Source organism: Misgurnus anguillicaudatus, unplaced genomic scaffold (assembly GCF_027580225.2).
Source record: "Misgurnus anguillicaudatus unplaced genomic scaffold, ASM2758022v2 HiC_scaffold_31, whole genome shotgun sequence".
NCBI classification, from domain to species: Eukaryota; Metazoa; Chordata; class Actinopteri; order Cypriniformes; family Cobitidae; genus Misgurnus; species Misgurnus anguillicaudatus.
This window is the reverse complement of record NW_027395281.1, coordinates 1,018-289,375: the sequence shown is the minus strand read 5'-3', so window position 1 is coordinate 289,375 and position 288,358 is coordinate 1,018. Positions and strand designations below refer to the sequence as shown.

At 37.7% G+C, this 288,358-nt stretch overlaps 6 protein-coding genes and 6 long non-coding RNA genes across 20 annotated transcripts in view; 6 read left to right on the top strand and 6 right to left on the bottom strand.

Moving 5' to 3' along the window:
• Nucleotides 1–36,955, top strand: part of LOC141363029 (uncharacterized) — a 76,546-nt gene extending 39,591 nt beyond the window's left edge. For 2 of the 4 annotated variants that reach the window (XM_073865474.1, XM_073865475.1), the window contains 4 exons: nucleotides 30,463–30,576; nucleotides 31,373–31,723; nucleotides 35,918–36,232; nucleotides 36,627–36,955. In XM_073865474.1, coding sequence (XP_073721575.1) covers nucleotides 30,463–30,576; nucleotides 31,373–31,723; nucleotides 35,918–36,232; nucleotides 36,627–36,940 — 1,094 coding nt within the window. In that variant the 3' untranslated portion in view covers nucleotides 36,941–36,955. Of the gene's footprint in view, nucleotides 1–15,710; nucleotides 15,936–19,666; nucleotides 19,873–20,210; nucleotides 20,523–21,571; nucleotides 21,896–30,462; nucleotides 30,577–31,372; nucleotides 31,724–35,917; nucleotides 36,233–36,626 lie in introns of those variants that run through there. The other 2 variants (XM_073865472.1, XM_073865473.1) reach the window with 2 other exon arrangements.
• Nucleotides 16,971–18,420, bottom strand: LOC141363033 (uncharacterized). The gene is made up of 2 exons (XR_012368540.1): nucleotides 18,156–18,420; nucleotides 16,971–17,693 (listed from the first exon to the last, which is right to left on the bottom strand). It is a non-coding gene; the product is annotated as an uncharacterized lncRNA (long non-coding RNA).
• A 3,872-nt stretch (nucleotides 36,956–40,827) lies between the features above and the next one.
• On the top strand, nucleotides 40,828–42,530 carry LOC141363022 (uncharacterized). The gene is made up of 2 exons (XR_012368538.1): nucleotides 40,828–41,142; nucleotides 41,578–42,530. It is a non-coding gene; the product is annotated as an uncharacterized lncRNA (long non-coding RNA).
• Nucleotides 42,531–46,243: 3,713 nt separating this feature from the next.
• LOC129452791 (uncharacterized) lies at nucleotides 46,244–76,394 on the top strand. The gene is made up of 10 exons (XM_055216816.2): nucleotides 46,244–46,616; nucleotides 48,528–48,845; nucleotides 53,509–53,829; nucleotides 60,820–60,966; nucleotides 61,448–61,756; nucleotides 63,889–64,206; nucleotides 68,115–68,414; nucleotides 71,310–71,594; nucleotides 71,967–72,281; nucleotides 75,245–76,394. The coding sequence occupies exons 1-10, from the start codon at nucleotides 46,571–46,573 to the stop codon at nucleotides 75,283–75,285; spliced, it is 2,400 nt and encodes a 799-aa protein (XP_055072791.2). The 5' UTR covers nucleotides 46,244–46,570; the 3' UTR covers nucleotides 75,286–76,394.
• A 19,984-nt stretch (nucleotides 76,395–96,378) lies between these two features.
• On the bottom strand, nucleotides 96,379–96,989 carry LOC129452975 (uncharacterized). The gene is made up of 3 exons (XR_012368541.1): nucleotides 96,843–96,989; nucleotides 96,647–96,754; nucleotides 96,379–96,550 (listed from the first exon to the last, which is right to left on the bottom strand). It is a non-coding gene; the product is annotated as an uncharacterized lncRNA (long non-coding RNA).
• A 24,081-nt stretch (nucleotides 96,990–121,070) lies between these two features.
• Nucleotides 121,071–128,930, top strand: LOC141363032 (uncharacterized). 4 transcript variants are annotated; one of them, XM_073865484.1, is made up of 7 exons: nucleotides 121,071–121,324; nucleotides 123,952–124,263; nucleotides 124,756–124,806; nucleotides 125,042–125,162; nucleotides 125,576–125,610; nucleotides 126,395–126,482; nucleotides 127,990–128,930. In XM_073865484.1, the coding sequence occupies exons 1-6, from the start codon at nucleotides 121,282–121,284 to the stop codon at nucleotides 126,457–126,459; spliced, it is 627 nt and encodes a 208-aa protein (XP_073721585.1). In that variant the 5' UTR covers nucleotides 121,071–121,281; the 3' UTR covers nucleotides 126,460–126,482; nucleotides 127,990–128,930. The 4 variants fall into 4 exon arrangements, with proteins under 4 accessions (XP_073721585.1, XP_073721584.1, XP_073721587.1 ...); XM_073865483.1 differs by lacking the exon at nucleotides 127,990–128,930 and having other exon boundaries at nucleotides 126,395–126,610; XM_073865486.1 differs by lacking the exon at nucleotides 125,576–125,610 and having other exon boundaries at nucleotides 121,072–121,324; nucleotides 127,990–128,928.
• A 7,764-nt stretch (nucleotides 128,931–136,694) lies between these two features.
• On the bottom strand, nucleotides 136,695–156,746 carry LOC129453501 (uncharacterized). Its single transcript, XM_073865274.1, has 8 exons — nucleotides 156,595–156,746; nucleotides 155,986–156,321; nucleotides 152,656–152,985; nucleotides 151,132–151,434; nucleotides 149,925–150,029; nucleotides 146,546–148,540; nucleotides 139,391–139,708; nucleotides 136,695–136,786 (listed from the first exon to the last, which is right to left on the bottom strand). The coding sequence occupies exons 1-8, from the start codon at nucleotides 156,638–156,640 to the stop codon at nucleotides 136,695–136,697; spliced, it is 3,525 nt and encodes a 1,174-aa protein (XP_073721375.1). The 5' UTR covers nucleotides 156,641–156,746.
• A 4,719-nt stretch (nucleotides 156,747–161,465) lies between these two features.
• Nucleotides 161,466–162,389, bottom strand: LOC141363034 (uncharacterized). Its single transcript, XR_012368542.1, has 2 exons — nucleotides 162,070–162,389; nucleotides 161,466–161,565 (listed from the first exon to the last, which is right to left on the bottom strand). It is a non-coding gene; the product is annotated as an uncharacterized lncRNA (long non-coding RNA).
• Nucleotides 162,390–165,248: 2,859 nt separating this feature from the next.
• Nucleotides 165,249–250,132, top strand: LOC129453502 (uncharacterized). The gene is made up of 6 exons (XM_073865273.1): nucleotides 165,249–165,339; nucleotides 166,060–166,383; nucleotides 166,523–166,819; nucleotides 167,114–167,221; nucleotides 245,249–245,316; nucleotides 250,023–250,132. Exons 1-6 carry the CDS (start codon nucleotides 165,249–165,251, stop codon nucleotides 250,062–250,064), a joined length of 930 nt encoding a protein of 309 aa, XP_073721374.1. The 3' UTR covers nucleotides 250,065–250,132.
• Nucleotides 179,236–184,970, bottom strand: LOC141362995 (uncharacterized). 3 transcript variants are annotated; one of them, XR_012368523.1, is made up of 11 exons: nucleotides 184,254–184,970; nucleotides 183,756–183,852; nucleotides 183,612–183,666; nucleotides 183,440–183,511; nucleotides 183,228–183,313; nucleotides 181,420–181,460; nucleotides 181,169–181,269; nucleotides 180,705–180,857; nucleotides 180,552–180,615; nucleotides 180,055–180,155; nucleotides 179,236–179,732 (listed from the first exon to the last, which is right to left on the bottom strand). It is a non-coding gene; the product is annotated as an uncharacterized lncRNA (long non-coding RNA). The 3 variants fall into 3 exon arrangements; XR_012368521.1 differs by having other exon boundaries at nucleotides 180,552–180,857; XR_012368522.1 differs by lacking the exon at nucleotides 183,756–183,852 and having other exon boundaries at nucleotides 180,552–180,857.
• On the bottom strand, nucleotides 192,398–205,784 carry LOC141363051 (uncharacterized). The gene is made up of 5 exons (XM_073865520.1): nucleotides 205,736–205,784; nucleotides 203,550–203,861; nucleotides 202,405–202,731; nucleotides 200,220–200,531; nucleotides 192,398–193,019 (listed from the first exon to the last, which is right to left on the bottom strand). The coding sequence occupies exons 1-5, from the start codon at nucleotides 205,782–205,784 to the stop codon at nucleotides 192,694–192,696; spliced, it is 1,326 nt and encodes a 441-aa protein (XP_073721621.1). The 3' UTR covers nucleotides 192,398–192,693.
• LOC129447436 (uncharacterized) lies at nucleotides 224,555–227,267 on the top strand. The gene is made up of 3 exons (XR_012368559.1): nucleotides 224,555–224,816; nucleotides 225,793–225,857; nucleotides 226,230–227,267. It is a non-coding gene; the product is annotated as an uncharacterized lncRNA (long non-coding RNA).
• Nucleotides 250,133–288,358: the final 38,226 nt, after the last annotated feature.

The window sequence follows — 288,358 nt, the reverse complement described above, 5'->3', positions numbered from 1 at the left end:
CTGTCTATCAATATACCAAAAATCAGAATAATTTACCACAGCATTTTAAAGTTATGGTCCCATAAACTTTGGCATTTTTGACAATACAGTTACAGACATTGCATTTTAACCATATTTGTGGTGCTATATCTCAGTTGTCCTCTGGGGTGCGTTTAATATTTCAATGCAGAGTCAAAGTCAGTGCTCCTGTCTATCACCACCCCAAAAATCAGACCTATTTACTGCAGCATTTTAAAGTTATGGTCCCATAAACTTGGCATTTTTGACAATACAGTTAATAGACATTGCATTTTAACCATATTTGAGGTGCTATATCTCAGTTGCCCTCTGGGGTGCGTTTTATATTTCAATGCAGCGTCACACTCAGTGCTCCTGTCTATCACCACGCCAAAAGTCAGACCTATTTACTGCAGCATTTTAAAGTTATGGTCACATAAACTTGCCATTTTTTGACAATACAGTTACAGGCATTGCATTTTAACCATATTTGAGGTGCTATATCTCAGTTGTCCTCTGGGGTGCGTTTGATATTTCAATGCAGGGTCACAGTCAGTGCTCCTGTCTATCAACATACCAAAAATCACACTTATTTACAGCAGCATTTTAAAGTTATGGTCCCATAAACTTGGCATTTTTGACAATACAGTTAATAGACATTGCACATTTACCATTTTTAAGCTGCTATATCTCAGTTGCCCTCTGGGGTGCGTTTAATATTTCAATGCAGTCTCACACTTAGTCCCCCCATCTATCACCACCCTATTTACTGCAGCATTTTAAAGTTATGGTCACATAAACTTGCCATTTTTTGACAATACAGTTACAGCATTTTAACCATATTTGTGGTGCTATATCTCAGTTGTCCTCTGGGGTGCGTTTATAAAAATCACACTTATTTCAATATACCAAAAATCAGAATAATTTACAACAGCATTTGAAAGTTATGGTCCCATAAACTTGCATTGAAATATTAAACGCACCCCAGAGGACAACTGAGATATAGCACCTCAAATTTGGTTAAAATGCAATGCCTGTAAATGTATTGTCAAAAAATGCCAAGTTTATGTGACCATAACTTTAAAATGCTGCTGTAAATAAGTCTGATGTTTGGCATGGTGATAGACAGGAGCACTGAGTGTGACGCTGCATTGAGATATTAAACGCACCCCAGAGGCCAACTGAGATATTGCACCTCAAATATGGTTAAAATGCAGTGTCTGTAACTGTATTGTCAAAAATGCCAAGTTTATGGGACCATAACTTTAAAATGCTGCTGTAAATAAGTCTGATTTTTGCTATGGTGATAGGCAGGAGCACTGAGTGTGACCCTGCTTTGAGACATTAAACGCACCCCAGAGGCCAACTGAGATATTGCACCTCAAATATGGTTAAAATGCAGTGTCTGTAACTGTATTGTCAAAAATGCCAAGTTTATGGGACCATAACTTTAAAATGCTGCTGTAAATTATTCTGATTTTTGGTATGCTGATAGGCAGAAGTACTGAGTGTGACCCTGCATTGAAATATTAAACGCACCCCAGAGGGAAACTGAGATATTGCACCTCAAATTTGGTTAAAGTGTAATTACTTTAACTGTCTAGTCAAAAATGACAAGTTTATGGGACCATAACTTTAAAATGCTGCTGTAAATAAGTCTGATTTTTGGTATGGTGATAGACAAGAGCACTGAGTGTGACTCTGCATTGAAATATTAAACGCACCCCAGAGGCCAACTGAGATATTGCACCTCAAATTTAGTTAAAATGCAGTGTCTGTAACTGTATTGTAAAAAAATGCCAAGTTTATGGCACCATAACTTTAAAATGCTGCTGTAAATTATTCTGATTTTTGCTATGGTGATAGGCAGGAGCACTGAGTGTGACGCTGCATTGAGATATTAAACGCACCCCAGAGGCCAACTGAGATATTGCACCTCAAATTTGGTTAAAATGCAGTGTCTGTAACTGTATTGTCAAAAATGCCAAGTTTATGGGACCATAACTTTAAAATGCTGCTGTAAATAAGTCTGATTTTTGCTATGGTGATAGGCAGGAGCACTGAGTGTGACCCTGCTTTGAGACATTAAACGCACCCCAGAGGCCAACTGAGATATTGCACCTCAAATATGGTTAAAATGCAGTGTCTGTAACTGTATTGTCAAAAATGCCAAGTTTATGGGACCATAACTTTAAAATGCTGCTGTAAATTATTCTGATTTTTCCTATGGTGATAGACAGGAGCACTGAGTGTGACTCTGCATTGAATTATTAAACGCACCCCAGAGGCCAACTGAGATATTGCACCTCAAATTTGGTTAAAATGCAGTGTCTGTAACTGTATTGTCAAAAATGGCAAGTTTATGGGACCATAACTTTAAAATGCTGCTGTAAATAAGTCAGATTATTGCTATGGTGATAGGCAGGAGCACTAAGTGTGACCCTGCATTGAGATATTAAACGCACCCCAGAGGCCAACTGAGATATTGCACCTCAAATTTGGTTAAAATGCAGTGTCTGTAACTGTATTGTCAAAAATGCCAAGTTTATGGGACCATAACTTTAAAATGCTGCTGTAAATAAGTCTGATTTTTGGTATGGTGATATGCAGGAGCACTGAGTGTGACACTGCATTGAGATATTAAACGCACCCCAGAGGGCAACTGAGATATAGCACCTCAAATTTGGTTAAAATGCAGTGTCTGTAACTTTGTCAAAAATGCCAAGATTATGGGACCATAACTTTAAAATGCTGCTGTAAATTATTCTGATTTTTGGTATGCTGATAGGCAGAAGTACTGAGTTTGACCCTGCATTGAAATTTTAAACGCACCCCAGAGGGAAACTGAGATATTGCACCTCAAATTTGGTTAAAGTGTAATTACTTTAACTGTCTAGTCAAAAATGACAAGTTTATGGGACCATAACTTTAAAATGCTGCTGTAAATAAGTCTGATTCTTGGTATGGTGATAGACAGGAGCACTGAGTGTGACTCTGCATTGAAATATTAAACGCACCCCAGAGGCCAACTGAGATATTGCACCTCAAATTTAGTTAAAATGCAGTGTCTGTAACTGTATTGTAAAAAAATGCCAAGTTTATGGCACCATAACTTTAAAATGCTGCTGTAAATTATTCTGATTTTTGCTATGGTGATAGGCAGGAGCACTGAGTGTGACCCTGCATTGAGATATTAAACGCACCCCAGAGGCCAACTGAGATATTGCACCTCAAATTTGGTTAAAATGCAGTGTCTGTAACCTTATTGTCAAAAATGCCAAGTTTATGGGACCATAACTTTAAAATGCTGTGGTAAATTATTCTGAGTTTTCCTATGGTGATATACAGGAGCACTGAGTGTGACTCTGCATTGAATTATTAAACGCACCCCAGAGGCCAACTGAGATATTGCACCTCTAATTTGGTTAAAATGCAGTGTCTGTAACTGTCTTGTCAAAAATGGCAAGTTTATGGGACCATAACTTTAAAATGCTGGTGATAGACAGGAGCACTGAGTGTGACTCTGCATTGAATTATTAAACGCACCCCAGAGGCCAACTGAGATATTGCACCTCTAATTTGGTTAAAATGCAGTGTCTGTAACTGTCTTGTCAAAAATGGCAAGTTTATGGGACCATAACTTTAAAATGCTGCTGTAAATAAGTCGGATTTTTGCTATGGTGATAGGCAGGAGCACTGAGTGTGACCCTGCATTGAGATATTAAACGCACCCCAGAGGGCAACTGAGATATTGCACCTCAAATTTGGTTAAAGTGTAATTACTTTAACTGTCTAGTCAAAAATGGCAAGTTTATGGGACCATAACTTTAAAATGCTGCTGTAAATGATTCTACATTTTTGTATGGTGATAGGCAGGAGCACTGAGTGTGATGGTGCATTGAAATATTAAACGCACCCCAGAGGCCAACTGAGATATTGCACCTCAAATATGGTTAAAATGCAGTGTCTGTAACTGTATTCTCAAAAATGCCAAGTTTATGGGACCATAACTTTAAAATGCTGCTGTAAATAAGTCTGATTTTTGCTATGGTGATAGGCAGGAGCACTGAGTGTGACCCTGCTTTGAGACATTAAACGCACCCCAGAGGCCAACTGAGATATTGCACCTCAAATATGGTTAAAATGCAGTGTCTGTAACTGTATTGTCAAAAATGCCAAGTTTATGGGACCATAACTTTAAAATGCTGCTGTAAATTATTCTGATTTTTCCTATGGTGATAGACAGGAGCACTGAGTGTGACTCTGCATTGAATTATTAAACGCACCCCAGAGGCCAACTGAGATATTGCACCTCAAATTTGGTTAAAATGCAGTGTCTGTAACTGTCTTGTCAAAAATGGCAAGTTTATGGGACCATAACTTTAAAATGCTGCTGTAAATAAGTCAGATTTTTGCTATGGTGATAGGCAGGAGCACTGAGTGTGACCCTGCATTGAGATATTAAACGCACCCCAGAGGCCAACTGAGATATTGCACCTTAAATATGGTTAAAATGCAGTGTCTGTAACTGTATTGTCAAAAATGCCAAGTTTATGAGACCATAACTTTAAAATGCTGCTGTAAATTATTCTGATTTTTGCTATGGTGATAGGCATGAGCACTGAGTGTGACCCTGCATTGAGATTTTAAACGCACCCCAGAGACCAACTGAGATATTGCACCTCAAATATGGTTAAAATGCAGTGTCTGTAACTGTATTGTAAAAAATGCCAAGTTTATGGGCCCATAACTTTAAAATGCTGCGGTAAATAAGTCTGATTTTTCCTATGGTGATAGGCAGGAGCACTGAGTGTGACCCTGCATTGAGATATTAAACGCACCCCAGAGGCCAACTGAGATATTGCACCTCTAATTTGGTTAAAATGCAGTGTCTGTAACTGTCTTGTCAAAAATGGCAAGTTTATGGGACCATAACTTTAAAATGCTGCTGTAAATAAGTCGGATTTTTGCTATGGTGATAGGCAGGAGCACTGAGTGTGACCCTGCATTGAGATATTAAACGCACCCCAGAGGGCAACTGAGATATTGCACCTCAAATTTGGTTAAAGTGTAATTACTTTAACTGTCTTGTCAAAAATGCCCAAGTTTATGGGACCATAACTTTAAAATGCTGCTGTAAATAAGTCTGATTTTTGGTATGGTGATAGGCAGGCTGAGTGTGACCCTGCATTGAAATATTAAACGCACCCCAGAGGGCAACTGAGATATAGCACCATAAATTTGGTTAAAATGCAATGTCTGTTACTGTATTGCGAAAAATGCCAAGATTATGGGACCATATCTTTAAAATGCTGCTGTAAATAAGTCTGATGTTTGGCATGGTGATAGAAAGGGGCACTGAGTGTGACCCTGCATTGAGATATTAAACGCACCCCAGAGGACAACTGAGATATTGCACCTCTAATTTGGTTAAAATGCAGTGTCTGTAAATGTCTTGTCAAAAATGGCAAGTTTATTGGACCATAACTTTAAAATGCTGCTGTAAATTATTCTGATTTTTGGTATGGTGATAGGCAAGAGCACTGAGTGTGACTGTGCATTGAAATATTAAATGCAGCCCAGAGGGCAACTGAGATATAGTACCTCAAATTTGATTAAAGTGCAATTAATTTAACTGTCTTGTCAAAAATGCCCAAGTTTATGGGACCATAACTTTAAAATGCTGCTGTAAATAAGTCTGATTTTTGGTATGGTGATAGGCAGGCTGAGTGTGACCCTGCATTGAAATATTAAACGCACCCCAGAGGGCAACTGAGATATAGCACCATAAATTTGGTTAAAATGCAATGTCTGTTACTGTATTGCGAAAAATGCCAAGATTATGGGACCATATCTTTAAAATGCTGATGTAAATAAGTCTGATGTTTGGCATGGTGATAGAAACGGGCACTGAGTGTGACCCTGCATTGAAATATTAAACGCACCCCAGAGGGCAACTGGGATATAGCACCTCAAATATGGTTTAAAATGCAATGTCTATTAACTGTATTGTCAAAATTACCAAGTTTATGTGACCATAACTTTAAAAAGCTGCTGTAAATAAGTCTGATTTTTGGCATGGTGATAGACGTTTGGACTCAGTGTGACTCTGCATTGAAATATTAAACACACCCCAGAGGGCAACTGAGATATTGCACCTCAAATATGGTTAAAATGCAGTGTCTGTAACTGTATTGTCAAAATGCCAAGTTTATGGGACCATAACTTTAAAATGCTGCTGTAAATTATTCTGATTTTTCCTATGGTGATAGACAGGAGCACTGAGTGTGACTCTGCATTGAATTATTAAACGCACCCCAGAGGCCAACTGAGATATTGCACCTCAAATTTGGTTAAAATGCAGTGTCTGTAACTGTCTTGTCAAAAATGGCAAGTTTATGGGACCATTACTTTAAAATGCTGCTGTAAATAAGTCAGATTTTTGCTATGGTGATAGGCAGGAGCACTGAGTGTGACTCTGCATTGAAATATTAAACGCACCCCAGAGGCCAACTGAGATATTGCACCTCAAATTTAGTTAAAATGCAGTGTCTGTAACTGTATTGTAAAAAAATGCCAAGTTTATGGCACCATAACTTTAAAATGCTGCTGTAAATTATTCTGATTTTTGCTATGGTGATAGGCAGGAGCACTGAGTGTGACCCTGCATTGAGATATTAAACGCACCCCAGAGGCCAACTGAGATATTGCACCTCAAATTTGGTTAAAATGCAGTGTCTGTAACCTTATTGTCAAAAATGCCAAGTTTATGGGACCATAACTTTAAAATGCTGTGGTAAATTATTCTGAGTTTTCCTATGGTGATATACAGGAGCACTGAGTGTGACTCTGCATTGAATTATTAAACGCACCCCAGAGGCCAACTGAGATATTGCACCTCTAATTTGGTTAAAATGCAGTGTCTGTAACTGTCTTGTCAAAAATGGCAAGTTTATGGGACCATAACTTTAAAATGCTGGTGATAGACAGGAGCACTGAGTGTGACTCTGCATTGAATTATTAAACGCACCCCAGAGGCCAACTGAGATATTGCACCTCTAATTTGGTTAAAATGCAGTGTCTGTAACTGTCTTGTCAAAAATGGCAAGTTTATGGGACCATAACTTTAAAATGCTGCTGTAAATAAGTCGGATTTTTGCTATGGTGATAGGCAGGAGCACTGAGTGTGACCCTGCATTGAGATATTAAACGCACCCCAGAGGGCAACTGAGATATTGCACCTCAAATTTGGTTAAAGTGTAATTACTTTAACTGTCTAGTCAAAAATGGCAAGTTTATGGGACCATAACTTTAAAATGCTGCTGTAAATGATTCTACATTTTTGTATGGTGATAGGCAGGAGCACTGAGTGTGATGGTGCATTGAAATATTAAACGCACCCCAGAGGCCAACTGAGATATTGCACCTCAAATATGGTTAAAATGCAGTGTCTGTAACTGTATTCTCAAAAATGCCAAGTTTATGGGACCATAACTTTAAAATGCTGCTGTAAATAAGTCTGATTTTTGCTATGGTGATAGGCAGGAGCACTGAGTGTGACCCTGCTTTGAGACATTAAACGCACCCCAGAGGCCAACTGAGATATTGCACCTCAAATATGGTTAAAATGCAGTGTCTGTAACTGTATTGTCAAAAATGCCAAGTTTATGGGACCATAACTTTAAAATGCTGCTGTAAATTATTCTGATTTTTCCTATGGTGATAGACAGGAGCACTGAGTGTGACTCTGCATTGAATTATTAAACGCACCCCAGAGGCCAACTGAGATATTGCACCTCAAATTTGGTTAAAATGCAGTGTCTGTAACTGTCTTGTCAAAAATGGCAAGTTTATGGGACCATAACTTTAAAATGCTGCTGTAAATTATTCTGATTTTTGCTATGGTGATAGGCATGAGCACTGAGTGTGACCCTGCATTGAGATTTTAAACGCACCCCAGAGACCAACTGAGATATTGCACCTCAAATATGGTTAAAATGCAGTGTCTGTAACTGTATTGTAAAAAATGCCAAGTTTATGGGCCCATAACTTTAAAATGCTGCGGTAAATAAGTCTGATTTTTCCTATGGTGATAGGCAGGAGCACTGAGTGTGACCCTGCATTGAGATATTAAACGCACCCCAGAGGCCAACTGAGATATTGCACCTCTAATTTGGTTAAAATGCAGTGTCTGTAACTGTCTTGTCAAAAATGGCAAGTTTATGGGACCATAACTTTAAAATGCTGCTGTAAATAAGTCGGATTTTTGCTATGGTGATAGGCAGGAGCACTGAGTGTGACCCTGCATTGAGATATTAAACGCACCCCAGAGGGCAACTGAGATATTGCACCTCAAATTTGGTTAAAGTGTAATTACTTTAACTGTCTTGTCAAAAATGCCCAAGTTTATGGGACCATAACTTTAAAATGCTGCTGTAAATAAGTCTGATTTTTGGTATGGTGATAGGCAGGCTGAGTGTGACCCTGCATTGAAATATTAAACGCACCCCAGAGGGCAACTGAGATATAGCACCATAAATTTGGTTAAAATGCAATGTCTGTTACTGTATTGCGAAAAATGCCAAGATTATGGGACCATATCTTTAAAATGCTGCTGTAAATAAGTCTGATGTTTGGCATGGTGATAGAAAGGGGCACTGAGTGTGACCCTGCATTGAGATATTAAACGCACCCCAGAGGACAACTGAGATATTGCACCTCTAATTTGGTTAAAATGCAGTGTCTGTAAATGTCTTGTCAAAAATGGCAAGTTTATTGGACCATAACTTTAAAATGCTGCTGTAAATTATTCTGATTTTTGGTATGGTGATAGGCAAGAGCACTGAGTGTGACTGTGCATTGAAATATTAAATGCAGCCCAGAGGGCAACTGAGATATAGTACCTCAAATTTGATTAAAGTGCAATTAATTTAACTGTCTTGTCAAAAATGCCCAAGTTTATGGGACCATAACTTTAAAATGCTGCTGTAAATAAGTCTGATTTTTGGTATGGTGATAGGCAGGCTGAGTGTGACCCTGCATTGAAATATTAAACGCACCCCAGAGGGCAACTGAGATATAGCACCATAAATTTGGTTAAAATGCAATGTCTGTTACTGTATTGCGAAAAATGCCAAGATTATGGGACCATATCTTTAAAATGCTGATGTAAATAAGTCTGATGTTTGGCATGGTGATAGAAACGGGCACTGAGTGTGACCCTGCATTGAAATATTAAACGCACCCCAGAGGGCAACTGGGATATAGCACCTCAAATATGGTTTAAAATGCAATGTCTATTAACTGTATTGTCAAAATTACCAAGTTTATGTGACCATAACTTTAAAAAGCTGCTGTAAATAAGTCTGATTTTTGGCATGGTGATAGACGTTTGGACTCAGTGTGACTCTGCATTGAAATATTAAACACACCCCAGAGGGCAACTGAGATATTGCACCTCAAATATGGTTAAAATGCAGTGTCTGTAACTGTATTGTCAAAATGCCAAGTTTATGGGACCATAACTTTAAAATGCTGCTGTAAATTATTCTGATTTTTCCTATGGTGATAGACAGGAGCACTGAGTGTGACTCTGCATTGAATTATTAAACGCACCCCAGAGGCCAACTGAGATATTGCACCTCAAATTTGGTTAAAATGCAGTGTCTGTAACTGTCTTGTCAAAAATGGCAAGTTTATGGGACCATAACTTTAAAATGCTGCTGTAAATAAGTCAGATTTTTGCTATGGTGATAGGCAGGAGCACTGAGTGTGACCCTGCATTGAGATATTAAACGCACCCCAGAGGCCAACTGAGATATTGCACCTCAAATATGGTTAAAATGCAGTGTCTGGAACTGTATTGTCAAAAATGCCAAGTTTATGAGACCATAACTTTAAAATGCTGCTGTAAATTATTCTGATTTTTGCTATGGTGATAGGCATGAGCACTGAGTGTGACCCTGCATTGAGATTTTAAACGCATCCCAGAGACCAACTGAGATATTGCACCTCAAATATGGTTAAAATGCAGTGTCTGTAACTGTATTGTAAAAAATGCCAAGTTTATGGGCCCATAACTTTAAAATGCTGCGGTAAATAAGTCTGATTTTTCCTATGGTGATAGGCAGGAGCACTGAGTGTGACCCTGCATTGAGATATTAAACGCACCCCAGAGGCCAACTGAGATATTGCACCTCTAATTTGGTTAAAATGCAGTGTCTGTAACTGTCTTGTCAAAAATGGCAAGTTTATGGGACCATAACTTTAAAATGCTGCTGTAAATAAGTCGGATTTTTGCTATGGTGATAGGCAGGAGCACTGAGTGTGACCCTGCATTGAGATATTAAACGCACCCCAGAGGGCAACTGAGATATTGCACCTCAAATTTGGTTAAAGTGTAATTACTTTAACTGTCTTGTCAAAAATGCCCAAGTTTATGGGACCATAACTTTAAAATGCTGCTGTAAATAAGTCTGATTTTTGGTATGGTGATAGGCAGGCTGAGTGTGACCCTGCATTGAAATATTAAACGCACCCCAGAGGGCAACTGAGATATAGCACCATAAATTTGGTTAAAATGCAATGTCTGTTACTGTATTGCGAAAAATGCCAAGATTATGGGACCATATCTTTAAAATGCTGCTGTAAATAAGTCTGATGTTTGGCATGGTGATAGAAAGGGGCACTGAGTGTGACCCTGCATTGAGATATTAAACGCACCCCAGAGGACAACTGAGATATTGCACCTCTAATTTGGTTAAAATGCAGTGTCTGTAAATGTCTTGTCAAAAATGGCAAGTTTATTGGACCATAACTTTAAAATGCTGCTGTAAATTATTCTGATTTTTGGTATGGTGATAGGCAAGAGCACTGAGTGTGACTGTGCATTGAAATATTAAATGCAGCCCAGAGGGCAACTGAGATATAGTACCTCAAATTTGATTAAAGTGCAATTAATTTAACTGTCTTGTCAAAAATGCCCAAGTTTATGGGACCATAACTTTAAAATGCTGCTGTAAATAAGTCTGATTTTTGGTATGGTGATAGGCAGGCTGAGTGTGACCCTGCATTGAAATATTAAACGCACCCCAGAGGGCAACTGAGATATAGCACCATAAATTTGGTTAAAATGCAATGTCTGTTACTGTATTGCGAAAAATGCCAAGATTATGGGACCATATCTTTAAAATGCTGATGTAAATAAGTCTGATGTTTGGCATGGTAATAGAAACGGGCACTGAGTGTGACCCTGCATTGAAATATTAAACGCACCCCAGAGGGCAACTGGGATATAGCACCTCAAATATGGTTTAAAATGCAATGTCTATTAACTGTATTGTCAAAATTACCAAGTTTATGTGACCATAACTTTAAAAAGCTGCTGTAAATAAGTCTGATTTTTGGCATGGTGATAGACGTTTGGACTCAGTGTGACTCTGCATTGAAATATTAAACACACCCCAGAGGGCAACTGAGATATTGCACCTCAAATATGGTTAAAATGCAGTGTCTGTAACTGTATTGTCAAAATGCCAAGTTTATGGGACCATAACTTTAAAATGCTGCTGTAAATTATTCTGATTTTTCCTATGGTGATAGACAGGAGCACTGAGTGTGACTCTGCATTGAATTATTAAACGCACCCCAGAGGCCAACTGAGATATTGCACCTCAAATTTGGTTAAAATGCAGTGTCTGTAACTGTCTTGTCAAAAATGGCAAGTTTATGGGACCATAACTTTAAAATGCTGCTGTAAATAAGTCAGATTTTTGCTATGGTGATAGGCAGGAGCACTGAGTGTGACCCTGCATTGAGATATTAAACGCACCCCAGAGGCCAACTGAGATATTGCACCTCAAATATGGTTAAAATGCAGTGTCTGTAACTGTATTGTCAAAAATGCCAAGTTTATGAGACCATAACTTTAAAATGCTGCTGTAAATTATTCTGATTTTTGCTATGGTGATAGGCATGAGCACTGAGTGTGACCCTGCATTGAGATTTTAAACGCATCCCAGAGACCAACTGAGATATTGCACCTCAAATATGGTTAAAATGCAGTGTCTGTAACTGTATTGTAAAAAATGCCAAGTTTATGGGCCCATAACTTTAAAATGCTGCGGTAAATAAGTCTGATTTTTCCTATGGTGATAGGCAGGAGCACTGAGTGTGACCCTGCATTGAGATATTAAACGCACCCCAGAGGACAACTGAGATATTGCACCTCTAATTTGGTTAAAATGCAGTGTCTGTAAATGTCTTGTCAAAAATGGCAAGTTTATTGGACCATAACTTTAAAATGCTGCTGTAAATTATTCGGATTTTTGGTATGGTGATAGGCAAGAGCACTGAGTGTGACTGTGCAATGAAATATTAAACGCAGCCCAGAGGGCAACTGAGATATAGTACCTCAAATTTGATTAAAGTGCAATTAATTTAACTGTCTTGTCAAAAATGCCCAAGTTTATGGGACCATAACTTTAAAATGCTGCTGTAAATAAGTCTGATTTTTGGTATGGTGATAGGCAGGCTGAGTGTGACCCTGCATTGAAATATTAAACGCACCCCAGAGGGCAACTGAGATATAGCACCATAAATTTGGTTAAAATGCAATGTCTGTTACTGTATTGCGAAAAATGCCAAGATTATGGGACCATATCTTTAAAATGCTGCTGTAAATAAGTCTGATGTTTGGCATGGTGATAGAAAGGGGCACTGAGTGTGACCCTGCATTGAGATATTAAACGCACCCCAGAGGACAACTGAGATATTGCACCTCTAATTTGGTTAAAATGCAGTGTCTGTAAATGTCTTGTCAAAAATGGCAAGTTTATTGGACCATAACTTTAAAATGCTGCTGTAAATTATTCTGATTTTTGGTATGGTGATAGGCAAGAGCACTGAGTGTGACTGTGCATTGAAATATTAAATGCAGCCCAGAGGGCAACTGAGATATAGTACCTCAAATTTGATTAAAGTGCAATTAATTTAACTGTCTTGTCAAAAATGCCCAAGTTTATGGGACCATAACTTTAAAATGCTGCTGTAAATAAGTCTGATTTTTGGTATGGTGATAGGCAGGCTGAGTGTGACCCTGCATTGAAATATTAAACGCACCCCAGAGGGCAACTGAGATATAGCACCATAAATTTGGTTAAAATGCAATGTCTGTTACTGTATTGCGAAAAATGCCAAGATTATGGGACCATATCTTTAAAATGCTGATGTAAATAAGTCTGATGTTTGGCATGGTGATAGAAACGGGCACTGAGTGTGACCCTGCATTGAAATATTAAACGCACCCCAGAGGGCAACTGGGATATAGCACCTCAAATATGGTTTAAAATGCAATGTTTATTAACTGTATTGTCAAAATTACCAAGTTTATGTGACCATAACTTTAAAAAGCTGCTGTAAATAAGTCTGATTTTTGGCATGGTGATAGACGTTTGGACTCAGTGTGACTCTGCATTGAAATATTAAACACACCCCAGAGGGCAACTGAGATATTGCACCTCAAATATGGTTAAAATGCAGTGTCTGTAACTGTATTGTCAAAAATGCCAAGTTTATGGGACCATAACTTTAAAATGTTCCTGTAAATAAATCAGATTTTTTCACGAGGATAGACAGCAGCACTGGGTGTGACCCTGCAGTGAAAGTTTAAACGCACCCCAGAAAGCAGCTCAGATATAGTGCCAACAACTGAGCTGACAATGCAATTCGTCTTTAAAGTAATTTGAGAGTGCTATGTAATAAGAAATAATTTGTTTAATAAATGCACATTGAGTTTGATGTTGTGTCATTACGTCTTGTAAAGTATAAACAGCTACAATAAGTATCAGAGAACCAGAATCAAAATAAGCTTTATTTGCCAATTATGCACACTTGCACAAGAAATGTATTTTAGTTTGGTACTTACAGACAAACAGTATATAGATAAACAGCAAATAGCAACATTTAATGTAAAATTAGAAATTAAAACAAATAATATAGATAAGAAGCAAGTGAGAGAGTTATTTACAAATATCTATAAGGACTGTATATAAAACTGTATATAATGTATATTGTACTGTGTATTTACACAGTTAACCCTATTAAACCCTAGTGTGGGATATTGCACTATACAATACTGCATTTTAAAACAGCAAGGTCGGAGCAAATGTGCTACTGTAACTGCTTAAGGTGAAGATGTCTTGTGGAAAAAAAATTCTGGCACAGTAAATTTGAAAATGTTGAGAGGGAGTGATAGGGGCTTTTCAGGAAATCTACTCTCATCTCCACAGTTTGAAGCAACAGGCTCTCTAAGCTTCTGTATGTATAGATTCATCAATTCTAGAGTCAAACTTCAAACAAACACGCATTAGCAAGCACGCACCCGCGCACACACACTGGCACACGCGTGCCGCACACACACACACACACACACACACACACACACACACACACACACACACGCCCGCGCGGCCCCACACACATACACACCCTCGCGCACTCTCTCTCTCTTTCTCACACACACACACACACACCCGCGTGCTCACACACACACAAATGCACGCACCCGCGAGCACACGCATACTCGCAAGCACGCCCGCGCGGCGCGCGCGCACACACACACACACACACAGACGCACATCCACACACACGCATATCCACACACACACACACACACACGCAAGCACCCACACAAACATCACAAAGACATATATATTAAGATGATCCATTAATGCAATCCAAAGACGACAATGTAAATTTACAACATATTAGTGTATCTTTACATTCTGACTATCCGTGTTCTTTCATAACTCTGTTATTCTGTTTATTTTCAAATGTATATTACTCTCACAGTAACAAAAGAAACATGATCACTCAAAACAGCACGAATAAGAGATATTGCGCTACGGTCCCTAAGCTGTGCGTGAAAAAGAAACTGCAAACGCGGAAGGGTCGCGTCTTTTAAGGTGGAACGAAAAGCGTCAATAAGAAGCTGCGAATAAGAAGCTAGATTCAGCCTCGTTAAACAGTTGTTGTTTTAAACATTGTGTGACTGTGAACATTAAAACATGACATTGTCATAACGTTTAAAAATGGTAAAATGTAACATTCCTCTAACGTTGAGACAACACAAAAACGTTCTTAGAACGTCAAGAAAACTGGACACTTTTAACGTTGGCAGAACGTTTTTGGGAACGTAAAGAACTTTCGGGGAACGTTCTTAGAACTTTTTTCTGTTAGCTGGGTTTCCTCCTCGAATTTGCACCATGGAAGAGAAGAAACCCGAAGGAGGACGCAAAAAATAGTTTTTAAGTCGCTGAGAAGAGGAGAAAATTGTCAGAATAATGTGAACAAACCAGCGTCGTTATTGGAGAAACATTTCAACGCTGGAGAGCAATGAAGGAACAGAGAGGTGTCAAGACAGACGCGCAGGTCGCAAAAATTCTCTTCGACAGGTAACAGTGATGATTCTTTCTTTGTGGAGTAATTGTTGTACTGTTATTCAGGTATATCGACGTTGTTCTTGTACTGTATTTGTAAGTGACCAGTCTGCTACATGCTAGTTGAAATGGGAGTAGGGAGCGTCGACTGATCTAACTTTACGTCTTATGTGTTTATTATCATATCTTTTCACATAATGAATCCACTGACGCGACACTGCATATGTCAGTGGTAAACAAACACTCGTGTTCAAATACTCGTGCACGAGTTATGGAAGGCGTTCCCTTGAAATGAGCTGTGAAGGAGGGAGGCTGTTCTTACGCATGCGCTTATTTAAAAAAACTCAGTAACGGTCTTTGGATTCTCAGTCGGCGGAAACATCCTCTTTTGCTCCTTTAAACCTAGTAGTTACAAATGAGCATGAAAAATATCGCCCATTACTAGCGTCAACATGAAGAAGAGCTCTTTACTTTTCATCATCCTTTATTTGTGCATCAACAGTAAGTTAATTTAGTAACGTTTCTGCAAGACTTTCTCTTCTCTACAAACCGAAAGTACACACGATGTTTACAGGACGCAATAATACTTTATTTAAAATTGGTAAACACCCAACTGGGAAATGTAATGATTGTAGTTGTGGAAATTAATTTTGTTCCATTTTATATTTCTTTAATTAATCATTTTATTCTATAAACATTGTGTGTGTTACACATATGCACTGAGCTATTATATTCACCTTATTCCGCCACGCCCCTTTTTAATTCTTCGCTCTTCCGCATTTTGTCAACCGACTTCCGCTGCTAATATGGCACAGTGCATTCGGTGGTTAGTTTGGGGGTTAGAAGATTGTTTGTAGTTCACTATAACTTTAGCCAAATGACAAATATCGCTACTGCTGTTAATGTTTTAAATTAGGAGCACGGAGAAAACTTCATAAGACGCTCGGATAGTCTTATATCGTCCCATCAATCGTCTCGTGGTTAGACGATATGAAGCGGCCGCGGCAAGTAACCTATGGGACATATTACCTCGTCCTGTCAGGAGTTGATGGATCAGCATTGGAAATTATTAAAGTACTTATGCCTACCAATATTTACACAGTGATTTCATCTTTTTTAAAGCAAATGTGCACCTTAGCCAGTCCAATAACTATTTCGTTTTTATGTGGTACCATGATAGAATTCATTTGCAAACTTGCCAACACTTATTCCTTCAAATCAGGAGACTAAATCCTTTTAAGTGGAATCTACAAAGCTCACATATGGTTTAAGAAATTCCTTACAGATAATATCTGATCACACTGTAAAGGTTTATATAACTGCATGGCAGGTTACATCTGATAACGTAGTAAATGTTTAATATAACTGCACAACATCTGATCATATTGTAAAGGTTTAATATAATTGCACAACATCTGATCACATTGTAAAGGTTTAATATAAATGCACAACATCTGATCACACTGTGAATGTTTAATATAACTGCACAACATCTGATCACATTGTAAAGGTTTAATATAAATACACAACATCTGATCACACTGTAAATGTTTAATATAAATGCACAACATCTGATCACACTGTAAATGTTTAATATCACTGCATGACATCTGATCACATATGAAGGTTTAATGTAACTTTACAACAGGTAAAGCAAGACCACCCTGCAATAAATTAAGACACAGCTTTATCGGAGTCATCAGGAGCTGATCCCAAGTGTTTATCTGGAAGGTGTATGTACTAGTAAAGTGCTTGGCGACTGTGTAATGGATGCAATATCAACCCTCTGTAAAGCTGACACAAAGATGGTTGTTTCTCAGCAGAGATATGTACATTTGTGCAAGCTCAACACATTGAAGCAGTTTCTCGGACAGGGTTAACAGGACTAGGATTTAATTATATTAGGACATTTTAGTTTTTACAAACAAACCCTACAAAAAAACAAGACTGGTGCGCATCTTGTGACAAAACAATGGCACTCTTATATGTTGATGTATGTCAGTAAAAGGTGTTTTTAAATTATTGTAGCTCAAATATGCATTTTAGCCTGGGACCAGCATAAGCCCTGTCAGGGAAACTGCACCATTGTTTTCCCATATCAGATGTAGGTTGCTTCAGGTTGAGTTATGATTTTAAAGTGTAGTTGTGGTCAGAGACGGATGGATCCTCCCATTGTGTTTCTGCATCACAGTTTAGGAACATGTTGATTGTATCATCCATCCTCACAGTTGTCCACTGCATCACTACACATCAATGCATCTGTGAAAACAATATAACCATAAACATTTTTATGTTAGTATTTAAAATAAACTTGCATCATGAGAATTAATATATAAATGGCGCCCATACTTAAACAGAACAGTGTGTAAGAGAGAGAGATGCATTAAATAGAGACAGTAACATACACACAACCTTTAACTTCAGTGTTAAATAATACGTTGTTTAATAGGTCATTATCAATATCTGAATGAGAAATGAACTGACATTCTAGCATCTGAAATCTCAGTAACTTGTAGGAATCACGTGGGCTACTGTAAGAATGCAATGTACTATTATATCTCGTTGTACTATCGTAAATATAAAAATATAGGTGGACAATTAAAACCATTCAAATAGTTGCATTTTATAAACTAACGTTACTGATCTTAAGTGTATTTGTAGAACGGACTTCACAAATCTAACTTTAGGCGAACGAGCACAAAGTTAGCTAAGATAGCTTACATGAAACTGGCCACCTTTTCAACACCCGGCGTGGTTTAAAGTTTCCGGAACATCGTGGTCGAACCATTACTTGGGATAAGGGTGTTCCTCAGTTTGCTTAAAATTGGTAAGAAAGAAACATAAAGGCGCTCGAGTGAGCTTTTTAAGCTTAACGCGTCGCCTTCAGTCACTGCATCAGCTGCTCATCGTCTATGCGGCCGGAAGAACGTTGACAAAATGAGCGAAATGGCGCCGCCCTTGTTGTCGTGAAAAATAAGGTGAATAGAAATGAGGTGTTTGTGTTTGAGAGTGGGGGGTTGCTGAGAGAAAGCAGTTTGTGTGTGTGTGTGTGTGTGTGTGTGTGTGTGTGTGTGTGTGTGTGTAGAGGCTGCAAGGGGGGATTAGCTAGGAATCTGCATCTGATAATCATTCAAGATAAAAGGGGCCTAAGGGAAAACATACTGAACAGATGTTTTTTAATGATGATAAAAGTGTTTGCTTAGAAGTAGTATTGCAGTAAAAGATTTAATATGTGTTTATCTATCTAAAGAAGTTAATGTGTGCCTTATTCATATAACCAATTTTACGAATAATGAAATTATGTCATGATATTGAAATGTGTTCTACATAATAATCACTTTTATCTTACAGTTTGTTTTTTATGAAAAATGAATGTTTTATTAATGATTTGTTTTTAAGAAAGCATTATAAAATGCTATGTGAAGTCAATCATATGTAAAGTGGAAAAGTACTGGGGGGAGAAGAGACAAACTGCAGGACTCTCAAAGTTGGGGGAGAGCAGTTGTTTTTTCCTTTGTCTGTGTGTTTATCTTTGCCTATAGGCTTAAATTGGGTGTGGTGAGGGAGTCAGATTCACGAGGAAAAGCAGCCTTTGTGGGTGGAGATTCTAAGAAGAAGATCGACGTCACATACTCTATAAATAATTGTTTTCCCAAATGCTGGGGGTTAGTTGCTTGCCGTTTGTGGCCTTGAAACAACCCGGCGCGCTGTAAACTTTTTCATATCTGATCAATAAATATTCAATTTAGATATTTGTGTCTTTCCTCCAATTATGAACATGCAGATGGTCGCCTTAAAGTCCAACATAGTCAACAAGAAACTGTTCAACATGTTCTGCTTCACTGTAGAAAATACAATAAAGAAAGATGTCAGTTTATTCAGTCATTAAAGAATGTTGATCACAAAGACTTTTCTATAGCAGGTACTCTAGGGCAGTGTTTCCCAACCCTGGTCCTCGGGCACCCCCTCCCAGAAAGTTTTAGATGTCTCCTTATTTAAAACACCTGATTCGACTCATCAGCCTCTATCTTAAATAGTAAACATGTCTCCCTAACAAGCTGATGATTTAAATCAGGTGTGTTAAATAAGGAGACATCTAAAACTTTCTGGGAGGGGGTGCCCGAGGACCAGGGTTGGGAAACACTGCTCTAGGGGAAAAGAAAATGTGTGACTACATCATTACATTTATAAGAGAAACAATACATTTTTTCTTTATCTTTTTATTATCTCAGGTATCTCATACACATGTATCTGGTACACACTTCAGTCCAGTTAGTGGTAATGCACCTACTAGTTGGTTTGCCAACCGCCAATAAACACCAAAGAAGAAGAAGAAGCTCAAAGAAGAAGAAGCAGCAGCGTGCTTCGAAATCGCCCATTACTAGCGTCAACATGAAGAAGAGCTGTTTCCTTTTCATCATCTCTTTTTGCATCATCGGTAAGATAATTTATTAACATTTCTGCAAGACTTTCTCTTCACTACAAACCGAAAGTGCGCACAATGCTTATATTAACTTGTTAAACTTATATTAATGGGTTTGGATTCGTGAACATACTTTAGGGTACAGATTAAGATATTTCTTAAAATACTTTCCCCGTTGTTTTCTTCTGTTTATGTCATCATCTCTTGGCAGATTGACTTTAATACACAGATAACCTGACTTCATATTTAGTGTAGGCTACAACAAAATATATTAATGATCTTAATTTAATCTTTATACTGCCAGTGTTATAGATGTGAGTTTAATCTCTGACTCTTTCTCTTTGTATTTGCAGGTGTTGTTACAGATGAGTCTGTGTCAGTGTATGAGGGAGATTCTGTTACTTTACACGTTAATACTATAATACAGAGAAATGATACGATCGAGTGGAGGTTTGGAGATGAACAGGACCTCATAGCTAGAATCTACAGGAAGACCAATTCACTCAGACTATATGATGATGTTCTTGATGGGAGATTCAGAGACAGACTGAAGCTGAATAATCAGACTGGAGATCTCACCATCACAAACATCACAACTCAACACACTGGACTTTATCGACTGGACATAATCAATGAGAAGATCACAAACAAGACATTCATCATTAGTGAGTATCTCAAGCTTTACTTTAATAATTATCTACATCATTATTCAGCAGCATAAATAAAATATACATTATGCAGTAATAGATGGACTTTAAACTGTCTACAATCTTTAAATTTTTCTGTTCTGTTTTATAAGTATTTTACATTGTGTCCTTTCACTCGTGTAACTGTGAAAAGTGCTATACAAATAAACCTGAATTAAATTACATGTATATTTGTAAATGTGATATTAATGTTTTTTGTGATGTTAAAGCATTCAGTGTTAAAATGATCACATCAGTAAAGTTAATGTAAGATAAATAAAAACTGTCCTATAACTCACATCTTCTTTATGACAAACTAACAATAACCAGCTGATATTATTTTAGCTTTCATTATTGTGTTTATCATTCTTCAAATAAATTTTACAAAAACCTTACATTTCTCCAGTATTCTTTACATGTTAAACAATACTTCATTAATCTCTTCTCATATCAGATTGATTAATGTGGGTCATTAAGGCATACGTCCCAATTCACTTAATATAATATGGGGAAGTATAGACATGTAAGTGCATCTGTGCATTGAAAGATTTGGGACATACTAAATCTAAATCTGAATATTATACAGTAATATAACAGGTAAACTTAGGAAGTGTGAATGTGTCTATTTTTATTGGCTTAATTTACAAGATTAACAATGAATATAAAAAACAATATTAACAGGGAGGGAGGACAGAAATTATATTATATAAACATATCAAGTATAAGCTACAAAACATTCACAGCTGTATACTTATGCGTATAACAGCACAGTTAAAAACATCTTCAGGGGATCTGATCACAGGTGAGACAGATTATTGTTTTTAACATGTAGTAATTTATTTAAAATGTATAATATACATAATATATAACTAGATGTATTACTGCAGAATCAGATTAACACAACAACAATAATGAAATAAACAAAAACAAAATTTGTGTTTACACCTGCGTTCAGTGCTGTCTGTTTAATTTTATATTGAATGTGACGTCTCTGTTCATGAGTTTGTCTCTTTCTGTTTGTTTTTCAGATGTGTCTGTTGATACAGATAAAGTGAAGACAGTGATGATGGGAGATTCTGTCATTATAGTCAATAATGTTATCAAGAAACCGGGAGATGAGATGATGTTGAGGAGTCAACACAACAACTCTCTTGTAGCTGAAATAAATGATACTGTCTTAACTTATAATGTTAATAATGTGAGATTCAGAGACAGACTTCAGGTGGATTATCAGACTGGAGATCTCATCATCACAAACATCAGACCTGAGGACTCTGGATCTTATGAAGTAGATATAACTGTCGGCAACAATTCGTATACTATACACAGATCATTCAATGTTAATGTCAAAGGTGAGTAGATCACTTCAGTATAATAAAGATTATTTTACCAAAGTTTTATCTTAGTTTAGATAAAATGTTACACTAAAACAAGTTTTAAGTGTAAGAAACAATGTGTCAAGTAAATCTCACAGTAAAAGTGCAGTCAGTCAGTATTTGTTTATATTTTACCGTCTCATCTTCATGTCAGTGCTGTTAGACACAAATATATCAACTTTCTTTATTCTTACACTAGAGTTTTTTTTAAAGCTGCTCTATGCGTTTACGGCGTTTTTGTCAAACAGCGACCCCTAGAGTCGCTGGAGAATACTTGCAACTGTCGTAATTTCCCACTCTAGTACTCCAAAGATAATGACCAGGTAATGTTTCACAATTTCATACAAATATTAGGCTACTGCATATTCTACTAAACTACATATGATGGTAATAGGATAATAAGAAGTTTATTCCATGTGTAGAGTGCATATAATAATAAAGTACCGCGTTTCCTCGCTTATAACGTTTTTACATGATTGCAGCTAAATCACAAGTAAACATTACAAAATGCCATGACAAAGTTAATTGTGTACGTTGCATTATTTCATAACATTGTTCGTTATAATGTCACTATACATGATTATTGCTATTTATCATAATAGTTTGCAAATTGTGCATGTTTACACTATTTACAACCTCTAGACTTATTTATGTCCTGATAATTATGTGAGATATTGAAAACTGTTCGCATGACATACTACAAGCAAGCGCAACAACATACAACATAGACCGCAAACAAGTTTACAAATAAGAGATTTACTTACTAGTCCATCAACAAGATCGCCAGATCAGCATCCCTCCAGTGCTGTCTTTTAGCTCACGCCAACGAGTAAAAACCTGACCGAGTGGGACTCTTGTCCGGTTCCTAACGCGGTCAGATTCTCTTTTCCTTTTCCTACTCACTTCCAAACGTGCTTTCTTAACTTTTAAATCGTTTAGCATCACGTCTCAAATTGGCGCGTGCAGTTGTTGTTATAGGCTTGATCGACTTCATGCAGCGCTGCAAGATCATTCTCACGGTACTTTGACATCATCCGGCGGTCGGTTCTTGCAGCGCCACACAAAGTCGAACAAGCCTAAAGTGTGTGACGTCGTTCCCGTAAAGCAAGTCGTGATTCTCACGAGATTTGTCAGGGGCGGTTCTCTCAAGCTTGCATTGGTGGTTTTGGTAGCGGCGTCCTCCCCGAGCTTCAACAGGAGGATGATTCGCCTTACTATGACTTTGTTTACCACCGAAATAACTTTGAAGCTGTTATATTAAGGTAAAATAACTGCATAGTGTGTCTTTAAAGTGCTTACAGACATGAACACATATGTTGAACATCACAATCATTCATTCATTACAGCTGATGTTAGAGGTTTATCATCATTGACTTTAAATTAGATATGTTGCTAACTCCGCTGTCGCGGCTGACTTTTTGGTTCCGCTCAACGAAACTCAAGATTTTCTCAGGCGGCGCGCAGTGATGTGGAAAATAAAGGTTCCCTTTCAGTCGGTCACTACGACGTCACGTTGTGACCGACGAATTGGGAGCTCGCTTAGAGAGACCAATCTGCTTCGAATACTACTAAAACGCCAATGAACTTGGCATTGAGATATTTGCATAATGCTGGCGCCGCCCCGCCAGGTGCGTATATAAGGCGCACGTGCAAATAGGGAAATCAGCTTTTTATCGCTTCGAAAGCCGGCAGTATCTGCTACTGAGAAGCTACTTCACTCTGTTGGGATCGATTGCGGAAGTTGGTTGGACTGGCAGTACCACAGCGGACGCTTCGCAGTATTCCACAGGCTCTGCATCTTTTTTGTTTGTTTGAGTTTAGTGTGTGCGTTGCCTTCCCTGTGCGCATCATCAACTGAGCATCTGAGTGAATTTCCCTAAAAGAGTGATACGAGAGAGCTTTGTGCCTTGTTAAAGGCAGCCACTCTCTCGTATATCCGGACATTAGCGTCCTTTTCAGGATGGCTTTTCGTCCGTGCGATCTTGGATGCGGGAAGTATATGGGTCCGAAGGACGGTCACGAGCGTTGTCTTTCGTGCTTGGGCATCGAGCACGCTGAGGCAGCGTTCGCTGAGGGTAAGTGTTCTCACTGCGAGGACATGTCCCTTGTGGATTTGCGGAGACGGTTGTCTTTCCTCCGGGAAAAACGCAACCCACGTCCGACGAGCTCTGATCGCCGCCACGGTGCGGCTGTGAAGCTCTCGAAGGATGATCTCCGCATCACTGTGCTGAACCGGGCAGGGGATTCGTCCTCTGCCTCTCAGCCTCCTCATCCACAGCCGGTTGATGCGCCGATGGAAACTTCAGAGTCGTGTTCTACGATGTCTGTTGGATCTGTCGTGCCTCCCTCCGGGTCCACGGAGACCGCAGCATCCGAGGGTGGGCCCTCTACCTCTGAGGATCTGGATGTCCTCCCCCCTTCCGGACGGGTCGTGACGCCGGATTTCGATCCAGAGATGGTGGCCGTGCTCTCTCGAGCGGCGGAGACCGTCGGGTTGGAGTGGGTTCACCCCCCACAGCCCGAACCGTCCCGCCTGGATGATTGGTTCTTTGGAGCTGCCCGGGTTTCACAACCCTCTCCGCCGGTACCTTTCTTCCCCGAGGTGCACGAGGAGCTGACCAGGACCTGGAGGTCGCCGTATTCTACCCGTTTACGGCCGTTTCAGCCCTCCCCCCTCACCTCCCTCACCGATGGAGCCGCTAAGGGCTATACGGGAATCCCCCCCGTGGAGCGTGCGGTTGTGATGCAATTGTGTCCGGCCACCGCCTCCACCTGGAAGGATCGCCCAGCCCTCCCCTCCCGGGCTTGCAGACAGTCTTCCGGTTTAACGGGGGCTGCCTATCATGCATGTGGAGAGGCGGCTTCAGCCCTGCACGCTATGGCGTTGCTACAGGTCCACCAGGGCCAAGGCCTTGAGAGATCTGCACGAGGGAGTACACGACTCGCCTGTGCTTTCGGAGCTCCGGGCCGCTACGGATCTGGCCCTCCGTGCTACGAAGGTCACGGCACAGGCGATCGGTCGTGCGATGTCCACGATGGTGGTCCAGGAACGCCATCTGTGGCTCTGTCTGGCCGACATGACGGATGCAGAAAAGAACAAGTTCTTGGATGCGCCCGTATCCCAGGCAGGCCTGTTCGGCGAGTCGGTGGAGTCGTTTGCCCAGCAGTTCTCCGCCGCCCAGAAGCAGACGGAAGCGATCGCTCAGATCATGCCCCGGCGCAAGCGACCTGCATCTCGCCCCCCAGCGCCGGCGGCCCCGTCTGCTCCTCGCCGAGGGCGCCCTCCGGCGGCTGCCTCCGCCCCCCCCGCTAGAACGTCTTCTAGACCACGGAGAGGGAACAGCCGTCGGCAGCCCGCCCCGCCCGCACCACCCGCTTCCCGTGGCAAACGGAAATCGAAGGGGCCCTGAGACGGGCGACCTGGAGTTGGATGGGATCACTCTACGGGAGACGGTGACGGCACCGCTCCTTCCACCGGTAGAGGGCCGGGTGGAAAATCTTTTGTTTCGTTTTGTTTCTGTTCCGCCGGCTTCTCAGCCGGCACCCACAAAACCACAAAAAGAGTGCATTCCTATTCCTTCTCCAGGTCTCCAGAGGATCGAGAGAGATGTGAGCGGGCAGTCAGATGCTCTTCCTCCCTCTCCTCTGTCGCCAGTGGGTGTTCTGAGGAGTTCGAGCTCTCCCCTTCGGAGACCGGACCACCAGCAACCCCTTCGGAGTCTGCGTCCTCAGCTGAGGAGACCGGACGACCGTTTACTTCAGCGGGCTCAGGTCAGTGTCACACACACACATACTGTAGATGCTTATGCTGTCACGGCAGACGCACCGGCAGTCCCGCCTGTCCCGCCTCGCTGCCCCGCCGCGGGTACACCGGTAGTGCCGTTAATTCCTCTCGTACGGTCCCTGGGGGCTTGGCTTCAGCTTCCCAGTCCGTCTCGTTGGGTTTTACGCACGATCCGCCTCGGTTACGAAATTCAATTCAATCGGCACACTCCCAAATTTGCGGGCATACGTTTCACCACGGTGAAAGCGTCCGTTGCACATGTACTGCGTGCAGAGGTCGAAGTCCTGCTGGCGAAGGACGCGATCGAGCCGATCCCTCTTACCGAGATGAGATCGGGTTTCTACAGCCCGTATTTCATAGTACCCAAGAAAGGCGGCGGGTTACGACCGATTTTGGATTTGCGTGTCCTGAACAAATCTCTTCAGAAGAGGTCTTTCAGGATGATTACACCGAAACAAATTTTCAGTGCAATACGCCCCCAAGATTGGTTTGCAGCGATAGACCTGAAAGACGCATACTTTCATGTGTCCATTCTCCCTCGTCACCGACCGTTTCTCCGGTTTGCGTTCGAGGGGCGGGCATATCAATACAAAGTACTACCGTTCGGGCTGTCTCTCTCTCCCCGTGTGTTCACGAAAGTAGTAGAGGCGGCGTTAAAGCCCCTCAGAGAGAGCGGTGTTCGCATTCTGGCTTACCTCGACGATTGGCTTATAATAGCGCATTCTCGGCGGACGCTGTGCGAACACAGAGATCTAACACTTCAACATCTCGCCCGTTTGGGTCTTCGGGTCAACTGGGAAAAGAGCAAACTCTGCCCCACGCAGAGGATCTCTTTTCTCGGTATGGAACTGGACTCGATCGATTTATCGGCGCGTTTAACAGAAGAGCGCGTCCAATCAATTCTGACTTGCCTCGGTTCATTCCGAGGGAAGAATGCGGTCCCTCTGAAACAATTTCAGAGACTCCTGGGGCGTATGGCAGCAGCAGCGGCCGTGACACCGCTCGGGCTGCTCCATATGAGACCGCTTCAGCGTTGGCTTCACGATCGAGTCCCGAGGAGAGCGTGGCGCGCTGGCATCCATCGTGTAACCATTACACCTGCGTGTCGCCTAACATTCCCCCCGTGGTCAGACCCCGCGTTTCTCAGGGCCGGCGTGTCCATGAGACAGGTCTCCCGGCATGCTGTTGTGCACACAGATGCCTCCGACACGGGCTGGGGAGCCACGTACGACGAGCTCACGGCTTCGGGGGTGTGGACAGCACCCCAGTTGCATTGGCATATCAATTGCCGCGAGTTATGGGCAGTATATCTGGGACTCGTACGCTTCGCTCAGGAGCTGCGAGGGAAGGATGTACTAGTACGCTCAGACAACACTGCGACCGTAGCGTATATCAACCGTCAAGGCGGTTTGCGCTCTCGTCACCTGTCGCATCTCGCTCGTCATCTCCTCCTTTGGAGTCAGAAGCATCTGAGGTCCCTTCGTGCCATTTACATACCGGGCTCGCTCAATACAGCGGCAGACGCGCTTTCCCGAGCAGCGCGCCCCGGCGAATGGCGACTCCACCCCCAGACGGTCCAGCTGATTTGGAGGAAATTCGGTCGAGCGCAGATAGACCTATTTGCGTCACCGAACAATACCCATTGTCGCCTGTTTTATTCACTAACCGAGGGCAGCCTCGGCGTGGATGCGTTGGCACACAGCTGGCCGCGGGGCCTGCGCAAATATGCGTTCCCCCCAGTGAGTTTAATAGCACAGATTCTGTGCAAAGTCAGGCAGGACGAGGAGAGCCTTTTAATGATCGCCCCATATTGGACGACCAGGAATTGGTTTCCGGAACTAATGCTCCTCGCGACAGCCCCTCCCTGGCGGATTCCCCTGAGGAAGGACCTTCTTTCTCAGGGAGGGGGCACATTATGGCACCCGCGCCCCGACCTGTGGAATCTCCACGTTTGGTCGTTGAGCGCGCGCAAGGTTTAAGTGATTTACCCCAAGCGGTATCTAACACTATTGACGCGGCACGAGCTCCGTCTACGAGACGGGCTTACGCGTTAAAATGGAACCTTTTCGTCACCTGGTGCTCTTCGCAACGCGAGGACCCCAGAGAATGCCCTATTAACATTGTGCTTTTATATCTTCAACATAGGTTAGATGGTAGGCTGTCACCGTCCACTATTAAAGTTGATATCGCCGCTATATCTGCGCATCACTCACTTATTAACGGCAGATCAGTGGGCCAGCATGATTTGGTTGTTAGATTCCTGAGAGGCGCTCGCAGGCTAAACCCCTCGCGCCCTCCTTCTATTCCTCCCTGGGACCTGTCCATGGTGCTGAAAGCGCTACAGAGTCCTCCATTCGAGCCTTTGCAGTCTGCGAGTCTGAAGCTTCTATCCATGAAGGCTCTGACCCTACTAGCATTGGCCTCGGTGAAGAGAATAGGGGATTTACATGCATTCTCTGTTGACGATTCGTGCCTTCAGTTTGGTCCTTCTGTCTCGAGCGTGACCTTGAGACCCAGACCAGGCTACGTGCCCAAAGTTCCCACTACTCCTTTCAGAGATCAAGTGGTGAGCTTGCAAGCGTTGCCTTTGGAGCAGGCAAACCCAACCGAGGCTTTGTTGTGCCCCGTACGCGCACTGCGATTCTACGTGGACCGCACGCAAAGCTTCAGGACCTCAGACCAGCTCTTTGTTTGTTATGGTGGCCAGCAGAAAGGGAAAGCTGTCACTAAGCAGAGGATGTCTCATTGGATAGTTGATACTATCGCCCTGGCTTACAATTTGCAGGGCATTCCTTGCCCCTTTAATTTGAGAGCGCACTCCACTCGGAGTGTTGCCTCATCTTGGGCATTAGCTCGTGGTTCCTCGCTAACAGACATTTGTAGAGCTGCTGGTTGGGCGACACCTAATACGTTCATTAGATTCTACAATGTTCGTATCGAGCCTGTATCCTCTCGTGTTCTGTCCTCACCAGGGAGGACACGGAGAGCAGACTCGCAAGTCGGCTTGCAGCCTCCGACTGAGGCTCCAAATTGAGTTTCAGTATGGAAGGCTAACAGAGCAAAAATGCGTAATGGTTTGATTTGCTCTCTCCACTGCCTTGACAGCCTTTGTTGCGGAGCATTGGCTGTCAGCCTTTCACTAGCTGTATTCTTACGAACCTACGTGTTTGGCCAGGGCCCCACATTGTGTCCCAACGGGTTCCTTTGTGAGTATTATTCCGTGGGGTTAATCCTACCAGCCCACGTTTCCCTTAGCAGAGCACTGCTTTGCTTACACAGCCACGGCTGTCATTTATACCTCAACTACGGTTGACTTTCGTCCACCATTAGCCCTTAACGGGGCGGTGGCTTCCGCAGCGTCCCTATACCGCTCAGTTAGGGCGCTTCCCAGTCGCTGGCACTACTGTGGGGTTAAAGGAACATCTAGTGCCCGGCCTTCTGCCTTGAAACCTAATTCTCCTATCCTTAAGTGGAACCGGAGGGCTTTAAGCAGACACTGGAAGAGGTCAGCCCCTAGTGGCGTTTTAGTAGGGTTTCCCAATTCGTCGGTCACGACGTGACGTCGTAGTGACCGACTGAAAGGGAACGTCTCGGTTACGGATGTAACCCTCGTTCCCTGAAGGAGGGAACGGAGACGTCACGTCCCGTCGCCACAGGTGCTGCCACCTGCTGTTTAGGCCGGTCACCTTCCGGCTTTCTCAGCGAACAGAAGCTGATTTCCCTATTTGCACGTGCGCCTTATATACGCACCTGGCGGGGCGGCGCCAGCATTATGCAAATATCTCAATGCCAAGTTCATTGGCGTTTTAGTAGTATTCGAAGCAGATTGGTCTCTCTAAGCGAGCTCCCAATTCGTCGGTCACGACGTGACGTCTCCGTTCCCTCCTTCAGGGAACGAGGGTTACATCCGTAACCGAGACGTTTTGTTGGTTTGTTGATGGCGAAATTTCTGAGTTTTTATTGTTAACATCACCTGAAGAAGCATAGGTACCTTTTCGTTTTCAGTCACCACCTTTCATGTTTAACTACTGGCCGTGCGAGCTCGCCAAAGTCTGTTGTTTGTAAAATCATCGCTGTTTTTGCTGAAGTTGAGTAAAGACATTCTTGAAATTGTAAAGCCATTTAATTTAATTGCTAAACTACAAGTGAACGAAATTTTAATACATTTGAACGACTACCACAGGTGGTTTTACCTCTACCAAAATCTGCTTGAATGGACAAAGAATGTGAAGCAGCCATATAGCCATGTAGTAAATGTCTGTATAGACTGAATAAAGAGTGTTATTTGGTGTAATTAGTGGTTAGTTTTATTATATATCTGACTTTTTACAAGTAGAATATGTAGAGGATATATCAAACAGCTTATCCTGAAAGATTCAGGTCAATATCTTAAAAATTTTAAAAGTAATAGCAAAAAACTTCATATTTTTATGATTAGGTCACACATTTTCTTGAATTTTAATGGAAAACATGGGACAAAATAAAGTGATGATTTTCGAGTTTCAAATGCCAGTATTTTGTTATTCTTGAACCCATAAACATGATCTTGGTCTCATTTAAAAGATTTTTTCAAGCTCTTTCTATCTGAACAACTAGTTTTAGCATTTAACCATTTTGAAAATTTGAGCAACATACCTTTTTAAATATAATGAGATTCATATTTATTTATTCTGTTTAAATCAGATCTACTGTTGGTTTCTGATGTTTGTTTATGATCAGATGAACAGATACAGTAATGATTGTGTTTTTATCATTACAGAGCAGCGAGGTCTGTCTCCAGGTGCTGTAGCAGGAATATGTGTTTTTATCATCCTGCTTGCTGCTGCTGTTGTGTTTTACTGTTACCTTAAGATCAGTCAAACAAAACTATTGGGTAAGAATCATCTACAGTTGATAAAACAGAAGAAATATCACTTATTTTTATATTTATTCTGCTATAATAGAGATTGAATATAAAGGTGTTAAAATGTTTCTAAATGTTTCAAATGCAGTTTGTGTTTGTGATGATTTTGTTGGGTTTTATTCAGATATCAAACAGCATTATTATACACACACTTCAATAAAACATAGCTTATGTCATTTTAGACTGAAGAAGGGGATGATGAAAAAATAAATGTAACTAAACCTATTTATTATTTGTATGTTATGTAAGGTATAATGTAAAGACTGCTGGTTGTTATCGCAGAAATAAGCGTTATTAAAATCATAATCATGATTAATCATAATATTGTAACATGCGGGTCATCTGGTGTCAAAAAAGTTTTGTGTGTTAAGAAGAGATTGATTTAATGATCAACACTTTAAAACTGATCAGATTATGATCTTTGTTCATGACTTTAGTTCAGTGTTATATAAGATTATACTGATGTAATAACACATTAAATATATTCTGTAATGAGGTTCTGTGGTGATTAAATCTATTTTTGTAATAATAATTATATGTGCTGGATGTATAGTAGTGTTATTATTATGAATTTACTTTTCCATGATATCTTGTGAAACTTGAATAACACCATAAATATTTGAACAAATTTTAATATTGCTGAAACAGTTTGTTTTACAGCAGGTGTGTGATGTGGAGTAAATATTAATCAAATTAATCATCTTCATTTATAATCTGTGTTTTATGAGTGAGTTGATATTTTTTTCTTTCTGTGTCACATTGACAGATGAAAAGATTACTGTGGTGGCAGGACATCGTGCTGTTATACAGGCTGGTCTGAAAGAACTAAAGGAAGGTGATGAGATTGAATGGAGATTTGGACAAGGTCCAGAGATGAAATATCCTGTGATAATGTGGCCATGTAGATCTCCAGGTACTCTTATAGCTAAACGTGATAAAGAAGGCTTCAACACTTATAATGGTCCTGATGAGAGATTCAAGTACAAACTGAGTCTGGATCCTGAGACTGGAGATCTCATCATCAATGATGTCAGTAATAAACAATCTGGAGTTTATCAACTAAAACTCACCAGTGGTGGAAAAACCTCATACAAGAGATTAAAAGTCTTTGTCACAGGTGAGTAACTCAATCTTTTCAGTCTAATAATAATCTTTCATCTGCACTGAACTGTTTAATATATAATTTGTATAACCTGCGGTTAACAATTTCCAGTGTGAAAAGCCCTAGGTGTTTCCCATTGTCCACCCCTGCCCCCCCCCCCCCCCAAAAAAAAATACAATAATTGAAGTAGATGCAATTTTTATATTATGTTCCCATTTAATTAAAACCGTTTCTTTATTGAATTAAATCGTAGCGCTCTGAATTCTGTAAAATCCCACTCCCACATCCTTTGACATAGCAGCATATACGCACAACCGGCGCAACGTCATAGAATGTCTCTGAACAGGTTCACGCCCACTTTTGGGGGAAATCGCACTAGACGTTCCATTGACTTCCATTTAAAATAGCGGAACAAAGCAACCTTCGTACACAGCCGGCAGGCGTAAATAACTTATGAAATCACTCAGATTAAACATGTTGAGTAATTATCTGTTCACCCTGCCGGCCATAGAGCGCGAAAGATACATTAACACATTTAATTTGGTCAATATAAAAACATGTCTCTTTCATTCTCCCAGCATCAAATTTGTGTAACAACGCTCCCTATTGGCCAGAGGTGTCTTACCCGGACATTAAACACGTACCTCATCAAGTCAACAGGGAAGCAAGTGAATGATTTTACTTCGTATTTGAAAGTTACTTCGTATTTATTTATTATGTCTTTATATTTAGAGTAATAAGTGCACTTTTCCGTCCAGCCATACAACTAACTGGCTTAGCGATATTTCCAGCAATCACTGGATGGCGTTGTTACACAAATTTGACGCTGTGAGAATGAAAGGGACATGTTTTTATATTGACCAAATTAAATGTGTTAATGTATCTTTCGCGCTCTATGGCAGGCAGGATGGACAGATAAATACTCGACATGTTTAATCTGAGTGATTTCATAAGTTATTTACGCCTGCCGGCTGTGTTAAACCGTTGCTTTGTTCCGCTATTTTGAATGGAAGCCAATGGAAGCGCTGCTTTTTTAACCCCCGAAAAGGGGCGGTGACGAAATTTACAGTCAAGTTCCCGGATGTGCCGGTAGTCCGTATACACACTTTACTCATAACTGATCACCTGTACAGATACATCTGAGGAGCTTTTCGCTTCTGAAATCCTTGTCAGACAGTCAAGGTTTTTCGAGATGCTAAGATGGTTGTCAATGGGATATTATTTTGTTAAGAAGATGGTGGTTAAAAAGTTTGGTGAATGTCAGGCACAAAACACAGAGGATCCCAATGCAGTTAACAGAAGGTTTTATTTAAACAATAATGACAGCAAACAGACAATGGCACGTCTGGGCATAAAGCCACACCAGGGCAGACGGCTGAGACGGGGAACACACACAGGCACCAGAACGATGAACCACACACGTTCGGGCTCCGGCCAGACAACGAACGGTGGGAGGAAGTATGGAGACCCCGATACGGGGTAGGGTGCGTAGACCGCTCCCGTGAGCGCCGCGTCACGGAAGCCACTGGGACAGGGGTAAATCCTGCGGCGGGCAGAGGGAGAGAGAGAGAGCGTTAGAGACACTGATGAGAGAAGCTGGACAGCTCCAGTCATGAAGGACCTCTCCAGTGGACAGCGACAATGCCGCGATGAGTCTCCGCCGTAAAGTGATAGACCAGTCTATAAATCCAACAGAGGTTGAAGACAGTCCGTAACAGGCAGCAGAGAAACAGTCCAGAGAGCCGTCGAGTAATCAGAGTCCACAGGAAAACTCTCGGGTAGCAGTGAGCTCAGACTGGGGTAGGGAAAATAAATCCACAAACAAGAATCAGACACAAAACACGACTAGAAACTAGCGTAGCTAGAAATGGCGAGAACATACGCCGTGACAGACGAGTATATAGACACACTTTGACAAACTTTGACAATCTTAGACAATCTTGACAAACGAACTTGCAAAGACACACTAAACACACAGGGATTAAATACACAGACAAGATGACAGGATAACAAGCAACAGGTGAGGAAGACGAGAGAAGGTAATCACACTGAACAGGAACACCTGTGAGGGAAGCACACGTGAACCTGAAAAACACATACAAAAGACAACCACAATACAAACAAGACAAAACCATAAATATATTTATATATATATATAAATATATATAAATATATATACATGAAAACAGAACACATATACATGAAAACAGAACACTAGACTAAACAAGACATAAAAACAAAGACTGGAAAATGCAAGGGAGCGGGGATAAAGTCACAATGACAAGAGAATACAAGGGAGCGGGGAAAAGTCACAAGACACGAGAAAAGCGTGGTCTGATATGACAATACCAAAACCACGTTCTCCCACACAAAACATTTACTGTTAGGACCCTGCCATACAAAACTAGATATAATTACCAAACAAGATTATGGCAGAGTCCTCACAGTGAAAAGGTGATTTCGTTTCGCATTTTCTTCATTCATTTTTTTCAAATACTTTGAGTGACAGGTGTCATATTTCATTTATTTTTCTATGGGACATTTTTTCTACTCTGCTGAAAGTACAATGTTTAAAGAGCACCAATTATCTAATTCATGATTGTACATTTCCTTTAGTAAGTGTTTATTACATGTTAACAATATGCAAAAGGTTTAAACCCCAAAGTAAATGATGATTAGGGATACACCGAATTTTCGGCAACCGAAATTATTCGGCTGAAAATATCAAATTGTCAGATGACCTCAGAGGTATTTACGCCAATCACAATGTACAGATTAGTTGGTCAATCAGAGGACACAGAGCTTTTCATATCAATTAGTTTGTACAAAATCAGAATGGAAAATTTCACAAAGGTGCCAGAACTGTTATTACAATGAAATTACATTTAGGGCAAAATGTATCTATCAATTTTAGAAATCTTATTAAAGCTACTAACACTGTTTATGTACTGGTATGTACCCCTCCCTGTGTTACCTGGTTTTGCTGGTACCTTTCAGTAAATTAATTTGCTCCGAATAATGATATACAAAACTTAAAGTGAGAGATATTCACCAGATATGGCACAAAAAACACAACTAACTCAAAGCCTCAAGTTTAACCTTGTTTTATGTCATTGTTAGTAAGACGGCGTACATCAGGAGTGACATAATGTCACCCCAACAAAACAGCAATGTATAAGACTGAGAGCATAAAATGACACGTGAAAGATGTGCTTAAAAATCAGGCTTATGCCATCAAATATTCACTTTCAAAACATTAGCAGTGTGTTGTTAAAAAAAGAACTAGAACTTGTTTTATTTTTTTTACAGTAAGCTTATTCAAAATCTGAATCTTTTTTGTATTTTGAATTTTATTTTTCCCATTTAAATTTTTAGCAAATAAATGCAAATAAAACATTTTGTATGGAATTTGGCAGAAAAGTTTTTTGGTAGTTGATAGAATGAAACAAAATATTATAATTTTTACTTAAACACATACCTATAAATAGTACATTAAGATAATCTGAAAAGAGTCTTAATTTTTTCTACGGCTGTATATTTTACCTTTAAAGATGTAACTTCAGAAAGGGTACCACCCTTGAGTACTAATAAATGCTAGAAGCCTAAAATACTTACAATAGTCCACATGTTTTTTTTTACTTGCAATAGTTAGAGAACCCCTGATCTAATTTATCTGAAGGATTTTGTGAGATTCTGGCCAGCTTGTAGAACCCTTTAACTGTATTATCAACACAAGAAAGACACAGTGGTAATAAAATAAAATTTAATAACAAAGATAAAATAATCAAGAATAACTAAAACAGTACTAAATGATACTCAAATACTAAAGTATAGAAAATAGAAGTGAATTTATAGCAGAATGTTATATAAAAGAAAAAAATAATTAAAATAACACAGATGTTTGTCTTTGCTGTTGAGTCATATTTCAAATACACAAACAGGGAGCTTTACACAACAGATACACAACAGAAACTCAGATCCTTTAGTAGCAGCATTCTATTCTAATTCTCACTGTTAGGAGATTCATAAACTTCATCATCTAGATGTTATAGTTGTGTTTATATTTATATACTGATAGAGGATCTGAAAGATTGAGTTAATAAACAGAAATTCATTTATGAGAATATGAGCTGATGTTTATAATTACTAAATAAGACACTTAATAGATGAAAATAATTTCGTTTCTGTTTCTGTCTGCTGCTGTTACAGGTACAACAAAACTGACGGTGTATGAGGGAGAATCTGTCCGTCTGGAGACTAAATTTACAGACATACAGAGAGTTAATCTGATAGAGTGGACATGTCGATCTGAAGACTGTGTCATAGCTGAAATCAATCCTGCCAACAATATCTTCAGTACATATGATGGTGATGATGGTGAATTCAGAGACAGACTACACCTGGATCAACAAACTGGAGATCTCATCATCGATGACATCACATGGGGACACCGTGGATATTATACACTGAAGATCATCACAGATAGAGAAACTTACTACAGAGGACTCCTTTTGGCTGTCAAATGTGAGTAATTTAAAGGGATATTTCACCTAAAAATGAAAATTCTGTCATCATTTTCTCATCCTCATGTTGTTGTAAACCTGTATTAGTTTCTGTTTTCTGATGAACACAAAAGAAGATATTTTGAGAAATGATGGTAGCACACAGTTGACGGTATCCATTGAATCCCAATGCAATGTTTTGGTAAAAAAAATCTTGTTATGTAATGTTTTATAGGGGCTAAATGCTGCCCTATTGTAAATACTGATAGAGAATCTGAAAGATTGAGTTAATAAACAAAACTTAATTTATGAGAATATGAGTTGATGTTTATAATCAGTAAATAAAACACTTAATAGATGAAAATCACCTGAATTGATTTCATTTCTGTCTTTGTTTCTTTCTGCTGCTGTTACAGGGAATACAGTGTGTGTGGATGAGGGATATTCTGTTGATCTGAAGACTGATCTTAATGACATACAGAAAAATGATCTGATAATGTGGACATTTGGAGAAACTCTCATAGCTGAAATCAATCCTGCAAACAATATCTTTAGTACATATGATGGTGATGATGATCTATTCAGAGATAAACTGAAGCTGAATCATCAGACTGGAGATCTCAACATCAAAGACATCAGACAGAAACATGAAGGAGATTATAAACTGAAGATCATCAGAGATGGAGAAACATCATACAAGAGATTCACTGTTAGTCTTGGATGTGAGTAACTCAAATGTTTCAGTGTAATAATGATTTTATGATCATCTGTACTCTGTTGACAGTATATTGTAGATGTAAGAGGGATTTATGACTATTAACTTACAGTGAAGATTTTCACACTGTGTTTAACTCTGACTTATCTTCTGTTTAAACCTGATTTAACTGCAGCTAAACCAACTTTTTACACTTATGATATTGAAAGGTTTAACTGAGACCACACGTGTCAACTCTCTCTGTACACTGTAAAAACGTTTACCATGATGTACAAATTTTTTTGGTGAAACATTTTGAAAGAGTAAATTTGAAAGCTGTAAAATCTAGTAGATTTCAATAATCACATTTAATTTCCTTTCACAAATTAAATTGAGTAGATATTTATGCAAAGCAATAGAAATCCTAAGTGAGGTCTACTAAAAAATATTGAGTAAACATAATTAAAAATGTTACTTGATGTAGCTGAAAGTTTGTGAATATTGCTAAACTAAAATTAATTGGTTGTATTCTATTTATTTTATACTAAACCATCAATTATTAAAAAAAAATTGTGTACACATTATTTTATTGAAAATGACAAACAGTGTACATGTTAGAGAAATAATCAGCTGAATAAACTTTAAGAGATCTCTTAAATTCACAGCATGCAGAATCACCTCTTAAACTCAGACAGGTGGATCAGCAGCAGCTTGTACCTGCAACAATAAAGATAATGTCATTTAAACGGCTGTCCGCTGTGACTGGACGCTGCTCAAATCCCTGTCGTGCCACTAACATAGTTTAATATTAAATAACATATTCGTTCCAAATTGTTAATGATTAAGATAATCTAACGCATATTTTGCATCTGGAAGTAGACTCTGTCTGTTTAAGCTCGTGCTATTTAATGCGAATGTCTGGTGTGGTGTGAGACACCTGCAAGTGGTAGGCTACTACACGAGACAGCGCTTCTCGCCCGGTGTACAACCACCTTAACACAAAAAATGAAGTATGGCATCATTAATATAAATGTATATAAGCCATACCTGTCAAGTTTTGGATTTGAAAATAAGGGAAATTTTCCGGCACCCACCGCGAACAGTCCCACCACCAACCCAAACAAGCTCCAGTATTCCTTACATTTTAAGACTGATGAGGGCCGGATAATATTTTTTAAACCTAAGTGCTGATAATTGTGTTAAAATTAACTAAACAAACTAATTCATTAGCAAGAAAACTAGTGAAACACATAGCTATGTAAAAACTACATTTCATAAGTCACACTCACACTGTGTACATACTATACACACAAATTTGCATCTGTACAAAACCCAATGGCCTTAGGCTGAAAAGCCTTATTTTAACTTCTTTTGCATTATACCTTAATGCCAACATTATTTATAAACCATTCACTTTTCTTTGTAATGAGAACAGTCATTTAGAAAATGAAAATGCTAGATGGGGCAGTGGCCCAAACCAAAAAGGGCACTTAGACAAGTGGTTACAAGTGATTATAATGGGAAAATATTATAACAAGAATTAAAGTGTACAGTAGATATTCAATATGATTTATCTGCTGGCTTGATGGAGCTTTGAATCAATGTTTGCAATGTTGAACTGCCTTTACCAGCCTCCCTTTCCATTCTCTGTCTTTATTTTGTGAAGGCATTGGTGTTTTTTGTATTTTTTGTCTACAAAGTGTGCCAACAACAGCAAATTTAGTGTTTATGTTAGCTTAGATCTGACCGGGAACATTTAATTCATTAGACAAGCATTGAAACGATAATAATGTGGATATTTTGTTGCTGTTTGCTTGCTAACTTGTTAGCACTTTTAGAACACCGACAGTAAATCATTTACCGACGAAATACGTAAACAAACTTCCAAATTAGTAATTCTGCGGTTTAACAACTGATATAATGTAATAAATCTACCTGTTAATGCAAACTTCAGACAGAAACTGTCGTCTTCGTTCTCCAGGCAGGGAGTGCACACAGAGATGCTGCGGAGCGGGTGGGAAAACACGAAGTGGATTAGCGGGATCAGTGGATCTTTAGCGATCTGGGATTGGGAGTTTTTTTATGGGCATTATTATTTTTGTAATAACGCAGGTTAAAATACGGGAGATTTACGGGAAAATACTAATACGGGAGGACGGCGGGAAAGAAGGGTAAAATACGGGACTTTCCCGGCCAAAACGGGATACTTGACAGGTATGATATAAGCGTGTGAGTGTCATGATATCCACTGTAATAACTGCGAGGAGTCAAGGGTACAAATAACATTTAAGTTTACTGGTAATCATCCTGAATTGATTTCATTTCTCTTTTACAGTTTCAATGCTGGAAGTGGATGTGGGGAAATCTGTCAATCTGAAAACTAAAGTTACTGACATAAAGAGAGATGATGTGATAGAGTGGAGATTCAAAGGAACTCTGATAGCTGAAATCAATCCTGCCAACAATATCTTCAGTACATATGATGGTGATGGTGATCTATTTAAAGATAAACTGAAGATGAATCATCAGACTGGAGATCTCAACATCAATGACTTCAGGGAGAAACATGAAGGATTTTATACACTGAAGATCATCAGAGGAGGAAAAACCTTAGAAAGGATTTTAATGGTGTCTATTAGATGTGAGTTACTGAAATGTTTCAGTGTAATACGGACTACCGGCACATCCGGGAACTTGACTGTAAATTTCGTCACCGCCCCTTTTCGGGGGTTAAAAAAGCAGCGCTTCCATTGACTTCCATTCAAAATAGCGGAACAAAGCAACGATTTTACACAGCCGGCAGGCGTAAATAACTTATGAAATCACTCAGATTAAACATGTCGAGTATTTATCTGTCCATCCTGCCCGCCATAGAGCGCGAAAGATACATTAACACATTTAATTTGGTCAATATAAAAACATGTCCCTTTCATTCTCACAGCGTCAAATTTGTGTAACAACGCCATCCAGTGATTGCTGGAAATATCGCTAAGCCAGTAGTTGTATGGCTGGACGGAAAAGTGCACTCATTACTCTAAATATAAAGACATAATAAATAAATACGAAGTAACTTTCAAATACGAAGTAAAATCATTCACTTGCTTCCCTGTTGACTTGATGAGGTACGTGTTTAATGTCCGGGTAAGACACCTCTGGCCAATAGGGAGCGTTGTTACACAAATTTGATGCTGGGAGAATGAAAGAGACATGTTTTTATATTGACCAAATTAAATGTGTTAATGTATCTTTCGCGCTCTATGGCCGGCAGGGTGGACAGATAATTACTCAACGTGTTTAATCTGAGTGATTTCATAAGTTATTTACGCCTGCCGGCTGTGTACGAAGGTTGCTTTGTTCCGCTATTTTGAATGGAAGCCAATGGAACGTCTAGTGCGATTTCCCCCAAAAGTGGGCGTGAACCTGTTCAGAGACATTCTATGACGTTGCGCCGGTTGTGCGTATAATGATTTTATTATCATCTGTACTCTGTTGACAGTATATTGTAGATGTAAGAGGGATTTATGACTATTAACTTACAGTGAAGATTTTCACACTGTGTTTAACTCTGAATTATCTTCTGTTTAAACCTGATTTGAACAGATAAACCAACTTTTTACACACAACACATCTGTACATCATTTCAGATATTTGATTAGTTGTTACTGAATATTATAGTGAGTTTGTACCATCATTATTGAAAAACTGATATTTTATTAAAGTAATTTACCCATTAGATGAATTCTCACTGTTAGGAGATTCATAAAATTCATCATCTAGATGTTATAGTTGTGTTTATATTTATATACTGATAGAGAATCTGAAAGATTGAGTTAATAAAATAATTAAATAAGACACTTAATAGATGAAAATCACCTGAATTGATTTAATTTCTGTCTTTGTGTTTCTGTCTGCTGATGTTACAGGTGAAATAGCAGGAAAACTGTACACGACAGAGGGAGCATCTGTTGATCTGGACACTTTACTTAATGACATAAAGAGAGTTGAGAAGATCGAGTGGAGATTTGAAGAAACTCTCATAGCTGAAATCAATCCTCCCAACAATATCTTCAGTACATATGATGATGATGATGATCTATTCAGAGATAAACTGAAGCTGAATAAGCGCACTGGAGATCTCATCATCAATGACATCAGAGAGAAACATGAAGGAGTTTATGAAGTGAAGATCATCAGAGACGGAGAAACCTCATACAGAAGAACAGTTGTGTCTCTCTCTGGTGAGAGTAAAAATGATTTTATTTACTCTGTTAATGTGTAGGTATTAATCCGTTCTTGCTTTGAACATAATCATAGGTGCTTGAATAGCATTAAGAAAAAAATAACCATTAACATCTGTAATCTTGTTGACAGTATAGATATTTAATTGAATACACACACTTTATGCCTGTCCCAATGTTAACTTTCGGTCTGTATTTATTTATTTATCAGTCTGTCTAGTGGCTTAACTGATCTCTAAAATAAATATCTTTATTCTTTTTTATAAATGTTTGAATTTTCTTTAAAGTTGCACATTAAGTAATGTCTAAAATTAGCATTAGGTACAAAAATCGAATCAAATGAATTGTGAATCATCCTTCATTTAAAGATGTTTATCACTGTTACTTCCTCTCTGAATAACTTTTGATTTGATCTCTCATCTTTGTTTCTTACAGATTTTAAGGCAGAAGATTCAGTGAGGAAGAGAGGAGGACATTCAGTGGAGATAGAGATGTAGTCGTTGTTGTTACACAGTCAGCAATTGGTGGTGTAAGTGTAACACAACATTACAAACACATCAGCATCACATCTCTTATAAAATCACCCTCGTGTCAATAAGTTTAAACAATCCACCTGTGTGTGCTGATGAACCATTTCTGAATATAGAAACTGTTTCAATAAATATTCATAAAAATATTAATAAAACAAGGAAAGTTGGAAAACATCTGTTCAGATTGATCTACAGATAAACTCTCATCTTTATTTTAAACATTAATATCAGATTTTATATCCATTTCTAGATGCAGACATTGTGTACTGAATGTAATATTTGTTGTTTTATACAGCTAGTACAGTGTTATAAAAATAAATATCTCATGTATATCTAACATATGTACCACAGCAGTATTTCACTGAGTGATGTTTGTCTTTTTGTTGATATTATTTGACATCAAAACTCTCTGTCGCTGTATCCAAGTATTCATACTTTCACTAATGCACAGTGTGCAAAACAATCAGTGTTTAAATGTGAATCTGTAGATGAAACTGTGTGTTATTGTTACACTGATGATCTGCTGATCTTCACTTCTAGTTCATGTCTAACCAGTGATCAGTTTTCTATCCCATAATGCCACAGATGTCGAGGAGTAATCAGATTCATTAAGTTAAACAAACATAAATACATATAGACGGTTTCAGCAGTAACAACATAAACAAGCGTCTTTCGTGGTCAACGCGTAACTTCCGGTAAACTCCGCTAAGAATAACTAACAACAAAGTACTTTAAACATAGTTTATTTATATAACAAGCAAAATAAACAACACATAGATTACTCAGGAAACCAAAACATTTGTTATTTTCGACAAGGTATTTGTTCAAGAGTTTAGTTTAGCTACTAGTCAGACCATTTAACAAACTGAAACCGGAAGTAAAGTTCGGACCAGACGCGTATCGCCTCACCGCACGTGCGTCTGATGAAAAAGTCTATAGACTGTTAAGTAATGTAGTTTTGTTGTGTTCCTGTAGTTTAATTGATAATGTGTGACGCTAGCAGCAGCTTTAGGTTTAATTTCTCTCTTATACGTTTATCAATATTAGCAGATATACCAAATAATAAATGCAATACAGTTAACAAAAACATTCATGTGGTTAGATTGCTCAGATTAACATATTGTTCACATATTTCCAGGAATATATTTATACTAAACACTTGTGTACATGAAGCATGATCTTTATTGAGAAGTAAATAGCGTTCATAGTACACAGATTCAACTCATGTAGCTCTAAAAAGAGAAAGTGTTTGTGTTGAAGAAACTAGAAATCAGACTTAGATTTAGTTTTACATTGACTGATAGATTCTGTGTGAGAGTTGATTTTTGTATTTAGTTTTTCATCAAGTTAATATTATTATAGCCTTTTTAAAGCTTTGTCAAATGTTTACATTTTATACTCTGTGCCTTGAACTGATAATAATGAACTACTAAGATACATTTTGTTATTTCATACCACGGGTCTGTTGAATGCTGCATTCTGATTGGCTGAGAAATGTTCTATGGGTGTTGATTATTTTTCTGTAAACCGCACACCTAACTTTTCAAATGTCTTAAAAATAGGCACCAGAGCAATGTTTGAGGTAACCGTGGTATAAGCGGAATAATTGACTACGCTTCGCGTTGTGCCGCATTATCACCTTGGTGTGCATTATTTTCTTATAATTCAATGGCCCGTCGTCAATTATTCCTATTAATATTGTTTGTGTCATAGAGAGACTTGTACAGTACAGTACATTATACAATATGTTGTGTTTTTTCTGTTTATTAGTGTGAGACTGAATTATGCATCGATTTATAGCACTTAATTTAAAGCTCCTAATGCACTTAACCAAATCCCTGCTGAAAAAAACAATAAAACCATTTTATTGGGAATTTTATTGGTTCTAATGGAATATGGCCCAAAACACACTACAGTGTAGTGATTTTAATAGTAAAAGCTAATGGTTTCTATTGGTATTTTAATGGAAACCATTAGAATTTTCTGTAATGGTTTTATTGTTTTTTTCAGGAGGGATGTCTCTCACTTTAATCTTTTTATTTTGTCTTTCTATGAACATTATTTGTATTGTTACAGCTTTAATATGACAAATCACTTCTGTTATAATCCTCATTTGCACTTTATTAAATAAAATCATTTGATAAAACCCACAGTGCTTTTCTATTTATGTGAGACATTTTATACTCGGTAATATTACACATATGCTAATATGATTTGTCTGTGTGATTATGTAATTATGTAGTTTTGCCATCTTATTGTACATACAATTAATTTGTTAGTTATATTTAGAGTTATATGATCTTCAGTGTAGTTTTATTTTATTTATAAATTTAAACGTCTTATTTATTTTAGTTATATTTAGAGTTATATGATCTTCAGTGTAGTTTTATTTTATTTATAAATTTAAACGTCTTATTTATTTATTTGATAATAGCTTCTTATTGGCTTGTCAATAATTAACTAAATAATTTGTTTTGGATGCTAGATGGTGCAAAAGTCAAAATGAATTGTGTTGCGTTTTATATTGACGTCAATTCAAAATATATTTTTTACAGCAGGTTCATTTGACGAGTCAACGAGGCGCTATAAACATTGAAGTAGACGAATGCAAAAATTGTATCATAAATGGCAAATGAAACGAGCCTCAAGACCTTATTTTTGGACATGCACACACACATGGAGAGAGCAAGCAACTGATAAAACGGAAATAAAAGACAACTGACCTTTTCCACTGTGCCTTATTTTGAATTGTTCTGTCAAATTTCTGTGGTATTTTGTAAGAACAGGCATTTTAAAATGCATCAAAAACTACAAAAAAACTACTATTTGAAATCATATTTATTTTTATGTCCTTTCTAATGTTTATATATATGGGCCTATGCTGGTCGAAATGATTTATTTCCTAATCTGTAATTCTTTAATGTTTTATTTCAAACCAGCAGATGGCCAAATTCAACAGATAACAAATAGATCGATATCTAGAAAGAATTTAGTAAAAATTTATGTGCATTTTTCATAAAAGTTAAACAGGTACAAAAGTACTTCATATCTCCCAAAACAGCATTAATGGATAGATGTAAAGTAAGCAAAAAATAATATATTATTTGTATCAATAAAAAAATTCTGGACCCTTAGTGTAAAGGGGTTAATAAGGGTTAATAACACTTATGATATTGCACATATTGATATTACAGTTTGCAAAACAACTTGTGATATTTCTGCTCTACTACCATGTAAGCAAACTCAACAGAAGAAAATGTGTTTGTTTGCTTTCATTTTTTAAATTTATTTTATTTATGGGCTATGGTTAGACGTCTATTAAAATTTTTACTGAGAGTCCGGTTTACCCGCTGTGTAAATGCAACAAGAACAGCATATACATTAAGTGATATGTTAACAATTGCAAAAGTTTTTATTAAAAGAAATATACAGTATTAGTTAAAGTCGGGGTGCACAATCTCTAAAAGCCAATGTTGACATTTGAAATCACCTAAACAAACTATATTTTTGATGATCCAAAATATATTTAAAACCACAAATGTTTATGAAACTATTTCTACATTTACAAATGCAGAAAATAAAATGTGTCTAATCTGACGAAAAAGGCCAAAGAAAAAAAACATAAAGGGAACATTTTAAGAAGCTCTATGTTTTATTATATTAAAAAGGCATATTATTCATTTCTTCATCAACATCTACGTACAGGACATTCAAATCCAAATCATACATTATACATTAATATAGGGAAACACAATACAGGCCAAAAACAGAAGAAACTGTAGAACATGTTTTGAAGATATGTGTGGCATATGAAAGAGAAAGAAGGATTTTAAAGGACGAATTGTAAGCAATAGGATGCAAGGACCTTACTATAGCCAACTTATTAAATCATGATCCAAAATCAGGAAGTTTTTCTCTTTTTTTAAATTTGCAAACATGTCTGTTTTTTCTGTGAAGAATGGGTGAAAAGTGTACATTAATGAGAGATATGATTTGATTTTAGCAAATGGCTTCAATGAAACAAACAGTGATTTAAAAATGTAAAGGGGTCTGATTCTTTCTCCATCAAAGCAGGTGCCGGTAGACACCTTTAAAGTTGGTCTGCAACCCACCATAGTGATGGGAGAAACTAAGCTTTTCGAAGCTTCGAATCAATTGAACCAATTGCTTCGCAAATTGATTCATTTTACGCTGGCGACACCTGCTGGTCAAAATAGTGTAAACGCAGCAAGATATGTCCTTTTACACTTTTTTACAAAATAATAGCAAGATTTTTCTAAAAATATGTTTTTAAGGGAAACAAGTAATTTAAGACACATTTAAAAGTGTATTATGTGTTTTAGCTTTATTTATGGCAAACAAATCATTAAAACGAACTCCCTTTTTAATTAACTTTATGAACTTTTATTATTAAACTGACTTTAGTACACCTACACTGGTCATTTGTAATCAACTCCCCCTAGTGGTGAATCGTTGGATTTTCGAAACGTTTCAAAACAGTTATGACGTAATGAAGCTTCGTTTGCCAAAATCACGTGATTTTGACCAGTTTGAAACAAGCTCCGAACCAATGATTCGAAACAAAAGATTCGTAAATGTGAAGCCTCATATACGTGCTTCGAAATCTCCTATCACTAACCCACCAATAAACCAAAAGAAGAAGAAAAATAACAGTACTAGGTGGGAACATAACTTTCAGAACGTTTTATCGCGAGGGGTTAAGTATATGTTTTATTTGCATAACATCGGCATTTCGCAATAGGTTTTAATCGACATTTTGAACAATATCGCATTTTGCCCAAATGTGTGACTGGAATGGAAACCATCATCACACGCAGAAGTTAAGACTCTTAATTGTTTTAAAAACTTTCTTGTTTTGAACAAACACATAGAGAAACATGAAGACGATCACTTTACTCTTCCTCATCTCTTTATTCATCAACGGTGAGTTAATTTATCAACATTTCTACGACAATTTCACTTTTCTAAAAAACAAAAGTGCGTACGGTGTTTATAACTTGTTGGGTTTGGATTCGTAAACTTCGAAAGAGGATGGGCCAAGCTAAAATAAAAAAATAAAACCAAGTCGAGATTAACGTCATTAAAATGCGAGAATAAAGTCATTATTTAACGAGAAAAGGTCAGAATAAATATAATTTCGAGAATAAAGTCGTTATTATTTAACGAAACTTCAAGAATAAAGTCAGTTATGGGGGTTCAGTTTAGACTTATTCTTTACGTTGTTTACTGCATTAAGATAGTTATATAAATAAATTCAATTCATTACACACTATAATATATTATTAATAAGCATAAAAGGTCAAGCAGAAAAGCCCAGAATCTGCTCGTTTTCGTTGAAGGAAACCTGAAGGAAACGAACGTGCCCTTTAGCGGTTTGTGTTCTTATTCTGGGATCTTCTGCTTGCTTGTACACAGAATGTTTTTATTAATAAAATGTTTGCTGAATTTGGTGTTTTAATATTACTGTGTAATACATTAAGCCACATTCAATGTTGTCTTTTAGGATTTATGGGTCTGCACTTTTATATTGTTGCTTTCATGAGAACACGCCTAAAGTGAAACTACTCGTTGTATATCTCAATGGTTAGTTCACAAAGCCACAAAGTCTTTCCATTCCTCCATTGGCCATACAATTAATATCCACTAATACCCATCACCTGTGCACTTTCTTTTAGGTGCTCCATGTGCATATACTTTACCCTACCCAATTAATAAAACCCTCCACGATATTCTGTTCATTGCATGCCTGTTTTAATAAGGTGTGTACTGAAAGTTGTTCGTTCACATTATCTCCCCCATATTGCTTTTTATATGAGGGAGATTCCTTAAAATTGCCTTTCTGAAAACAATAAAACCATTACAGAAAATTCTAATGGTTTCCATTAAAATACCAATAGGAACCGTTAGCTTTTACCATTAAAATCACTACACTGTAGTGTGTTTTGGGCCATATTCCATTAGAACCAATACATAGAACCAATACATATCATTAGAGACCAACAAAAAACAATACAATGTAGTGTGTTTTTGGCCATATTCCATTAGAACCAATAGATAATTTCAAAAGATGTAAACAACACTGGTCCAGAAGCACTTCCTGTTTCCGTTTTTTAACACTAGATAAACGTTGGGATAAAATAAACCAACAAAATATATAAACCTGAATTAACTGAAGTTAAACAAACATCTTAAAGATAATAATATATGTGAAATAAAAAAATAACTGTCACAAACTTAACAGAAAGTGTTTCTGGACCAGTGTTGTTTACATCATTTGAACTGGTCTATACATAGAACCAATACATACCATTAGAGACCAACAAAAAACAATACACTGTAGTGTGTTTTGGGCCATATTCCATTAGAACCAATAAAATTCCCAATAAAACCAATAAACCATTAGAATTTTCTGTTCACATCACTCCAAACACGTAAAAATGTGACATTATTATAAAAATATTACAACTTTATTCTCGAAATACAACGACTTTATTCTCGTAAATACTGACTTCATCCTCAAAGTTATATTTATTCTGACTTTTTAATAACTTTATTCTCGCATTTTAATGACTTTAATCTTTAGATGGTTTTATTTTTTATTTTTGCTTAGCCCTAATCCTCCTTCAGACTTCATGATACAGATTCAGATATTTCTTAAAATACTATCACTTTGATTTTCTGTAATCTCATGGCAGATTGACTTTAATACACAGATAACCTGATTTCATATTTAGTGTAGACTACAGCAAAATATATCTTAATTTCATCTTTATATTGACAGAGTTACTGTATGAAAGTGAGTTTAATCTCTGACTCTTTCTGTTTGTCATACAGGTGTTGTGACAGATGAGTCAGTGTCAGTGTATGAGGGAGATTCTGTTACTCTATACACTGATATTACTGAAATACAGAGAGATGATCTGATAGACTGGAGGTTTGGTGATCAACAGGATCTTATAGCTAAAATCAACAGAGCAGACAATAATTTACTCAGAATGTATGATAATGTTCTTGATGGGATATTCAGAGACAAACTGCAGGTGAATAATCAGACTGGAGATCTCACCATCACAAACATCACAACTCAACACACTGGACTTTATCAACTTGACATCAGCAGTGAGATGATCACAAAAAAGAAATTCAACATTAGTGAGTATCTCAAGCTTTACTTTATTAATTTATCATATCTGTATCATTATTCAGAACTATAAATTAAATATACAGTATGTAGTAATAGATGAAATATAAACTATCTATAATCTTTTTAATGTTTGGGATATTTATTATGTATTTTACATTGTGTCATTTCACTAGTGTAACACTGAAAGTGCTATACAAATAAACCTGAATTAAATTAAATTTAAATAGATATTTGTTAATGTGATATTAATATATTGTGTGATGTTAAAACATTCAGTGTTAAAATTAGTAAATTTTCTCAAAAATATCCAGATAATTTATTGACCAACATGTCATACAAATGTTGATGTTTTTCTTTGTTCAGTCGAGCAGAAATTATGTTTTTTGAGGAAAATATTCCAGGATTTTTCTCCTTTTTATGAACTTTAATGGACCCCAACACTTAACAGTTTAATGCAGTTTAAAATTGCAGTTTCAAAGGAATCTAAACGATCCCAAAATGAGGCATAAGGGTCTTATCTAGCGAAACGATTCTCATTTTTGGCAAAATAAAAATATGCACTTTTAAAGGCAGGGTAGGCAGGAATTATCTAAAAAACTTTTTTACAAATTTGTTTAAACTGTCTTTATGTACAAATACATAATTAAAATGTAAGTACTCTGAAAAAGAGAGTATAAAACTCGAGTGTCTGTAGACCTCTCACCACTGTTTTATACACAGCTAATTATTTCCATTTGGGACGAAACAAATGATTAGCTTGCGCGAATATCACTCTCTCTCGCGACCATGGCACCACCCGTTGCTATGGGATCTGCCCAGACATGCGCACACCCGATTGATTTGAACGTGCACGAGGCACTCTGGAAAGAGCACAAGCATGGCAGAGAAAGCGCATTTAGAACTCTCAGAAAGTGAATTCAGAAGTCACAGTACCTGCATATCCAGTCAGCGAAGGCAAACAAGGCAAAAAGGGAATAAACAAAGCAATCAAACGAGAGTAAATATCACGTGGCTTTTCCTCAAGTCGATGATGCGACGTAGCAGTACTGTCTGCGGAGTGTAGTCCTCATCAGAGTCACAAATGCTTTCATCACGGGAACTCTTCCATGCAAAACACCGGCTTAGTGAGTACTAGAAGGCATCCTATCTGTTTATATTCCTAGTGATAAAGTTAGGTGTATTATTACATGTGATTGTGACATGATGTTACTACATGCACCGCGCTCCTTCCTCTCCGCTTGTCTGAGGTAAATCCTTCTCCCAGCAAAGCTGTCGGTGTCGCGCGTTCATGTGTTTTGGGGGCGTGGCTTTAATAGAAACCCAGAAGGGAGGGGGTGGAGTGAACGGAAAAATGAGCTGTGTTTAAAACAGTGGTGAGAGGTCTACAGACACTCGATTTTTATACTCTCTTTTTCAGAGTACTTACATTTTACTTATGTATTGATATATAAAGACAGTTTAAACAAATTTGTAAAAAAGTTTTTTTTAGATAATTCCTGCCTATCCTGCCTTTAAACCACAACTTCTCGTCTTCCTCCGGCTGTGTGATGAGCCAGTGCGACCTCACGTAATTGCGCAATGCCGTGGAAAGGTCACGTGTGAAACGCACATTTGCGGACCATTTTAAGCAGTAAACTGACACAAAGACATTAATTATTATCATTCCACATACAACAACGTCAGAACGGTCCTCTTGCTCCACACTTTGTAAACACTGGGCCGTAGTTTTGGATACTTCATCCGTGACCTCTTGACTTCATGACGTATTATGTGAGGTCACGCTGGCTCATCACACAGGATTGGAGAAAGACGAGAAGTTTTTTTTATTTTCTTACTAAAAATGACAATCGTTTCCCTAGATAAGACCTTTATGCCTTGTTTGAGATGGTTTAGAGTCCTTTAAAACTGCAATTTTAAACTGCATTAAAACTGTTAAATGTTGGGGTCCATTAAAGTCCATTAAAATGAGAAAAATCCTGGAATGTTTTCCTCAAAAAACATAATTTCTTCTCGACTGAAAAAAAAAGACATCAACATTTTAGATGACATGGAGTAAATTATCTGGATTTTTTTTAAGAAAATGGAATATTCCTTTAAGCTTTCATTACTGAGTGTTTATCTTTCTTTAGAAAAGACATTTTACAAAACCAATAATATGAAAAGCTCAAAAACCTCACATTTCTCCAGTATCCATATTTATTTTTAAATAAAACTTTATTAATCTCTCATATCAGATGGGTCATGTGGGTTACTAGGCCTGTATCTCATGAATTCATATACTTATACCACCCCTAACAGTTTGAAATGTTTTTGTTATTAGACATGTGTGCATCTGTGCACTGAAAGCTTTCAGGGCATACTAAATTATTATATAGTAGTACTGGTGCTAAACTAATATTATTAAATATACACTAGATATACACTAGTCATCATTTGAAGTGGATCAAAACATTTCATAAAAGTTGGTCCTAAAACCAATACCCAATACCCGTTCTTGTCTCAGGACAACTGGGATAAACTTTTTTGATCCACTTCAAATGTTCAAATGTTGACTAGTTTATAATTTAACAATTTATGTTTTCGTAAGGAAGTGTAAATGGTTCTATTTTTTATTGGTTTAATTTACAAGATTAATGACAAAGAATATAAAAACAATATTAACAGGGAGGGAGGACAGAAATTATATTACATATACATATCAAGTATAAGATACAAAACATACACAGCTGTATACTTATGCGTATAACAGCACAGTTAAAAACATCTTCAGGTGATCTGATCACATATAAACAGTTTTTCTTTTACATTCAGAAAGTTGTTTACTTGTAGAGCCGCACATAACAGAAAAGATTAAAACTTTTAGTTTTATCACAGAAGATGACTGACAGATGAATAGGCGGTCATTCACTGTTGATATATTAGTGTTAAGACTGCAATTGTTATGTATTTTGAGTATTTTTGTATCTGGATTGAGTGTCTACACTTGCTTCAGTGCTGTCTGCCCAGCTAACAGAAAAAAGTTCTAAGAACGTTCCCTGAAAGTTCTTTATGTTCCCAAAAACGTTCTGCCAACGTTAAAAGTGTCCAGTTTTCTTGACGTTCTAAGAACGTTTTTGTGTTGTCTCAACGTTAGAGTAATGTTACATTTTACCATTTTTAAACGTTATGACAATGTCATGTTTTAATGTTCACACAATGTTTAAAACAACAACTGTTTATTATATTGACTTCTTTGATCGTTATGTAAATGATAGAGAAACATTGCATTTTATTATATTTATTTTGTATATTTATATTATTTTATTATATTTATTATAAATTTATTATATTTTATATATCTATTATATATAAGTTTAGATGTTGATGTTTTGTTTCATTTTAAGTCACCACTATTGTGATTAGTGTTCGTTTTAGTTGGGCTCTTGAGCCTTGTCTTTTGCTTGCTAGTTTTTTCCCTGGTTGTGTTAACTTTTTGTTAATACACCACATTTGTTATGAACATGTTAAGTTAGTAGTGTATTTCTGTGGTGTGGTGGTTGGTACATAATGGTAAAAAAATCATTCCTAATTAATTTACTAATCAAAAGTTTATTTTCTGTCAATAATGTAAATGAGATCCAGCACTTTCAGAGCAGTTTGTCATTAAGGAGTTTAAGAAACTTTGGACAAAAAATATCTGCTGTATAATTGGGACGCACAAACATCAAGAATGAGACTATGAATCTCAAGCATGGTGACAAAGAAAATTGGAAAAAAAATCATTATTTATCCATGCTGCAGTGCATGATGGGAGTCCTGAATGAGATTTGTAATTTGTTAATACCCAGCATGCATTGCAGCATGAAGTTTTTCATTTAATTGTCACCATGGTTGAGATTCGTAGTCTGATTCTTGATGTTTGTGCATCCCAATTTAAGTGCAGATATTTTTTGTCCAAAGTTTCTAAAACTCTTTAATGACAAACTGCTGTGAAAGTGCTGGATCTCATTTACATTATTGACAGAAAATAAACTTTTGATTAGTAAATTAATTAGGAATGATTTTTTACCATTATGTACCAACCACCACACCACAGAATTACACTTTTAACTTAACATGTTCATAACAAATGTGGTGTATTAACAAAAAGTTAACACAACCAGGGAAAAAACTAGCAAGCAAAAGACAAGGCTCAAGAGCCCAACTAAAACGAACACTAATCACAATAATGGTGACTTAAAATGAAACAAAACATCAACATCTAAACTTATATATAATAGATATATAATATATAATAAATATATAATATTTAATAAATATAATAAAATAATATAAATATAAAAAATAAATATAATAAAATGCAATGTTTCTCTATCATTTACATAACAATTAAACAAGTCAATATAATAAACAGTTGTCGTTTTAAACATTGTGTGAACATTAAAACATGACATTGTCATAACGTTTAAAAATGGTAAAATGTAACATTACTCTAACGTTGAGACAACACAAAAACGTTCTTAGAACGTCAAGAAAACTGGACACTTTTAACGTTGGCAGAACGTTTTTGGGAATGTAAAGAACTTTCAGGGAACGTTCTTGGAACTTTTTTCTGTTAGCTGGGTGTTTAACTTAATATTAAATGTGACATATCTGTTCATCTGTTCTGATTTTGACTCTTTCTGTTTTCAGGTGTGTTTGCTGATAAAGTGAAGGCTGTAGCAGTGGGAGATTCTGTCATTCTGGTCAATAATGTTATCAAGAAACCAGGAGATGAGAAGATGGTGTTGAGGATTCGACACAACAACTCTCCTGTTGCTAAAATGACTGGAACGGTCTTAACTTATAATGTTAATGGTGAGAGATTCAGAGACAGACTTCAGGTGGATGATCAGACTGGAGATCTCACCATCAGAGACATCAGATCTGAAGACTCTGGATCTTATGAAGTAGATATCACTGTCGGCAGTCACACATATACTATACACAGATCATTTAGTGTCCCTGTCAAAGGTGAGTAGATCGCTTTAATAAAAGATAAAGATAATTTTAATAATCCTTCATCTCAGTTTAGATGAGATATTACACTAAACGAGAGTTACGTATGTAACTGTTCTATGAATCCCAGATGACCGCCAGAGGCGGTGCTTAAGCACTGAATGATCCATCTTGCGCATGCGCAGGTCGAGTGTTTATACCAAAAACATACATAATTCTTGTTCTTTTTCATCCCTACTGACCACCAGAGGCGGTGCTTAAGCACTGGATGACACATACCAAAAAAGTCACGAGGAATTTAGCACGTACCTTATTGAGAGGAGAGCGCAGAGTCAGGCAACAGGACCACCTCCAGTGGATGGGGGGTGGCGACATTCACCCAGTCCTGGAGAAGGTACTTGGTGATGCCCATGATGCCGCCTTACAGATGCGCACCAGGGGGCGTATTACAGAAAAGTCCTAACTTTAAAATCTTATCTTAACTGTTTGGTAACCATGGTAATTTCAGTTAGGACCTCATTTAAGACAAAAGCTATTACAGAATGATGTTCCTAAATGCATTATCTTATCTTAACTGCAGATAGGAAAGTGGTATTACAGAAGCATCCTAACTTGACAAAACATCCTAAAAACGGTCTTACCGTATTTTCCGCACTATAAGGCGCACCGGATTATAAGGCGCACCTTCAATTAATGGCCTATTTTAGATTTTTTTTAATATATAGGGCGCACCGGGTTATAAGGCGCATAGAATGAAAGATACTGCAGTCAAACGTTTGACTGGGTTTGCGTTATGCATCCACTAGATGGAGCTGTGCTAATGGGAATGTCAGATAAAGTCAAACTTTATTAAGCCTTCTGAAAACTCAGTTCACCATGTTGACGTTGTTCAAACGTTGATGTGCATATTAACAATATCTCCCAGCCTTGCTCACTCTTCTCCCAAACGTGGAAGGGAATATTTCAGTAAACACGTTGTAAATGAAACAGTCTGATACCCGCGGAAGCGCGCGAGCCGGCCGCCGAGAAGCGTCCTCGCGCGAGCCGGCCGCCGAGAAGCGTCCTCGCGCGAGCCGGCCGCCGAGAAGCGTCCTCGCGCGAGCCGGCCGCCGAGAAGCGTCCTCGCGCGAGCCGGCCGCCGAGAAGCGTCCTCGCGCGAGCCGGCCGCCGAGAAGCGTCCTCGCGCGAGCCGGCCGCCGAGAAGCGTCCTCGCGCGAGCCGGCCGCCGAGAAGCGTCCTCGCGCGAGCCGGCCCAGAACATTTTGACATTGACCCGGAGTTTTGATCCATATATAAGGCGCTCTGGATTATAAGGCGCACTGTCATTTTTTGAGAAAATTAAAGGCTTTTAAGTGCGCCTTATAGTGCGGAAAATACGGTAACTTTAGGGTAACCTCACAGGTGTCCTAACTTAGAACTTTAATGAGAGCCAGCTGAAACAATCACATTATGATAGAGCTGCGGGAGAATGAGATTGAATTTTTAACAAAGTGGGGGATGAAAAACAGCAATGTTTGTATTTGGATTACTCTTTGAATGTTTTTTACCTTCATACATTCACATAATCACAATGTTTCTCACTAGTGGAGCGATCTTTCAATTACTGTCATCCCTCATTATTAAAAAACAGTTAAGTTATCTTATCCGTGAACAGAGCCGGATTAACCCAAAGGCAAACTAGGCACGTGCCTAGGGCCCGATTGACGGGATGGGGCCCAGACAGAGGGGGAATTTTTTTTTTTTTTTACAAATGTCCCATCTCCAATTTCGCCGCTGTCGGGCGGGATCCCCATATCTCCAAAACCATTATTTTTCAGGAAATTAAAAAACGCCGTATTTTTTAAGTTATTAAACATTATTTCATTAAAGACGAGCTTTATGACTCGGAAGCAGAGAGATACGAGCTTATGCTCTCATTGATAAAATGGTACGGACACAGACGTCGCCGCTGCCAGCAGTGTTCAACAAATACTGCGGTCACATTGAGCCTTAAAGACGATGCTTCAATAATTAACCAAAGCTGACTGTAGTATACATCTTACTAAACTCGATTTTAAAGGTTTACGATCTTTAAGTGATGCAATACAAAACACGATGAGCGGACTGCTGTCTAATAAGTGGAAATGAATCTGCTCGTAAACTTACCTTCGTGGCTCACGGGCTTCCTTCTGCACAGAAGCATTACAGCTATCGACTTTTAATAAATGTACTTAAACCTAACTATTTTCACTTGTTAGTGCCTAACAAACAGAAGTATTATATTAATTAAACAGCCATTTTATCTCCAATAAATAAAACATTTACTTGTGTTTAACATTCACAAAATAATTTAATGGTGGTATGCAAAACATTCAATTTAATTCAAAATTGAATTCAATAAAAACATTGCTGCTTGTGTTTTACATGCACAAAATAATTTAATGGTGGTATCCAAAACATTCAATTTAATTACAGTATTATATTAGATACATTTTAAAACTTCAATGCATGTATGATAAGCCTAGTAATACGTAAATATTTAAAATACATCAATAACTGATATCATAGGTTAACACAGATAAAATCATAGTTAAGTCTTTCTTTATTAAGCGCATTACTGAGTGTATTTGTGTTTGTGAGTTTATGACTGTTGTTGTCTGAGGTGGTGACTCGGATGGGGACGCCAGTCATCAGAATGGTTGATTTTCAAGTTCATAGTTCTAATCTGTACCTGACAGAGTTCCTTTAAGGACACAGACATGGTTGCTGCAAAAAATAAATAAATAAAGGACAAACGATCATTTCCCTACGTTATATAAGGCATGTTTGCGTATAATAACGAGGCAAAAAAAAAAACAGTTCCTTGCATAATAATTCATGACTTTTTTCTTTAAGCCCCACAAAAATCACGTTAGATACCAAACATGATAACAAAACCAATGGATAGTGGCTAACTAAGTCAAATACAAGCAATATGTGCTTTAAATTCACTTCACAAACGTGAATAGCGTAAAGAAAAATCGGTAACACTTTATTATAATGTTCATGATTTAACATTAGTTAATGTATTAACTAACATGAACAAACCATGAGCAATACATTTGTTACAGTATTTATTCATCTTTGTTAATGTTAGTTAATAGAAATAAAGCTGTTCATTGTTTGTTCATGTTAGTTCACGGTGCATTAAATAACGTTAACCAAATTTTAATAAAGTATTAGTAATTGTTGAAATTAACATTAATAAAGATTAATAAATGCTGCACAAGTGCAGTTCATCATTAGTTCATGTTAACTAATGTAGTTAACTAATGTTAATTAATGAACATTATAATAAAGTGTTACCGAAAAATCTAGCAGCCTCAGAAACGATACATTAGAGTTTAGCACTACCATTACTTCGAGATAAAACTGTTATACATAATATAAAAACTGTTATTATATAATTTATATAACTGAAACATAAATAACCAGTGTTTTGAGGACATTTACCTCAGTGGACGTGTTGCTCGACGAGGATTTCGTTGCGATTCTCAATCTTGAAGAGAATTATGCAGCGAAGCTCTCCGGCGGATTACTGACACCTATTGGTTATTTACTGGTACTACTGCCTTAACAATGACACTCCCAATGGATAAAGTGAGGATAATTTAATAGCATTTAATAGAGCCGTGTAATGACGTATAAATAATACATTTAGCAAAAAATTGTCTGATAGACTGGTTAATATACAACACATGACTTAATTTGGTATACAAACAACCAATTTGTAAGCAAAGACTAGGCTATGTAAAATGTGAATTCACTTTTATTAGTAACTTTGGTAAGTTTCAGATTTCAATTCATAAATAACCTCGATGGGGGGGCCCAAAAAATGCAGCCTGCCTAGTGTAGTCCATTTATTTAATCCGGCTCTGTCCGTGAACACTTGATGGGATTATAGTGAATACAGTACACACTTGACTCAGCATCTATTTCTTGTCATCTCTATCAAATGTTGAAATGTACAATAGTATCCTAGCACTAAGGAAGAATTATTTTTTTTAATTTTTGTAAGTCACATTTGCTAAATGTTTAAATTGAATGGTAACTGATAGATGATGTGCTAAAACACTAATACAAAAAACACAGACTATGATTACTATGAATTTAATAAAATGTATTTTTCTGGCCCATTGAAATTAAAAGGACAATTCTTTTGTTTACTGTAGCAGCAGCTCACGCATTGCTGGTTGCTTGGTAACAGACATGACAGTTGATAGCCGAACATGATCAAGCGATTTGGGATTTCCTAACTAGAGATGAGATAAGATTTGGTGAGATAAGATGAGAATCCTAAATCAACTTAAGATTTGCTTCTGTAATATGAATTTGTGAAAAATCTTAACTTAACACATCATATCTTAAGTTAAGACCTAAGATAGAAAGTTTCTGTAATACGCCCCCAGGGGCACGCCGCGCAGGGCCGCCCATTTAGTTGAGACCACCCTGATAGAGTGGCACCTTACCCCAGATTGCAGGGGGTGATCACCTCGTTTATATGCCTGGGTGATTACATCTACCACCCAATGAGACAACCGCTGTTTGGAGAGAGCACAGCCCCTCCTAGGACCACCATAGCAGAGGAAGAGCTGGTCTGACCCTTCAGAAAAAGGGACACCAATCTGTGACACCCCACTGTGTCATTATCCACCCGAGCATGTCGAGAGGAAATGGCTGCCACATATACCCTTAAGGTAGCCGGGGACCGGCCGCAATCCAGGAGTGACTGGAGGAACTCTAAAATCTTTGGAACTGAACAGTGCACAGGGTCCACATTCCTGTCTGAACACCATGTTGTAAACAGCTGCCACCTCTTCTCATACTGCACCCAGGTAGAAGGTGCCCTTGCATTCAATATGGTATTGCGGAAACCATCTGAACACTCAGTCAGCAGCGGGTTGGGCCCTGCAGTGACCAGACCCACAGCTGCAGGCGGTGAGGGTCGGGATGCCAGATTCGGCCCCGTAACTGAGACAGGAGATCCCTCCTGTCTGGGAGGCGCCACAGTGAACCGTTGCAGAGACTGTACAACAGTGGAAAACATGTTCTTCCCAGCCAGAAGGGGGCTACCAACATTAGCCTGTGACCCTGCTGGAGGACTCTCTGTAGTGTTGGAAGAATCAGAGGGATTGGTGGAAATGCATAGAGGAGAACCTCTGGCTAATCGTTTGCGAGAGCATCCTGGCCCAGAGGGCTGCTCTTCTCCGTCCAGGAAAACCAGAGGGGCAATGGGTCGATTCCTCTGAGGCAAAGAGATCCACCCCTGCCCTGCTGAAGATGTCCCAGATGCTGAGGACCACATCCGGATGAAGCCGCCACTCCCCCGGCGGAGGGTTGCAATGGGAGAATAAGTCTGCCGCCTGATTCTGCTCCCCAGGCAAATACATTGCCCTCAGGCTGGCCAGGTGTGGCCCTGCCCGCAGCAGGAGGTCCTGGGATGCCTGCAGCAACGGTGCAGACCGTGTGCCTCCTTGGTGGTTTATGTGAGACACAGTCGAGACATTGTCTGATCGCACAAGCACAAGCCTCCCAGGAACGGAAGGAAAACCTGCAATGCCCTGTGTACAGCCCGCAGTTCCAGAACGTTAATGTGCTGTAAGCGCTTCCGCACAGACCACAGCCCCTGACCCAAGGGCATGCCCTGCAGGAGAAATGACCTAACTCTCCATGGGGCCAGAGCAAGAAGGCAATGACGTGACACCTTGAGTTTCCTGTGCCGTGCCACTTGACATCCAGATGAAAGCCGTGCAACCACCTCTGGAGGGGATGCAGCGACAGCAGTCCTAGAGGAATCACTGTAGCGGCAGCCGTCAGTTTCCCTAGGAGGCACAAAAACTCCACATAGCATAACTGCCTGCGAAAACACACAATACTTCCCTCAAACGCGTCTTCGCCCAAGTTGAAAATATTCAACTCAAGCGAAAAATTTGTATGACAAAGTTAAATCCCGTGAGTAATCTAGAGCGAGTTACGTGATAAGTGTCTGGTCTAAACTTTACTTCCGGTTTCTGTTTGTTTAATGGTCTGACTAGTTGCTGAAACTGAACTCTTAAACAAATACCTCATCAAAAATAACAAATGTTTTGGGTTCCTCTGTAATCTACGTGTTGTTTATTTTGCTTCCTATAGAAATAAGCTACTTTAAAGCAACACTGTGTAGTTCCATGTAAAAAGGACTTACAGCTCCCCCATGTGGTTGAAAAGCGCAACAGTGCCTGGTATCAGACACTCTTCTGCAGGCAGGGGGAGGGGTGGGGCTGTGTGCTCTACCCTCCACCGCCACTTTCAGAGTGTGCTTGTAGCAGCTAGGAGGCTGCTCAGGTTGCAGCAACAGTACAATTTGTCCAGTTAAAAGTTGTTCTATCACTGATATAATTTAAGAGACATTATTTAAAGGTAAAAACTACATTGTGTTGCTTTAAAAGGACTTTGTTGATATTTATTCTTCGCAGAGTTTACCGGAAGTTACGTGAGGAACACGAAAGCCGCTTGTTTATGTTGTTACTGCTGAAACCTTCTATATATTATACTGATGCAATAACACATTAAATATATTCTGTAATGAGGCTCTGTGGTAATTAAATATATTTCTGTAATAATTATATGTGCTGGATGTACAGTAGTTTTATTATTATTATGGTTTTACATTTCCATGACATCTTCTGAAACTTGAAAAACAGCAGAAATATTTTACTGATCTTAAAGGTGTTGCGAAGGATTTTCTTAAATTTTTGAAAAGAACCGCCTTCTCCACTTTTTTAAAAAATGCAATTGCGCAACACTCCTGATTGACAACTAGGAGGACCAATAGTCTTGATGATCCACCCGGAAAAAGAAAATCCTTCGCAAAACCTTTATTATTGATGAAACAGCTTTACAGCAGGTGTCTGATGTGGAGTAAATAATAATAAAATTAATCATCATCATTTATAATCTGTGTTTCATGAGTGAGTTGATTTTTTTCTTTCTGTGTCGCTTTGACAGATGCAGAGATTACAGTGGAGATGGGACACCATGCTTTTATACAGGCTGATCTAAAAGAACTAAAGGAAGGTGAAAAGATTGAATGGAGATTTGGGCAAAATACAGAGATGAAAGTTCCTGTGATACAGTGGCCATGGAGATCTCCAGGTACCCTCATAGCTAAACGTGACACATTGCATGTCAGAGCAAATGAGAATCATGATGAGGTTGAAGGAACTGCCTAAGGAGCTTAGAGACAGAACTGTGTTTTGTGGCAAACTTTCATTTGTCTTGCATCAGCTATATCAGTAAACGTTTTGATGCCCTGAAGCTTTTTGCACAAAAAAGCCTTGGTTAGAAACATGGCTTGTGACTGCGTCCAAACTATTTTTGCATAAACTCACTTCTGATGTTTTTTTTTTCAAATGTTATTTTTCTTGCTGCAACTTTGAGTATAAATCTTGTTTCACAGCAGTTTTACAATTAATTTCTGCCTTATAAACCCCAACAAGTGAGATTGTAATAAGATTTTTCTTTGGCTTTTTTCTCTGAAATCTTCTGGGAACTCCTAGAACCTCCTGAAGGGCCCCTGAAAACCCCTGGTCTAAAGCAAATGATTGATCTCATTTGTTTTTTATATGTGCTGCAGTTTTAGAGAGGATTGAAGTGAATGAGGAAGAATCTGCTGATCTGAAGACTTATCTTACTGACATACAGAAAGTTGATCTGATAGAGTGGAGATTTAAAGAAAATCTTATAGCTAAAATCAATCCTGCCAACAATATCTTCAGTACATATGATGGTAATAATAATAAATTCAGAGATAAACTGAAGCTGAATCCTCAGACTGGAGATCTCACCATCAATGACATCAGCTTGCTACTAACTGGAGACTATAAACTGAAAATCATCAGAGGAGGAGAAACCTCACACAAGAGATTCATTGTTGTTGTCAAATGTAAGTCAATCATTTCAGTCTACATAAATCTATTGTGTATTTTCATTATCTTTTATTATATTCTCATTTTGTCAGGTATTGAAGATATAATGTCATGGATTCTTTATTAAAATGTTAAAAATAGATTAAGCTCCCCGTTTTGCAGATTCATAGATTTGACAAGTTAATTAATGCTATTAAAGAAGTTTTGGGTATGTTGAAAGTTTATTTAAGCAGATTTCCATCACCCAAATTCCACTTTTTCTGTAGAATGACCCTTATCATCGATGTAACATGTTATATCATTCGATAGCGATAATTATTGTGTATCTTATTAAGCTTTTTAAAAAATGACAAGTAGAAAAAAGTTTTAATTTAACCACTGTATGTTTTATTTACATACTTTATTAGGTCAACCAATACATACTTTTTCTTTCTTCTTTCTTCTAGATATGAATTATAATTTTTATTTGATGAAACAAAAGCCGTACACCAGAAACCTCAGAAGAGTACTATATTTTTATTTATTCTAAATTCTCATTTACCTTCTTTCAATATATAAAAAAATGACTGAAGGAATGACACACTAAAATATCACTAGACACTAGGGCTACACAAAAATCAAATAAGTAGTAAATTGCCATGCTCTTCAAAGCGTCATTTACTACACAAAGCAGTAGTTCATTTGCAAGTATTGCAAGCGATATGTCCGCCATAATGAAGTAAAAATTGCCCCGATTGTCAGTGAACTCTGGCTTTGTGTAGTAAATGCAGCTCCGCCTTAAATCAGGTGATGGCGATTTACTAGACACAAAGTTCCGTGGTATAGTCACGGAATATTTTGCTCATTTATCGGTTTCATTGTCACAGTTCTCCACATTTTTCCGTGTCGATACCACTGACTTTCTTTCATGTTTTTCCTATTTTTAAACCATTTCCGCGTGGGTTTTAGCTTAGATTTGGGGTTTGTGTTAGGATGTCACTTTAACTATTGGTTTATACTATTTTTTTTAAACAATTGTCGCTTGACATTAGGGTTAGAGTTGGGTTTGGATTTCACTTTATGTTACAGAAAGTCGTTCTAACCTCAAACCCACGCGAAAATGGTAAGAAAATAGGAAAAACAATTGAGTAACCCATACATGAAACTGAAAAAGAAAGTCCTTGGTATGGACACAGAAAAACTGTGGAGATCCGTGACAATGACACGGATAAATGAGCAAAATATTCTGTGACCATAACACGGTAACTCGTGAGATCAGGTTGGTCAGCTACCTGTAGCATACAGGTATATGTTATTAGGTTAAAGAAATGATTAAATATGACATCAGAATTGTACATCAAAATAATTAAATTCAGTTTTATTTATGTAAGGGCTGTATTTAAGTGTCATTGTGGTATTGTGGTTTAATACCGCTCAGTTCCTCTGTAACTATTGCAGCATAAGTATATTACCCAGACGAATTATGTGAATGCTTTGTTCTGGAAAAGCTAACTATTGCGGGATAATTATATTTCGTAGACAAATTATGTGAATGCTTTGTTAAAGAGAAATGTCTTAAATTTAGACTTAAATTGATTGACTGTGTCTGATTCTCAAACGTTTTTTGGTAAATCATTCCAGAGCTGAGAGGCTGTGAGATTCTGGCCAGCTTGTAGAACCCTTTAATTGTATTGTCAACAGGTATTGTCAGGTAATAAAATAGAATTGATTAACAAAAAAATAAACAAGAATAACTTAAAACACTACTAAAAGATGCTAAAATGCAAAGGAAAGAAAATAGAAGTGAATTTATGGCAGAATGTTATATAAAAGTAGTAAAGAAAAGTAATATCTTTACACAATAGATACACAACAGAGACTAAGATCCTTCAGTAGCAGCAATATTGACCAGCTCCTATTTTACTGAAATCACTTAACCCATTAGATGAATTCTCACTTTTAGGACATTCATAAAATTCATCATCTAGATGTTATAGTTGTGTTTATATTTATAGACTGGAAGAGAATCTATAAGATTTTGTTAAAAAACTGAGCTTCATTTATGAGAATATGAGCTGATGTTTATAATAAGTATAAGACACTTAATAGATGAAAATCACCTGAATTGATTTCATTTGTGTGTTTCTGTTTTTGTCTGCTGCCGTTACAGGTGAAACAGAAGAAGTGACGGTGTATGAGGGAGAATCTGTCCATCTGAAGACTAAAGTTACTGACATACAGAGAGATGATCTGATAGAGTGGGCATTACGATCTGAAGACTGTGTCATAGCTAAAATCAATCCTGCCAACAATATCTTCAGTACATATGATTGTTATAATAGTGAATTAAGAGACAGACTACACCTGGATCCACAAACTGGAGATCTCATCATCGATGACATCACATGGGGAGACCGTGGATATTATATACTGAAGATCATCACAGATGGAGAAACTTACTACAGAAAATTCCTTTTGGCTGTCAAATGTGAGTCATTTAAAGGGATAGTTTACCCAAAAATGAAAATTCTGTCATCATTTTCTCATCCTCATGTTGTTGTAAACCTGTATGAATTTTTTTCTTATAAACACAAAAGAAGATATTTTGGTAAATGATGGTAGCACGCAGTTGACGGTATCCATTGAATTCCATCGTATTTGTTTTTTCCAAATTTCTCACTCTGAAATACGGGACAAAAGATGGCCTGCCGCAGAAGTGCGGATATGGGTTTGTGTATAAAGTGTATTCATTTTTCAAAATGAAAGCTAATCTCCCGACTAAATATTAATTTTTAACTCTTACGCTTTGGCAACATACGGTAGGTTTATTAATAGTTTACATCTTTACTTTTATCACAGTGATTCAAACTATTGTCTTTACTATCTATCAAAACTAAACACTTGTGACACCTGCAACAAGGGTAATTTTCATGGATAGAAGACAAGGAGGCTGATGTAAAACAGAAATAACAGTTTATTGAGAATTATGGTAAATATTAGATGATGGAAAGAGGCATTCCAGATATCCAAAGGCACATGAACACACTCCAAGGCCAGCCAATGCAGAGCAGAAAAAAAGAGTAAATCAATACACAGATGATGATAAATACTAAATCCTCTGAGGGGGAAAAAGAGAGTCAGGTTAGTCCAAACAGCATATCCGTAGCATGTATAGCGGACAGTGTTTATATGCCTGTGAGAGTCTTTTATAGTCAGGGTAATGCTTGGCTACTTCAGGTGCAGGTGATTAGAATGCATCCCCCCGGAGGAACCAAAGAACGTTCTTCGGGACCGAATCCTTCCCAGTCCACAAGGTACTCCAGCCGCCCAGCCCAACGCTTGGAGTCCAGGAGATACCGGAAGGTGAAGATGGAGGCTTTTTTGTCGAGGGGGCTTCTTTGCCAGGTCCTGTGGGAGTAACAGAAGGGACTGGTGAATGATATGGTTTGAGTTGGGAGAATGGATGGATCCAATAGTGAATGGGGTGACGGAGCTTGAAGCCTACCGGATCAACCTCCTTATTGATGATGAAGGGTCCGATGTACTGGGGACGTAGCTTTTTGCAGGGCAGGCAGAGATGGATGTTCTGTGCGAAATGCCAGACTTGATCCTCGCATTTGATGGTGGGCGTCGGGGCACGACGAATGTCCGTCAGCTACTGCTGGCATCTGACAGCTGCCTGCAGGTGATGGTGAGCTGAGTCCCAGACCCTCTCGCTCTCCTGAAACCAGTGCTGATGAGAGGGTACCTTAAATGTGAACTCACCCCACGGGAGAACCTGGCTCCAGGAGTGTTGGTTATGGCAGAAGGTTCGGAGGTTCCATTCAGTCTGGCTGTTGGTCTGAGGGTGATATACAGAAGATAGGCTGATGATTACATCCAGGACCTTAAAGAACCCTTTCCACACTCTTGAAATGAATTGGGGACCTCTATCGGATACTATATCTTCAGGGATACTGAAATAGCTGAAAACTAGAAGATTAACTGAGCGCTTTCCATGGTTGTGGGCAGACCCTTAAGAGGTATCAATCAGAGTATTTTTTAAAACTATCCACCACCATGAATATGGAGGTGTTACCATGAGATACCAGGAGGTCTGTTGCAAAGTCAACTCCTAGTTGTGACCAGGGTGACGAGGAATCAGGAGGGGACAAAGTTTACCACTGGGCAAGTGTTGAGGTGTTTTAGCCATGGCGCATTCCTAACACCCCCTCACAAACCTTCTGATGTCCTCTGCCATATTGAGCCACCAGAAGCGATGTTTCAGCAGCGAGAGGGTTTGTTGGATGCTGGGGTGACCAGTACCTGGAGAAAAATGAGCTTTCATAATAAACAATGTTCTGTGTTGCAAGGGTACATACTTGTGTCCATCAAGACAATCTGGCAGAACATTTTGACTTTCAGAAGTGGTATCCTCCTCACTCCATTCAATCGGGCAGATGAGGACCATCTGGAGAAATCATTCTGGACAGTTGATCAGCTTTACAATTTTTACTGCCCTGCACAATTTTTACTTATGGTAGGAAATGGTGAAATCAAACCATGGTACAAAAAACAGAGCCCACCTGGTCTGCCGGGTGTTTAGTTATTTCTCCTCTCACAGGTACTGCAGTTTTTTATGGTCTGTCAGACCTGTAAAGGGGTGACGGCACCTTCAAGGCAATGTTTTATTCGTCCAACGCCAACTTAGTCGCAAGGAGTTCAAGGTTGTCAATATCGTAATTCTTTTTCACCGGGTTGAACTTATAGGAGAAATATGCACATGGTTGAAGACCGGTAGGGGTCACAAAAGCTGTTTTTTTCACAGATCCTGATAAGATTGTATGCGATGCGTAAATCATGCTTTTTAGCACCACAGAGCTGTTCAAGCACCGCTGGGACGAGGGGAAGAGGATAGCAAAACTTTTTAGTTATGAGATTCAAGCCTCTGTAGTCGATGCAGGATCGTAAACCTCCATCTTTCTTTGACACGAAGAAGAATGGTGAATCAGCAGGGGAAGTAGATGGTCGTATGTACCCTTTTCCAGTGCTTCTTGAATGTACTTCTCCAAAGCATCTTGTTCCAGGATGATGAGCGAGTAAATCTTCCCTTTAGGTACTAGTTCACCCGGAAGGGGGTCAATTGCAGTCCCATGGCCAATGAGGTGGAAGTTTCGAAGCTTTCTTGGGACAGAAGACAGCGAAGTCTGACTTTGAAGTCAGCGTATTCTGGGGCGTATTCAGAACTTTGAAGTCAGCGTATTCAGCGTATTCTGGGACTTTCTATAGATGTACTGCATACCTTTATAGACTTAGGACAATGATGGGGTTTTGGCATTTTAGGAAAGCATTGTGGGATCGGATCTCCCTAGGATCACATCTGCAGTGAAATTCTCCAGGAACAGAAATGTAATCCTCTCCTGATGTAATATTCCTACTGTCAGAGTTATCTCACTGGTTCAGTGTTGCACTGTAAAACGATTAAAGGTGCTCTAAGCGAATTCACGCGTTTTAGACCATAAAACATTTTTTGTTACATACAGCAAACATCTCCTCAATATCTGCTTGCTGCCTGTCCGCTGATCAAACTGTAAAAAATGCGATCTCTGTAGTCGCCCAGGCTCCACAAACTTCATTATAAACACGGTGGCCAAACCTACAAACAGAAACCATAACAAAGTGTTCCAGGTGATAAACGACAAGAAGGATTTGAGGGTGGGGGTTGGGCGCGTTCATGAAAGCACCGGAGGGAGGGGGAGGAGTTAGCTACGCTCCATTTGTTTGAAAACAGTTCAAATATCAACAAAAACTGACGTCTCGCAGATTCGCTTAGAGCGCCTTTAATGGCTTTCCTAGTTACTGATTTAACATTTAGTCTCTGGTTAATGCGCTCTTTCTGGATGTTAAGCTGCTGGCAAAGCTGGGCAGAGATAAAATTCCCGGCTGACCCAGAGTCGAGTAGGTTAAACACTGTAACAGAGAATTTGGTGGAGGAAAATTTGACTTTTGTGGTGAGAGGAGAATAAATCTGTTTGTCGGGTTAAACCATACTCAGCAAAGCTCTCGGAGGTCAAAAAGGGGCAATCTCCAATGATATGCCCATTGCTGGCTTAGTACAGACAGAGACCCTGGGTGAGCCGGGTCACCCAATGTTGGTAGACACCTCCTACCTGTCCATCAATTACCCACTGTATGTATATTAGGCAACATCCCAGAGTCAACAACCACCAATCACTACCATTTGCTCTGTATTATTGACACTTCTGTTACTATAAAGTATTATCAAATATCCTTTGTTTCCTTCATTGGGCAAAACAGATGAATAAATATATTATTTTTCCGTTACATAAGACACTTAATAGATGAAAATCAACTGAATTGATTTAATTCCTTTGTTTCTGTCTGCTGCTGTTACAGGGAATACAGTGTTTGTGGATGAGGGATACTCTGTTGATCTGAAGACTGATCTTACTGACATAAAGAGAGATTATGTGATCGAGTGGAGATTTGGAGAAACTCTCATAGCTAAAATCAATCCTGTCAACAATATCTCCAGTACATATAATGACAATCTATTCAGAGATAAACTGAAGCTGAATCCTCAGACTGGAGATCTCAACATCAAAGACTTCAGAGAGGAACATAAAGGAGGTTATAAACTAAAGATTATCAGAGGTGGAAAAACATCATACAAGAGATTCACAGTGTCTTTCGGAGGTAAGTAATTCAAATGTTTCAGTGCAGGGGCGGCGTTTGCATATGGCAGGCTATGGTAGTTGCCATACCCTTCAGACAAAACATCAGAAATCGATTGGCTTCAGGGGGTTTTCACACCTGCTTTGTTTAGTTCGATTGAATCGTACCAGAGTTCGATTGCTTAGTTGGTGCAGTTCGTTTGGGCAGGTGAGAATGCAGCAATCGAACTCTGGTGCGCACCAAAAGCGCACCAAACAAGCGGACCGAGACCAGCTTGCAGAGGTGGTCTCGGTACACTTTCAAACGAACTCTAGAGCGGTTCGTTTGTGGTGAGAACACGATCCGAGATCAAAGCGACCTAACTGCAAAAGTACTGCGCATTTTGGACTAAACCAGCTGCCGTAGTCAGCTCAGCAGTGCATTATCGGATGAGGAAGTGTTTGTTGACTGTTTCTAATAGCAATATTAACAATGACAAATCGCGGACATACCTGGAGTTGCGAGGAGGTGCGGGCGGGGCCTCGGAAATTTGCTAAAAAAGTTACAATGTAGCATTTTTTGCTTTTGGTCCGGACCAAATGAACCGAATTACAGATGTGAAAACGCCCTTAATGATGCTCATTAAAGATAATTAAAAAAAAAATTTAGTAGAACATATCTGCACATTGGTACATCACTAATAGGTGTAATTTACACATGTGTTCGACTTATGTGCTCTATCACAGGGGTTTTCAAACCTGTCCTGGAGGACCACCAGTACTGCACATTTTGCATGTTTCCCTTTTGTGACACACCTCATTCAGTTACCTTACACACCCAGTTTAGGTCTTGCAGTTTCTACTAATGAGGTGAAGATTTAAATCAGGTGTGTCTAATGAGGGAGACATGCAAAATGTGCAGTACTAGTGGTCCTCTAGGACAGGTTTGAAAACCCCTGCTCTATCACATCTTAACTCTTTCACCGCCAGCGTTTTTTAAAAAAGTTGCCAGCCAGCGCCAGCATTTTTCATGATTTTCACCAAAGTTTAATGCCTTCCAGAAAATGTCCTTCTTTGAATATATAAACATACAATATACCAAATGAAAGAACAGACCCTCTGCTTTCAAACAACAAAAAAAAAACTGTTTCTTCCTACCTTCAGTGGTTCTTTTGTAATCAGCTTTTGAATATGGGTAGGTTTCTGCAAAAACACCACATTTTGAGCAAAAAGCAGAGATAATTCCATTTTTGTGACAGACTTTTCATAGAGATCCCATTCAGAGCGATCTTTAAAACAGACACGGACATGCAGCCGCTTGCCATAGGGCAATACTTCCGGGTTTAAAAAGTTGCGGAAGTGCGCCACCTGGTGGATAATAGCGGTATTGCGGAAAGACGGAAAATCTCGTCATTGGCGGGGAAGCGTTTTCCCTTAATTGACGAGATATCTCGTCAATGGCGGGGAAAAAGTTAAAAAGTTTGTGTGTTTATTAAAGTCGCTATGAAATTTAAATGAAAAACTAATTTGTTTTGAAATATTGTGGTATTTTTGACATATGACTTATCATGTGCCCTCATAATTTGCAATCAAAAACTCAAATCTCCTCCCGTCCTCAAAATTATATCTCTTTACTTGCGGTCATATGGTATGACAGGTGACAAAATCAAATCCAGCCAGTTTCATTCAGATATACGTCAACACTGGGTAAATAAGGCCTTACTACTTCTGTTTCATTGCGACTTTAAGTGTTTATTGGTGGTTTTCATGACAAGATTTGTGAAGGGATGTCACAGTATGTTTTGTTTTGATATATATTGTCTTAGTTTATCTGTTGCTGGAGTTGCACTTAGTTAAGAATTACAGCCTTTGAAAAGCACAACAACAACCATAATTTTCAGTTTTTATTTTTGTTTTCATTTGTATTGCTTCTGTATTGTTGTCTGTAAATGTACGTCTGTGCAATTTAGTAGGATTTTGTACAGGTTGGTGGAGTATGTACACACAAACACACGCACACGCACGTACACACAAACACACACACTTACATTCAGTCAAATTTTTGTGCCATTTTTATAAAAACAGACATTTCAAAATGCATAAAAACTACAAACATTCTACTTTTTGAAATAATATTTATTTTTAATGTCCTTTCTAATGTTGATATAAACATAAATTCACACAATGTATCACTAAAGTAGTGATGTGAGCAGTTGGTCACATCCAGTGAAATTAATGGGTCTCTATGGGCATCTGCTGGTTAAAATTGTTTATTTCCTAAACTGTAATTATTTTATCTTTTTTTTTAAACACCAGATGGCCGAATTCAATGCATAACATCTAGATCAATATCTAAAAACAATTTAAATCAAATTTAGATCATAATTTATGTAAAGTATTCATAAAATGTTTATAAAATGTTTATATTTTACAGGCAAGCTAATGGTGTAATTGAGGAATTTAGTGGTAAACAAGTAAAAATATTTCATATCTCCCAAAACACAACATTAATTTAAAGATGGGAAACAAACAAAAAAGAACTCTAATGTATACAGGAAAATAGGGGCTTATGAGGGATAAACCTGATTTTAACTGCAGCGAAAGCAACTTTTTACACTTGTTAATTTGAAAGGGTAAACTGAGACAACACATCTGTACATCATTTCGGATATTTAGTCGTTTTTTTAATAATATTGATTTAATCACACATGACAACTACATAACGTGACATTTTTAAACAATTAAACACACTGACTGAATATTTAGTGAATTATTACCATCAATATTACACATTACCATCATTTACCCAATAGAATGATGAATTCTCAATGTAAGGAGATTTCATAAAACTCATCAATTCATTTATTTAAAGACACTTAATAGATGAAAATCACTTGAATTGATGTCATTTCTGTCTTTCTGTTCGCTGCTGTTACAGTGACAATGCTGGAAGTGGATGAGGGGAAATCTATTAATCTGAAGACTAATACTGACATACAGAGAGATGATGTGATAGAGTGGAGATTTAGAGAAACTCTCATAGCTCAAATCAATCCTGCAAACAATATCTCCAGTACATCTAATGATGATAAACTGAAGCTTAATCCTCAGACTGGAGATCTCACCATCAATGACTTCAGAGAGAATCATGATGGATTTTATACACTGAAGATCATCAGAGATGGAAAAACCCTAGAAAGGATTTTAATTGTGTCTATCAGACGTGAGTAACTGAAATGTTTCAGTATAATAATGATTTTATGATCATCTGTACTCTGTTGACAGTATACTGTAGATGTAAGAGTGATTTATGACTATTAACTTACAGTGAAGATTTTCAGTGTTTAACTCTTTCCTGCCAGCGTTTTTAAAAAAAAGTTGCCAGCCAGCGCCAGCATTTTTCATGATTTTCACAAAAGTTTAATCATTCTCTCATATTTATATACTGATAGAGAATCTGAAAGATTGAGTTAATAAACAGAAATTCATTTATGAGAATATGAGCTGATGTTTATAATCAGTAAATAAGACACTTAACAGATGAAAATCACCTGAATTGATTTCATTTCTGTCTTTTTGTCTGCTGCTGTTACAGGTGAAGTAGAAAACAAACTGTATACGAAAGAGGGAGTATCTGTCGATCTGAACACTTTTCTTAATGACATAAAGAGAGATGATGTGATCGAGTGGAGATTTGGAGAAACTCTCATAGCTAAAATCAATCCTGCCAACAATATCTTCAGTACATATGATGGTGATGATGATCTATTCAGAAGTAAACTGAAGCTGAATCTTCGGACTGGAGATCTTAAGATCAAAGACATCAGACAGAAACATGAAGGAGTTTACAAATGGAAGATCACCAGAGATGGAGAAACCTCATCCAGGAGATACATTGTGTCTATTTCAGGTGGGTAACTCACATCTTTCAGTGTAATAATCAAATCAAATCAATGTTTATTTAGATAACACTTTAAAAAAAAACGTATAAAATATAATGTGAAATGAACAATTAAAATAAAAATAATAATAATTTTTAATTTTGATAACAAAATTTTGACTGAATGTAAGTGTGTGTGTGTGTGTGTGTGTGTGTGTGTACATGCGTTTGTTTGTATGTGTTTGTTTGTGTGTACATACTCCACCAACCTGTACAAAATCATACTAAGATTGCACAGACGTATATTTAAAGACAACAAGCAATACAAACGAAAACAAAAATAGAAACTGAAAATCATGCTTGTTTAAAATGCTTTTCAAAAGCTGAAATTCTTAACTAAGTGCAACTCCAGCAACAGATAAACTAAAACAATATATATAAAAACAAAACATACCGTGACATTCCTTAACAAATCTTGTCATGAAAACCACCAATAAATACTTAAAGTCGCCATGAAACAGAAGTAGTAAAGCCCGATTTATAGTCGTGCGTACGTTTTTCATGTGCGTAGCTCTGCTTAGCCTGAAGTGCACCTCACAAAATTTTTAACAGCGCGTCAGTTCTACGCGGACCGCAAGCGCTGTGATTGGTCCACCAGAACCCCTCCCGTCATGTAAAAAAACTGCGCCATAGGTATTTCCGTTTACGACGGTGAAAACAAAGAAAGTTGGTCAAGTTGAGGAGTGATTTAACTCAAACTGCAACTAAAGTCACTGTTTATTTACTTACATCATTGCTGGTCTTCTCAAATTATATACAACAAGTTGCTGTTTCTTCTTCGTTTGTGGGTTAACTTGCCAAGCTTCTTCTTCTTTGATGGTCACGTTGCTACTGTGGTTACACGCGTGGATACTGCATAGCAGCAGTCTGCGCGTGTGTTTGCACGTTGACACGGACAACCACGCAAAAGTATAAATGAAAACAATGTGGAACCTACACGGTAGGACCTACACACAACTATAACGAGCCCTTTAGGGCCTAATTTACCCAGTGTTGACGTTATCTAAATGAAACTGGCTGGATTTGATTTTGTCGCCTGCCATATCATATGACCGCAAGTAAAGAGATATCATTTTAAGGAGGGGAGGAGATTTGAGTTTTTGATTTTATTAAAAATTGTGAGGGCACATGAATTTTTTTTTAAATAATGAAGCTCACAGATGTCAAAAATACAGCAATATTCCAAAACATTTTTCATTTTAATTTAATTGCGACTTTAATAAACACACAATAAAGACTTTTTAATGATGTGATAGAGCACATAAGTTAACCAACTAAGTAAACACTAAATTAAAACTCTTAATGCATAAACTTGTCTTACCTTTTGTCGTCATGCAGTTTTTATTGCATTTTTGAAGTGGCCATGTTTAAAAATGTGCACAAATAATTAATACAATTTGCTATGACTGCGCTACAACTTCCCAGTGGAACAGAAGGCCATACAATTTAAAGGCGGAGTCCACGATGTTTGAAAAACGCTTTGGAAAAGGAGACGGGCCGACTACCAAAACACACTTATAGCCAATGAAATCAAATCAAATGCCGGGTTGCGTATGTGTGGGGCGGGTCTATCAACAGAAGGTCCAGATTCTATTGGGGTAGGGGCGTGTTTGTTTAGGTGATTTCAAATATCAACATTGGCTTTCAAACATTGTGGACTCCACCTTTAACTGAGTTGGCTTTGGAATAGGATGGACCTGAAGGCCTACGTGCAAATTAAAATTACTTAAAGGGACACTCTACTTTAAAAAAAAATGCTGATTTTCCAGCTCCCCTAGAGTTTTTTTTAACTTTTACCGTTTTGGAATCCATTCAGCTGATCTCTGGGTCTGGAGGTACAACTTTTATCATAGCGTGGCATAATCTATTAAATCTGATTAGAACATTTGCATCACGCCAAAACTAACCAAAGACTTTGGATATTTTTACTCATTTAAAACTTGACTCTTTTGTAGCTACATCGTGTACTAAGATGGACAGAAAATTAAAAGTTGTGATTTTCTAGGCAGATATGGCTACTCTCATTCTGGCGTTATCAAGGACTTTGCTGTCGTAACATGGCTTCTTGCTCTATGATATTACGCAGCAGCCAAAATAGTACCCTTATTAACGGTCAATAGCAGATAACTTTTTATAGCACATGCATATATGTTGCACTGTACAGCGTTGGATATATGAATGAAGGCTATTTGTCATTTATTTAACTTGTTCTCAGAAAGAAAATACTGTAAATCCATTACAGCAGGGGTTTTCACACTGAGTTTACTTGTTTTTTATTGCATTTTGAACACTACTCAAGAGTATTGAGTATTATGACCATGAATCCAGTGGTGGGTTTTGGTTATTAACTCATTGATATCTGGGGCCCGTTTCAGTAAGGAGGTTCAACCAACTATGAACTAAAACTTTAATTCTGAGTTGACTTACTCTGTGATGGGGAAACTCTGAGTTTTCAGGTACAGAACGGCTGAAATTAGTTAATTCAACCAACTCCAGGTAGGTTAACTCCAAGTTAAGTGCGTACACAACTACTATGAAAAGCCATCGTTAATTGAGCTCTGATATTACGATTCACCATGGCAACAGTACGAGGTCTAAATCCTTTTTACTACTAAACTGAAAGTGTTACTGCAAGTGTACAGCAACTACGAGCATATATTTTTAAGGAAAAAGTTGTTGAGAATTGCTACTCTAGTAAAAAGTGGATGAGTCTGTGAGTTTACACAATTAAACCTGCCACTGACCAGGTTAGGTTCACAGAGTAAGTTAACCCGGAAACCAGTGTTGGGGTAAGTTACTTTTAAAAGTAATGCATTACAATATTAAGTTACTCCCAAAAAAAGTAACTAATTGCGTTACTTAGTTACTTTTCATGGAAAGTAATGCTTGCGCTACTTTTTAGTTACTTTTACTCTCATCTCTGTTTCTTACAGGTTCCACAGAGATTCAGTGGAGACAGAGATGCTGCTGTTGAGTAAACGCAAATAGTAGCAATGATTTTCCTCCAGTATAACATCATCAACATTACAAACTATTAGTTGTGTTGTGTTCGTGTAGTTTAAGTGAAAATACTCTGTAAAGTTCACAGATTCAGCTCATGTAGCTCATGTGTCTCAGTCTAAAGAGAGAAAGTGTTTGTGTTGAAGAATCTTGAAATCAGACTTTGAAGATTCAGTTTTACATCGACTGATAAACTGTGTGTTAGACTGATTTGATTTTTATATGACAGTCAGCCAGTTTATATTATTTTAGCCTTTTTTTAAGCTTTGCCAAACGTTTATATTCTAAACTATGTGCCTTTTTATTATAGCCACAATTGTTAATAAGTAATTACTAATATACATTTTGTTATTATATATCAGTATTATGTGTGTCATAGAAAGTCTCTGACAGTGTTAATCTAACATCTTTAATTTGATTTGAATGCAGATTGGGTTTGTTTTCATGTTGACTCAGTTCACATGATCATCTGTATGGACATACATATCTGTTGTGTTTTTGCTCTGTTTATTAGCGTGAGACTGTATAATGCATTGATTTATAGCACTTAAAGGTGCAGTGTGAAAATTTCAGCGGCATCTAGTGGTGAGGTTGCAAATTGCAACCAACGGCTTAGTCCACTGCTCACCCCTCGCTTTTGAAACACATAGAACATCTACGGTGGCTGCCACCGGAAAAACATGTCATCATCGGAGACATCTTGGTAAAAAAATTTGTCCGTTAAGGGCTTCTGCAGAAAAATGGCGGCACAAAATGGCGACTTCCATGTAAGGGGACCCTCGGTGTATGTAGATAAAAAGGTATTTTTCTAAGGTAATAAACACAACAAAACGGTTCATTATGAAAGGTCTTTATACTTCCCTGATAATATAGTTTTGTAGATTATTTTGCATTTTTGTTAAGAGATCCTTCTAAAAATTACACACTACACCTTTAATTCAAAGATTGCACTTAACAAAAAAATGTCTTGTCTTTCAATTTAATTTAGTTCTTTGAACATATGTGTATTGTTACAGATTTGATATAAATCACTTATGTTATAATCCTCATTTTGCACACAAATTATTAAATAAAAGCATTTGAATAAAGTCACATTGCTTTTTTATTTATGTGAGACATTTTATACTTTGTCTTAGTGATAGTACACTACACTAATATGATGTTTGTGTGTGATTATGTAATTATTTAGTTTGCATCTGAATGTACATAAAATTAATTTGTGTAGCGGAAGTGTGAATACAATTAATGCAGATCTAAACCTTTACCACAATAAAACCATGGTTAATTTTCGTAAGGGTTAGAGTCATTTGGATGAAACAGCGGTTCTGGCTAGATATGATACAGTTTCGACCTAAACCCAATGAAAAGTTTGGTTTATGGATAGGTTTGAAAGCAGGATTATAATGAAAACAGCGCTTATAGGGCAAGACTTCACGAGATTTTGGCCGCAGCCGTTTCCCTTCTAGCCACAACCGTGAATCGGCGTCATTTCATCATCGGGACAAGACACGCCCCCTCAGTCAGCAGCAGCACTTATCCTGCAGGTCGACTCGAGGAAACTGAGGTAAAACTAACGATTATTTGCTGAAATTAAAAGTCAACTGGAGTCAAAAGTGATCAGACTGATTGAGAGAGAAACACAAAGTAAGAACTTTTTTTTATAAAAGGTTTTATATCTTCATCAGTTTGTCTATAACGTTAGTCACCGTCAAATATATCTTATAAAGGTGAGATTTTACTTTATAAAATTAAACTTTAGGCTTCACCTTTGACCTTTCCTCGAGTATCATCAGTCCAACTCTATAACAAACACAACAGTTACAGGCTGATCTTACGATACACACAAAAAAGATTCTTTTAATTTACATACAGTGGTTGCAATCAATTTGTTTAAGCTACATATAAACAAAAGTGGGGTTTCATATTTAATATTTTATTTTAATATTTTTTTCAGTGTAGAAATCCATAAACATTAAAATATTTTTTTTCAGAAGTAAATCTATGAGAGGTAAACACTGTATATATGTTCACACAAGTTAAGTGTAGTAAAATTGCTTATTTATCTATATAAAGTTATATCAATAAAACAAAATTGTGTACATCTTGTAAACTTTATATTACATGTTAACTTACATGTTGTGTTTATAAATACAAACATTTGTAACGTTTTTGTTTACTTTATATTGTGTCCCATTGCAATCATATGGATCACAGTCAGATCTGAATATAAAGAGGTGAATTCCTGTAGTGTACACTAGATGACTCTCTACTCAACACAACAGTATAGATTGAATACTAAGAGATCTTAAAGTCTCCCTGTAGTCAAAAATTGTATCAACTTAAACTCATCTTTGAACATCATAATAGCATATATAAAAGTTTTACCTGTCACTGTAATTTTTCATGTTTAAAACACTAACTTTACACCCTTGCCTCATTTAGTATACAGAGATCTATGAATATGCAAATTGGTCCCCGCCTCTACTCAACCTCACAGCTGAGACCATAGATATGAATATGCAAATTAGTCTCCGCCTCAGACCATACATACAGCACCCTCCACAATTATTGGCACCCCTTAAGATGTACATTTTTTTTGTGAAAAAAAAATTCCACCTTCAGAAATATTTGTTTTAATGGCAAGATAAACTTTTTTTTTAACTTTTTAATTATTCCTCTGACTGTAGATATGGGCAAGTGAGTGGCTATTTTCATGTAGCCATTGCCTGATTTGTGAAAGTCGACATGCATTAATTGCGTGATTCTTGTCTTTCCCATGTTAAGAGAAAAGAGGAATGATAAGAGAAATATGCATCTGTCACGTCATATTTATACCCCAATGAAACATGAAGGAAGTCTTGAATTACTAATTAAAAGTTTCTAAATACTCTGATCAACTTTAAAAATTACAGTAAAATGCTTCAATAACATTTATTTTATTTGAGTTTGATAGAGGTGCCAATTATTGTGAAACAGTTGATTTAATAAAAAAACTATGATTTTTTTAGTTATGGATTTTTTTATTCTTTTAAAACTCACTTGAGTTAAAATTTAGATTAGTGAAAAAACATTTGTGTGACTTATGATTCTGCAATAAAATGTATTTTACAGCTTTTAGCACATTTAACCAGGTGTTTCAGTAATTGTGAACGGTGATGTTTATAGGTGCTACATATGGCAGTTTCATAAACATAACTGCTAAATTTGGTTTCACACGATGCATACGTGATGCAATGCAAATGTTTTAGCACTGATGTTAAAAGGTTACAGCTCACAGCCTGCATGTGTGAGCTTTACAAAAGCAAAGCTAAATCACATTTTAACCCTCACGTTTATAAATCTAGTGTTTTTATTCAGGAAGATCAACATATTTGCTGTTAGTGGACTCACTAATATGGGATTAGGATTAAGTGTGGGCTTTACACATAGGGATCAATCAGGTAGCAGTCACCTAGTGTATGAACCAACGGGAAGTAAAATTTCAGTACAACACTGCAAGTAAAACAAAGTATCTGGCTTAATAAAGATATTTCTGATCAATGCTGATGACAGATCTATGTGATAATATCAGAGTATTCTTTTAGTACATCATATGCATTTGCTTCTCAAAAGTATTCATTTGTATTTGTCCCTGACAAAACAGGACGTGGTCTTTAAAAAAAGGGTGAAGGATGGCGCATGTGGCAAAGATGTGAGACGGCAAGGTGTGAGGCCATGAAATAGAGAAGTCTCTTGCTAAGTCTGTAAAAAACTTGACTAAAGTTAGTATTGTTTGCATGAGAAATACATTTATATTCATGCATTTAGCAAGTGACTTTTAAGACGTGCATTGTATCAGTATGTACAGTATGTTTTATGGGAAGCATGAACTTTTGGTTACTATTGTTAATGCAACACTTTACCAACTGAGCTACAGGAACAGCATGATATAAATAATAATAATGTTAGCAACCAATATAGCATTTCATGAGTCATAAATCTCATCATTTTACTTTCACAGACTAAGAGCTCACAGTAATAACACTGTTGGATTAAAAACATCTTTTATTTGTTTAGCATTGATGAATTCAATAATAAGTTTTATGTAGCGTGAAAGACAGCAAAAGAAAGACAACATTCACACAAACATGCACATGCTGTTAACACCTCTTACATACACAAACACATCCAGACGTTAAACACAAACACATATCTCATTTGCAACAACAGAACATAACCACATTTCTTTTCACACCATGTTTAACATCAACCCAGAAATGAAGCATTCAGGAACAAACATAAAACATTTAACATACTTTGGGCCTCATTTATGAAATAAGCGTATGACAGAAAACTGTGCGTATGGTCGTTTCTTGGCTCGTTTAGACTTGTCATTTATCAGTATGGATGTGAGCGGTGGCTACGATCAAATCTCATGTCGGGTTTCATCTCATTTATGCAAGTTTTGAGTTAGCATGAAGATGTATGTTTAGCTGTTTGCTGTCTGAAAAGGAATAATGAGAAAAACCTAAAATATGTTAGTGTTTTCGTTTACTAAATGGAAAATGTGATTTCTCAGTTTTTATATATATACTGTATGTTAGCTTGATAAATGAGGCCCATTGTGTTTTAAAATGATATTTTACAGTTCAGATGAGTTTTTCAGCAGTTTAATCTGATGTTTAAACTGACTTTAACGTGACTCCTGCGTACACCACATCATCCTTTTCTTGAGCTCTCTGTACACAACAGACAAACACAAACATTTAATAAGAATAACAAATATTAAGTTATCAAATCATTATTAAATCTATATTCAAGAATCTTATGCATACATTGAAACGTTAAAGACAGTGATGTAAATAATCTGACATCACTATATGTTATTAATATTATTATGACTTTAGAGGTTAAATATAACGTGACTGCTGGTTGTTAGCATATCTTACTCATGTTTGGTCAACCTCATCTGTGCAATGATCATGGTTGGTGTGTCACGAAACAAGTGTTTATGATCATATGAGTTTTAAGTGTCATGCTAGTTGAGACTTTCTCTTGATACAAAGCACATAAGCTCACGTCTGTCTTTGTTTTTAGTTGTTTGATGTGTTATGAAGCAGTTTCAACTGAAATATTATGCAAAAAAAAAACTCTGGCAAAGAGTGATCGATTTTTTGTTTAATTTAGTTTGATGGGTCAGTCCTCTTATGTCTAAGCTTAAAGGCGGAGTCCACGATGTTTGAAAAACGCGTTGGAAAAGGAGACGGGCCGACTACCAAAACACACTTATAGCCAATCAAATCAAATCAAATGCGTATGTGTGGGGCGGGTCTATCAACAGAAGGTCCAGATTCTATTGGGGTAGGGGCGTGTTTGTTTAGGTGATTTCAAATATCAACATTGGCTTTCAAACATCATGGACTCAGCCTTTAAAGTCATATAAAATGAAATAATAATGATAGTGACAAACTAGGGTCGGGATGATAAATTTAAAACAGAAGAAGAAGTAACGTTACATATGCAGCTCCAGGAAATGCCTATAAGCATATTTATATCACTGTTATTAAACCTTTTCAGGTATTTTCATGATAATAAAGAATATTAATAATGATTATGTTTGACGAGTGTTGCTTTTCAAATGCATGTTAGAAACGAATCAAACTCAGTGATTTTAAATTAATAAGGACTTCCTACTCTGATCAAAGAGCTGTAGTACATGAAAGATCTGTGTATAATATTGCAATTCAGAATCAATATCAGACAATATCAGACAGGTATTTTATTGCGATGTATTGCCCCAGCCCCATGACAAACACTAAGATACTGATGGTGTCATTATAGACGATGTTGTCTGATGCACTTTCTTTGTCCTAAAACATTTCAAGGTCAGCTATTAAATTAATGAAGTGATTAAATCGTCCATTCCCAAACTGTGGTCTGCGGACCACTAGTGGTCCATGAGGGTACTGCAGGTGGTCCGTGTAAAGGCAAAATAAAATATAAAATAATATATTTTTTTAAGAAAAATATATTTTTTAAGAATATGTTTTAAGAACCTGTTGTACTGATGTGATGACCAGTTATAGTTAATAGTGCTAGTAAGCCTATTTAGAGGTGCAGATAAATTCAGGACTTTGTGTAGACATATTTTATGACTATTATGAGGTGGTCCGCGAAAATTCTTGATTACAAATAGTGGTCCACACACACAAAAAGTTTGAAAACCCCTGGATTAAATGTTACTTTTATAACAAAACTGCATTAAATTCACAAAGGTTTCTATCAGATACCACAGGTATAGATCATGACATGATACACTTACAATTACTGAAAGTAACACAATATTTTGTCTTTCTAAAAAGTGCTGTCAAATAAATCTCTCTTGCTTTAATATTTATTTAAATATCTAATGCAACAGAAAAGACACTGAAATTGATTTCAAAATATGATGGAATTTGAATGACTCAAATGGTTGGATTTTTTAACTTTGTTGAAGACTATCTAAACTAAATTTCCTGAGGTGCTTTACTCAAATTTAGTGTATTTGTAATGCACTGTTAAGTGTTTTTGTAATGTTGTTTTTTTGCAGTTTAAAGGTGCAGTGACTGTGGCGTTCTTATGGTTTTATACTGTCGTCTGAGGTCTACCTATGATGTTCATGCGGTTTTTACATTCAAAAACATCAAAAGCAATAAGTTATAGCGAAACACACACGTTTTCTAAGCTAACAGACTGCCTTAGCGATGTTAGTGACTGGATGGCACATAACTTTCTTAAGCTGAACTCCAATAAGACAGAGATACTTATTATTGAACCGAATCGCTACAAACATAATATGTCAGATTACACGTTGCACATAGATGGCTGCACTGTGGTGCCATCTTCCACGGTAAGGAACTTAGGTGTGATGTTCGACAGCAACTTATCCTTCGATAGTCATATCGCCAACGTCTGCCGCACAGCATTCTTCCATCTTAGAAATATCTCGAAAATACGCCATATACTGTCTACATCTGACGCAGAGAAGCTTATCCATGCTTTTATGACCTCTAGAATAGACTATTGTAACTCGCTACTCGGGGGATGCCATGCAAATCAAGTAAACAAGCTTCAGCTAGTTCAAAACGCTTCCGCAAGGGTACTTACTCGATCTAAAAAGTACGACCACATAAGCCCAATTCTGGCATCTTTACACTGGCTACCAGTTAAATATCGCATACAATTTAAAATATCACTACTCACCTACAAAGCTTTAAATGGCCTAGCACCCTCATACCTTAGAGAATTACTATCAGAATACAATCCATCACGCACACTACGGTCACAAAATTCTGGTCTCTTGATTATCCCTAGACTATCAAAAGTGTCTAAAAGTGGAAGGTCATTTTCCTACTTAGCCCCTAAGCTCTGGAATGATTTACCAACCGATGTCCGAGAATCAGACACAGTCGATAATTTTAAATCTAGACTTAAAACTTTTCTCTTCAACAAAGCATTCGCATAATTTGTCTAGTAAAAGTACTTAACTCGAAATAGTTATTTGTACCGAACAAAGCACTCGCGGTCATAAAACAGACCAACCAAATAAATAAATAAAAACCTTATCTTAACCTATAGTCGGATTGCGATTTTGGAACTTTCGTGTTCTTGTGAATAGTATGCCATACAAACCCGTTTGCCACTGATCGTGCATTAACGGCGTCAGTGGGGCATCCAGCCTTAGTCAAACGGGTTGGCACGTATGGTTGGGTTGGGCTTTTGGCGCTTTCTTTATATTGCGAATACTATGCCATACAGACCCGTTTGCCACTGAACCTGCATTAACGACGACAGTGGGGCTTCCAGCCTTAGTCAAACGGGTTGGCACGTATGGTCGGGTTGCGATTTTGGCGCTTTTTTGTGTCTTGTGAATAGTATGCCATACAGACCCGTTTGCCACTGAACCTGCATTAACGACGACAGTGGGGCCTCCAGCCTTAGTCAAACGGGTTGGCACGTATGGTCAGGTTGCGATGTTGGCGTTTTCTCATGATCTTGTAAATAGCATGCAATATAGACCCGTTTGCCACTGAACCTGCATTAACGACGACAGTGGGGTTACAGGCCTTAGTCAAACGGGTCGAAAGGTTTCATTTTCTCTTTCTCTTAAAAATCAGAAGGTGACCCTTAGTTACCATATATACCGTCGCAGTGGGCCCCCAATTTGCAAAATCCTCAACTGTGGATAATATAATTATGCCGCAATAGTTAGTCTGTCTGAAACTAAGCTGATTAAACCAAATCACTGTGTGACACTTGCATTACATGTGAACGGCCCCTACGCTAATATGATTTTGTTTTTCTCTCCCTGTCCTGTCCTCGACCCTGAGGACAATGGGACAAACAGACCCAGTTCCGGTAGATGTGAAAGTCGACTCACCTCTGATCTACTGGTCGTCCATCACTGTGATGCCCAGCTGATGCCTGACCAACGACCACCGGCAGAACCCGCTTAAACCCCGCTTAATCCCCGCTTAATCTCCTTATCCGTTTATATGTGTTTATATACATATATATCTCCCAAGGGTTTTTCCCTCCTAGGACTTTTTATTATTTTTTTTTCCTCGGCTCAACAACCCGGGGTTTTTGTTTTTTTTCTCCTAGGGGGTTTTTTACCCCGGGGAGGTAGCCTGCTTGGGCTTAATTTAGCATCTTCTCCTAGACGTTACATTAGTAATACGCTCGTTCATAATGTCGAGTCATAGCCTCAGCAAATTTGACAGCTTATGCTATTGTGTATTATGTTGTGCTATCTGTCATTTTTCTGTGCTTTTACTGCTTCTATTAATGTAAAGCTGCTTTGAAACAATTGAGTATTGTGAAAAGCGCTATATAAATAAAATTGAATTGAATTGAATTGAATTTTGTACCCTGGTTTTGAGGCTGGATCGAGAATCGCTGTGTTTTGATGCTATGATTTTGAAACTTCCGATGTGGAAAAATCGCAGCCGGAGGGATTAACCCATATATGTACGAGTTGTAAGATGTACTATTCACAAGACATGATACACATAATTGACAATGCGTATTGGTAAAGTAGCAAACAACAAATCTTCAAATGCGGCGGGCCAAGAAATTACTGTAAACAACACGGTAAGCGCACCAGAATCTAAATCGCAGCTGGCTTGACCACATAAACAGTAATGCTCCATCGTGGTAAGTCCTTATCACTAACTCTCTTGTCAGACATGGATTTTAGGCAATGATATAAACAATAAAGATTGATCTTACTGGTTTATGTGTTTGTCTTTTATGGAAAGTTGTTTCTGCGTAAGTGATTTCCTCTTCACCGGTCTGAACTGTTTCAACAACACAAACACAATACAAACACAAACTCTCATCTTGATCTGTTAACAACAAATATTGTTTAGTATTGTTAGATTATTGATATTTACCCTGTTGATGTGTGTTTGTGTGTTTCCTATAGATCCAGAAGATCAGAACTGAAACTACAATCATCAGACATCCAACAGCAACACAACAGATGAGAATGAAGGTTAGATCTGTAATGAATAATTACAAACATTACTGTAAATCTGATCTTATATCAGTGAATATCTTTAATGTATCTGAATCTGTTGGACTAATCTTAGATCAGCTCAGTAAATAAACACTATTAATTACACCTGTTGTATCTGAACACGGCTGACAGAGTTGAGTGATGTTGAGATGTTGAGTTTGGTTTGTGATGGTATTGTTGAGTACACATCTGTATGTGTTTGTATCCTGATATTCAACCTCCAGAGATAGAGAGAGTCTGATGTTGAGATCAGACACACTGATGCTGGACAATAAACTGTTTCCTTTATACCAGGACAGACTCACATCTCTCACATTCAACACTGAACACAATAATGAACAATTTGATGATGATGATGATGATGATGATGAAGAGTTTTGTATGGTGATGACAGGGACGGGCAGATGAGCTGAATAACATGCAAAAATAAACAGAAATAAAAATCAAAGCATATATTATCAATATTAATCAAGAGGTCTGATCTATTGACAATGTTTAATGTCTTCAGTTATATGAATTCATAAATAAAATGGAATTAAACTTTAAGGATTTTTTTAAAGTTCAGAAAGAAATTTAAAAAACAGTCTAAAAGAAATTAGGTGCATAAAAGTATTTATATTCAATCCCAATCATAAAATGAGTTTACACTGCTAAGATAAATATTTTGGTTCATATGTCACAAAAAATACTTTACTTACCATAGACAGTAACATTAAATCTGTATGAGATCTCTTTAGCACTATCGATGGTTATATTATAAAGTCCAGTGTGTTGAGTTGTGATGTTTGTGATGGTGAGATCTCCAGTCTGATTATTCACCTGCAGTCTGTCTATGAATCTCCCATCAAGAACATCATCATATATTGTTGTGGAGTTGGCCTCTATATTGATTCTAGCTATACGAGTTTCATTAAACCACCACTCTATCAGATCATCTCTCTTTATTTTAATAATATCAGTGTTAAAAGTAACAGACTCTCCCTCCATCACTGACTTCACTTCATCACCAAACACACCTGCACACACAAACACATTCACACAGATTAAATATCTCTAGTCAATTTACCTTTAATATTTATTTATTTATTTATCTATTTCATGGCTAAAGGGCAGTTTGAGATGTCCAGTTCACTTGATGGCTTTGGACTGTTGAAGGAAACTGGAGTAAATCCACACTGACACAGAATGAACATACAAACTCCACACAGAAAGGTCACTCGACCCAGCTAGGATTTGAACTGGAGACCTTCTTGCTGTAAGGTAACAGTGCCACCAAAGTTGGTCTTTTAAAGCTTTGAAACTTAGCAGTAGTTTTAAACAATTACCAATGAGATTTGCATTTTTAATTTAGCAAATTATATTTTACAAATTTACAGCTTAATTTTTTTTTTAGATTAATGCATTCATTTGATTAACTTACACACAATACTTAACATTAGAAAAGGTGAATGTCATTATTTAGCTAAATTTATACCACGGTCCTGTTGAATTATTTATTTTAATTGGTTGAGAAATGTTTCACAGGTGTTAATTATTTTTCTGTAAAATGCACACCTAAACTTTCAAAGGTCTGTGCCTCGCATCGTGCCGCATTACCATTATTCTAAATAATTCAACGGTTGGATACCTGTGGTAATTTCATGTTATAGACCTCAGCAATGAGTTCGTCCACTGTGTTATCTGTCATTTCAAATGCGCGTGAACTTGAAGTGAAAATATATTTGATGGTCTGTCAGTGGTTTATCGTTCATCAGCTGAGGAGAAAAAATGATTGTTCTTTGTATCTTTATCATTATAGTTGTGGTGTGAACTCTGCTATTCTCTTTAATATAAAACGATTTTTAAAACTATATTTTTATATAGTTATAATGTGAACGGCCCTTCACAGATCATTATTATTCTGGATTAACTGCTATTAAATGATATAAACTATGTTTATAACTCACCAGTTAGACAGCAGAAGCACAAAGAGAGATAAACAAACATGAGAAACATTTTCTTCATCAGTTGTTGTGTTGTTGTCTGCAGTGAATGAGATGAAGACGTCTCTGTGAGCTCTCTCTTACTCGTCTTGTGCTTCATACTTTCAGTTTCACACATATGTGTATTTTTCTCTCTATGATGTTTTCATTGAACTTGTGTGACATCATCACATGTTGTGTCAAACCTAACAGACTGTTGTATGGACTTTATTATACATGTGTGTGTTTGATGAGCACACAATTACATTACACAACTAGATGAGGTTAAAGTTTGTGAACAAACTTTATGTTGGCTTGAGAAAGCCTAGTCTGAGAGTAATAGATGGAGCTGCAGTTGGGGCAGTTAAGTTAGTTGGGGCAGATGGGTTAGTTGGGGCAGAATTGGGCAGTTGGGGCAGAATTGGGCAGATGGGGCATTTAGGGTATTTGGGGCATTTGGGGCAGAATTGGATAATTGTGCCAGACGGGGCACTTGGGGCAGATGGGGCATTTAGGGCAGATGGGGCATTTAGGGCAGATGGGGCATTTAGGGCAGTTGGGGCATTTAGAGCAGTTGGGGCATTTAGGGCAGAATGGGGCAGATGAGGCAGTTAGGGCATTTGAGGCATTTAGGGCAGTTGGGGCATTTAGGGCAGTTGGGGCATTTAGAGCAGTTGGGGCATTTAGGGCAGTTGGGGCAGAATGGGGCAGATGAGGCAGTTGGGGCATTTGAGGCATTTAGGGCAGTTGGGGCATTTAGGGCAGTTGGGGCATTTAGGGCAGTTTGGGCAGAATGGGGCAGATGAGGCATTTAGGGCAGATAGGGCATTTAGGGCAGATGGGGCATTTAGGGCAGATGGGGCATTTAGGGCAGTTGGGGCATTTAGGGCAGTTGGGGCAGAATGGGGCAGTTGGGGCAGAATGGGGAATTTGGGGCAGAATTGGGTAGTTGGGGCAGACGGGGCATTTGGGGCAGATGGGGCATTTAGGGCAGTTGGGGCAGAATTGGGTGTTTGGGGCAGACGGGGCAGATGGGGCATTTAGGGTAGTTGGGGCATTTGGGGCAGAATTGGGTAGTTGGGGCATTTAGGGCAGTTGGGGAATTTAGGGCAGAATGTAATATTGTGTTTGTGTGTGTATATTTGTGTGTGTGTGTGTGTGTGTGTGTGTGTGTGTGTGTGTGTGTGTGTGTAGTTGTGTGTAGTTGTGTGCAGTTGTGTGCGGTTGTGTGTGTGTGTGTGTGTGCATGTCTGTGTTTTTGTGACAGTATGTTATATATAAGTTTGTGTTTGTAATTGTGTGTCTGTGTGTAGTTGTGTGTCTATGTGTATTTGTGTGTGGTTGTGTGTCTGTGTGTGGTTGTGTGTGTGTGCGCATGTCTATGTTTTTGTGACAGTATGTTATATATAATTTTGTGTTTGTGTGTGTAATTGTGTGTCTGTGTGTAGTTGTGTGTCTGTGTGTAGTTGTGTGTGGTTGTGTGTCTGTGTGGTTGTGTGTCTGTGTGTGTGTATGTGTGTAGTTGTGTTTGTCTGTGCTATTGAGTGAGTTTTGTGAGACAGAGATAGACTGAGAGAGGTTGAGAGATGATGTAATGTATTTGTATGAATGTGAGTTGACAGTTAGAATTTGAAAATAAACACTCAGCCTAAACATTCTATGAATGTAAGTCTATGGGACTTTTTTGGGATGTTTGATCGGACGGTTTAGGAGAACCGTAAGTCCGATCCCTTAGAAAAGATATAGCAACTCAAGTCAGATCAGACTGAAGGTCTGTGCAAAGTTTGGTGGCTGTAGCTTGAAAGCTCTAGGAGGAGTTAGAGTTAGAAATTTTAGTCTCAGAAGAAAAAGAATAATAATAAAAAAAAAAAGTTTAAGTGCAACAACAGTATGTTGGCTTTCTCAAGCCAACATAATGAAGAGTCATTTTTATCTTTTGAAACACAACTTGCATTCATAAATATCATTTCAATGCAAACATTACACACCATCAGTGAAATGTTTTTGTCTTTAGGCTTCAGTAAGTGAGAGTAAAGTAACATACCATATGTTTTGTATTTATTTAATCAACTTTTACAAGAAATGTTTCAAATGAAATCTTACTCTTGTGTACATACATGTTATTAAAACTTGAACATTATAGTGAAGGGTAGCCTAATGAAAACAGGTCTCTTCTGTCTCACTGTCAGACCAACATTATATTTAAAAATTTGATCATTAATAAAATAATATTGGTTATCATTATGTAACCCCTGTCTGAAGGCTTATCTAAATCTAAATGTCTGTTTCTATGTGAAACGTATGAGAGTTATCACACATAGGTGGCGGTATTTGGTCCGCATGTCATTAAAAATACAGCATCAGGTTTTCTGCTTAGCCCTTTCACAAAGAGAATAAAGAATAATACAGAAAACATGATGTAAATGAGGTTAAATTGAGTATTACATGTTTTTATTAAGTAGGCTAATGAAAATATTTAATGTTTATATCAATGAATTTTAGAAGTTGAAGACAAATATAAAATATTAAAGCATACAAGTCTTTGTCAGGGTACCTTAAAGACTGAAAATACATGCATGTTTTGGGACATATGGCCAGATTTTGGCAAACAAGGATTTCATTTCTTCATTACTGTTTTGAAGTTTCAAAATTCCATTAGGGGGACTTGATCACAAATTAACCGAAAAGGGTATAAACGGAGGTCTTCCAGAGGATTCACCACCGTCCCATTTGAATCGTTCTGAAATCCCTCCTACTTGCGGCATAAGCTCCTCCCACTTGCGGCATAAGGTCCTCCCACCTACAGTCTCCGGGCTGCAGCGATATATACCTGGAAACGTCCCATTTGAAGCGTAAACTCCTCCTACTTGCACATTTCTGAAATCTCTCCTACTTGCGGCATAAGCTCCTCCCATTTGCGGCATGAGGTCCTCCCACCTGCAGTCTCCGGGCTGCAGCGATATATACTTGAATTAACCCATTAACCAGTGTCTAATGTGGTAAGATGAACTTGAGTTAGATTTTTTATTTTTATTATTAGATAATAGAACATTAATCCTTCAGACTGATAATGCTAACATTGTGCCTACTTTTAGTTTATAGACTTTAATGACAAACGTGCATAAATTTTAGGGCCATTAAAGTGTTAATGATCTGTTTGCCCTAAATAAAACTAAAAATGTATTTTTCCTAAAAACATATTTTTAGAAAGATCTTGTAATTATTGTGTAAATTGCTTGGACTGAGATCTTGCTGCTTTTACAATGTTTTCACCAGCAGGTGGGGCCATTTATGTGTTTTGAGTGCTTGGTTCAATTGATTTGAAGCTTTGAAAAGCTTTGTTTCTCTCATCACTACTATTGGACATTACAAATACATATGAATGCAATAGGAAGGTCACTGCTTCCGCTCTACATGTGATAGTTGATGGAATTGCTCATTAAGAGCTCATACAGAAACCAGTGTTCATTATTGACTGTTGGAAGGAGGTCACAGAGTGCCAGATCTCTTAAAGTCAAGAAAATATTGAAAACTATACAAAGATTTGAAGTCTACGCCGAAAAAGATGACTGGGCTTTAGAAGTTCCCTCCAGGAATGTCAGAAAATCCGGCAGAAGTTGTCAATCACCTGAAAAGGTATATCAGGGAAATGGATGAAGACCAGCTCAGAAGATTTTGTACAGGTTTAGATTTGATGGTGGCAGATGCCATTCAGGTGGAGTTCACTGGACATTTTAATTTGTTGTTTTCATTTGTATTTGTATCTGTTTATTAGCTTTTTTACTCAGAAGAGTTTTTAAGTGTTTTTGATGGTCGTTTAACTGTAAGAGAGGCTTTGATAGACAGTTCCTTCTTTTCTTTCTAACAGACATCCTGTTTTTGCAGAACAGTGAGTGCATACCTAGGTCAAGAGAAGTGCAAGAGATTCAGTCAACGGTTATCTTAAGTGCGTGGGTTTACAAAAGAGGACGTCTTAAATGTTCTGCATAGAGAAGTGAGCTTTACCCATTAATATTGAGACATCCTAGGAGAGCTTTGAGACAGAAAGTCACTGTTTATTGCTACCAAGTTCTTATTACATACTTAACCTTCATTATCTTGACTCTTTTACACTTTAAAAAATATAAAAAAGACAAGTTTGTTGTCACTCAGATTTTTTTTTACAACAATTTGGTGTCAGAAGTGGGATCCCTTGACCAGACTTCTCGAAGGGAGGATGATTTCGCATTTTGGATTAGGGTTCCAACCCTACCTCGCCAGTATTAGGAGATGATGTGTCGTCCTCTTGGAGATCCTGGGGAAACGGATGAAGGGTCAAGGTCAGTTAATTTATAGGACCTTTCCAAAATAAGGCTAACCAAAGTGCTTAAAATTACGGAGAAAATAAAATACAATGTACAGAAAACTAATTATAATAAAATGTATAGAATGCATTCAATAAAAGAAAGATGAAATACAACATACAGTGAAGTAAAAAACAGAGAAAAAAATTTAAAAGCTAAGGGAAAAAACAGTACAGGGACAGTACAGAAGGGGGGAAAAGAATCCTGTGGAAAGCTGATTTTGAGAAATTAAGGTAAATATCAATTCAAATTCGTGAGAGTCATTTATGTTACAAGGGACCATAAACTGACAATGTTTAAGGACAAGTTCAGTATTTTACACTTAAAGCCCTGTTTTCAGATAGTTTATGATGAAATAAAACGGTTTTGACTGAAATTTGGACATATGATGCTGGCCCGAGAATTTTCGGGTGTTTGTTGTTTCACCTCACACCTCTACAATGGCTGTATAGGTGCACAGTAACAATCATTCCTAAAATGCATTAAACTTTCGTTTACAAAGATGTGAAACTCACCGAGTGGTCGGGTGTTCACTGATATGCTCACACAAAAATCGCTGCAAAAGATGCTTTCCAACAGCTGTTTTAGCATTCGTTGTAAACTTGTGGACCTATTTTTCCAAACGACTGACACCCATATATTCTTCCGCCGAGAGCTTGAATAATAGACACTCCAGCCCAGTTGGTGGCAATAATCCACCTTTGCCAATTGCAAGAATACAAACAAGGTTCCCGGCGCGGATTTTTTTCGCGGGTTTGGCAAAAACTACGATAAAACCTGTTGGAAAGCATCTTTTGCAGCGATTTTTGTGTGAGCATATCAGTGAACACCCCTGACCACTCAGTGAGTTTCATGTCTTTAAAATTAAATTTTACCATTTAATTGCATGACACATCAATCTTTTTATGTCACCAAGTCAATTTTCCTACTGTGAACCGCAAGAAGGCGTGGGGTCATTAGAGAAATGAGAGATGGAAAGAGCAGGAGAACTTCTAGTCTATATTAACACAAAAGCATAGCTGAGATTGAGAATAAAGGTCTTAAACATCAGGGCCCGTATTCATAAAGAATCTTAATGCAGAAAGTAGCTCCTAATGACGCAATTCTATGAAATTGTATGTATACATACATACATACATACATACATACATATATATATAATATGTATATTAATTATGTATTTTCCTAATAATTGTTTTATTTATTTATAATAGAAATCACAATATATGTTTTTTGGTAACACTTTGTTATAATGTTCATTAGTTAACATTAGTTAATGTATTAACTAACATGAACAAACCATGAGCAATACATTTGTTACAGTATTTATTAAAGGAACAGTATGTAAGAAATTTATATAAATGAATCATAAAATGGCCCTGATATGTCAGTAGACATTAAGAAATCATGTTCATTTCAAATACTTATATCACTGACAACAGTGGTCTGGCCAGGATATTGTCGTTTAAAAAGTGGAGTTGCAGCCCTTAACTGATGTTTATGTTGTCATTTTGTGTATTGGCCACCAGTTGTGTGATTGCAGTACCAGTTTTAGCCACAAGTTTTGTGATTGCAATAACAGTTTTGGCCACAATCCTACATACTGTTCCTTTAATCTTTGTTAATGTTAGTTAATAGAAATAAAGCTGTTCATTGTTTGTTCATGTTAGTTCACGGTGCATTAACTAACGTTAACCAAATTTTAATAAAGTATTAGTAATTGTTGAAATTAACATTAATAAAGATTAATAAATGCTGTATAATTGCAGTTCATCATTAGTTCATGTTAACTAATGTAGTTAACTTATGTTAACTAATGAACATTATTTTAAAGTGTTACCGTTTTTTTAACCATTTATTTGTATAATACAGCTGCAAATAAGTATTTAAAGCTAGAATTCTGACCCTCAAAGACCTGTTAGTCTGCCTTTAAAATGTCCTCCTCCACTACATTTATTATCCTAAATTAGATGCACCTGTTAGCTGCATAAAGACACCTGTCCGCCCCATACAATCAGTAAGAATCCAACTACTAACATGGCCAAGACCAAAGAGCTGTCCAAAGACACTAGAGTCAAAATTGTACACCTCCACAAGACTGGAAAGGGCTACGGGGAAATTGCCAAGCAGCTTGGTGAAAAAAGGTCCACTGTTGGAGCAATCATTAGAAAATGTGAGAAGTTAAACATAACTGTTAATCTCCGTCGGACTGGGGCTCCATGCAAGATCTCACCTCGTGGGGTCTCAATGATCCTAAGAAAGGTGAGAAATCAGCCCAGAACTACACGGGAAGAGCTGGTCAATGACCTGAAAAGAGCTGGGACCACCGTTTCCAAGGTTACTGTTGGTAATACACTAAGACGTCATGGTTTATAATCATGCATGGCACGGAGGGTTCCCCTGCTTAAACCAGCACATGTCCAGGCCCGTCTTAAGTTTGCCAATGACCATTTGGATGATCCAGAGGAGTCATGGGAGAAAGTCATGTGGTCAGATGAGACCAAAATAGAACTTTTTGGTCATAATTCCACTAAACGTGTTTGGAGGAAGAAGAATGATGAGTACCATCCCAAGAACACCATCTCTACTGTGAAGCATGGGGGTGGTAGCGTCATGCTTTGGGGGTGTTTTTCTGCACATGGGACAGGGCGACTGCACTGTATTAAGGAGAGGATGACCAGGGCCATGTATTACGAGATTTTGGGGAACAACCTCGTTCCCTCAGTTAGAGCATTGAAGATGGGTCGAGGTTGGGTCTTCCAACATGACAATGACCCGCAGAACACAGCCAGGATAACAAAGGAGTGGCTCTGTAAGAAGCATATCAAGGTTCTGGGGTGGCCTAGCCAGTCTCCAGACCTAAACCCAATAGAGAATCTTTGGAGGGAGCTCAAACTCCATGTTTCTCAGCGACAGGCCAGAAACCTGACTGATAAGATCTGTGTGGAGGAGTGGGCCAAAATCCCTCCTGCAGTGTGTGCAAACCTGATGAAAACTACAGGAAACGTTTGACCTCTGTAATAGCAAACAAAGGCTACTGTACCAAATATTAACATTGATTTTCTCAGGTGTTCAAATACTTATTTGCAGCTGTATCGTACAAATAAATAGTTAAAATATCATACATTTTGATTTCTGGATTTTTTTTTTAATTATGTCTCTCACAGTGGACATGCACCTACGATATCAGACCCCTCCATGATTTCTGAGGGGAGAACTTGCAAAATAGCAGGGTGTTCAAATACTTATTTTCCTCACTGTATGTATGTAGGTGCTAGATCAGACGTCAAACCTTTAAATTCAGTTTCACACAATGCAAACGTGATGCAATGCAAATGTTTAAACCCTGATGTTAACAGGTTACAGCTCACACCCTGGATGTATAAGCATTACAAAGCAGAGCTAAAGCACAATTGAACCCTCACGTTCATAAGTCTTTATTCAGGAAGATCAACATATCTGCTGTTGGTGGACTCACTTATATGGTATTAGGATTAAGTGTGGGCCATACAGATACCGATCAATCAGGTAGCAGCCACCCGGTGTATGAACCAATCAGGGAGTCAAAGTTTGACGGGCATTAAAATTTCAGTAAAATTTCAGTACAACACTGCATGTAAAATATAGGATCTGGTTTAATAAAGATAGTTCTGATCAGTTTAAAAACACCTTGTTCAATGCTGATGACAGATCTTTGTGTGATAATCCCAGAGTATCCCTATTAACAACCATGATGCCAGAAATATTGCAGCTTTGCTTTTAGTACAACATATCTTCAAAAGTATTCATTCGTATTTGTCCCTGACATTGACAAAAACAGGATGTGATCTTTTAAAAAAGGGTGAAGGATGGCGCATGTGACTAAGATGTGAGACGACGAGGTGTGAGGCCATGAAATAAAGAAGTCTCTTGCTAAGTCTGTAAAAACTCCACTAAAGTTAGTATTGTTTGCATGAGAAATACATTTATATTCATTAAAAGATGTGCATTGTATCACTATGTACAATGTTTTCTGGGAAGCATGAACTTTTGGTTACTATTGTTAATGCAACGCTTTACCAACTGAGCTACAGGAACAGCATGATATAAATAATAATAATGATAGCAACCAATATAGCATTTCATGAGTCAAAAATCTCATAATTTTACTTTTACAGACTATAGAGCTCGCAGTAATAACACTGTTTGATTATAAACATATTTTATTTGCCAACCGTTACATTGATGAATTCAATAATTAATTGTAAAGCTGTTTTGTGTAGCGTGAAAGACAGCAAAAGAAAGACACAATATTCACACAAACATGCACATGCTTATAACACCTCTTACATATACACTCAGCTCCCCGTTTACACACCACAAACTGCCAATAGTCAAACACATATCTCATTTCCAACAACAGAACAAAACCACATTTCTTTTCACACCATGTTTCACCATGCTCAGTTAAGTTTTTCAGCAGTTTAAACTGTATGTTTGATGTTTAAACTGAGTTTAACATGACTTCTAAATAGACAACTTCAACGTCTTCTGGAGTTCTCTGTACACAACAGACAAACACAAACATTTAATAACAATAACAAATGTTAAGTTATCAGATCATTATGAGTCTATATTTAAAGTAATAATCTTATGCATGCATTGAAATGTAAAGACAGTGTTGTAAATAATCTGACATCACTAATATGTTATTAATATTATTATGACTTCAGAGGTTAAATATAACGTGACTGCTGGTTGTTAGCATATCTCACTCTTGTGTGGTCAACCTCATCTGTGCAATGATCATGGTTGGTGTGTCACGAAACAAGTGTTTATGATCATACAAGTTTTAAGTGTCATGCATGTTAGTAGAGACGTTTTCTTGAGACAAAGCACATGCGCTTACATTTGTTTTTTGTTTTTTAGTTGTTTGATGTGTTTTAAAGCAGTTTGAACTGAAACAAATAAATAAACATTTTAAATATGCAAAAAAGTTATCTTTAGACACGCACTGATATATTTTAAGGTATGACAAAGCAAGTTGTTTTCAGTCAAGAACACCACCCCTTAATGTAGTAAATAAAACTGTGGCAAATAGTGATCAATTTCATATGTTGCTATTTTTGTTTCATTTAGTTTGATGGGTTAGTCCTCAATGTCTATGGGTGAAGTATCAAATAACAAATCTTCAAACGCTAAGCAGCTAGAAATGATCGTAAACAACAAAGTAAGCTCACCAGAATTTAAATTGCAGCTGACTTGACCACATAAACAGTAATGCTCCAGCGTGTGACAGTGTAGTAAGTCCTCATCACTAACTTTCTGGTACAATAAAGATTGATCTTACTGGTTTATGTGTTTGTCTTTGATGGAAAGTTGTTTCTGCGTAAGTGATTTCCTCTTCACCGGTCAGAACTGTTTTAACAACACAGACACATTACAAACCAAAACTCTCATCTTGATCTGTTAACAAGAAGTATTGTTTAGTATTTTTAGATTATTAACATTTACTCTGTTTCTGTGTGTTTCTGTGTTTTCTGTAGATCCAGAAGATCAGAACTGAAGCGACAATCATCAGACATCCAACAACAACACAACAGATCAGAATGAAGGTGAGAGCTGTAATGAATAATAACAAACTTTACTGTAAATTAATCTGGTGGAGTGATCTGATATCAGCTCAATGAACAAGCACTAATAATCACACCTGTTATACATGAACACGTCTGACAGAGATGAGTGATGTTGAGATGTTGGGTTTGGTTTGTGATGATGTAATCTCCAGTCTGTCTCTGAATCTCCCATCAAGAATATAATCATAAATTGAGATCTTAGCCGCTGTATTGATTTGAGCTGTAAGAATCTTGTGAGGACCAAACCTCCAGTGTATCAGATCATCTGTCTGTATTTCAGTAATATCAGTGTGTAGAGTAAGAGAATCTCCCTCCATCACTGACACTGACTTCACTTCATCTCCATTAACACCAAACAAACCTGAAACACACAAACAATTTGTCACAGATGAAAGATCTTAAACAATTGGAAACTTAGGAAATTAAAATGAATACTGCTTTTAAAATTGAAATACTTTAAATAATAAAACATGTTTATAACTTACCAGTCAGACCACAAAAGCACAAACAGAGATAAACACACATGAGAAACATTTTCTTCAACAATTCAGGGGTCTGATGGAGTCACTCGAGTGATGCTATCACCAAATACATGCTCATATTTTATGAGTTAAGAGTCTGGCAGGACCATGCACATACAGCTGGATATTGAACTTAAACGTATTTATTTATTTGCATTTTTATGTGTGAATTATAAAATTGATTTCTCATTTTATTTTAAAGCGGCTTTATTAAACACATGTTTATTTTAAATGCATTTTCTGTTATAACACAATACTAACACATCAAATCAGCAATTTTAAAATTATAGTAATATTCAAAGATTTATTGACAGAGGAAAAACAATTAAAGATGCAGAAAAGAGTGCTTATATAATTATGTATGATATATGTTTCATTACTAATAAAACAACACCAAATGTAGTCTGATGATCTTTTCTTCTGTTCAACTCGATCTGACATCATAAACCAAAATGGCAACCGCAGCCACGCCCACCAGAGCAGAGAAAACCCATCGGATCACAACTTCAGAATCATGACAACAGCAAACACAGTCTAAGGAAAACAACACCAAACATAAGAGTATATTTCAACAAGACGTCTTTAACCATACACATTATTAAAGATAAACTCAAGTAATTTCTAAGCAGAACTGCAGTCGTATCTGAACACGTCTGACAGAGTTGAGTGATGTTGAGATGTTGAGTTTGGTTTGTGATGGTATTGTTGAGTACACATCTGTATGTGTTTGTATCCTGATATTCAACCTCCAGAGGTAGAGAGAGTCTGATGTTGAGATCAGACACACTGATGATGGACAATAAACTGTTTCCTTTATACCAGGACAGACTCGCATCTCTCACATTCAACACTGAACACAATAATGAACAGTTTGAGATTGATGATGATGAAGAACATTGAGATAAGTTACCGGTGATGACAGGAATGGGCAGATGAGCTGAATAACATGCAAAAATAAACAGAAATAAGAATCAAAGCAAATATTATCAATATTAGTTAAGAGGTCTGATCTATTGACAATGTTTAATGTCTTCAGTTATATGAATTCATAAATAAAATGGAATTAAACTTTAAGGATTGTTTTAAGGTTGAGAAAGATATTTAAAAAACAGTCTAAAAGAAATGAGGTGCATAAAAGTATTTATATTCAATCCCAATCATAAAATTAGTTTTCACTGCTAAGATATTTTGGTTCATATGTCACAAAAAATACTTTACTTACCATAGACAGTAACATTAAATCTGTATGAGATCTCTTTAGCACTATCGATGGTTATATTATAAAGTCCAGTGTGTTGAGTTGTGATGTTTGTGATGGTGAGATCTCCAGTCTGATTATTCACCTGCAGTCTGTCTATGAATCTCCCATCAAGAACATCATCATATATTGTTGTGGAGTTGGCCTCTATATTGATTCTAGCTATACGAGTTTCATTAAACCACCACTCTATCAGATCATCTCTCTTTATTTTAATAATATCAGTGTTAAAAGTAACAGACTCTCCCTCCATCACTGACTTCACTTCATCACCAAACACACCTACAGACACAAACAAATTCACACAGATTAAATATCTCCAGTCAATTTAAATTTAATATTTATTTATTTATTTATCTATTTCATGGTTAAAGGGCAGTTTGAAAAGGGCAATCTGTATTTCATTATACAAATATGTATTTCATTACATATTTAGAATCAGTCACAATAACTATTTACATTTTAATTATATTTTTACTTTTGCATTACATATTCAGTATCAGTATCAGTCACAGTAACTATTTACATTTTAATTATATTTATTCGCTATATTCCCACTCTATATTCCTTCTTTTCTTGAAGTCTTCAACTATAATAGCCGCGCTAAAAACTTCCACCAACTTCTGAGTAGTTTTCTGTTCCGCATTCCCACTGTCTAATAACGGATGTAACAACGATCAAATTTTTTTTTTAAATAATTTCACACCCCACATTTAGGGGGGCCACAAGGTGCTAGCTGTTTTTCACAGGGGCACTGGCCCCCACTAGCCCCTCCCTAGAACCGTCACTGGTTACCAATGAGATTTGCATTTCTACCTATGCAAATTATAATTTACAAATTTTGTAATGTTTAATTTACAGATTAAAAAACAATTTCTTAGATTAATGCATTCATTTAATTTACTTACAAACAATATTTTTCATTAGAAAAGCTGAAGAGCAGTCAAACACTGTTTTAGCTTAAGTTTTTTTTATGTTTCAGTTATTATTTAGCTAAATTTATACCACGGGTCTGTTGAATGATATTTATTCTGATTGGTTAAGAAATGTTTCACGTTGGTTTATTATTTATCTGTAAAACGCACACCTGACCTGTTAAATGTTACCCTTCGCATAGTGCCGGATTTCCATTATTCTAAATAATTCAACGGCCTGTCATAATTTATTTGTTACATAACTTTTGATGAGAAATGTATTAAATAAATTCTATAAAAAACAGATAACGTCCATACCACTGGACGATAGGCCTAAAGATAACTTTATTCACTTGCGAGGTGCAGTACTTGCAAATCATTTACCTGCAATGGCATTAACTACATATTTCTTTTAATAAAACATTTGTAATTGTTCACATGTCATTAAATGTGTACATATTCTGTGTACATATGTTTTTCTTGTTGCATTTACATAGCGGGTAAATCCAACAGATGTCCTCAACACACTGCTTTTCCGTAACTCTAAACAGCTAATCTAGCAGTTTGTGTAATCTAATATCTTAACTTTTGGCATAGTCAATGTAGTAAAATAAAAAAACATTAAATAGTAGTACATTTCTCAGCAACTTCATCAGCGCTGGATACCTGTGGTAATTTTATGTTATAGACCTCAGCAATGAGTTCGTCCACTGTGTTATCTGTCATTTCAAATCCGCGTGAACTTGAAGTGAAAATAGATTTGATTGTCTGTCACTGGTTTATCATTAATCAGCTGGGGAGAAAAATCGCTTGTTCTTTAAATCTTTATCATTATAGTTGTGGTGTGAACTCTGCTATTCTCTTTTATGTAAAACGATTTTTAAAACTATATTTTTATATAGTTATAGTTACAATGTGAACGGCCCTTCACAGATCATTATTATTTTGGATTAACTGCTATTAAATATGATATAAACTATGTTTATAACTCACCAGTTAGACAGCAGAAGCACAAAGAGAGATAAACAAACATGAGAAACATTTTCTTCATCAGTTGTTGTGTTGTTGTCTGCAGTGAATGAGATGAAGACGTCTCTGTGAGCTCTCTCTTACTCGTCTTGTGCTTCATACTTTCAGTTTCACACATATGTGTATTTTTCTCTCTGATGTTTCCACTGAACTTGTGTGACATCATCACATTGTGTTTGAAACAAACCTCACAGACTGTTGTTTGGACTTTATTATACATGTGTGTGTTTGATGAGCACACAATTACATTACACAATGTAGAGTCATTTTTATCTTTTGAAAAACAACTTGTATTCATAAATATCATTTCAAAGCAAACCTAACACGTTATCAGTGAAATGTTTTTGTCTTTAGGCTTCAGTAAGTGAGAGTAAAGTAACATATCATATGTTTTGTATTTATTTAATCAACTTTTACAATAAATGTTTCAAACGAAATCTAACTGTACAGTTTACTCTTGTGTGCCTACATGTTATTAAAACTTGAACATTAAGGGTAGCAAACGGTCAGACTGTCAGACCAACATTATATTTAAAAATTTGCCTGGGCTGGGTTTCCCGATAAGGATTGAACTTAGCACTTAAGAGCACTTTCTACGATCTACTTAACGAACATTCATTGTTCATTTACGTGCGTTTCCGAAAGATGCACGTAAAACGATCGCTCGCAGCTGGGTTTTAAGTGTTACTTGCGAGTCGCTATCCGTTTGTCAAGTGCTGAAATGTCACCAATAGAATGACTTTGTTGAATTTGTAGCAGAAGCTTGTTTAAATGATCTTTAGCCGATGTGCACTAATATTTTTAATATTATTATTCATAATTGTTCAATTACTTTTTAAATGTTTTAATAATTTGTGCATAACGAAATATTATTTTCTGTATTTAGTAAGGACTCGTCCCACTGTGCAATACTTTCTGCATTTTATATTATAGTTTAGATTATTATTATTATTCGCTTTTTATTATCTATGTTTATTATGGATTATTGCATTATACCGTAAATATTCATTTGGTTTCTTTAATTAGATGCCATTTCCCTTCAATTTATTTAGATGAATTATAGCAGCAATCAGGAACCATTTACTTTTACCAGAACACAAATAAACTTTTACAAACTTGTACCAAATACGTTTTCCTTCTTTATTAATTTATGTTTAGTTATTTAAATTTGATTTCTCATTTGAATTTTAAATATATTATATTATATATTTAATATAAAATAAACAAAGAAGAACCCAATAAATAAATATTACATTTAAAACATTACATTATCGTCATTGCAGGAGTGCAATTTGCTGGTTGACCTGCAGGTGACCTTGTAACTATGTTGTCTTACCATGCACTTATGAATTAACGATTACTCCAGAGCACGCGTAGATCTACAATGATTTTCAAGTGCAACTTAAGTTAGAAGCTTTTGGGAATTGGCCCGTAATTCTAAGATGATTCGTACGATCGTTTTTACGATCTACTTAGCCTTACGATGCTTTTGGGAAACCCGGCCCTGATCATTAATATGATCGGTGCATGATATACGTCACGACCAAACGTTAGCGATTGGTTATGGCAGATTCAGAGTGACTCTGGGCAGATCCAATAGTTTTAAACGTCAACAGAGGACCCTCCCTAACGGAAGTAACGCTTTGCAATGGAGCGTGGCCAGACTCTCTGTACAAATGAAATGAATGTACCAGAGTCTGGTGGGACCAGGCTACACAAAGAACACTTTATTAAACAAAAAACAGAAAGAAAAAACCCACGAGGGGGTTAACAGCATAAAACAAGATATAACTAAGACTAAACACTAAACTTAACTAGAGTGAGAACAGAGTGAACTTGACAAAAACAAACAATAAACTTTACCAATAACAAACAACTGACTATAGCACTCGTTAGGATACTCACAAGCAAGATACAAAACAAACATGTACTAAACAGCAAACACAAGGACTTTAAATAGGGACAAAATAATGGGGACAACAGGTGAACACAATTACAAGGAAGGGAGAGGGTAAAAAGTGACGAGACACAGGAAATACATGGTCTAGTATACACAATACAGACCACGCATTCCCCACACAAAACATTGTACTGTCAGAACCCTGCCATACTGGACTAAATATTAAAACAAGACAAGGTTCCGGCAGGATCCTGACAGCACCCCCCTTCAAGGAACACCACCTGGCGGCCCTCAAAAAGAGACACAAGACAAGACAGACTGCATACTGGACAAAAACCAAGAAAACATTATAAAGATTAACAGAGGCAAACAGGCAATAACAATAAATGGATTGGGGTGGGATAATAAAAATAACAAACAAGGGGGGGATAACAAAGTTCATAGAGGGGGGTCCAGGATGGGTGGGAAATGAGTCTTGGGTCCACATGGTGTGGCTGACGGTACATTCACATGGAGAGAAATCGTTAACGCTTGATGGAAGGCTTGTCTAAAGCGTGGCCAACAGCCAATCACCTTGGCCGCAACACATGCTCCGGTCTTCCATAAACATAATTGGGTGTCTCTGTGCAGGTTATGAGCATAAGGCGATCCGATTGGCTGACGCACACGTTGCGGCTTGAAAAGTTAAGAAATGTTCAACTTCTGCCACGAGCGACTGCAGTGACGCAGTGCTGACGGATCCACAATTCAGTTCGGCAACGCTTGACGTCACCCATCAAAAGTGAATGGGAAGCATTAACGCTTATGCCCCGTGTGAATGTACCATGAGGGCTTGGTCCGTGTAGGCCGGGGAAGCTTGATGGGGTTCTTGGGGGGAGCAACATAGGGTGGTAAGACAGAAGGGAACAGGGCAGGGTTTGAGAGTTGAAGGGAATCAGAAAATGGGAAAGGTGAGGGTGAGCCGGAAACACAGGGTGGTCCGGAGCACTTTGAGACAGGAGATGAGCAGCTGGATGGCAGTGAGATTGTGGCTGAGGACCAGGGGGAAGGGCAGGGTGATGAGGGTGTGATTGACAGCGAAGACGAGAAAGGGACCTTGACAGAAGGCGCTGTGGTGGGCAGCAGAGGCTGCAGCTGGCTGGAGAGCCGAGGCAGGGGAGGTCGCAGCTGGCTGGAGAGCCGAGACGGGGGAGGCTGCAGCTGGCTGGAGAGCCGAGACAGGGGGTTATGTAACTGGCAGTGACACAGACGCTCCCTTTTTCCACTTCTTCTTGCAGAAGAGACAATGCAGAGAGAGAGGCAGTAGAGATGGGCACTGTGGAGGAAGCGACAGGCTCCGTGGAGGATCCTTCGAAAGTCGACTCCCATCGCGTTTGAACAGAGTCATCAGGGGCTGAGACGGAGAGCGCCGATTCCTCCTGCATAAACACTTCGACGACAAGTCCCTCTGGAATGGAAGGCAGTGGGCTGACCTTGGCCTGGGGGGATGCCCTCTTATCCAGGGACTGTTGCAGTTGAGCGAGGCATTCCACCATCTCCCAATAGGGCAGGGAAACCAGGCACTCTCGTTCCGGAACCGGCGGAGGATTGTTGATGCCGGCCACCAGGTTTTCACTGGCCAGAAAGTCGGGATAGCTCCCCTTACTCTTCTGAACGGCCAAGGCGTAATCATTGAGGGAGAGTTGCCCCTGGGATGGAAATGGGCTGTTGCCCGCAAGGGTCTGGAAGGTGATAGACCTCCACCATTCGGGATCCTGCTCACGCCGCATGATGGGACAGTCAGCTGGGCTCAGGTATGACACATTCGTTCTGTGAGGAATTTGGCAGATGAACCTGTTGATGGCTCACAGAGAATACTTTATTAAACAAAAAAACAGAAAAAGAAAAAACCCACGAGGGGGTAAACAGCATAAAACAAGATATAACTAAGACTGAACACTAAACTTGACTAGACTGAGGACAGAGCGACTATTGCATGCTAAATGTGATGACATCACTGCCTGCGACCTGATAATTCTCCAAGTCTTATGTAAACAAAGTTGTCTGCATAGCCTGTTTATTAATTTGCATGTAAATGCTTGAAAACAGTTTTCTACAATAAGCAGATTTTTTATTTTTGAGTTTTCCGCATATTCTGTGCATGTAAACGCACCCATTGTGAATTGTAGGTTATTCTGGTGATGAAGAAAAGAGAGATTAATAAGTTAAATATGGCTAAATAAAAATAATGAGAAATGAATAAAATAAATCCAGCCACAATCTTATATGTCTAACATATCAAGATTTTTAAAATAAGATACTCACAAGGGAGATATTTTTTGCAAGTACATACAAATGAGGAAAAAATAATTTTCTTTCTTTCCAATAATTTATAGAAGGGGTGGGAAATTCTGGTCCAGGAGGGCCACTGTCCTGCAGAGTTTAGTTCCAATCCTAATTAAACACACCTGAAAAATTAAATCAGAGTCTTCAGGGTTACTTGAAATAAAATGCAGATGTGTTTTATTAGGGTTGAAACTAAACTCTGCAGGACAGTGGCCCTCCAGGACCAGGATTCCCCACCCCTACCAAATTTCTGACTATAATCTATACATACACTTAAGACATAAACAAATGTTTTTATTATAAAAAGAATACTGTGGAGATTTTGTTTATATGTGCCCAGTCAATAACAGAAAGATTTTATGTTCGCTTGTTTTTTTGAAAAGCGTCACTCTCGTATGTGCACTATTGAGGGCACTTAAACGCCCGCCACCATAGATGGTAAAAAAAATATGGACGTAGTGTCCGTGACGTCACCCATTGGTTTGTGTAGATCATTTTCAAAGCTTAAAGTAGGCTTTGCCTGCCGTCGCCAACTTGGCCATGCGTCACCGCGAATCACTCGCGGAAAACCAAAAATGGGGAAAGAGGCGGGACATGGGTAAAGCTGAGGTGGCTGGTTGCTGAAACCATGCCCGCCTAGGTCAATTCTAGTGACAGCAGTGGCCGTTCATCCCTCACTCAAGTGGCCACGCCCTTAATTATGCAGAAGTTTAAGGCTTAATATAATTTAAACGGATGAGTTACAAAAAATTCACCCCCTCACAGATGTCATGAAGGGCAAAATTAGCTATACAGACCAAAAACACTTTTTGTACCAGGCTGTAAACATATTATTTTCTACTGTAAAGTTGGGCATTTTTAACATCTAAACCAGGGCTCGAAATTGCGACCATTTTGGTCGCATATGCGACCGAAATTTAATCTGTGCGACCTTAAAATATATTTGGGAGCATTTGTGCGATTGCCCATTTTGTTGTGACGCGAGTTGATTGTGATCCTGCGTGCTGGCGCTGTCCCAGGTTCAGTGTTCTCTCCAACGATACATAACCAATCAAATTTCACCATTAAGTTCTTGCGTTTAATGAAGACCGCAGATTGGCTAATATGAGCGTCAGTCATTCCTTGTTTCAGTGAAGCGCGGAAATGTGAAAAGACGAACGCGTCGCGAGCATGACGAGAGCGAGACGATTACAGCCAAGGTTATTACTGTTTCTTTGACGACGATCGGGATTCAAATGTAACTCCACCACCGGAAAATACGAGTTGACGTTAAACCTTTCAGAGAGAGTGGCTTAAAGATTTCGAGTGTCTATGAAAATGTAACTGTTTACTGTAAATCCTGTAAAACGGTGTTAATGGCGGAATCAAAACATTTTAAGCGCCAGACGTACCTTGCTTAAACATGGCGAAAGTGCCAAAAACACAAGACGTGTCATGACAAATGTGTTTATTATTGATGGAGACACCGACCTGTCTGTCAAAGTGTGTTTGATGGTGTATGTGCGCATGCGCTGGTGAATGGACATTCGACAAACATCCTTGTGGTCCATGTTGCTGTGGAATACGACAATGCTGATGGTATGTTTTTTTGTATTTTTTAAAACATTGCCTATTTAGTAGTAAAAGCATCCTGGTAATGCAGTTATCAATACCAATATATATTAGCCTTCTATATTAGGGTCACTTTTGTAATGTCACAATTAATCAGTGTTTTACGTGTTTGCTAGATTTTCTATGTAATCTTAATCATGTTACCTGTAATTGTTAAATTATTATTGCTGCTATACTATTTCAACAGCATTTGGGTATTAATTTAGGAATTTATGCAGCAAAAAATAAAATAAAATAAAATAGAAGACCAACTTTTAAATGCTGGCCATAGGACGTGTAAAGCCCGGTGGTGGTGTTTTATTTTTAATAAAATAAATCTATTAACATTTACATTGTAGTTGTGGTACTTTTTAATTTTTGGATGGATGCGCCTAAATTTTTGCTGGTGCTCCTAACTCTTTAAAGTTGGGAGCACCAGTGCTACCAAATAAAAAAGTTAATTTTGAGCCCTGATCTAAACAAAACAGGAAATGCCACCAGGTAAATACCCATGATAGTCATGTGACCAAACCACCTGGAAACATCCGTGCAAAATACAAAATAAAAGACCCAGGTTTTCTGCACCTACATTCCAGCCCCTGATTATTACACTATAAACCTGTAATAATCACAGACACGAGAATAAGAACAACAATATTAACATACATTACATAATTAATTGTTGTACATGATTTTCCTTTTCTTTTTTTTACAAAATGCTTAAGGAAATGTGAAAAACGTATGTGTGTGAAAATGTCCAGATCATTTCAAATGTTCATTTAGTTTATCCTTGTAGCCGAGTAAAGTTAATGTAAAGGTCCAGTCTAAGTAAGTAAAGTCAGTAATTCAATCAAGTCAAAGTCAAAAAGTCAAAAAAGTCAAAAGGTCAAAAGGTCAAGTAAAAGGGATCAGTTGAGAGCTCTCAAAAGTCAGTAACAGTCAATCTTTAAATCCCTCGGCTTCAAGAAGAAGACAAATCTTTGTGATTGGCCTAGTCAAGCAGGTACTCTTAGTCTTGAACTTGCCGTGTGAATCCTTTCTTGTCATTTATCGTATGAACAATTTTGCCCATGATCCAGGAACTTCTAGGAGCGTTTTCATCCACTATCAGTACAACATCTCCCAGCTGATAGTTCCGTGTCTTGGCCATCCACTTTTGGCGTTCTTGTAGTAGAGGTAGATATTCACCAATCCATCTTTTCCAAAATTGGTCGGCCAAATACTGAATTTGACGCCATCTTCGACGGGCATATAAATCTTCCTTTTCAAACAATCCAGGTGGTAGTGTAAACTTTGGTTTTAGAAGCAGGAGATGATTAGGTGTTAAAGCTTCCAAGTCGTTAGGATCCAAAGATGATCTGGTTATGGGCCGGTTGTTAAGTATGGACTCCACTTCGCAAAGGAAAGTATGAAGACCTTCTTCATTCAAACTTTGACCTCGAAGGATGGAGTTCAGTATTTTCTTTACTGATCTGATGAGCCTTTCCCAGATCCCTCCGTGGTGTGAGCCGGCAGGAGGATTGAAAGTCCATTTAATCTTCTTCTGTAGAAGAACATTAGTCCCTTTCACACATACAGTCTTTACTGGTAATTTACTGGTAAATTTCCGTTAACATGTCATGTGTGAACAGAACCTTTCCGGTAAATCAGTGCTCCCAATTTACCAGTAAGACAGGTTGTAAGATTATCAGTAATTTACCGGTAAGCGCTTTGTGTGAACGAAAATTATAGGATTAACGGCATTTAGAACGGACGACGTCAGACCGTGCTGACAGCTTCAGGCCAATCATAGCGTTTTAATACAGATGACGCGTTTACCCCCGCAGTGTTTACTGACGTTTCCACACACACATGCTGCTTGAAAGTTGAGCACACCTGAAGTTTACGTCCACATTTCTTCACCAAAGTTGTTTAAAACAGCTTACCGCCGAATTGCCGACGTCCTTAGCACGCCCTCTGTGAAGCCTAAAGTGCAAACAGTACTGTTGTTAAAAACGCATTTTTGGTTTGACGTCGTCTCATTCAATGTTGTTTGGTCATGAGCAACTTCGCGACTGTTTACCACAGACATGAAAACAACAAAATACGGACCGTGGTTATGAACGACGTGGATTGTTTACAAATACAACACTGAGCTCGCCGCGTGCTACAGGTACTTCCGCTTTCTCAACGAATTTACCGGTATTTTGATACTGATGTGTGAATGATGTCTTACTGGTAAAATAACGGAACGCCACTGCACTCTAAAAAAAATCCGTAAAAAAACGGACAAAGTACTGTGTAAATATGAAGGAATTTTCCGTATTTATGTTTTACAGGCATTTATCTGTTTTTTTTTAATAACATGTTGCATTAGGGGTGCAGCAACAACTGCTGCAATCTTTCACTTTTGCTTCTCTATCCCCATCTCTGTTTGAAACCTAAAATTACAACTTGCTTGCAGAGTTATTTTCTAACATGGATGATGTTTAACTTCTAAACAAATGCTGTCAGAACAAGATACAAGTGTTAAACTATTCCAGCATTGACACAAGTGATTTAGTAGACAAATCTTCTTTCTGATGTGACGTGTAAGTCAAATGGATATTTACCACAACATTTATCACATTAAATCTCCAGTTTGTGTTTCTTTTAGATTCATTTGAAGTCACCACTATGGTGATTAGTGTTCCCTTTAGTTAGGCTTTTGTCCCTTTACCTTCACATAATTGACTCTGCTCTTAGAGCATTGCAACAGTGTTTTTTGCTTGTAGCAATTACAACTTGTTTGTTGCTTGAGGAAGGAGAATTGTCTATGTTGTCATCTAAGTTTGCTTTTTTATGTTATGCTGCCTAACATTTAAATATGAAATGATAAAATAAGAATAATGAACTAAAATGTATAAGAGTGACACACTATGCTGATCTGAAAATGCACTGTATTGAATAAGATTGCTGCAAAAGTGTCAGCTGTGGTTTTTGCTTCAGAGATATCAACACTTTGGATACAAATCTCAACAATGGTGAGAGTAAATGTTAAGAAAGAGTTTTCTACAATCCTGGTACCCAGCATGCATTGCGGCATGAAGCTTTGTTGTTGTTTGTCACCATTGTTGCGTTTCATAGGCAGATTGAAGTGTCCTAAAGGTTACGGAAAATGTTCTGTAAATCTACGGACAGTGTTCTATAAATCTACAGAATGTTCCGTTTTTGAATAAACGGAAATGTCTGTAACATAACGGAAAAGGTACCGGTAATTTTCTGCCAGGACATTATCCGTTTTTTTATGGATTATTTTTTTTAGAGTGTATTTATGTATTTATTGGTAAATTCATTCTGGTAAATTCATGGTAATTTACCAGAATTACTGTGTGAAAGAGGCTATTGTTTATCTGTTTGTGGTTCCAACTTTGTATTGCCTCTTTTAATTCACGATCAGCCCCGACAAAGTTCGTTCCATTATCCGAACGAATTTCAGCAACTTGTCCTCTTCGAGCTATAAAACGTCTGAGTGCGTGAATGAATGAGTCGGTGTCCAGTGATGCTACCATTTCAATGTGAACTGCTCTGATGGTCAAGCAAGTGAAGATGACTCCGTAGCGCTTTAGAGTGGTTCTTCCTCGCTTTATTTCAAAAGGACCAAAACAATCCAATCCAACATAGGTAAAGGGTGGTTTGTCTGGTGAGACTCGATCAGGAGGCAAATCAGCCATCTGTTGATGACCTGCAATTGCGTTGAACCTTTTACACACTACACATTTGGACAGAAGCGTTCTTATGGCTACGCTAGCTCCAAGGATCCAATATCGCTGTCGAAGAGTCGCCAACATGAAGTTCCGTCCACCATGTCCTACTTCTTCATGAATTTTTCGCAGGATTAGGTTAGAAATGTGTAAGTCTTTTGCCAGTATAATTGGGTGTTTAGAGTGTTCAGGAATCAATGCATTATCAAGGCGTCCACCAACCTTGATGATATCAGACTGAAGTATTGGATTAAGACTGTAGAGGGGACTATTTTGCTTGACTACTCCACACGTACGTAGACTCTTTAGTTCCTCTGGAAACCTCTTTCTCTGAGAAAGTCGGATGATTTCCATTTCGGCCATTTCCAATTCTTCCAACGAAAGTAAGTCCTTACGAACTGCGGGTTCAAACTTCTGCATTTCCTGATTAACAATCATCTCTTGTTCATGTAGGTCTTTATCAGAGCAGATAAGCTCAGCCTGCAGTTGTTCCCTTTTCTTGCTTCGTTACAACAAGATGTGCTTTAAACGAAGGATCCAAGCTACGGCTTTCTTTAGTCGAATCCAAGAGGAGAAGTAAACAAAGAGACGTGATACGGAGTCAGAATTTTCGTTGACTTCAGTTACGTTTACCAAAACACTCCTTTTAATCTCAGGATCGTGAGACAATATTCCGTCCTTATGGATGGGGTCCACTGGCCACTCCTCTTGTGGCTGAACGAGAAATTTAGGACCAGAAATCCACATCTCATTCTTCAAAAATGAATCGACCTTCGCTCCTCTAGATGCCAAATCTGCTGGGTTGTTTGATGAATTCACATACCTCCATTGTGTTACATCAGAGACCTTCAGGATTTCGGACACTCTATTAGCCACAAAGCACTTAAATCTTGAGGTCCTATTTCGAAGATATTTAAGTACTGAAGTGCTGTCAGTCCAAAAAATAGAGTTCTGAAAGGGCATCTTGAGCTCTTTTGTCCAGATCTTGTCGATACGGCTTGCAAGAGTGGCAGCTGTAAGTTCCAGGCGAGGGATTGTGATGGATCTTAATGGTGTAATTCTTGCCTTACTTACCAGCAGCGTAGAATATGCCAGTTGTTGGTCATTATAGAGCAGCAGATAGGATACCACACCATATCCTTGCTCGCTTGCATCTGAAAAATGATGCATTTGAGCAGAAATAACTTCTCCAAACCCATCAGGCTTCAGACATCTTCTGACCTTAAAACTCTCCAAGTGATGCAGATCATCCAGCCAGTTCATCCAACGCTGAACATACACTGAATGAATATCATTGTCCCATCCAATTCCTTCTCTACATAAATCTTGCAGTATCCTTTTGGCAGACAGGATCACAGGTGACAAGAACCCCAGAGGATCGTAGATCGAACTAACCACTGAGAGAATCCCTCTCCTGGTAAGAGGCCTATCATTCACTACCACTTTAAATTGAAAGGCATCCGATTGAGCACACCATTGCACTCCCAAAGCTCTTTCCAGTGGCAAAGTGTAACGATCCAGATCCAAATCTTTTACCTTTTTCTCTCTGTCTCCCTCAGGCACAGCACCCAATACAGCACGGCTGTTGCTCGTCCATTTTGTCAAACGAAACCCACCTTTAGCACACATACTAGTAAGATCCTTGTACAGCTGCACAGCATCTGATTCAGAAGGTACAGAAACAAGGCAGTCATCCACATAGAAATTGTTGAAAACAACATCCGTTGTCTTGGGGTCAAATAGATCCTTTTGATCCATTGCGCATTTCCTCAATGCAAAACTCGAGCAACTTGGTGACGAGGTAGCCCCAAATAAATGAACCACCATTCTGTACTCCTCTAGACTGCTGTTTACATTACCTTCTGGCCACCACAGGAATCTCAAGAGATCACAGTCGTCTGGGTGAACTCTGACTTGGTGGAACATAGCTTTGATGTCGGCCATCAGGGCAACAGATTCCAGTCTAAACCGTGCAAGTACACTCACCAAAGAACTGGTCAAGTCTGGACCTTGTAGAAGCTTGCTATTCAGTGATGTACCCTGATAAGAAGCTGCACAATCGAACACAACCCGGATCTTATGTTTTTTGAGATTGTATACACCATGATGGGGTAAATGCCACAGACGTCCATCACGTCTCTCCAGTTCGGCCGCAGGTACCTTTTCTGCATAACCCTTATGTATCACATCCTCCATAAAGGTGTTGTAATCTGCATGAAAGGAAGGGTTCACTTTAAACTTCTTTTGAAGAGTTAAAGCACGTTGTTCAGCGATTTTCCTATTCATAGGCATAACTACATTGGCATCTCTGAATGGTAGACCGATGTAATAATGACCATTCTTCAGTCTTGCTGAATTGGACACAAAATCCAAAAACTGCTGATCTTCTTTAGATGCTCCTGCCATTTCTTCATGAGCAGTCTCTGGAAAATCGGCCTTAAATTGCTGCTTCCACAATTCTTTCAACTTCATTACTGCAATCCTATTCACAGTCACAGGAAGATGGTTGACAGCATCATCTCCATTCATGCCTGCTCCTTTAAGCAGTCCGTTGACAGTCCATCCAAACAGGGTCCTTACAGCATATGGGCCATTGTTTTGACTGCGTATGATCTCCCAGGGCTCCAATGCTTCTGGAACATTAGCTCCCATCAAAAGCTCCATCCCAGCATTAATCAAAGGTAAGCAGATATGACTCAGATAAGGCCAACATTTAAGATCATTCTGTGAGGCAATGTTTGCTTCAGGCAATGTACAGTAGTATTCTTGAGTTAACCCTGAAACCTCCAGGTCCTTTAGAACGTAGCTTCCAACCGATTTATCTTGACTCATAGTTCTGAGAAGAATGTTAACTTTCTTTCCAGGGAGGTTGAGCTTGTTCATCAAACTTTCTGTACAGAAAGAAGCAGAACTTTCTGGATCAAGAAAAGCATATGTTATCACCACACCGTTTCCCTTTTTAGATTTAACACACACTGGAACGATAGATAACGCACAGTTTTCAGTACCAGCCCCAGTAAGACCACTAGTTTGGAGGGAAACCATACGCACAACCGGCGCAACGTCATAGAATGTCTCTGAACAGGTTCACGCCCACTTTTGGGGGAAATCGCACTAGACGTTCCATTGGTTCCAATCTCAATCATGGTGACAATTAAATGATAAACTTCATGCTGCAATGCATGCTGGGTATTAACAAATTACAAACCTCATTCAGGACTCCCAGCATGCACTGCAGCATGGATAATTAAGGATTTTTTTAACAATTTTAATTGTCACATGGTTGAGATTCATAGTCTAATTCTTGATGTTTGGGCATCCCAACTATACAGCGAATATTTTCGGTCCAAAGTTTCTAAAACTCCTTAATGACAAACTGCTGTGAAAGTGTTGGATCTAATATACATTATTGGCAGAAAATAAACTTTTGATTAGTAAATGAATTAGGTGATGATCTTTACCATTATGTACCAACAACCACAAAAATACACTAATAACTTTTCATAACAAATGTGGTGCATTACCACAAAGTTAACACAACCAGGAAAAAAATAGTAGGCAAAGAGTCAAGTGTCAAGAGACCAACTAAAACAAACACGAATCACAATAAGGGTGACTTAAAATGAAACAAAACATCAACATCTAAACCTAGGAAGTGAATTGAGTTTTCTACAGCAATATATTTACTGAACATTCAGAAATAATGTTTTCTAAAATAATAAAATGCAATGTTTCTATATCATTTACATAACAATCAAACAAGTCAATATAATAAACAGTTGTTGTTTTAAACATTGTGTGAACATTAAAACATGACATTGTCATAACGTTTAAAAATGGTAAAATGTAACATTACTCTAACGTTCAGACAACAGAAACGTTCCTAGAACTTAAAAAAAACTGGCCGCTTTTAACGTTGGCAGAATGTTTTTGGGAACATTGGGAACTTTCAGGGAACGTTCTTAGAACGTTTTATTTCTAGCTGGGTTATCCACATATGATGTATGCGGTACAGAAATAGACTCAGATGCCGCTGGCCCACTGGCAGAAGGAACAAATGATTCTGCACCAGGATGAAGAGGTTTAGGCACAGCTCTATGAGCAGATGAAGGAGATTCAGAATGCACATCTTGGTACACCTTTACTCATGCCATTGACTCTGCTAATTTAGTTTCCAACTCTAGTTTTTCCTTCCTTCTCCTCAACAATTCTTCTTGCTCCTCTAAATCATGTCTCCTTTGGAGCATTTGTTGAGAAGCCAATAAAGCAGCCAGGTCAGCTTTAGCTTTCAGACGAGTGGAGGAGATTGAAGATCGACTCAATCGAGATCCATGAGATGTCGTTCCAGATCTCTTACTGCTTTGAAACACTGTCCATAGGTTGAATTTCATTTTCAAAGTTTCCAAAATCCATTTCAGTTTGTTGATGAGCATTAGAGAGCTGGTCATTGTGTGTTGTGGACACAACTTCAACAGAGGGTGAAATACCAGATGCACAAACCCCTTGAGATGTCACATCTACTTCCTCAACCCTAAGCTCGTGGGTATCAGGAAGAGCAGTGCGTGGAGAAGATTTCCCAGTTTCATTCATCCATTGTTGTACATCATCCACAAAACCATTATGATATTTCAAGATTGAGTCAAATCATTCATTTTGTCTATTTTGTTCCTCAGGAGGTAGTAAAGGCAATACATTTTTATGTAACACAGATGCATCATCCATGAGCAATTGTATCGTTTTCAGCATTGAACACACTTGAGATGCATTGTCATCACGTTTCATCAGCCCTTTCATTGACCCAATCGTACTCTTCACTTTAATCTTGCGGTCCCTTTGCAAGACTTCAATTTAAGCCAACAGCGCCTTTTCCGTGGGCTTATGCTCTCGTTTGCTACTATCAGCAGCGTGCTCCATATCCTCCGAGTTCATTCTCCAAAACAAATGACAACGTCAGCTGCGTTTCAAACAGCGCGCTCACAGAACCAAACAATGAATGAACATAACGAGGCCGCACGCGAGAGCCCATAAATATGCAGGTGAAACACAAAGCACTTGCAATCCAACACCAATCCAACGTAACGACTACGACAGCATCTTCCACAACAGCGACAGCCACAATCTATTCAAACCGCTGACATACCTCGTTTGCCGTTTGTATGCGCGTCGTGTCCGTCGATCCAATTCACGGTGTGTGTCCGTCGATCCACTTCACGTGCGTGTCCGCCGCAATGCTTACCCTCAATTTCCACCGACTGCGGAAAGGCTGCGGATCCGCTCCGGAACGGCGGCGGAGTCAATCGGTTTCCATTCAAGTCAATGTGTGTATTTCCACTGACTGCGTTCCGAATCCGTCACAGCTCCGGCCATCCGCAGCCCTCCGGCACAAATACGCAGAGCTTCTATTTTTGACGGATGCCGGACAGCTCCGCAGGGCGGAGCCATGACTTTATCGCGTGATCATACCTGAATTCGCGAGATCTCGTGTTGTGATCTGGGCTGGTTTGTAATAACGTCATAATTCAACGTCATAATGGGCGGAGACAGAACTAGATATCGCGCGATCTTCATGTGAATTTGCGAGAACTCACGGGTCCTCGTCACTTCAGCACGCAGCCGGTCTGCAACAAATATGGATCCGGTGGGTATTGGCAGACGGCGAAGTGCGGAGCCGTAACGCAGCGGAGCCGATCTGCAGCCGCTCCGCAGTCGGTGGAAATCCGGGGTTATGCTGTATGCAGAAACAGCCTTTTCCAAATTGCGTCCGTGACCCAAAAGTTGTGAAGTTTTCTGTTGACTAACGCCTGTTTCACACATACTCCGTATGCAGTGCGTTTGCGGTGCGTGTTGCAGTACGTATGCGGTGCGGTCCGTCAAGCATCCGTTGTGCTTTCACACATACTCCGTATGCAGTGCGTTTGCGGTGCGTGTTGCAGTACGTATGCGGTGCGGTCCGTCAAGCATCCGTTGTGCTTTCACACATACTCCGTATGCAGTGCGTTTGCGGTGCGTGTTGCAGTACGTATGCGGTGCGGTCCGTCAAGCATCCGTTGTGCTTTCACACATACTCCGTATGCAGTGCGTTTGCGGTGCGTGTTGCAGTACGTATGCGGTGCGGTCCGTCAAGCATCCGTTGTGCTTTCACACATACTCCGTTTGCAGTGCGTTGCTAACTGGTGCTTCTGCGTATCAAATAATCATGTGATTGACACTTTCTGTTGAAAAGCGCCTCATCAATAAACTATATAATAGCCTGCTGTGTTTTTTTTCTTCACAAAACAATATACTTTAGATATTATTTGATAGACTATGATATTTAAAAATCTGTAGTGTAATGGTCAGAACACATGAAAGGATCAAAGGTCTATTTATCTCCACATATATCTTAAATATAAATTAGCATTATAACTTTTGAAGAGAAAATATAGGTGACAGGCATGGTTACATTATAGGCTACATTTCCTATACTATTTATATATTTGCATAGACGAGAGTATTTATATAACGGCAATGAAGCTCATATGACAAGAAATATTCTCAAATAATTAAAATAACAGCATAATGACATGAATAAACAGACAAGGAAGCAAGATTGACATGCAAATTGTATTATTATTACCGGAAAAACAGCAATATTACTGAAACAAACTCTGAGGTAAAACACGCTGTTATAACTGCAACACGTCTAAATAAGCTCAATAACAATTGAAAAAAATAATTATTATCTTCCAAAACGTTGTATGACAAACATTATATTTAAAGCAAATGTATTCTTACAATCATTCAAGATCAACACATTATTCCATATTACTGAGCACGTTCGTCTCTCGCCTCGCTCTGTTATAATAGCGCTGATTGACAGGTGCGCTTCCCCGTCTATCAAACAGATCATTTTGTATAGTTCTCCTTAGAAAAATTAACCATAATTTTAACGGTTGACAAAACGGTTTTTGTCAGATTGATTATGATTTGTATTACCTTAGTTTAACTAAAAATTCCATGGTTATGGATATTGTTATAAGACAATATAAATTTGGTTACTGTTGTTTTACAAATAAAAACTAAAAGACCATGTTAGTATAATTAAACAATGGTAAAATTAATAGCATACTTTATGTATATGCAATGTATATAAACACGGTAGAATATTTAACAAGATGTTATACATATCATTTTTTAACTCGTGGTAAGTTACTTACTTAATTGCTTACTGGGATTAAACAAATAGGATTACAGAAAAAAACTTTATTTACATCCATTTAGAGTGAAATTACTGCATTTTTGTGTAAATCCGTCTTCATTCTGACCACAAAACATGCGCTATCACTTTAAATCAGCGCGTGCAGCTTGCGTGCCATACAGCAAAAATAGACTCGCTGCCGAAACAATCGCAGCACTGCTGCACCGCACCGCACCGCATCTGCAACGGACAGGACGGACCGCATACGTATGCTGTGTGAAAGCTCTAACCTGTTAACATGGCTACGTAGAAAATTACGCACCGCAAACGCACTGCATACGGAGTATGTGTGAAACAGGCGTAAACTTAAACGAAAACGGTCAACAGAAAGTGAACACTCCTGGCTACTCACCCCCTCTCTACACACACACCTAAACACTTGCTAAACAAAACAGGAAATGCCACCAGGTAAATATGATAGTCATGTGACCAAACCACCTGGAAGCATCCGTGCAAAATACAAAATAAAAGACCCAGGTTTTCTGCACCTACAACGTTGTTTTTCATTGCTTTATTCGCCAAATGTATGTTAATGGACTACAGTTTGAAACACATTAGCGTGACTCTCTCTAAAGTTTACACATCAAGAGTTCTGATCTTTGAAGGGCATACTGTGATGATCACGTCTGGACCGGACACATTCAACCGCATGTGCCTCTGTGCGTACAGAAAGCTGCTCACTTTAGCGTTTTTTGCGGTTAATATGTCCACACCAAAGACATGTTGCTTCAGACAAGCACATGCAGGTTGCGGTTTCTGTTTGCGTCATCACAACATCTCGGCCGTATTGTTTCGGTGATAAAAGTCTTTCAGCTGAAAATTTCCGGTGGCCGAATATTCAGTGCATCCCTACCCACTCCTTTTCGAGAATCATTAGGTGTGTTCGACTTTATGCCGGTAAGTAATTTTGTCCGACTTGAGCTGGCGCTGAAGGCACCTGTCTGTGAAGGTTGGATTAAACTTGAAACGCACGTGATCGTTGTCATCAGCGAGGCGACCAATAACGAAGATCTGTGTCGTCATCACAACTCCATGCACCGCTCTGAAGAGGCTTCCCTGCAAGTAAGCCTACAATGGCCCTTTATGGGCCCACTTAGGGCTAGTCTAAGGGCCCCGCGCAGGTTTGCTCATTGGCAAAACGTTGGCCCTTTAGCGCTGGCCCTGCGCAGGCAGCCCTCACTTAGCCCCCAGGAAGCCCTCATACAGAAAAATCCCCAGAGTTAAATAAACACTGCTGGATGTATATACTGTCCCATCTTACAGAGTGTTAAAAAGTAACAATGAAGCAGAATTAAAAGCTTTGTTATCCTCTTTCTCAACATCTCTGTCTGAAATATAAAATTGCATTTTACATCTTACTTGTAGAGTCATTTTCTTAACTTATGTTAAGATGTTGGCTGTTTCATTTAAAGTCACCATAATTGTGATCAGTGGTTGTTTTAGTTGGACTTTGACTCTTGACCGTTGGCTTGTTAGTGTTTTCTAACTGCTATATCTAAGTGTGTTTAAAACACATGTTATAGCAAAGAAAAGGCAATTGTAGTTGAATATTGATGGTTGATACATAAACATTGTCAAACATAATCATTTAATGAACAGATTTATTAATATAGTTTTCCCCCCTCATCAGAAGCATCCTTTTCTGTTAATAATGAAATACTCAGTGTAAGGTCCAGAACTCTCATAGCAGTTTATCATTTTGAAGGATTTTGATAGTTTGCACATAAACATTAACCACTGCACAACGTAGATGCACAGACATCAAGAATCAGAGTATGAATCTCAACAATGGTGACAAAGAAAATGGTAAAAAAAGGTCATTATTTATTCATGCCGCAGTGCATTCTGGGAGTTCTGGATGAGATTTGTAATTTGTTGATACCCAGCATGCATTGCAGCATGAAGCTTTTCGTTTTATTGTCACCATCATTGTGATTCATACTCTGATTCTTGATATTTGTGTGTCTACATTGTGGAGCAGTTAATTTTAAGTGTCAGTGTTTCAAAATTCTTCAGAAAGACAAACTGCTAAGAGAGAGCTCAATCTCATACTATAGTATCACATTGTCAGAGAAAGATCCTTCTGTTAAGCGTGCAAACAATAAATTAATACATAAGTTTTTATATGATGATGTTCAGACTTTATTTACTGAATTGACCACCACCAAAGGATCGCATGCTGCTATAACAAACATGTTTTAAACACACAAAGTTATAGCAATCAAAAGACTGAACAATGCAAGAGTCAAGTTTAACTAAATCAAACACTGATCACAATAAGGGTGACTTTAAATGAAACAAAATCTAAACCTAAAGTAAGAAAATGACTCTACAAATAAGATGTAAAATGCAATTTTAGATTTCAGACAGAGATGTTGAGAAAGGGGATAACACCGGTTTTAATTCTGCTTCATTGTTACTTTTTAACACTCTGTAAGATGGGACAATATATACATCCAGCAGTGTTCATTTAACTCTGGGGATTTCTCTATGTGAGGGCTTCCTGGGGGCTAAGTGAGGGCTGCCCATGCAGGGCCAGCGCTAAGGGGCCAACGTTTCGCCATTGAGCAAACCTGTGCGGGGCCCTTAGGCTATGCCCATACAGGCCCATCGTAAGCTTACTTGCAGGGTTAAAGCATCTGTTTTTACAAGAATAAAGTTCAACATTAGCATCATTTAAACACCAATGAAGTGGGGTCTACATTTTTTATCCATTTTATATTGATTATCATGACACAATATAACATCGCGACTACATGAAAAGAGCTTTAACTGTTATAAAAATACAGATTTGTGGGCATTTGTGGAACTGAGGGCGTGAAAATAAACATGAAACACACGTGATTGTTGTCATGCGGTGAATCCGACCAATCGTGAAACAGCTGTGTCGTCATTACAGCCCGTGCAGAATCGCTCTCGCGGTACAATAAAGCCATAACATTATAAATTCATGTTTTTATAACAGGAAAAAACATGTTAATATGCATGCATATGTTATATTGTGTCGTGTAATCAAATATAAATGAAAATACCAAACTCTATTGGTATTTTAATATAGGCTTGTTTCCCGTTATTTTTGGGCATACAGTATAAGCAGCATTTAAAATATTCGATATAAAATGTTTCTGGTTGCAACTTTTTATTAAAAGGTTTGTTTTTACCAAATTCACCATCTAATTCACTTCATTTGCGGTTAAAAAAAACAGGAATCAGGGCACACATGTCACTACGGCAAGCAGCATGTGTCCGGCTGACGGCTCCCCATCAGCTCCTCCCTCGACTGCAAGCGGCAAACCTCGCCTACCGGTCTGCGCAGCGCCGGATGATCTCGAACACACCTATTTGCTCTGTGCAAAAATCTGTGAGGTATTTTTGTTCTCGGCCATGTCAATCAAACGCAGATTCGGGTGGTACGCCTCCTTTCGAAACAGCTATGAAATTCACCGAAGCTTCTGGCTTGTTCGACTTCATGTGGTGCCGCAAGATGTCAGAGTTCCGCGAGAGCGATTTAAAAGCAAACTCCTCCGTATGATTTCGCAAATCGCTCTCGCGGGACTTTGCCGTCATCCGGCTATCGAACAAGCCTGTTCATTTAAGGCTTGTTCGACTTCATGCGGCGCCGTAAGAACCTTCAGCCGGATGACGTCAAAGTACCGCGAGAGCGATTTGCGAACTCATACGGAGGAATCTCCTTTAAATCGCTCTCGCGGTACTTTGACGTCATCCGGCTGAAGGTTCTTACGGCGCCGCATGAAGTCGAACAAGCCTATAGCCATAGTCACGTGACATGGGTGTTTCGTTTCGAATCATACGTCGTCACGTGACATGTGTGTTTCGAATCACACTTCTTTATACAATCTATGGTCCTGAAACATCTACGTCTCGAGGCCGAAACGTTAATTAGTTTCGCGTCAGCCATCCCTACAAATAACGGAAATCATCGTGACAATGAATTCTTGAATAACTGTTAACTTACGGATCATCGTTTTATAACCCAACACCTAACGTTACTGAAACATGAAGACGATCACTTTACTCGTCGTCGCTTTATGTATCAACGGTAAGTTTATTTATTCTGGCTCTAGGCACGATGAAAGACCGTGTGAAAGTGAAAGACGTTAATATTTTATTTTATCCTCAAGTTTTCTACGCCCCACAAGGCCTTGCGCCAGAAGGGGAGCGTCTTCCGGTTCAATGTAGTTGACAGTCGCTCAAGACTGACTTGCGATCCAAACTTGCAGGCGATGTGATAGATTCAGCCTGTGATGGTAAGACGATAAACGGGACGATGGAAAGCTCAGAGTATCTATAAAGTTGATCGGGCGATGTATTATGTCGGAAACGACCATGTGTATCTATAAAAGTGGACATTGAGCCGAGCCAAAGTCTAACGTTAAACGTGAAGTGTTTACTATTTGTCAATCATATTATTCTGTGTTGGCTTCTTGTCAACGAACTGAAACGAGCACACAAACAGATGTATAGAGGGTGTTTTTTTGGGAGGCTATGCAAACAGGGACACTCGATTAGGTTTAAAACATTCGCGTTAAAGCCACACTGAATTTGTTTAAATGAGCACATCAGGTTTTCCCTGAGCGCCATAACGTCTTTTCCCATAAAGGTTTGCAATAAGTGATCCCCAAAACACTTGGCCTCTTCAGTAATAGCCCACAAAATACCATTTTAATGCTACTTCCGCCGCCTCATTGGAAGTACCCACGTTCTTTATTACAGTGGCGCCCACTGAAAAATTGTGGATAATATAGGCGGTCTATGTTGTAAGCAGGACTTTGAACCAGATTTTTTCCCCAATTTGTTCATTCCGAACAGAAACAGTATTTTAACATTTTCAGTTCAACCTTAAAATTGACGTTCCTGAAACGTTTAGAACAAAAATAAAGTTCCCGAACCGGTTAATAAAGTTCCATGTCAGCTGTGGGACATACAAATAAGTAGGCTGATCATTAGGACATTAAACTTAAATTATTAGTCTACATAATTTTCCTTCTCAAGTCTCTATCTTGTCATCAAACATTAAAAAAGGCTAAATTTTTGTAAGCGTCATAACTGTAAATCTGACATGCCTACATTTGTTGAGTGCACTTAAACACGTGCACACACACACACACAGACGGAGGTCAAATTCCAAATGACGCTTCAGGTTCTTGCACATAAAGTGAAAATTTTCAGTGCTTTATTCGCCAAATGTATTTTAATGTACTACAGTGTGAGAGACAGTCGAGCAACTCTCTCTCAGTTTATACATCAAGAGTTCTGATCTTTTAAGGGATAATCTCGTTTGATTGGAGTTGGACCGGACACATTCAACCTCATATACGTCTGTGCGTTAAGAAAATTTCTCAATTTAGTGCCTTTTTGTGGTTAAATTGTTTAAAATCACTTAAGTGTGCAGGAGAGCGTAGTATAAAGCACAGGAGATGCACTGGATTTTGTCGAAATAATGCTGAACGTCTGCATACACGTTTGACTGTGTGCATATACTTGTGTGCCACTCCTTGGCACACAACACTAAACAAATGCATTGAGTTTGTTTGTGCGCGCGCATGTGTTTGCGGGTGCATGTTTTTACAGCCAAGTTATCATGTTAATAATCGGAATTATGATTTTTACTAGAATCCCGCAGCCCTATTACATACCTTCTACGTAAAAAAAATTGTGGGCAGTTGTGGCCTAGTGGTTAGAGCGTTGGCTCGAGTGTTGCGGTTCGAGTCTCATGTCCGGCAGGTTGCAACTGTGGTCTCCAGGGGCGCTGGAATAGCTAACCACTGCTCTGTGTGTGTGGTCATGACTTGCAGTGCGTGTTCACTACTCTGTTAAATGCAGAGATCACATTTCGAGTATGCGTTGCATGCTTGTCACTTTCACTTCTTCATTACTCTCATAGCAAGCAACTGAAGGTAAAATGCCTCTGTTGTGTGCAGTTTGGGGGTGTACAAAAGAATTGTCATGATGTTGTCCCTTTAACTGGCGCAGCCCTTTTTGAGTGGGGGGGTTGGTGAAAGGTGATATACACCTTTAAATTAATATAACTCTGGCATTTATTTATTTTTAATTTTTGGTCGAGAAGCCTAATTTTGGTTTTAATTTTGGTAATTTTTGGTTTTAAAGAAGACACTTCAACGTTTTTTAGGGAAGTGTCTGGAGGTGAAAACATTATTTTTTTTAAAGCAGTTTACATTTATTTGTAATAAATAAAAATGCAATATAGTATAATTTTTAATACATAAAATTGTCAAAGAACTGAGGTTTGTGCTGGTTTGCTTTGAGGTTTGCTGCATACTTGTGTCACAAATGAATAAATTACAGTTACTGCATTATTATTACTGCTAAAAGGTTTTGAAATATGAAAACTACATTCTTAGACCTTTCCAACAATATATAGTTTGTCGTGATAGATTAACATTTACATATATTAAAATAAACGTAGGTGTCCCGCTCACGGGACAGGTAGGGGCTACAATGCTCCTAGTAAAAAAGTTAGTTTGGAGCCAAGCTTAAATACAGGAAATATAATGATTTCATATTTAATGTAGACCACAGCAAAAAAACGAAACAAAAAAAAACATGAGATTTACTAGTTAACATCTCAATGATCTTACTTCTATAACACTGTCAGTATAAATATACATTTTAGTTTAATCTCTCCATCTTTCTGTTTGTATACAGGTGTGGTGACAGATGAGTCAGTGGCAGTGATTGAGGGAGATAATGTTACTCTACACACTAATACTGAAATACAGAGAGATTATGTGATTATCTGGAGGTTTGGCGATCAACAGGATCTTATAGCCAAACTTAACAGGGAGGCCAATTCACTCAGAATAAATGATGATGTTCTTGACGGGAGATTCAAAGGCAGACTGAAGATGAACAGTGAGACTGGAGATCTCATCATCACAGACATCACAACTCAACACACTGGAGATTATAAACTGAGTATCAATGGAGAGAAGATTACAACAAAGACATCTATCTTTAGTGAGTATCTCAAGATTTACTTAGTTATCTAGTTTTTTGATAGTTATCTTATGTACGTCATTATTAGGCACTTTTAATAAAATGTACAGTATGAAGTAACACATATTTGTAAATGTGTATTAATGTTTTCTGTGATGTTAATTTAAAACATTTAGTGGTAAAAAGATCCCATCAGTAAGTTAAAGTGGAAATTAAGCAGCCAGACGAGTTAAAACTTTTTAGTAAATGGACCTCTACACTATAAAAAATACTACAAATGTAAGGATGTAAGCCATTCGAAAGCATAACAAGCAGTCTGATTTCACGATAATTTCATTTGTCTGTCGGTATGTGAAGTGCCGCATGCAGTTGACACCCCTTAGTTAGTGACGTATGAAGAACGGCCCCTGTATTCAGTGGTGTCATCATTTAATATTAAATGTGATGTTTATGTTCATCTTTATATTATTAATTTACTTCTGTACAATTTTACTCTTTCTGTTTATCTTTTAGGTGTGTCTGTAGAAAAAATGATGGAACATGGTAACAATGTGAACATCAATGGTCAGTAGATCGCTTTAACATAGTAAAGATTATTATCAAAGTAGCATTGTAATTTACATGAAACATTGTACTAAAACAAGTTTGTGTATAATGCAGCATATTTCTATAATGCCGTTTATGTCGAGTAAATCTGTCACAGTAACAAGAAAAGTGCAGCCACATTTAACAATCTAACATAGAAACAACAACAATGATGTTTGATTTATTAAACTTTATTCATCTCTCTTTCTCTCAGATGAAGAGTCTTCTGGTTTGTCTTCAGGTGTTGTAGCAGGACTCTGTGTTTTTCTTTTGGTTCTTGTTTTTGCTCTTGCTGTCGCTGTTTTTCTTTACAGACGTCTCTCTAGGTCTACTGGGTAAGAAATATCTTCAGCTGATACAATATTTATATAATGATAACCTTTATTGTGCTAAAGTACAGAATGAATTTAAAGATGTAAAAGGTTTGTTCATATTCATCATTATACTGATTTACACTGAAAAACAGTGCTTTTAATACATTTATATTAGAGCTGTCGTTTGAAATGACTTCAGATGTTTTGTAATTCATAGTTTGTATTAAAGTAATAGTTTACATGCAGCAAATATCACCCTTTTCACTTATACAAAACTTGTACAAAAAATATAAACTACAGCAAAACACTGGAAATACAAATACAGGAATCCAAATCTAATAGCACTCATGATAAAACTTTTTTCATAATTATACATATGCACAAATCTAATTTTGTCAAGACATTTTACACCTGCTTCAATATTTATATTTTAGAAATAACCGGGCAGACATTAACGAGGAAGAGACAGGTAATGGTGATGTTTATTGTACACACACATCATGTGTTTCAGATTCAGTCAGATAACACAAAACACACAGCATTGTAAACACACATCTTATATTCCGTTTTACCTTCAGAATAGAAATAAAGTTGATTCCCTGGGATTCAAACTCATGACCTTTGAACTGCTAACATAAAGTATAACCTGCTGAGTTAGGGCTCAGTCACACCAAAAGCGTTTATGGCAGTTGCAGGCGCCTTTTTTGAATGATATTCTATGGGCAGGGCGCGTTTGCGCGCTGTTTATGCGCGCCGAGCGCCTTGCGGTTTTCTGCCGCCTGCCGCGCACGCGTTTTTGAAGGAGCGCTGAGAGCGGAGGAGCGCCTGACGTCATTCGCGTCTTCCATTGTCCAATCGAATGAGGGGAGAGGCGGGCCTTACGTTGTGGCGAGGGAAGTTTACAGTTGCTTTGAAGAACCGGACTCCACTCGCTCACTCTCTCCTGCGTGTTTGTGCTCCTCTTATCCTCAAACAAGGTCAGAGCAAGCGCCCTCTTTTTAAAGTTTCTGCTAATATGACAGTTAACAGCAAAAGAGCGCTCACGCTTCAATATTTGATTGACAAGACAGCTGACTCGGTGGTTGCTTAGCAATATGAAAAGCCGCGCTGCACTGCTCTTTTTTAAAAAAGGCAGTGCGTCGCGCCTTGCGTTTGCAAGCGTTTAAAGCGCTTTTGGTGTGACTGAGCCCTTACAGGATTGCATTTGTAGATGTTTATCTTCTGATTTTATCTCTCATCTGTGTCCATCACAGGCAAAGAGTCAACAGAGATGAAGAAACCTTTGAGGACTGAAAACAACAGCAGTGATGTTCCTTAAGTGTAATATGATCATTGTCTGAGGTTTGTTTCATTTTGTTTCATTTACACTACCAACACTACCACTACGTTTACATGCACCCTAATAATGCGATTATAATGGGATTTTGGCAATACTGTGATTATACTTTACCTCATGTAAACGCAATGCTTCGATAAAAATAATGCGATTAAGCTCATAATCGCAGTAAGTATCACATTAAAAGAGGTGGCGTACGCCGTTTATAATCGCAGTATGCGTCCATGTAAACGCTTTAATCGCATTTATACCGCACTACCTGAAGTGCGCGTGTGTTTTAGTCACGCACCTTTAACACAAATTAGTTTTAAACTTGACATTAGGAAGTTTTACGTGAACTCTGCCAACACGACTCGCTGTCAGCAGTCTGTCTTCATTCAGAAATAGCTCAAATTACACAACAGCAGTGTATAAAACTTTTAAGGGACATTATAACGGTAATTATAACGATAAATATATTAGTGACCGCATCATAATGATAACTTCATGCTAATTCGCTCAACCTAATGTTGGAAATTTACTTTTTGGCAATTGTTTACATGTCACTGAATATGTAAATATGCTTTTTTTTGCATTTACACAAAAATGAATGTAGTAGTTTGTGTAATAATATCTTACCTTTTGGCGTAGTCAGTGTGGTAGAAAAAGCATTAAGTATTGAATTTCACAGCAACTGCATCAGCACTGGATACCTGAGGTAATTTTGTGTTATAGACCTCAGCAATGAATGAGCTTTCTACTGCATTTAAGTGCGCATGCACTTCAAGTTCAAATAGATTTTATTGGCTGTCAATAGTTTATCGTTCATCATGTGCCAAAATCGCTATCGTTATAGTTGTTGTGTGAACTCTGCTATTATCTTTAATATAAAAAGATTTTTAAAACTATATTTTTATAGTTATCGTTTTAATGTAAACGCCCTTTACAGGCACTGTAATAATTTCTGTCTTCATCACGGCACCGGATAATGAAATACATCCATAACAACGTGTTTGTCATTTAATGTAAGTAAATTAAAACAGTGGAGCATATATGTGAGTTCATCATTTGTGCTCTGCATTGGGCTATGTGTGAATAATCCGAAAATAAAAACTGCATGTAAACCGGAGTGAAGAGGTTAGATCCAGTCATGTAAACATCTTACTGCGATTAAGTCCTTACTCGCATTATTGGTGTACATGTAAACAAGCTCATTGATTTTCTAGAAATATGCACATGCAGATTAATTTTATTGGATTTTTTAATGACGTGTTCGAGCAATGTTGCTAGGTTCCTTCTATGGGAGCGATCCCATAATCAGCATGTTTATGTCCACATAAAAGGCACATCTTAATTTTATAGTTTTCTGGGATTAATGTGATTTAACCAAACCAAAGTTTAATTTTATGCTAATCATAAACATAGCAGAGTATTTCACATCATCAAAAGAAATAAAGAAAAACTATAGCACTATTTACCTGCGCATGTTTTAATATAAAGTCCTATAAATGTTTTTATATTAATTTTTTTCAGGATTTACGTATAACTTGATGTAGTTTTATATTAACATGGAATAATGCAAAAACAAAACTGAACAAGCCGGCATCAGTGTGTATTTCCTGTATTCATTTTCTTCTCTTTTGAATTACTTTATTTTCAATTTCTTTCTTTCACTACCACAAATACATTCATACTTCATAGCATTTTTATGAACACTATCTTATCAATAACTTAACACTGTGTCTCAACTGTGAATGAATAACAATAATAAAAACTCTATTTTTTTGCTTAAAATATCTTGATCAGCATGAGTGTATCTATAATATTTGCTTTTTTATCTTCATGTCTGCACACCTAATGAATGTTATATTGTTTAGTAGTAAATATAATACATCGTCTGAATAAACAGTTAAATATAACTTAAGAGAGAATTTGTGTGTTAAATGCCTTGTTTAAAAAATAAGCTTTGATAATCAGGAATTACACTACATATTTTACACTAAAACAGCATTGATTTATATAAAGATTTTTATTCTTTAAATCCTCTGTCATTTGTCTTTGTTCATGTTGTAAATTCTGCATCTTATTTTTATTATTTTCGCTCTCAGGAAAACTTTCTGTGAAATTGAACAGAAAATCTTTTCTGTCTTTTTATTTACTTCTAAAAATAACTTTTTGACCCATGTTGGGTAAATATTAGACAGACACGGCTGGGTTGTTTTAACCCAATTACTGAGTTATTATAACCATGGTTGCATAATAGCAACCCAACATTGGGTAATTTTTATCCCAGCCATTTTTGTGTGTTTTTGTGCACGATATACTGTATATCCCCTGAGAGCACTTAACGCTGTTAGCTCACTTTAATTGCTGTTATGGTCTCGGTGTGTGATTCTCTTAGCAGTGTTATTGCATAAAATTGTTGTGCTCTTATGTTATATTTGGTGTTAAATAAAAGCCTCTGCTAAAAGTCACGGTTTGGTTTATTTCCATTAGCCATTTTATATAAACATTCTGCTGACACTAGATAGCGCAAGTGAATTTACTGCTCACACTACGACGTCATGATTGTGATCTATATTAAGTCTACATTAATAAGTTTCAAATATAAAATAGGGTTCTTACTTATTCAGTAGATACCACCATAAGTTTCCAAAGGTATTGGTTCTTAATGGTATCCAATAGACAATACATGCCAACAATAGAAGAAAGCAAACCAATAGAGACCAACAGTGACCATTACAGTGTCTATTAAACAGAATTACCATTAAAACCATTACAAATTCTGTAATGGTTTCTATTGTTTTTTAAGCAGGTTTGTGATTGGTCAAGTGCTGCTGACATATTTTATACATCTGAGATCATTAATTTTGGAGTAAAATCTACAGACAATGAGCTTTCCCTCTCTCATCATTATCATGATTTTTAAAAAGTAATTTTGTGTAGACATTTGTTAGCTGCTGGTTTCTACCATAGACTGTAAAAAAGGTTTCTACTCTGACAACATTTATGGGATCTCTTTCGAAAATTAACCATCATTGCTGTTCTTGTAGTGGTGAATATCTGCTATGGCCACAAGATGGCGCTCTATTACGGTTATATGTGTAAGTAAACTTTACACAGTCTTTAAACTCTGTTTTAATTTACTGTCAATACGCGCTAATGTGTTAATATGTTTTAAATGTAGTTGAATTTAACTTAATATCAATGTCAAATTTATTTGTTGAACAAGCAGACGCGTCTCCCCGAATGAGGGTAGCTAGATGGGATACAGCTACAGACACATCTTCCAACGTTAGGGTTATGATTGGTTTGGGATTGGGATAGGATTAATTTGGATGAAACAGCGGTTCTGGCTAGATGTGAGTTACGACCTATGAAAGGTTTGGTTTTTGGTTAGGTTTGGTAGTAGGATTTGAATGAAAACGGCACTCATCTGGCGAGATTTCGCGAGATTATGCCCGCAGCAGTTTCCCTTCTAGCCACAACCGCGAATTCGGCGTCATTTCATCATCGGGATAAGACACGCCCTCTCAGTCAGCACAACGTCGAGGAAACTGAGGTAAAAACTGAGGGAAACAAACGATTATTTGCTGAAATTAAAGTCAACTTGAGTCGACAGTGGATCTGACTAAAAAGTAAGAACTATAAAATAAAAGTCTCATTGCTTCAGGAAAATGTATTTGTTCATCAGTAGTTGATGTTATATTGATCAGTTTCATCTTCCTCAGGTGATGGTTTCAGAGGTCAGATATTTTCATCAGTCTTCATCAGTTTGTGTCTCTAGTCAGGATCCAAGATATTTTATAAAGGTCAGAGATTTACTTTATACTTTTAGTCACTTCAGGCTTCACCTTTGACTTTTCCTCGAGTATAATCAGTTTAACTCTTTAAAAACATAACGGCTGCAACAGTGTTTACAACAAGTCCATAAACTTAATACAGGGTTCCCGCGGGGTCTTAAAAAGTCTTAAAAAGTCTGAAATTTAGAAAGTTAAATTTAAGGCCATAAAAAGTCTTAAAAATTGCCAGATTTTCACCCTAGGTCTTAAATTTAATTAACCCAAGTCTTACATTTCTTACCTCCATTTATTCCCGAAAAGGTTGTCCGAAAAAAATTAAATGTTAAATTAAAATGCTGTAGAACTAACCAGTGACGGAGGAAGAATGTATTTGATGGGTGGGCCTTTAAAAAGAAAAGTTCTGCACTTTGCGTGTCACTGAATGTCTCTTCAAACCAGTTTTTAATCATTATTTTTTAAAGAGGATACAAATGTAGGCTATTATAATCCACGCAATTCATGCCATAAGCTATATTTCAGGTGTTGTGATCCGACTGTATACTGTAGGTTTGGCGAGAAACAAACCTTAAATGCAGATTTTTAAGCAAAAATCTTTTCTGTGTTAATTTAACGAACTAGCCCGTGGCTTACCAGAGCATTTGCCAGGTTCTGAAACAGAGGACCCAGAAGCGAAAAAATCAACACTGCTTTATTGAAAATCAACTTAACAGTCAGGCCGTCAAGTCCCGCGCCATCAACAATGAGTCAACTTTAGTGTTACACAGTTTTCATATGCAGCCTACAAATGCGACCTCTGGAGGCTACAGCCTTTGGATTTAGAAATGGCCTTGTTTGCAACACACAACAAACCACTAACAGCCTTTTAATAGTAAATTCCTTTTCATTTCATTATTGTGTAATTAGAGAGGGGAATAAATGCGATGGCGGTATAGCGCATATTTATGCATATAACGTATGGGTGGAGAAAGTGTAAAACATGTTAACAAGGCACATATCAGCAGATGACCATACTGATCTTCCCATATTAGTGGATTTTATTTGTCAAAAAAAAAAAACAATAAACAAAGATATAATAAAAATATAATGTTTTGAGAATTTCTGAGATCATTGTGCCGCTTTGGTCTTAAATTTCACTCATAATAGTCTTAAAAAGGTCTTAAAAAGTCTTAAATTTGACTTGGTGAAACCTGCAGGAACCCTGTAATATATATATTTTTCAGAAGTAAATGATAGGTAAACACTGTATATGTGTTTATATATATAAAATTATCAATGCAAAAAAATGGTGTATAACTTTATACAAATAATGTAGTAGCCTAATGTACATAAAAGTAGTTTTTACCTATTGCGCCTATAATTAAAATACGTTTTTCTTTTTGTTTACTTTATATTGTGTCCCACTGGAGTCACAGTCAGATGTGATCATGAAGAGGTGATTTCCTGTAGTGCAATGGTTTTAAAACTGGGGTCCGGGCCCCCAGGGGGGCCGCGAGATGGTGCCAGGGGGCCCCAATTTTCTGACATTTTATAAAATACATTAAAGGGATAGTTCGGCCAAAAACGATATTAAACCCATGATTTACTCACCCCCAAGCTGTCCGAGTTGCATATGTCCATCGTTTTTCAGACAAACACATTTTCGGATATTTTAGAAAATATTTTAGATATTTCTGTTCATTAAATGTAATGTTGCGGGGTCCAGCAATAGTCCACGACCTTCAAGTCCAAAAAAGTGCGTCCATCCTTCACAAATTAAATCCAAACGGCTCCAGGATGATAAACAAAGGTCTTCTGTGGGTAATCCGTGCGGTGTTGTTGTAGAAATATCCATATTTAAAATGTTATTAACGTTAAAAACTAGCTTCCGGTAGCGCCGCCATCTTAGACTCAGGAGAGAGGATTAGCGTAGTGTACGCACTTTTCTTAGTGACGTATGACAAATTCGGAGGGCGGGGGCACAGAGCAGCAACAGAGAAACTCTGTACGCTGCGTAAGCTCTCATCCTGAATGCGCATCACTCCAAAATGGCGGCGCTACCGGAAGCTAGTTTTTAACGTTAATAACATTTTAAATATGGATATTTCTACAACAACACCGCACGGATTACCCACAGAAGACCTTTGTTTATCATCCTGGAGCCGTTTGGATTTAATTTGTGAAGGATGGACGCACTTTTTTGGACTTGAAGGTCGTGGACTATTGCTGGACCCCGCAACATTACATTTAATCAACAGAAATATCTAAAATATTTTCTAAAATATCCGAAAATGTGTTTGTCTGAAAAACGATGGACATATGCAACTCGGACAGCTTGGGGGTGAGTAAATCATGGGTTTAATATCGTTTTTGGCCGAACTATCCCTTTAATTTATCATGAATTCTGTGTAATTAAACCTAAAAAAAATAAGGCTACTAACCAACAGCACTACTTTGTACAACTTAATATGTTTTGTTTAATTAAAATGTTAAATTTTAGAACAGTTTTTTGTCATAAATTTTCTTTGGGGGGGGGCGCGAAGGAATGCACCGTACATAAGGGGGGGGGGCGCATGCTGAAAAAGTTTAAGAAACACTGCTGTAGTGTACACTAGATGATTCCCTACTCAACAGTATAGATTGAATACTAAGGGATCGTAAAGTCTCCCTGTAGTCAAGAATTTTATCAACTTAAACTCATCTTTGAGCATCAGAATAACGTATATAAAAGGCGTTTACCTCTTACAGTACTTTCCTTACATTTTAAAACTCTAACTCTACACCCTTGCCTCATTTCCCGGCTGAGAAAAACTATAAAACCATTACAGAAAATTCTAATGGTTTCCATTAAAATACCAATAGGAACCATTACCTTAAAACCACTACACTGTAGTGTGTTTTGGGCCATAATCCATTAGAACCAATACATATTTCATTAGAACCAATACATACCATTAGAGACCAACAAAAACCAATACATTGTAGTGTGTTTTGGGCCATATTCCATTAGAACCAATACAATTCCCAATAAAACCAATAAAACCATTAGAATTTTCTGTAATGGTTTTATTGTTTTTTTTCAGCAGGGTTAGTAGACACAGATTTATGAATATGCTAATCTACCTCTACTCTATCGCACATCTCGGACCAATGATATGAATATGCAAATGAGTCCCCACCTCCACTCTTTCACACCACCTCAGACCATACATACAGCACCCTCCACAATTATTGGCACCCCTGGTTGAGATGTAAATTTATTTAGTGGAAAAAACACATTCAGAAATATTTGTTTTAATGGCAAGATAAACTTGAAACTTCATGATTCCTCTGATTGTAGATATGGGCAAGTTTAGGTGAATGGCTATTTTCTTGTAACCATTGCCTGACTTTTGAACAGCGACACGAATAAATTGCGTGTTCTCTTGTCTTTCCCATGTTAAGAGATAAGAGGAATGATAAGAGAAATAGGCATGAATCTTCACCTATTTGCTATTGTTGTTATAAACTTAACAAATGTTCGTAAAATGATGCACACTGACCTGTTACTATGGCGACATCTCCAAGCCCCAAAACATGATGCGGCACAAAAGTGAAACTTGATTGGTTGCTTTACTTGTCAGTCATACGGCCTCTAAATATTCAATCTAAAGCAAAATGTCACATTTATGTCCATTTCTATTTCTTTATTAATGACAGAATTGAGTTTCATACAAATATTATCATCTTAGGAGAAAAACACATTTTAAATTCTAGATCTTCTTTAACAGGACATAAATATTTATGTAATATTTGATTAAATGAGATCAAAGACCTGAATTAAATTTTGCAACTAAATTAAAGTAATTCACTGCCTGAAGTACACAGAGAGAAACAAACATGTTTGTTCAACAGTTACAGATGTCTGTATCATTCAGTTGTACACTGTAAAAATATATTTTTTGTTTTTGTAAAAAACTGTTTAACATATTGAAGTTTGGTTCCAAAACGATATGTTTTTAACTTTTTGTTTATTATCATGTTTTTATTGTGTTACTTTGTTGTATTTTTTTAGTTAAAAAGGCTTAAATCAAAACAAAGTTATCTGGTTTTGGAACCAAACTCTTCATTTGTTGTTTCAACTAAAAAAATAAATAAAATAAATGTGAATCAACTAATACTTTTTATGTGGAATTAACTCAAGAAAATGTTAAGGTAACACCAACATTTTCTTAGTTGATCTAAATTATTTGTAGTTCCTCAAAGAACCATTCAGTCTAATTTAACCATTTATTTCACACATGTTTTAATCTAACCTTAATTTACGTTAATAAACAGAAAAGTTATACATTATGAAACCATTCAGCCAAATGGTTCTTCTATGACATCACAAAGCACCTTTATTTTTAAGAGTGCACTCTACATTGCAGTTTCCTCTAAAAAAAAAAAAAATAATGTGACTCTTCTGCTAAATGCATTCACGAAAAACCATTACATGTTAGATATGTTTGAGTTTTTTGTAGTAGGCACTTCTGGTCTTTTAACCATCATTAACCCAATGTCCGTAAAGTTCACGAGCCCATAGTAATTATTTTGTTATTAAATGTTTCATTAAGGATGCTTGCATGTGCCCTCTTTGTGGTTCCTGTGTCTTTACACTGTGCCCAATTTAAGGTCTTGAGAAATTAAGGGTTACCGACGTTCAACATTGAAAATTTGGTTAAAATAATGTCAGTTGCTTGTTCACTGTTGATACAACATTGAAACAACGGTAAATGGTAAACAGTTGCAAAGGATCAATAAATGAATATTTAATGACAATTTTATGTAATTTGTGAATCATTCAGTAAAAAGCTATAAAAACAAAATTTTTTGAAACTGATGAAAATACTAGTATTTAAAAATGTAACAAAAGTAATTGGTAACGTATGAATAGGGGAGACCGGGTCTGGTTGTCTCACGGGTTGGTTGTCACACTGCTGAGCAGACACAAAACATTGAAGTTAGGAGACAATTTTTTATTTTTATGTGTCAGAGTAAATTTTCATGTTGGTGTTGTTTTTGTGTTGAGATCTTGTATGATATTAGTCATTCAAAAACAAAACACTCATTAAAAAGCTAAAAGTAGTAGCTTTATTTTGAGTCATCTTTTAGCTATCAAGTTAAAGCCGTCTGGCAGCTAGCTTATCATGTTTGTCAAGAAGTCAGTTGGGGATGGTTGTCACATAGCTTGCGGGGTTGGTTGTCACATAAGAATATTGGACATGTAGACCTTTTAAGACTGTTTGTTTGTTTTTGTTTGTTGTTATAAATAAATAAAGCATCAAATAAAGAGGTTTTAACACAAAAAATTATTTCATTTTATTTCTCAACACAGTAGACAATAGGCTTTATGCCCAGCTGCACTACTTCCTCAACTTCAGCCAGCTTCTTGTTTCCAGTCTGCCATTATTGGACAAACTGATTAATCCAGGTGTGCCTGACCTCAGTAGTCACAACAACAATAATCAGACACACTTGGATTAATCAGTTTGTCCAATAATGGCAGACAGGAAACAAGGAGCTGACTGAAATTCATAGTGCAGCAGGGCATAAAGCCTATTTAAGTAACTGATTACCCACTTTAATCCCATTGTTTAAAGATAAGGGGCATTAATAACAACTATCATAGGGGTGGATTCATATTAAAACGTATTTGCAGTTTCTAGCTTAAAAAAATAAAAAGTTACACATTATCTTTTCAGATCCCAATTTATCACTGAAATCCTATTGAATCACTATAGGGACAACCAACCCCATACCCTGTGACAACCAACCCCGTGATGGGGTTGGTTGTCACATTGTGTCAGAGTGTCTTTGATGGTTAATTACTTCCTGTTACAATACAATCGAAAAGTAAAAAGTATACACATTTAAAGCCAAGACTCCAAAGTTTCATTTCGTGTAGGAATTACTGCTGAAAGATTTTTTGAAGATGAGCAATTCATGCATGAGTAAAAATTGTGACAACCAACCCCGGTCTCCCCTATGTATAAAGTAAAGTAAATATGATATTTAAGTTTTCTTTTTCCATACATTTGTAAAACTTTCTAAAATTCTGTTTTTTTACTTTGTCATGGGGTACGTAATGTAGATTTATGAGGAAAAATGTAAATAATTGCATTATCACACAACAGCATTAACAAAATTAAAATATTAATTTATGTTTAAACAAAGAGTTAATCTATAGATAAGTGCGAACAACAGATGTGTTCAATCAACTTTAATTTTATTGACTTTAATTATATTTATAATATACTCATCTTTCTATTAATTCCATGTATTTAAATGATTGAAATGCAAATGGCAAATCAAAAGGAAATCTTTCTTCTTATTCATGAGCACATACAGGTGGATTGTTTAAACTCATTGAGTGATGTTATAAGAAATGTTATGCCGATGTGTTTGTGATGATGATGATGATGATACATTAGAGGATAATCACTGCTGCTGACTGCTATTAGGCAACAACGGATCCATCTCTACCTTCACTGAATCTTCTCTTTTCCTCACTGAATCCTCTTTTTTGGAAGCTGTAAGAAACACAGATAAGAGATCAAATCAAAAGTTGTTTATAGAGGGAGCAGCAGTGATAAACATCTTTAAATGAAGGATGATCTCAGTCAATCATTCTGATGTTTTGAAGCATCTTGTTGGATTATAATCCTATAATGTTTGTTCAATCAAAAGATTTAAATATCTCCTATGATAACATTACTGATATGATCAAGTCAGGGCCGCTACTGGCCAAATGGGTGCCTTAAGCTGACTTTTACTGTGGTGCCCCCTTTAGTTAAAAAAACAACAATAACAAAATCACACACAACTATACTGCCCTACAAAGGCTAAGTGCAGTAACTACGCAAACACTGAAATTGAGAAAAATGCCCTTAAAGTTTTTTACCCCAACCAGTCAAACATGTTACTGCAACTTTGGCACACACGTTTCTCTGAAATGGGCTTTGTGAAATCTGTTGTGTCTTGTGACAAAATCTCCTGGGTTCAGTTGTGTCCCATTTCAACCTTTAACTCAAATTTGACCAAATGCGTAATTACTGTGCTTTGGCTTTGTAGGGCAGTATAGTATGTGTGAGAATATAACTTTATTAAAATGCTACTGTTATCATTTATAATTGTATTTTGACAGCAACACAAACTATATAAATATGCATTTATAATAAACCCAAGCAACGATGGTTTAAAAACAGAAAAATAATGAGAAACTAATACATAAAACGACACAAAAAGATGCGCCATAATTAGGACTGACATATATTGTATGCATGCAGAATTTACCGAATGAACTGCACAACTTTTCACAATGCTTGCTATTTATACTCATTTTATAGATTGGGTTGAACTAATAGACTTCAGCTTAATCTAATGTGACAAAGCTAATTGTTTGTATTTTAATTTTCACTTAAATTCAAAAAGCACGTAAACTGTTAAATCAAGTTTTTAACAATTAAGAGCACTAACTAAAGTAAAGTCTTTTCTATTCTTTAAAGGAATAGTTCACCCAAAAATGAAAATAATGTCATTAATGACTCACCCTAATGTTGTTCCAAGCTCATAAGACCTCCGTTCATCTTTGGAAACACAGTTTAAGATGTTTGAGATTTAGTCTGAGAGCTTTCTGACCCTCCATTGAAAATCTATGTACAGTTTACTGTCCATGTAATGTAAACATGAAGCCATAAGTAATTTTTGTTATTTTGGAACAAAATGTATTTTCAATGCTTCAACACATTGTAACTGACACACTGATGTCACATGGACTACTTTGATAATGTTTTTATTACCTTTCTGGACATTTACAGGATAACATACATAGATTTCAATGAAGGGTCAACAAGCTCTCAAACTAAATCTAAAACTGTGTTCCGAAGATGAACAATGGTCTTCTGAGCTTGGAACGACATTCCTTACGTTCTTTTAATTTTTGGGTGAACTATCCCTTTGAGCACTTTAGAAACTGTGCAGACTGTTCCACATGCTTTCTGTATTTTTATGTTTTTTACGCAAATCGATCTGCACAGCTTACTGCTTACTGCATTCACCGTAAAATGCTTTATATCACACTTATGTCACACTTTTAGTGGTTTTACCAACAAAGGCCACTAGGTGTCAATGGTTTGCTGCATGCTCTTGTCACAAATTAATTAATTACTGTAACGGCATTATTATTAATGGAAAAAGGTTTTGAAATATGAAAACTACATTCTTAGAGCTTTCCAGTGATATATAGTTTGTCAACATTTTTAAAGATTTGTAATAGGATATAGTGTTATGAGTATATCAAATGAATATGCATTCCTATTGGGTGGGGTGGGGGAGTCATATAACAAAAAACTGTCACTACATCATTTCTATCATCAGATGACCTTGAAATATGAAAACTACACTCTTAAAGCTTTCCAAAGATGTATAGTTTGTCAAGATTTTTATGTTTAGACTAGGGTATTAGTGTTATAAATATGTAAAATAATGTGGTCCCACATTCAGTTCATCCATTGAGAAAGAGGAAAAGCATAAAGTGATGATTTTTGGTTGATTGGTGCTAATAGAGGGACTGTCACACCTCAAATAGACCAAATAGAGATAGGCATTGTACAGTATTTACAGTTCAGCATTTTAGGCAATTTTTGCACGACTAGCTGTTATTACACACCATGGGGATCTCAATGGTGGCCATGTGCCTGCAGGAGAAAATGTGGCGTGAGAGTGGGGTCAATTATGTGAGGGTTGGCAGGCCTGGTTTGTATTTATGATGTTGTGATTCATATTTATACAGAATTACATTTTTTTATTTTCCAAACATATATGTAAAGTGGCGGTACTGGATCAAGTAGTAAATGGTTTAATGATGTTTCACAAACTCAAGGCTGTTAAGTAATTTAGAAGTGAAAAGTGTAATAACTACAGCAACAAAAAGGGTCAAGAGGTCAAACATCATCTTATAGTCATATAGCCAATAACATAGAAGCTGAAATTATACATGAAAAAAAAAACATGAAATAATCTACAGTTTATCTGACCTAAAATGAAAGTGTGAAGTAATATCATACTGAACTTTGATACTGTGACTGGAGTACAGATGTTAATCATTATTACACTGAAAGATTTCAGTTACTCACCTCTGACAATCACTCTGAATGTTTTGTATGAAGTATTCCCACCTTTGATGATCTTCAGTTTATAAACTCCATCATGTTTCTCACTGATGTTTTTGATGTTGAGATCTCCAGTCTTACGATTCAGACTCAGTTTATTTCTGAATAGACTTATATCATTATAAGGTGTAATACAGATCTTGTTTGCAGGATTGAGTTCAGCTATGAGAGTTTCTTCATCTCCAAATCTCCACTCTATCAGATCACCTGTCTTTATGATATTAACTTCAGTCTCCAGATCAACAGATTCTCCCTCATACACTTGTAATGTTTTTATTTCATCTGTAACAGCAGCAGACAGAAACACAGAAATGAAATCAATTAAAATAATTAACTTATTATAAACATCAGCTCATATTCTCATGAATTAATGTTTATTTATTAACTCAATCTTTCAGATTCTCTATCAGTATATAAATCTACTAATGGCTACATTTAAGATATCATGTTCTAATAATTCTACTAAATAGCAAGATCTCAGTGTCTATTTTTTCCCAACTGATGAAGAAGTGAAGAAAGGATTCATGCTATTCGGCGGAATGAAGGCAAAAGTTTAGCCGTTTCAAAAGGTAGATAACCGACTTCCAGTTTGTTGGAGCAATGGATGTGCAAAGGTTTTCAATATCACTGTGGGATCTCCCCCAAATCTCCAATAATTACACGATTGGGAAAAATCATTAACAAGCAAAAGTATCCAAACTTGAGAAGGGATATAAATTCTTCTATGAAAACTACATCTTTAATTATAAAAATAAGTATGTTTAATGTTTAAACATTTGTTTATTCTCTCGACATGGCTAACGTTACCTAAAGTTAACTTAGCTGGCTAAACCATTAGTTTTTGATGAAATCTGTAACGTTATAAAACTTACAAAGACGCAAACCGATACAACTTTCAACACACTTTTTTCATGTAAACCTGTTCAGGATGAACTGTAGTGAGACCTAGTTAGAGGACACATGCATTTGTTTTTGTTTATAGTTGCTACATTTAGCGTGTTAGACTGCGGTTGCAGTGTTCAAATAAAAAATGTTAGACTGCGGTTGCAATCAATTTATGTTAATGTTTTGTTTGTATTCTAATTTTAAACAGTACATAATGTATAATGTTTTATTTATTTAGATTTAAAGGTAAATATTTCATTCTTTGGAACATTTATCTTTATTGAAGGTGCTTGAACTGTAACATAAATTTGTAATTTGGTGCCTATTTGACTGAGAAAAGACAGAACGTGACTTTAGGGCGCATTTGTATAAAAGACAACAACTCCCACAATACACAGCTCTGCAAGCCACTCCCATTAATCCAGAACACCGCTCAGCTGTATGCTATTGTGTACATACATGCCACTTGGTATAAGACTGCACACAAACGCATCCACTGTCATTTCTGCTCCTATTTCACATCTGATTAACACATCTCTTATCTCTGCAAATCTTCCGATTTCGTTAAAGACTGCTGCTATTACACCTGTCCTTAAAAAAAACAACCCTTGACCAAACTGACTTTGCTAACTATCACCCAATTTCTAATTTGCCATTTGTTTCAAAAATAATAGAAAAGGTTGTGGCCGCTCAATCCAATCTTTTCTGGCTGACAACAATCCTTTTGACATTTTTCAATCCGTATTCCGACCAAATCACAGCAACGAGACAGCTTTAGTAAAAGTTACTAATGATCTCCTCCTATCTGGTGATTCCGGCAACGTTTCCTTACTGCTATTACTCGATCTTAATCCAAATTATTACTGACGCGCCTCTCAGAGATTGGTATCTCTGGAGCAGCGCTATACTGGTTTTCCTCCTATTTGACAAACAGACAATATTTTATTTCTATGCACAAATACAAATCGCCAACTGTTCTACTCAAACAAGGTGTTCCTCACGGTTCAGTTCTCGGACCATTACTGTTCATCATCTATAGTAGGGGTGTAACAATTCATCGATTCTTATCAATGCATTGATTATGCAGGTGCCGATTCGATTCATCGATGTTTCCGCAAGAGGATCGATTAATGTGTTTATTTTGCCGCATGTCTGCTCGCCTGTCTATTTTCAGCATTCGCTCAGACATATACGTACAACCTACTCCTAAGCGGCGTGTGACGCTAACTAACCTCATAGTTATCTTCTACGTCACACCGCTTCAGACGTGTTACGTTTCACAGTCTGTTGTTTACACACATTGTTGAGTCTTTTAAAAGCGATGGAATCATCAGGGCGAGCTGATAATGAAAGTGAAATATTCAACACTCCAGTCGGCGCCAAGTCATGGGTATGGAAATAATTTGGCTTCAGAAAAACAGATGGAGCACTGGTAAGAGATGTTGCCGTTTGCAAAGAGAAAGACTGTCAAGTGTGAGTTAAGGAATGCGGCAATACGTCGAATCCTGGTCGAATCTATCCGCACACCTAAAAGCCGCATAGTATTGATGGTGAGTGTAAAGAAATAACACAGGCTTCCATTTGCAGTACATTCAGCACAACTGCTATAATGTAACATACACATTTTGTGAATGGAATACTGTTTCTGTATTCTCAATAAAAGGCAAATGATGTGTTATTTTTGTTGATTTATTAACGTGCAAAATTAACGCGTTAACGCAAAATCATTTTAACGCCACAAATTTTATTAACGCTCGATTAAGGCAACACGCAATTTCTGTTTAACCCTCTGTCTAGCCCACAGCTGGATGAATTGAGACACAGCAAGTGACCTGCGCTGTCTAGATGAATCGGAGTATTTCATAAAAATAAGAACATTAACCTCTTACACTCTGAGGCTATTTTGGGGATTTTCGCCTGGATTTGGCCTACCCAATTTCAAAAGCTTTTCATACCCACAAGCAGAGGTGCACATACAAAAGTTTGGTATCATTTTACAGGAAACCCTCTGAAATTACATAAAACACTGTTAAAAGTGCTCAACATGGTTGTATGTGTTGTCAGTCCTCTAATAAACACAAAAATAAATAGGCGCTTTTTGATGTTTTTTTTCTAAAGTCTGTATTTAAAAGTGTATAACTCTGGCCCTGAGTGGGAACGAAACCTGCAGACAGTTTTATTTGATTCCAGCAATTGCCAGCTTACAGAGGAAAAAGGAATTTTTTCTCTATCATAATAATTGCAAAAGTTATTTTACTCCAACTGATGGGAGGAATAATACGCTTATGGAGTACAATTTGTGCCAAAAAACATTTGAAGTGCTCCCATAACCACATACAGTGGAATAAATGCAATTGCTTTATATCATTTTGCAGAAAACCCTTTGAAGTTACATAAAAAGCTGCTGTTTGTGACAAATATTGTTATTTATGTGGTTTTTCATATGATAAAACACCAAATTTTCTTTTTTTATGTTGTAAATACTGCCTCTGATAGTGTATAACTCTGGTTCTGGGTGCTCTAGCAGACTGCAGACAGTTCTGGTTGTTAACAGCAGCAGACAGTAAACACCCAAAAAAATAATGAACTCTTTAGCATGTCGCATTCAAAAGTTATTCTCATTTTACTGAAGTGTGCGAAAATACATTTTTCATATAAATATTAATTTTTTGTTTTGCACATATAATAAAAAGCAAGGGATTATTCATGCACACAACCAAAGAAAATGCTGTGAATTGACTCATTTTTTAGAGTAGGACCTAAGAGAAAAGATGGTGTATCATTTGTGGCTATCTGTGCTATCTGAGGCAGTCCACACTCAATTATCCCATATGTTTACAAAAGACGATTTTTTACATCATTATTCATTCGACGATTGTAGGATATGTGATAATAATAGGACAAAAATAACACTGCAGCATTATTCCTGAGAATGAGAGCTTTCATTTGATATAAGACTTGCCCATGTTTGTCATACTTGAAAAATATGAAATATGTGAATATTAAATGATATTAAAAATTATGGGGGGGGGTGATAGTGTAAATTAAGTGTAACTAACTTTCTTACAGTGAAACATATCTCAAAGTGATGCATATCTGCAGAAAGTAGAGAGTCTAAGCTTTCAAACAGTATCTCATATGTGGTACTGGGTCCATGACAGACCATTAAAAATTAAAGGAATATTTTATATTAAGTCAAAATAAGATAATTCTGGACCCGGTACAGGGTCCACAGAGTCAAACAAGTTAAACTCTCGTCTAGCGAATCCAATGCTCTAAATGGTCATTAAACAACTAAAATGATCTTTATCTGTACGTTTCCTGAGAGGTATATACCGTCCCAAATCCATAATCTAAAGCAAAGAAGCGTCTTCATTCACTTTTGGTTTAGTTTTTAAAGCATGCAGAAATGACAGAAAATAGACTGCTTGATGCTTAAATAATTATTAAGAGAGATAAAGTTCTGGACCTGATTGATATTAAAAGAGTTATTAAGAGTGACAAGACTCAAAAGCGATCTTTCTGACGCGCATGCACACAAACGTGCGAGTTTGTGACCCTGATATGGACATCTAAAATTACAGTTTTAAAAATATCTGTTTAGACAAGAATTCACGCAGGTATGAGCTATAAAATGTTATATCTGAAGTGAATGTTTGGTTAACTGTTAAGGAAAAGTTTCTGTTGTGTAACATTAGGCTAAATCTTGCATTAGCCTACAGTATAAGCGGTCTGACTCAATGTCAAAATTAAACAATACAAAAAAACATAAATTTAACACATAGTGATATTGTTTTTGCTTTGCGTAAACAGGTGTAGTTCTGTCATGTTTTGTCAGATTCCAACAAATCATGCATTGTTTTGAAGTTTTTTAATGTTAAAATATAAATAACTAATTTTAGAAAATTTGCTCATCCCATCTCAATTTGCCAGCACACTTCACAAATGATGCAGCAGCAAACAGAAATGAAAAAAGGTCTTCTAAAGGGAAAATCATATCTAAAACGATATCTGATGGTTCTGTTGAAAATGTAAGCAGGCTGTTGTAAACATACATTTGCATATAGCATATATATATTTGAAATCATGAAATCATGCAATTAATCTAGATTAAATATTTAAATCTTTTGACAGCCCTAAAAAAAATCTAGTATTGAATCGGATCACAGGGAATTCTGAAGTATCGAAAAGAATCAAATCGTTGGCTTAAGAAATCGGTATCGGATTGAATCGTCATGAAGGCTCCGATTTACACCCCTAATCTATATCATGCCTATGGGACAAATTATTCGCCGTCACGGTTTTCAGTACCACTGCTATGCTGATGATACTCAGATCTATATTGCCTGCCAACCAGACTGCAGTAATCAGATCACATCACTCTTAGCATGTGTCAGTGAGCTAAAGACCTGGCTAAATTCAAATGTTTTAAGTCTAAAATCTTATTTACCCCCCCCCCCTACCATAACAAAAAACATAACATTCTATCCTAATTTTTGCCGTGGTACTATCCATCACCCCATCTGTCACTATCAAAAATCTAGGTATCACTTTAGACCCCTCTCAGTCCTTAGATCGCTACATTAGTAGCCTCACTAAAGCTACATTTTTACAACTCCGCCGAATTACTAAACTCCGCCCATACATCAGTTCAAAAGATGCTGAAACACTGGTTCATGATTTAGTCACATCAAGCATTGATTATTGTAACTCATTATTTTATAGTTTAACAGCGCAGTCCATCTCCCGCTTGCAATACATTCAAAACTCTGCTGCAAGAATGCTTACATCCACAAAACGCTCCACTCATATCACCCCTGTCCTTTATCTTCTCCACTGGCTACCTGTGCTATCTCGTATTTAATTCAAAGTACACCTGATTACCTTTAAAGCTCTCAATGGTTTTGCTCCCTCCTATCTCTCTGATTTACTCTCTCCCTATACTCCTCCTCGTTCTCTTCGTTCTTCTGACTGCAAGCTCCTGTGTGTACCCAGATTCTGACTATCATCTATGGGTGGCAGGTCTTTCTTCTGTTATTGCCCCTAAGCTATGGAACTCACTGCCCCTGGCTCTTAGAACAATAACATCACTTCAGAAATTCAAGTCTAATCTAAAAACTATCTCTTTGCGATGTGCAACTGCAATCGTTTATGTTTGACTGTAGCAAATGACTGCTATCTATTTCTTTGTACTCTTTCATGTATAATGTTTGCTGTACTCAAACTGTTTTTGTAAAGTGTCCTTGAGCATGGGAAAGCCGCTATAGAAATGAAACATTATTATTATTATTATTATTATCATTGTCCACCGCACAATATATTTACTCCACAGGCGTGCATCGGCTTAGCACCTGTGCTCGTGAGCCGAAATGTGTCTGTGAAACAAACAAGCCGTGCAACAAACACGCCCATACGCAAATTACCTCTCTTCCCCATTCACCACACAAAGTCCTTATCCTGATCTGATGCAGACTACTCCACTGTTATAGGCCTCATACACGACGGTGAGGAATCTTCCTATAGGAGTGAGGTTGAATAGCTGGTGGTGTGTAGACAATAACCTAATCCTCAATACAACCAAAACCAAAAAACCACTCGCTCCACTTGGCCGGAAAAAAACTACACGTGTTTCCCGGAAGACTTGACGTTTACCAGTTCATGGGACCATTGTGGTACCGGGAGAATTTCATACCGCAATACCACAAAATGTATAATACCGTTTCATCCCTACTTATCGCACAACTGATCTTACTGCTGCATTGTCTATAACCTTGCACTTTTCTAGGTGTGTTAAGTGTTGTTACTTGCTGTTATTTATGTTTTTATTTTTTGTGCCTTTTTGTCTTTGTTATATTGTGTTGTCATGGTTGTGTGAAACATGTGAGCATACCAAAGCACATTCTCGTCAACTGTATTATTATATTGTTGAAATGTCTATAATAAACTTGAACTTGAACAAATAGAACTCATTGAACGCTTAACGTAACTGCGTAAGGTGAAGCCATCGCAGAGTTCGAGCGGCCATCTTAATATACCCAACCGGCAGAGGGGATCATTAACTTACATTAAAAATCATGATCTAAATTCATCCGGTTTACAGCGTATCAGTCACACAAGATAAATTTTTAGGATATGTGTACGTAAATTAATTATTACTTCTCACCATCACATGTACTGAAATATTGTTTGCAGGATTGATTTCAGCTATAAGAGTTTCATTAAATCTCATCTCACCATCTCTCTGTATGTCAATATCAGTCTTCAGATTAACAGATTTGCTCTCATCTGCTTGCGATGGTTTTGGTTCTCCCGCATCCGCTTGCGATGGTTTTGGTGCTCCCGCATCCGCTTGCGATGGTTTTGGTGCTCCCGCATCCGCTTGCGATGGTTTTGGTGCTCCCGCATCCGCTTGCGATGGTTTTGGTGCTCCCGCATCCGCTTGCGATGGTTTTGGTGCTCCCGCATCCGTTTGCGATGGTTTTGGTGCTCCCGCATCCGCCTGCGATGGTTTTGGTGTTCCCGCATCTGCTTGCGATGGTTTTGGTGCTCTCGCATCCGTTTGCGATGGTTTTGGTGCTCCCGCATCCGTTTGCGATGGTTTTGGTGCTCCTGCATCCGCCTGCGATGGTTTTGGTGTTCCCGCATCCGCTTGCGATGGTTTTGGTGCTTCCGCATCCCCTTGCGATGGTTTTGGTGCTCCCGCATCCCCTTGCGATGGTTTTGGTGTTCCCGCATCCGCCTGCGATGGTTTTGGTGCTCCCGCATCCCCTTGCGATGGTTTTGATGCTCCCGCATCCCCTTGCGATGGTTTTGGTGCTCCCGCATCCCCTTGCGATGGTTTTGGTGCTCCCGCATCCCCTTGCGATGGTTTTGGTGCTCCCGCATCCCCTTGCGATGGTTTTGATGCTCCCGCATCCGCCTGCGATGGTTTTGGTGCTCCCGCATCCGCCTGCGATGGTTTTGGTGCTCCCTCATCCGCTTGCGATGGTTTTGGTGCTCCCGCATCCCCTTGCAATGGTTTTGGTGCTCCCGCATCCCCTTGCGATGGTTTTGGTGCTCCCGCATCCCTTTGCGATGGTTTTGGTGCTCCCGCATCCCCTTGCGATGGTTTTGGTGCTCCCGCATCCCCTTGCGATGGTTTTGGTGCTCCTGCATCCCCTTGCGATGGTTTTGATCCTTCTTCATCCGCTTGCGATGTTCTTGATCCTTCCTCATCCGGTTGCGGAGGTATTGATTCTCCAGCATCCTCTTGCAATAGTTTTGATCCTTCTTCATCCGCTTGCGATGTTCTTAATCCTTCCTCATCCGGTTGCGGTGGTATTGATTCTCCAGCATCCTCTTGCGATGGTTTTGGTGCTACCGCATCCCCTTGCGATGGTTTTGGTGCTCCCGAATCCCCTTGCGATGGTTTTGGTGCTCCCGCATCCCCTTGCGATGGTTTTGATCCTTCTTCATCCGCTTGCGATGTTCTTGATCCTTCCTCATCCGGTTGCGGTGGTATTGATTTTCCAGCATCCTCTTGCAATAGTTTTGATCCTTCTTCATCCGCTTGCGATGTTCTTGATCCTTCCTCATCCGGTTGCGGTGGTATTGATTCTCCAGCATCCTCTTGCAATAGTTTTGATCCTTCTTCATCCGCTTGCGATGTTCTTGATCCTTCCTCATCCGGTTGCGGTGGTATTGATTTTCCAGCATCCTCTTGCAATAGTTTTGATCCTTCTTCATCCGCTTGCGATGTTCTTGATCCTTCCTCATCCGGTTGCGGTGGTATTGATTCTCCAGCATCCTCTTGCAATAGTTTTGATCCTTCTTCATCCGCTTGCGATGTTCTTGATCCTTCCTCATCCGGTTGCGGTGGTATTGATTTTCCAGCATCCTCTTGCAATAGTTTTGATCCTTCTTCATCCGCTTGCAATGTTCTTGATCCTTCCTCATCCGGTTGCGGTGGTATTGATTTTTCAGCATCCTCTTGCAATAGTTTTGATCCTTCTTCATCCGCTTGCGATGTTCTTGATCCTTCCTCATCCGGTTGCGGTGGTATTGATTCTCCAGCATCCTCTTGCAATAGTTTTGATCCTTCTTCATCCGCTTGCGATGTTCTTGATCCTTCCTCATCCGGTTGCGGTGGTATTGATTTTCCAGCATCCTCTTGCAATAGTTTTGATCCTTCTTCATCCGCTTGCGATGTTCTTGATCCTTCCTCATCCGCTTGTGATGGTTTTATTTCATCTGTTACAGCAGCAGACAGAAACACAAAAATAAAATCAATTCAGTTGATTTTCATCTATTAAGTGTTTTATTTTCTGATTATAAACATCAGCTCATATTCTCATGAATGAATTTCTGTTTATTAACTCAATCTTTCTGATTCTCTATCAGTATATAAATATAAACACAACTATAACATCTAGATGATGAAGTTTAGGAATCTCCTAACACAGAATACAACTAACGGATAACTGACTTTAATAAAATATCTGTTCAATACTGAGGGTAGTAATTCACTATACTATTCAGTCAGTGTGTTTAATTGTTTATATAAGATATCAGTTATGTAGTTGTTAACTATAAAACCAACCAAATATCTGAAATGAAGGATACAGAGAGTTCACATGTGTTGTAAGAGTTTCTGTTCACGAGCTTGAAGCCTACCTTTCATAGGAATGAAACACTCACTTTGTGTCAGTGCACACACACCAGCGGGCTGCGGGCACACTGGCACGGAGCAGAGCGAGACCTTCAGCCTAAGTGCCTGGGCTCAGCCTCCACCCAGCCTCTAACTTACTTAAACATGCTTGCCCAGGTTTGATGTCGAGTTTTTATAAGATGCAAAGTGGTGGCTTAAATATGGCCAGGGGTTTCTTTCATAAGAATTTAATTCACGGTCTGCATCACTGGTGCCTGTCTTGTCCGTCTCCAAGTAACGGGTATGATTTTAAAATGTAGCGAAATACAATACTTTAAACAAAATTTACTTAAGTAAAAGTAAAATTACAGATTTTAAAAACTACTTAAAGTTAAAATGTCATTAACATTAATATGAGTTCCCCACAGCCGGTTTATGTTCCCCAATTGGTTTAAAATGGTGATAGGTGTAAACAGAGCCCTGGGTATTCTGCTCTGCTCCTGTCAAATGTCAAGAGTGCATAATTGTAGCGAGAAACATTAATATAATGAGCGAGCGTGAATCTCTCTGTATAATCGCGCATCTCTCCTCTTTGCTTAAAGTTAGCGTGTATGTGCTTAGACTGTGTCCCGTGCATTAGCATATGCCTAAGTACTCTTTTCTTCAATTTCTTACTCTTTGCTTTTGGCATAAACGTTGTCAAAATGGCAACCAATCAGAAATGGACTTCAACAATGTACAATTTTCTGATTGATAGGGGTGGGACCACTTGTCAAAGTATGATTGACAGGGGGTCATAAATAATTTTTTGACAGGTGGTACCTTATACATAACGTATTGGGCCAGGGCCTAGATTTGAGGCCCGTTCAGGGCTAAACTGAACAAACATGTTTACACCTTTCAATTCCATTTCTATTATAGAAGAATAAAGATCATTATATTCTTTCAGCTGTAGATGATTTTTACCCAGTTGATGTTTTGTTTTACCCTTCTTACGGCGATAGTAAATCGCACCAGCAGCAGCACCAGCAGCAGCAAGCAGGATGATGGAAACATATATTCCTACTACAGCACCAGAAGACAGACCTTGCTCTATAATGATAAAAACACACAATCATTACTGTAACTCAATTTGTTAATCTGATCATAAACAAATATCAGAAACCAACAGCAGATCTGATTTAAACAGAATAAATGTCAATGAATCTCATGCTATTTAAAGTTGATCATGAAAATCTTCCAACATCAGATGTTATGTCTAAATGATTGTTATGGTCACCAGATGTCTTAAAGTCATGTGATAATGTTGCAAAGTATCACACAGAAATAATTTTGCAGAAATGTGCTATGAATGACTTCATATTTAAAATTATATGTATGCAGCATTTGGGCAGCCATGTGATTTATTTAATTATTTATACAACAGTTCTTTCTGGTTCTCGAATCTGATTGGCCAAGAGCTCTTCCCAAATCATGCATTGTTTTGAAGTTTTTTAATAGAGAATGTCAACATATAGATAACATATTTGCTCATTCTAACTTAATTGCCAGCATGTGTCTTAAATGATGCAGCAGGAAAATTCATATACAAAAAAGTCCTTCAGCTTTTTGTACGTTGAAGGAATGCCGGGTAAGACAATTTGTCATGGAGATGCAAAAACCTACTACATTTGTAAAATTAAATAAGAGTTTCACACTTTTGTGTGCCAGTGTTGGCATGTGTGCTGTGCTTTACTGGTTCTATTCCTAGCAGCTACCATATCAAAATTATTACTACTTAACAGATAACATCCAATAAACATGTTATCTCCATTTACTCCATCTAGCTCATACAATTGCCAAGACAGCGTCACTACGTGTATTTCAAACTGTTTGTCTCGTCACTGCCTAGAACTTCCTTCTACTAATACTCATTGTTTTGGGACAGCTGTAAATTTTATTGTTTGCTGTTCAATGAATGAGAATATATTTCAAAAATCCAAAAGCTTTCTCTCATTTTCCAAGTGTTTTTTAGAACTGAAAAATTAGTTAGTGTCCTGGAGAATTTTCCAGGTTTTCCAGCACACATGGAAACTGTGTATGTTTAACAGGTTATATCAGTGTAAGTGTTCAATGTAGAAATGTTAATAGTGCTCTGATATAAATGAGATCTGATCTAAATTCTTGATTATACTAAAAGACAAAAGTTACTCACCACTGACATTAACACTGAATCTCCTCTGAATGGTTCGTCTTCTGCTGCTCATCTTCAGTTCATAAAGTCCAGCATCTTCAGTTGTGATGTTTGTGATGGTGAGATCTCCAGTCTGATCATTCAGCTTCAGTCTGTCTCTGACTTCCCCATCTAGAGTGAACTGTTTTTTCTGTTTTTTTACTTCAGCAATCTGTTTGTCATCATTCCCAAAGAACAGTATCTGATCATAGGTCTTAATGTCAGGAACATCAGTGTTTACTGTGACCGCATCACCCTTCATCACTGACACTGATTTCACTTCACCTGTATCAAACACAGAGATTAAACACTTGTCAGTCATTTTTAATATAATCATCTAACTGAGATCATTGATATCTAATACACCTTTTTTTACAGCTCTACAACTTAATATATTCAGCAACATCACTGGCCAGCATACTAAACACAGAACAATGTAAAATGAACTGACACAATTGGACAGAGACACACTGTAATTTATCTGCTATTCACACATTCTTCCGTGATAATAACACTCTTTGGTAATGACACTCTGGCTGTCCTGAAAAGGCTTAATGGTCAAAGAACCAAGTTGAATAAAAAGTTTGTGATGAGTCTTAGGGCCAGATGATATGACAAGCAATTTTGTCCTTGTGAAGTTCAGCTGGAGATGATAACCCTTCATCCAGAGTGGCATAGCAGAGGTAGAAAAAGCTGTGTTTCCAAATAAAATAAAAGTTCGAACCCAGGAATGTCATGTCAATGTCATAGAAAAGAGCAGTGGTCCAAGCACTGAGCCTTGAGGTACCCCGGTATTGAGACACTGGGGTTCAGAGACGTCACATCTCCAGGATACTCTAAATCAGTGTTTCTCAACCCTGGCCCTCAAGGACCCCCTTCCAGAATGTTTTAGATGTCTCCTTAATTAACACACCTGATTTAAATCAGTTTGGTCAGATGGTCAAGGAAGGGATAAAAGACAATGTTTGGGTATGCTCAGGCTTCTCTTTCCTTAATCCTCCTTTGGGCTGGTCTCCATGAAATCTGCTTTTGGACTCGGCTCACACTCAATGCTTCTCTTATTTACCTGAGCTCTAGGGTTCAGACCATTAGGCCAAGTTTTGATTAAATGTTAATACTTAAACACTACCTATTGCAATACAATATATTTATTTTCTCTCCCATATATTTTGCTATTATAACTGCACTTATTTCCGTCACTGGTATAAGTTGCAGAAGGGTGGTCATTGACAAGAAATACACAGTTTGCTTTTAACGTTTCTTTAGTCATTTCAGCACTTCTACAGCTTGAACCACTGTAGTGAAATTCCCCTTTACAGTTTTGGTGACAAAATCCGGGAACGCTGGCAGTTTTGATGATCTGACAATTCGGATGCACTAATATTTTTCTTAGAATTTAGTTTTATTCAGCATATTATTTAGTACATTACTAATTAAGTCTACATTAGAATTGTTCATATAATCTGAATAAGATCTGTATTATGTTGTAAGATTTTATTTACTCACCACTGACAGTAATTGTGAATGATTGATGTATGGTATAACTGCTGCTGGTGCTGCTGGTGAGATCTACTTCATAAAGTCCAGAGAGATCTGTTCTGATGTTCTTGATTTGAAGAGATCCAGTCTGAACATTCAGGTGCAGTTTGTCTCTGAATCTCTCATCTTCTGATATTTCACTGGCGGATTTATTGAATTGAGCTATTTGAATCCCTTGAAATCTCCACTGTATCACATCATATTTCTTGATATCAGGATCATCAGTGTGTAGAGTAACAGAATCTGCATCCTTTACTGAAACTGACTTTAGTTGATCTGATTCTGGGTTACTCACACCTGCAGACACAAAAAGAGACAGTTAATAAACTAAATTCTTGAAATATTCAAAGAATCTAAAGAAAGACCAACAAAACTGCCACCCAAGTTCCAGGCTGCTATTGGTCACCAAGCATAGGCTGCTATTGTAGGTCTAAATACAATCTTGTTTCTAAACACATTATAAATGTTGGAAATGTATTAATAATAATAATAATTAATACATTTTATTTATAATGCACTTTTCATTACAGATCTCAAAGTGCTACAGGCTAAAAACAATGAGAATGAGATGAGCAGTTTAAGAAAAAAGGGGAAGAAAGTTTAAAAAACACATCTAAAGAGAACCAAAAGCTTTGCTAAAAAGAAATGTCTTAAGACCTTTTTTAAAACAGTCAGTGGATTGTGGTACCCTCAGGGTGTCAGGGAGGGCATTCCATCGATGTGGGGCAGCAGCACAGAAAGCCCTATCTCCCGGAGTCTAGTTCCGAGTATGTGAAAGAGGTTTGAGTGAGTGGAGCGGAGGGAACGTGCTGTGTTTTGTGGGTTGATCATTTCTTTGAGGTGGGGGGCATGTCCATGGATGCATTGGTGTGTGAGGAGGGAAACCTTGTACTCAATCCTGGAGGAGACGGGAAGCCAGTGGAGTGAGTGGAGAATGAAGGTATATGCTCATGTTTCCGCACTCTCATCAGGATCCTCGCTGCAGAGTTTTGGATGTACTGAAGCCTCTGCAGACTCTTGGAGGGGATCCCAATGAGAAGTGTGTTACAGTAGTGCAATCTGGTGGAGATAAAAGCATGAACCATCTTTTCAACATCTGAGAGGGAGAGAATGGGGCAGAGTTTGGAAATGTTGCGTAGGTGGTAGAAGGAGGTCTTGCAGAGGTGATTTATATGGGCATCAAATGAGAGTTGGGAGTCCATTTTTACACCCAGATTTGTGACTGTTGATGAGAGGGGGATGTTGGAGCTAGAAAATGTAATGCTGGATATGGATGAGAATTTGGTCTGGTGAGGAGTGCCGATCAGGATGGCTTTCGTTTTGGAGCTGTTTAGTTGGAGGAAATTTTTCTCCATCCAACCTTTATCTCCTTCAGACAGATGGTGAGTTTTGATGGGGATGACTGTAAGGATGGGATTGGAGCTGTGGCATTTACAAAGAGCTGTGTCATCAACATAGCAGTGAAAATGAAAGTGAAATAGAAATTTTGTTACGGCTAATGATTTGGCCAAGGGGGTTGAGGTAGAGGATGAAAAGGATGGGGCCAAGAACTGACCCCTGGGGAACACCGCAGGTGACTATATGTGGTTTTGATTTGGAGTGACCTAGAAGGATGTATTCTGTCCGGTTTGTGAGGTATGATTTGAACCAACTGATAGCAGTGTCACTGAGTCCAGTGGTGCAGTGGAGCCGGTTTAAAAGAATATTATGGTCAACAGTATCAAATGCAGCAGAAAGGTCCAGGAGGATGAGGAGGGAGGGAAAGCCGCCATCAGATGATATGAGGAGGTCATTTGTGACTCTGATGAGGTCAGTGTCTGTGCTATGGGTGGAGAGAAAACCGGACTGGAATTTTTCAAAGAGGTTATTATGTTTGAGGTGATCCTGAAGGTAGGTGGCAACTACTTTCTCACGTACTTTCAATAAGAAAGGTAGATTTGAGATGGGCCTGTAGTTAGGTAGCATTTCTGGATCAAAAGGTGGATCAGGTTTTTTTGGGCAAAGGTCTAATTATGGCATTTTTTAGGGTAGGAGTAAAATGACCAGTTTGGAGGGAATGATTTATAAGAGCGGGTTAGGACAGTGATATGGGTTTTCATCAGGGAGGTTGGAAGAGGGTCCAGGTGGAGGATTTCATCTTCCTAATGATGTTCTTCACCTCTTCTGATAAGACCTTGGGAAAGCAGTTTAGTGGTTGGGAGACAGTTAACGTTGGAGGAACAGTCAGGGTGGGAGGACCAGAAACGGCAGAGCGAATATGTTCAATTTTTGATGTAAAAAAAACCAATAAGACTTTAAACTATGTAGTACTGAATTGCAGAGAGTTAGATCGTTAACACCGCCATTGACGCCATTAAACTCGTATTTAACGCCAAAATGATGGTTTGGCACAAGCTGTTAGTAAATCTGGCCCCTTATGTGTAATGTACAAGTCAGTGCGTCAGTAATGTATGTGCGTCAGTTAAATGCATAATTTCTCCCACAAGCGTTGTTAACTCGCAAGTGGACAGAAGAGATGGATTAAAGCAACACTAAAGAGTTTTTTGTGTTCAAAAAATAAACTTGGGCAACTAAACCGCGTGACACGCCGACATCCCGGAAGTGATGTATTTCAGTGTGTTCCAATAAAAACATGTGCAAGGTGAAAAATATTAATCCTTTTTTGTTTTTGTTTGCCCTCTACGGGGGACAATAAAGTTTTTACAATTACAACACTGTACACATAATTGTTGTTTATTGTTTATACTGTATATCATGCCAGCAAAAAAATTAAAAGAATTAAAACACACGTGTGCACCACAGATCCTGAAGAAACATTTAACAATGATTAAGAAAGACTGACAGAAACAATAGCAGAACACAACTTTTATTTTATTGTACTTTGTCTTTTGCACTGTATCTTCTGATAATTTCAAGATAATAAAAGTCTGTAAAATATACTGAACCAGGAAGTGCTGTCACGTGTGAAAGGAACAAACGACTCGGACGTTCGCAGTAAACACAAAATGAACAAATCACTTTCTGAGATGACTCGTTACTCACAAGTCCTACTAAAGATTCGTTCAAAATGAACAAATCGTTTATGACCGACCCATCACTAAAACACTGATGTATTATATCCAGGAATGAATTCATACTATGCACCTGAAAATGGTATTTACGAATACGTGATAAGATTATGACTTGCCAATATTTTACAGACACTGATTACATTTGAGTGTTTGCTATCAGACACTCAATTAACAGGTACATATAATATTGTTCATCTAGTTATGAGTAAATATCTGCGATACTCACCATTAACATTGAAACTGTTTTGTATAATCTTACTTCTGACAGTGATCTCTACTTCATATACTCCAGTGTGTTGAGTTGTGATGTCTGTGATGATGAGATCTCCAGTCTGATTATTCAGCTGCAGTCTGTCTCTGAATCTCCCATCAAGAACATCATCATATATTGAGATCTTATTGCCTTTGGGTTCTCTATTGATTTTAGCTATGGTAGATTTTTGAGGTCCAAATGTCCATACTACTGTCGCATCATTTGCCTTTGTGTCAGTAAAATGAGTATGTAGAGTAACAGAATCTCCCTCCATCACTGACACTGACTTCACTTCATCACCAAACACACCTGAAACACACACACAGAGACAATTACTTAGACAGATATTAAACTGACCGTATAAAAAATAGTGAAATGTCGAAAACTCTAAAAAGCAAAGAGTCCGAATTAGGACATAATATATATATAATACATTACATACATCATATATAAATGCTGTTATATGTAGAACTTAGAATATATATATATATATATATATATATATATATATATATATATATATATATATATTGAATTAAGTGAAAGTGAAAGTGTTGCAGAAATGTTCATAAATGAACTTACCGTTGGTAAATATAGAGATGAAAAAGAGCAAAGATATCGTCTTCATGTTGCTATAGGTGTGGAGTTAATAAAGATCAGATCAGTAAAGATATATAAACATTTAATTCTTGATCTCTGACCGTTTGTCTGACTAGAAGCCGTCACACCCATAAACTTACTAACCGACAAAAGAACGACTTACGTTACATACAGAGATAACGGCAACGTCACGTGACTATGGCTAAGTGTTTCGAAAGGAGCTTACCTGTCGAATCTGCGTTTGACTGACAGGGTCGGAAACAAATCAGTTTTTGCCAAGATCAAATGATCCTCTAAATTTAAAGAAAGTCATTTTTCCTTATTTGTATGTAGGCTACTTCCAAACAATATCTCTGCATATCTGCAACAAGTGTGCCTTGTGTGAGAATGTTTTCAAAAGCTGGATAAATTATATGTAAAAGAAGTAGGCTGAGTCCTTCAACAGCAGAACAATTTATATTTCTGAATAAAAATCTTTATATTTAAGCAATGTGACATATTGTGCTTGATATATTTTATTAATTATTATTTATTTGGTGTTTATCTCTATTCAATTTATTATTTAAATAGACCAGAATTGTTCACAACGATGAGTCTAAAAACTCATGTAGTTGTCATACAGATGTAAAACAACAACAAAAAATTCCTATTCCTATCCTAACGGGAGTAAAGATTACTATCCACTCTACCAGCCGACCACTTGATTAACTAGTTGTGGAATACAAGCAGGCTCGGACAGGCAATCTGTACAACCAGGTCTCCGAGATTTTTTTTTAATGCCAAAATGTTTTCAACTGCACTAGATAAAGATTAACTTTCTCTGTACGTGTATGTGAAATGAAGCATCTGAAATGGCAGACTCGTCTATAAATCCTTTGCTGTGTCTGAAACCACTCCCTGGTTTACTCATTTACTATTGCTTATATAGGGAATGACAATTGAGTCCACTATATGGGGAAGAAGCTAATGAAAATGAGTGAGCGATTTCGGACACAAAAACAATACTGAATAAATGTGTTTTTAATAAAGTTTGTTCAAATAACTCTCATAATGTGTTGAATGAGAAAGATACTGCTGCTGACAGTAAGGAGGAAGTATCACATTAATAAAATGAATTACATACATTGGCTTTACACATTCTATGTTCAGTACCCTATAATGATAAAGTGATAATAGTTAAGTCACGTGCAAACGTATACAGTATAAAACAAAAATATTACAATATCATTAGCATTTAGACCTTTTATAGATGGGTGTCTGCTTTTTAGGACAAACACATTTATGAAATTACCATTGGTAGACTTCAGAAAAGTTGTACATCTGAACGATCTTGACTTAAAACATCATAGCAAAAGGCCTGAATATCAGGTTTTTATTTTGAATAAACAAAAATTATAACATGTTTCAAATGGAAGCTTTGTGTAGGTCACTATTGTAGTGATTTACCCTATATTGATAAGAAATAAAGCATTTTCAAACTAATTGCTTTTGTTTTATTTTCAGACCCATTGTGTTCACACTGGCATTACATTATTTTTATTAATACAAATAATTAAATAATTAAATTCAACACTACAGATGCAGCTTTGTTTGTAATTTGTGCTAGGTATAGATTAACAGCATAACTGAGTTAAAGAATAACTAAACCCCTGGTCAGAGCCTGACTACACCCACTGGCAATAATTGAAAAATGCAAGAAAAGTGGGCAGATCCCAACGGAGATAGAGGGGACGAGCTAAGCTCGTACCATGTGTGTGGTGAGATCGTAACAAGGGCGTGGTGAGCTTAAACCTGCTTACGTCATGAGTTATTTTTTGGACCCAACATCCAATAGGAAAATTCAACTGCAGTAGCCACCGTTCAACCTGAAGAGGGCAGCACTCAGACGTTTTACACCATATATTGTAGTATTGAAACACTTTATATCCAAATGTCAAAAAACTTACTAAAATCAATGAACAGCACTAATAAACCATCATTCTTACAGATCATTAACTAAAAAAAGTTGGTTTAGGGTTTAGTTACTCTTTAAATCACACAAATAAAAATCACTGTATATGCAAAATTTACATAAATTATATACTGATGCTTTAAGCTCCAAGGTTCAAGTTAAAAGTTCTTTATTTGTTCCCGAATGGGGCAATTTGCTGTGCAAGCAGATAGCAAAACACAATCACACACAATTTGCTATCCAACAAGCTGCAAAAATGAAACTAAACAAATATATCTCTGAAATGCGAGTTTGCATTAATAGTTCTTTATTGAGCCAATATTCATATTCTGAATGCATACAAAGAACAGAACATGGGTTTAAAAACACTGCATTACCTCTTGAAGCATATGACGTATGCAGTGTTGGGCAAGTTACTGAAAATTAGTAATTAGTTACAGTTACTAGTTACTTTTTTAAAAAGTAACTGAATTACTCTCCCAGTTACTGTGTATCAAAAGTAATTAGTTACTAGGGAAAGTAACTTTTAAGTTACTTTTATGTCTGCTTTTTAAATGTAAATATAAACAGTACTGAACAGTCAAACACAACATTTTTAGACTTACTTATTGTTATCAACAGGTAGTAAGTCCAGTCTAATACTTAAAACGAAATAACTGTAAAAGTCTGTAAACTTTAACTATTTACAACTTATTTTAGTAAAGTTTCTTTGAATATTTTTGTTAGAAAGTAATAATATGTAAGATTACTTTTTTATGTATATCATTTAGACCATTTAGACAAATATTCTGTATGTTTACATTGAAAATATATTATGTGTTAAAATTGTGTAGTGTCTCTTTAAGAATTTGGGAGCTGTGTAAAGCTAGCAGCTATTGCGCTCTCTGGAATGCAGTTTTCCACGCATCCGTGATATTTTAGATTTAAGATTATGTTTGTATATGTTTTATGTTTGAATCAAACGAGATGCAAGATTAAAGGAAGATATTTAATCCGAAAACGGAGTACGGTGATTGTTTTGTCAGACACGGAGTGAGTGAAACCGAAACCAAAACTGAAACTTGCGCAATTGCGGATTGATCTCTTCCATGAAAGCCGATGTAAACGTCTGAAAACATATCAACATTTCTCAGATTTATTACTTTTGTGGACTACAAATTCAAGTTGATATCAGACGACCGGATGGACTTATGACTGGCGCACATTTTTTAAACAAAGGTATGTCGTCCGGTTTTGATTTTTCATGTTCATTCTGTACGCACTGTCGGAACTGATGAAGTTTAATGATCCATTGCGCCGCCCACCATGGTCCTGCGACGTTAGATCAGAAATGTCTTGTCTGCAAGTGTTAATTCATCACAAAATAGAGTAACGTGAGTAACGAACTCATTTAAATTTCAGTAATTGTAACTGCGTTACTTGATTTAAAAAAATACTTTGTTACTTGCTCGTTACTGCTAAAAGTAGTGGAATTACAGTAACGCGTTACTTTGTAACGCGTTAGTCCCATCACTGGACGTATGTGAACTAATAGATATCAATATTGTATTTACTTTAGATATTACTGTACATGTTAAAGAGGCACACAGATCCAAAATCAAAACCTACCTGTATTACTTGGACTAATGCTGAATGATGTGTATTGATGTTAAACTCATTGGGGTGGTTTCCCAAACAGAGATTATCTTAAACCAGGACTAGGCCAGCTAGAGGAGGAGCTGTTAATCTAAAACCAGTAGACCAATGGTGACACTTAAAGTCCGCCCTGATTTGCATAAAACTCTTACTGCAACTTTTGGAAATGCAAGCACAGAATGCGGAAATAAGAGCAAGGGGAAAAAACAGCACAAGCATACAATAAATTAAATATGAGGAGAAAATACTACAGAGAAGGAAAAAAGAATAATATAAACAAATAAAACGTCATTTTGTATGCAATTTGGATAACTTTGGAGTTGTTTTGTCAGTTTTGTGCAATACAATTCTGTTTAAAGTTCTGATTTGCGCATAGAATATTTTTTAATCCGTGACCTCAATACATTTGGTGGCAATATTATCCCATAGATGTTTTAATTTTTGGCCAAAGCTGTGGATAAACAAATGTCCACGTTATGATAACCATACATGCCAATATTGTGGTGTATACCGCCATACTGTTACAACTCCACACGTGGGTCGCACGTTTATTAAGGACACGGAATACCCGCCATACTCCATATCTTGTGCATTAGTCACGCCAATGTTTCGTCAAATTTCTATTTTTGCCATAGAAACAAGTCAAGATGTTACGTTGGACATAAAGCGCATTTTTCGTTGATCGTAACGACATAAGAAAATTTGCATATTTGCACACAAAACACATATGATATATCTGCAAATGATATCTGTATACTATATATTGGACACTCTATTCTCTTTATATTTATAGAAATGCATTCTACTGGTAATTACATTTGTCTGTACTATTATATGTTTGCACTAACTATCAAAAAATTATAGAAATGTGTGTTTTAACACATTTGGCAATAAAACTCTGAGAGTTGAAAACACAAATGTGTTTATTCAGGATTTTCTTTTAATTCCACCAGATGGCACCAACTCTTTGCCCAAATTTTAAATGTTCTAGCTCTAATTACTTACTTACTTACACAATGAATTAATTCATTATTAAATAATATATTAATAATATAGTAATATATTTTAATACAATATTTTAACTGTTTGATATAAAAAGAAGGTGCATAATTTGTATGTTTGTATATTGATCTGAATATTGTACATCTAAAAATGGTTCAATTGTAAAATATATTACAGGTCAAAAACATCAAAGATATTGACATTTTTTTACAATAATGTATTAAAATTGTAGCTACAAACTACAATTACTCCACCAGAGGTGCTGTAAAAGTCATAAAGCAGAACCGCAACAGTAGCCACACCCACTAGAGCAGAGACGACCAATCGGATCACACCTTCAGGACCATAACAACAGCAATCGTAGTCTGAGAAAACAAAGAAACAACATGAAACAGATCAGTGTGTTTCACGTTAAAAGGAAACACGATAATATTAATTAAAAGTTACACAATCTGATCCTTATCTCTTTAGGCCCAAATCTGCAGCAATTGACTACTCAACCATATCACAAAAACATGAAACTGTCTGTCATTATTCATCCACAAAAATACTGCAGGTAAAATAATCACTGCTATACCTCTGCACCACAATACAACAAAAAATAATGCCGCATCTGAGCTCTTAATTTGTTTCATAATACGTTATTTAAAGACATATTTATATTTCATTTTTGTGTAATATTACACGGTACCTGTCAAAATAATTTGCTGCGTTTGCGTTACTGTGTATTATTAGTTTTGAGCGGTTGTTATCTGGGAATAACAAACCTGCAAATGTTGCGACTGGCTAATCATAATCAAGCATTTCAACAAGCTGTGTAATAAACTAAAATATAAAAAATACAGGACAAACCATAAATCCTTACTCACCATAGACAGTAACTTTGAATTTATATGAGATCTTCTGTTTGGCGTTGATGGTTACTTGATAAAGTCCAGTGTGTTGAGTTGTGATGTTTGTGATGGTGAAATCTCCAGTCTGATTATTCACCTGCAATCTGTCTATGAATCTCCCATCAAGAACATCATCATATATTGAGACTGTATTGGTGTCTTTATTAAATTTAGCTATGATGGTCCCATTAGTTTCAAACCTCCACAGTATCAGATCATCTCTCAGTATTTCAGTATCAGTGTATAGAGTAAGAGAATCTCCCTCCATCACTGACACTGACTTCACTTTATCACCAAACACACCTGCACACACACCAAAGTTCATCAAAGTTTTGAAGGTAAAGTTTATTTGGTCTTTTTAATTTTTAACAAAAGCAGAAAGATAAACTTGGAAAGAGATTTGGAAATGTGAGCTTTGGAAGAAAGATTTATTTAAATATAGAAAATGACCTAAAATATTTAAACAGCATGGAAAAAGATCTCTGAATGAATAAAACAGTTATTTAAATATTTTAAACTTCAGGCTTTGGTTTGGTAAATATTCATTCATGTATTTAAACAAAAGATTCATAAAATTTCTATTCAGATTCTGATGAGTCCTAAACTTTACTGACAGAATTAAAGTTAAACAAATCTTAATAGAGGAAAAACCTTTTATCTTCCAATACAGTTGTGTTCAAAATTATTCAACCCCCAATGCTGTTAAGGGTTTTAGGGAATTTAGTGTACATTTGTAATTGTATTCAGAATGAAATCCTACAATGACTTCTTAAAGAACCATATGCAACTAAAATGACATCAATTGGTTTTGTAATATAGTAGTAAATGTTTCTTTTGTGAATTCTTCATTGACACAATTATTCAACCCCTTAAAGAACTACCACTCTGAAGAACAGAGGTTCATTGAAGTGTTTTCAATCAGGTATTGAAAACACCTATGGATGTCAGGGAACAGCAATAAAGCCTAATAAGCAGCAATTAGGCAGCTTTAAAATGACTGTGATACTCAACTCCTTCTAAACATTTACTGGTGTGGTTACAAACATGGTGAAGTCAAAAGAATGGTCCAGGAAGACAAGAGAAGAGGTGATTAATCTTCACAGGAAGGGCAATGGCTATAAGAAGATTGCAAAGATGTTAAACATACCAAGAGACACCATAGGAAGCATCATTCGCAAATTCAAGGCAAAGGGCACTGTTGAAACGCTTCCTGGTCGTGGCAGAAAACAGATGCTAACTGCGACTGCTGTGCGCTATCTGAAGCGTAGAGTGGAAAAAAGTCCCCGTGTGACTGCTGAGGAACTGAGAAAAGATTTGTCAGATGTGGGTACTGAAGTTTCTGCTCAGACAATACGGCGCACCCTGCGTACTGAAGGCCTCCATGCCAGAACTCCCAGGCGCACACCCTTGCTGTCTCCAAAGAATAAGAAGAGTCGACTGCAGTATGCCAAAAGTCATGTGGACAAACCACAGAAGTTTTGGGATAGTGTTCTGTGGAAAATTAGAACTGTTTGGGCCCATGGATCAACGCTATGTTTGTAGGAGGAAAAACAAGGCCTATGAAGAAAAGAACACCTTGCCTACTGTGAAGCATGGTGGGGGGTCAATCATGCTTTGGGGCTGTTTTGCTTCTGCAGGTACAGGGAAACTTCAGCGTGTGCAAGGTACCATGAATTCTCTTCAGTACCAGGAGATATTGGATGACAATGTGTTGCAGTCCGTCACAAACCTGAGGCTTGGGAGACGTTGGACCTTTCAACAGGACAATGATCCCAAGCATACCTCCAAATCTACTAGAGCATGGTTGCAGAAAAAAGGCTGGAACATTTTGAAGTGGCCATCGCAGTCACCAGACTTAAATCCGATTGAGAACCTCTGGTGGGACTTAAAGAAAGCAGTTGCAGTGCGCAAGCCTAAGAATGTGACTGAACTGGAGGCTTTTGATCATGATGAATGGGCGAAGATACCCGTAGATCGCTGCAAGACACTTGTGTCAAGCTATGCTTCACGTTTAAAAGCTGTTTTAACTGTAAAAGGATGTTGTACTAAGTACTAAGATTGAATGTCACTTGGGGGTTGAATAAAACTGAAAATGATGTGAGCACAGAAAAGACATTTGTGGTTATTTCATTATAAATGTTATGTTATATTTGTCTGACCTACACATGCCTCTTTGATGTAATTGTAAGCAGGATGACTGAATGATCAAAATCAATGTCAAACCGGCCAAAACAATCAATTTCAGTTGGGGTTGAATAATTTTGAACACAACTGTATAAAGAAATTAAGCTTTTCATTTTAACCATAAATCCATAAACAATTAACTGAATATAAATATAAAAACTTCCTGATGAATATTTAGATTATGTGAGACCAGACATCCAAACTAGATTTCATGATAGTATCTTAATTTTTATATGAGAATTAAATCAAATGCATCTTTAGTCTAAAATTAAAATTAAACATCATAACTCTGTACAAGCAGCTGAAATAAAACATTAAGAAACATTTATAACTTACCAACCAGAGACGTGAAGCACAAAGAGAGAAAAACAAATATGAGAAACATTTTCTTCAGATGTCTGAAATAACAACACAACAACAATCTGACAGTGTTGTGATTTAAAGTCAGCACTGTTAATATCGTTTATGATGATAAACCAGTTTAAAGAAATTAATTGAATTTGAAACTCCCATCAGATGAATTTAACCACAAGCCTCTTAAACCCCACCCTAAAAAATGTTACAGTATGTGTCCTAAAAACACAATAGCATATTATATAGATGCTAATTTAAAGCGCTTCAAGAGAAAAAAATAGAAAGAAAATCAATTAAATCTTAAATCTGATATCAAGAAGTAAACCTGATAAACTTGAATAAGATTAAATTAAAGATAAGAGAAATCATTAATTAAAGTGAGATGATCAGTGTAAGGACCTGAGAACTAGAGTGATAATCTCAGTCTTTATTAAAGATAATCTGGTAAAGAGTAGTACAGAAATCCACCCTGCTGTTGATAAATGCATAAAAATGTTTTTTTTTTAAGTCTTAAGCATCTAATTCTTGCTATATTGTTGATTATATGATTTATGTAACGCTTTGATATGACTACATATTAATACATACTGTAAACTCTCAAACCTACTATTGTAGAGATGAGACCATGCTACCTACAGAGACATTTCAAACCCATTGACATACAAACAGATCATTATATTGAAAACCAGCCCTGCTTTAAACCTGGAAGTCAACACGCATGCTCAGACAGACCTCACAAACTGATGTTGTGTTAATCTCTATACAACTTTACTGGAGATCACAACACTGTCAGATTGTTGTTGTGTTGTTATTTCAGACATCTGAACTGTTGAAGAAAATGTTTGTCATGTTTGTTTTTCTCTCTTTCTGCTTCACTTCTCTGGTTGGTAAGTTATAAATGTGTTTTTAATGATTTATTACACCTATTAGTACATTGTATTTAGATTTTAGACTAAAGATGCATTTTATTTAAGTCTCAAATAAAAATTAAGATATTATCATGAAATCTAGTTTGGATGTCTGTGATCTCACATAATCTAAATATTCATCAGGTAGTTTTTATCATTTATATTAATTGTTCATGGATTTATAGTTAAAATGAAAAGCTTAATTTCTTTATATTTGAAGATAAAAGGTTTTTCCTCTATTAAGATTTCTTGTTATTCGGGTGAAAGTCTACTGAACTTTAATTCTGTCAGTAAAATTTAGGACTCATCAGAATCTGAATGGAAATTTTCTGAATCTTTTGTTTAAATACATAACTGAATATTTACCAAACCAAAGCCTGAAAATTAAAATATTTGAATATCTGTTTTACTCATTCAGAGATCTAAAGCTCACATTTCTAAATCTCTTTCAAAATTTATCATTCTGCTTTTGTTAAAGATTAAAAAAAAACTTTATTCCAAAACTTTGGTGTGTGTGCAGGTGTGTTTGGTGTTGAAGTGAAGTCAGTGTCAGTGATGGAGGGAGATTCTGTTACTCTACACACTGATACTAAACTACAGAAAGATGATCTGATACTGTGGAGCTTTAAAACTCAGGGGGCACTCATAGCTAAAATTAATAAAGACACAAATAAGATCTCAATATATGATGATGTTCTTGATGGGAGATTCATAGACAGACTGCAGGTGAATAATCAGACTGGAGATCTCACCATCACAAACATCACATCTAAACACACTGGACTTTATCAAATAAACATCAACGCCAAACAGAAGATCTCATACAGATTCAATGTTACTCTCGGTGAGTAAAGACTTATGGTTTTTCTTTAAGAAGATTTGAGCATTTGGCAAATTAACTATAACATTACTCTCAATAATAGTGTCTCTTACTTTACATTGATATGATTTAAATTTTTGTTTTTGTTCTCTCATGTTTTCAGCTCGTCCGCCCGTTCCTGTCATCAGCAGAGACTGTACAAAAAACTCTTTATCAGTCTCAAAATGTGTGGTATTGTGTTCAGTGTTGAATGTAAGAGATGTGAGTCTGTCCTGGTATAAAGGAAACAGTTTATTGTCCATCATCAGTGTGTCTGATCTCAACATCAGACTCTCTCTATCTCTGGAGGTTGAATATCAGGATACAAACACATACAGATGTGTACTTAACAATACCATCACAAACCAAACTCAACATCTCAACATCACTCAACTCTGTCAGATGTGTCCAGATACAACAGGTGTGATTAATAGTGCTTACTGAGCTGATCTAGTGTACTGTAACTGATCAGATTTAGCTACAGCACACTGTAAAAATCTGCAGCATTTTTGTCAAATCAACATATATTTTTATGTTACTTTAACTTAAAAAATTAAGTTAAACAATTTTAACTTGAATTTATAAGTTATGTCAACGTTTTTAAGCCAAAAGTTAAAATTGTAGGTTGTAGGTTAAGTTGTTTTAACTTGGTGCTGATCTTCACTGATCTTAGATCAGATTTAGTTACAGTAATGTCTGTTATTATTCATTACAGTTCTTACCTTCATTCTGATCTGTTGTGTTTTTGATGGATCTCTGATGATTGTCACTTCTGTCCTGATCTTCTGGATCTACAGGGAACTCAGAAACATACAGCAACATGGTGAATATCAACTAGTACTAATACAGCTGTATGGTAATAACTACAGTATTATAACAAATAATGACATAATTATTATTGTTCCTGAAACAGTTCAAACCAGAGAAGAGGAAATCACATATGCAGATCCAACATTCTATTAAAAAGCAGCAAATGAACCGGTGAGATGATTTATTACTATTTATAGGATTACCTGAAATCTGACAGATTTATTTCATCACACAAGCGCGTACAATAAATATGTTTTACTTGTTGCATAGTTGTGTATAGTTTTGTACTGGTCCCAAAACAAGCTGCTAGCAACCTTTTATACATACAAGACACAAAGATATTCATGACAACAAAATGAACGTAGCTGAAACAAATCAGACAAATCCAAAAGAGGACAAGAGAAACACAAAAACTAAACATAAAACAAAACACATGTGGATACAAGTAGAGATGATTCAAAGAACAAAGATGATTCAGTGTCTCTACTAATCTTTGTTCAGTCTTATTAAATTCATATAATGTATTTTTACAGTATAAAGGACGTCTACAATCTATATTAATTGCCATTGTAAAATACATTTTTAGCACAAATGTCTTAAGATAACAAAACATTCACTTGTACAGTTACAGTATAAATTCATTCATCCAGCACATCTTCCTCATACTCTTCCTCCTCTGTTTTTCAGAGTGTTTTCATGCATTGTTGGTATAACAAGATATCTATACCTTCTGCACACACTGAGATTGTTTATATTGTGTACAACTGGTTTGCAACACAACTGTAGTGCAGTGTGAAATGTTTTAGTGAGTGACAGTGTTGGCGGTAACGCATTACAAGTAACATTACATTCATTACATTACACAGTCCTTCCAGAAAAACGCTGAGTTTTTTGTGATTGTTGCGGGCAAAAGTCCTCGATTTTGCGGCACGTTTTCTTAAAAAAATGCGATGGAATATGCGGGATATTTATGCAATTTATGCGATGGAATTGCGTGAATTTGCGAAAATTGCGGAACTTGCAAAAACTGCGGAAACTTGCAAAAGCTGCAATGAGGTTCACGTCACATAATCACGTCACTTCATAACATTCCCATGGCAATAGAGGACATGGCTGCGCTTTTGGGAAGTAAATGCAACATTTTTTAACTTTCTGCTTATATATATGTGACTTTTTGCTACAAAAATGCGGAGATTATGAAATCATGCAAGCCCCGCATATTTTGTGCGTGGAAATATGTAATTAATGCGGCGAAAGTGCGTCGTATTTGGAAAAAATGCAGCCTCGCATACATATGCGGACTTTGGCTGATTATGCAATATATCGCGCGATCGCACAATCGCGTTTTTCTGGAGGGATTACATTACTATATTATTCTATATTATTCTGAAGTAACGAGTAATGTAACGCATTACTTTTTAAATGTACACATTAATATTTGAGTTACAAATATTAATAAAAAAACACAAACATTTAAAAAAAAGTAATGCAAGGGCTTTCGGATGCAAATTTGGATCGTATTGAAGGAGGTCATGTACTCCGATCTGTGATCCGATCAGCAGGAGAAAAGTACACATGTAAACGCGGGAATTGTAGTATTTTTTCAATGGATGGATGGAATACACTTTATTGTCCCCAAAGGGGAAATTTGTATTGGGCATAGCACTACAATCTGTTGCTTTACAACATATCAACACAAAAACACTTAAATGGGATGCAAAAATAACTTGTGCACATGTGCAGAACGTTTGTGCTCCAAGTTCACATCTTTTAATTACCTCTTATATCACATGGTTTTCCTCACAGAAATTAGCTATAGCAAGGCAAAAGCATCACGCATTATTATGGTAACGTTAATTGGGTCAAGAGCAGTACACGCAATGTACTAAATTCTGCAGCGTTTATGTATACTTTTAAAACATTAGGCTACTTAAAGTAATAAAATAGCGTTGTGCATCTGAAAACTTTTTAAGAACAACTTTCTCCAAATCAGTTTTGACTTTTAACCAGCGATAAAGTGTGAACTGGTTGAGAGATGCTGTCCGCAGCGTAGCGTTGCCAAGTCCTCTGCTTTTTCTTTCCACCAGTTGTTTTTTCTGTGGGTTAAAGATTAAATGATTTTGTTGCTTAGTTATTGATATTTGGGCAGTGAATAGTCATTGGGTTGCTTTTTGTTTATAAAATCTGTTTAGTGTTAATCAAAAGTCTGCGCTTGGGTTCTTATCAAGCAAACCCTGACAAGGGTCTTCTCCATAGTTCCGTTATGACTTCCTGTTTCAGTTAAATGTTACCCCATTAAATTATGCTACACATTGCAAAGCACTTCAGTGGGTGTTTTAGTCTTATTTAATGCATACACAACAGTCTCTGAATATAGATTAGTGATGATTTAATGAATTGATCTGATTATTATTGACTTGTTACTAAATGTTTGTTTTCATATGTTGTGTGTTTATGTGTAAAACTATCAGAAACACTGTGATATAAATATAAATTAATAACTATGAGTGTAGATATGACCAAAGATTCATAGTGCTTTTAAAACCCAAAGCATGTCTATTTTTTATTTTTGTTACTGTATGCTTGTGACACTTTTAGAGCTTAATTTCTGAGTTGATGTTAAACCTGAATTAGAAAGTAATGTGGTTTTGTTCTGTTGGTGGACATGAGAGATGTGCTTGTGTTAGACTATTAGCAGCTGTTTATGGTTTATGTGTATATGAGAGGTGAGAGTCAGCTCACCTGACTCTCGTGCTCTCTGTAAGACCTTCTCTGCTCTTTTTTTTACTTATTACATAGTTGGATTTACTGCAGTTGTGTGTGAAAAGTGTAGTGGGCTAAGCACACAACCCTGGGGGGCCCCGGTGTTCATGGTCATGGTGGAGGATGTGTGCTTGCTCACTCTAACATATTGTGTACGGTTTGTTAAAAAAATCCAGTATACAGTTGCATAATGTGGTAGTACCAAGTCCAAGTTCATGTAATTTGTTAAATAGTTTGTTTGGCAGGATTGTATTAAATGTAGAACTAAAATCAAAGAGAAGCCTTGCATATATGTTCTTATGCTCTAGGTGTTCCAGCAAGGTGTGTAGCACAATGGCTACGGCATCCTCTGTTGCTCCCATGCATTCACAATCACTTAATAATAATATTTCACACATTTATGCTCACCTGTACATTCCATTTAATTAGACAGAAGTTATTCCCGTTAAAGTATGTCCACATTGTCCCACATTGGGTCTCAGGCAAAGAGGGCTAAGGTGTTTGACCATTTAAATAAATTACAGGGCCGACATTTGCCTCTTTCAAGAAACTCATCTGGCAAAATCAGATTGTAACAGAATCAAATCAGCTCAGTATAATTAGGTATTTTCAGCAAAATACAATACAAAACAACGAGGAGTCTGCATACTAATTTATAAAAACATTTTATTCACCCATAATAATACTATCGCTGACACTGAAGGGCGCTACAGTGATGAAAATAAGTATTTGAACACCCTGCTATTTTGCAAGTTCTCCCACTTAGAAATCATGGAGGGGTCTGAAATTGTCATCGCAGGTGCATATCCACTGTGAGAGACATAATAAATTTTTTTCAGAAATCACAATACATGATTTTTATTTGCATGATACAGCTGCAAATAAGTATTTGAACACCTGTCTATCAGCTAGAATTCTGACCCTCAAAGACCTGTTAGTCTGACTTTAAAATGTCCACCTCCACTCCATTTATTATCCAAAATTAGATGCACCTGTTTGAGGTCGTTAGCTGCATAAAGACACCTGTCCACACCATACAATCAGTAAGAATCCAACTACTAACATGGCCGAGACCAAAGAGCTGTCCAAAGACACTAGAGACAAACTGTACACCTCCACAAGGCTGGAAAGGGCTACGGGAAAATTGCCAAGCAGCTTGGTGAAAAAAGGTCCACTGTTGGAGCAATCATTAGAAAATGGAAGAAGATAAACATGACTGTCAATCTCCCTCGGACTGGGGCTCCATGCAAGATCTCACCTCGTGGGGTCTTAATGATCCTAAGAAAGGTGAGAAATCAGCCCAGAACTACACGGGAGGAGCTGATCAATGACCTGAAAAGAGCTGGGACCAACGTTTTTTGTCATGGGTGCCCGCACATGCGCGAGTCATTTGTTTTTCTTGGGCACTAGATGATCCTGCTGCTAAGTTAACACAGCGTTTGAGTTCACCTCCATGTTTCTCTGTGCCACTGACTATATTTGATGAATTGATCTGATTGTTATTAAATGTGTGTGTTTTTATGTTTGTGTTTATGTGTACAGGGATCTGCAGTAGAGGATGATGTGGTGTATGCAGGAGTCAAGAGACGATAAACAAACTCTCTGTGATTCTCAGATCAACATTCAGCTGTTTAATCATCTTCACTTTCGGCTATAACTTTACATTAAGCGCTTATTACATTTAAGATGTCTGCATTCTCTCTCACTTTCAAGATGTGTAACTTCTCCATTGAATTCTCAAGCATAATACACGCTAACAACAGCTAAAATGCAAGCATACATCAACAATATTTTACCATGTTTTAAATAATGTTTATAGACAACAGTTTAAAGAAAGACAGAACTGTACATTATCAGAAACAACTAAAGTATTTGATTTTAAAACACAAACTATGTCTATTTTTTATTTTTCTAACTGAATGCATCTGACTTTAACAGGTTCATTCAGGTTCAAGTGATGCCTGATGTGGAAAGAAATGTGGTTTTGTTATACTGGTGGACGTGAAATGTGCGTTTTTATTTAACTGTTTGTGGTTAATGTGTATATGTGTGTGCACGTGAGAGGCATGAACAGTGTGTTTCTGTAAATACTGTGTGACTTTATTCACTGTACACAAAGCATTTTAATTCACCTTTGCTAATATTTAACAAATAAAAGATTGCTTTAAATCAAACAGTTCTGTTATAGTCGTATGCAAAAGTTTAAGAACCCCTGACAATTTCCATGATTTTCATTTATAAATATTTGGGTGTTTAGATTTTTTTTTAATTGGCAGTCAGGTCCGGGTCTGTCCCAGTTCAATTACTTTGGGTCACAGGTCTAATTCACATTGTGTGTAAAAGCCGAGTCGATCAGAGAACGGCCGTGATCAGAGTCAGTCAGTGCTAACGCGCTAAAGCTCATGTGCAGTTTCAAGTGCGCCTATGGTTTCTATGATGATAACAACTGACTCTTGTTTTGAAACCAGCTTACTGTAATCCTGCACTAAGCTGAATTGTTTAAAAAAAATAGTCTATAATGACATCAAAATAAAAGAAAGTCTGTTTAGTTTGTTATTTAGTTGTCAAGCAAATACATTGAATACTAAAAGTGTAAAGTAAAAACTGTTACTTGGATCTAACTCAATAAAAAGAAAACATTTTCCAATTACTTTTTGTAAGTTTATTGAACTAACTGATATTTTGAGTAGTGACAACTTAATAATATGGATTTCAACAGAAACAGTTCCAAATAAATGAACATTAAACACCAACAAGTCATAAAAACATAAAATAGAGTTTAAATTCAAATTTTACCCTCCAAATGCAGTCCCATGAAAAGCATCCTGGGAACTACGAGTCCACTGCGTAGTAAGTTATGTTTAATAAAATCATTCATGTAGTTTCAACACAAAATGATTAAGTTAAATTCCTTCTTACAAATTTAAGTGGATAATACATTATAAAGTTGAGTCAAAAAGTTGAATTTACTCAATAATGTGTTAATTTAGAATCACTTAAATTATTCAAATTCTTATGTTATTTTAACTCATATGTTGATTAGAAAACAATAATTAAAATTTTTAATACAGTTTACTCATTTTAAGTTGGTTAAATCTACTAAGGCACAGAAACACGTTTGAATCAATTAAATATTAAATGACTTTGACTGCATCATTACCACAAACTTGAGCAAAAACATCAACATGCATTAACATAACTGTATTTTTACAGTAGCATGATACCAGCTGCATAAGATGTAAACAACACCTGACAATACAGTAAACAAAATATTGTATGCTGTTTAGATCACTGACCCCTCAATATTCAATCTATACTGTTGACTAGAGAGTCATCTAGTGTACACTACAGGAATTCACCTCTTTATGATCAGATCTGACGTAGGTCAATAGAAACACATCTCACAGCTACCAAATTACTTTTGTGTGATAAAATCAATATCATCATGTGTGTAAAGTTATAGGCCTATCCAAAGTTGTACACAACTTGCATTGATATAACTTTACATAATAAGTAAGTTGTAAGTAAGTTGTTACCGAATGTAAGTAAAATTTTACTACACATTAATTTAAAGACGTATAATGTTTACATTTTGTAGCTGTAAGTTACTTCTAAAACAATATATTTTGATGTTTATGGACTGTCTCGTTCACTTCTATTGTAAACATCACACTGTAACAGTTGTGTTTGTTAAAAAGCTGAACTAATGATTGGGGTCAAAGGTGAAGCCTAAAATTTTGTGGTTTCAATTAAAACTCTCACCTTTGTAAGAGATGTTGATGGTGATGAATTGGTCAGGTTGATGCTTGATGAAGATAAAACCTCCACCTGAGAAAGATTAAGCTTTTATTACAACTCTGATTAATATAGCATCAACTGATGAAAAGATCAATATTTCTGAAGCAAAAAGTGAACAGAAAATAAAACATTAAATAGGAAATGTTTAAAATGTGTTTTTTACACAGTTTAGTTTGCAGTCATGCGTTTGTGAAACAATACAAATCCAATTATAACCATTAAATGCTCATTCTCTGATGTTTTTGGCAAGTTTGTGTTTTAAATCAACATACCTGACACGTTAAAACTGTTCAGTCAGTCTCACAGCAGCTCTTTTGTGATAAATGTCGTATTTTGTGTTTCTTTAAGATGAACTGTACCTCTGTCACTCGGTCAGATCTTTGTCCCGTTAACTTTACTTTTAGCAGATAATCGTTTGTTTTTCCTCAGTTTTACCTCAGTTTCCTCGACTAATGAAGTCATGCTGCAGGATGTTGTGCTGCTGAAGCGACTGTACCGATGAGCGCATGCGCGGTTGTGTCTAGAATGGATATAGCAATGGCAAAAAAAACTCGCGGGATGAGCACCGTTTTCATCCTCAATCTTCAAGTCTAACCCTAGACCCAAAGTTTCGCTAGATTTAGGTCGTAGATGTATCCCATTTAGCCAGAACCGCTGTTTTGATCCTACTTCTACTCTCAAACAAACCCTAAATTCAACATTTCGCGAGATTTAGGCCGTTGCTATATCCCATCTAGCCAGAGATCGCGGAGATTAGTTTTTGACAGTGAGTTAAACAAAAAGAGACGTGAGCGGGGCACATACTTCAATATTTCCCATGTAAATTTTATGTCTATCACTGAAACGTCTAAGGATATAGAATACACATTTCAATAGTGTTTTATAAAATAAGTAGGGATAGTAATTGATTAATTTATGAAGAGAGTGAATCAATTATGTTGAACTTTTCCTCTATGATTTTTAAAAATCATTGTGTGTTGACATTATAAGCTGTTGGTTTCTACTCTGACAACATTTATGGGATATCTCTTTCTAAATTAACCGTTATTTTCAGCTGTTTTTGTAGTGGTGAATATCTTCTGTGGACACAAGATGGCGCTCTACTACAGTATGTGTGTGTAAGTAAACTCAAACAAGTCTTTCTGTTTTAATTTACTGTCAAAACGCTATAATGTGTAAATATGTTGTGAATGTAGTTTAATTTTACTTAATATCAATGTTAAATTAATTTGAACAAGCAGACGCGTCTCCCCGAATCAGAGTTCTGGCTAGATGAGATACAGCTACAGACACATCTCCCAACTTTAGGGTTATGATTGGGATAGGATTAATTTGGATGAAACAGCGGTTCTGGCTAGATGCGACACAGTTACGACCTAAACCCAATAAAAGGTTTGGTTTTGGATATGTTTGGATGTAGGATTAGAATGAAAACAGCGCTTATCCGGCGAGATTTTGCACACATACCAGTTTCCCTTCTAGCCACAACCGCGAATCGGCGTCATTTCATCATCGGGATAAGACACGCCCCCTCAGTCAGCACAACGTCGAGGAAACAGGTAAAACTGAGGGAAACAAACGATTATTTGCTGAAATTAAAGTTGACAGTGGATCAGACTAGAAAGTAAGAACTATAAAATAAAAGTCTATTGCTTCAGGAAAATCTATTTAATCATCAGTAGTTGATGTTATATTGATAAGAGTTTCATCTCCCTCAGGTGGAGGTTTCAGAGGTCAGATATCATCAGTCTTCATCAGTTTGTGTCTCTAGTCAGCATCAAAGATATTTTATAAAGGTAAGAGAGGTTACTTTATAACCTTTGGTCACTTCAGGCTTCACCTTTAACTTATATACTTATAATCAGTTTAATTATTTAAAAAACACAACACAACAGCTGCAGGGTGTTTGCAACAGAAGTCCATAAACTTAAAAAAAAATCTGAAGTAAAGCTATGAGAGGTAAACACTGTATATGTGTTTATCTATATACAATTATCAATGCAAAAAAAATAGTGTATAACTTGGTATATAACTTTATACAAATATGTACATAAAAGTAGTTTTTACCTATTCCATTTATAATTAAAATAGGTTTTTCTGTTTGTTTACTTTATATTGTGTCCCACTGGAGTCACAGTCAGATGTGATCATGAAGAGGTGATTTCCTGAAGTGTACACTAGATGACTCTCTACTCAACAGTATAGATCGAATACTAAGGGATCTTAAAGTCTTACTGTAGTCAAGAATTTTATCAACCTAAACTCATCTTTGAGCATCTTAATAGAGTATATAAAAGGCGTTTACCTGTTACAGTACTTTCCTTACACTTCAAAACACTAACTCTACACCCTTGCCTCATTTAGTAGACACAGATTTATGAATATGCTAATTAGTCACCGCCTCTACTCCAGTGTTTCCCAACCACTGTGCCGTGGCACACTAGTGTGCCGTGACAGCTTGTTTGGTGTGCCGTGAAAAAATAAAAAATCACAGCTGCGTATGTCAATGTCATCAATTCCAGCCAGGATATAATCTTTGTGTTCATCAAAACAAGTGTACTTGCATTGAATGTGAGTTCTACATTTAATATAGTAAAATATTCCAGTTAAACAAGTCATTTAAGCATTGCAATAGAGGTTTGTGCATTTCTTTTAATGCTTTTTGGTATAGTGGTGTGCCATATGATTTTTTTTACTTATTAAAACTGTGCCGTGGCAGAAAAAAGGTTGGGGAACACTGCTCTACTCTATGGCACAGCTCGGAACATAGATATGAATATGCAAAAGAGTACCCACCTCCAATCTTTTGCACCACCTCAGACCATACATACAGCACCCTCCACCATTATTGGCACCCCTGGAGATGTACATTTACTCAGTGGAAAAAATCCCACATTCAGAAATATTTGTTTTGATGGCAAGATAAACTTTTTTTAAACTTCTTAATGATTCCTCTGAGTAGATATGGGCAAGTTTAGGTGAATGGCTATTTTCTTGTAGCCATTGCCTGACTTTTGAATGGCGACACGCATAAATTGCATGTTCTCCTGTCTTTCCCATGTTAAGAGATAAGAGGAATAATAAGAGAAATAAGCATCAGCGTCACCTCATATTTATACCCCAATGAAACAGGAGGGAAGTCTTGAATTACTAATTAATTACTAATTTCTAGATACTCTGATCAACTTTTAAAACTATAGTTGGTCATTGATGGCCTGTTGCATGAAGCAAGTTTAACAAACTCAAAGTTGCAGAGTAAGTTAAAGTTGACAAATCCAACCGGATTAATTCAAAGTAATCTGTTTTATGGTGCAAGTTATCAACTTTCGCTCTCAACTCAAGTTTTTTGATTATTTATCATGTGCGTTCACATGATTGGCTGACATTTTTAATGAACAGCCAATAGCGTTCAGCATGAAAAAGGTAGGTGTGCGTAGTCCTTCAAGAAAGTTACGTGCTAATATGGGGAGTTTTTTATAAGCATATGCACACTACAGAAAGTTAAATATTTTTTTATCCAATTAAATTATATCAAATAAAAAATTATTATAATTAAATATACTGCCTCCTATAACTATTTTATAAAAATACTGTAATCACATGCAACCCGAACCCGTCGGCACGCAGATTTAAATGAAATGCATACATTTTTAAAAATTATTTAAAATGTTGAGGAATTTTTGTGTTGTCTTTATTGTCCTTGTGTGCATTGGTAATGTAAAATGATTTCCGTATACCTAATCTCAGTCTCAGACATCATGTCCACCATAGGCTGAACGTCTGATGCATACAGTTCATTTTTCTGGAAACAATTTGGTGTATTACGAAGTCGTCCTCTGATTGGTTGATTTATACAGGATTTCCAGGAGATGCACATGTTGCGCGTAAACAACACAAAGCGGTCTGATAGAAGGAGAAGCTTTTATGTTTACATCGGTAAAAATATGCTTCATCAAGATCGAATAAACGCTACTGTTTAAATGTAGGCAATGAATCTTCACCTATTTGCTTTTGTTGTTATAAACTTAACAAATGTTCGTAAAATGATGGTTCACACTGACCTGTTACCATGGCGACATTTCCAAGCCCCAAAACATGACGTGGCACAAAAGCGAAACTTGACTGGTTGCTTTACTTGTCAGTCATATGGTCTCTAAATTTTAAATCTAACGCAAAATGTCACATTTATGTCCATTTCAATTTCTTTATTAATGACAGAATTGAGTTACAAATATCATCATCTTAGGAGAGAAACACATTTTAAATTCTAGATCTTCTTTAACAGGACATAAATAGTTATATAATATTTGATTATATGAGATCACAGACCTGAATTAAATTTTGCATCTGAATTAAAGTAATTCACTACCTGAAGTACACAGAGAGAAACAAACATGTTTGTTCAACAGTTACAGATGTCTGTATCATTCAGTTGTATACTGTTAAAGATTACTGTTTAACATTGAGTTTGATTCCAAAACGAGATAACTGTTTTTAAAAAATTTTTTCAAAACATGTTTATCATCATGTTTTTATTGTGCTACTTTGTTTGTATTTTTTTTAGTTATAAAGGCTTAAATCAAAACAAACCAACTGCAGTTTGATTGATATTAATTGGAATGCACACTCAAAAAAACAAGATTTTTAAAGAGTTATCTGGTTTTGGAACCAAACTCTTCACTTAAAAAACAAATAAAAGTGAGTCAACTAATGTTTTTTATAAGTTAAATTGACAAAAAAAAATGAATGCAACACAAACATTTCTTAGTTGATCGTCTTATTTGTAGTTCCTCAAAAAAAAAAACATTCAGTTTAAGGCATTTTAAACATTTATTTCACACATGAATTAATCTAACCTTAATTAACATTAATAAACAAAAAAGTTCTTCATTATGAACCATTCAGCCAAAATGGTTCTTCTATGACAGTGGTTCTCAACCAGTGGGGCCCGCCCCCCTGGGGGGGCGCCGACAATATCGCGGGGGGGGGGGGGGCGCAAGTGACTACAGGATGGGAGGGAAAAAATAAAATCTAAAAAAAATAATGTTCTTTTTATCACTAAACTGCCCAGCAAACATTTGGACGTGTGATGACCGTTGAAAAGACGTCCGTTCGTCACGTCCCGTCATGGTTGAAAAATAGTTCCAAAATGAAAATCCAACCGACGTCTTTGACGTCATCTGACCGTGAATCACACGTCTTTTCTGCACGGTCCGTGCACGTCTAAAAATGTCCTCTTCTGGACGGTAATATGAGTCTCTGCTTAATTTAGGCGTTATACTCACTTAAAACGTGCATATAAAACAGGCTAGTTTGTACAATTGTAATAGGCAATTATTAAGGTTCTTAAAATACACAAATTTAGTCCAGTCAAACCTGAACGTCTTTATAACGTTGTAATCACGTGTATTTCAAACACATTAAAGAACACATTATTTGTGGACATAAGCAAAAAAAAGAAGCATGTTCTGATTTAGCACTTTTTATTTTTTTTAAACTGTTTAACTATAATAACAATTTCAAAATACTTTACTATATAAAAGGATAGTTCACCCAAAAATGATTATTTAGTAATTTACTCTCTCTTATGTTTCAAACCTGTATACTTTTCTATGTTCTGCTGAACACAAAGATATTTAAAAGAATAGAAAGCAGAAAGCAGATCTCACAACCCATTACTACAATTGTAAAAAAAAATTATTGACAGTTAGCTTGGTTACAAACATTTTTCAATCTTTGTGTTCAGCAGAAAATAGAAATGTATACAGGTTTGAAACATGTGGGTAAGAAAATTATAACAATTTTCATTTTTGGGTCAACTCTCTCTTTTACACATTACAACTGTTTGGCTTATTTAGTGTATTCACAACCCCCAGCTCTTCCTGGAGCGTGCTTGAGGTGGTCTGCCATAGCTGCATCTATTTCTGAGTCTCTGGCATTTGGGCTCCACCTCTTCACAGCATCTGAGGGAAGAGAAGAATATGTTTATTTTTAAAATAAATACAATTAAAATACAATACAATATATAGTATGAAAGATGTTCTGCATTAAATAAGTGTTAGATCAGTTGTGGGGGAAACGGCATTTGTCCCCTCCCTCTACAAAACCACTGTGGTGCCCTTGAGGAAGACCTTTAACTAGGTTTGTAATTGTCAAAAAATGAACAGGATATTTCTGATAAAGACAGGTGAGCTGTGATGTCCCCTAAATACATAAAGCATAGCAATAAAAATTACATCTATATACAAAAACAAGTTTTTTAGATCAACATATTCCCCAAATTACCTTGAATAACATAATACAAAGGTGTGCCTTTAAAAGCCTTCTTTTCCAGATGTCCACCACCGCTCATATTGAACTTTGCCATAAGACAATTAGACATCATTCTGTGAAAGAAATGTATGATTACTTCACCTTAGACAAATAACCTAAATGGTCAATAAATCACAATTAACAGTAATGTGCAACATAGCAATTGCATGCAATGTTCAAACATAAACTATGTTTTAACATTTCACAACTACTCATCTATCATGTAACAAGTGCTATAAACTATATCCTCATCCATAAGTTTTGATGACAAGTAATGGCTTACACTAAAATTATGTTTTGATTTCTTGTTTGACTGTTTGAGCCACTACGAATATTAAAACTTCTGACAAGTAATGTGTGACAGATTAAATCCTGAAATGAAGTAATATAAATAGCTGGGTTAATGGTGGTAATCAACATATATTCCTGAAATATTATGCAGGATTACACAATTCAAGAGAAATACATACCTGTTCATAACATTGTTCACGCAGTCTCTGACAGAATATACACCAACTCAGACAGTTGCTGGACCTACATGTGAAAACAATTGAAATAATGTTATAGAAAGATAGATGGAAATATATATACATATTCTTTATGTCACAATTTACGCAGATCACCTTGTTATCAACATCTTTGATGTATTCATAATGTATTCATAATGCAAAATACACAGTCATATAGCATTTCTTGCTTCTTGCATTTGAAGCTGAGGCCATAGGTGAAGAATCAGGTAGTCTCCATCCTGTTATTTTTTCGTTGTGTTACCTCACCTGGACAAATAGAGTTAATTATATGGTAGTGTAATATTTTAACAGTATATATAAATAACTTCACAGTGTAATACTGCATTAGTTATGAAATTAGCTGTCTGTACTTTTAGGTCTTTGTGGTTGAGCAATGACAGACATTATAAGCTCTGTATTTGTAACTATTAACTCAGATTCAGAGAAATGTACATGTTTATCCTCTAAGCTGTGTTGTCACTGATGTAAAATCTAGGGCTGCACGATAAATCGCATGCGATATCATGCGCATCTCGTCAGTAAAGCCAGTTCCTTGATTAGTAGTAAATCACCATCACCTGGTTTCAGATTGATGCTCTCTGGGATTGGGGTGCCCTCTGGGATTGGGGTGCCCTCTGGTACTGGGGCGTCAATCCAGAATTTGGGATTGTAGAGAATACTATATAGACATTACAAACAAAAGTAGTGAAAAATTATAAGTTATTTAAGGTAAGAAAGGACACATTAATGAATGAATAACACCATAATTGTATGATTAAAAAAAATCCTTTTTAGGTGTATGACAATACACAAGAAAACAATACTATGCCTCTTTCGGTTGTCTGTAAGATGGCTGTTCATTATGTGACCCTGCGAAACAAACACCTTGCATGTAATTTCATTAAGTACAATAAACATACACATGCACAATGTATTTAAAAAAAATACATAGCAGGGAGCTACACTGCGACCAAAATGGTCGCATATGCGACCTTTTGAACTGCCGTTGCGACCCTAATTTTTAATGGGTCGCAAAAGTGCTACCTAATGTTGTAGACAATATGCTATGATTTACTATGAGCATTTATTAAAACAGAAATGTGGATTTTACGAATACGTTTTATAACGTGCTCTGAGCCATCAACACGTTGGCTTCATTTTGGGTGAAAGCACGTCGTGTCTCTCCCTATCAGTGTGCGTTTGCGTGCTCAGCTGTTTCTCAATGAATTAGGTGCGACGCGACGCAAGCGCAGTGTCTTCCATGTTTCTGAACTTGAGCAGAGGTCTTTCTTCACTGAGGACGCGGGACCCCGTATGGTTCCGGGTTTATATTTAAAGTGGTCTGTCGGGTCCGGTTAGGTCCTAGTTTAATTACTTTGGGTCCCAAGTCTGATTAATGTTGTGTTTATAACCCGAGTCGATCGGAAAACGGCCATGAGCGCTACCGCGCTAAAGCTCGAGTGACGTTTCAGCGTGCCTTCGGTTTCTATGGCGATGGTTCTTGTTATGACCACGCGCTGCATTTGCTTTCTCACATTTTTTTAATAATCTTATTATTAATAAACCATATCTTTTCTAAAACCATATCCATATTAAGTTTGGAAAGAGATTGTAGCAAAAAGCAGTGCTAATGTCAAGCCAATTGCACTGAACGAGCAAAGCAATGCATGTAAAGTCTGTCACCGGGACAGCAAGTAGACTTTTAAATCTGAAAAAAATGAGTGGATTAAGCTTTTTAAATCGGCAAGAGAGAAATAGAAAGATAGAGCAGAAGCAGTAAAAGTGTCTATCTAATAGTAATTATTACCATTATAACATCAGTCATAACATCAGTCACATTTATAATCTATAGACCTGCAATATCTATTAATATACTATACATCGTATTGTACTATATTGAGTTTGATAAAAGGGGTCTAATTGCTTCATATATCAGTGCAAAAACAGTAAGTGTTTTCGTGGTGCTTTGACAAACAGTGTCAGCTTTGTTAATGGCAAAGAAAGTTTGGGGTGGTTAGATTAATGAAATATAATGTGAAATTAACATTAATTTTCAATAAATCAAAGTATTGTGTTGTGTCACACATTATTAGTTCTTCGTCACATGTATAGTAGACCATTATTTGTCAGTGGGTAATAATTGCCCTTTTCACCGGCTACCACCACCAAGTAAATTTCAGATCTGTGGGAAACACGACTGCAACGTTTAAGAAAACAAGAAGGCATGTGGTTTAAAAGATGGCAAGTAAAATAAAAAGCATATCTGTATGCAATACAGTTTCATTATTGTTCATTATTATCCAGAGCGCCTTAATATAACTTGAAAAAAATATGTGCGACCAAATCATATTTTGCGCCAGTAACTGAAAAAGTTGGTAGCGCAAGTGCCACCAGTGGAAAAGGTTAGTGTAGTTCCCTGCATAGTAGTGTCAAATATTAAAATAAATCACTTTTTATATCAAAGTTTTTGGATATTATGTTGACATTCAGGCAAAACCCTGACATGGAATAAATTTTTACCTAAAAATGAGAATGACATTATAAAAGGCAAAAGTGTATGCACTTTGGAGCAAAGCAATGTGTTTGTATAGTGTGGGAATGCACCAAAAAAATAACAAAAGTATCAGTAGCACGTACGTCTCATAGTGTCACAGCTTATTCTAGGCCAGGGTATAGATCAATCACACCATCTTGATACCGATGTTTACTGTCATGAAGTGTGCCTGTGTAAACAAAATACATCAAAACAATTTATATACATTTTTGAGTTTCATATCAAAATATATAAAAGTCCTTTTTGAAAGAATCACGCTTTTTCGTAGTATTAAGCAAAGAAGTCAAAAACTTACAACTTAATGTAGGGTAGACAAAGTCAGGGATCGGGCACGTCTCATCCAAGTGTGTTGCACACAAAACTTGATCTTTAGCACAAACAAGGACATATGACAAATTAGAACATTAACAAATGTGTAGACTGTTTAAGCCATATCTACAAAAATTCATATCTACAGTTTTCCATACCTTTTGTTATTGTTTGTAGAATGCGCATCTTTATTTGGTTTGTGTTGATCTTCAACTGTAAATAAAACGAAATTGTAATTAATTATATTAACTCCACAATAACAACTCCAATTTGTTAATGTATTTTCAAACTGAGGCATTTACCTGACTTGGGTTTTGGGTGGTTATATTTTGAAGGGTCTGTGGGACACAGTGCCTTTAACAGCTTGTTTATTTTTATTTGGATGAGGTTCTACTTTTTCTTTGTACAAAACAAAAGCAAAGGAAGTTAATCAAACAAACACTTATGCTGAACTTTTAATGCAAAACAGTATTTAATATTTTGTATGTGCAATGTTTAGGCAATCATATCATTGTAATTCCATTAATGCCAAATAACTTTTATTTTTCAGATAATTTACCTTCTGAAAGAGACTTTCAAGAGGCTACATTAATTAGTTACAGTAATAACTTTGACTGTATTCTTAAACATACTTTATACCATGTAACGTTATAACTTCAAAGTACGTTAGCTTTTAGCCTTCTAGCTAATTTTTGTCATACTCAGTGTGGACAACAATTCTGGCAACGTTTATTTCGGAGCCTTCGTGTCAAACAAGTAAAACTTAAGCACGTTAATCAAATAATACATAATGTACTTACCCAACAGTAGATTTTGCATAATATATAGACAAAACTCCCTCGTAATCGCTCCTCGTGTTTGAATGTGAACTTCCGGAAGAACGCGTGACGTGACCACTATCTCGCGAGATAATCTGTCCTATCGCGGGATTTTGTAATATATTTCTTAAAATAATATTGGAATCACAGTTTTTGAAATTACATCCAACTCACACCTAAATGGTGACCGGATATGTATCTGTTTTACATTTATATGCATACATTCAATAATAAAACAGGTGAAATAATGACTAAAATGCAGTGTGGCTTTGCAATCACACTGGGCACTTTGTGATTATAATTTATTTAAACAAGATAAAGTTAATATATTTACTTTGCATACAAATCGTGTATTTCATAAAGATTATTATGTTTTTTTTTCTACGTGTCTAGTCTAGACGTGTAAAAGACGTGAGTGGACGTCTATTCATAACCTCTTAAAAATATACTTTGTTCACTTAAATTAATTATTGCAGTATTAACCAAGGTGTACGCACAGCATTTGCATATTTCACAAGGACTACATAAATGCATTTTAGGACATGTTGTGCATTTGTGCCGTCCAGCACCGACTAATTTTGGACGGGGAGACGACGTTGATTTCGGACCAATAGTACACCATTTGTGGCGTCCTGCCGCGACCTCTTTTGGCCAGGGAGACGACGTTGCCGTCCGACCAATGTTTGCTGGGTGCTGTCATAAAAAGTTATCATTTTGTATATACATAACTCCTGAAAAAAAATTAAAATGTGTTTGGACTGGTGAGCGCGGAAATACAGGTGATAAGCGGTTTTATTAAACGAGTCATTGAGTCGTTTATTCAAGCTATTCGTTCAAACGGCCGATTCATCAAGAATAAGACGGATGTTTGTGAATGGGTCATTGAATCTTTGACTCAACCGATTCGTTCAAATCACTGAATCATTCAAACCATGATGGAGTGTTGCTGTGAGACGCGCTATGCTGTGATTTTTTGTTTGGATTCATCAGATCTATTTTCGCTGCTAAAATAGACCAAAACAGTCAATATTTCGTCTAAAAGAGGTGGGTAGTAACGAATTACATTTACTTCGTTACATTTACTTGAGTACATTTTTCGGGTAACTAGTACTTTTAGAGTAAATTTAAGGATGGGTACTTTTACTCTTACTCAAGTACATTTCTAGTGAAAAAACTGTACTTTTACTTCGCTACATTCGGCGGCGTTACTGCGCTACTGTCAAATGGTAATAATTAATGAATATATATATTTTTTAAAGTTTATAGGGCGTGTTCGAAAGTTGCGCGAAACAGGCTGCGTCACCCTTTAGCGCGCGACCGCGCGGTCACCCTTTTAGCGCGCGCGACCGCGCGGCCGCGTAGATGATAGGAGAAGCAGATGAGGGCGCGTGTGCGTTGTGCGAGTTATCGGAGGCAGATCATGCATGGCTTCAAGTTCGGTATATGTTTTCAATCCAAGAGGTCAACAAGAATAGTTTCATAATGTGATGCATGCTTTGTTCACTAAACGAGCTGACATCTCAGCGAACAGGAATAGGGCTTGGGCGTCGTGACGTCATTACTTGTCGTGGCGGCCATATTGGTTGCCTCCTTTACTGCTGCGCTCCATGCTGCGCTCTGTTTATAGACATACTTTCTCTCAATCGTGTGTCTTAATTTGATTAATTTGTCGTTATTTTTTCAACCATGGTAAACCGTTGCTGTATTAATAATAAAGTAACACATTAAAAGTAATTTACATTAAAAATGACAGATAAGAACAAAACTTCATTATGTTTTATTCAATATCGGAAACCAAACATTAACCTCAACCCCTCAGTAATGTGTATACATGACATATAAATGACATTTATATATACGACAATGAAGTATAACATCTGAATATTAATTTATATAGCTTAAGTCAACATTGAACATAAGGGAAATGTCCCGGTTTACTCGACCAAAATACGGGAACATTTCAACATTCATCTTTCTGTTGCTATCCCTCTGCTGACAGCAAAAACTGCTGCATTAACTAAGCTAGTTGTGAAGCTAGGTCATACGTGACTTTGCTTACAGATTGGCGTGAAATCGTGCTCTTACAACAACCACGCTGTTATCTTAAATGACTATTTTTTCATATGGATCCCAACCGTTAATAGTTCCGATTTTGTCCACATACCGGTCCCTGCTTCCCTGTTTAACGTATCCCAGTAAATTACACATACTTTTCCGGATTTTAACATCTTTTTTCTTTCTTTTAATTCTCCCAACTCTGCCGCTTCTCCTCGTTCAACTTGCTGTATGATTACATTCGCGAGGCCACCAACATGGCCGCCACGTCCCAGAATGCAACGCGGCGCCCAAGCCCTATTCAAGATCCAGCCTGAAGTAAGTGTCACAGTATGTCTATTTGAACACTATTAATGGTCATTTCACACACTGTCCGAGTTTTTTTGCCATATGCACTCTTGTGCAAGCGATTACAATACAAATCCTAATGTAAGTTAAACCATACAAACAGCACGTTCACATCTGCACATTTCCATATCATTTCCCCACAACTAATCAAACTTAACAGCATAATGTAATGACTGCATTTATACACAAATCCGGACACCTCACTAATGTGTAGAAAATACATTCAAATAAAAACGGGATTGTATTTTATTTAAATCCTTCCTAAAGAATGAATGAATAAAAATAAAAGAATAAAGATTGATTTGAAAGAAACATGTATTATATATTATAATAAATGTAGAGATGATTTGCAAAAACAGATAAGTTCCATATGAAAATCTAAAATGATCATTTTTATTAAGCTCCTGTTTATGTTCAGTAATTGCACTTTAATGGCAATGAAAATAACCTATATATCATATAAAAAGATGATAACAAACAGACACACACGTTCTTATTTGTTTACTGTTTGCATGTTTAAAGGCAGATGCTGACAAGTTTGTGTTGTGAACATGAAATAAAATATAGAGTTAACCGTCAGAAAACATCTGTGTGTGTGTGTGTGTTTGAGATTTTTTTCTCAAATGACACGTTATGTGATGTTAATGTACCCATTGCAGGACTGAGATAGGCTGCTTTACTTGTATATAAGCAGAACAATGAGACTCTTAAGGAGAGATTTGTGAAAACCCTCCAAGTAGTCTGAAATTCGGTGCTTTTGCGCTACTTCTCTATCAGATCAGAAGTAACGAGTAACTAACTACTTGAGTAGTTTTTTCATCTAATACTTTTTTACTCTTACTCAAGTAAATAATTAGATTGATACTTTTACTTTTACTTGAGTACATTTTTGTAAAAGTACTTGTACTTTTACTTGAGTACAGATTTTGGGTACTCTACCCACCTCTAAGTGATTTGAACTGTAAAACCCAAGTGTAGGCCTACTTCTTATGAAGTTATTTACTGTTTGTTGTCTTGTAACCATATCAAAATATGACTGAAAAGACAAGATCAGGGCTGTTTTCTTAGTGTTTGACATCTAGATGCAATTGTTGTACACCATCTTAACAAACTATTACGTTTATTAATGACTAACTTCTAAAAAGAAAATGTTGTCTTTGTAAAGAATACGCAGCCACGCTCACACAAACATGTTTAAATACATTTATATTGTTAATTAATAACAATAAATTGTTGTTGTAACAGCAATATCTCCAAGTTTTGTTTTTCAATGTAAAAATGTCATGATTTGACAATGCAAAGAGAGTAACGCCACCTTTTACCCCCATTTCAAGCACTGATTATAACACAAACATAACCTTTTTTTGTCAAAATTGCGACAAATCCAGCAACTTTTACTGGTGTTTTTGAGACATTTGTGGTGTTTGGATACTTGAAAGCCTAAATCACTCTGCAGTTAGACCTACTGTGCTCAACGAGCAGCGAGTGCCGTGAGCCTCTCCCGTCCAAAACTCGCAGGCGGCCGCTCAGTCTCTCAATGTACTGTAAATGTCGCCAAACCAGTGCTGCCCTGACAGCCTGTTAGACTAATAACTTGAATAAGAAATCATTTGTATTGCGTATATTGTCGAACGCGGCCATACGCGTGTAGCCGCGGGGAGTATACTTGGAAAGCTGCACGGACGCGGAAAAAAGGTATACCCCGGCCTTCAGTAGCCTCGCGCTGCAGTCAGAGCAGAGAGGAGACACACACCCCTCTGCGTCCAGGCTGCAAATGAACCGTTCCCGTCCTGGTTTACAAAGCGGGGTGTAAATGTTTTTTCACTTTTTCTCACACAAAAAGAAATCACTGCATTTAAATTGACTCACGATATAGCTCTCCATTCACTCTAGTCTCTTGACAAATTCGCTTGTGCCAGCTCTCGCTAGTCTGTTATCATCAATCTCGATTTACATATGCCTTAACAACAAAACCCCAACAGACTTTTTAAAGACTAATCCCACTTTTTTTTTAAGATTAGATCAAATCTCAGCCCTAGCCAGTATTTTTTTTTTTTACTGCTACACGAAAGACTACAATCGTTATGTATTAAAATAAAATCTGAATTGTCTGCAAAATAATTCTTTTGTTGGTTTTATTAAAGATTGTGCCTAAGTCCCGCTGATTAGCCCCTGTCCCCCGATACGTCTCTCAACATAACCACACACACGAACACTTACATATTGCCTATACTTTAATATTGAAAACACATAACAAAAATGGATGAAGCACGGCTGAAATGAGACCTCAGTATGTCGTGTGTGCCGAGGTGCTGGCAAACAACAGTATGAAGCTCTGTCTATCTATCTATCTATCTATCTATCTATCTATCTATCTATCTATCTATCTATCTATCTATCTATCTATCTATCTATCTATCTATCTATCTATCTATCTATCTATCTATCTATCTGTGTGAGGGGGGCCCAACTGCAATGAACCTGCTTTGGGGGGGGCCCAGCTTGTAAAAGGTTGAGAACCCCTGTTCTATGACATCACAAATCACCTTTATTTTTAAAGGGACAGTAAGTAGGGTTTTAAGTGTTTTATTAATCAAAATAAATGTATTTTAAGTGTTTTATTAGTCATAAATATGTCCTCGTTGGTGTCAAATGACCTCTGCCAGTGATCTGACTTTTCTTTGTAAGCTTAGAATTTCTTCTCTTTACATACATTGAACAGGTAAGTCTAAGGAGGCTTCCATGTCGTTCCGCCGTATTGATAAACTATAATAGCAGAGAGGGACAAAAAGCACTAGCCTACCAACGCGTTTTCACAACGCGTTTTCATTCAGAACATGTAAACCAGCCGAAACAGACAAGGAGATCAGTGATTACATAACGGTTACCGTAGTTGCAACACGCATTTGGAGAAGCGAGGCGGTAGAGAGCACTATTCGTTTGAATGCACAATACAATTTCACCACTAGATTTGGTAAATCCTACTTATTGTCCCTTTTAGGAGTGCACTGTACATTGCAGTTTATAATGTGACTCTTCCTGTTAAAGAAAATTAATTCACGAAAAACCTTTACATGCTAGATATGTTTGAGTTTTTTGTAGTAGGCACTTCCGGTCTCTTAACCATCATTAACCCAATGTCCGTAAAGTCCACAAGACCATAGTTATTCTTTTGTTATTAAATGTTTCAGGAAGGATGATTGTATGTGCCCTCTTTGTGTTTCCTTTGTCTTTACATTGTGCCTTATTTTTAAGGTCTTGAGAAACTAAGGGAGACCGACGTTCAATATTGAAATTTGGTTGAAATAATGTCAGTTGATTGTTCAACGTTGATACAACATTGAAACAACGATAAATGGTTGCAAAGGGTTAATAAAATGAATTTTTTATGAATTTTTTTTGTCATTTGTGAATCATTCAGTACAAAGCTGTAAAAACTCATTTTTTTTTAAACTGATGAAAATACTAGTCTTTAAAAATTTAACAAAAGTAATTGTTAACGTATGAATATGTATAATGTAAATGTTATTTTAGTTTTCTTTTTCATACATTTGCAAACGTTACTAAAATTCTGTTATCACTTTGTCATGGGGCACGTAGTGTAGATTTATGAGGAAAAAATGTAAACAATTGCCTAACCCAACAGCATTAACAAAATTGAAATATTAATTTATGTTTAAACAAAGATCAGAGTTAATCTGTAGATCAGTGTAATTAACTTTAATTATATCAACTTTTATTATATTTATAATATACTTATCTTTTTATTAATTTTATGTATTTGAATGATTGAAATGTTTTTATGTAATGGCAAACCAAAAAGAAATGGTTCATCAGCACATACATGTAGATTGTTTAAACTCAGTTATATGAGAGTGATGTTATCAGTAATGTGATGCTGATGTGTTTGTAATGATGATGATGATGTTACACTGGAGAAAGATCACTGCTGCTGACTGGCAACAACTGCTGATTCTCCATCTGAATCACTGAATCTTCTCTCTTCTCCACTGAATTTCCTCCTCTTTTCCTCACTGAATCCCCTTTTTTGGAAGCTGTAAGAAACAGACATAAGAGATCAAATGAAAAGTTGTTTAGAGAGGAAGCAGCAGTGATCTTTAAATTAAGGATTATCTGAGTCAATAATGATTGTTTTGGAGCATCTTGTTGGAATATAATGCTATAATGTTGCATGCGAAATTGGAATTTGGCGAATGAACTGCACAACTTTTCACAATGTGTGCCATTTATACATATTTCATAGATTGGGTTGAGCTAATGGACTTCAGCTTAATCTAATGTGACAAAGCTAATTGTATGTATTTTAATTTTCACTTACATTTGACAAGTAAGTAAACTGTCGCTAAATTAAGTTCTTAACAGTTAAGAGCACTAACTAAAGTTAAGTCTTTTCTATCCTTTAAAGGAATTGTTCACCCAAAAATGAAAATAATGTCATTAATGACTCACCCTCATGTGGTTCCAAGCTCGTAAGACCTCCGTTCTGTTTGGAAACACAGTTTAAGATGTTTTATATTTAGTCCGATATGTTTCTGACCCTCCATTGTAAATCTATGTACAGTTTACAGTCCATGTAATGTAAACATGAAGCCATGAGTAATTTTTGTTATTTTTGGATCAAAATGTATTTTTAATGCTTCAACACAGTTTTTATTACCTTTCTGGACATTTCTGGTATACCGTACGTAGATTTTCAATGAAGGGTCAACAAGCTCTCAAACTAAATCTAAAACATCTTAAACTGTGTTTCCAAAGATGAACGGAGGTCTTACGAACTTGAAACTACATGAGGGTGAGTCATTAATTACGTTCTTTTAATTTTTGGGTGAACTATTCCTTTAAGCACTTTTGAAACTCTGCAGACTGTTCCACATGCTTTCTGTACTTTTATTTTTTTACGCGAATCGATCTGCACAGCGGCATCTGCTTACTGCATTCCCCTGCAAAATGCTTTATATCATACTTATGTCACACGTTTAGTGGTTTTACCAACAAAGGCCACTAGGTGTCAATGGTTTGCTACATGCTCTTGTCACAAATTAATTAATTACTGTCATTGCATTATTATTAATGGAAAAAGGTTTTGAAATATGAAAACAACATTCTTAGAGCTTTCCAGTGATATATAGTTTGTCAACATTTTTAAAGATTTGTAATAGGATATATAGTGTTATGTATATATCAAATTAATATGCATTCCTATGGAGGGGAATCACTACATCATGTCTATCATCAGATGACCTTGAAATATGAAAACTACACTCTTAAAGCTTTCCAAAGATGTATAGTTTGTCAAGATTTTTATGTTTAGACTAGAGTATTAGTGTTATAAATATGTAAAAATAATGTGGTCCCACATTCAGTTCATCCATTGAGAAAGAGGAAAAGCATAAAGTGATGATTAGTGGTTGATTGGTGCTAAAATAGGGACTGTCACACCTCAAATAGACCAAATAGAGAGAGGCGTTGTACAGTATTTACAGTTGAGTATATTAGGCAATTATTCCATGACTAGCTGTTATTACACACCATGGGGATCTCAATGGTGGGCATGTGCCTGCGTGAGAACATGTGGGGTGAGAGAGGGGTCAATTATGTGAGGGTTGGCAGGCCTGGTTTGTATGTATGATGTTGTGATTCATATTTATACAGAATTACATTTTTTTTCCAAAGATATATGTATAGGGAGTGGCGGTACTGGATCAAGTAGTAAATGGTTCAATGATGTTTCACAAACTCAAGGCTGTTAAGTCATTTAGAACTGAAAAGTGTAATAAGTACAGCAACAAAAAGGGTCAAGAGGTCAAACATCATCTTATAGTCATATAGCCAATAACATACAAGCTGAAATTAAATGTACCAAAAAAACCCACATGAAATAATCTACAGTTTATCTGATTTAAAATGAAAGTGTGAAGTAATATCATACTGAACTCACAGACTTTGATACAGTGACTGGAGTACAGATGTTAATCATTATTACACTGAAAGATTTAAGTTACTCACATCTGACAATCACTCTGAATCTCTTATCTGAAGTTTTTCCATCTTTGATGATCTTCAGTTTATAAACTCCATCATCTTCCTCACTGATGTTTTTGATGTTGAGATCTCCAGTCTTACGATTCAGAGTCAGTTTATTTTTGAATAGATTTTTAACTTTATAAGATGCAGTAAAGATCATGTTTGCAGGATTGAGTTCAGCAATGGGAGTTTCTTCATCTCCAAATCTCCACTCTATCAGATCACCTTTCTTTTTGATATTAACGTCAGTCTTCAGATCAACAGATTCTCCCTTATACACTTGCAATGTTTTTATTTCATCTGTAACAGCAGCAGACAGAAACAGAAACACAGAAATGAAATCAATTAAAATAATTTACTGATTATAAACATCAGCTCGTATTCTCATAAATTAATTTGTATTTATTAACTCAATCTTTCAGATTGTCTATCAGTATATAAATCTACTAATGGCTAAATTTAAGATATCAGTGGTGTAGTTGTCAATTATAAAACCGACCAAATATCTGAAATGAAAGATTCAGATCTGTTGTCACAGTTTCTGTTCAAACTGTTTTAAATTTGAATTAGTTGCTTTATCTGCAGTTAATTGAAACTTGAGAAGCTGAAACACACAACCATGGCTTCAACTCAGAGTTTTATACGGTCTGGCAGCCATTTCTGGATTATTTTAATTTACAATTTTCTGCTGGAAGCACTGGGTCATAATTGATTCACGAGCTCTGTAACTCTGTAATGTTTTTTTGTCTTTGTTTTTGTCTTTGTTTTGTCATTTATTACTGTGTTTATTGGTGTTGTTGTATGGGGACTTGTTAAGTGTTTTGTAAGTGTTTACTATGCAAAACTCAATAAAAATATTTGAATAATACTTATCTGCAGTTAAAATCAGGTGTAAACAGAATATAAGTCAGAGTTAAACACAGTGTGAAAATCTCCACTGTAAGTTAATAGTCATAAAACACTTTTACATACAGTATAGGCCTTTATCACAGTGCAAGTGTCGTCATGATGGAAAAAAGTAGCAATAACTGACTTCCGGTCTAGTCTGTAGCAATGGTGAGCACAGCGAGAGATTGTTGTTGCGTTCATAAATGTTTTGATAATTCTACTAAACAGCCAGACCTTCCATTCTTTCCCAACTAATGAAGAAGCGAAGAAAGGATTCATGCTATTCGGCAGGATGAAGGCAAAAGTTTAGCCGTTTCAAAAGGTAGATAATCGACTTCTGGTTTGTTGGAGCAAAGGTTTTCAATATCACTGTGAGATCTCCCCAAAATCTCCAATGTTTACACGATTGTGTATCATTAAAGCTCCACTGTGTACTTCTTTTAGTTAATTCTTAGCAAAAACCCATGTTTTCTTTCAAAAGTATGTGCTCATTCATGTGTAATTACTTCCACCCCACTAATCAAAGTATTCGCGTAAGTGTAGAATCTGCTATTTAAAATACATACCGCCGTATCGCTCTCTGGCTGAATCCATGTTGTGCCTCCATCTTTGAAATACATTCGCCGACGAGGGACATTCCTGAAATTCAAGCTCCGCCTTTCGCGCTTTCAGACTACACGTAAACGCTGGTTGCACGGAGGTTGCATGCGTAGGCGGTATACGTCATCAAGACTGCGTAGACTGAATCCTTCGGCAGCACGCCGTGATAAACCAACCTGCGATCTAATGCTTTGATTTGAAAGCCTGTTGAAAACATATTCTCGAGGACATTAAAACAAGTCGCCAATGAAGCGAAACGGGGATTTTAAACAACAACGCGACAGGAAAAACATCAAGACCAAAGTCAATATTGGAGTTAGTTTTCTAAGATGGGGCCTCAATGGACACTGAAGTTGCTAAGTTATTTTATATCTTCACCACAGGTAATTCAGCATATTCGTTTACATCTATACAGTCTATGTTGTAAACTTGAAGTTTTATAGTTCCTTGGCTAACTATAGCATGGATATGCAGTTAGTGTAAACACGCATGTGGTTTTGTGTGCTGGAACAGCCACACGCCGTCTCTCCGCCCATTTATGTAATCTGAGGTACTGAGATAAATGTTTTTCATATTTTCTGACCTCTAGCACAAACACACGGTGACAGCGCTATTTTTAGCCTTTCATTGATAAAACGCCGCTGATCTGCGCGTCGTTCGTTTCATTTTACAAGCGTGCGAAAGTTGTGCAATCTTATTTCACCAATATCAGAGAAAGCTCTTACATATACACGGACATGTAACGTTTACTTAAAACATAAGCATTGGACTCTGACATATTAGTTTCGCGTCCATTTAAACCTGTGATTACTCTAGCTCATGATTTAATGACAGGAGAGGGTCTCGTCCACAGACCATCTCCTCAGTAATCTGGAAAGAAGCGGTCGAAAATGGACAAAAAGAGACGGATTTAAACACCAAGTGTAAACGTAATGTCTCTCTCTCGTCCACTTGTGATCTGATCGACGAAAACACATCTTAATACCAAGTGTAACAGCCCCTGTGATATTTTTCCTCGCGTGGATGAAAAAGGAGTGTCTAAGATACGTTTATGGTTGTTTTTTGTATGTGATTTTAAACGGACATATCATGACAATCAGACTTTTTACATGTTTAACATAAATCTGTGTGCTTTGACGGATCACACGATTGCAAATTGTTCATTTTTTTCATTGCTTTAGCTACTGGAAGCCATGTTAACCTTGACATGACAGGGCCACCGTACTAGTTAAAACGCGTTCCGAATGGTGGGGGCTAGAGCGTATTAATCAGTTGGTTGTCATATAGATTTCTACCGCTAGATGGGAGTAGATCCTACACAGTGGGGCTTTAACAAACAAAAGTATCCAAACTTGAGAAGGGATATAAATTATTCTATGAAAACTACATCTTTAATTATAAAATAAGTAAGTTTAATTTTAACGTTTGATTATTCTCTTGACATGGCTAACATGCTAACGTTACCTAAAGTTAACTTAGCTGGCTAAACCATTAGTCTTTGATGAAATCCGTAACGTAACGTTATAAAACTTACAAAGACGCAAAGCGATACAACCTTTTCAGGATGAACTGTAGTGAGATCCAGTTAGAGGACACATGCATTTGTATTTGTTTATAGTTGCTACAGTTGTATAGCGTGTTAGACTGCTGTTGCAACAATTTATGTTAAACGTGTCCACCACACAATATATTTACTCCACAGACGTGCATCGGCTCAGCACCTGTGCTTGTGAGCCGAAACACGTCTGTGAAACAAACACGTCCGTATGCAAAGTACCATATCGTGATCTGATGCAGAAATTTTGTCCAGAAAGAGAGTACAGGCACTACTAGTCCGTCCCAGCTTGAGTAAGTCCGGGCTCCTCTACGCAGCAGAGGTCCAAGGCTGCGGCCTCCTCCGCGTGCTTCTAGCGCAGCTGCCTTCTGTTCCTCCATCTGCCGCAGTTCTTGCTGTATTGTGGCTTTTAAAGTTAGCCACAAACAGCGGATTAGAGCAGCACGCTTGCGAAATCACCCTCTTCCATATCATATTGATTACCTTCCTCTATTATTGTGACATGAAGTCTGGCTCGCTCCACAGCGTCCGTTAGCTTATTTTACAAAAATATGGCAGCTCTATCGTGTATGTCCATGTATTTTCATAAGTCCCACCCACTGATCTGTAATAGGTCTGTAGCGTAAGTTGGTCCCACCCATAGCCCCCCTCATCACCCTTTGCCCCCCTCTGGAATGAGTGTTTGTAGTCTTACACCCTCGACAGAGATATAGCACTTTCTTCTTTCAACAACGCAAAATGAAAATTTTTACATCATTGAAAGAAGGAAGTGCCTCACTGAAATCTGTATTTCTCCCGTCTCAGGGGAAACTGAGGGAATGATGCATGACCATTCAAAAACATGACTGTGTTTCTGCAAAGCTTAATGCAAACAGGTGAAGTTTGCTTTAAAGCAACACTATGTAGTTTTTCACCTTTAAATAATGTTAATAAAATTATTTCAGTGATAGAACAACTTTTAACTGGACAAATTGTACTGTTGCTGCAACCTGAGCAGCCTCCTAGCTGCTACAAGCACACTCTGAAAGTGGCGGTGGAGGGTAGAGCCCACAGCCCCGCCCCTCCCCCTGCCTGCAGAAGAGTGTCTGATACCAGGCACTGTTGCGCTTTTCAACCACATGGGGGAGCTGTAAGTCATTTTTAAATGGAAACTACATAGTGTTGCTTTAAAGTCGATGAGAATCCTCCTGTCGTCAGTACTTTCTGCTATTGCTGTGTGGACTCGGGTGTCAACGGTCAAGCAAACCTAAAGAAAAGCCACAAATTCTACTTTGCAAGTTCAGGGAGAGCTCGCAGTAACAGGACTGAGTTGGTGTGATTGTATAACAAATACCAAAACAGATGTAACAATTGAGGGCATCTGGAGAGATGACAGTTTAATTGTCTTGATGAGGGACAAAGTAGACTTATTTTTCCCAAATATATACACAAATGTGTATTTAGAGTTGTTAAACAAAGACTGATGGTGATTGATTGTTTGTTTATGAAATGTATGCAATAATTTAATCGGCATCCTAGATGTACATGATGCCCGGTGTGTGTGTGTGTGTGTGTGTGTGTGTGTGTGTGTGTGTGTGTGTGTGTGTGTTGTTTGTGTGTGTGTGTGTGTGTGTGTGTGTATATATATATATATATATATATATATATATATATATATATATATATATATATATATTTATACAACAGTTCTTTCTGGTTCTCGAATCTGATTGGCTAAGACCTATGCGATATTGTGCTGGTATCGGCACTGTAACCACTTCACCTTTCGTATCATTCCGCCACCTAGTGAATGGAGGTCCTAAGCAGGCTCATCTCTGAATGGAAAAACACAGACGCCCTGTTTTGAATCACTCTCCGTTTGTGTCATTAGTTTACTAGCTCATAAATCAGTCTGTGAATCCCCAATCGGAAGTTATTCCGTCAAAGATCAGCGCTCTTGGATGTTACGTTACAGTTAATGGGAGAAATGTCTTGTCACATCATGTGGACGATTAACACTTGGAAAGAGGAATATATTAATTATTTTTCTGGAGCTATATTTCTTATCAGAACGCAAAAACACCGTGGAACTGCAGGTAAGCACCGCAGCTTTTAAATGTGGACATTGATCATTTACTTTATCGTGACGTGACTATTAAAACATGTTATGAGATATCGCCACTGGTATATTTATAAGCAGCATGCAAAAACATCTCTCTGACACTTATAAAAAACCGTTTTATATAGTACTGACAAGAACAAAGTTTAATAATAATAATCGAGTGCTCGTATCACGTTAAGAATAAATGAGAAAGCAATAGTAACGTTATACAAGTAGTTTTATTAACTTTTACCTCGCGCCAAAACAATAACAACACAAAAGACACTAAATATGAATTATCTTTACTAATCGACTGCAGATTTAAATATAATACATATACATTCTCGACTGAACTAATCTTAAAACTACACTTTGTGACCAAGAAACGGTAATATAAAGTAACGGCTTTTCTGTCCATTGAGTTGTTATGAGCTTCAAAGCAGCCGAAAGTTTTACCTGTCATTCTGGCCGCCCTCAAATCCGTCGCGGAAGAAGTAGTTCTCAAACAAAGAGGCTTTTAAAATAACTCCGTTGTTGTTTTCTAGTTTTCGTTTTTCAAACGTGTGCCGTCGAACTGTTGTATAAAAGCAATATCACACTCCTACTCGAGCGATATTGCTTAAAAAAAAAAATATATATATATATATATATATATATATATATATATATATATATATATGAAGAGTTTGGTTCCAAAACGCAATAAACGCCATTTTTGAAAAAAATGAGTTACTGCCAAAATCAGCATTATATCAGGTCAGTAGTTAAAAGTAAATTCTTAATTTTACACAAAATCCAATATCCGCCGTGTTATTCTGTCATCTTTTCTCCCTTTTTTCCCAAAATGCGACAAACGCCACTCCCCCTTTTTTACAGAACGCAATAAATCCATTTCTGATATTACAGCCCACCGTTCACGCAATGTAAACAAACAATGGCGGACGCGCTGAGTACACGGAGTCCTAGTTTTCCTCATCTACTTTGTACTACGTGATCAACAAACAAAACAAAATAATACTTTAATTGCATCGCTAAACCTGTGATGGTTTTCTGTGATGGGAAAGAAACGTAAGCCATCAGCATCTAACAATTTCCCTGAGAGGCACTCGGGAGACGGGTGCTTGTTCTCCCGACAGCATCAAGCTTCTCATGCTAACACATTGACCCCAGAGGATCTTATGAAAAACTTTCCATAATTTTACTCAAAGTCAACGAAAATCGAGCAGGACCAAAAACATTTTACAGCTGATCGCTGTGAAAGACGTTAAGCGAAGACGTCAAGTAACCGCAATGACAGGGTTCTTAATATGACAAAGTAAGTGTTTTGATTAATAACATTAATGTTTATATTTTTAATTAGTGTGTACAACTAGTCAACTAAATGAATATAACATGGCAAAGATGAATGCACATTTATATAGGCTATTGATTCAATAGATTTATAGCATTTTGAATAAAAACTTGTCATGGATTTATTGCATTTTGTGGAAAAAATAATCCGTTTTTATAATAAATCTTTGAAAATCAACTTATGGATTTGAATTTTTTATGTTTTTATAACCTAAAGATGCTGTGTGAAAGTTTGTAACAGAAAATAGTTGTTTTCATCTTGTCACTTTCTTGGTATAGAAAACACGTTTTTACCAAAATTTGTCAAAATGGATTTATTGCGTTTTGGAACCAAACTCTTCATATATATATATATATATATATATATATATATATATATATATATATATATATATATATATATATATATATATATATATATATATATATATATATATTGTGTATAAATGTTTTATACAAAATCATCTTTTACATCAATTGGGTCCTGGTATTTAGCCATTAAACAGTAGTTTGCCCATATTGGTTTACTGTGCCTGTCAGTGTGAGAGGAATGCCAAGATGTGGTTTTCTTTAATGCGTTGAATGTCTCTTTAATTTGTTTTGGGGAACACTCCCCCAGTTGTATAACTGCACGTTTCAGGTGTTTACGATTGGCTGTTGACGAGTAGTCAGATTCTTACGTGAAGTGTTGTCTGCATAACTGTTACATATGTACTACCTTTAAAAACAACTAAACTTTTGCCTTCATCCCGCTGAATAGCATGAGTCCACCTTTTCTTGTCTTCTTCATCATTTGGTAAAGAATGGAAACTGAGATCCGACTGTTCAGTAGAACTATTAGAACATTTAAGAACGCAGAAACAATCCCTCGTTGTACCCGCCACCATTGCTACAGACTAGACCGGTTATCGCTACTATTTTTTTTATCGAAAGTGATGACACACGCACTGTGATAAAGGCCTATACTGTCAACAGAGTACAGATGTTAATAAAATCATTATTACACTGAAAGATTTGAGTTACTCACCTCTGACAAACACATTGAACGTCCTGTCTGAGGTTTTTCCATTTCTGATGATCTTCAGTTTATAAAATCCTTTATGTTTTACTCTGATGTTATTGATGTTGAGATCTCCAGTCTGAGGATTCAGATTCAGTTTATCTCTGAATAGATCATCATCACCATCATATGTACTGAAGATATTGTTTGCAGGATTGATTTCAGCTATGAGAGTTTCTTTAAATCTCCACTCTATCACATCATCTCTCTGTATGTCTTTAACTTCAGTCTCCAGATCGACAGATTCTCCCTCATACACTTGCAATGGTTTTATGTGACCTGTAACAGCAGCAGACAGAAAGACAGAAATGAAATCAATTCAGGTGATTTTCATCTATTAAGTGTCTTATTTACTGATTATAAACATCAGCTCATATTCTCATAAAATAATTTCTGTTTATTAACTCAATCTTTTAGATTCTCTATCAGTATATAAATATAAACACAACTATAACATCTAGATGATGAATTTTATGAATCTCCTAACAGTGAGAATTAATTTAATGTATAAATGACTTTAATAAAATATCAGCTGTTCAATATTGGTGGTATTGGTGGTATTCACTATAATATTCAGTCAGTGTTTAACTGTTTATATAAGATATTTGTGATGTAGTTGTCAATTATAAAACCGACAATTAGAAAACTAACATAACCTGTCTTAACGATTATAGGCCTGTTGCACTCACTTCTGTTGTCATGAAAATCTTTGAACGGCTAGTCTGTAGGTCCCTGTCACACATCACGCTAGACCCTCACCAATTTGCCTATAGGGCAAATATGGGAGTGGATAATGCAGCCTCACTTTGCACACATTTCATTTTACAAAATCTTGATACTAAGTCCACCTATGCCCGTGTACTGTTCATTGATTTTAGCTCAGCTTTCAACACCATCCAGCCTGTCAAACTGTACAATTTTCTCCTTTCCATGGGAGCTAATCGCTCACTCTGTCAGTGTTTACTCAACTTTCTATCTTGCAGGACACAATATATTAAAATCCAGAACAATGCGTCATCACCACTGATCTATATAAATGACTGGATTGCGCATGACGTCACAACTGTGAAGCCACCGTGCCGCCATGTGGGTATACCCAAACATTCTATTAAATCAATAGACGCGATCAGTTTTAATGATAAAACGTCTTCGTTTTTATATCTGAAGTTACCCTGTACATTATTACAACACAAACGTGCTAAGCATGTACATAGTTATTTACTGAAAGTTGTACATTTTAGTTTTTAATCAGTTATTATACATTCATATTCATTACAGTATCAGATCAGCAGACAGACCGCAGCATATTTAGTATTAATGACAAACGTGCTCATTCTGAAATCTAAATAAATAATCATACTTTGTACCGTATGTGTATGCAATAATTTGCTGGTTTAATGTTATCTAAACTTACAAGTTACCTAAAACTTAATTTATACCCGTGTCATTAACAGAATACAGCAGACACACTCACCTTAACGGTTTTTTATAAATCCATTTTCCTGCCCGATTGAAACATAAACATTGCAAATAACACCAGAATTAACAGTTAATTTACGCACACATATCCTAAAATTAATCTTGCGTGACTGATACGCTGTAAAGTGGGTGAAATTAGATCATGATTTTGAATGGAAGTCAATGACGCTCTCTGCCGGTCGGGTATACCAAGATGGCGGCTCGAACTCTGCGCTGGCTTCACCTCACGCTGTTACGTTAAGCAGTCTATGCGCAATCCAGTCATTTATATAGATCAGTGGTCATCACCCAGGGTTCTAAATATACTGGTGCCCCACAAGGGTGTCTTGTCACCTCTGTTATTTTCTCTTTACACACCAACAATTGCAACAATCCATCAGTCCCTAACATGGAAACTGAACACCAGTCTCATTATTTCCAAAGCCCATCAGTGATTACACTTCCTCCATCAACTTGGGGTCAGTCAGGCAGGCATGGTCCACTTAACTTAATTTAAGCTGCAGTTAAAATCAGGTTTAAACAGAAGATAAGTCAGAGTTAACCAAAGTGTGAAAATCTTCACTGTAAGTTAATAGTCATAAATCATAAATCACTCTTACATCTACAGTATACTGTCAACAGAGTACAGATGATAATAAAATCATTATTACACTGAAAGATTTGAGTTACTTACCTCTGACAGACACAGTGAATCTCTTGTATGATGTTTTTCCATCTCTGATGATCTTCAGTTTGTAAACTCCTTTATGTTCCTCTCTGATGTCATTGATGGTGAGATCTCCAGTCTGATCATTCAGCTTCAGTTTATCTCTGAATAGATCATCATCACCATCATATGTACTGAAGATATTGTTGACAGGATTGATTTCAGCTATGAGAGCTTTATCATCTCCAAATGTCCACTCGATCAGATCAACTCTCTTTATGTCAATAAGATCAGTCTTCAGTGTGCAAGACTCCCCCTCATTCACTGAGACTTTCTCCATTTTACCTGCATAAGCTGCACATAGAAACAGAACAGAAACGCAGAACAATTATTTGCTTTATTTCTGTCAGATGTCTTATTTCCTTATTATAAACACAAGCTCAGATTCTCATAATAAACTTTATCTCATGATCTCAACCTCTCAGACTGTCTTTCATAATATACAGTCAAAAGTTGAGACAGTGAATGTTTAACATGAATCAGTCTCAGGTCAGAATCCACTTTCAAATGAGTTGATAAGCATTCAGTCTGTGTGATAAACTATAGTTTATATTAAGAAATTAATAATGTGGTTCTCACTTATGACTGGATAAATGTTTTATAAAACAGATGAAGTATCTGAAATAAAGGTCAAATATCAGTATGTCATCAGTATGTTGACGTAAGGCTGTCGTACGTGCTCGTCCCTAGGTTCGCTCTCTGCACTTACGCACTTTCAGGTGTATATGTGTGGTGGGCTATGCCTTCAGCCATTCATTAAAGCTTGCGTTCTCTGTGTGTTTTTTCAAAATGTCTAAGGGTCAGAAGAGAAAAAGTGTCTACGGATTGCATGACAAGAAGAGAAAGGCCTCTGAAGAAAGAAACAAGACCAGAGTGTTTTCGGCTTTGGGAATGGAAAGAACACAACTCCTCCATACAATCTCTCGGGGTAACTTATGTAGTGTCTGATTTACAAACGCCGTGGACGTTAATGTTTGTCAGACGTGCTCGCATAGTAACGGTTGCTGTGATGTGTGATTGGACAATGGCTGTTTTGGGGGAGGGGTACTTTCCAAGACTTTCAAGAAACATAGGAGCCCTGATTATTACACTGAAAGATTTGAGTTACTCACCTCTGACAAACACAGTGAATCTCTTGTCTGAGATTTCTCCATCTCTGGTGATCTTCAGTTTATAAACTCCAGTGTGTTCCTCTCTGATGTCATTGATGGTGAGATCTCCAGTCTGATGATTCAGCTTCAGTTTATCTTTGAATAGATCATCATCACCATCATATGTACTGAAGATATTATTGGCAGGCTTGATTTCAGCTATGAGAGTTTCATTAAATGTCCACTCTATCTTCTCAACTCTCTTTATGTCTTTAACTTCAGTCTTCAGATCAACAGATTTCCACTCATCCACTTGCAATGGTTTTATTTCATCTGTAACAGCAGACAACAGAAACAGAAAGAAAGAAATGAAATTAATTCAGATTATTTTATCTATTAAGTGTTTTATTTAGTGATTATAAACATCAGCTCATATTCTCATAAATGAATTTCTGTTTATTAACTCAATCTTTCAGATTCTCTATCAGTATATAAATATAAACACAACTATAACATCTAGATGATGAATTTTATGAATCTCTTAACAATGTGAATTCATCTAATGGGTAAATTACTTTAATAAAATATCAGGTTGATCAATATTAGTTATAATAATTATTGAGTCAGTGTGTTTAATTGTTTACATAACATACCAACAGTGGCGGAACTAGAATTTTTTTAATGGGGTGGCCAGGGGATGGCCAAAGCTATTTTAGGGGGTCCATAGTCCATAAAAGAAAATGACATGTAACCAACCATGTATCAAGAAAGCATAAATGAATGTTTTGATCGCATTAGATGTAAACATAATAAGGGTGAATTTTAAATCTTTCTACTGTATTTCTTACATCTGATTTACTGTCTGTTAAAGGGATTCACCCAAAAATGAAAATTCTGTCATCATTTACTCACCCATATGTTGTTCTAAACCTGTATTTTATTTGAATAAACACAAAAGAAGATATTTTGATAAATGATGGTAAGCACACAATTAATGGTATATCCATTGAATTCCATTATGCTGTTTTTATTCCTACTATGGAAGTCAATGGTTAACAGCTGCGTGCATACCATCATTTATCAAAATATCTTCTTTTGTGTTCATCAGAAAAAAAGAAATACATACAGGTTTAGAACAACATAAGGATGTAAAAATGATGACAGAATTTTCATTTTGTGAACTATCCCTTTAATGAAGCAAAAGATCAGGAAATCTAAACTCTATGATAAACCTTAAACTTTCTTCAAATAGCAGAGCTCAACACAAAGGATGTTTCGATTAATCTTTCTTTACGAAGATACAGAAGATGCAAACGTTTTCTTTTTTCTTTTGATATTTAATTAACTTTAATGACAGAGCGACTTCAACAGGTTATAAGACCGAATGCAATAAAATGTTTATTCGTTTAAGACGTACAGTAACCAAATGTTTAGTATGAAAATCACCAATACAGCTATTTTGACATATGAGCATTTGTCCGTTTAAGCCAAAAAGACGCGAATATGAAGTCGTTTAAGCTCCGGCTGTGCACGCGCACTATCGGATATGCGCAACGCGCTTTCAAGTTCAACGTGGCAATCCAGTCGAATTAACAATCATACAGTAGCCTATAAAGATCACGTCAAGAATGAAAACATGGTGCTGGGTTTTGTTGTAAAAAGAATTGGCAATCTTAGATTCAGTCCACAAGACAATTACCACACTTCCAGCATATACGGTGAAAATAAATAATGTAGTATTAGCAAAGTGTACGACTTCACTTACATAATTTTAAAGATTCCAAGCATTATGTAGACATGACATTTATCTTCTGATGGTATGAAAAGTATTCATTAAGTTACAGTAATTTTTCTGACGCGTTTTTGAAAAGACGTCACTGATGGACGGAGATAACAGAACGCGCATTATGTATATTTTCTTAATTTTGTGAAAAGCACAACATTCAGTTTTATAGACACACAAAAAATGACACTTTAACGTTTTAAATGATGTACAAATCATATCTGTATGTCCAAAATCAGCAGAGAAATCCAAGTCTCTTTGCGCAGTGATTGAAAAATAAAGAGTTTTCGCCGCGACCGCAGGGAGGGTTAATATTCATAATGTTTGTTTTTAACAACGTGCTGCGCTGCCGCACGTCGAAAATAAACATAGCGATTAAGTAAAGTAATTTAAGTAAAGTAGCGCATTAAATTTGGGGTGGCACACGGGGTGGCCAGTGACATGTCAACGGTGTCCAGCAGTCCCGGCGCCATGGGCGGGCTTTAGGGGGCCGGGCCCGCCCTGTGAGTCACTAGTGCCCGCCCTGGACGAACCTGCGGTCTCCCTTCACCTGTTCACCAGCTCCATGTTTTTATCAATAGGCCACTGTTATTAATTAAAAGTTAAGGTTTTGTATATATGTAACTGAATAAATGAATAAAAATAAAAATGTGTTTGGTCTGATTTAAAAATATAGCCTATATATTTTAAACGAATTTGATTGGTTTGTCAGTAGTGAGCGCGGAAATGTTTGGTTGTTTGCTAAGCGCGCCACCGCTTAATGTTAAGACACGATTGAGTGCTGCCTGCAGTGAGACTGACACGTTATGGTTCTGCTGTTATCTTTCACTATTTTCGCTGCTGAAACAACAAAAACAGTCAACATTGCGTCTAAAATGTAAGTGGCTTAATATTAATTATTTGTAGTGAACTGTCATTAAATCGGTCACATTTTCAACCGTGATGTGATGCTGCTTAACTGTATCATGTTATTAAAAAATCCACATTTTTACCGCAGTATGTTTAACCCACTTTGTTAACACACTTTGTGTTTGCTGTGCTTATTTGTTTAACTTTGCGTTTTTACATTATGCACTTTCGGTCGCCATTGATTAAAGGATGCAGAATCATTATCATGTTTTGGTGATTGTTATTGGCGTTTTTAATCAGACTAGGCTACTTGTTCAGTCGAGCAAGTAAAATTCTCTTTCACTTGGCCTTTTAAAAAATCCACTTGTCTCTGATATTAACCGGACAAGCGTTGATGTCGAGCCCTGCGACGCGTTTTATTTGCGTTTAGATTGCTTCAGTAAGCTAGGTCCAATCTTTACGACTTCTCCGTTGTATTGCATTAATGGAGAGGTATGTTAGTTCTTCCTCGCTTTTTTGTCCACTTAATGCATAATTAATGATATTATGCATTGCAGTGACGTTGCTCTCATTTGTGCCCCCCCTGAAAAATGAAATGCCCGTCCGTGAATTTGTGTCCGGCGCCAGGGTGGCACTGGACACCCCTCTGGCTCCGCCACTGCATACCAATGATGTGATGTATGATCAAATCAAGTGTTATAAAACCAACCAAATTTATTTGAATGATGCATAGAGTTTACATGTATTGTTACTCACCTCTTACAATCACAATTGATCTCTTGAATGATGTTTTTCCTCCTCTGATGATCTTCAGTTTATAATCTCCTTCGTGTTTCTCTGTGATGTCTTTGATGTTGAGATCTCCAGTCTGATCATTCAGATTCAGTTTATCTTTGAATAGATCATCATCACCATCATATGTATTGAAGATATTGTTGGCAGGATTGATTTTAGCTATGAGAGTTTCATTAAATCTCCACTCTATCACATCATCTCTCTGTATGTCAGTAACTTCAGTCTTCAGATCAACAGATTCTCCCTCATACACTTGCAATGGTTTTATTTTATCTGTAACAGCAGCAGACAGAAACAGAAAGACAGAAATTAAATCAATTCAGGTGATTTTCATCTATTAAGTGTCTTATTTACTGATTATAAACATCAGCTCATATTCTCATAAATGAATTTCTGTTAATTATCTCAATCTTTCAGATTCTTTATCCATAGGCAAGGCAAGTTTATTTGTTTAGCAGATTTCATACACAGAGGTAATTCAAATGTCTGATATTCAAGTACTTTCCAAGACTTTCAAGCATAGGAGCCCTGATTATTATATTGAAAGATTTGAGATACTCACCTCTGACAAACACAGTGAATCTCTTGTATGAGGCTTTTCCATCTCTGATGATCTTCAGTTTATAAACTCCTGTATGTTCCTCTCTGATGTCTTTGATGTTGAGATCTCCAGTCTGATGATTCAGCTTCAGTTTATCTCTGAATAGATCATCATTAAATGTAGTGGGGCTTTTGTTTGCAGCTATGAGAGTTTCTTCAAATCTCCACTCGATCTTCTCAATTTTCTGTATGTCAGTTTCAGTCTTCAGATTGACAAATTCTCCCTCATACACTTGCAATGTTTTTATTTCATCTGTAACAGCAGCAGACAGAAACGCAGAAATGAAAACAATTCTGTGAAAACAAAGTTGATTTTCATCTATTTAGGGTGGGTTGCACCAACAAGGATTAAATTAAGCAGAGTTTATAGCTAATCTAGGGTTTGTTGATCTTAGTTTAATTTTAATTCGAGTTGTGTTGCACCACTTAAATTTAAACACAGATTAACAAATCTTAGATTAAAACTTTAAACTGTATTAAACCCTTCATCTGCGATTTATTTATTCCGCCATGTTGAATTTTTCGGTGTAACTAAACAGCAACAATGTTGACATTGTCATTCAAAAAGGAAATAAACAGTTTATGCAAGCAAAGGTAATGTAATTTCTGTATTATAAATCACCTACACACACAAATAGGCTAATCTAAAGGTCTGATTCAAATAAAAACATTTGACAATCTTTTATAACAATTGTATTGATATCAGGAAATATTGTGACAGGAAATATCGCAAAGCTCAGATATTGTGATATAATGAACAAGATGTGTCGACGCATTTGTTATGAAGCGCCACCGTGTGTCCGTTCATTCACTGTCTTTCGTCTGACTGGAGCGCCCGTGACAGAGGTGAAGCACATACGAGCAACGGTAACTTTGTTAAGACGTTATAATAAACACATCTTTGAATAGCGCCACCACGCTCGCGGTATGTGTTTCTAATCATTTAGCAAGACATTTAATTGTAAAAAAACATATTAACCTCCCCATATGCAAGTTTAAAGTTAAAGGGCCATTTCACCGATAGGAACATTAATCTTTATAGAAAGTGGGTCATATTTGTAGTCAAAATGTTACATAAATGTAGAATTTTGTGCCTATTTGACCGAGAAAAGACAGAACGTGACTTTAGAGCACATTTGTATGAAAAACTACAACTCCCACTATGCACCACAAAGCACAGCTCTGCAAGCCACTCCCATTAATCGGAACACGGCTCAGATATGATATTGTGTACATAAATGCCACGTTAGTAAAACAAAGAAAATAGCCATCACCACTGTGTCTGACAGACACCAATCATGACTTACTTTTAAACGTGATGTTACATTGTGGTACACACAATAACACTCTGGCCTGGTGTGTAGCAAAGTCTTATTCAAACAGTAACGTGCGTTTTCAGATCCGCACTACAAATGTCTTTTCAAGTAAAAAAGGGTATGCATTTTAAATGTTTATTTAGTTTTACCAATTTTCTTTTTGTCTCTTGTTTACTGTAATTACATCTGTGTTAAATCGGCCTCACTGCTCTCACAATATAGACATATAAAACACCGCTCAGATATGCTTTTGTGTACATAAATATCACCTTAGTATAACAAAAAAATAGAAACACTCACTTTAATCACACGTCCGTTTATCCCTGCATCCTGCACACAAACGCGTCCCCTGCACAATATCTCCACAGACACGCTGCCTCAGCTCTTGGAGCTTGTGCTCGTAAGCCGAAACACGTCTTTGAAATAAGCACGCGTCCAGAAACATTCACAAAACAAACGTTTATATCCTTATCTGATGGAAAAATGTTAAACCTAAAGCACACAGCGAGAGTCCGTCCAAGCTCATATTGTCACGATTAATCCGTGTCATGTCTTGTCTCTGTTCCGATTGTTATCACCTGGACATTCATTGATTAATTACCTGCCTCATCACACCTGTTTGTCATTTAGTCTGTGTGTATATATACCTCTGTCTTCTGTTTGCTCACTGCTGGATCATTGTCATTGCTACCCCGTCTGTTCCCTGTCTTGGATGTTCCTGTGTTCACCGTATTCACCATCTTATCCCTCGTGTTTTATTATTAAATGTTATTTATTTTTGAACTTTGCGTTTGCGTCCTGTCTCTCCTTCCCTGTCGTGACAGAAATAAACCTGTTCTGATCGCCTGCACTTGCTTCCTCCTCTCTATTGTGTCGTAACAGAAGGATCTGACCATCATGGAAGCAGCAGGCGATCGCTCCCCATCTCATCTGGAGGAGTTTTTACAAAGAGTCGTGGGTCGTATGGATCGTCAGGACAAGGCGATAGATGAGATGGGTCAGATCCTTCTGTTACGACACAATAGAGAGGAGGAAGCAAGTGCAGGCGATCAGAACAGGTTTATTGTAAAATATGGTAAAACACAGTGAAACAACAGAGTATGTGACTGAGTCCAGGATGTTGGCAATGGTGATCGAAGGTCTACGGTGGCATGAAGAGTGATGAAGCGTGAAGTCGGTGAAGAGTGTGATGATGGCCAATGGATGAAACCAGGAACGGACCCAAACACTCACACGGAGACGACAACACGAAACACTGATCCAAACACACGAAGACGAGAGACGATAATCCAAGTGGCAAGGCTGGAACATGAATGTCTGTCACGACAGGGAAGGAGAGACAGGACGCAAACGCAAAGTTCAAAAATAAATAACATTTAATAATAAAACGTCTCGGTTACGTATGTAACCCTCGTTCCCTGAAGGAAGGGAACGGAGACGTCACGTCGTGACCGACGAATTGGGAACCGCTCCGCGGTGGCAAATCTACTTCGAGAAGCTATTAAAAAGGCCAATGAAATTGGCATGCAGATTATTTGCACCTGCTGCGCTGCCCAGCCGCGCGGGTATATAATGAGAGGCAGGTGCAGTAATCAAATCAGCTTTTTTCGCTGAGAAGCCGGCAAAATAAAGGGGCCGGCCGACTCAGCAGTGGAACAGCAACTGTGGCGACAGGACGTTACGTCTCCGTTCCCTTCCTTCAGGGAACGAGGGTTACATACGTAACCGAGACGTTCCCTTTCAGTCGGTCACTACGACGTCACGTCGTGACCGACGAATTGGGAATCCCTACCAAAGCGCCACTGGAGCTGACCCTTCCAGTGCCTGCGTAAAACCTTCCGTCTTCACTTTACGAGAGGCGGAACCTGGGCTTACAGCAGAAGGCCGGTCACTACTTGTTCCTAAACCCACGATAGTGAACTAGGCAAACTGGGAAGCGAATCCAGCCTGGGCGGAACTAGGAGACGCTGCGGAGCCAACCCAGAGGAGATTGTACGAATGGGTGGCGAAAATAGCCCATAGGTCTATGACGTGACTCTCATAACTATATTTATACTAGAGAGAGAGCAGAGCGGGCTCTGCAAGGGACAACGTGGCAGATTAGCTCCACGGAAATACGCGCATAGGACACCTCACGGGGGCGCTATACGGGGGCCTAGCCAAACACAGGTTTTCAGGAATACAGCTAATGAGAGGCTGACAGCCGATGCTCCGCAACATCGACTGAAAAGGCGATGGAGGAAAGGCAAAACCTTATTTTGTGACGTTTTGACCTTATGGCCTTCCATATTGGCGCAGTCGTTCAGCACCAAAACGGAGGCTGCAAGCCGACACAGGAGCCGACTCTGAGTGTTTCTACCGGTTTGAGGAGAGAACACGAGAGGATACCGGCTCAATACGAACACTGTAAAATCTGGTGAACGTGTTAGGTGTCGCCCAGCCAGCCGCTCTACAAATGTCTGCTAGCGAGGAACCACGAGCAAATGCCCAAGATGATGCCACACTTCTAGTAGAGTGGGCTCTCAAATTAAAGGGGCAAGGGACACCCTGCTTTTCATACGCGAGGGCGATAGTGTCTACAGTCCAATGAGACATCCTCTGCTTAGTGACAGCCTTCCCTTTCTGCTGACCACCGTAACAGACAAAGAGCTGCTCTGAGGTTCTAAAGATTTGAGTTCGGTCCACATATACACGCAAAGCGCGCACAGGGCATAACAAAGCCATGGCTGGGTCTGCTTCCTCCTGGGGCAGAGCTTGTAAGTTCACCACTTGATCCTTAAAAGGAGTGGTGGGAACTTTGGGCACGTAGCCGGGCCTGGGTCTCAATGTTACACTGGTATTAGCGGGCCCGAACTGAAGGCACGAATCGTTGACCGAGAATGCATGAAGATCCCCTATCCGTTTAACCGAAGCCAGTGCAAGAAGAGTTAAAGTTTTCATTGTGAGAAATTTGATACTCACAGAATGCAGAGGCTCGAATGGGGCAAGCTGGAGTGTTTTCAGCACCATGGACAAGTCCCACGGAGGAATAGAGGGCGGACGAGAAGGATTCAGCCTTCGTGCACCTCTTAAGAATTTAATAACTAGATCGTGCTGACCCACAGATTTACCGTTTATCGGTGAGTGGTGCGCGGATATTGCCGCGATATCTACTTTAATGGTAGAAGGTGACAGCCTCTTCTCCAGACGATGCTGAAGATACGAAAGCACGACTCTAATAGAGCATTCTCGGGGGTCCTCTGACTGTGAAGCACACCAAACAACGAACAGGTTCCATTTAAGCTTATAAGCCTGTCTAGTAGACTGCGCTCGTGCCGCAAAAATAGTGTTAGATACCGCTTGCGGTAAATCATTTAGAACCTCCGCGTCCCGTCCAGCGACCACACATGAAGGTTCCATAGATCGGGACGCGGGTGCCATAATGTGCCCCCTTCTTGAGAAAGAAGGTCCTTCTTCAGGGGAATCTTCCAGGGAGGGGCTGTCGCGAGGAGCGCGAGTTCTGGAAACCAATTCCTGGTTGCCCAATACGGCGCGACTAAGAGAATGCGCTCCTCGTCCTCCCTGACTTTGCACAGTGTTTGCGCAATGAGGCTCACTGGGGGGAAGGCGTATTTGCGTAAACCCCGCGGCCAGCTGTGTGCCAGTGCATCCACCCCGAGAGTTCCCTCGTTCAGTGAATAGAACAGGCGACAATGTGTAGTTTCTGGGGAGGCAAACAGATCTACCTGTGCTTTGCCGAAACGTTTCCAAATTAGCTGAACCGTCTGGGGGTGGAGCCGCCATTCGCCAGGACGCGCCGCTCGTGAGAGCGCATCTGCCGCTGTATTGAGCGACCCTGGGATGTGAATGGCACGAAGAGACCTCAGATTCTTCTGACTCCAAAGGAGGAGATGACGGGCGAGATGCGACAGGTGACGAGAGCGCAAACCGCCTTGGCGATTGATATACGCAACAGTCGCAATGTTGTCGGTGCGAATTAATACATCCTTGTCTCGAAGCTCGTTGCTGAAACGAATGAGAGCGAGATGCACAGCCAACAACTCGAGGCAATTTATATGCCAGCGTCTCTGGAATGTCGTCCAGACACCCGAAACTGCATGCCCGTCGTACGTGGCTCCCCATCCCGTGTTGGAGGCATCCGTGTACACAATGGCATGCCTGGAGACCTGTTTTAATGATACCCCTGCTCTGAGGAATGACGGGTCTAACCACGGAGTGAAATGGAGACGGCACGTCGGTGTGATCGTTACGCGGTGCGCGCCGGTGAGCCACGCTCTCCTCGGGATTCGGTCGTGAAGCCAACGCTGAAGCGGTCTCATATGGAGCAGCCCGAGCGGTGTCACGGCCGCTGCTGCCGCCATATGACCCAGGAGCTTCTGAAATTGTTTCAGAGGGACCGCGCTCTTGCCATTGAATGAATTTAGACAAGTCAGAATGGATTGCACACGCGCTTCTGTTAGACGTGCGGTTAAATTGACCGAATCCAGTTCCATACCGAGAAAAGAGATCCTCTGCGTGGGGCAAAGTTGGCTCTTTTCCCAGTTGACCTGAAGACCGAGACGGGCGAGGTGTTTTAACACACGGTCCGTGTGATCGCAAAGCATCTGACGGGACTGGGCTATTATTAACCAATCGTCGAGATACGCTAGAATGCGCACACCGTTCTCTCTCAGGGGTTTTAATGCCCCCTCGACTACTTTCGTGAATACACGGGGAGAGAGAGAAAGCCCGAACGGTAAGACTTTGTACTGATATGCCCGCCCCTCGAACGCGAAGCGGAGAAACGGCCTGTGTCGAGGAAGTATCGAGACATGAAAGTACGCGTCCTTCAGATCGATGGCTGCGAACCAATCGTTTGGACGAATGCATTGAAATATGCTCTTGTGCGTCAGCATTTTGAATGGCAATTTGTGAAGCGCTCGATTCAGTAAACGCAGGTCCAGGATCGGTCGCAACCCGCCGCTTTTCTTGGGTACAATGAAATAAGGGATGTAATACCCAGATTTCATCTCGGCTGGAGGGATCGGTTCGATCGCATCTTTCGCCAAAAGAACAGCGATCTCGGCACGGAGAACATGCGCGTCAGCGTTTTTCACCGTAGTAAACCGAATGCCCGCAAATTTGGGAGGGCGCCGGGCGAATTGAATCGCGTAGCCGAGACGAATCGTGCGTAAAAGCCATCTCGACGGGCTGGGAAGCGCTTCCCACGCCCCCAGATACCGAGCGAGGGGAATTAACGGCACGATCGGAGTACCCGCGGCGAGGGGAGCGGATGTAACGGTTGCTGCGCTCTCTGTGATAACAGCAACGGAGGTGTTGTGAGGTGTGCCACTCACCTTTTTCCCCTGATGGGGGGCAGAGATGGGGAGATCTCGATGTAGAAGACTCACCCGTCGTGACACACCCGGTGGCGAAAGGGGAGGAGGAGGACATAGGGCTTTGTGCCCGTCCGTATCTCTCACGCTCCTCTGAAGACCTGGAGAAGGAAGAGGAATTCGCTCTTTTTGTGGTTTTGTGGGTGCCGGCTGAAAAGCCGGCGGAACAGAAAAAAAAACTGAAACCAAGGATTCCCCACCCGGCCCTCCTCCGGTGGGGGGAGTGGTGCCTTCACCATCTCCCGTAGAGCGATCCCCCCCATCTCCAGGTCGCCCGTCTCAGGGTCGTTTAGCCTTACGTTTTCCACCTCTCTTGGCAGGCTGCTGAGCGGGCGGGGCGGGCTGCTGGCGGCCGGTTCCTCGCTTCCTAGAAGAAGTGCCCCGATGAGGAACGGGGGCGGCCGCCGCAGGACGCCCTCGGCGAGAGGCAGACTGAGGTGCCGACGTCGAAGGGCAGATGGACGTTTCCGACGCGGCAGGATCTTCGCAATGGCCTCAGTCTGTTTCTGAGCGGTGGAAACCGCCTGTGCAAAGTTTTCCACCCTCTCGCCGAACAGGCCGGCCTGGGACACCGGAGCATCTAGGAGCTTAATACGGTCCTGCTCCTGCATGTCGGCCAGGCACAGCCAGAGATGGCGGTCCTGGACCACCAAAGTGGACATCGCACGTCCGACCGCCCGTGCGGTGACCTTAGTGGCTCTGAGCGCCAAGTCAGTAGCCGCACGGAGCTCTTTAAATGCGGCCGAATCGTGACCACCCTCGTCCAGGTCACGCAGTGCCTTAGCCTGGTGTACCTGAAGTAATGCCATGGCATGGATGGCAGAGGCCGCTTCCCCACAAGCACGGTAGGCACATCCTGTTAGTGCAGAGGAGTACCTACATGCCCGCGAGGGGAGGGTCGGCCGATCTCGCCAATGGGAAGAGGACCCGGCCGGACACAGTTGCATCGCGACGGGACGCTCAACCGGGGGGAAATCGGTGTACCCTCTAGCGGCCCCGCCGTCGAGGGTGGTGAGGGGTGAGGGCTGATACGGCCGCTTCCGGGAGGAAAAAGGATTTTTCCACGACCGTGTCAGTTCCTCATGAACCTCGGGGAAGAAAGGCACTGGTGGCTGGGTCTGCTCTGTTCTAGCAGACCCGAAGTACCAATCATCTAGGCGGGATGGCTCGGGTGGAGATGGTTGACGCCACTCCACTCCGACCGTACCCGCCGCCCGAGCGAGCATGGCCGTCATCTCGGGGTCGAGCGCAGCGCCCCCTAACCGTCCCGAAGGAGGCAGAGGGTCAGACTCAACGTCCGAGAGAGACGGCCCCCCCTCCGATGCTGCGGACGAAACAGAATCCCGTGTGGTGCCAGCGGTCCCCGAGGGCAACGTAGAACACGCGCTCCCGGTTTCCATTGGCACCTCCGGCTGTGGATCAGGGTGCTGAACTTCACTGCCACCGTCGGTGGACTTATTCAGCACCGTGATGCGCAAGTCGTCCTTCGCAAGCATCACGGCCGCCTTCTTAGCGCCGGATGGCTTGGAAGGGGGGCGGCGGTCCCGGAGGTACGCCACCCGACTGCGCAGATCCACCACAGTCATGTTCAGACAAACCTGACATGTACTGTCGCGAAACGCTGCCTCCGCATGCTCAAGCCCCAAGCATGAGAGGCAACGGTCGTGGCCGTCACGAGGATTCATGTACAGCCCGCATCCGGACGATGCACACGGTCGGAATGTCATCCTGAAAAGGACGCCACCCGACCTGTGACACGAGAGAACGGCTGCCTTTACAAAGGCACAAGTTCAAGCTCGTGTTGCTCTTTTAGGGAATTCACTCTTTAGATGTAATGCGTGAGTTGATGAAGCACGCAGGGGAGAGGCAACGACACACTCAAATAAAATCAAAAGATAGAAATTAAAGAGGTGGAACAAATGCGAGTCTCCGCTGAGGTGCTGTCTGTCCTACCAACTTCGACACACACAGAGGTCCCAGAAAGGATTGCTTCTCAAGAGCAGAATGCTGCCGGCTTCGAAGCGAAAAGCTGATTTGATTACTGCACCTGCCTCTCATTATATACCCGCGCGGCTGGGCAGCGCAGCAGGTGCAAATAATCTGCATGCCAATTTCATTGGCCTTTTTAATAGCTTCTCGAAGTAGATTTGCCACCGCGGAGCGGTTCCCAATTCGTCGGTCACGACGTGACGTCGTAGTGACCGACTGAAAGGGAACACGATGGATAAGATGGTGAATACGGTGAACACAGGAACATCCAAGACAGGGAACAGACGGGGTAGCAATGACAATGATCCAGCAGTGAGCAAACAGAAGACAGAGGTATATATACACACAGACTAAATGACAAACAGGTGTGATGAGGCAGGTAATTAATCAATGAATGTCCAGGTGATAACAATCGGAACAGAGACAAGACATGACACGGATTAACCGTGACACATAAGCCGTTTCTCAATACCAAGTACACCAAACTTGGACTTGTGTCCTTCGTAGTTCGAACTTGCAAGTTCAGACTCGGAAGAACGAACTCCTGGCGCGAAATGCATTCTGGGAAACTTCGCTGTCATAAGTCCACACAAGTCTCCTCTGATGCATCCTCGATAAAATGGGCGGATCAAGAACACATCCGGGGATTTTATGTGAACTTGGGCTTGATGCGAACTTTGAATTGGAACAGTACTTGGGCCGCGACTGATGACGTTTCACAAGTCCACAAGAACGCAAGTACAGACAAGAACGCATATTGAGAAACGGCTATATACTCCGCAGCGCGTCTGCTCGTAAGCCGAAACACGTCTGTGAAATAAACATTTCCAAACGCGCGCAAAGTTGCTCTCTTGCCTAGAAACCTTCACCAAACAAACGTCCATATCCTTATCTGATGCAGAAGTGTTATAAAGCAAGCACACAGCGAGATACAGGCAAGCTTCTCTACGCAGCAGAGGCCGATGGTTGGGCGTCTTCCCCGGGCTCCTCTACTCAGCCGAAGCCCAGGCTCCGGCCTACTCCTCGGGCTCCTGTTCATCCATCTGCCTGAGCTCTTTGCTGTATTGTGGCTCATAAAGGTGCAATGAACAGCGGATTAGAGCATCACGCTTGTGAAATCACCCTCTTCCATATAATATTGATTAACTTCCACTGTTATTGTAACATGAAGTCTGGCTCGCTCACAACTTCTGTTTAGCTTAGCATAAAGATGGCGGCTGATAGTTTTTTTCCGTCTGTGTTCGTATATTTTCGTAAGTCCCACCCACTGACATGTAATAGGTCTGTAGCGTGAGTGGGTCCCACCCATAGCCCCCACCTTGGAAAAATGAGGAATGAGTGTCTGTATTCTTTCACACTCAACAGAGATACAGGATTTCCTTCTTTCAATGACGCAAAATGACGATTTTTACATCATTGAAAGAAGGAAGTGCCTCACCGAAATCAGTATTTCTCCCCTCTCAGGGGAAACTAAGGAAATGATGCACGACCATTCAAAAACATGACTGGGGTTCTAACGATACAAAGCTTAATGCAAATGGGTAATAAAATCATTTTTACACTGAAACATTTCAATTACTCACCTCTGACAAACACATTGAATCTCTTGTATGAGGTTTTTCCATCTCTAATGATCTTCAGTTTATAAACTCCATCATGTTCCTCTCTGATGTCATTGATGTTGAGATCTCCAGTCTGATGATTCAGCTTCAGTTTATCTTTGAATAGATCATCATCACCATCATATGTACTGAAGATATTATTGGCAGAATTGATTTCAGCTATGAGCGTTTCTCCAAATCTCCACTCTATCACATCATCTCTCTGTATGTCAGTATCAGTTTTTAGATTGACAGATTTTCCCTCATACACATGCAATGGTTGTATTTCATCTGTAACAGCAGCAGACAGAAAGACAGAAATGAAATCAATTCAGGTGATTTTCATCTATTAAGTGTTTTATTTACTGATTATAAACATCAGCTCATATTCTCATTAATGAATTTCTGTTTATTAACGCAATCTTTCAGATTGTCTATCAGTATATAAATATAAACACAACTATAACATCTAGATGATGAATTTTATAAATCTCCTAACACAGAATACAACTATGGGTAAATGGGTAAAATACTTGAAATGAAGGATACACAGAGTTCAACACGTGTTGTTATAGCCTTTATCACCTTGGATTATTTCAAAATTTCACTCAGTAACAGGTATGATTTAAATTGTAGTGAAATACAAAACTTTAAACAAAACACACTTAAAAGTAAAATTATAGATTTAAAAAATGACTTAAAGGGGCCATGGCATGAAAATTTCACTTTATGAGGTCTTTTAAAGTTAATATGAGTTCCCCCAGCCAGTTTATGTTCCTCAATTGGTTTTAAATGGTGATAGGTGTAAACAGAGCCCTGGGTATTCCGTACCTATGGCATTATTTTCTTGTCTAATGTCAAGAGCGCGAAAGTACATTAATATTAGGGCTGGGCGGTATGAGCAAAAATTCATATCCCAGTATTTTTTTAGGAATGCCGGTATCCGATATATATACTGTATTTCTTTCAAAAAGGATAAAAATGTTACTTGAAAGTCAAATCTTTGTGGCTGAAGTTGTTGTACCATAAAGTTGTAAACACTCCCTAATAAACTATCTATTTCATTTTTTTCAAAGGCTTTAAAATACAAAATACAAAATACTATTTTGTATTTCAAATACGTATTTTAAATACATGTATTTAAAATACTGCCCATCCCTGTAAACGTGATACATTTAACTTCTTTAGGTGTCTTTAGCTCTGCCAGAATGCTAAACGAAGCTGAAAATGTGTTGCAAAGACATTCAAAAGGTAATTATAATGTACTACATTACTGTGCAAACTATATGGAAACAACAAATGTAGCACATAGAAAATATTAATTGAAATGATGATGAAAACTTTTTCATTTGTTAGTCAGCCATTTTAAAATTTCGCTGTGATTTTTGTGCAAATTTTGGCATTTCAAGGCTTCGTACTTTAACAAACTCCTCCTAGAGATTTTATCAGATCATCATCATATTTGGTCAGTCTTATCTAAAGGCCTTTGCGATGTTAAATTGCGGAGATCTTGACTTTTCGTTAGAGGGTGTGTCCAATCTGCCACACACTTCACATGTTTGATAAGGGTCTTGGCCAATATTCAACTACAATCATAGCGGCACCTAGAGGTAGCAGGAAATGCCATGTTTTATGCTCTGATTTACTGCACATAGAGATTTAATCAGCTCATCATCATATCTTGTCAGACTGATCTTAAGCCCTTTGTGATGATAAATTGCAAAGATCTTGACTTTTCGTTGAAGGGCTAGCTGTGTCAGCTTGGCAAAGTGTGATGTTTCGCCATGAAACAGGAAGCTGTTGTAATTCAGGCATACATTGTCCTACCAGCCTCAGACATCACATGTTCGATAAGGGTCTTGGCCTGAACAAATCAACATGGCATAAATAACTAACAGTCATAGTGCATGTTTTACGCTGTGACTTACTGCTTTTAAAGATTTAACCATATCAACATCATATTTAATCAGTCTAATCTCAAGACCTTTTGTGATGATAAATAGCGACCACCTTGACTTTTCATTAAAGGGCGGCCTTGCAAAGTATTGCTAAATGAATCGCATTTTTGACAGCCTAAACAAGCTAAAAAAAACATGAAACGTTGCACATGTGTCAAATGTGGTGACATTTTTATTTGAAATAGGCTTCAGAATTGGGAGTGTAAAAATGCCTTTATAGCGCCACGTACAAAAATTCAAGAGAGCAGCACCCCCCCCCCCCCCCCCCCCCGCTACGGTAAACGTACAGATACGAAATTTGGTAGGATCATGTATCACCCCAAGACCTACAAAAAAGACAGGTGGTACCTTATAGATAGTACTAACACATTGGGCCATGTTTTACACTGTGATTTACTGCTCATAGAAATGTATTCAGATCATCATCATATTTGGTCAGGAGTTAAGAGGTTTGACTGACAGTTTGAGCGGATCCAAAAAGATTTTTTTTTTTTTTAATACATTTTATTTTATAAATTTATTTGTAAAACAGACAGGCAGACGTAAATGCTTAACAATTGCATTGATTTATATATTTAAAAAATTTATTAAACACCTCAAAAAAAGGGCACTTCGGAGTTAAGGGCATGTGTTCTGCACAGGTTGAGCCCTATCTGTGCACGTGCCTGCTTATAGCAGAATAAAGATCATTATATTCCTTCAGCTGTAGATGATTCTTACCCAGTTGTTGTTTTGCTTCAGTGATCTTACGGCGATAGTAAATCACACCAGCAGCAGCACCACCAGCAGCAGCAGCAGCAAGTAGGATGAAGAGAAAAGATATTCCTGCTACAGCACCTGGAGACAGACCTTGCTCTGTAATGATAAAAACAAACAATCATTTCTGTAACCCAATCTGATCAAAAACAAATATCAGAAATCATCAACAGATCTGATTAAAACAGAATAAATGTCAATGAATCTCATTCTTTTTAAAGTCAATCATGAAAAACCTCCAACATCAGATGTAATGACAAAATGATTGTTACGTTCACGAGGTGTGTTAAAGTCATGTGATATGTTGCCAAGTAGTGTTGTCAAAAATATTGATATTTCAATACATACAATTTAAAACTGTTCCAATACTCATGGCCTGTGGAATCGATACTCCAAGAGGAGCTGCGCGTTGTTGGTTTTTTTTGTAACTCTGCAAACACCAGCTGCGCGTTCTCACTTTCTCTTTTTCGTTCAAACGACGCGTGCGCGCAGTGCCCCGCCTCCTCTCCTCGTCTCGTTCTCTCTCTTTTAACAAGAAAGCCAAGCAGTAGTGCTGTGTGGAGGTTTTTTCGGATGCAAGTCAAATAAACATGGGAAGCCGAAGGACACAAGTGAAGTAAGCCAAATATGCGTTGCTACAGAGCTGTGTGCTAACACCGCTAGCAAAGCTATTTGAAGGACACAGATGAGGGATTGATAGTCATCACTAAGTATTAATTCTAAACTCCCCAAATTGTTGTTGATATGAGAGTTGTGGCGGGGTTTTTTTTGCCTGTAATGATCAAAGTTAATACAATCCCCTCACAGATATCAGACTGAGGAAATTCAGACAGCATTTTAGGTGACAAGAAAATACTTTGACTATGGTGAAAGATAAACTAACTCAGATACTTACTGTTGTGCTTTAAGTTCACAAAAACATGTCGTTCAGGTGAGGTTTTTCACATTTGCACCATAAGCACCCAAAAGGGGGCAATTTCAGAAATGTCCCTAATTGGCGAATGTATTTCAAAGATGGAGGACAACATGGATTCAGCCAGTCGAGCGACTCACCCTTACGTATTCTAAATAGCAGATTCTTCATTTACGAGAATACTTTGATTATATAATACTTTGCTAGTAGGCAATGTCCACGGGCACGTTACAGTATCAAGGCAAAAGTGTTGTTGTTGGAGAAGCATCAGCAAAGATTAACATAGACAGCACCTTTGTTTTAGTTTCAGTGGTTAAATATAGCTTCTCAACTTGCTTCATCCTTATTTTTAACTCTTTCCCTGCCAGCGTTTAAAAAAAGATGCCAGCCAGCGCCAGCTTTTTTATGATTTTCCCAAAAGTTGAATGCCTTTCAACAAATGTTCTTCTTTAAATACATAAACAAACAATATATCAAATGAAAGAACAGACCCTCTGCTTTCAAACTAAAAAAGTTTCATCCTACCTTCATTAGTTCTCTTCTTATCACATCTCAAATATCGGTAGGTTTCTTCAAATACACCCAATTTTGAGCAAAAAGCTGAGATAATTACATTTTTGTGAAGGACTTTTGATAAAGATCAGATGCAGAGCGATCTTTAAAACATACATGGAGTACTTTCTTTCACGTGAAGCGCTACTTCCGGGTTGTATAAGTTGCAGACCTGGTGGATAATAGCGGTATTGCGAAAAGCAGGAAATTCTTGTCATTGGCAGGGAAGCATTTTCTCTTAATTGAGTTATCTCGTCAATGGCGGGGAAAGAGTTAACATTGCAAGCAATAATGCATATGAGGAAATGTGAAGCAGATTTTTATGACCTGATGGGAGGGGTTCTAGCAGACCAATCAGAGCGCTTGTGGTCCATATAGAACTGATGCAGTGTTAAATTTTTAGAGAGGTGCGTGTCAGCATATGCGGTTGGCTACGGCTTAAGGGTGATTGATGGTTCTGCATAGGGCCTACACTGTTGGCTGTGCATATCCTGACAAGCACCTTTCCAAATATGAACAACAATTGTCAGGTGACACTTTATAGGTGGATGATGTAGGAACCAGGAAGCTATAAAAGTGCATTCAAACAGTCTCCTTCAGCTCTTTGTACGTTGAAGGAATGCTGGGCAAGACAATTTGTCATGGAGATGCAAAAACCTACAACATTTGTAAAACGAAATAAGAGTTTCACCCTTTTGTGAGCCAGTGTTGGCATGTGTGCTGTGCTTTATTGTATCTATCCCTAGCGTGTACCATATCAAAATTATTAGTGCTCAACAGTTAAACATGTTTTCTCCATTTACAATATCTAGCTCATACAATTGCCAAGACAGCATCACTCACAAAGAGACTAAACTGTGTAATTAAAAATGTTTGTCTTGTCACTGCCAAGAACTTTTTTATACTAACACTCATTGTTTTGGGACAGCTGTAAATTTTATTGTTTGCTGTTCAATGAATGAGAAAATATTTTAAAAATCCAGGACAACAACAAGATTTTCCAAATAAGTTAGTGTCCTGGAGAATTTTCCATCACAAATGGAAACTCTGTGTATGTTTAACAGGTATATCAGTGTAAACGTGTTTAATGTAGAAATGTTAATAATGCTCTGATATAAATAAGATCTGATGTAAATTCTTGATTATACTAAAAGACAAAAGTTACTCACCACTGACACTAACACTGAATCTCCTCTGAATGGATCGTCTACTGCTGCTCATCTTCAGTTCATAAAGTCCAGTATCTTCATTTCTGATGTCTGTGATGGTGAGATCTCCGGTCTGATCATTCAGTGTCAGTCTTTCTCTGAATCGCTTATCTAGAGTGAACTGTATGTTTTGTTTATTTACATCAGCAATCCGTTTGTCATCACACCCAAAGACCAACAGTATCCGATCATAGGTTTTAATGTCAGGAACATCAATGTTTATTGTGACAGGATCACCCTTCATCACTAACACTGACTTCACTTCACCTGTATCAAACACACAGAGATTAAACAATTATACCAATGTCAGTCATTTAATCATCAAACTGAGATCATTGATATCTTATACACCTCTATTATAGCACTACAACTTAACGTCTTCACCAACATCACAAGAATACTGGCCAGCATACTAAACACAGAACAATGTAAAATATACTGATACTATTGGACAGAGACACACTGTAATTTATCTGCTATATGTAAAATGAACTGACACAATTGGACAGAGACACACTGTAATTTATAGTAGTTTACTGACAAGCTGGGCCATATCGCATTAATTATCGCAGGCAATATGTCCTTGATACTTAATCCGAAATTGCCCCCGAATAGTCAGCGAACTACGGCTCTGTTTAGTAAATGCGGCTCCATCTGAAAGCAGCTAATGGCGATTTACTTCTAATCAAGGAACCGACTTTACTGATGAAACACGCATGAGAATCCTTCGATATATATCGCCCAGCCCTAAGTAACATGGCCATAATTTCTACAATGCTGCTAGTTGAGCTATATTTTCAAGTCATCCAGGAAAACCCCAAATGAGCCCATGAGGAAGAGACTACAGAAGCAACTTTACCAAATGAAAGTAAAGGGGGTCATACATCGGGCGAGAAGCGCCGCGTGTAGGAAAACTCACAGGTACAGTACGTGCACATTAATGTATCATCTGGCTGGACGTCAGCTGGAGGTCTCGTCATCTAGGTAGTTTTCAACACTACGCTGTGACCCTAGATTGAGTTTTGTCACCAGGTTTGCTTGTGATGCTTTCATCAGATATCCTAACCTCCTGACAAACACACACTTCGAGACCTATAAACTCTCTCTGGCTGTCTTTATTGCGGCAATCTAAGCAAATTAACACCTCAAAGCAAACTTCAAACAATGGCCAGAAACAGAGCAACCATGACACAGAAATTTGTCTGTGTCTAAGATCACAGCTAAAGACCACATTAAGCAGTATAAATTGTATATATATTATAGTAGCAAAGCTACTATAGCTACTATTTATACGCTGTGAATGTTAGCGTGTTGTTAAATGTCTTTATTATCTCCACCTGCACTCTAAAAATGGCTGGGTTATTTTTTAACCCAAAATGCTGGGTTGAGTCTGTTGGGTTGTTTTGCTGGGTTATTTTTTTACATTTTAAACACTTTTTGGGTAGTTTCAGTTTTCTAGGTGTTGGGTTAAAACTGCTGGGTTATTATGTTGGGTTGTTTGAAGAGGCTCACGTGCTTCGCGCCCTTGATGTTTGAATGTGCTCAGCAATGGTCGTCGTGAAAGGACAGAGTCACTGAAGCAGTTGTTTCAAGGTAAGTTTATATGCTTTTGTGAACATTTCATGAATATAAACAAGATTATAACATTTTGCGAGACAGCAACGTGTTAATTTATACTGACTAAGACGACGGGTGTAATTTCGAGGAATGACGACTGTTACCTCAGATCGCCATTTACACAAATTGACTTGAATAATCGTTCTAAGATGTTTGATATGGCATATTAATAAAATTAATAAAACAGATGTTACAAAATCCCCATCACACGGTTGATTACGTTAACTCATGACAATTTCTGTAGGCTAAGCCTTTAACAAAGCGAGTCAAAACCGGTACAGAGGGGACCTCCGCAACCCACTTCGGCTTTTTGTGTCACACACGCGCATAGTTTTCCCTTTCCCAGCTTAACAAGCGATAGCGACGCTGTTAAATTAAATTTAGCGACAAACGAATTGCTTTCTTGTCATTCGATATGTACAGACCGCAAAGGGCGAGGCGCGAGCAGAAGCACATGTTAACTTTACCGGCGGCGCCGCGGCGGAGGATCACGGAGCCGTCGTCTACGCTGTCACTGAGGCAAAGACAAGAAGCACATTCACTTCACAGTCGGTCCGGCAGGTAACGCGTCGATAAATTAAAACGAAACAGCGTTTCCAAGAACTGGTGTCTTATATGTATGCTTGTTCCTCTCTTTTAAAATGAAACAATAATTTAAGTGTTTGAATATGAACTTGAAAACATAAACGTATTTGTCACCAAGACGGAGGCTGCGTGGAAGTGACTATCTGTTAACAAACATGTATATGTGTACTGTTATATGAATTTAGATGTGTTATTGAGTCGTATTTAGTTACTATTTTATATTCATTTCATAATATTTTTGGGTTGTCTCCTGTGATTTCAAATGTATATTGACCAACCCTCTGATCTGTGGCTGATACTGTATCAGAGATGTTATGTTTTTAGCAGAGATCAGATGTGATGTTGTTTTCCAATTCTTTTTTTTTAGAGTGTGCAGAGTTTTAACGTCCATCCATTGATGAGGCTAGCAAGACCTTCAAACAACTTCAGCCAGTAAGTATAACATTTAATAATTCCTATTTAAAATATATTTAGAATGTCTTAATTATCTGCTAAATTTTAGTTCTGCAGTACTTTATTCTTTATAGTCAGATCAGATCATCATATTTGTCAGTCTGTGTGGTTTGCAGCCTTTGTTGTTGGCAAAAAAGTTAAAGGAGTGTAACACCAAAGTCTTATGCAAACTGTAAACAGGCTATTGCATTTTTGGAAAAAAAATCTCACACGTGGTGGTAATGCGGCCAGGGATGCAAATGAAACTATAATTTTTATAAAATATATAATTCACTTGGCCCACATGGTTTTCTGAATACTTAAATCTGATAATTCAGTTCAGACCACTAAAAGTGTTTTCCTCTTTTGTAGATTGCAACAAATGTGGTGGAATTTCTTCTCTGGACAGAATCCTCAAAACCCTTTCCTTTCGTCCTGGCCATGGGAAACATGCAGCAGACCTCTCAATCTTTTTTCTCAATCAGTCTCTCTGAATACGGAAGTGACTTAAACTGCAATTCGGCCAAGATGGCGACGGCACGCACCGCCTACTTTAAGCTTCAAAAATGCTCTTCACAAACCAATGGGTGACGTCACAGACACTACTTGCATATTTTTTACAGTCTCTGGTTTAAAGGCATTTTAAGTGCTTAAAAAAATATCCCAGGCAATGTGCTTCTATGGGAATTCCTGTAGTCTGTCATTTTTCAAATGGATGAATCCCCTGCTGTTCGATTCCTTTGTACATCTTTGTTCGCGACGAGTAACTTTAATAAATGAAGTATTTTTAGTCAAATACATTCCATTCTGTGAAACTTAAAACATTTGTTCTTAAAAAAAACTTTACACATCTATGAATGATTTTACTTTTAATTTAACAATTACATTGTTTCTTTTTTACACTGCTGTAGTTTTGTTTATGTACATTTCAGTATTTCATATATATACTGTAAAATTACAAATTCTGTCTTAAATTCAAACGAATTGATTCAACCTGTTACATTGTTACTTCAATGTGCATAATTTATGATATTTTATAAATATATTTATACTTGGGTCAGTAAGCAGTCCTTTAAATGATTTTGCAACTTACAACTGTAAAAATGTAAGAGTTTGTAGTTATTTTGCAATCAAATAAACATTTATTTGCTGTTAACAATGGTCTTGATTTACAATAAAGCACATGATAAAAATAACCCAGCAAGAATAACCCAAAACCCAGAATATTAATCCCATAAATGGTTAAAATGACTACATGTTGGGTTTTCTCAACAACCCAACCTGCTGGGTTAAAATGTGTTACCCAACGTGTTGGGTTACTTTAACCCAGCATGTGTTCTGTCCAATATTTACCCAGCGCTGGGTTGCCAATTGGGTTGTTTTTAACCCAACCATTTTTAGAGTGTGTACTGTTTTTTATGTTAATCGCTAATGATTTGGGAAAAAATTATGTTATTTAATGTTAAACTTGGTGAGTTGCACGGCAGGGATTTGAGCAGCGTCTAGAGTCACAGTGGATGGAAAGATGCCGTGTTGTCCCTATACTAACACACCTTCTGTGTTATTATTCATTGTGCCGCCCACCACGGTCCTGCGACATCAGAAATGTCTTGTCTGCAAGTGTTCATTTTTCACAAAATAGAGTAACTCATTTAAATACTTTGTTACATGCTCATTACCGCTAAAAGTAGTGGAATTACAGTAACCGATTACTTTGTAACGCGTTACTCCCATCACTGTTTTTAACACAACTTGTGTTGTCCCTTTCATTTATTTTAACATGAAATAACGCCTTAAATGGCATGACACACACAATGTGTAAAAAATTAACACATCATTTTTAACAGTGTGGTCTTCTGATTGGTCAGTTTGAAAGTATCATGTTGAGTTTGGTCAGAAGGTCAAGAGAGGGATAAAAGACAATGTTTGGGTATGCTCAGGCTTTCCTTTGGGCTGGTCTCCATGAAATCTGCTTTTGGACTCGGCTCATTCTCAATGCTTATCTTATTTACCTGAGCTCTAGGGTTCAGGCCATTAGGCCAAGTTTTGATTTACTTTATATTGCAATCCAATATATTTATATTCTCTCCCATATTTTGCAGAAGGGTGGTCATTGACAAGAAATACACAGTTTTTCACCATCTTGCTTTTAACGTTTCTTTAGTCATCTCGGCATTCCTAAACCTTGAACCACTGTATCCCCCTTTACAAGTTTGGTGCCAAAACCCGGTAATGCTTGCAGTTTTGATCTTTTTCCAAAACCTGAGATCCTTTACACCATGATGCTACAGGAGCTTAGGAGCATTGGAAATGTTCATAGAGGAATCATCTGAACAAAATCTGTATTATATTTTAAGATTTTTTTTACTCACCACTGACAGTAACTGTGAATGACTGATGTATAGTATAACTGCTGCTGGTGCTGCTGATCTCTACTTCATAAAGTCCAGAGAGATCCGTTCTGATGTTCTTGATTTTAAGAGATCCGGTCTGAACATCCAGCTGCAGTTTGTCTCTGAATCTTTGATCATGAATGTCATCATCTTCTGATATTTCACTGGCTGATTTATTAAAATGAGCTATACGAATACCTTTAAATTTCCACTGTATCACATTATATTTCTTGATATCAAGAACATCAGTGTGTAGAGTAACAGAATCTGCATCCTTTACTGACACTGACTTTAGTTCATCTGATTCTGGGTTAATCACACCTGCAGACACAAACAGAGACAGTTAATAAACTCAATTCTTGAAATATTCAAATGATCTAAGGAAAGACCAACAAAATTGCCACGCAAGTTCTGAAGTGACAGAAGCTGTATTTTGTTAATATCTAAGCTGTTCTCAATAACCAAGCATAGATAAGCTTTTTTATTGTGAGTCTACATTCAATCTTGAAAATTGTTTCTAAACACGATATAAATGTTAGAAATGAACTGCTGAAAAACGGCAAAAAGACTGTAAACTATGTAGTACTGAATTGCAGAGAGTTAGATCGTTAAAACGTTCACTGCCATTGACGCCATTAAACTCATATTTAACGCCAAAATGATGTTGGCCCCTCATGTGTAATGTACAAGTACAATGCTTTATTATCAGTCCTGACTTTCAACCCACAGTGTTCTGCGTGCACTTTAGACTTTCATAAAACTAAAGCAGCAGCTCTCACTCAGTCTCTTCCATTTTTGTTTAATTTTGCGAGGATGTAAAAGTTGTAAGAGCTTATTTAGTCGATTGCTCTGAAATATCTAAGAATGCCATTTGGGCATGTTCAGTAAAAACACAAAGCAGCTGTACTCTCTCACACTGCAAAAAATTATTTTCAAGAACAAAAATTCTTAGGGCCCTATCTTGCACCCAGCGCAATTGACTTTGCCAGTGACGCATGTATCATTTCGTATTTTGCACTGGCGCACAGCGGGTTTTTCCCTCCACAGACGCACGTCGGCAAATTAGGGAATGAACTTGCGCTCCCTGGGCGGTTCAGCGCAAAAAAGGAGGCGTGCTCCGGCGCAAACCATCTCTTATGCTATTTTGCAGTTTCAAAAAACAATTGCGCTACTAACAAAAAAAAACTAGTCTAAAGTCAGTGGCGCGTTGCGCGTGGTTCATTATGCTATTTTAAGGGCGCATGCTTGACCATAATGTATTAGCGTGCACAACGCACAGATGCAACAGTTATTTTTGCAAATCATAAATTGTTACAATAAAAAATATAAGATAAGGGAAATAATTAAATCATAAATTGTTACAATAAAAATATTAATACATGAGATAAGGGAAATCATTGTGGTGAGCATTGTGGTGATAGTTTTTATTTATTTTGTGTGGCAGCGTTAAACAATTATCATGCAAATAACAATTAAAATATTTTCATAAGTTTGTTGTGTGGCTGTATCATGTTTATTTTATCTTAATAATAATTAAAATGTTTTCATAAGAAACCTTCATGTATGTGAACTTGATTTGTAAGTGTACTTTGGGGTTGAACCTTGCTTGCGTTTCTTGTGTCCGATTTCAAAGCCCCCAAACCCTTTCAGCGGTGAGGGTGGACGCAGCGATGTCCTCCTGTGTGCCCTGCGTGCCCGATTTATGCTGGCCAGCTTGGGATCCCCCCGTCTCCTGACATCATTGTAGTGCTTGGCGCAGCTGATGAGACAATAGCGGCTATTTCCTCTCACGCCTGTTTAACCGACGCTGATTTGGGCGGGTTTCTCCCATCCCCATACAAAACAACTTCTCTGTGTTTGACTGCTCTTACAAGAACGTCGGTCTCCTCGGCTGTGAACCGCTCCTGACGTGCGCCTGCCAAATCCGTCATAATAATAGCAACCCGCCATGGAACTTGCGCCCTTGCGTTTAAAGGGAATGTTGGATAGCGTTCTGATTGGTTTATTTGACGTTACGCCCAAACCACACCTATGAATAATGAACCTACTTCAGACCAACCCCTTATTGATTTGCGCCTGGCGCAAGACTTATTTCTCCCGCCGGGAAAATAGCAACAGCGCCCAAGATCCGCCCACAAAGTCACTTGCGCTTTGCGCTTCGGACTTGCGTTTCAGATCGTTAAAATAGGGCCCTTAGTATTCTAAAACAAGCTAAAAAAAAATCTGCCAATGCTTGTTTTATGCACAAAATCCCTTAAATTTGATATTTTTGGTCTAAAACGTTGGGTCGTTTTACTAATCAAGAAAAAACATCTTAATTTAAGAATTTTTTGATATTTTAACTGAAAACAAGACAAAAATACTAAGAATTTTTTTCATGAAAATTTTTTGCAGTGCACATACTGTAATATTAGTTGTGCATCAATTTAAACGCCTAATTTCTCTCACACGCGTTGTTAACTCGCAATTTGACAAACGAGATGGATTAAAGCAACACTAAAGAGTTTTTTGTACGTTAAAATAACATTTCCAAGAAAGTTTCAGTGGTTCATCAACTCAAAACTGGGTGAACGGCACTTCCACATTCGCTTTGTAGCCCTCTATCGGACATAACTGCACTAAAGAAGTTTTCCACTATCGGGTCACGGATCTGTAGTTTGAACGACACTACAAATTACTTGCTTTACGGCAAGCGTTACAAAGCCGATATGTGGAGCATCCTGCAGGCTTCGGATGTAGCATACTCGGCAGGTAAATATAAATGAAAGATACCTAGCAGCCAGGTAGCTTTTCAATTGTCATCATGACAGAGTCTGCAAAGAAAAGGAAGGGTTTGATGTCAGAGGAGGCGAACAAAAGAAAACGTGAGCATGGCGAAAGAGGGTTAGGTAAGTTAGACAGAAATTGGTAGATTCGCATTTTGTGGTTCAATAAATCATAGGCGAAACGTTTTCATTACATAATAGGCAGCTCTATCTAACCGTAAGGTATACAACAAGCTACATCCCGGTTTTTATCCGAAAGAAGCGTGTACACATTTGAATAAATAAAATGCATCCCTGTGAGTGTTCTGCTTCTAGGGACCGTCTACAAAGTGTAAATTCGAAGCCTACATTTAAATAGCTTCACTGTAAAGTTTGAATTGGCTGGTGCTAGAGCTTTGATTCTCAGTCCGAGCCCAGCCTCGACCCACTATCGTCCTTGGGCCATGTCGGGCCCTTAATAAGGCACATCATGTGTCATCGTCCACAGCGTCTGGTCCAGACTGCTCTCACTCACGCTTCAATTTTGATTGACAGGACAGCCTAGCAATATAAAAAGTCATGCCGCACTGCTCTTTTTAAAAGTGACCAAAAAAGGCACCTTGCATTTCAAAGCGTTTAAAATGTGTTTGAGTGATTGGCCCCTAAGTGTGTTTTTTTTTATGGTTTCAAATGCAGGGGGAGGTGACCTTTATAATTTTGTTTTTTTCTAACAATGACAATAAAGCTCTATCCATCTAGAGATTCTATCCATACCTTTCCATAGTCTAGATTAGTGAAACGTTGATAACTGACCATTTACTTTCATGTGTGGAAAAAAAACTACATGAGGGTGCGTATATGACATAAAAGTTTTATACTTGGGCAAACACTGATGTATTATATCCAGGAATTAACTCATAATTTTCAGGTGCATGGTACTGTATATTAAATACGTATATGTGGTAAGATTATGATTTTTACAGACACTGATTACATTTGAGTGTTTATCAGACATCAATTAACAGGTACATATAATATTGTTCATCTAGTGATGAGTACTTATTAAAATGTCTGCGATACTCACCATTAACATTGAAACGCTTTTGTATAATCTTACTTCTGACAGTGATCTGTATTTCATAAACTCCAGTGTGTTGTGTTGTGATGTTTGTGATGGTGATATCTCCAGTTTGATTATTCACCTGCAGTCTGTCTCTGAATCTTCCATCAAGAACATCATCATATATTGAGATCTTATTGCCTTTGGGTTCGCTGTTGATTTTAGCTATGGTAGATTTTTGAGGTCCAAATGTCCATACTATTGTCACATCATCTGCCTTTGTGTCAGTAAAATCAGTGTGTAGAGTAAGATTATCTCCCTCCATCACTGACACTGACTTCACTTCATCACCAAACACACCTGAAACACAAACAAAGACAATTACTTAGACAGATATTAAAATAGTAAAATGTCAAAAACTCTCTAAAAAGCAAGCATATATATATATACTAAATTAAGTGAAAGTGAAAGTGTTGCAGAAATGTTCATAAATTAACTTACTGTTGATAAATATAGAGATGAAAAAGAGCAAAGAGATCGTCTTCATGTTGTTGTAGGTTTGGAGTTTGGAGTAAAGTTATATAAAAGTTCAATTCTTGATCTCTGACCGTTTGTCTGACTAACAGCTGTCACACCCAAACTCACGGACCGACAGAAGAACAACTTACTTTAGACGCTAAACTAAACAAACATACAGAGAGATAACACCAATGTCACATGACTAAGTGTTTCGAGAGGAGGTGTACCTGTCGTGAAATAAAACACTTGAAATGGCGGACTGGTCTATGAATCCTAAGCTGTGTCCTTATTCAAAGGCTGCGATCCTATTCATATTTTTTTTGATAATTACAGTGAAAAGTACAAAGTACAAAGGTCACATTATAAACATTATATAAATGTAACATTTGTACAAACTGTGACTAAACATTAACAAAAGAAACATGTAACATTTTTTTGTATTTTTGTTAATAGTTTAAAGAAAGAAACAAAGAAAAACAAAAAGAGACAATAAGGAAAAGGAAAAAAGAAAGAAAAAAAGAGGGTAAGACTTCAAGTTATGTGCCAGTTAAAGTATACAAATTTAAGTCTTTACATATTAAAGTTTTTTTTTTGCTTTTTTGTTCAATGAGGATTCGATAGTATTTAAATACATGTTAAATTCCTTCAGAAATACATTAAAAAGTGGTGTAGTGTTGGTGAACTTACATTTGTGAACATGAAATTTGCACAGAAAGTGAATTAAGTTATTAAAAAGAGTGAATTAAAAAGAGAGTTTTATTTATAGACTCATAGTCTTTAGTCTTTAAAAGTTATTAATATACCTTCCTGAATATTGTCATTAATGAACTTCTAATTTTTTTTCCAAAACTGTCTGGTATAATGACATGTACAAAGTAAGTGGTACACGGTTTCCATGTGAACTTGGCAAAATGAACATCTTATATCAATATCAGCTTTATATTTCTTCATGAAATGTTTTACAGAGTAAAATTTATATATTAATTTAAAAGACACTTCTTTAACTTTATTATTAAGAAAATATTTTTGTTGAACGGGCCAAATTTTGTAAAAATTTAAAGGGGCGCTGAATTTGTTGATTTTATTGTTTTATACTGTTGTCTGATGTCTACTTAAGATGTTTGCGTGGTTTTTACTTTCAAAAACATAAAAAGCAATAAGTAATAGGCTATTTTGTAACATGGATTAGTGGCTCTCTGGAGAAATGGTTTGTTTGAAGGGGCGGGCCGCATTGAAGACCTGAACGTAAACACCCACTGCTATGATTGGACAGCTTCATTCCTCGTCATTACATTACATGTGGGGAAATGTTTTTAAAACATTAATGTGATAAAAATAGCAGCCGAACACAAATATGTTTGAGCCACAAAAGATTCTGGGTGCTAAAGATGATACACATAAATGACAATACGTATATTAAAGTAGAAACAAAACTCGACGTGACTAAATTACCGTATAAAACACAGTAAGCGTGCATCAGAATCTAAACTGCGGCTAATAAATCCTTATCAATAACTTTGTATATTTCTATTGTGCTTGTGAGGTTGCTCTTAGATATACGTAACGGTACATACCACAGTTATATGATAAAAAATAAGCTTTGTTGAGTGTTTGACCTTTCAAACGCAACTCGCCTAAAGTACCGTATACAACACAGTAAACGGGCATCAGAATCTAAACTGCGGCTGATAAATCCTTCCTTATCACTACCTTTGTATATTTCTACCTTTATATTACAGTCGTATTGTTAAGTGTTGCACCTTTATTAATCGATTAATGTTTTTAGTAAATTAAAACAGTCAAACAAACGTGTTTAGACACGGATGTTACAACAGGACATATCAAGCAATCTCTTCTAACAAAGCAATAGTGAAATGCGGTAACTTAAATAAAGTAAAATGTCTAACTGTGTATACTAGGGCTGCAACGATTCGTCGACGTTGTCGACAAAAATCGATAATAGAAATAGTCGACAATGAACATCATTGTCGAAGTTGTCGCCAGACATGTTTTTTTTCCGACCGAGTGAGCAACACATCCTCACCCCATGTCGTCAATATTTGACGACACTTGACCATTCGTCAATATGTGACGCGGACGGTATACCTTTCGCGTCATTTTTTGACGAACTGGGGACTTCAATACTATTACGTCCGTTGCATTCTCTTTCCTATTTTCTTACCATTTTCGCGTCGGTTTAGGGTTAGATTACGCAAAATTAAACAGTGTACGCGAAATTAAACAGTTGTCACCTGGCGTTGGGGTTAGAGTTAGGTACGACAGTTGTCACCTGGCCTTGGGGTTAGAGTTAGGTTTGGGTAGGGATGTCATTATGTAAATCTAACCCTAAACCGACGCGAAAATGGTAAGAAAATAGGAAAGAGAATGCAACGGACGTAATAGTATTGAAGTTCCCAGTTCGTCAAAAAATGACGCGAAAGGTATACCCTCCGCGTCACATATTGACGAATGGTCAAGTGTCGTCATGGGGTGAGGATGGGTTGGAGTGAGGCATCTCTCTTCATTACAATCTCTGCCGAGAGTCGCACATGCGCATTAGCTTCTCTGCTCAGCGATAACACACAGAAATGGCACCGTCCAACGCAGCAGCTGCGCGTACCAAAACATCTGAAGTTTGGGAGCATTTTAGCCTGGATACGGCAAATAAAAAGATTACCTGCATGCAGGCACGTGCACACATAGACATCAAAGGGGGCTTGAGCACCTGCCCTTTTTATTCCTGGAGAGAAAGTGCCCTTTTTTTCTGGGGTGCTTTAAAAAAAATATGATCTTTATTCATATAACAACTGATGTCTGTCTGTTTCTTTTGTTTTTTACTTGTTGCTTATTTAATTTAACATGAATTTATTCAGAAATCATTTAAATGAGATTTAAACTCTTATATAAAGAAAAATAGCGCTATTTGTGGCACACAAACGGTTAACAGACGAGTCCCGCCTCCAAAATTCAAATCGCTAATATGATTGGCTTTACCTTTCCTTAGTCCCGCCTCTCTAACTTACTTCGCGTTATGATTGGTCTGTCTACACTCGTGCTGCATCATTCGCGCTTCAAGCGCCAAAGCTCAGCTTGCCCTGAACGAGACGCGATCATGTGCATGATTATGCAGGCAGCTACCGGTAAGTGTGTGAGGAAGAAAACATTCTTATATTAACAGTTTTATGCACAAAATATGGGACACGTTGTTACACATAAAGATTCAGGGACATTGTTTTCCATGGCAATCCCATATTAACCTGAAGAGTTGCAAACTTGTAACAGTGTAGTGTATGTAGTTTAAACAGACTGCTCATACAATAATTAAGTACAAACAATAATATAATTGCTAACTGCAGTAGTAAGCTTTTTTGTTTGCGTTTTGTGTAATGTCTGTTAGTGCTGGAGTAGATTGGGAAGAAATCTGATGGTTAAGTATTTTACTTGCCCAGTCTGAATTTTCACCGACATCACAAAAAAGTAAAATATAAAATACAAATAAAATAGGCCTAATCTATATTTGCTGTTTCTGACATGTGTAACCCTAATAAATATGAAACCTAAGATTAAAGGTGCCATAGGATGTGTTGTCATAATATGTTAAATTGTTCTTACATAGAAGGTATGTTGCTTTATTAAGTGCAAAAATTATCCAGAAACGTTTTTACATGTCTATTTACAACCCTAGAATTTGTCATTTTAATTAAATGGTCTATTTTTGCCCTATTTGAAAGGGTTATGAATAATAATGTTGAGCTTTGCTCTGAGGCTCATGCCAGAAGCTCACATTAGTAAACAGACCTTATATTTTGAGCCCTTATCAGACAAAAATACATTTTGAGTAACAACTAATCAGCTAAACGCTAGCATATGATATAGCATTTATTGGCATGTAGCGCTAACTCAGCAGTCACAACTTTGTTTTTAGTATTTTAACAAATTTGTAATTAATGTGTAATTTAATGTTTTCAAAACATGCACATTGTGTAATGGCTTCCTTTCCTGCTCTATAAACCTAGACTACTAAGGAGACCATGGTGTCTGTGTGAACAACTGATTATTTTGTAGACATCTTTTGAAAATTAAACAATTGCGTGAGTTTGAGGAAGATAAAATTAATTAACTTTTTTAATATGTTTTAAAAAGGAAGTCAAAATTGCGTTAATATATAGTCTTTTTGTTTTAAAAAAAAAGAAAAAAATATACATAATTATGAGAAGTGCCCTTTATTTCACTTGAGCCCCTGCCCCTCAAAATGTCTGTGCACGTCCCTGCCTGCATGATTTGCAGAGCAGTCTTTGCGTTTTATGACCTACACGAATAACGAAAAATAACATTAAAATTCCTTTCAAAAGTCTTTAATTTTTTTTACTTTCATTGAAATTAGTAACAAGTTTTATCAGTAAAGGTTCCACTTTCTTATTTATTTCTTATCTATTCAACACCCACAGGACCTCCGCTTTCAGTGTGGAGGTTGATCCGAAACCACTGTGTGTGGCACCGGCTACATGACAAACGGAATCCCATGCTGTACTTGGACCGGATAGTGACGAAGCCAAAAAAACTGACTGATTGCCTGCACTCGCTGCAGACCCTTTACAGCAATTTATGCTTTTCTGACTTTGCATGCGAACGTAAGGCTTTTATGCCTAAACTAGACAGCTCCAGCACCTTCTTACACAGTGTGCAATAGGCTTGATACCGATTGTTTGCTACGGGCTTGAGCCAACTACTAAACGCACCGTCTTCGAGCCATAGCTCGTTAAATGTAAACTTTTTCATTGTGATAGACCCGGAGATTTCAGTTAAACTAAGCTGACCCTTGAGAGTTCGGAGTTCGCACGGGACCGCATGGGTCCGAAAAGTCTGTTTGCTGCACTGCCGCATGGACCTTGTAGTCCTGGAACGCTGTGATTATCCCACCCAGATTCCTCAGACAGAACTACAACAGGCAAAACGAGTGAATGCCGCCGCCAGCGCATTTTTGTGGGGAAAGGCAACAATGAATGAACGAGTATATAAATTTAAGACGTGGCTAAATGTAATTTATGACCTTGTATGGAAAATCCGGATGTTTTTATGAGTTTTTATGGCCTAAAATTTTCATTATTAAATGTAAGACATTTTATGACTTTTTATGACTCCGCGGAAACCCTGCCTTCAAAACTTAAAAAATGCAGCATATATATATATATATATATATATATATATATATATATATATATATATATATATATATATATATATATATATTAAAATAGCTGAAATACATAACTTCGTTTTGGTAAAATCATAGTAGCTGCAATTATTAAAAATGTAAAACTTGTTTTCATTGAATGTAAAAAAAAATTCATTGAACTACCCCCTTCTTTCTTGTTTACTATCATTTTCCACATAATTAAAGCAATCTCATGCTAAATTTTAGAAAAAAAATAATTATTCGATTAGTCGACTAATCGTTTCAATAGTCGGTGACTAGTCGACTATTAAAATAGTCGTTAGTTGCAGCCCTAGTGTATACTGCTGTGTCATTGTTGTCAGATCCAATATAAGTGGTGCTTAATCACGGTCTCTCTGCAAATCCAGCATCGAGTTCTTTACAAATGAATCCGTGTACACAAAGTTAACAAACACTCCCAACACGAGCTGGAACTTCTTCAAAAGCAAACTTTATTCAGATTCCACACATTCCTAATGTTATGTTCAGAGCCTCCGAATTAAAGTATTCAGCTTCTGTGTTGTTCCCACGCGGTTCTTCCACAACCCAAGACTCCGTATCCATGGTAACTCGATCATAACAGATCACCGCGTCAAAATAAAAGTCTCTCAGAAAAAATTTATTTAAAAAGTCATTTTGGTTACATTTGTCAATCTTTAAAGACATGTTTACTTGTTTAGACACACGTGTGTCACGCGAAGCTGTGGGCGGGGCTACAAATGTGGCCGTTGTATTTGGCTTTGGGAGGTGCTTCAATTCTACTTTGATTTAATATTTAAGTACATTAACGTTCTTTTAAAAGTACACAATTTTAATGTAATTAGGTATTAACTAAATTTTAATATGCAATATTAAAGAATACAAAGTATGATTATATGCTTTAGAATGTAGTGAAGTAAAATTTTTCCCAATACAAACATCCTAATAAAGCACAGATGCTTGAAAAACTAATGTAACTAATGTAAGTATTGTCCACCTCTGCTATCAAGTCCAACTAAATTCTAGTTAAGCTGATAATAGTCAGTTTTACTGGCATTTTCGCAGCAGCCGCTATTAAAACCAGGCATTTTGTTGAACGTTCGTCACTCACTCGACAGGGCGAGTTCAGGCGTGGTAACGTGGAAAAGTGATGTCAATGCATACCCTCTATAGTTAGATGTTATTTCAACTGTCCACTAGAGGGCAGCATGCTCTTGTGAATTTAAGTTGCAGCAGCCTCATTACACATTGTAGAAGACAAAATAGCTGAACCGCATGGAGGGTTTAGATGTTATGTCCTTGGTTCGTGCATTTTGCCTAGTGATGGGAAAAACGAAGCTTGATTCAGTTTTTCGAAGCGTTCGAAACACCACACATGCTGGGGACACCTTCTGGTCAAAATAGTGTAAACGCAGATATGTCCAAACATTTTACACTTTTTACAAATATAATAGTATTTCAGTTGTTAAATCTAGAGCTAAAATTACTTATGGCACTTGTAATTAGATGTTTAAGTTTATTAATATGATAAGTTGTTTTGACCAGCTATTTAAGCACTAATGTAGGTGATGTTTGTGATGGTGAGATTTCCAGTCTGATTATTCATCTGCAGTCTGTCTATGAATCTCCCATCAAGAACATCATCATATATTGAGATCATATTGGTGTCTTTATTGATTTTAGCTATACGAGTCCCATGAGTTTCAAACCTCCACATTATCAAATGAGCGCTCTGTATTTCAGTAATATCAGTGTGTAGAGTAACAGAATCTCCCGTCATCACTGACACTGACTTCACTTCATCACCAAACACACCTGCAGACACACCAAAGTTCAAAGTTCTTGAGTAAAGTTTATTGGTCTTTTTCATCTTTAACAAAAGCAGAAAGACAATTGGCAAGAGATTTGGAAATGTGAGCTTTGGAAGAAAGATTCATTTAAGAAAACTTTAAAAAAACATCTTTATGCATTTATCAACAGCAGGGTAGATTTCTGTACTACTCTTCACCAGATTATCTTTAATAAAGAGTTAGATTATCACCTCTAGTCCTCAGGTCCTTAAACTGCTCATCTCACTTTAATTAATGATTTCTCTTATCTTTTATTTAATCTTACTCAAATTTATCAGGTTTACTTCTTGATATCAGATTTAAGATTTTATTGATTTTCTTTCTCTTTTTTTTCTTCTCTTGAAGCGCTTTAAATTAGCATCTATATAATATGCTATTGTGTTTTTAGGACAGTGTAACATTTTTTAGGGTGGGGTTTAAGAGGCTTGTGGTTACATTCATCTGATGGGAGTTTCAAACTCAATGAATTTCTTTAAACTGGTTTATCATCATAAACAATATTGACAGGTTTTCTCTACTTGACTTTACATCACAACACTGTCAGATTGTTGTTGTGTTGGTATTTCATCTGAACTGTTGAAGAAAATGTTTCTCATGTTTGTTTTTCTCTCTTTCTGCTTCACTTCTCTGATTGGTAAGTTATAAATGTTTCTTAAAGTTTTATTTCAGCTGTTTGTACAGAGTTATGATGTTTAATTTTAAATTTTAGTCTGAAAATGGATTTGATTTAATTCTCATATAAACTGAGATATTATCATGAAATATAGTTTGGATGTCTGTGGTCTCACATAATCTAAATATTCATTAGATATTTTTTATTTTAATACTCTGTTAATTGTTTATGGATTTATAGTTAAAATGAAAAGCTTAAATTTCTTTATATTTGAAGATAAAAGGTTTTTCCTCTATTACGATTTGTTGTTGTTTGTGTGAAAGTCTACTGAACTTTAACTCTGTCAGTAAAGTTTAGGACTCATCAGAATCTTATGAATCTTTTGTTTAAATACATAAATGAATATTTACCAAACCAAAGGCTGTTTTATTAATTCAGAGATCTCTTTTTTTCTTTAAATCTTTAAATAGTTTTATTTAACAATAGTAACCCTGTCCTGTAGTTTACAGTATGTTATGTTACATTTATGTTATTCCAGAGTCTTGATGAGTTTACTATTCTGATTTTTCTGGCTTTTGAAAGTCACTACAAATTAAACCATAATGTAAATGTACAATTACACTAAAATATGGAAAAATATAAATAAATAATGTGTAAGTGTAAATTCAGACATCTCCCATGCTGTTGAAGCGTTTTTGTAATTTTCTATATTTAAAGTTTCTGTAACGTAGTGCCTCCTGTGTCCCTGTGTTCTGTTATTCTTGTGTTTTGTTATAGTTGTGTTTTGGTTTATGCTTTGTCTCTGTGTACCTGTGTTTAACCTGTGTTCATGTATATCCTTGTTCCTAGTGTAGCTCCCAGTGTTAATTAGTGTCTCCGCCCCCTTGTTTGTTACCATGGATATTCATTGTGATCATGCTTCTCCCCTTGTGTGTTGTCCTAGTTACTCATTGTTTCTGCTCTGTCATTGGTCATTGTCTTGCATTTATACCCTGCCTGTTCATTCTTGTTTTGTCGTTCGTTGTATGATGTCGTTGTCCCTAGTGTGTTCCCTTGCTCTTGTTTTTTACCTATTTACCTGTATTTATTGGAATAAACTGCATTTGGATTCGTACTTCGCCTCATCCTGTCTTACCTGGTTCTCACCCGTGACAGAACGAACGACCACTTCAGGATCCAGCAGCAATTCCTCATTCCCTGTGTTTTTCCCAGTCCCCTGGAGTATTCCTCGTGTTAACATGCAGCGTGTGGGAAGCATTCAAATTCAGGCTTGTCCTCCCTCCACAGAGCAGGAATTATGGGGCAAAGCAGTGGAGTTAGACGAGTCCTCCGAGCCGAGTGAATCTCCCGAGTCCTCCGAGCCGAGTGAATCTCCCGAGTCCTCCGAGCCGAGTGAATCTCCCGAGTCCTCCGAGCCGAGTGAATCTCCCGAGTCCTCCGAGCCGAGTGAATCTCCCGAGTCCTCCGAGCCGAGTGAATCTCCCGAGTCCTCCGAGCCGAGTGAATCTCCCGAGTCCTCCGAGCCGAGTGAATCTCCCGAGTCCTCCGAGCCGAGTGAATCTCCCGAGTCCTCCGAGCCGAGTGAATCTCCCGAGTCCTCCGAGCCGAGTGAATCTCCCGAGTCCTCCGAGCCGAGTGAATCTCCCGAGTCCTCCGAGCCGAGTGAATCTCCTGAGTTCCCCGATTCCCCAGAGCCGAGTGAGTCTTCTGATTCCCCAGAGCCGAGTGAGTCTTCTGATTCCCCAGAGCCGAGTGAGTCTTCTGATTCCCCAGAGCCGAGTGAGTCTTCTGATTCCCCAGAGCCGAGTGAGTCTTCTGATTCCCCAGAGCCGAGTGAGTCTTCTGATTCCCCAGAGCCGAGTGAGTCTTCTGATTCCCCTGAGCCGAGTGAGTCTTCTGATTCCCCTGAGCCGAGTGAGTCTTCTGATTCCCCTGAGCCGAGTGAGTCTTCTGATTCCCCTGAGCCGAGTGAGTCTTCTGATTCCCCTGAGCCGAGTGAGTCTTCTGATTCCCCTGAGCCGAGTGAGTCATCTGTGCCGTTTGAGTCCCCTGCGCCTCATTGGTATGCTAGTGTGGTCACCCCGAAGCTCCAAAGACTTTCTAGGGTCACCAAAACTATGGCCAGTTCTCAACTCACCGTCTGTACCAAGATGGCTGTCCCCAAGCTCCTGGCCCTCACTGTCTGGTCCATAATGACTGTAATTGTACTCACTGCCCCATCTAACCAGGCCCAGAGGGCCTCTCTCTGTTCTCCTCTACCCAGGTTCCTGGTACCACCAGCACCACCCTGGTATCCAGTCCCTCTCTGGGCTCTGCCAGCTCCGCCCTGGGTTCCTGACCTGCCCAGGCTTCCTGCCCTGCCGGCTCCACCCTGGGTTCCTGCTCTGCCGGCTCCGCCCTGGGTTCCCGCTCTGCCGGCTCTGCCCTGGTTGCCAGTTCTGTCGGCTCCTCCCAGGTCCCATTCTTCCCCTTTGGCTCCGCCTGCGGCTCCTCCCTGGTCCCTGTCTCCGCCTACGGCTCCTCCCTGGTCCCTGTCTCCGCCTACGGCTCCTCCCTGGTCCCTGTCTCCGCCTGCGACTCCGCCTTGGTCCCTGTCTCCGCCCGTGGCTCCGCCTTGGTCCCTGTTTCCGCCTGCGGCGCCGCCTTGGTCCCTGTTTCCGCCTGCGGCTCCGCCCTGGCCCTTAGACTTTCATGGGCTTGGCCCACCATCCCTCCCCCGGGTCCACCTCCATACCACGCCCACCTGGACTTTTGTACTTTGGGGTTCTTGTTTCTGGTGGGCGTCTGGAAGCCGCCCTTTTGAGGGGGGGCTATGTAACGTAGTGCCTCCTGTGTCCCTGTGTTCTGTTATTCTTGTGTTTTGTTATAGTTGTGTTTTGGTTTATGCTTTGTCTCTGTGTACCTGTGTTTAACCTGTGTTCATGTATATCCTTGTTCCTAGTGTAGCTCCCTGTGTTAATTAGTGTCTCCGCCCCCTTGTTTGTTACCATGGATATTCATTGTGATCATGCTTCTCCCCTTGTGTGTTGTCCTAGTTACTCATTGTTTCTGCTCTGTCATTGGTCATTGTCTTGCATTTATACCCTGCCTGTTCATTCTTGTTTTGTCGTTCGTTGTATGATGTCGTTGTCCCTAGTGTGTTCCCTTGCTCTTGTTTTTTACCTATTTACCTGTATTTATTGGAATAAACTGCATTTGGATTCGTACTTCGCCTCATCCTGTCTTACCTGGTTCTCACCCGTGACAGTTTCCCTGTAGCTCAACTGTTAGATCAAAGCTTTAACAAAGTGGTTCATACAATTTTCATTTCAAAATTCCATACTTTTCCAGACTTTCCTAAAGAATTTTCTGACCATATTTAAGTTAACCCTTGTGCATTTATCAATTCACTACCCTTTCGTGTTGGCCACTAAATTAAAAGGCTGTAAAAATGTATCAGATTTTTTTTCCTTAAATCTGTTAATCAACCTCAGTACTGATCAAAACTACCAAATGTTTCCAAACATTTCATGATTTTAACACTTTAATTTCCAAGCTCATAAGTGATGCCATGGATTTCAGGAAAAATGACCAATTTTCAATATAAAAAGTGATTGTGGCTTTGATGCCTTTTTACCTTTTGACATCACTTATAAACTTGGCAATTAAAGAGTTAAAATCATGGAATTTTTGTAAACATTTGGTAGTTCTGATCAGTACTGAGGTTGATTAACAGATTTAAGAAAAAAAAAATCTGATAAAGTGCTCTTTAATGGATATATGTGTCTGCCAAATGTACAGATGTAACGCACATTTAAAGAAATCTTTTTTCCAAAGCTCACATTTCTAAATCTCTTTCCAAGTTTGTCTTTTTGCTTTTGTTAAAGATTAAAAAGACCAAATCAACTTTACTCCAAAACTTTGATGAACTTTGATGTGTGTGCAGGTGATGAAGTGAAGTCAGTGTCAGTGATGGAGGGAGATTATCTTACTCTACACACTCATAGTACTGAAATACAGAGTGCTTATATGATACTGTGGAGGTTTGAAACTAATGAGACTCTCATAGCTAAAATCAATAAAGACAAAAATATGATCTCAATATTTGATGATGTTTTTGATGGGAGATTCAGAAACAGACTGCAGATGAATAATCAGACTGGAGATCTCACCATCACAGACATCACAACTCAACACACTGGACTTTATCAACTGACCATCAACAGCAAGCAGATCTTGTCACACACATTTGATGTTATTGTCTATGGTGAGTAAAGATTTATGGCTTGTCTTCTCTATTATATATTTGAGCATTTGGCAAATTAACTACTATTACTCTCAATAGTGTCTCTTGCTTTACATTGATATAATTTTAATTTTGTTTTTTTTTGTTCTTTGTTTTGTTTGTGCTTTTCAGCTCGTCTGCCCGTTCCTGATATCAGCAGAGACTGTACACAAAACTCTTCATTAGTCTCAAAATGTGTGTTATTGTGTTCAGTGTTGAATGTGAGTGATGTGAGTCTGTCCTGGTACAAAGGAAACAGTTTATTGTCCATCATCAGTGTGTCTGATCTCAACATCAGACTCTCTCTATCTCTGGAGGTTGAATATCAGGATACAAACACATACAGATGTGTACTCAACAATACCATCACAAACCAAACTCAACATCTTAACATCACTCAACTCTGTCAGCCGTGTTCAGGTACAACAGTTGTGATTAATAATGCTTGTTCATTGAGCTGATCTAAAGGTCAGACTGACAGGTTTAGTTACATAATTACATTCACTAATCTAAGATCAGATTCAGTTACAGTAATGTCTGTTATTATTCATTACAGCTCTCACCTTCATTCTGATCTGTTGTGTTGTTGTCGGATCTCTGATGATTGTAGCGTCAGTTCTGATCTTCTGGATCTGTAGGAAACTCAGAAACACACAGCAACATGGTAAATATCAACTAGTACTAATACAGCTGTATGGTAATAACTACCGTATTATCACAAATAATGACATAATTATTATTGTTCCTGAAACAGTTCAAACCAGAGAAGAGGAAATCACTTATGCAAATACAACATTCTTTAAAAGAGCAGCAAATGAACCGGTGAGATAATTTATTACTATTTATAGGGTTACCTGAAATCTGACAGATTTATTTTATCACACGTGTGCACACACACAAACATGCACAATAAATATGTTTTACTTATTGTATAGTAGGGCTGGACAATAATTCAACATCAATATATACCGCAAGATATATTTTTCGATAACGGTGATATGAACTTTAAACACATTTCCGATATTTCAATATACATTACAGCGTTTGTCGTTCATTAGCAAACTGCGCAATGACGTACACCACAGATGCTGCACGTCCAGTGCTCAGCCTCAGCAGCAGTAGGTTAACTAGGTTCAACGTGCTGTGGCAACTTTTCACAACAAAATGCGCAACGCTGATGACAATACAAATGTAACTGAACAAGCTTCCACAATTAAGGACACGGATGATGAAATAGTTGATAAGAGAAAAAAAACTAATTCAGTAGTGTGGAAGTGGTTCAGCTGATTCCACCTGATAGAACATTCGGAGAGTCTAAGGCTGTTACAAACTTCTTGGCTAAGGACAGTATGGTGGAAAACGTGGGCTTCAGGAAAATTATTTCAGCCATCGACTCCAGATAAGAGCTTCCTGGCTGAAAATATTTTTCATGCACATCTATACCTACACTTTATGGTGAAGTCATAGAAAGGGTGGAGGGGCAACTGAAGTCAGTGTCGTATTTTACGACAACCGCTGAACTGTGGTCATGTCGAAACTCGGAACCAGATGAGCCTGACAGTGCACTTTATTGACACTGATTGGAAGCTTGTCAGCTTATGCCTTCAAACGGTGTATTTTCCTGAGGATCACACTGGGGAAGCAATTGCAGCCGGACTCGCAGATGCGCTCGCCTCCTGGGGACTTGAAGAAGACCGCCAAGTCTTCATCACCACAGATAGCGGGACCAATGTCATCAAAGCCACCGAGTTGAATAAATGGACAAGCCTCAATGCTTCGGGCACCGACTGAACTCTGCTATTGGTAAGTTACCCAGTAATATAAATGTTAGTGTTAACGTTAAGTTATACTGTTAATATTATAATGAGGATATATTATCAAAATCATTGTGGTAAGATAGGCTATAATGCTTAGCACAACATATGCTAGCTTAAATGTAGCTTATTATAGCAGTGCTTGTATATTTGATAGATTATATTGTTTATATTCTTTTTCAAATTTATTCGAGTCATACACATCTGTATGGAATGGATTATACATACAGCATTCTCTCAATTAAATTCAAAGGTGTTTGTAGCATGTTAACTTAAAAATCTGTGTGAAAAAAAATTAGCAAGGGAATTGTGATTTAATACAAATGAGAACTATACTTGCAATGATTTGAAATATTTTTTCTCTCTCTGCCTACAGAGAAAGTTAACGAGTGGAAAGAGCAATTGGGGTTTGTAAAAAGGTGGTGGCTGCCTTCTCATACTCCTGAAAGAAGAAACGGGACCTTGCGGCTGCCCAGGAGGAGTATCACTTGCCAAAGCACAAGCTCATCAGTAAAACACCAAATAGATGGGGCTCCCGCCAACAAATGGTGAAGCAAGTTCTGGAGCAGAAAAGAGCCATCACAGAGGTCCTTTCAAAGGACAAGAAGAACAGGGCGCTGGTTCCTACCTGGCAAGATGTGGATGTTTTAGAGTCTATAGATGCAGCTCTGAGCCCACTCCTCGAATTCACTGATGCCTTGTCCGGTCAGTCCTATGTCAGTGTATCATTCCTAAAACCAGTGATGCATCTCTTCAAAAACTCCATCTTGAAAGAAGCAAAGGATGACACAGAGCTCACCAGGACCATTAAGACAACAGTGATGGGATACCTCAATGAAAAGTATGATGACCCTGCAATGGATGATTTACTTGACATGGCATGCCTCGTTGACCCAAGATTCAAGCTCCAGTACACTCAGGAGGAGAAGAGAGACTACATCAAAGAGAGAGCTGTGTTGGAGATGCTGAAAGGAGAGAGAGCTGTTGTGGTAAGGGAAACAGAGTCCAGAGAAGAAACCCTAGCAAGCGCTTCTGCACCAGCCAAGAAAGAGAAGCGGTCTCTGGACAGCTTCTTTTCAAACAGGCCCACCAGCAGTACCAAGACAGAAGGCTTGAGTGCACAGCAGGCAGTTGAGAAGGAGCTCGGCAACTATCTTTTGTCTCCAGATGCTTACCATGACTCAAAATCCTCTGGACTGGTGGAAAGACTATAAAAAAACGGTCATTTTATTGCCGGTGTGTTTGCTGTCTTGTGCAGATTCATTTTGTTACATGCCTAATGTCTGGTATTGTGAATATACACTCACCTAAAGTTTTATTAGGAACACCATATTAACACTGTGTTTGACCCCCTTTCGCCTTCAGAACGACTTTAATTCTACGTGACATTGATTCAACAATGTGCTGAAAGCATTCTTTAGAAATGTTGGCCCATATTGATAGGATAGCATCTTGGAGTTGATGGAGATTTGTGGGATCCACATCCAGGGCACGAAGCTCCCGTTCCACCACATCCCAAAGATGCTCTATTGGGTTGAGATCTGGTGACTGTGGGGGTCATTTAAGTACAGTGAACTCATTGTCATGTTCAAGAAACCAATTTGAAATGATTCAAGCTTTGTGACATGGTGCATTATCCTGCTGGAAGTAGTCATCAGAGGATGGGTACATGGTGGTCATAAAGGGATGAACATGGTCAGAAACAATGCTCAGGTAGGCTGTGGCATTTAAACGGTGCCCAATTGGCACTAAGGGGCCTAAAGTGTGCCAAGAAAACATCTCCCACACCATTACACCACCACCACCAGCCTGCACAGTGGTAACAAGACATGATGGATCCATGTTCTCATTCTGTTTACACCAAATTCTGACTCTACCATCTGAATGTCTCAACAGAAATCGAGACTCATCAGACCAGGCAACATTTTTCCAGTCTTCAACTGTCCAATTTTGGTGAGCTCATGCAAATTGTAGCCTCTTTTTCCTATTTGTAGTGGAGATGAGTGGTACCCGGCGGGGTCTTCTCCTGTTGTAGCCCATCCACCTCAAGGTTGTGCGCGTTGTGGCTTCACAAATGCTTTGTACCTCGGTTGTAACGAGTTGTATTTCAGTCAAAGTTGCTCTTCTATCCGCTTGAATCAGTCGGCCCATTCTCCTCTGACCTCTAGCATCAACAAGGGATGTATGACGGCCGCATACTAGATTGTTTTCCCTTTTTACACCATTCTTTGTAAACCCTAGAAATGGTTGTGCGTGAAAATCCCTGTAACTAAGCAGATTGTGAAATACTCAGACCGGCCCGTCTGGCACCAACAAACCATGCCACGCTCAAAATTGCTTAAAATCACCTTTCTTTCCCATTCTGACATTCAGTTTGGAGTTGTCAGGAGATTGTCTTGACCAGGACCACACCCCTAAATGCATTGAAGCAACTGCCATGTGATTGGTTGATTAGATAATTGCATTAATGAGAAATTGAACAGGTGTTCCAAATAATTCTTTAGGTGAGTGTATATTGAAGTTTTGTCAAGTTCTTTGTTTCATTAGTCTAGTCTGTATAGTGTTGTGTTTATCTGGTTCACTTTGTTTGGCCCCCTCGTGGGTCTTTTGTTTCTGAGTTTTGTTTAATAAATCTGTTTAGTGTTAATCAAACTCTGCGCTTGGGTTCTTATCAAGCAAACCCTGACAAGGGTCTTCTCCATAGTTCTGTTATGACTTCCTGTTTCAGTTAAACTGATGTCACCCAATTAAATAATGCTGCACATTCCAAAGCACTTCAGTGGGTTCTTTAACTAAGCCTGGAATTGATCAAACAAAGAGGCTGTTTACACTTGGCATTAACATGTGTTTTCGTCGATCGGATCACAAGTGGACGACCGTAATGCCAGGTGTAAACGGTGTTCAAAACGTTTTGAGCTCGTCCACTTTCGACCACTTTCAACCACATCCAGAGGTGGTCGAAACCACTTTCGATCGGATCGCTTTGGAGTTGCGGAACGCATATGTGGTTGAATGCGTTCGAACAGCCACACGCGACCGCCTTCTCTCCGCCCATTTATCTAATCTGAGGTATTAAACACAAGTTTTACGTCTTTTTTGACTTCTGGCGTGAACATTCGGTGAACAGCGCTATTTTTAGCCTTTCATTGGCTGATCTCCGTAGTTTCGTTTTGAAAGCGTGTGAAAGTTGCGCGATCCTATTTCATCAATTGCGCTGAAAAATCAAAGAAAGCTCTTACATACTCATGTACAAAACACTGTGCAGCATGTTTACTTGCTAAACAAGCAGTGCACTCCGACATAATATTAGTTTGCGTCTATATAAACTCATAATTACTCCCGCTCCGGTTTGAATGACAGCAGAGAGACTCGCCCACCGTCTCACAGACCACCCCCTCATAGTATTCAGCACAGAAGCGGTCGAAAGTGGACAAAAGAGACGGATTTAAATACCAGGTGTAAACGTAATGTGTCTCTCTCGTCCACTTGTGTTTTCATCGATCGGATCACATCTTAATACCAAGTGTAAACAGCCCCAGAGTATACGCTAGCAACCAGTTACTTGTTACTAGTGTTTTTAACTTTGTCTTTAGTCTTATTTAATGCATGCACAATAGTCTCTGAATATAGATTAGTGGTGATTTGATTGAATTGATCTGATTATTACCGACTTGACTTGGTTTGTGTTTGTATGTTGTGTGTTTTTGTGTACAGGGATCTGAGGATGATGTGGTGTATGCAGGAGTCAATAGATGATAAACAAACTCTCTGTGATTCTCAGATCAACATTCAGATCTATAATCATCTTCAGTTTCTATTATAACTTCAGATTCTCAGTATTTGTGAGTTTAAAGTTTCTCATGAACAAAGTTTTGTATAATATTACATAAAGTAATTATTACATTTGAGACGTCTGGCTTCTATCTCATTTCAACATATGTTACTCCTCCATCACATTCACAAGGTTAAACCTTATGTTAACATCCAAAAATGCAACTATAGGACAATTAAATAACATTGATAGACAACAGTTTAAAGAAGGATTGAACTGTAAAACATTATCAGAAACACTGTGATCTAAATTTAAATTAATTACTACGAGTGTAGATATGACCAAAAGTCATAGTGGTTTTAAAACACAAAGCATGTCTATTATTTATTTTTGTCACTGTATGCTTGTGACACTTCAAGTGCTTCATTTCTGAGTTGACGTTAAACCTGATGTAGAAAGAAATGTGGTTTTGTTCTGTTGGCGGACATAAGAGATGTGCTTCTGTTAGACTATTAGTAGCTGCTTATGGTTTATGTGTATATGAGAGGTGAGAGTCAGCTCACTTGACTCTCATGCTGTCTGTAAGACCTTCTCTGCTCTTCTTTTTACTTATTACATAGTTGGATTTACTGCAGTCTTGTGTGAAAAGTGTAGTGGGCTAAGCACACAACCCTGGGGGGCCCCGGTGTTAATGGCCAGGGTGGAGGATGTGTGCCTGCTCACTCAAACATATTGTGTACAGTTTGTTAGAAAATCCAGTATAGAGTTGCATAATGTGGTACCAAGTCCAAGTTCATGTAAATTGTTAAATAGTTTGTTTGGCAGGATTGTATTAAATGCTAAACTAAAATCAACAAAGAGAAACCTTGCATTATGTTCTTATGCTCTAGTTGTTCCAGCAAGTTGTGTAGCACAATGGCTATGGCATCCTCTGTTGCTCCATGCATTCACAATCGCTTAATAATAACATTTCACACATTCATGCTCACCTGTACATTCTATTTAATTAGACAGAAGTTACTCCCATTAAAGAATTATATGTCCACATTGTCCCTCCTAACATGGAATTTTTAGGGTATTGGGTCTCAGGCAAAGAAAAGAAATCATGGAGGGGTCTGAAATTGTCATTGTAGGTGCATGTACACTGTGAGAGACATAATACAAAAAATCCAGAAATCACATATCAATATTATTTAACTATTTATTTATATGATACAGCTGCAAATAAGTATTTGAACACCTGTCTATCAACTAGAATTCTGACCCTCAAAGACCTGTTAGTTTGCCTTTAAAATGTCCAACTTCACTCCATTTATTATCTTAAATTAGATGCACCTGTTTGAGGTCATTAGCTGCATAAAGACACCTGTCCACCCCATACAATCAGTAAGAATCCAACTACTAACATGGCCAAGACCAAAGAGCTGTCCAAAGACACTAGAGACAAAATTGTAGACCTCCACAAGGCTGGAAAGGGCTACGGAAAAAATGCCAAGCAGCTTGGTGAAAAAAGTCCACTATTGGAGCAATCATTAGAAAATGGAAGCAGCTAAACATGACTGTCAATCTCCCTCGGACTGGGGCTCCATGCAAGATCTCACCTCGTGGGGTTTCAATGATCTTAAGAAAGGTGAGAAATCAGCCCAGAACTACAAGGGAGGAGCTGATCAATGACCTGAAATGAGCTGGGACCACCGTTTTTTGTCATGGGTGCCCGCACATGCACGAGTCATTTGTTTTTCTTGGGCACTAGATAAACCTGCTGCTCATTTAACACAGTGTTTGAGTTCACCTCCATGTTTCTCTATGCCACTGACTGGACAGACGGGGCGGAGTCGCGTAACCTCACACGCCTACATCTAACATCCATCTATCCATCTATCTATCAACTGACTGTTAAGATTGTTTACAACCTAACACGTTGTCTTTAGTCCTTTTTAATTCATACAGAACACTCTTACTCTAAAAGTAGATTAAAAATGATTTACATTTACATTCGTCCAAAGCGACTTACAAATGAGGTAACAATAGAAGCAATTTGAGCAACATAAAAACAGCAATACATAAGTGAACTAAAAAACAGTCTCATCAAGTCTAACACAGTATCAAGGGTTAGTTTTTTATTTGATAAATTGATCTGATTGTTATTAATGTGTGTGTTTTTATGTTTTGTGTTTATGTGTACAGGGATTTGCAGTAGAGGATGATGTGGTGTATGCAGGAGTCATGAGATGATAAACAAACTCTCTGTGATTCTCAGATCAACATTCAGCTGTTTAATCATTTTCACTTTCAGTTATAAATTTACATAAAGCGCTTATTACATTATCTGTTTTCACTCTCACTTTCAAGATTTGTAACTTCTCCATTGAATTCTGAAGCATAATACACACTAACAACCGCTAAAATGCAAGCATACATCAACAATATTTTACCATGTTTTAAATAATGTTTATAGACAACAGTTTAAAGAAAGACAGAACTGTACATTATCAGAAACAACTAAAGTATTTGATTTTAAAACACAAACTATCTATTTTTTATTTTTCTAAACTGCATGTATCTGACACTTTAACAGGTTCATTCGGGTTCAAATAATGCCTGATGTGGAAAGAAATGTGGTTATGTTATACTGGTGGACGTGAAATGTGCGTTTTTATTTAACTGTTTGTGGTTAATGTGTATATGTGTGTGCATGTGAAAGGCATTCAGTGTGTTTCTGTAAATACTGTGTGACTTTTCACTGTACACAAAGCATTTAAATTCACCTATGCTAATGTTTACCAAATAAAAGATTGCTTTAAATCAAACAGTACTGTTATTAGGGCTGTGTTTCGCCAACAATTCCCCAATACGATATGTATCCCGATACAAGGGCCTCGATACGATGCACATCACAATACAAGACTATTTTGAATTACATTTTTGTTCAGATTTTAGAAACATTATTATTTTTATTATTATTATTATCTGTTTATTGTACATCAAATAAGCAGTGTTCAAACAGTTGTGTTTTTGCCATTCATTTATTAGCTTCTGGGGTAACTCATAGAAATACTAAAAATCACACAGTTAGTACTTAACCTATGTTTTTTTTAAGTGTACGCGTACGAGTACGCGGCTCGCTATGCAGACACATGCGCCAGCTAGACAGACACGCAAAGTGAAAGTATACGTAGCCTACTCCGCGGGATATATACATGCGTCCTTTCCATATGGATCACGGATCAACAGCGATTCGTCACGTTACTTTCAAAAGTGCATCCGAATCGATACGGAAGGTGCTGTATTGATGCGCGCATCGTCAGGCGTCCATGACGATGTATCATCGTATCGATATTTTGAACACAGCACTAACTGTTATAGTCGTATGCAAAAGTTTAAGAACCCCTGACAATTTCCATGATTTTCATTTATAAATATTTGGGTGTTTAGATTAGATTTTTTTTAATTGGCAGTCAGGTCTGTCCCAGTTCAATTACTTTGGGTCACAGGTCTAATTCACATTGTGTGTAAAACCAGAGTCGATCGGAGAATGGCCGTGATCAGAGTCAGTCAGTGCTAACGCGCTAAAGCTCATGTGCAGTTTCAAATGCGCCTCCGGTTTCTACGGTGATAACAACTGACTCTTGTTTTGAAACTAGCTTACTGTAATCCTGCACTAAGCTGAATTGTTTAAAAAATAGTCTATAATGACATCAAAATAAAAGAAAGTCTGTTTAGTTTGTTATTTAGTTGTCAAGCATATACATTTAATACATTTTAATAACCTTAATGTACTAAAAGTGTAAAGTAAAAACTGTTACTTCGATCTAACTCAATAAAATTAAGAAAACATTTTCCAACTACTTTTTGTAAGTTTATTGATCTAACTGATATTTTGAGTAGGGACAACTTAATAATATGGATTTCAACAGAAACAGTTCCAAATAAATGAACATTAAACACTAACAAGTCTTTCTTTTTAGTTAAAAAACATAAAATAGAGTTTAAATTCAAATTTTACCCTCCAAATGCAGTCCCATGAAAAGCATCCTGGGAACTACAAGTATACTGCCTAGTTAGTTATGTTTAATAAAATCATTTATGTAGTTTTAACACAAAATTATTAAGTTAAATTCCTTCTTACAAATTTAAGTGGATTATACATGATAAAATTGAGTCAAAAAGTTGAATTTACTCAATAATGAGTTAATTTAGAATTACTCAAATTATTTAAATTCTTATGTTATTTTAACTCATATGTTGATTAGAAAAACAAGAAATCAAAATTTTTAATACAGTTTACTCATTTTAAGTTGGTTAAATCTACTAAGGCACAGAAACACGTTTGAATCAGTTAAATATTAAATGACTTTGACTGCATCATTAGCACAAACTTGAGCAAAAACATAAACATGCATTAACATAACTGTATTTTTACAGTAGCATGATAGCAGCTGCATAATATGTAAATAACACCTGACAATAAAGTAAACAAAATATTGTATGCTGCACTCAAAAAAATGAACTTGGTTGAAGTCAGTTTTACTAAATAATTTCTTGTTCACTTTACTTAACAAACACAAGTAACTGCATATAATTACTTTAACTTAGTAAATTCAATAAAAGACTGTGTCTTGTCAGCTTTACTTCAAAATTATTTGTTCAGCCAATATAACATTGTTGCGTAAAAGTAACAGATTAATAAAACCAATACAGACTTGCATCTCATTGGCTGATGATGCTGCAGTGTATTATGGGTAAATTGTTGTTCTGGCACCCTCTTGCAGAAGTGTAGCACCATTAGATAAGTACATGAGTAATAAGTGGCCAAGTATGAGTCAATGAACTTGTTCTGATATATTTTAGAACAAAACAAACCAACAAACGGTTTGAAATGTAACATTTCATTTCAAATATGTTTGTGATATGTTTGATAAACTGTAATTAAATAAAGGTTGTATTGAGCAGCAACATTCTGATTGATTGGTTTGTTGTTATGGAGTTATTAAATCATTATTTTTAATTTTGTTTCCATCAATTAAATGTTTCATAATAGTGACTTTACTAGGATTTCTTTAGTCCATGCAACATTTAAATTGTCAATTTTACACAAACTTTTTTAGTAAATACAACTAACATTTTATTTGTTGACATTACTTAACAAAGCTATGTGGAACCCACTTGACGAAGTTTTTTTAAGTAAATGCAACTTTTTATTTTTTTGAGTGTGTTTAGATCACTGACCCCTCAATATTCAATCTATACTGTTGACTAGAGAGTCATCTAGTGTACACTACAGGAATTCACCTCTTCATGATCAGATCTGACTTAGGTCAGTATAAACACATCTCACAGCTGCCACATTACTTTTTGTGTATTGATATAACTTTACATAATAAGTAAGTTGTAAGTAAGTTGTTACCGAATGTAAGTAAAATTTTACTACACATTCATTTAAAGATATATAATGTTTACATTTTGTAGCTGTAAGTTACTTCTGAAACAATATATTTTGATGTTTATGGACTGTCTCATTCACTTTTTATTGTAAATATCACACTGTAACAGTTGTGTTTGTTAAAAAGCTGAACTAATGATTGAGGTCAAAGATGAAGCCTAAAATGACCAATCATGGTTTTGTGGTTTCAAGTAAAACTCTCACCTTTATAAGAGATGTTGATGGTGATGAATTGGTCAGGTTGATTGAGATAAAACCTCCACCTGAGGAAGATTAAGCTTTTATTACAACTCTGATGAATATAACATCAACTACTGATGAAAAGATCAATATTTCTGAAGCAAAAAGTGAACAGAAAAATAAAACATTAAATATAAATTGTTTAAAATGTGTTTTTACACAGTTTAGTTTGCAGTCGTGCGTTTGTGAAACAATACAAATCAAATTATAACCATTAAATGCTCATTCTCTGATGTTTTTGGCAAGTTAAATCAACATACCTGACACGTTAAATCTGTTCAGTCAGTTTCACAGCAGCTCTTTTGTGATAAATGTCGTATTTTGTGTTTCTTTAAGATGAACCGTGCCTCTGTCACTTCGTCTGATCACTGTCGACTCCAATTAACTTTAATTTAAACAGATAATCGTTTTTTTCCTCAGTTTTACATCAGTTTCCTCGACTAATGAAGTCATGCTGCAGGATGTTGTGCTGCTGAAGCGACTGCGCCGATGAGCGCATGTGCGGTTGTGGCTAGAAGGGATATAGCAACGGCAAATAACTCATGATGAGCACCGTTTTTATCCTCAATCATCATCCTTAATGCTACCCCCAAGCCTAACCCTAGACCCAAAGTTTCGCTAGATTTAGGCCGTAGATGTATCCCATTTAGCCAGAACCGCTGTTTTCATCCTAATTCTACCCTCAAACCCAGAGGTGTAAAAAGTACTCGAAAATGTTACTCAAGTGAAAGTAGCCTACAAGTACTGAGTGTAAATTTTACTCAATTAAAAGTAAAAGTATCTGGCCAGAATCATACTTGAGTAAAAGTAAAAAAGTACCACATTAAAATTGTACTTGAGTATTAAAAAGTAAAAGTAACAGGAATAATAAAAACTAGAGATTCTTGTTTATGCTTTTAATCTCTAAAAACATGAAGTGAATGAACCACATGGTTTTATCCTGCTTTACAACTGTTTGTATTTAATTGTATTTATTTATCAAACTATAAGCCTATTACCTAAATGCAACATGCTACTCAAAGTTGTAAAACCTCAAATTTAACTGACCACCCTGATCGCATTTGTGTAGCTTTTCGGTTACGTCATGCTGTTGCGTCACGTAAAATGTAAACACGTCAGACGTCGAGGCAGATTGTCATGCCAGAGCGACGTCATTTCCATAGAAAGAGTGCAGATAATCCGGAAAACAGCAGAACGCTAAAGGACGCACAGATCAGACCTGAACAGTTATGATACACAATATGGACAGTGAGTCTGTCAAATTGAATATGCACCAAAATCAGATTTGGACTGACAGTGTGAACAAGGTCTTAGTCTGATGTACATATGACACTGCATACTTGTAAGGGATCTCAGGTTTCGGAAGGAGAACAAAACTGCAATCATTCCCGGGTTTCGGACACAATATGTCTGAGAGCGTTGCTAGAGTACGAATATATTGTATAGAAATATGGAGCGTTTAAGTGTTAACCTTAAATCAAAACTAAACAACAGATTTGTAAATGAAAATGTTTAATTACAGTACTGACTTAAAGTTACAGTTGAAATGGTTACACTATAAATGCATGAAATTGTAAATAATACAAACAATTGACTGTTTCCAATGTATGTGAGATATTACCTGATAAGATAAAGAACAGAGAAAGAAAGTTTAGAAGAAAGAGATTCACACTTAAGAACTGAAATCTAGGCCTAATGGCCCGAACCCCAGAACTTAGGTGAAGAAAGAAAGGAAAGGGGAAAAGGCCAATGCAAGGCAAAAGCTAAAATGCAAAGGCCCAGAGCTCATAAAAACAGTGACCTTTATCCTCTCTCTTGACCATGTGACTAAACCTAACTTGATACATTCAAATTGACCAATCAGAAGATCACCTTTAACCCCCACTGTACTTGACCAAACCCAACATAATACATTCAAACTGACCAATCAGAAGACCATCTTTAACCCCCACTGTATTGGATAAACAGCTGTGACAATAGTCTTTGATCAGCACAGGGGGTTGTGCCAAATTGTGACGAAGGAATAAGTTCCTTCAATTTTAATCTTAATTTCCTGAATAAATATAGCACCTCCCCAAAGGATACTGCATGGGGGCAAAGTGAGTGCTCGGGAAAGCAACTCTCTACGATTCACAGTGGACTTCCCACTGAGAAACATCTGGGTTTCAAAGACACACCTTTAGGGTGTCATACATTTGTATTCTTATTGTCTCAAAGCAAACTGTATATGAAATGCTACATGCACAAATAATCTAAAATCTGTATCTTATTTGTTTTTCATTGAAATATCTCATTGCAAGTGGTTACAATGGTCTCACCCATATAACAACAGAATACAATGTTAAAGTATATGTGAAACTTCATTTAATGTTAATAGACACCTCTCATTCCAAGCATAAACCAATCACCCACTGTATACAGATTAAGGACAGCCCTTGGTTCTACAACAACCAATCAGTACCAAATTCCTATATGCTTTGTTCTCTGGTTATTTAAGGAGATGTGTAGAAGATTTAGGCGGGACTTTCAATATCTAGAAATGCACCCCCATGATGCTGTATCTTTGATATAGCATCATGTATTTTTATTTTATTTTGAGGAATCTGTAACCAGATCTTCATCTCCTTACCAGGTATGCAATGGTTTTTCGTTTGTTTTGTATTTGAATTGGAATGTAAATTGGCTTCTGAATTATGTTTTTCCTTACCTGGTTAATAAATTGTTATGTTTGATTTTATTCTGTGTTGCTCGGTAAATGTTGACACTGCAAGTAATACCGTTGTATCCGTAGTTACCGTAAGGACAGAAATCAGGCTAGGATCGGCCCAAATCCCAGTTAGATAGTGAATAATACATCAGCTGAGGATTTGTGAGATACGACTAGCAAATTGGCGTTAGTTTAAGTGTACTTAGAAGCGTGGAGGCTGTGTTTCCGTTTAGAGTAACATCTCTGATTACTCTAAATAGGGTAAGTCTCAACCTCTGTTTATTTCAATATTATTCTATTCATTAATTTTGATTAGAAATAATTATTGTAATAATTAAGTGTCACCTCTAAGGGGACTAAATAAAGTATGTTTAAAGTTGAGCACGCAGAGAGCGGCCGCTTAAGCGTATAGTCCAACTTCTGGCAGCGACCAATACTGATTCGCTTATGACCGTTGACCAGTATATTAATTATGAGGCCCGTACTAGGATCATGTGCGACTATGAGAACCGAATGAACGAGTGTAATACCAGAGCTTTATCAGAATAAATAAACAAACATCCATCTAAATTCTGTAAGTTTTAAAAGTAATAATCAATCCAATTTGTAATATAATATAAACTAAATCTTTATCTTTGGAGTCAGATAAGAGATAATAATACAAAATTACATAAATGCCAAAACGTCACCTGCAAGCGCCGGAAAAGACCGAACGCGCTATTACCCTTCGTTTGGATTCCGTCGTTGGGCCAAACGGATGGATGGGGTCATATTTGTTCCCCTTACATACTTAAACAAAACAAAAAATCATGAAACATGTTTAAGCATCCAGCATTATAGCCAGGTTAATAACGTTTGTAAGAAACCAAACTGTTTGAAAATTGGTAGAAAATTGAGCAAGCTATGGTAATTTAAAAGTATCCGCACCATTAAACACAATGCTACGAGTGAGCGAGCGCCCTGTGGTAAGATAGCCGCCAGGTGATGACGTTAGAGACTCCGCCGTAACACATCTAGCCTTTATACATATCTATGGCGAGCAACGGCTGGGGCACCGACGGATCCACAATTCAGTTCGGCAACGCATGACGTCACCCATTAAAAGTGAAATGGGAAGCTTGTTACTTAATAATGGAGAGGCAGCTGCTGTGGTAAGGTCTGTTAGACTAAAGTGAATTAAATGTTTATATATTTTCAATAAATATCTGTTTTAAGTCTTCTTTATTGTGTTGAAGTCACTGGTTATTTATATATTTGATAAAATAAAATGTTATCTAAATACATAATATGTGATGTGTTGAGGTATTTTTATATAAAATAACCTGTGTTATATAATGGTATAATATTTTAATAGACATTTTTCCAGTAATAGCATAATTTAATTGTTATAGATTTTGTATTAAATAAATTATTTTATTCCTCCTTATATGGAAATGTGTTTTACTTATTTTAGATAGATATGATAGATAAAAACACAGCATGGGATGTACTAATAGACGTGCTGTACTTTTGTAAGCCTTCACTTCTTCACTGAGGCTGGAGTCTTGAGCTCTGCGCGCTCTGTCAGTGCGTGCACGTAGCCGCGGCAACGCGCCCTCGCGCCCTGGTGAGATAATTTTTCACTCCATGTCAACTGTGCATTTTCCAAGGTTTGTTTTTGGTTAGCCAGGAAAGTTTTCTTTACAGAAATAGAACGTTATTTTTAGGTTATTTTAACGTTTTTCTAACGTTATTCTAATGTTTTCCTAACGTTATTCTAACGTTTTCCTAACCTAAAAATAACGTTCTATTTCTGTAAAGAAAACTTTCCTGGCTAACCAAAAACAAACCTTGGAAAATAACGTTATGGGAACCAAAAACTAACGTTAGAGGAACGTTTTGAGAACCAAAAATTGTTAGCTGGGTATGAGCAAAATCATTTACTACACTAACCATGGTTTAACTATGGTTTTTGAAAACCATGGTTGTTAAAACCATGGTTATTTTGTGGTAACCATTACAGTAACCATGGTTTTTTGGTCATAACTGTAGTAAAACCATGGTTAATTTTCGTAAGGGTTTGGATGTTCATATTGGACACTGATGATGTCCAGACCCGTCGCCAGACCTCAGTCTTAAGGGGGGCATATGAAATGCATGGGAGGGCACACTTATTATTAGCCTACAGTACGTATACTTATAATAATATATACTCTATTCGCGCAGCACGTAATCACCACGTTAAACAACCATCAGCAATATGACCAGATAGCCTATAGCCTACACACCACATTACATATAGAAACAATTTTATGAATATCCATAAATCTATACAACATATTACATGTAACACCAGAGACATCTCTCAAACATTGCATTTTAAAGCAGTCAACAGAGGGATATGCATTGCCATGAGACACGTACACGTACACACACACACATTCACACACACGCACGCAGACTTTGAACCTACGGTACTGTGGAGGCAAGCGCTGTCGTCTCTCCCTTCCCTCCTGTCAGTACAGCGGCAGGCGGCGTTTCTCCGAGCAGAAGCTCCTCATTAATAAAGTGTCCACTCGGAATTAAACTTGTGAGTGAGGTCCTTTTCAGAAGCAAGCTGAATCACCGCAGTGATCAAGTCCATATCTTCTGAATGTAGTAGTCTGTTAGGCCCGGGGTCGGGCTCCACGGTAGAGTTCTTCACGGGTCCACTTAGATCCGAAAACCCGAGGTCCGACCCGAGACCCGATCGGGTTCGGGTCTAAAAGTTTCACATGTGCCTCGGACACGGGTCGGGTACAACAATAGCGGCATCGGGTCTCGGGTAATTTAAAAATGAATGTGTTTTTTCTGAACGGACCCGAGAAGACCCGAACTCTCTCGCCTGTGTGCGTCAATGTCCTTTTCAAACCTCTCATCTGTTTGCCAAGAGCGCCTGCGACATTGTGTGGTTGTCGGAAGGTTCATTTTCGTTGAGACAAACATGTCAGTCAATTATAAATTTACATTTTAGCGGTTAAGTTACGTTGGTGTCGTCGTCAGATAACAAAGTAAAACCAATGGAGCAGCTCGCCAAATTGGTTGCAAGGCCACCGGAGTTTCTTTCTGTCTGACTGCTGCGCGTCTTTTGGAGACTGTTGTTGGGCTTTTAACCATTTGCGGATAATATCCATCTTAAAGCAGTATAGCTAAGCGAAAACTCATCCAGTTTAAAAAAAGTGCGGTAACTGTTGAGCGGCTACACTGACGTAGGCTACGTCACGTACGTGTCGTACGTAGCCTCGTGATAGGCTGTTGCAGTGTAGCTAGATTCCCATCAATCAAACAAAATCACACCATTGTTTTTTATATTTTTAATGTTTTAATTATAAAGAATACAACATTAATGCAACACAAAATTAGCAACATTAATAATTTAAAATGACAGTATTTTTTTAAATACTGGGGGGGGCACAAGCGTCCTTGAGGGCGGGCCCGGCCCCCTAAGGCCCGCCCATAGCGACGGGTGTGATGATGTCAAGTTCCTCAAATTTAAATACATTAACAATATATCACTGAAACGTCTAAGCATCTAGAATACATATTTCAACAGTGTTTTATAAAATAAGTAGGGATAGTAATTGATTCATTTATGAAGAGAGTGTGCCTCAAAACATTTATATCCTGCAAAATGTCACCAAGATCTAGCAGACCAACAGTGAATACACATTGAAATTATGTTGAGCTTTTCCTCTCTCATTATCATGATTTTTAAAAATCATTTTGTGTTGACATTATAAGCTGTTGGTTTCTACTCTGACAACATTTATTGGATATCTATTTCGAAATTAACCGTTATTTTCAGCTGTTTTTGTAGTGGTGAATATCTTCTGTGAACACAGGATGGCGCTCTACTACAGTATGTGTGTGTGTGTGTGTGTGTGTGTGTGTGTAAGTAAACTCTAAACAAGTCTTTAAACTCTGTTTTAATTTACTGTCAAAACGCTAATAATGTATTACTGGGAATGTATCAATGTTAAATTTATTTGAACAAGCAGACGCGTCTCCCCGAATCAGAGTTCTGGCTAGATAGGATACAGCTACAGACACATCTCCCAACTTTAGAGTTATGATTGGGATAGGATTAATGTGGATGAAACAGCTGTTCTGGCTAGATGCGACAGTTACGACCTAAACCCAATGAAAGGTTTGGATAGGTTTGGATGTAGGATTAGAATGAAAACAGCACTTATCCGGCGAGAATTTGTATGAAGGTATATTTGGTGCAAAACAACTGCACACCTGTGACAGTGGAATTTGTATTTGTAGAGATTATCCACACATGTGTATCAGTAAATTTGAAGTCACAGAGGAAGAGTTGCAAACTTGTAGATTTTTTTTCTTTCCCTCAAATACAACACGACAGTTACACATTCACAAATCCTTCAGTGCAGCTGCACAAATCCCATTTTACAAATCACAGATTAAGAAACTCACAAGCTCACATTTTTTGCTACAATTGCTGCAGTAAATATGGTGCATAACCTACTTGAACACCTGCATCAAATAATGTGAAGTCACACACAAATTTTGTACATTTGCAAAATCAGTTTGTGCATCTGTGCGATGAGACTTGCATGTGTGTACAATTTTTTTTCACAAATTTTTTTTATTTTTTTAATATTTTCTAGCCCAAACACAAGTACATAAATACAACTGCTTGAATCTGCTGCTACGAGTTTCAAACACTCTTTTTTGTGTGCTCTTTCTTTTGCACCAAATATCTCTGAGATAAATGGTGCGAAAGTGATTTGTATACCTGTAGGCTACGGCGAGCACTGTTCAGCACTGCCCACCAGGTGGCGCCCGACACTCACTGAAGAAGAGTTTATTAATTACCAACAATGTTTCAGCAAGGTAAACCGACTTTATCAAGGTATTATTTTCACCCAGTGACGAACAATATAAATGGGAGTGCTAATTATACACACATGAAGGTAATTACGTACAATACTCCAATGATTCATTAGTAAACAAAATATAAGTTCCATAAATTTCAAACCATCAATATAAGTAGAGTAAAAAATACAAGCAGCAAATACACACATAGCCCTACATTTAAATAAGATACCAAATGATGTAAGTCTCATTCATTTTTAATATCATAACATCATAATACCTACCTAATACCTAATATATAAGGGACCAAATGATTTTAATAAGAATCTTAATGATATTAATATATCTTTGGGATTCACCCCCAAACAAATACAAGCTTATTTATTTGATAACATGTCATTGTGGTAAATCATATGTAGGAAAAACAAATAGAGAGTATAAAACACACATCACAGTGCAATAATATGCAGAAATATGAACCTGCCATTAGCACTGCATTTTGATGAACTTAATCATCCTATTACTTCATTATTGTATATAGGAATTGAGAGGGGATTTCAATTTCCAAGTTGAGGTGAGTTTGACCAATTTTTACTTAGACTGGAGGCCTTTTAGGTATATAAAATGCGAACATTGGCACACATGGTTTAAAAGTAGATTTTGACTTGGGTTGTTTTTATAGGTATTATGATATTAAAAATGAATGAGACTTACATCATTTGGTATCTTATTTAAATGTAGGGCTATGTGTGTATTTGCTGCTTGTATTTTTTAATCTACTTATATTGATGGTTTGAAATTTATGGAACTTATATTTTGTTTACTAATGAATCATTGGAGTATTGTACGTAATTACCTTCATGTGTGTATAATTAGCACTCCCATTTATATTGTTCTTCACTTGGTGAAAATAATACCTTGATAAAGTCGGTTTACCTTGCTGAAACATTGTTGGTAATTAATAAACTCTTCTTCAGTGAGTGTCGGGCGCCACCTGGTGGGCAGTGCTGAACAGTGCTCGCCGTAGCCTACAGGTATACAAATCACTTTTGCACCATTTATCTCAGAGATATTTGGTGCAAAAGAGAGAGCACACGAAAAAGAGTGTTTGAAATTCGTAGCAGCAGATTCAAGCAGTTGTATTTATGTACTTGTGTTTGTGCTAGAAAATATTAAAAAAATAAAAAAATATTTGTGAAAAAAATTTGTACACACATGCAAGTCTCATCGCACACATGCACAAACTGATTTTGCGAATGTACAAAATTTGTGTGTGACTTCACATTATTTGAGGCAGGTGTTCAAGTAGGTTTTGCACCATATTTACTGCAGCAATTGTAGCAAAAAATGTGAGCTTGTGAGTTTCTTAATCTGTGATTTGTAAAATGGGATTTGTGCAGCTGCACTGAAGGATTTGTGAATGTGTAACTGTCGTGTTGTATTTGAGGGAAAGAAAAAAATCTACAAGTTTGCAACTCTTCCTCTGTGACTTCAAATTTACTGATACACATGTGTGGATAATCTCTACAAATACAAATTCCACTGTCACAGGTGTGCAGTTGTTTTGCACCAAATATACCTTCATAAATTTGCACACACCAGTGTGTGCAAATCTGTATAAATTCCGGGGCGCGGCTCTGTAGCGACCTGGGCTCGTGTTACTGTTGCTTTCTTTGTTTGTTCTCACTGTTTTAATGTTTATTGTTATTTTGTTTTCGCTCCACGTGAGGATAAGTGTTGCAGATTCGGTTTGTTTGCTAGCAATGCGAATGTGTGTTCACAACGCATTGCAAACGAGATAATCTACAGACAAACAATAGCCTCAAACAATGGCATCAAGCCTTCACCTAGCCGTCCTGCTGTTGGTCCTGATGATTGTCAGTGAACTTTTAGTTCTATGCTCCACAACACAGTGGGAATATGGACTTCGACGCATATATTCGAGAGACATGCTGTTGCATTTTCGATCATCTCAGTTTACACCCCCAGATAATTTGCCAGCTGACATTCGAGTTACACGACCGCGGCGAAAGCGAGGAAGGCGAGGAGGCGTCAGAGAGCGTCTCCGCCGACGAGCAAGTAAACCACCACTACCATCAATAATCCTGAGCAACGCGCGGTCGTTGATGCCCAAGATGGACGAACTTCGAATTAACCACAGGAACTGCTTTGAATTTCGGGAATCCAACCTCATCGTGTTTACTGAGACCTGGCTCCAACAACGAGTCCCCGACTCTCTGCTTAACCTGGATGGCTGCTCGCTTGTGCGAGCGGATCGTTCCTCAGAAACGTCTGGCAAGAGGAACGGAGGAGGATTGTGCATCTATGTGAGTAACAAATGGTGCAGACAGTATACAGTAAGACACACCATATGTAAACCGGACATAGAACTGCTTTGTATATCCCTGAGACCACACTATCTCCCAAGAGAGTTTGGCAATATTATCATAGTGGCTGTATATGTCCCCCCTAGCGCGAATGCAAGTAAAGCTGCTACATGTATAGCAGAGTGTGCACATGAAGAGCTGCAGCGCACACCTGGAGCACCGATTTTCTTCTTAGGTGATTTTAACCACTGTAAGCTGGAGACTGTGTTACCAGGATTTGAACAATATGTAAACTGCCATACTCGAAATAATAAGATACTAGATAAATGCTACGGAAATATTAGAAATGCATATTCTGCTAAGCCAAAACCCCCTCTTTCTAATTCAGACCACAATACAATACACTTAATCCCATTTTATAAATCTGTTTTTAAATCAAATAAACCAGAACATAAGACTGTCAACATGTGGACAGATGATTCCATTGAGATGTTAAAGGGGTGTTTTATGTGTACAGACTGGTCTTTATTTCATGCACTAGAGCTTGATGAGGCTACTGAAACAATGACTGATTACATAAAATTCTGCTCTGACAATGTGGTAGATAAGAAAACTGTCATTGTATACCCCAACAACAAAGTTTATATTACAAAGGAGATTAAACACTGCATAAACCGGAAAAAGCAAGCCTTCAGAAATAAAGATAGGGCAACATTGTTAGTTGTCCAAAAAGAGCTCAAAAAGCTACTCAGAGACACAAAAGAAAAACATAGGCAAATCATGGAAAACAGTATACAAACATCAAATACCAAAAAACTGTGGACTACTATGAAATCAGTTACTAACATGAACCCCCCCAAAGAAACAACTATTGTAGGGGATGAATTACTAAGGTCAAATGAGCTGAATGACTTTTTCCTGAGGTTCGAATCAGAATATTTCTCCCAGAAGCTAAACAGTGTTTGGCAATCGCTGCCTGATAATGACTACACCAGCTGGCTGAAAGTGGATCCACCCAGCGTTCAGCGCCTTTTTAAAAAGGTGTGTACAAACAAGTCAACAGGCCCAGATGGAATACCAGCTTTTTTGCTCAAAAACTGTGCAGAGGAATTAACATCAGCGTGGTGCCCCATATTCCAACGGTCTCTGGACACGCACACCGTTCCAGCATTATGGAAGAAGACCATCATAACACCAGTCCCTAAAAAATCCTCTGCCTCAGCTAACAGTGACTTTCGGCCCATAGCTCTGACCTCAATTGTAATGAAATGTTTTGAGAAATTTGTGGTGTCCCAGCTTACAGCAGAGGTCGAGCCAATGTTGGACCCATGTCAATTTGCTTATAAACATGAACGCAGTACTGAAGATGCTCTACTATGCATCTCACATCTCACTTCTAAACATCTTGAGGACACAAAAGCCTATTGTAGAATATTATTTATTGATTTTAGCTCAGCATTTGATACTGTACAACCCTATCTGCTTTTAAAGAAATTGAATGACATGCATATTAACCCTGCTTTGATCAAATGGTTTTATTCTTTTTTAACAAATAGGACCCAACAGGTGAAAATCAATAGCACGCTGTCAGAGGTTAAACAGAAAAACACAGGGATCCCACAAGGTTCTGTGGTATCGCCCATACTTTTTACATTGTATACCAATGACTGTAGGAATGTATACCCAAACAATCACTTCTTAAAATTTGCAGATGATACAGCAATTTTGAGCCTTCTCCAGGTAGACACAAATCCCTCTGTGTACTATGATGAGATAGATTCTTTTATCAAGTGGTGTGACACCAACCACCTCATCTTAAATGTAACAAAAACACAGGAGATGATTATTGATCCAAGAAAAGTAACTGACCACGACCCAGTCACCATAAAAAATCAGAAAATTGTCCAAGTAAAGTCTTACAAATACTTAGGTGTCCATATAGACAATCTCCTCTGCTGGAATACACATATCGGCCATCTTTGTAATAGATTACAGCAGAGACTCTATTTTCTAAGGCGACTGAGACTATATGGAGTAAGTAGTCAGATTATGCTCATGTTCTACCGGGCAATCCTGGAGAGCATTATCAGATATGGAATAACGGCATGGTTTGGAAACCTAACGGTGCAACTAAAAAGCAGGTTGATCAGCATACACAAAACAGCTATGAGGATAATAGGGAGGAAAGAATACAGGCCCATACAGAGCCTGTATGAGCAAGCAGTCATAAAACAAGCAGAAAGAATAACTGCAGACCCCCTACACCCCCTCTTCCCTGAATATGAACTTCTGCCATCAGGGAGAAGATTCCGTGTGCCAAGATGTAAAACAAACAGACTAAAGTTATCATTTATTCCAACTTCTGTCAAGCTGCTGAATTCCAGTAGTAAACTTTAGCAGACTAAAGGACAGCACACTCGCACTTTTATGCACTTTGCACTTTAATTACCATGGTCAGTATATAGATGTTGAGTTTATACTTTTAAATGTGCTCTGCTGTTCTTATCCTCATGTTGTCTTCTATTTTAGTGTATTGTCTTTGTAACTTATTTTGTGTTGTTTTTAGAGGGATTTTAAGAGTTTTTGTGTTGTTTTGTGTTGTCATGTTGTAATGCAACAGATTGTAGCGCTATGCCCAATACAAATTTCCCCTTTGGGGACAATAAAGTGTATTCTATTCTATAACAACCGCGAATCGGTTGTTCTAGCCACAACCGCGAATCGGCGTCATTTCATCATCGGGATAAGACACGCCCACGCAGTCAGCACAACGTCGAGGAAAAAAACAGGTAAAACTGAGGGAAACAAACGATTATTTGCTGAAAATAAAGTCAACTGAAATTAAAGTCAGTGGATCAGACTAAAAAGTAAGAACTATAAAATAAAAGTCTAATTGCTTTAGGAAAATGTATTTGTTCATCAGTAGTTGATGTTATATTGAGTTTCATCTCCCTCAGGTGGAGGTTTCAGAGGTCAGATATCTTCATCAGTCTTCATCAGTTTGTGTCTCTAGTCAGCATCAAAGATATTTTATAAAGGTAAGAGAGGTTACTTTATAACTTTTGGTCACTTCAGGCTTCACCTTTGACTTATATACTTATTGTTTAATTCTTTAAAAAACACAACACAACAGCTGCAGGGTGTTTACAACAGAAGTCCATAAACTTAAAAAAAAAATCTGAAGTAAAGCTATGAGAGGTAAACACTGTATATGTGTTTATCTATTTACAATTATAAATGCAACAAAATTGTGTATATTTTTTTTTGATTTGATTTTATTTTATTTAAGTGTCATGCACTCATAGGTGCCCAGCCCACATGGGCTTATATGACACTATCCAGTTATTAGGGAAGATGACCGTCAAACAAGAAAAAAAAAAAACAGACAATATAAAACAACACAACATCCTGACATACTCACAAATAAATCATCTTATCCCAGGATACAAAGTTTTTTGTCTCAATGTCCATGCCTTCTCAACAAAGGTTGCCACACAAAAAATTTCATTTTCAAATAACCAAAACATAATTTCACCTTCAGGCATCCAAAACAAATCCGGGTTTTTCTGTTGCATCATAGTATACAACTCAATTCTTAAATTATTATACATTGGGCAATAAAACATAAAATGAAATTCATCCTCCACCAAACATAAATCACATACGGAACATAACCGATCCTCCTCTGGGACTCCTTTAAAACGCCCTACTTCCACCTCTAGGGGCAACATTCCCGCTCTGAGCTGAGCACATAAAGACCCCTGTCTTCTTTTCAAATTATATTTTACATAAAGTTCAGTAGAAAATTTTTCTTCAAACTGTACATAACTTCTTAATTTTGGCTTCCGTAGCATCTCTAGTTTCCATTGTTCTTTATAAATCTCAAATAATAATTGTCTGATGTCGGGGATCTTGCACTGTATACTATTAAAAAACAAGTGTTGTAAATGTGCTACTGAGAAGATTTCAAAGACCTCTTTGGACCAAGGATGCCCATGAGCTCTATCCCAGTTAAACACTTTTCGTGTGAGCCTTTCATCTGGTAAACACACCAGGCGGTTCCATAGCCTAAGGACTTCTGCTCTTTGTTTGACCACGCAGGGCTCCCAGCCCATGTCCCCCTCTATGGCCGCCCTAGTGGTAAACCTGTGTACTCCAAGAAAATATCTCATGGCTCTACTTTGGACCATATTACATTCTGGCGCATCTCCAAAGCCCCATACTCCAGCAGCATAGAATAGCACAGATCCAACCACTGCATCATACAGTTTAGTAAATATATCAAAACTCAGCTCAGGGCAGACCTTCATCTTATTAACCACAGCTCCAAGTGCTCTCCCAGCAGACTCTGATAACACTCGTCTGCCTTCTGAAAAATTCATATTTTCATGAAAAACAAACCCGAGATACTTATAGGTTACAGAATACATCAATAATGTTTGTCCAAAATAAAATTCATAATCACTCCGAATTACAGGAGGCTTTCTAAAATGAACTATTTGTGTTTTATCACCATTAATGACAAATCTCCATTTGTTACACCATTCATACATAATATCCAGCATCTTCTGTAGTTTTGTCTCTTCATCAGCAACCAAAACAATATCATCAGCGTACAGCAATATACTGAGATTGAGGTCATCAATGTCTATACCCAAGTTAGCGCTCTTTATTTCTTGAACTAAATCATTCACATAAATTGCAAATAGAGTTGGTGAGAGAACATCTCCTTGTTTCACCCCAAATGGGGTGTGAAACCAATCTGTCCTTAGCTCATTTACCTGCACACAGGCTAATGGGACCTTGTACAGGGCTTTAATGGATTTATAAAAATGACCATCAATGCCACACATAATTAATTTATATTCCAGAAGGTCTCTGTTTATCCAATCAAAAGCTTTTTTAAAATCAACAAAGCAAACAAAAATACTTTTATCTTCCTGCAGTCTTGCTCTCACCACTGAGGACAGAATATAGATGTGGTCAATACATGCTCTATTTTTCCTGAATCCATTCTGCTCATCCACCAAAATTTTATTCATTTCTAAGAATTCACATAACCGTTTGTTGAGGATGCCAGAAAACACCTTATAAACTGTACTTATCAAACTAATGCCTCTGTAATTCAAGGGGACTCTTGGATCAGCTTGAGAAGATTTGGGGATAGGCTGAATAATAGACTTATACCACACTGATGGTATGAAACCATTTTGAAAACAATATTTAAATAAACAATGCAGAGTCTTTAACAACTTAGGACATTTAAGGACCTCGTTAGACAGCTCATCCACACCAACAGCTTTATATGGTTTAGTCTTTTCAATAACAGTCTGAACCTCCTCTACCGTAATATCACCATTTAAGATGTCATTTGTGAAGGGCAGAGATGGACATTTTTGTTCAAGCAACATTTTAGATCTACAAATATTTATCAAGAATTCATCATCAAACTGATGGGTGCCGTTGCATGCAAACAGATTACTATAGTCTTTCTCCCATCTACTTATCACTTGCTCTGTTGTAAATATAGATTCCCCTGTGTCTGTGACAATCTCATGTGGAATTGGCTTTTTCCTTTTCGGCCCAAGCTTATTAATTTCTCTCCAGAACTGCTGTGAATTGTTACTCAGCAGATACTGTTGTAGCTGGAGAGCTTTTCCTCTCCTAAAGCGTCTTTTATATAATCTCAACTTTTTATCAAAATTATTCTGACGGTTTTTAAATAAAACAAATAAATCCCTTTTCAAAATCTGTTCTTTGCATTGTAAATATTTTTTCTCTGCCATGCGAAGATTTAGCCACATGCTCTGTAGTTCACTATTCCAATAGGGTTGTTTGATTTTATATATCTTTTTACTACCTGTTCTACTCTACGCCTTTTAGGTCTATATTTATCAATTTCTCTATGTAAAGTCATACAAAGCCATTCATAACAATAATTCACATTTTCCTGTGTTTTTTCCCCATTTTCTAATTGATCTATAATGTCATTCAAGGCTTTGTGACAGACCTCAGACTCCAGGAAATTATCATGCAACTTTCTCATTGGACTTTTACCTTTTAAACCAGAATATAAACTTCTTGTAAGGCCTGCCTCTGATGTTTTAAAATGTAAATATAGCACAGAATGATCAGGAAGCCTACTTCTTTCATTTATCAGATTTATCACCGGCTGATTTTGTAAAATTAAAAAGTAAAATTATCATTTTCTGGGGTTACTCTTCCATTCAAAACGCAACATTTAGAATCTTTAAGAAATTCAATAAACGTTTCCCCATGTTTGTTTAAACTTGTGTCCAGCACCACCCTGGAGGGAATATCATCCTCCTCAACATAATCTTTCAGGTATGCAATACGACTATTTAAATCTCCACAAATATAAACAGAATCAGCATCAGCCGCATATATTAATGAAAGTAAATGAGCAAAGAAAAGATCCGCATTGCGACCCCATGTAGAGTTTTCAGGGGACAAATAACAAGAGATTACTATAAATGAATATCGTGACACCATATGTTCAAAATGTAAACAAAGTATTCCCTCATAAGCCTTGTCAGTTTTCATAGAAAAATTATCCAGAATAGTATTTTTAACAAAAACACCCACACCACCAGAGCCTTTAACCGCTCTTTTGTGCACAGCACGGTTGTGTCCAATCCATGTAAAACCATCAAGTTCAGGTACAAAATTATATAGATGAGTCTCATTTAAAGAGATTATATCTGGCTCCAGCGAAAGGAGAAGATGCACTCTGAGCTTACAGTTATTCAGTGTCCATCCATTTACATTCCAATGAACCAAAACTAAATCAGTACTTACAGGCTGGGCGTATTCTCGTCACATTCGTGGCCCTCTTTCCCCATCATTCTCCGAACGCTTAATCAATCTCCCATTACCAGCCAAATAATAATCCCTTGCCGATGGGATCTCTCAAAGGAGAGTTCGCAAATTAAAATCCATGAGCCGCTCAGCATGCGATTTCGCAGACGATACATACACTCTTCGGTTGTGTATATAGGTTGTGTATAACTTGGTATATAACTTATACAAATAATGTTCATAAAAGTAGTTTTTACCTATTCCGTTTATAATTAAAATAAGTTTTCCTGTTTGTTTACTTTATATTGTGTCCCACTGGAGTCACAGTCAATCTGATCATGAAGAGGTGATTTCCTGTAGTGTAGAGCCGTTTCTCAATGTCAAGGATACTTCCTTGGCAGGACTAGGCCTTACAAGTCACTTCCTTCAGAGGCTAGGCGAGGATCCTCTTAAGCATTCGGAGAACACGTTAAATGGAACAGGCTAGCAAGTGCACGTCATTGCGTGATTGAAAGGTGTGCTTTCGGTGCTGCGCGCATAGGATTGTGGGTGATTTCAGCGCGTGAAGAGCGCGAAGGATACACATACGCGTCCTTTCCTGTATATGGAATATTTCTAGAAAGAAGGACTCAGTCCTTGGCTGAAATTTCGAGGATCCTCGACATTGGAACAGTCCTTCGACGGACGTCGATGACGTAGCGTCCTCGAAATTCTGGCTTCCGAGGATCCTTCCTTGACATTGAGAAACGGCTTAGATCAGTGTTTCTCAACCCTGGTCCTCAAGGACCCCCTTCCAGAAAGTTTTAGATGTCTTTTTATTTAAAACACCTGAACCAACTCATCAGCCTCCTTCCAGAATGTCTCCCTATCAAGCTAATAATTTAAATCAGGTGTGTTAATTGAAGAGACATCTAAAACATTCTGGAAGGGGGTCCTTGAGGACCAGGGTTGAGAAACACTGCACTAGATGACTCTCTACTCAACAGTATAGATCGAATACTAAGGGATCTTAAAGTCTTACTGTAGTGAAGAATTTTATTAACTTAAACTCATCTTTGAGCATCATAGAGTATATATAAGGCGTTTACCTGTTACAGTACTTTCCTTAAACTTTAAAACACTAACTCTACACACTTGCCTGATTTAGTAGATACTGATTTATGAATATGCTAATTAGTCACCGCCTCTACTCTATGTACAGCTCAGACCATAGATATGAATATGCAAATGAGTCCCCACCTCCACTCTTTCACATCACCTCAGACCATACATACTGCGCCCTCCACAATTATTGGCACCTCTGGTTGAGATGTACATTTATTCAGTGGAAAAAATGTCACATTGCGAAATATTTGTTTTGATGGCAAGATAAACTTTTTTTAAACTTCATGATTCCTCTGATTGTAGATATGGGCAAGTTTAGGTGAGTGGCTATTTTCTTGTAGCCATTGCCTGACTTTTGAACGTTAACACGCATAAATTGCGTGTTCTCGTCTTTCCCATGTTAAGAGATAAGAGAAATAGGCATCTGTGTCACCTCATATTTATACCCAGGGAAACAGGAAGGAAGTCTCGAATTACTAATTAGTGTTTCCTCTAGGATTTTTTCCAGCTGTGGCGGCAGGGGGCGCCCATGATGATTATAAATGTACATTATTTTTTTAATGTAGAATATAGGTTACAGTAAACTAACATGTATTTTTTTATCATTTTCATGCTGTCATTTACTTTTCCTTATATTTATAGCATATTGCTTTTCTATGTTTGATCTAAACTGTATTTTCTTAAAAATACGTAAGTTTTATAGCTTCATACGGATCTTTCATTGTAGTTTTAATGTAGTGTGCAAGTTCGTGCTCATGTTTAGCGTTACAGAGCTGTTGCAAAGTCACGCACAGTCCTGTTTGATAATGCGCACCGCTGTGATTGAAAGAACACCTGACCAGCTATCCCACATCAGCAGCAATTTATTCCAGCATTCCACACCCGGCCTGTTTGACATAAAGAGCCCGACCCTTCCAAAACAGATTCGACTATTCCTTCCAAACAGATTCGACTATTAATAAGGTGACCAGACGTCCCCGTTTTCCGGGGACAGTCCGTTTTTTGGTGTTCTGTCCCCGACTGAAGCTGTCCCCGGAAATGTCCCCGTTTTACAGCATGTCCAAAACAACCAGCAAATACACTGAAAAACATAGCGTTTGTAGTAACAGACCGGAGCAATCATGTAATGATTATTTTCACCAGCAGAGGGGGCCGCGAGCTACTTATTACTTGCGCACGTCACTGATTTAGCGATGAAGAATTTACAACGAGACACGAGAAAGCATCATTATCATCACATCAATCAAATTATCATAAGATATGAAATATGAAAAAAGTTATGGGGGCTTAAGGTACTAACTACTCATGTTAAATTAAAATAATAAACCAATGAAGTGAACTGATCACAGTATGTTACGGAGCATTTGTTTTGTGTAGGCTAAATATGTTTACATTTTGCATTTTTCCTTCTGTTCTTCACGTTTACAATATTATGAAATCAGCTGAAGTAGTTAGAAGTCATTTTTGATGAGGTATGTCTCTTGTGTAAAAAACGGGAGAAAATAGATTTTTAGGCTACAGAAATTGTTCAATTAATTGAATTAGAAACACTGCAAAAATGACTTTCTTATTAGTATTTTTCTCTTGTTTTTAGTACAAATACAAAAAAATTCTTAAGTCAATATGCATTTTCTTGATGGGCAAAATGACCTAAGAATATAAGTCTAATTTTTAGACCCAAATATCAAATTTGTGCTTAAAACAAGAAAAAAAATCTACCACTACTTAATTCAAGAAAAATATTTTTTGCATGTTTAAAGCACAAATATACTTAAATTTATATATTTTTTTGTCTTAAAGCTAGATTTTCCTTGGGGGAATTTTGCTTATCAAGAAAATGCATCTTGTTTTAAGATTTTTTAGATATTTGTACTGAAAATAAGACAAAAATACTATTAAGTAAGAAGAAAGTCATTTTTTGCAGTGAACCCACAACAATAAAAAAAGAAAACTTAAAAAAAAAAACATTTTGTCCCCATTTTTTAATTCATAGATAACAACAAATTTGATTTTAATGATATTTTCACCATTTAACTAGGAAATGTCCCCGGTTTTCATTTAAAAAATCTGGTCACCTTACTATTAATGTCTTGCAGTCGCATTTAAGTACACTCTCAGAAATAAAGGTACAAAAGTTGTCACTGGGACAGTACCCTTTCAAAAAGGTACACCTTTGTACCCAAAGAGTGCATATTAGTACTTAGAACTGCCAAAATGTACCTTTAAAGGTACATATTTGTACCTAAATGGTACATATTAGGACCTTTTTTAAAGGGTACTGCCCCAGTGACAGCTTCGTACCTTTATTTTTGACAGTGTAGTATTCAGTGTTTAGCCTTTTGTTTTTGGACAAACATCTTATCATTTAATGTGAAACTTTGTGAGGGTCGATCTAAAGCACAGAAGATTGACTGACAGCTGAGCGGTCAGCAGCGCGCTGCGTTTATAGCTGAATAACTAATGGCCTGATAAGTTGATAATATGAGTACAGTGATTCCAAATTAATGTCCAAAAAACTTGTAATATGTTAAATCGAAAGTTTAATCATGTATTTTCTCGCAGCCCAGCGCTGCGTCCGTGTATATGCGCATGTGAAAAGCATACGCGTGATGACCTTGCAACTTAAATTACCCTTAATTTATTGCCATACAGATAAAAGTAAAATAACATTCGAAACTGAAAATTGTTTTTTTATTTGTGTAAACTCACAATAAGGAGAAAACCTTGTGATTATTTAAAATCATTAAAAACATGACGTGCTTTCTGCTGCTCGGTTTAACAGCGCGTCACAAAAAAGAACAGCAACTCAAATACTTTTTTAATTGTCAATCTGATAATTATAACATATTTCGTGTAGGCTTATTTATTTTATTATTATTTCTCAAAACAGAGACATAGCCTAATCATCGTCTGTTGATTTAAATCTATTTGTGCATGAAACTAAACCCATGGGGGAAATGATGATATTTTAGGAGATTTATTTATTATAAATGAGTGAACAACGCGAATCCAGAAAGGAATTTATTTATTTAAAACAGCCAGTCTGGCAGGGCGGACATTTCGGTAGCTTTATTTATTTTGCGAGCTGCCGCCGTGGTTTTTGTCTAGAAGGGATACAGAAAATGCCGAAAAGTTTAGAATTAGATTTGGAGGTATGATATTTAGGATGAAAACAGCGGCTCTGGCTAAATGAGATACAAATACATCCCACAGTCCTGTTAAATTTTGTGTTTAGAGTTGGGTTTGGGTTAAGGATTAGGATAAAACAGTGCTCATCCGGCGAGATTTCGTTTGCTGTATCCCTTCTATCCACAACCGCAGGCGTGGCGGGGATGTTTTAGGCGTGGCGGCCCGCCACGGTTGAATGTATATAGCGGAAACACTAATTTCTAGATACTCTGATCAACTTTAAAAACTATAGTTGGTCATTGATGGCCTGTTGCATGAAGCAAGTTTAACAAACTCAGAGTTGCAGAGTTAGTTTGAGTTGACAAATCCAACTGGGTTAATTCAAGGTAATCTATGTGCATGCACATGATGGCTGACATTTTCAATGAACAGCCAATAGAGTTCAACATGAAAAAGGTAGGTGTGCGTCAGGGGCGTGTCTAGAGGGGGGGCATGGGGTGGCACCGCCCCCCCTTGGAATATGATTGGCCCCCCCTGGTGCCCCCCCTCCAATCTCATTGGGCCAGCTAGATTTACTGTCAAGCTGAAAATGCCCACCGCACCATTGGACCAGCGAGCTGTCAATCACTGTTTGATTTGAGACTCGCGCGAACGCGAAGACGAAGCGAGCACAGTAGTTGCGCGTTTTTAAAACAGGAGGAAAGAGACACCATGACACCCACCACACCATTGGACCAGTTGTCAATCACTGTTTGATTTGAGACTCGCGCGAACCCGAAGACGAAGCGAGCACAGTAGTTGCGTGTTTTTAAAAAAGGAGGAAAGAGACACCACGACACCCACCACACCATTGGACCAGTTGTCAATCACTGTTTGATTTGAGACTCGTGCAAACGAGAAGGAGGGCGCCCCGCCACAGACTCAAGACTGGCACAAATCAAATAGATTTTCCATGATTACCATTTACATTTTATTTTACTATTTAAAACGGCTTCATGTGCTTTTGCAAGCGCTCAGCAGAGCCTCTCTCTCTCTCGCGCGTGCACGCTTTCTCACTGCTGCGTGCGGAACCTCGACAGTGCCTCTCTGACACTGAGTGAAGGAGTTAAAAGTTGGCGGTGTTTTCCACCTGGGTTCCTCTGTTGTCTTTTCACGTAAAAGTTAACAGTCAACAGATGTTACTGACGGTTGATCGAGTATTATGACTTAACGAAAGGTTAGTGTTTTCCCACACACACACCAGTTCTCTGTGCACGAGCTCTCTCTCTCCCTCCCTATGGTGCGGTATGCGCGCGCACGCTTAACAGTATTCTCTGATATTTTTGAATTTGCGCTGAATTGTCTGCGCTGTACGCGATCTACAATAAAACTATCACTCGCATTTAAAATTAAAAGCGCTCATAAACACAATCAGATGAGAAGAGCAACCCTGCATGAGACACACATGTAATCCGAAATCACCTCGTATCAGCTCTTCAATGTAAATTGTATCAGACAATGTCGCATTTAAATTACGATTTTAGCAGTATAAAGTAACAGCTGGTTGGATTAAACACGAGGTGTTATTGGGTCGTGTTTAGTCCAGGGGCGTAGCCAGTAATGGGCCAGGGCGGCACTGGCCCGCCCACATAACTCCCTGGCCCGCCCAGGCAAGTTTAATCTAAATACATTTTTTGTTTATTTTTATTATTTAAATGTATTTAAGAAAATATATGAATATAATCCTAATTTATTGTTGACCGGTGTGTGTATAATTTGCTTTCTAAATAAAATGGAGTTGTTAAAGCAAGTTGTAGGAATTCGCCTCCGGAACGTAATTGGTTGCTAGGGGTTCTGACAGGTAGACTCTGTGGGGAGCGACGGGCTCTGGCAGCCAGCCAGCTAACTTTGCTAACTGCTTTTTAGCTTATAATAAAATTGCCACAATAATGGCTAAAGTTTCTTTAATGTGTTATTTAAAAAAGCAAGAGTTGAGGAAGACGCCACTGTCTCCATCTGCCGAGTCCTACCAGCCCAGTTCTTCAGACTCATCAACCCACAAGGCGGCTAGTCAGGCGCGCTGGTGGCGCCGGTTGCCGCTTGCTCCCTGACGGCAGTTCCAGTGCGCTCTCCGGTCAGACTGACACAGGTTGACTCGCCGATCTAACGGCAATTGATGAACTACGTACAACCCAATTTGAATCCACGAGTACTACTCGCTTCAAAAACCTGTGCCTTTAGTTTTTTGAAAAATAACTCTGTGACTCTTTGGACTATAATGAGATAATTTCTGTTTTCAACATTAAACCCAGGCGTTTGCGTCTTGTTTTGTAGAATGAAAACAACAAAGGTAAGCCTGTTGTTTAACTAATTTCCTTAATTTTTGCTCGGGAAGTGATTTAACTAAGTGGTGTGTTGTGTATAGACGTATGCCTTATAGGTTAAGTTACATTGTTTAATTTAAACGAGTTGCTATTTTTTGGCACAAAAGCTTAATTTCCACCAGGCTGATTGCACTGTACGTTATATGGTTGATTTAATATAAATTAGGCAGTGTGTTGTTATTTATTTCAAACCGTGCTCTGCTGAGAGTTTTCATTATTTCAATTTCCTTTTACTTTTAGCCTACTTTATTTCAGGTGAACTGTTTTTGCACTACTGACTAGCCTAAATAAGACTGCCTGGCCTGGTTTGTCTAGCCTTTATTGAGCTATGTGTTGGTTGAACATGTTTAGACAGTGTTTTATTATTGCCTTCGCCGCAAAGGAAAGATGTCACTATTTTTGCAGATTGTCTAGTTGTCATTTTATTCTAGGATAAACTATTGGCCCACTCACTTTTGTCCCGGCCCGCCCAAAATACAATTTCTGCCTACGCCCCTGGTTTAGTCACTAGCTTAAACTCTTTCTTGTTGTCTGACAACAGAACAGATAATATGTAAAAAATAGCATTCAGTTGTGTTAAAATACAATATAGGCTAATAAACAATGAAAGTCAGATCAGACAGAGTAGAAAAACAAATTTTTAAGTAGGCTAATATTTTCCCAAAATCCTGATATGTCAGAATGTTAACTAATTCCAGCTACACGCCATGTAGATAGCCTACTTAAAGGAACAGTTCACTTAATTTAAATGGTCATATACCTAAACTTGTTTCAAACCTGTATGAGTTTCTTTCTTCTGCTGATCACAAAAAAGAAAAGAGTTAAGAATGTCAGTAACCAAAATCAGTTGATGGATCCCATTGACTTCATATGTAGGAACAAAATAACATGCAGTCAATGGGGTTCATCAATTTCTGGCTACTAAGATTCTTCAAAATATTTTATTTTGTGTTCAGCCGAAGAAAAACTCATACAGGTTTGAAATAACTTTAGGATGAGTAAATTATGACAATTTATTTAAAGTAAACTATTCTGGAACAGAACTGTTGTTTAATCCATGCAAAATACAAAAAATTAATACCATCTATATTAGAACATGTGGCATTGCACAAGATTTTGGGAACCATGCTTAATATTTTCTAAACCAGTATTTATTTTCATTTGAATTTTTTGATTGGCCCCCCTGACTGGTTCTTGGTCCCCCCTGTGCCCCCCCATTTATAAAATCCTGGAATCGCCCCTGGTGTGCGTATTTCTTTAAAGAAAGTAACATTTGCTAATATGGGGAGTTTATTCGCACTACAGAAGGTGAAATATTTTTAGATCAAATTAAATTATATCAAATAAAAAAATACTTAATTAAATGTACTGCCTCCTATAACTATTTTATAAAAAAATACTGTAATCACATGCAACCCAAAACCAAAAAGTCGGCACACAGATTTAAATGAAATGCATATATTTTTAAACATTATTTAAAATGTTGAGGAATTTTAGTGTTGTCTTTATCGTCCTTGTGTGCATTGGTAAAGTAAAATGATTTCCGTATACCTAATCTCGGTCTCAGACATCATGTCCACCATAGGCTGAATGTCTGATTCATACAGTTCATTTTTCTGGAAACAATTCAGAGTATTCCGATTCCGAAGTCGTCCTCTGATTGGTTGATTTATACAGGATTTCCGGGAGATGCACATGTTGCGATGTTATGCGGAAACAACACAAATCCGTCTGTTAGAAGAAGCTTTTATGTTTACATCGGTTAAAATATGCTTAATTAAGATCGAATTAACGCTACTGTTTAAATGTAGGCAATGAATCTTCACCTATTTACTATTATTGTTATAAACTTTACAAATGTTCGTAAAATGATGCACACTGACCTGTTACCGTGGCGACATCTCCAAGCCCCAAAACATGATGCGGCACAAAAGCGAAACTTGACTGGTTGCTTTACTTGTCAGTCATATGGTCTCTAAATTTTAAATCTAAAGCAAAATGTCACATTTATGTCCATTTCAATTTCTTTATTAATGACAGAATTGAGTTATATACAAATATCATCATCTTAAGAGAAAAACACATTTTAAATTCTAGATCTTCTTTAACAGGACATAAATAGTTATATAATATTTGATTATATGAGATCACAGACCTGAATTAAATTTTGCATCTAAATTAAAGTAATTTACTGCCTGAAGTACACAGAGAGAGAAACAAACATGTTTGTTCAACAGTTACAGATGTCTGTATCATTCAGTTGTACACTGTTAAAGATAATTTTTTGTTTTTGTAAAATACTGTTTAACATTGAGTTTGATTCCAAAACGAGATAACTGTTTTTAACATTTTTTTCATCATGTTTTTATTGTGCTACTTTGTTTGTATTTTTTTTTTTTTTTTTAGTTATAAAGGCTTAAAGGAACAGTATGTAGGATTGTGGCCAAAACTGGTATTGCAATCACAAAACTTGTGGCTAAAACTGGTACTGCAATCACACAACTGGTGGCCAATATACCAAACGACAACATAAACATCAGTTGAGGCCTGCAATTCCACTTTTTAAATGACAATATCCTGGCCGGACCACTGTTGTGAGCGATATAAGTATTTGAAATGAAAATTATTTCTTAATGTCTAGTGACATATCAGGGCCATCTAATGATTAATTGATTTAAATTTCTTACATACTGTTCCTTTAAATCAAAACAAACCAACTGCAGTTTGATTGATATTAATTGGAATGCACACTCAAAAGTTTTTAACGAGTTATCTGGTTTTGGAACCAAACTCTTCACTTAAAAAAACAAATAAAAGTGAGTCAACTAATATTTTTTATAAGTTAAATTGACTAAAAAAAAATCTAATGCAACACAAACATTTCTTAGTTGATCGTCTTATTTGTAGTTCCTCAAAAAAAAAACTTTCAGTCTAAGGCATTTTAACCATTTATTTCACACATGAATTAATCTAACCTTAATTTACCTTAAAAACAGAAACGTTCTTCATTATGAAACCATTCAGCCAAATGGTTCTTCTATGACATCACAAAGCACCTTTATTTTTAAAGGGACAGTAAGTAGGGTTTTAAGTGTTTTATTAATCAAAATCAATGTCTTTAAGTGTTTTATTAGTCATAAATATGGCCTCGTTGGTGTCAAATGACCTCTGCCAGTGATCTGACTTTTCTTTGTAAGCTTAGAATTTCTTCTCTTTACTTACATTGAAGGGGTAAGTCCAAGGAGGCTTCCATGTCGCTCCGCTGTATTGATAAACTATAATAGCAGAGAGGGACAAAAAGCACTAGCCTACCAATGCGTTTCCACAACGCGTTTTCATTCAGAACAGGTGAACCAGCCGAAACAGACAAGGAGATCAGTGACTACATAACGGCTACTGTAGTTGCAACACGCATTTGGAAAACCGCGGTGCTAGAGAGCACTATTCGTTTGAATGCAAAATACAACTACTTCACTAGATGGAGTAAACCCTAATTATTTTCCCTTTTAGGAGTGTACTGTACATTGCAGTTTATGATGTGACTTCCTGTTAAAGAAAATGCATTCACGAAAAACCATTACATGTTAGATATGTTTGAGTTTCTTGTAGTAGGCACTTCTGGTCTTTTAACCATCATTAACCCAATGTCTGTAAAGTCCATGAGCCCATAGTTATTCTTTTGTTATTAAATGTTTCAGTAAGGATGCTTGTATGTGCCCTCTTTGTGGTTCCTGTGTCTTTACATTGTAATATTTTTAAGGTCTTGAGAAATTAAGGGTGACCGACGTTCAACATTGAAATTTGGTTGAAATAATGTCAGTTGATTGTTCAACATTGATACAACATTGAAACAACGATAAATGGTAAACAGTTGCAAAGGGTCAATAAAATAAATGTTTTATGACAATTTTATGTAATTTGTGAATCATTCAGTAAAAAGTTGTAAAAACTCATTTTTTGAAACTGATGAAAATACTAGTCTTTAAAAAATGTAACAAAAGTAATTGGTAACGTATGAATATATATAAAAGTAAATATGATATTTCAGTTTTCTTTTTTTCATACATTTGCAAAAGTTTATAAAATTCTGTTATCACTTTGTCATTGAGTACGTAGTGTAGATTTATGAGAAAAAATTTAAACAATTGCAGGATCACCTAACAGCGTAACAAAATTGAATTATTAATTTGTGTTTTAACAAAGATCAGAGTTCATCTGTAGATCAGTGTGAACAACAGATGTGTTCAATCAACTTTAATTATATTGACTTTTATTATATTTATAATATACTCATCTTCTTATTAATTCCATGTATTTAAATGATTGAAATGTTTAAATGTAAATTGCAAATCAAAAGGAAATATTTTCCTCTGATTCATGAGCAGTGAGCACACACAGCTGGATTGTTTAAACTCATTGATATGAGTGTGATGTTATAAGTGATGTGATGCTGATGTGTTTGTAATGTTGATGATGTTACACTGGAGAAACATCACTGCTACTGACTGATATTATTCAACAACGGCTCCATCTCTACCTTCACTGAATCTTCTCTATTCCTCACTGAATCCTCTTTTTTAGAAGCTGTAAGAAACAGAGATGAGAGATCAAATCAGAAGTTGTTTCTTGAGGAAGCAGCAGTGATAAACATTTTTAAATGAAGGATGATCTCAGTCAATCATTCTGATGTTTTGGATAGGGTGACCAGACGTCCCGAAAAATTCGGGACAGTCCCGAAATCTAAGCTGCTGTCCCGAATCCCGAATCCTGCTCTAATTGTCCCGAAAATCATACTGAAGCTAAATCTTAATCCGAATCCCGCTTTAATTTCCCCGAAAATTATACTAAAGCAAAATCTTGAGTAGTAGTTGTCTGATAAACAGGAGCGAGGAGGTTAAGTCATCCTGCAGCCAGCCCCCGCCGGCTGCCCATTGGCTGCAGCCACCCGCCGCCGGTTGCCCATTGGCTGCAGCCACCCGCCGCCGGCTGCCCATTGGCTGCAGCCAGCCGCTGCCGGCTGCTCATTTGCTGCAGCATCTTGTTTTTATACTGTAGGCTCTCATTGTGCTGGCAGCAGTTAAAACCTCCGCGAAATATGCTGACGTTGTATTGTTTCTATTAATGTATCTTATTCATCTATATGCACAAAGACAATAGGACCTTTTTGTTTTATAGAGTTGATTAAGAGAGCGAAAGTTGCAGCAACCGCGAGGACAGTTGAAAGTGCAGGCAGTGACAGTCAGTCGCGTGAAGGAGTCAGATTGGTCGAGGGCAGGCAAGGCACTTGTCTTTGTTAAAAAAATACTTCTATACGTATTATATAAATTTATACGCATATGTACTTATATTAATAAAAATAGGATTAGTTCAGTAACTTCAGTTTGAAATTCCTTATTTTTATTATAAAATAAAGAAAACTATTATTGTATGAACTATTATTCTATAAAGTATAAAATAGCCTACTATACGTATTATATAAATTTATTTATATGCATATGTACTTATATTAATATGATTGATTCCGTTTGAAATTCATTATCTTTTATTATTAAATAAAATTAATAAATAAAACTATTATTGGATGAACTCCCCCCCCCCCCCGTCCCGAATTTCAGCCAATCTCATCTGGTCACCCTAGTTTTGGAGCATATTGTTGGATTATAATGCTATAATGTTTGTTCAATCAAAAGATTTAAATATCTCCTATGATTACATTACTGATATGATCAAGTCAGGGCCGCTGCTGGCCAAATGCAGGGCTCGACATTAAGGCTTGTCCGCTTGTCCGGGACAAGTGGATTTTTTGTAGGACAAGTGTAAGAGAAAATTAGTTGTCCGACTGGACAAGTTAAATTTCAATCAATGTTACTTCACGTTATGTGCTGTTAACGACAGAGCAGAACGCGCAGCGCAAACACTGAACGAAATATTGAACAGAGAGCGCAGCGCGCCGACACACACGCTTACATGTTACTGTTATTGTTACTAAACAAGCTGTGCGCGCATTAAACCTGATTGACGAACACGGAGGGGCGGGAGTAGAGTGGAGTGGAGAGTGATGTTTCTTCAGGCTCCGGCGTGAATAAATGACTTCACTGCGTGTCAAAAAAACCGATTTAAGTCCGTATTTTTTCTCTTCTAACGTTCGGTAAAACACATAATGGGCTTAAAATCTTGTTTAAGAATCTGTTTTATAATGAGAATCTCTCTTTCAGCGCGCATGTGTGTGTGTTCTGCGCGACAGCTGATTTTAATCTGACAGAGTTCATCACTGTACATTAAAAATCCCACACGAACATTACAGCGTAAATGCTAGGTTTAAGATTGATTTTATATATATAACAGATAATCTAGATACATTTATTCTAATACGTTTTTTAAAACATGGTAATGTTTTAATGTTTTGCTTTAGTGTTTTAATGTCAGACAATCATTGAAAAATCATCTATTATTTTGCTTTAATTGCTGGTCCGGGTTTGGTTAAAGGCTACAGTTTGTCCGGTTAGAACAAGTATGTCTCACTCAAAGTATTCAAATCGTTGACTTTATTAAATGTGCATAGATGTGTGGTTTGCACGCACAGTCCACAAAACCTTCTTTGATTTGAATCAATCCTGCTTATTTAAACTATAACTATTTACACTATTCAGCCGATCTCCTTTCCCGTTATCATTCACCTACTCTATTCTCCGACACTGCGCAGACTCTCTAGCCGAAAGTTTTGGAACAGTCCATTTCGCACTTAATAACAGGGGTGACCGGATTAGTCAATTTATTAAAGGTGACACTTTTCTACAATCATTGAAATGTGGGAAAACTGAAGAGAAAGGCAGCAGATATAGCATCATTCTTCAGAAAGAGTAGCAAGAAGCAGTCAAATGAATCTTAGTAAAATACATTCCAGTGGCCTAAATTCACATGATTTTCTGGTCTCTATGGTATTTTCAGCAATGGGAGATATAAATCCTGGTTTCAAAGTAAATTTCAAAAGTTTTATTTGATTAAATAGTTTAAAAAAACATGAGGTTGAATTATGACTATAAATTGTATGTTAATCTCAATTCATTTTAATTAAAATTAAAGTATTGTAGAAGTTGTATGTTATACATTATTCTGATTAACACACCTATAATACTTAAAAGTATTTTAAGGTTGGATGATAGAGATTTTATGTGCCATCAGAGTAACTGCTGGCCCCTACCTGGTCACCCCTATGAAAAATCCCTGGCTCCGCCACTGATTAGCAAAACACAAAAAATACATTATATTATAAATCTTTACCCGGACAAGTGACTTTTGTGCATGGACAAGTGCAACGCAAATTTACTTGTCCGAAGGACAAGTTGCTCAAAAAGTTAATGTCAAGCCCTGAAATGGGTGCCCTAACCGGACTTTTCCTGTGGTTCCCCGTTTAGTTAAAAAACAACAACAACAAAATCACACACAACTATAGTATGTGTGAGAACATAACTTTATTAAAATGCTATTGTTATCATTTATAATTGTATTTTGACAGCAACACAAACTACAATTATATAAAAATGCAATTATAATAAACTCAAGCAACAATGGTTTAAAAAACAGAAAAATAATGAGAAAAATAATGAGAAACAAAATACATAAAACGACATAAAAATATGTGCCGTATTAAGAACTGGCGTATCAACGTATGCATGCGAAATTGGAATTTGGCGAATAAACTGCACAACTTTTCACAATGCGTGCTATTTACACTCATTTCATGAGAATGGGTTGAGCTAATGGACTTCAGCTTAATCTAATGTGACAAAGCTAATTGTATGTATTTTAATTTTCACTTAAATTTTATAAGCAAGTAAACTGTTGTTAAATCAAGTTTTTAACAATTAAGAGCACTGACTAAAGTAAAGTCTTTTCTATCCTTTAAAGGAATAGTTCACCCAAAAATGAAAATAATGTCATTAATGACTCACCCTCATGTAGTTCCAAGCTCATAAGACCTCCGTTTATCTTCGGAACACAGTTAAAGGCGGAGTCCACGATGTTTGAAAGCCAATGTTGATATTTGAAATCACCTAAACAAACAGCCCCTACCCCAATAGAATCTGGACCTTCTGTTGATAGACCCGCCCCACACATACACAACCCGGCAAGGATGTCGGTTAGTAGACACGCTCCTTACTGCTGATTGGCTATAAGTGTGTTTTGGTAGTCGGCCCGTCTCCTTTTCCAAAGCGTTTTTCAAACATCGTGGACTCCGCCTTTAAAGATGTTTGAGATTTAGTTCGATATCTTTCTGACCCTTCATTGAAAATCTTTGTACAGTTTAATGTCCATGTAATGTAAACATGAAGCCATAAGTAATTTTTGGACCAAAATGTATTTTCAATGCTTCAACACATTCTAACTGATACACTAATGTCACAAGTCATTGATGACATTAATCATTTTTGGGTAAACTATCCCTTTAAGCACTTTGAAACTGTGCAGACTGCTCTGCATGCGTTCTAATCGCTCTCGCTGTACTTTTATGTTTATAACGTGAATTGATCTGCACAGCACCATCTGCTTACTGCATTTACTGCAAAATGCTATAGCATCATATAGTTTGTACAGGGCTGCCAACTTTTGAGTTCAGTTAGCAGTGAGATTTACCAGGAATGAGGGTCCATAGATGGTTGGCATCTTAGGGTCATTATTCAATTTATATTAATATTATTATTCACTAATTGATAATTAACCATAATCATCCTTTTGAGTGTGGGGGTGTGAGTTGATGTGCACATTTAAATTACTATAACTCTGGCATTTTTGGTCTAGAAGCCTAATCTTGGTCTTGTTTTTTAAAGACAATTTAAGGTTTTTCACTGAAGTGTCTGTAGGTTATAGCAGTTTAAATTTATTTTTAAAAGAATGCAATAACATATTAATTTTATAAATAAAATTTTAAAAATGTAAATATTTCACAAAAGAAATAATGTAAACATGAAGCCATAAGTCTCAAGAAGGTGTTAATTTTAAGTTAAAATCACAAAAAATAAGGTTTGTGTCACACTTTTAGTGGTTTTACCCAGGGTTTAAATTGGGCCGGGGCCGTCCGGGGCTAAGCTCCGGCACATAGGCTGAAGGTCTCGCTTTGCTCGTGCCAGTGTACCCGCTGCGCTGGTGCGTGTGCACTGATGCAAAGGGAATAATGGGTTTCCATTCATTATGGGGCATACTCACCAACGCAAGTTTAACGATTTGCGCGAGTAGATTACATACAAAGTCAATGCAAAGACGCAATCAGACGCGTCCTCGCACGGAGCGA

Coding starts and splice junctions, on each gene's coding strand:
- LOC129452791 (XM_055216816.2), top strand. CDS start 46,571: ATGAAGACGATCACTTTACTCTTCCTCATCTCTTTATTCATCAACG. Junction 46,617..48,527: donor CATCTCTTTATTCATCAACG/GTGAGTTAATTT, acceptor TTTGTCATACAG/GTGTTGTGACAGATGAGTCA. Junction 71,595..71,966: donor TTTAATTGTGTCTATCAGAC/GTGAGTAACTGA, acceptor CTGCTGTTACAG/GTGAAGTAGAAAACAAACTG.
- LOC141363032 (XM_073865484.1), top strand. CDS start 121,282: ATGAAGACGATCACTTTACTCGTCGTCGCTTTATGTATCAACG. Junction 124,807..125,041: donor TAACAATGTGAACATCAATG/GTCAGTAGATCG, acceptor TCTTTCTCTCAG/ATGAAGAGTCTTCTGGTTTG. Junction 125,163..125,575: donor CGTCTCTCTAGGTCTACTGG/GTAAGAAATATC, acceptor TTTATATTTTAG/AAATAACCGGGCAGACATTA.
- LOC129453501 (XM_073865274.1), bottom strand. CDS start 156,640: ATGAAGACGATATCTTTGCTCTTTTTCATCTCTATATTTACCAACG. Junction 148,541..149,924: donor TTACTATCGCCGTAAGAAGG/GTAAAACAAAAC, acceptor CTGCTGTAACAG/ATGAAATAAAACCATCACAA. Junction 136,787..139,390: donor ATTCAGAGTGATTGTCAGAG/GTGAGTAACTGA, acceptor TGTTTCTTACAG/CTTCCAAAAAAGAGGATTCA.
- LOC129453502 (XM_073865273.1), top strand. CDS start 165,249: ATGAGACCATGCTACCTACAGAGACATTTCAAACCCATTGACATACAA. Junction 165,340..166,059: donor GCCCTGCTTTAAACCTGGAA/GTCAACACGCAT, acceptor GTGTGTGTGCAG/GTGTGTTTGGTGTTGAAGTG. Junction 167,222..245,248: donor CAGAAACATACAGCAACATG/GTGAATATCAAC, acceptor TTCCTGAAACAG/TTCAAACCAGAGAAGAGGAA.
- LOC141363051 (XM_073865520.1), bottom strand. CDS start 205,784: ATGGCGCCGGGACTGCTGGACACCGTTGACATGTCACTGGCCACCCCG. Junction 203,862..205,735: donor CATGTCACTGGCCACCCCGT/GTGCCACCCCAA, acceptor CTGCTGTTACAG/ATGAAATAAAACCATTGCAA. Junction 193,020..200,219: donor GTTCAATGTGTTTGTCAGAG/GTGAGTAACTCA, acceptor CTGCTGTTACAG/ATGAAATAAAAACATTGCAA.